Genomic DNA, 288,358 nt, shown 5'->3' with positions numbered 1-288,358 from the left:
ATACGGGAAATTGACCGTATCAATTTGGAAAGATCACTTTCTGTAGTGGACAATGGGTTAATGACTCTGTCCTCCAGAATTTTTTCATTGGACAGCATTGTGTCTTCAGCAATCGATATATTATCGCAAGACTTACTGTTATTACAACATGGTCAGTCACAATTGCGTTCTATTGTACAGCTTGGCTGGACGTTACAAAATCTGCGTTCAGGCTATGTGCCTTGGCGTTTAATCAACACAACGTCACTATTCCAAATCTTTAACCTTACTGATAGACAAATCGGTATGGCGCAAAAGGGTGCTGATTATACAATCTTGAGCATTGAAAAACTAGAAAGATTACCAATGACAATGTCAGAACGACCTGTCAGTGAATGGATAATACACGGAATCATAAATATTCCAATCTCAACCTTCAGGTTTCAATACTGCCAAAAATATATACAGGCTGGCATGTACGAGAAATTGGGAAAGGGGTACCTTAAAACAACTTGGAACCTGCCCTATTCACATGCATGTGTCAGTAATAAAGGACAGAAAGTGTTTCTTAGTGGCAACAATTGTGCTATGTCACTAAGCGGCACACTTCTGTGTAACGGTATTAGTTTGCACGGAGCCTGTGAAGGGAATTCATACAACCTTTCATGTCACCAGCAAGGCGCACCTGCAACTGAAATAGAACCATTCTTTCAAAGACTCTATAATGGGAGTTACATTCTTGTTGTAGACCGCAGATGTTGTAGTCTTATGCCCAGGACTCCTTATCTCGTCACTACGACGGCGAAGGTCAAGTGCTGTGGACGTGCTTTGTTCCCCAGCTCCTTTCCAGACAGGGAGGCGAGGGCATGGCCCAGTTTGAAAATTACTTCTATTCGAATAGACACTTTAAGCAGAATGAAAACAGTGCTTCTTCAGACGCCTACAAGGCTCACGTCATCAAAAGAAACGTATGATCTACAAGTCGCAAGGACGACTGCAGAGATACATACATTATTATCAACCAATTCCCCCGTACATTTCGCGGAAATCCTGAGCGAAATCTTAAATATTTCTGATACCACTGGGGTCTCAAAGGTATTTAAGACAGTATTTTCGATGGCATTAACACCATTCAAAGCCATACTGGGTATTTTTCCAGATTTCGTCCATTCGATTTTTGGCGGACTTCCCCTGATCCTGGGACTAATTGCAGGAATCCTATTCCTAGTCCTTATTTTTCACTATGGCAACCCATGTCACAGATCAAACTCTCGCGACAATGGAAGATACGATCCTAGCCATTGGATACCGGGACCGGATATCAAAAATCCTGGGACTCTCCCGGCTTAGAGACCTAAACATGACTTGGTTTCTATCATTTCGACCAATGTGGCAAAGGTGTGTTTTACCTGTACTAAGGTGTCTGCTATGCGGAGAAGAATGCGTGTTAGACACCTGTCTGACGCTACAATCGGATGCGCCAGTGGATGCAGATACACTGTTGGTTCCTACCAAGGTTCACGCTTTGTGCTGCCCTCAAAGGCTGCCAATCCTGATGACGGCATTCCTGGAATCTTCACCACTGCGATTGAAGAGTAGTGAAGTTCAAGATGAAAGCAGCATCGAACAGGTACGACCTTCTGTCAGCAATACAAATCAGAATGTCAATGGAGACAATCATGCGCACGAATGCATGGTTACCCCTATTTCCGACTTAGAGGAACTTTCCCATGAAGCTGTTGACAGTTTTTTCGAAAGCCTGAATGATATGATGTTCTCTCCGGAACAGAAATAGAGACTTTTGAGTAAACTCGCACACGGCGTTCCCTGAATTCGGCCTTCAACTTTTAAAAAATAAAGTCACATGAACAATTACAATCCAGTTCACGGACAGCAACTTTTTTCAGCAAGCCCCTTAAAATATTTTTCTATATATTTTTTTCCGGGATACTGATCTTCTGCTTAAAGTAAGAAACTATTCCTAGAGAACTAAGATTTCTATTTTTAGATACTTTATATAGACTTTAGCTGCCCGCTGGTATGTTCACAAATATTTTATTATGTGATGAAATGGTCTCGACTTTCCTTTCTGTATAGCTATATTAAGAGCCATTTCATGTGTACTACTCATATACCAAAGAGCAATAATACATAAAAATGCGTGTTTACTTTTGCATTTAATTCATAGCTTAAGTGCATACAATATATATGACTGCAATTTTTCAGTATATTTGAAAATTTCGAAATGCATTTATGTATTTTGGGGTGGTAAGGTATACACTATACTCTATAGTATGTTGTACTATGTTATACTATGCATAGATTAGTAGATATGACCATAGTTAGCGTGGAGTGGGTGTCGTGTATTTCTATAGGTTCTGAATCGATCCCCCTATTCCTGACCCTATTCTGGTTAAACTAACTATCTAGTTAACTAACAGTCAGCCCATGAGGCAAGAAATCCCCCATGATGCAGATACCGTTATCTGACGCAGTCACACTACGGCACAGGAACGTATTATCTGATTAGGTCATAACGCTTGAGATCTAATTAGACAAGCGACATTCCTCCAGCCCCTGATAAGGCATACGACGTTCTCATAACAAATCAAACCTATGACAACCTGGATAATCCGGGCGGCCATTGTTTTGATTTCACAGAGAACTTTAGTAAAGAATGTGCTAACGAGCAAGTCGTATGACATCTTTATTGACGTACCTATGTCCATCCTTACGTCAATCCCGGCACCTTTAAGGTATAAATATTGCCGACCTTGCCCTATGCAAACACACGCGTGGTGACAAGACGGAGCAGCCATACTTGCCGAAGCCGAGAGCAGAAGCAGACCCCGCTGGCAGCAGCCCCGCCTTCCTGACGCGCTGAGAGACGCGCTGCTATCTCAAGCCGAGAGACCCAGCACCGGCGCTTCCGGGTAGCCCTCGCAGGCAGCCTGGAATATCGAGAGCAGAGAAAGAGATACCATTCCTCATCCATCCTAAATTCCAGGTACAGAACTGAATAACCCCTCACAGAGAATTCTTTAGTTATTCACTTGGCAAAAACAAACTTAACTTAAACTGTAACTTTCTATTCCCGCCCACGCATTAGACTTAGGTCAGGTACACGGGGTAGGCGTATTTAGAAACACCAGTTGAGTACGTTTAGTCAAATGTATATGTGTATGTAAATATATTTTAATCATTTTAAAACATCATATGGCTCAGAAACCATATCAATGTTTTTACAGTATTATTTTATACTATTGCTTTTAATGTATGCACTTTACTTAACTATAAGTATTGCAATAATATCGATCCATTTCTCTTGTACGAGAAAAGAGACTGATCAATAAATAACACCTTTTATTGAACACGCCCGTCTCTTCCTTTTCTCTACATTCTGATGAGACTAAGAATGCACGTACTGACTGAGTAAAATAATTGCCTTGTGCTCACACGACTCTTGAGATTGACTCTTGATTAGGGGAGAGCAAAGTTGTCATGTTCTATGGTTGTCAGAAACTAAATCCCTTCTTGTCTAATCAGGGGAGTTAATCCTTCCTTGAACATTCGAGAAAGTTTCTAGCGAACTCTGAGCTTAGCTGGCAAACCCAAAAATTAAGTCTAGTATCGACAGTAGTAGACCTAGTTAACGTCTGGTCTAGGCCTTTACTGCTGTAGGTACTATTCCAATGCGCAGAGCCTATTGGGAAAATAGGAGCTACACTACAACAGGGGTTGTTAATTAAGCATTTGTCCTTCTACCTTTTGACTAGAGTACCCCCTGATAGTTACTTGCTGGCGTAATACAATGTCATCACGAAAAACCCGAAGTCAGGCGGTGGCGGGGATAAAAACAAATATAAAAACCAAAAAACTTACCAATACCTTGGATAGCTTTATCCTTCGCACTAACACCCTAATTGATGAGGGTATTATATTGATGGAACGGAGGGTTTCTCAAGATTTGCTCCTGGCCAAAAGATCGTCATTGGGTAATATAGCCTTGGCTTGTACTCCGAATAAACAATTGCGTTTATCGGATACGCCCCAATAATCAACCACTCATGTGACCCCAACATTGACTATGGACCAGTCCCAATGTACAAATATATTTCCGGTATCCATATTACCAGTACCCTCAATTGAGTCTGTTACCCTAACTACTCCAATAGTTACCTCTGCTATTATACACACAGACCCTCCAGAGTTAAAAGGGCCCCCAGTAGTAGGTATAATATCCTCCCCAAAACTATCTGTCACAGAGGTGCTTAGTGATACCGTAGTTAATCAAAATACCTTACTTTGTATGGGGAATACAGCCGGTGTGGGAAATGGTGCACAGGAGGGAGGGATAAGTGTGGATGCCCTAGTTGATACTGTTAGGTCGCATCGTGTATCCCACCCCTTGCCCCTAGAGTTACCTAACGTAACTGTATCCGATACTAGCTTGGCTAGTATTCTTGATAATGGTAGTCCTGATGAGTCTGTAGAGAGTGAAGAGGATGTGGACGCGCCCTTTTTTGATTCTCTAGCGGCCCTTATTAGGTCCTTGCTTTTGCCCTTGGAAGTTAGACTCCAGGGTATAGAACATCAACTTGGAATTATATCAAAGGAGCTGAACTGTAAGGGGGAAAAAGTAACTCAAGTAATTCAGAAGAATGCCCCCGGTACATCGGGAATCCCACTGCCATTGGTCAAGAATCCTTCAACAGCACCCATCCAGCAATCCAAGACCTGTCAAACCGTTACAACTGTGCAGAAGGCTGGTAAAGTGGTCACTAAACAAGTATCTGCAGATGTTAATAAACCTCCGGAAAAAGCTGGTTCTACCGCTCCAAGCGCTATCCCTCCCCCACCCCCACACCAAGGGTACGGCGGAATATTAGTTTACCATCTGACGCCTGCCCATTTGTGATAGTGTTAACGGGTGTCCCTGAGCTTACCCCAGACATCTCCGAAACATTTTGGGGCCTTAAAAACAAAGTTTGTCATTGGTTGGATAGAAATTTCCCACCCCCTCCCAATATTAATAAAAATATCCTTATGGTAGAGAGAGCACCATGGGTAGGAGAGAAAAAGAAACATCTCAAAGGAGATTGTGTGGTGATTACATTCGAAGACCCTTGCATAGTAGAGTTTATCTGCTCTGGGCATTGCCGTAACAATGACTCTGAGATCCTTGTTAAATCCTTGTCTTACTTCTATATGCCCGCAGGGAACCATGATAATAGATGGAGTTGGCTAAGGGCTACCACGCATGAAAATGGTTGGAGGAGATTTGAAACCCAGGGAATCAACGTTCCAATAATTGGGGAGGGGCCGTAAATGGAGACTGGCAAGAAGTCCGAAGAGGGAGAGGTAGAACATATAATGGTGGAAATAGGTTTAAGGAGGGATGGTTGGGCCCACAGCTGGATTACCCTATCCAATGTTACAATCGTTTCAATGGCCTGGAGGAAGTCGATTGACTTACTAACCGGCCCATTGAGCGATTGGGTAGTCGGGTGGTGCAGGTTTTACCTGGAGATCGAGTAAAAACGCCTGTAGACAGAGTGGCTATTGCAGGTTCCATCAGTAAAAGTACAGATATTATTGAACCTCTGGTTGCAGTCGGTACCTGTTCGCTGGATATAGTTTCTACAGGTCAAATGGAATCTAAGGCACCGGGTCCTGTTATTAATATTTTATCATGGAATATTGCAGGTTTAAAGAAAAATTTAGCAAATCCTGATTGGAACATTTTTATTAACAATTTTGATATTTGCATGTTTCAAGAAACGTGGTGCCTATCCCCCGAATACATGAATGGTTATTCTACCTTTTATGTTCCAGCTGTTTCATTGGGGAGAGGGCGCCCTTCTGGTGGGTTACATATCTGGGTGAAAATATCTCTGAACTGTAGTGTTATCTCCAACAAGTATGTTTCTAATGACATCTTGCACATTACCTTAAAGAACAGTGTAGGGGGCTATAGTTATGAAATCTTCTGTATTTACGCTAGAGGTCTCCAGGGAGGGCTCGCTTCCCCAATATTGGAATTGTTGGATGTGGAGTTATCAAACCTCCCGTCCAGATCTAAAATACTGGTCGGGGGGGATTTTAACTGCACATTCGAACCTCTAGATGTAGAAGAAGCATTGGGACCCAACGTAGTGGAAGGTAGACAAATCATACCTCCGCTAAATCTTAGCCCAATTAAGAAATGGTCATCGAGAGTTATTCAGTTGAATGCCCTGGTGTTGGATTATAATCTTTGGGCTCTTAATGGCCGTACAAAGTCAGATCGCGAAGGAGCGATGACCTTTAATAGGTTGGGGTGCCCCTCTCGTATCGACTACATCCTCTTAGATGAACATTCCTGGCCCGATCTAATTGATATGGTGGTTAGGGAGTCCTCCTATAGCGACCACAACCCCTTATGTATGCAACTTAAGTGGGTAAGTGGCCGGGATCCCAGCCGGGAAACAGAAATGATAACTAAAGAAGTCTTCCCTGTAAACAACAATCGGAAGCTAAAATGGAATGTGGTCAAATGTGATGAGGGGAAGCTCCAAAATATTAAAGATTTAGTATCTAAAGAAACCAGTAGATTGACAGCTTTAGCCTCCTCCTCAGTTAATCTAGTCGATCCCAGTTTGTCGGCCTCCTATAGCAATTTAATAAGTAAATTGGGAGCCCACTTTTGTAAGAAGCCAATGGCAAAACCCCGCTTTAATGGTATTATACCCAAAAGTAATCCATGGTACACGAGTAATTGTAGAACCAAAAGGAAAGCAATTACTAAAGCAATACAAAGTAAGGATTCTGTGGCCGTCCGGTTGGCCAGGAAAGATTATTCAAGTAGTATAAAATCTGCAAAAAGAGATTGGGAGGAAGAGCATTGGCAACAACTGAAGGAAGCAGCACGTGGGAAAAATACTGTTATTTTCTGGAAATTAATTAATGCTCTAGATAGAAAGGGAGCAGGACCCATTTTAAATCATATTACGGATCAGGAATGGTATTCCCATTTTTTAAAATTGTACTGCGAGGATAGTTTGGATAGCTCGATATCATTATCAGCTACTATCCCCGAAAGTATGACTTGTGGAAATTTGACTCACAATATAGACTCATTTTCCCAGAGAGAAGTTTTAGATGCCATCTCTAAATTATTGCCCGGGAAGGCCCCAGGCCAAGATGGTCTTCCAGGGGACATGTTAAAGTACGAACCAAACGTGTGGGCTAAGTATATATCATGTCTGATGAATCTGATCCAGGCTGGTCACCCTGTTCCTGACTCCTGGAAAGGTGCTGAGGTGATAACCATTTACAAAAAGGGCGAAAGGGATGACCCCTCCAATTACAGACCGATAAGTCTGATAGACATAATTCAGAAGGTGGTCGGAAGGGTGATCATAAATCGCACAGAATCCTGGCTTGTGGACAAAGGCATTTTGTCCCATTTTCAGGCCGGGTTCAGAAGCAATATAGGTGCAATAGATCAGGTCTTCAGATTTTGTGCAGTCTGTTGGAAGTCAGTGTTAATTACTAAGGGCAGTCTATACCTGGCTTTTATAGACTTGAAGACAGCATTTGACGTCATTCCACGGACTAAGCTCTGGTCGGTCTTATCCGATATGGGTTTTCCTAGTTACCTCCTACAATTTATTATTAAACTCCATGAAGGGAATTATGCTAGGATCCGCTGGGGATCCCAGGGCCAACTGACTGAGAAGATTCCGGTAAATAGGGGAGTGAGACAAGGGTGTGTGATGGCCCCAACCTTGTTCTCCCTCTTCATTAATGGGGTGGTAGACCATTTGAGGGAGGACCCTGCTGATGCCCCCGTCCTTGCAGGAGAGAAAACACCCACTCTCCTCTTTGCCGATGACACCCTTCTTATGTCAAAATCCCCCATGGGTTTGCAAAAACTGCTCGATCGTTTTTGCGGCTTCTGTAAAGATAGGGGGTTGTCAATAAATACTTCGAAAACAAAGTTGATGGTGCTAACTACTAAAAAGAAACACAGGAAGGTAAACCTCTTGTTGAATGGCACCTCGCTGGAGGTGGTAGAAGAATTTGATTACCTCGGAGTGAGACTTTGTAACAATCTGAGTTGGTCTGCCCATATCGCTAAAATGGTTTTTAATCTCAAAAGGGTTGCAGGAGTAATTCTTAAGAACCAGCGACGATCCATTAGTAGACCCATAGCCCCTACCCTGGCAGTTTATGAAGGGAAAGCATTGGCAGCGGCAGTTTATGGTTCAGAACTTTGGGGGGCGGAAAATACAAAAGCTTTAGTAGTGGCGGAAAATAAGTTTATTCGTGATATGGTTTCGCTACCTTTATCGTCCCCCTTGAAACCTTTATTTCTAGACCTGGGTAAAAAATCGATTGCTGATCTGGTGCAAATTCGCCCCCTGTTATTTTGGGTTCGTCTTAGAAGGACCCCAGAACTTTTTAACTATGCCCAGGTTTTGGATGAGCTGATTAGTTTGAATGTAGCCAATAAAATTAAATGGCTCAACAATCTAAAGAGGCTGGTGAAATCTATTGGTCTGGAGGAGAGTTGGATTTCACAAATGCCACCCCCAAAATCAATTGTCAAAAAACTTTATTGGGATTGGGTTGTTGCAAAAGAACTCAGGAATCCAAACTGGGGTCATTTAACTAGTACCTTCCTTGACCACAAGCCTCTTAGAAAGTTAGAGCCTTTTTTGGACTTTATCCAGGTCCCTCGCGATAGAACACTGTTTCTGAAATTCAGATATGGTATTCTACCCCTTAACACATTCAAAGAAGGTTGGAAGGGATATAGAGGAACAGAGATTAAATGCCCAGGTTGTCCCTGCCCGAAAGAATCTCTGGGCCACTTCCTATTTGCATGTGTAGCTTACAAAAAACCAAGAGAAAGGTGGTTGAAACCTGTTTGTAGGAGTCTAGGGGTGAGGGATCATAGATTAGCCATGCGTATCATTCTAACTAATGTCATTTCAATGTACATGGTTTGCGGGGTGGCTAAATATGTGGCGAATGCTTGGTTCATCAGGTCAAAACTTTTACCCATCGTCTGAATTGTTTTTATGTATAGTTTATTTTGGATACTGTATATTGTACTTTTATGAAATTTGTTTCGAATAAAGTAATTTCAAAGGTATATTAATTTTTGTAATGTATGTTTAATGTATTTTAAGTAATGAATTTTATGTTATTTAATTTTTGCGTAATTTAATTCTGTAGCGGGTTGTGGGTTTATAGGGGAATAGGGTGGGAAGTAATTTAATTATATTAAATTAAATATTCATTTTTAGCAATTATTATTAATTTTTAATTAAATTTTGCTTTTTAGTTCTGTAGCGGGTTGTGGGTTTATAGGGGAATAGGGTGGGAAGTAATTTAATTTTAATTAATTAAATATTTTTATTTATTTATTGGTATTCATTTTGAATTTATTGTTATTTTTTAATTGGTAATTATTTTTTATTAATTGCCAATTAATTTGTATTAATTGATTAATTGTTAATTATGTTAATTTTCTAAATTTATTTTCTGTAGCGGGTTGTGGGTTTATAAGGGAATAGGGTGGAAAGTAATTTAATTGTAATTAAGTAATTTTTTTTTCATTTATTGGTATTGATTTTAAATTTATTGTTAATTAATTTTTAATTGGTAATTAATTTCTATTAATTGGCAATTCATTTTTATTAATTGGTAATTATTTTGTATTAATTAAATATTTGATAATTATGATAATTGTATTAATGTATTTTCTGTAGTGGGATGTGGGTTTATAGGGGAATAGGGTGGGAAGTAATGTAATTGTAATTAATTACATATTAAAATACTTTTTGTGTATTGATAATTAATTTACTGTTAATTTTTAATTGGTATTCATTTTTATTATTAATTAGTTTTTGTTATTGAAAATTAATTAGTTGTTAATTAATTATGAATAGGTTATTAATTTTTAATAACTAATATGCAGTTGTATTTCTAATTAATTATTACATAATATTAAATTGGTTATTAATTTCAATTAATGTTTTATTGGTATTGATATTTAATTTATTTTTAATAATATATTAAATCATTACTTTCCCTACTGTTAAACTCACTGGAGTGGGAATAGTAATTTTTACCCTCCCGCTATCCAACGCGTTCCCTACTGTTGCACTCTCTGGAGTGGGAAAAGTATTTTTTACCCCTACGCTATCCAACGCTTTCCCTACTGTTGCACTCTCTGGAGCGGGAATAGTAATTTTTACCCCTACGCTATCCAAAGCTTTCCCTACTGTTGCACTATCTGGAGTAGGAATAGTAATTTTCACACGCCCGCTATCCAACGCTTTCCCTACTGTTGCACTCTCTGGAGTGGGAATAGTATTTTTTACCCCTACGCTATCCAACGCTTTCCCTACTGCTGCACTCTCTGGAGTGGGAATAGTAATTTTTACCCCTACGCTATCCAATGCTTTCCCTACTGTTGTACTCTCTGGAGTGGAAATAGTAATTTTTACCTTTCCAATATCCAACGCTTTCCCTATTGTTGCACTCTCTGGAGTGGGAATAGTAATTTTTACCCCTATGCTATCCAACGCTTTCCCTACTGTTGCATGCTCTGGAGTTGGAATAGTAATTTTTACTCTCCCGCTATCCAACGCTTTCCCTACTGTTGCACTCTCTGGAGTGGGAATAGTAATTTTTACCCTTATGCTATCCAACACTTTCCCTACTGTTGCACTCACTGGAGTGGGAATAGTATTTTTTACCCCTACGCTATCCAACACTTTCCCTACTGTTGCACTCTCTGGAGTGGGAATAGTAATTTTCACCCCTACGCTATCCAAAGCTTTCCCTACTGTTGCACTCTCTCGAGTGGGAATAGTATTTTTTACCCCTACGCTATCCAACGCTTTCCCTACTGTTGCACTCACTGGAGTGGGAATAGTATTTTTTACCCTCCCGCTATCCAAGGCTTTCCCTACTGTTGCACTCTCTGGAGTGGGAATAGTAATTTTTACCCTTACGCTATCCAACGCTTTCCCTACTGTTGCACTCACTGGAGTGGGAATAGTAGTTTTTTACCCCTACGCTATCCAACGCTTTCCCTACTGTTGCACTCTCTGGAGTGGGAATAGTAATTTTTACCCCTACGCTATCCAACGCTTTCCCTACTGTTGCACTCTCTGGAGTGGGAATAGTATTTTTTACCCCTACGCTGTCCAACGCTTTCCCTACTGTTGCACTCACTGGAGTGGGAATAGTATTTTTACCCCTACGCTATCCAACGCTTTCCCTACTGTTGCACTCACTGGAGTGGTAATATTAAATGTTACCCTCCTGCTATCCTACGGTAAAATATTGTACATTTTTTATTAATAACTTAAATTAATTATATCTTAATTTTAAGGTTATTTGAGTATTTTTAAGTATGTTTTAGTTAATTATATTTATTATTTCATTAATTTTAAATTACTTTTAAGACATTTAAAAAAAATCGATATTTTGACTGACTATATTTTTTACAGACTATATTTTGGATTCGATATTTTTGTACTTACCTGTTTGTAGATAGGAATTCGATATTTTGGCATTCTATATTTTGGTGACTATATTTTGGTAAGTCTATATTTTGTCATTCTATATTATGTCAGTGATCCGTCCATGCTACCCCTAGGATAGCTTGTCTATAAGGTTGACTTACAACCATCACCATAAGGGATTGTTTGGACTGATACAAGGTGCCCACAGAACTGTGGACATCATATATCAGGCCAATTTCTCACATTGGTGGCAGCGGTGGGATTTGAGCTTGCTGTTGTTTTTACCATTGCAATCTTTTTATCAAATTGAAAGATCACATTAAGTACCTAGGTACATATAAACAAAAGATTAGCATATTTAAGTTCTACTGAACTTAGTAGTTGTAGAGGAAAGGGCTTAGCACGCCCTGACTACAACTCACTAGTAAGGTACAGTAGGAAAACACTTAGTGTAGGTAAGTGCATCACTTACACCTCACTAGAGTCATGTCTACCACAGGTGAAGCTACAGGCTCTCTACCTTTGGTGGTTGACCCTCCACAGGCAACCTCAGACTATGACAGATTCAGCCATAGAGACCTGAGTGCCTTGTGCACTGCCAGGAAGCTGAGAAAGGGTCACAACCCTACCATTCCTATCATGATAGCCATCCTGGAGAAGGATGACCTTGAGAAAGGCAAGTTAATCCCCTCAGGATCAGGAGAAGGAATAAATCCCCCAGATAATGAGAACACCTCCCCAGAAGTAGTAGATGAGGAGGCAGACCCTGAATCAGAAGGTGAAGAGTCAGATCATGATCAAGGGGAAACCAGGTACCAGTTGGAAGGCTTAGCCGGGCCAACTTGGACCTACATGGAAATGGAGAGGGCCAGCCCCTTCCCAGAGTACATAACAGAGTTCTCCCAGGCAATAGAAGGGAGAGATCTCATTCCAGAGACTCTCACATTTCTAGTGACTCAAGAGAATCTCAAATGGGAATGACTCCTTCCCAGAAACTGGAGCATGAGGCCAGGATGAGAGCTGTTAAACTCCAAATAGAGAGGGAGGAAGTAGCCCTGGCCCAAGCTAGACTTGCCTTGGCAAGAGAGCAGAAATGGAGTGGTGAGATACCCACTGGTGGCAGCATTATCCCAAGAGATAAAGACAGGTCCTATGACAATAGAAACCTGAGGAAGATTGTGCCCCCTACAGAGATGGGGATGATATCCACAAATGGATAACTGCTCTGGAGAGGGCCTGCATGGTACAGCAGGTTCCTTCAGATCAGTGGGCAGCAATCTTGTGGCTCTCCTTTTCTGAGAAAGGGAGAGATAAGCTCCTCACAGTTAGACCTGAGGATGCTAAAAACTACTCTGTCTTGAAGAGTGCTCTTATTGAAGGGTTTGGCCTAACAACTGAGCAATACAGGTTGTTGTTCAGAGACACCCAAAAAGCACAGACTCAAGACTGGACTGATTTTGTTGATTGTGCCACTAAGGCTCTGGAGGGTTGGTTGCAGGGATGTAAAGTTTCAGACTATACAGGATTGTACAATCTTATAATGAGAGAGCAGATCCTTAATAACTGTCAGAACCAGCTATTGCATCAACACCTTGTAGACTCTGATCTGACCTCTCCCCAAGAATTGGGAAAGAAGGCAGACAAATGGGTCAGAACAAGGGTTAAGCAGAAACCCCAGAACCAAGGAGGTGATCAGAAGAAAGCAGACCAAAAGAGTGGTAATCAGAAAGATAAAGACCAGAAGTCTTCTCCAGGCCCCCAAACTAATAATAAGGAGGGTGGTCCCCAAAATGGGAAAAAGAAGAAGAATGATGACCCAAAGAAACCTTGGTGCAACTTTTGCAAGTCCACTTCTCATTGGGGAAGTGAATGCACCTAGAGGAACCCAGTGGCTACTACTGCAGTCCCTAAGACACCTGCACCCCCTAGTACAGTTAGCAGTGGTAGTACACAACCCAAGGGGATAGTAGGGTTAACCCTGGGATCTGTGGGGGAGACTGGCTTAGTCAGGATCCCTACTCAGGCAGTTCTGATCTATGAGGGGGACATAGCTATGCCCTCTACTATGAGTCCTAGTAATCTGGGCAAGTACAGGCAGATGCCTTTAATCAATGACAAAATGGCTCAGGCCTACAGGGACACTTGTGCCAGTGTCACCATGGTGACACCTAACTTTGTGGACCCTGAACAGATGATACTGGATGAGAACTACCTAGTGACCAATGCCAGCAACACCACTACTACACATAGTGTGGCTGTTGTTAATTTCTCCTGGGGAGGGGTAACTGGTCTCAAAAGAGTTGTTGTTAGTGCAGACCTCCCAGTTGACTGTTTGTTGGGCAATGATCTGGAGGAATCATTATGGTCAGAAGTGGAGTACAGGACTCATGCAGATATGCTAGGGATTTCAGCCCATGTCCTTGCTGTAACCAGGGGTCCCAGGCCAAGAAGTGCCTACCTGAACCTGTGGTGAATCTTGAAACAATAGACCAACCACAACCCAAGAGAAGGAGCAAGAGGGTAAAGGCAGTGCCTTCCCACTTGCCCCAGGTTGAGGATCAGACCTCACAGGAGGGTAATTCTGTGATCCAAGAGGAGACTGTCTCTGAAGAGCTGGAACCTGATTAGGTTGAGTTTCTGGGGACAGGGGGACCCTCAAGGGCAGACCTGGGGCAGGCTCAATTGACTTGCCCTTCACTTGAACCCCTCAGACAGCAAGCTGCTGCTGAGGCTGCAGGGAATGCTCAAGGTACCCATACAGTGTATTGGGATGATGGGCTCCTTTATTCAGAGGCTAGAGACCCCAAGCCTGGTGCCACCAGGAGGTTGGTCATACCTTTGCAATTTAGGGGCTTCCTTCTAACCTTGGCCCATGATATTCCCCTTGCAGGACACTTAGGCCAGAACAAGACTTGGGACAGGCTTGTCCCTCACTTTCACTGGCCTCATATGTCAGAAGATACCAAGGAGTTTTGTCGCTTCTGTGTCACCTGCCAAGTCAGTAGCAAATCAGGTGGCACCACAAAGGCCCTCCTTATACCTCTACCTGTGGTGGGGGTGCCCTTTGAGAGAGTTGGGATTGACATTGTTGGACCAATGGATCCCCAAACAGCATCTGGACACAGATTTATCCTGTTGGTAGTGGATCATGCCACCAGGTACCCAGAGGCAATTCCCCTAAGGACCACAACAGCTCCTGTTGTGGCAAGGGCCCTACTTGGAGTTTTTTCCAGAGTGGGCTTTCCAAAGGAGGTACTTTCAGACAGAGGTACAAACTTCATGTCTGGATATTTGAAGGCAATGTGGAAGGAGTGTGGAGTGAACTACAAGTTCACCACACCCTATCACCCACAGTGCAATGGGCTTGTTGAAAGGTTCAACAAGACCCTAAAGGGAATGATAAAAGGGTTACCAGAAAAGCTTAGGCGAAGATGGGACATCCTTTTACCCTGCTTACTCTTTGCTTACAGAGAGGTCCCACAGAAGGGGGTTGGCTACAGCCCTTTTGAACTTTTGTTTGGCCACCCTGTGAGGGGTCCATTGTGTCTTGTGAGGGAAGGGTGGGAGTTACCTCTCAAAAAGCCCAAACTTGATATTGTGGACTATGTACTTGGTCTCCGCTCCAGGATGGCTGAGTACATGGAGAAAGCATCCAAAAACCTGGAGGCCAGCCAAGAATTACAGAAAGCTTGGCATGACCAAAAGGCTGTTCTGACTGAGTACCAGCCAGGGCAGAAGGTGTGGGTGTTGGAGCCAGTGGCCCCAGCAGCACTCCAGGACAAATGGTCTGGACCCTACACCATAATGGAAAAGAAGGGGAGGTCACCTACATGGTGGACTTTGAGACCCCTAGGAACCCCCACAGGGTGATCCATGTGAACAGACTGAAAGCAGTTGTTGACAGGGAAAGCATGGGCTTGCTCATGGCTACAGATGGGGATCAGGAGGAAGAGAGTGACCCTCTCCCAGACCTGCTTTCCCAGAACCCTGATGATGGCTCAGTTGATGGAGTAGCTTTGGCAGGCAGTCTCACTGACCAGCAACAGATGGACTGCAGACAGGTTTTGCAGGCCCATAGACACATGTTTTCACTCACACCCAGTCAGACTAACTGGTGCACCCATGTGGTGGACACTGGTGATAGTCTACCTGTGAAGAATAAAATTTACAGGCAACCTGACCATGTCAGGGATTGTATCAAGGCTGAGGTGCAGAAAATGTTAGAACTTGGAGTGATTGAGCCATCGGAGAGCCCCTGGGCCAGCCCAGTAGTCCTTGTGCCAAAACCCCATACCCAAGAAGGAAAGAGAGAAATTAGGTTTTGTGTGGACTATAGAGGTCTCAATGCTGTCACTAGGACAGATGCTCATCCCATTCCAAGGGCAGATGAGCTCATTGACAAATTGGCTTCTGCCAAGTTTCTGAGCACATTTGATCTGACAGCTGGCTATTGGCAAATCAGGTTAGCTGAAGAGTCAAAGGCCAAGACAGCATTCTCTACCCCCAGTGGGCATTATCAGTTTGTGGTGATGCCCTTTGGTTTGAAGAATGCACCTGCCACCTTCCAAAGGTTGGTGAATCAAGTCCTTTCTAGGTTGGATGACTTTTGTGCAGCATATCTAGATGATATTGCTGTCTTTAGCTCTACCTGGGAGGATCACCTGATCCACCTGAAGAAGGTTCTGGAGGCCCTGCAAAAGGCAGGCCTGACTAACAAGGCTACTAAGTGCCAGATAGGGCAGAGCAAGGTTGTGTACTTGGGCCACCTAGTAGGTGGGGGTCAAGTTCAACCATTGGAGAGCAAGATCCAGGCCATATAGGACTGGGCTCCTCCAACTACCCAGACACAAGTCAGAGCCTTCTTGGGCCTGACTGGGTATTACAGGAAGTTTGTAAAGAACTATGGGTCCATTGTGACCCCCTTAAATGATTTGACATCCAAGAAGATGCCCAAAAAGGTTCAGTGGACAGTTAGCTGTCAAAAGGCATTTGATGACCTGAAGAAGGCCATGTGCTCTGCACCTATCCTGAAGAGTCCTGACTACTCCAAACAGTTCATTGTTCAAACAGATGCTTCTGAGTTGGGGGTGGGAGCTGTGCTTTCACAACTCAATGTAGATGGTCAAGACCAGCCCATTGCTTTTATTAGCAGAAGGCTGACCCCTAGAGAGAAACGTTGGTCAGCTATTGAGAGGGAGGGCTTTGCTGTGGTTGGGGCCCTGAAGAAGTTGAGACCATACTTGTTTGGCACTCACTTCCTAATTCAGACAGACCATAAGCCCCTCTTATGGCTTAATCAGATGAAGGGTGAAAATCCCAAACTGCTCAGGTGGTCCATTTCCCTACAGGGGATGGACTTTACAGTGGAGCACAGACCAGGGACTGACCATGGCAATGCAGATGGTCTCTCCAGGTATTTCCACTTAGAACATGAAGACTTATCTGGTCAAGGTTAAGTTTAATGTCCCTGCGTTTGGGGGGGGGGGTTGTGTAGGAGAGTAGGGTCTGCTATCCTATGGTCACCCCAATTTTTGCTTTTTGCTTCACTGGTTTTCGACTTAATGTGGCTGTGGGCCTGCTAATCAGACACACAGCCTGCTGTTCTCTCTCTAAATTCACAGTCATGTGCTATAGGTACATAACCAAATTGGTACTGGACTCCTTGTCAGCCCCTGTACAGTGCACTATAGGTGCCCAGGGCATAGGGGCATCCAAGGCCTACCAAGGGCTGAAGCATAGCTTTTGCCACCCCTGGCTGGTTCTTAAATTGACACAACTGGCTGATCACTCAGCTGGGGCAAGGTGGTGTAATCACCCCTTGCTTAGATATAGTATACCTATGTCTAAACCTATATCTGGACACATATATACCTATCAGCCACTCCTATAGCAGGCCTTAACAATCCTGGAGGCAGAGTGCTTGGTTTTATGTGAGATAGTGCTCTGGCATGAGCTGAGCCTGTCTGCAGCTTGCGGGACCATTTCCCTATATCTGTTCCAGTGATACTGCCATACCATATACTCTTAAGTGCATTATAATCCTTACGATTAATGTAACTCCGGTTTGGCTTTATCAAAACATGTCGTGTTTGGTGTCATACAACGTGGAATGCTACCCCCTCGATAATTCTGAAGATGGGGGCAACATCCCACCCCTCTAGGAGGGGAAGACATGTTACTTACTGCAAATGCGGTTAATTCAAACCAGAGCCCCAGCATCACAAAATGGATGCTGCTGCCACAGACACTAGTCTGGCCTCCTGCTGCTGACCGAAACTCGACAGAGGAGGCTTGATCAAAGGATCTCCTGTCACAGGGAGGTGTCACACCACCCCAGAGAGGAGATAGTGGATTGTAGCAGGGAGGGTTGAAAGAAACTAGACACTGCCTGGGGCGCACAAGGTGTCCCCAAGCAAATGCCAGCCAAACCGGTTCTGGGACTTTCCAGCCCCAGTCCTGGCGGGAAGCTGGACAAAGGAAAAGGGGTGTAACCACCCCCTTCCTGGGTTCCACCCATAGGAGGGACCTAGCAGGTAATCGAGCCCCCAAATTTGGAACATAGGTGGGAGCAGTGCCAATGCACATCAGATTATCCTGAATGAAACTTATGAAACAAAACTCTGGACCCTTTGACATCCCACTCGACGTGGAAGACTGAAGAATCTCCCTTGTGGTCAAGGAGTGAACACCCTGTGTAAACAGGCACCATCCAGCACCTCGACGTTTGCTTTGTTGCAGTTCCCGCCGGAACTCGAGCAACAGAGTTCAACAAGAGCCAGCGATCCTGACTTCTAACAGCCCGATCCACAGTCTATGCAGAGCTGGGACCCGTGGAGGTGACCTGAAGCGCGGGAGCGGCCATCTTGGAAAAACCACGAAGCGCTGACTGTGCAGCACCCGAGGCTCCCTCGAAGCTGTGCATTGGAGTTTGAGAAGCTCTAGCCCCGGGCAATTTCTGCACCGAAGCTCACCCCTCCACACTCAACGAGTGCTGCGTGGGGCCCTTTTGCTTTTTCCTGCTTGACGCGTTGGTCCGGTCGCTTGCCCGTTGGCTAGTGGCCCCAGAACCGATGAACCTTTGAATTTACACAGCTGGTCTGGTTGCTCCAGACTGGCACTCACTCCCCTGAAAAGGAGCACCAGCTCTGACCTTTCTGGTCTGAGTACTAAGCCTTCCTTGAATCCTGCGTGGGTTGCCCTTACCAAGGTTTGTTGACTCCGATCCGGAAGCCGATACCGCCGACAGCGAGAGCCTTTGTGGGGCAGCTCGTGATCCACTCCAGGACATCCTCGGTGCCCCAGAGTCCACGTGGCAGTGGAGACAAGGCACCCGACATTGACCTGATTGCGCCCGACATTGCCTGGTTCCTTCCTGGTTCCTTCCTGGTCACTGGCTAGTGACCCAGACTCTGTCCCCTCTGCTTTCTGGTACCCTCCAGCTTTGATCCACCCTTGGATCGCACCGGACACTTCTCTTCTGGACGCCTGCTGCATCTTCATCCTCAGGCACCATCGAACTGCGTGACGAAACCCGACACACTTTGGCACCTATGCACCCGCTTCCTGTGGGTGAGGTAACTTACTAGCGCCGGTGTTCTTACACTGGTACACACCTCTAGTGCCCAAGTCTAAAGTTTGGTAGTCCTAGTCCAGTCGGAAGACTCTTAAATCTGTAAAACGATAACTTTTACGCACCATTGACTTTACATTGGTGCAAGCTTGTGCTTTTCGCACTGCACCCGAATCCCGCGGGCTACTCCCGTCCTAACCACTGTTAGTCCACTGTAGTCCAAGTAATTCCCAAGGCCCTAGGCCTTACCACTGATCGATTAGTGATTGTTATACCACTTTTTTGATATATGGTTTGAGTGGCCACCGGCCTCATCCATAAACGTGCAACTTTCATATGTAATATTGTGCTTTTGTTTTAACGCTTGTGCTTCATTGCTCATAAAGAGTAGTGGGGATTATTCTGAGAATAAATACATATATTTTTATAATATATAACTTGTGTGGTGACCTTTCATTTGATATTACAGGATTGCATATGGTAAAACAGCTTGCTTTACATGCCACTTGCGTTAAGCCTTTAAGGCTGCTTAGTCCATGCTACCCCTAGGATAGCTTGTCTATAAGGTTGACTTACAACCATCACCATAAGGGATTGTTTGGACTGATACAAGGTGCCCACAGAACTGTGGACATCATATATCAGGCCAACTTCTCACACATGGCAGGAGGCGGATCAGCAGTTTATCAACATGCACGAGAGGGGAGGGGGGTTGGGCAATTGGGTGAGGGGACAGGGGGGGACAGGTCTGAGTTGTTGGGGAGGTCTAGGTGAAGCTGGATGAAGGGGGAGCCTGCTTGTACCTAGGAGAACTGGGATGGTGTACTGATGGTTAGGGGGAGTAGAGGTAAAGGATGATGATGGAGAGACAGAAGAGCGTATATGAGAGTTACCTTCTATAGTTGTCGTGCAGGTGTCATGTTGTGGATGGAGGACGTGTTGGCATTGCAAGGAGGAATGATTTTGGTAGGTTCAGTGGGTTTGGATGGGGTAGAGAGGTTAAAAAGGAGGGGTGGGCAAGGTGGAGTGTTGGTGTTAGTAGCAGCGCAAGGTGGAATGTTGGTAACAAGGCCAGGGGGGCAGTTTGTAGGGGAATTGAGAGGAGGGGTGTGTGTGTCGATACGGGGATAGAGTATTGCGAGGGGATCGGTGTGTGGGCATGGTCAAAGGAGTGGGCTTTGGTGAGGAGTGAGACATCAGTTCTGAGGGAGTCGAATTCAAAGACAAGGGACGACAGGAGAAGTTCAACATTAAGGAGTGATTGTGTAAGAAGTGAGGATTGAAGTGGCTCAATCGTGTTTAGGAAGTTAGAGGAGTTAGAGTAATCTAGGGGATGGAGATTGAGGGGAGGAAGGAGGGGATAGCTTGAGGGGGGGAAGTCGTGAATTGTGATGTGGGGGGTCTTCTTTGGGGGGAAGGAGGGCACAGGAGGTGGACGAGGGTGGGGCATTCTTTTTAGGCAGACGGATAGGGAGATGGGGTGGGGAGACTGTAGGGGTTGGCGTACCTGGTATATTATGGGTTGAATGAGAGAAAGAGGGAGTGTGTGAGGGAGGTATCAGAGGGGGAGATGTGGGTATTAATGAAGGGGTAAGGGGGGACGTTAAGCGAGGTGGGGGAGGAAATAGTGCGTCAGAGGATGAGGTGAGGTGGGGGTCAGGGGGAGAGAGGGGAGTAAAAGAAAGTGCGTTATTGGTACGAGGGGATATAAGGGGGTAGGAGGGGAAGGTTGGGTGCGTCGATGAGGGGTTGTATGAGGTGGGGGATGGGGGGATAGTTCAAGGGGTGATCATATGGAGAGGAGCGAGCAACAGAGTATAAAGAGTTCAGGGTATAAGAGGAAGCAAGAGTGAGCGTGCTGTTGACACGGGCATTAGACAATTTAGAAGAATCATGAGGGGGGGTGGGAGAGTCAATGGAGGAGGAGGATGAGAGGGGGGCAGGTACACTAGGAGACTGGGAAACACGGGTGTCGTAGCAGGATATACCATTGAGAGCGAGGGAGGGAGGTAGTGATTGGGAATCATCATCCGGATTGGAGGAAGAGGAGGGGGTAACAGTGTGAGGAGTTAGGGGGGGAAGGGGGAGTGGGGAGCCAGTACTGTAGGTAGAGATGGAGAAAGAGGCCTGGGAGGCCAATTGGGGTTGGGTGGGGGCAGTAGTGTTGTGTGGAAGAGTGGGTGATTTCGTGAGGGAGTAAGGGGGGGCAGGGGGGGATCGCATGTTGGCGATAGTGGTGGAGTTGGGGGCTCAAGTAGTCAGTGAAGGTTGGGCATCGGCCTTAAGGATGGGTGGGGCGGACGGTAAGTCCGGGAGAAGAGATGGGGGGTAGGAGACACGATGGATAGTGATGGAACCAGGAGTTGGGGTGAGTCAGAGAGAAGAGACAGGGGGGCAGGGGAAGAGAAGAGAGGTGATACGTCAAGGGGTTGAGGGGGTGAGAGAGGAGGGTTCAAGAACTGTGAAAGGAGTTGGGATAGAGCATTAAAATGATGTTCAAAGATGTGTAGGTGGTTTTCAGAGAATTGGATGAGAATGTTTCCAGATTTGAAGATGCAAATATCTACTTCACCCAGAAAGGCAGTAGAGGGAGTGGTGGAGAGTTTTAGACCGTATGGGATCTTGCGGGAGGTAGTGATAGGGAGGTGTTAAAGAAATAGGCTTTTCCATTTAGATGGGCGTTTGGAGAAGAAGATGTAGTTAGTGGTAATGGAGGAGTTGAGGCTATTATGGTGGTCCGCAAATAAGGTTTCTGGGTGGAGACAGAGAAGTCTGTGTTTAAAGGTTTTTTTCTGATGTTTGGAGAGATGGGGAGAGTAGAGGATAGACCAAGAGTTAGGGCCCAGTTTCGAGATGGGTGAGGATGCGATAAAGGGGAGACATGTGAGGGGAGGCATGATTGGGAGAATAAGGAGAGAGGGGAGGAGCAGAGACCGATTGGACCACACTTAGAAAGAGACTAAATCAGGATTTGTGTTATGTTTAGCCGAAGCAGACTCCAACGGTGAGAAGTGTGGGTGAAACCAAACAAGGGCAGCATGCAGAAAAGGACAACCAGACTGCAAAACGCGGAGCTGGTAAGGCGGAGTGGCGTTACGAGAGGCCCAAACAGGTTAAAACAAAACTAGATGAGGGTGAACCAAGCAGAGGGAAATCAGGTAGGTGGGAGCATGCTAATGCAAAATAAACAGTAAAATACAGCATATATGGCAAAGATGGAGCACATCATATCACATGGAGCCTACCGACACAGAATAAGCAATAGAATACAGAATACATGATGACGATGGGGCACAATACAATGCACATACAAAGGATTAACGCAACAATCTGGAACAAGAAAGAGCCTAAATAAGGAGTTGTGTTATGTTTAGCCAAAGCAGACTCCAATGGTGAGAAGTCTGGGTGAAACCCCACAAGGGCAGCATGCAGAAAAGGACAACCAGACTGCAAAGTGCGGAGCTGGTAAGGGGGAGTGGCGTTACGAGTGGCCAAAACAGGCTAAGAACGATATTAGATGAGGGTGAACTAAGCCTAGGGACATCAGGTAGGTGGGAGCATGCTGATACAAAATAAACAGCATGCTGCTGCATATATGGCAGGATGGAGCACATCAAATCACATGGAGCGTACAGACACAAAGTAAGCAATGGAATACAGAATACATGGTAAAGATGAGGCACATTATAATGCACATACAGAGGATTAACGTAAAAGGTGAGGAGGATCAAAGTAACAGGGTAATGGAAAAGATGTGAGTCAGCTTATGGTAAACGCTGCAATGGGTAAAAAAGTTCATAAATATTTAACATTAAGAGTGAGAGGGAAGAGAGTTCAGAGTGAGTAAAGGGAGAGAAGCGGATCGGAGAGGAAAGCGAGATGAAGTGTTGGCTGCATAGATAGCGCATCCACAGACGTTAGCCAAGTGAAAAATAAGTCATAACATGGCAGAAAGGGTGAGGTAGTGGAGTGGCGAATAGAGATCTCTAAATTACGTTTCAGATTGTAGGTAAAGGTCAATTACTTCTTGATATGCATAGTGCTAAACCAGCTATTTTCTAGAAATGGGGTTGTTCTTGTTCTCCTACTAATAAACTGTTGCTTTGGTCAATGGACCCTTGATAAAGGACAGTGGGATTAGCTCCTTGGGTGGTTACCTGATGCTTTGATTTATCTTGGGTGGTGTATCTCTTAGTTCTCTATTCTTGGTTGCATTATGTTGCTGTTTTCTATGTGTGCCTGGTCTTTTAGATATGTTTTGTTCTGGAACTATTTTTGTTCATTCTGTCAGTTATGTTTCTTGTTCTTTCAGTTATGGTTTGCATATTGTTTGATGCTTCGATGGTGTTTGACAATGGTCAAGGGTGGAGTGTAGTGATAGAGATGTTGCATTCACTAGTGTGATGATTGACCATTGCCTACCAACATCTCATTATATTGTAGACATTTAGGGCCCGATGTAGGTAATCCCAGATTACCGATTCTTAAATATCGAATCATACCGATTCGGTATTGAAGAACTGGCCAATGGGATGTAGGTAATTTTACCGAAATATTTACCGAATCGGTAAATTTTGGTAATTACTGAATCGGTATTTACCGATTCGGTAATTGCCATTCATTCCTATGGGCCTGGAGGCCCATAGGAATGAATGTCAATTACCGAATTGGTAAATACCGATTCGGTAAATGGGGGAAACATTGAAGGGTGGCAGGGTGTCACTTTGACTCCCTGTTGCACCCCTGAAATGTTTATGGGTGCACATGTGGCAGACATACATGCCATTTCTGCAACATGGCACTTTTGAAAAAGCAAAAAAAACGCTTTTTCTAAGGTTTTCATTATTTACCACCAACTTCTAGTTGGTGGTAAATAACGAATCCTAAGATGGGAAAAGCACTAATTTGAGTGCTCCCTATATTTCAGATTCGGTAATTTACCGAATTCTTAAATACCGATTCGGTAAATTACCGAATCCGAAATGATGCCACCTACATATGAAAAGCCTAATTCCGGTCGGTAAAGGCCAAAATTCGGTAATTTCGGCCGTTACCGACCGGAATTACGCTTCCTACATCTGGCCCTAAGACAGCACTGACTATTGCCTTTGACATGCTTTGATATCATCACACAACATAGGGATGTGTAGGCCTGAAGTTCTCTATATTCCTGACTATATCTTGCTTAGCGGTAGTGTTTGCCTATTGGCTTTGACATGATTCCATGTCTCTTTTGCCTCTTTTTGGCCCTAGAGGCCTATACAGGAGAGACTCCATATTCTTTCTTGCCTTGACACCCTGAAGCGCTTGTAGGTGAGGGTTGGTATTTTAGTTATAACTTGTTGTTCGCTCTTTGCAAACTGGAAGGAACCGGCCCTTATCGGAGAAATGTACTTGCTCTGTGCCGGAGACGCAACAACAGTTCGGCCGGCTGGGGGTGCGTCCTTGGCACAGAGAGTGGTGCAGGAATCTGCTGGGAGGCGAGTTGCTTGCTGGAAATGTCCATGAGAGAGAGAGCTTTCTATATTAACGAAGAGCAGTGAAGCAGAGAGTGCAGTTGGGTTTTGAAGCAGTTGGAGGGGAGTTGGTTTTTGGAGTTGGGGAAGTCGGTTGGTGAAGACGGTTAGTGGAGTGAGTTGCAGTTGGGAGTCAGTTGGAGTGGGCTGGAGCCAGTGGAGTGCAAAGGCCATGAGAAACATCAGAAGTTGGTCTGTTGGTGATGGTGGTTTGGTGAGGGGAACATCCATTACCACGCGGTTTTTACACCGCACTACCATTACAACGCGGGTTTTACAACGCAAGTCGTTACCACGACTTACGCTGGAGGGCGCTCAAGACTAAGGAATAGTAGATTTACTATTCCAACACCTTCCCTACTGTACGTAGGCTGGTGTTGTAATAGTAAATCTTACTATTCCTAATTCCAGCACCCTACAGTGGTAACGACTTGCGTTGTAAAACCCGCGTTGTATTGACATACAACCTTTGGTGATGACAGAGAGTCCTGATCCAACCAAAGAGCAACAGAGAGTTGGACCCTTCTTAACATGGTGAGGTGTTCTGAGAGTGCTTTCATTATATCTGTTTGTGCTTAATCACTTTTTCTTTCAGCTATATATATATATATATCTGTATGTATGTGTTGGTGATTGCTATTCTATTGTTGTGTAATAAAGATTCTTTCTTGTCATTCTATCATTATGTAGATAAGAGACCCCAGTGTGCATTAGTATCATTTGTATGTCTTCCTTTGAAAGGGAGTAAGTGGGCTCTTCTTAGCCAGGTGCTGACGTACAGAAGGATGGGTGATTCCCATCTTACAGGTAACTGATGACAGGAAGGTGTACTGCTTCTAATCAGAGGATAATTGCAAATGCAATTTATATCTTATACATTCTGTCAGGGAAGGTCGGGACTCTTGTCCATGTAAGGGAAATCGGCTCCCAACAGGTATGTCCAAATTATAGATGTTGCTCCCTAGCTGAATTGCGTTGTGTCGTGCTACGTGCGCGTTGTTTTGCCTGAGGGCATTGAGTCGCAGGATTGCGTTGTGTCGTGCTACGTGCGCGTTGTTTTGCCTGAGGGCATTGAGTCGCAGGATTGCGTTGTGTCATGCTACGTGTGCGTTGTGTTGCCTGAGGGCATGAGTCGCAGAATTGCATTGTGTCGTGCTACGTGCGCGTTGTGTTGCCGGAAGGCATTAGTTCTTGTTGTATTATTGTACTTATCCCCCAGGAGACTATGGCTTCAGATCTTCAGTATTTTTAATTGTGTTTGCATGATCATCTGTATTATTCCTTTCTCAGGTTGGTGTTTTATGTGTCTATGTGTGGTGTTTTTAGGAGTCCTGAGAAGGGCTGTGGTAAGTAGCGGTTTGGGACCGTTTAGTAAGTGGTGTGAGCTCCAAATTGTGCCAGAACCCAAATCATTACAAACTATACAGTTCCTAACTTGGTTTTTAGGTCGATTTCCCACCCAACTCACTCTCCTCACACACAATATCTGGCTATGGTCTTGTCCTGGGAGGGGTCTATTAATATTTAGCCAATGTATCGTTTCATTTTTAAGTTGGTCATGTGTTTCGATCTTCCCGTGTTCCAATTCTGGCGCCCCAGTCAATATTACGACATACGGCGCACAGTCTGGAGGTAGATCCAAGTGGGGACGGATAATCTTTGCAGCCATCCCACTACTCGTTCCCTGGCTAACACTAGACTTTCTTTGTGTTCTTAGGGCCCCCGGGGTATACCCTCGCGAACCCGCTTGCGAGGTCCAGCACTTGGGGGCTCAACTTCAGGTGTATTATTCGTCCCACATACTGCATCCCCCACAACGCTTGGGGCCATTACTTGCACATTCTCATTAGCGTTAGCTCTGACAGACCCCCCACCACCCCTTGTTCCCTCATTCGATGGAACATATGAAATGCCAAGATTTGCTATAGTATTCTTGATGGTATCCACACTAGACACCATCATTCCTTCAATCTTAAGCAGCTTATTTTCAATTTGCGTAAGTCTTTCTGTTAAAGTTTTCAAGGACGAAGCGATGAGGCCACCAATTCTATGCCAGTTGGGCTCCTCTGGATAAGAAAGTCTAGTGCCAGGGTCTGCCTCCTTAGATGTACCAGCAGCAACGCTACTATCCTGGGCTGTTTGGATAACAGAAGTATCTAGCTGCTTTTGTTCGGCCTATGAGATTGTGGTTTTCTCCCCTTCTGGTGTGTGCCACCACGCTTCCTCTTAGGGACTGCTCCCAACGTCTGGTCAGGGGGTGCCGGTTGGGTCTTGTGGGCATCGATTGCACGTGTCGCAGGGCCCCTAGGTGCTTCCAATATTATGACATTAGGAAGTAAAGAAGTCTGAGCCTATACCCCACCCAGATTAGCTTCGGTATTCACAACGCATGGATCAACGTGACTTGTTGTTGGTAACGGAATGGTGTGGGACAGTTGTGCACCTTTCAAGGGAGATGGGGCACTCGCTAGACCCCCCAAAGAAGAACATTTATTGAACATTGGGTCCATAGAAAGGCACCTTTCGGTTATAGCAATCTCGTGTTCTAGGACAGATGAAGCTCTCGTGATGAATTGGTCCAGCGTACCAGCCACATATCCAACGCCAGTGACCTTCCTTCCCCTTTTCTCCTGGGCGGGCAACTTTGTGAACAGTTATAACAAGTCTTAAATCACTTACTTCAACCTTGGCTTAGAGCAGGGTCTGGAGAACAGGTGTTGTCAGAGGGGGGGGGCCCAGCCCAGCCTCCCCCGGTCTCCAACGGGCTCAAACGGGCCTGCCCTTAGCCCGGGCTCCGCGTTGCGGGGTACGTGCGCAATAATATGGGCTGAGGGCAGATGTGGGAGGAACACAGGTGCTGGCAGTTGTGGGGCTCCTGGGAATTGGAGTCCCGCTTCATTCCCGAGTGTTAGAATTGGGGGTCTCTGGTTGGCGCAAGTATGCACTTGTGACAAGAAGGGACCCTCTCCTCTAAGTCAGGGCGAAGGATGACCCCTTAGAATTACCCTTGCTCACCCTCTAGGTGCGTGGCGTGAGAAGCCAAGGCTAATCTTCAGGCGTTATTCAGTTAAGCATTTGTAATCACACACACAGTAAACTATACCAATCCCCCCACAAATGGACACCATGCTGTGAGCATATCAAAATACGATTCTTTATATAAAAATATATATATATATGCAGTTCAGACTTATTACAAGACCAATAACGTTTTTGTGGGGCCACAGGTTGTAAATAGGCAAGCTTCTTAGGTTACAGTTCAAATGTATCTTCTGTCTTGTTCAACTCACTTGTAAACAGTTCTCACAGTTCCAGTTATGGAATAATTGGGGCCTCTTGCCCCATTCCTGGAAGGTATGGCACTCCCAAGCGCCTCTGTGGCCTTCGCAGCGCTCCTCTGTGCTCCACAAAGAAGAAAACCCTGGGCCCTACCAATGCTCACGCATCTCGCGGTATGCTTGGAATGGAGACCAGAGAGGGCCTCGGGGAAACCCTGGGCCTTTTCCGGAGGTGGGGGCTGAGCTGCGGAGCAGAGCAGCAATCAGGCGATGAGAGGAACCCCGGGCCTTTTCCAGAGGTGGGGGCTCTCAGCTGCAGTGAGGAGCAGGGAGGGGTGAGAGGAGCCTCTGGGGCCAAGGCACAGGGAGGCTGATGTCGTCTTCAGGAATGCTTCTTTCTTTCAGGAATTATCAGTGCAGAGGGGTCCCTTCTCAAAGCGGAGGATCTCCGGGAGGCAAGGCACAGCACAGGAGCCCTCTTTACTGACGGTACAGAGGGGGGCTCCCTTCACAGTGCGGTGCGGCCTCTCCTGGGGGGGCAGAGCAAGGCAGGCTACAGACTGCTCGTGTCCCCGGGATTCCGGCGGGAGGGGCTGAAGTCTCACTCAAGGGCTCTGTGAAGCAGGCAGGGGTAGAGGAGCGGCCGGCCTTAGCCCTGGGGCAGAGAGCGACTCCGAGTGGAGCGAGGCTCTCAAGGGCAAGAGGGCAGGCTGGCTCCCGGGTACCACGGCCCTAGGAGGGGGCGAGAGGGGGCAGACTTCACCTCCGGCGGGAGGAAATACTCGGCCTCATGCAGGGGACGAGCCAAAGCACAGGAGAACCCACTTGTCCTGGGGTTCAGTTCAGGGGGCAAGCTCAACTCAAGCCCTTGGAGAAAAGTTTCAAGCACAAGTCAGCAAAGTCTTTTCAAAAGTCTTCTCCTCTCCTTCCTCAGCAAGGCAAGCAGCAGGCCAGTCCTTCCAGCGTCTTCTTCTCCTTCTATTCGGGCAGAGGTTCTTTGTGGTAAAACAGGATTCTGATTTACAAGGAGCAGGGCTCCTACTTTTATACAGAGTTTCTTTTGTTCTTACAGGCCAGGGGGGCCTTTGCATAACTGCTCTCAGCCTCTGAGCACTTGTTGGGGGTACTTCTGGCTTCTGCTTTCAGTGTGAGGGGCAGGCACATCAGACGCTCCCCAGGGGGGCGGACCCAGCATTGTGGGGACAGGGGCAGCCAGGAGTACCTTTTTGACAGTGCTTCGCCCTTCCTGGGCCAGGTGCAGGCTGAATCATCAGTCGCTCCCCAGGGGGGCGGAGCCAGCATTGTGGTGGCAGAGCACAGCCTGATGAAGAGTCCAGGGAAACTCCTATCTCCCACTAAGGTGTAATCCTTCCATTCAGCACCTGTCATCCCCCAGCCCTGTCACTCACACAACCCTGACAGTCAGATACACATCCAAGCAGAGGCGGCTGAAATGGTTAGGCAAGCACATGCTAACTTTCTAAAAGTAGCATTTGCAAACACAGGATATTAAAATAAACTTTACTAAAATAAGTATTTTATTATTCTGAGTTCAGGCATACTAAACATGATTTTCTACCATGTTCCCTGAGCCTGCTGGGATTATAGAGTGTAATAATTCCAGCAGCCCATCTGGCCTAAAGGGGACAGGTAGCCTTACAATAGTGAAAAACGAATTTGGCAGTAATTCACTATTAGGACATGCCACACACATCAGAGCATGTCCTACCTTACACTTACAATGCACCCTGCCCTCAGGCCTACCATAAGGGTGACTAATATGAAGTTAAGGGAAGGTTTAGGGGCTGGCAAGTGTGTGCACTTGCCCAGCCAGCATGACAGTACCAGACTGCACGCAGGTTCTGCAATGGCAGACCCTAGACATATTTTAAAAGGCTGCTTCTGTGGGTGGCGCAACCAGCGCTGCAGGCCCACTAGCAGTATTGGCATTTACAAGCCCTGGCACTCCTGGTGCACTTTACTGGGGACTAACAGTAAATCCAATGAACCAATCATGGACATCAATCACAGTTACACTTTATATAGGGAGAGCATATGCACTTTAGCACTGGTCAGCAGTGGTAAAGTGCCCAGAGTCATTAAACCAACAAAAACAGGTCAGAGAGAGTATTGGAGGAAGGCAAAAAGTTTAGGGATGACCCTGCCAAGAGGGCCAGGTCCAACACAACCCCCTTCCAGCCAAAACGCAGGGTAGACCAATCACCACTGTGATGGGCTTCCCTGCTTTGGGCGATAGAACATGGACCTGGCCCGCAACAGCAGGGGCACATTCCAGTTCTACGCCAATCTGAACCTATTTCAAATCCTCTGTCCATATTCTCAGGGTCCACACCGCTAATCCATGGGGCACCCTTCTCTTCCTCTGTGGACATCACCTGTGCAGCCTCTAACCTTAACTTGCTCACAGGTGTGTCCCAACAGACAGTCGTCAAATCACAGTGGCCACTGACAGTAGTCAGGGCTGAGACCCAGGCCTCATGCCTCTCAGGGCTCCCAAACCTCTGTGGCCTCAGAGAGCGGGGGGCAGTAGCCCCAGGTGCTTGGCACCTTTTGTCCATTCTCCCTCCTGTCAGGTCAGGTATGTCATCCTGGCACTGACCCACCAGCTCCAGGCCTGTACCTGGCGGCTGGACCAAAGACTGGGGTGGGCTCTCCCACACCTGGTCCTCCTCCTGGGGGCTCTGTACCCTCCCACCTGGAGTGGTACCCCCTTCCAGAATTGTCAGGGCACCTGTGGCAGGTGATCTGCACAATTCTCCCACCAGTTCAGGGGTGCTATCCTGCAACTGGGGCACCAGGTCAGGGGGGACACCCTGCACCTGGCCCTCTATCCTAGGGTCTAAACCCTCAAACTGCACCGGGGTCAGAGACAAGGACTCCCTCCCTCTGCACCCCCTTCCAGAGTACTACCCACTCCCAACTGGAGTGGTACCCCTAGAAGTGACATGGGCCAGGACACTGATTACAGTGGTCCCACCCTCCAGGTCAGACAACACCTGAACCTGACTCTCCAACTCAGGGACCCAACCCTGCAGTTGAACCCCTGCCTGGCGCACCAGGACTTCCCGGGGAGCACGCCTGCCCCCCCTGAGGGTGGCACATAGCTCCTGTGCCGTGCAACAGTCTGCCTGGCGCAGATCTCCCAGCCTCTGTCCCTCTGACAGTGTGGGAAGATCCTCCAGGACAGAAGTGGTGTCCCCCTGGTCATTCACTGGGGACGCAGCCCTGCTGGCTGGCCCCTGACCCACTGGTTCTTCCACTGGGGACTCTTTCCCCCTCTCGCCCCTCTTTCTGGACCTCTGCACCCTCCCAACTGGAGCGGTACTGCCAGACACCAGAACTACTGGAGCTCTGCTTACAGAGCCTCCACGTTCTCTAGCCACTGGGGGATCTCCCTCAGAGGTTGACTCATCCGGACAGCCTAGGCTCCCCACCTGGTGTTCCCTTAAAGAACCATCCAGGCTCTGAGACTGAGGTGGGGCACTACCGGGACAAAACCCATTCTCACTCCTTCCCCTTAAGGACAGGACGTGAGGCCCTACACCCTTCTCACTACTACAGGACCTAGCTGGGCTACTCTGCGCCACTTCCACCACACTGGGCTGGAAGATACCTGAGCCACTCCCCACAGGATCACACCCCAATGCCTCTCCAGACCCTCTGGAATCCACCACAAGGTCTGCCTCCAATGTGAGCGCCCTGGGGTCAGAGAACTCACTCTCAAACAGGTGTTGGCATAGCTCTGGAAAACTGGGACTTAAGGTATGCTCTCCCACAATTGGATTACACAGCCCCCTAGCAGGGTTAACCAAACTATCCTTCACCTCACCATCCAGCGCCTCACACACATACTCCACACCATTCTTCTGAGACTGGCCAGACAGTAGCGGACTGTCTCTGTCACACAACCCACACTCTTCTGGGCGGTCCTTACACTCACCCACCAGGACCTCAACCATGGGGGAATCCCTCCCACCACTAGGGCCATGAACTCCTCCGCCAGCCACCCTATTCCCTTCAGGGACGCTGCGCACTACTGGAGCTACCTCATGCCCTTGAACCTCCTGGTGTATGCTAACCCCCTCCAAGTCAGGTGCCATATCTCTAGGTGTGCGCACTATGCTGTCAGCACTGGTTACCTTAATGTTGCTGCCACCATCTGAGCTGGACTCCACCTCCAACCCAGCAAATCTCTGGATGTTGGGCTGAAGCCCTCCTGGCTTCAAGCTCTAAATCAAGTTCTCTCATCCTCAAGTAATGAGCTCTTTGGCGTTTTTGCGCTTCCATGGCCAATTTTTGCTTTTCCAATTCTATTTGTCCAGCTAACTTTGCCATCTCCATTGCATGTGCCCTGTCTGCTGCCCTGTCTGCCAACTCCTCTGGCGACAGGCATCTGGTTGCTGCCTTTTCCATCCTCACTGGACCAGGCATGACGTCTTCAAAAACACATGGAGATCTCCCAGCAAAATTATAGAAATGGAAACCTGTGGCTGCGTTATAGGTCTGCTCTCACTATGTGGTGATCAAAAATTCACTGTATGTCAACTACAAATGCAAATTCGCAAATCCTCACCGCTGCGTCCAATGTTAGAATTGGGGGTCTCTGGTTGGCGCAAGTATGCACTTGTGACAAGAAGGGACCCTCTCCTCTAAGTCAGGGCGAAGGATGACCCCTTAGAATTACCCTTGCTCACCCTCTAGGTGCGTGGCGTGAGCAGCCAAGGCTAATCTTCAGGCGTTATTCAGTTAAGCATTTGTAATCACACACACAGTAAAATATACCAATCCCCCCACAAATGGACACCATGCTGTGAGTATATCAAAATACGATTCTTTATATAAAAATATATATATATATATGCAGTTCAGACTTATTACAAGACCAACAACGTTTTTGTGGGGCCACAGGTTGTAAATAGGCAAGCTTCTTAGGTTACAGTTCAAATGTATCTTCTGTCTTGTTCAACTCACTTGTAAACAGTTCTCACAGTTCCAGTTATGCAATATATGGGGCCTCTTGCCCCATTCCTGGAAGGTATGGCGCTCCCAAGCGCCTCTGTGGCCTTCGCAGCGCTCCTCTGTGCTCCACAAAGAAGAAAACCCTGGGCCCTACCAATGCTCACGCATCTCGCGGTATGCTTGGAATGGAGACCAGAGAGGGCCTCGGGGAAACCCTGGGCCTTTTCCGGAGGTGGGGGCTGAGCTGCGGAGCAGAGCAGCAATCAGGCGATGAGAGGAACCCCGGGCCTTTTCCAGAGGTGGGGGCTCTCAGCTGCAGTGAGTAGCAGGGAGGGGTGAGAGGAGCCTCTGGGGCCAAGGCACAGGGAGGCTGATGTCATCTTCAGGAATGCTTCTTTCTTTCAGGAATTATCAGTGCAGAGGGGTCCCTTCTCAAAGCGGAGGATCTCCGGGAGGCAAGGCACAGCACAGGAGCCCTCGGTACTGACGGTACAGAGGGGGGCTCCCTTCACAGTGCGGTGCGGCCTCTCCTGGGGGGGCAGAGCAAGGCAAGCTACAGACTGCTCCTGTCCCCGGGATTCCGGCGGGAGGGGCTGAAGTCTCACTCAAGGGCTCCGTGAAGCAGGCAGGGGTAGAGGAGCGGCCGGCCTTAGCCCTGGGGCAGAGAGCGACTCCGAGTGGAGCGAGGCTCTCAAGGGCAAGAGGGCAGGCTGGCTCCCGGGTCCACAGCCCTAGGAGGGGGCGAGAGGGGGCAGACTTCACCTCCGGCGGGAGGAAATACTCGGCCTCAGGCAGGGGATGAGCCAAAGCACAGGAGAACCCACTGGTCCTGGGGTTCAGTTCAGGGGGCAAGCTCAACTCAAGCCCTTGGAGAAAAGTTTCAAGCACAAGTCAGCAAAGTCTTTTCAAAAGTCTTCTCCTCTCCTTCCTCAGCAAGGCAAGCAGCAGGCCAGTCCTTCCAGCGTCTTCTTCTCCTTCTATTCGGGCAGAGGTTCTTTGTGGTAAAACAGGATTCTGATTTACAAGGAGCAGGGCTCCTACTTTTATACCGAGTTTCTTTTGTTCTCAGAGGCCAGGGGGGCCTTTGCATAACTGCTCTCAGCCTCTGAGCACTTGTTGGGGGTACTTCTGGCTTCTGCTTTCAGTGTGAGGGGCAGGCACATCAGACGCTCCCCAGGGGGGCGGAGCCAGCATTGTGGGGACAGGGGCAGCCAGGAGTACCTTGTTGACAGTGCTTTGCCCATCCTGGGCCAGGTGCAGGCTGAATCATCAGTCGCTCCCCAGGGGGGCGGAGCCAGCATTGTGGTGGCAGAGCACAGCCTGATGAAGAGTCCAGGGAAACTCCTACCTCCCACTAAGGTGTAATCCTTCCATTCAGCACCTGTCATCCCCCAGCCCTGTCACTCACACAACCCAGACAGTCAGATACACATCCAAGCAGAGGCGGGCTGAAATGGTTAGGCAAGCACATGCTAACTTTCTAAAAGTAGCATTTGCAAACACAGGATATTAAAATAAACTTTACTAAAAGAAGTATTTTATTATTCTGAGTTCAGGCATACTAAACATGATTTTCTACCATGTTCCCTGAGCCTGCTGGGATTATAGAGTGTAATAATTCCAGCAGCCCATCTGGCCTAAAGGGGGCAGGTAGCCTTACAATAGTGAAAAACGAATTTGGCAGTAATTCACTATTAGGACATGCCACTCTCATCAGAGCATGTCCTACCTTACACTTACAATGCACCCTGCCCTTGGGCCTACCATATGGGTGACTAATATGAAGTTAAGGGAAGGTTTCAGGGGCTGGCAAGTGTGTGCACTTGCCCAGCCAGCATGACAGTACCAGACTGCACGCAGGTTCTGCAATGGCAGACCCTAGACATATTTTAAAAGGCTGCTTCTGTGGTTGGCGCAACCAGCGCTGCAGGCCCACTAGCAGTATTGGCATTTACAACCCTGGCACTCCTGGTGCACTTTACTGGGGACTAACAGTAAATCCAATGAACCAATCATGGACATCAATCACAGTTACACTTTATATAGGGAGAGCATATGCACTTTAGCACTGGTCAGCAGTGGTAAAGTGCACAGAGTCATTAAACCAACAAAAACAGGTCAGAGAGAGTATTGGAGGAAGGCAAAAAGTTTAGGGATGACCCTGCTAAGAGGGCCAGGTCCAACACCGAGGTGTCCACAAACAAAGGCAAGGTCCTGGGCAAAATACAGACTACTGCAAGGGAGTTATTTTACTCCCTGGTGGTGCTGATGTGTTGTCTTAAGCCACGTTAAACCCCTACTTCAATGAGGGAAGGGGAGAATTTTCTGCACCACCCACCGCTGGTTCACTGGTCTCCACTGGCTGTAGGATCTAACTGCGGCCACATCCACGGCAATCAGATATCCGTAAGCAATCCGTGGATACTCCATGAGCCGGCTGCAGCAACAAACTGCCTCTATTTCACTGGCTACCAGAGCCCTCAGGCGCCCACACTAGCTCTCTGGCACCTGCTGCTACTGGCTAATAACTCCGCACAATCAAGTTAGGCTCCATGTGCCACCGAAGGAGTTATCAGCATATGCAGAGCTTCTGCCACTTTGTAAATAATGTTCGCGGCTTCTACCACTTTTTAATTAAAATTTGTGGCTCCTGACGCTTTGGAAAACCTGCTCCCTCTGGCGCGTACTGAAGTCAGCCTCTCGCGGCCCCCGCTGCCTTTAAACAGCAACCGCTGCCACTGCTACCAAGCTTACGGTGACTCACCCGCCCCTAGAAGTGAAGTCGCGGTCTCCGCTCTGCAATCTAGTGCCTCCGGCCGCTTCCAACACAGCCTGGGCGCTTACAGCAGGACTTGGGTGAGCAGGACACAGACAGCTTTCCCGGCTATTTCCAACAAGTGATTCCCGGGTCTCGGATCCGAGCCGCTGCCGCCGCTGCTCTACTGCTTCGCCTGCCTCCCGCTCCCGCTCTCCTGGGTCTCACGCAAAACCTGGAACGGACGTCATGACCATTCTTTGAGTTAATTCGAAGACACTCTCTATTCAATGCAGGTCCTATTCAGCCCAGCCCTGACCCATTAGACTGCTGGAGCCAAGGCCCTCTCCAGCCCCCTGTCACTCACAAACCAGACATGGAATACACAAACCTAGCAGCGGCAGGCTTGATGCTTAGGCAAGAACATACCTACTTTTTAAAAGAGGTATTTTCAAACACAGAATGTAAAAATCACCCACACTAAAAGACGTATTTTATCATTCTGAGGTCAGGCATACTAAATTCGAATTTACTTCTAGTTCCCTGGGTCAGTTAGGATTATAAGATGTTATAATCAAACTGCCCATTCCGGCCCATGGTAACAGGTAGCCTTGCAATAGTGAACAAGCATTGGCACAGCCAATAGGTCTCGCCTTTGGGACGCTTCAGAGTTTGGATGAACAAAAAGTGCTTCAGTGGTGCTGCAAACTATGTCTGGCATCTGACACGCTGCAAGGTGGTATGTTCAGGTTGGCATGCTTTAAGTAGATTTTCCTGTATAGGATTATTCCCGTAGTTCTCGGAGTGCTGACTTTCACTGAAAGTCTTCTGTCCAGAGCGCTGCACAGACTGTCACTGGATGTTTCCTATCTGGTCACTCAATGCACGCTGTGTGCACAGCGAGCTCACCTTAGACTGTCACTGGATGGAGTAGGCATGGGTCTGATGCCTGCACTGACACTTCAGTAGTACATCCGGCCACTGCCTGTGTGCTGCCTGCTGCTGCCCTGAACAGGCTGCGCACAAGTAGGGCTTCGAGACCCGGGGGCACGCAGCCACAAAAGAGTGGACAGAAAACAAAGGTAAGGTGCCTGCTTCAGCGCGTCATACGAACACGCAGACCCCAGACATGCTGTGGGAGCAGTGTAAAAAGGCACTCTGCGAGAGGCAAGGGGCACGCTGGGAGAGAGAGGCTGTCCGATAGCCACACACGGAGAGCATGTGAGAGAGATACAAGGCGATAGAGGCTGTGAGGGAGGCACACATGGGCAGCATGAGAGAGGGAGACAGAGCCAGACAGGGTGTAAATCAGGAACACGTGTGGACTCACTGACCGCAAGATAATCACAAGTGGACTGTGACAGAGAGACATATACAGACAGGCTCTGACATAGGTACCCGACCCATGGATAGTTTGTGAGAGTGACACAGTGCGAGACAGAAACACCGGTCTATCCTTTCGTGTCAGTATCTTTATCTGAAATACATGTAAAATATACACACAATTAGAAACGAAAACATCTGAGAAAGGGAGACGTATGGATTGTAAGGCAATGGGTGGGTGGATACCTAAATATTTTAGATAGCGAAACAGGCACACAGATACACATTGCCAGATAGATTCAATGCAGGCATTTACGATAGATCGCCACTGTTCTTTTGATACATAGGAAGACTAATATTGTCGCAATACTGATGCGTGTTTGTCACGATACGAGGGTGCAACATTCTTGGATTTCCTTCTCCTGCTACAGAGGTTGGTGCGATACAAAAGGGGGGGGTGATGGACGGAGCATCTGAACCAATCAAACACTCACACCCAGTCAACAGATCTGGGTTTGATCCATCACCGTTCTTTAGCCCACTCCGCCACCCCAGTTCAGACGTGGCCATATGCAAATCAGTCTGACCCTGTGCCTTGTGGGAACAGTCCAGCCCGAACTGCCAAGCCATGCCTTCCCTGGACCGGAAACAAGCTTCCGAGGACCGGTTTCTGGCATTCCAGCCGTCTTCAGCCCGGCTTGCTTGAATCCAGTGGCAAAGTGGTGCAGCTACGGTAAAGAGTGCATACATTTAGAGGATTACCCCCCACTACCACCCGTTGTAACATCGCGCTTAAGGGTGAGGACGGACAGACACGTCCCAATGCCATGATCACGGTGCGAACCCCTCCGTAGGGGAGTGAGGCAAAGAAGCGAGTACCCATCCATCTCGGGCAGAAACCCTTTTCCAAATCTGGAACCACAGCGAACCCCACTGACGCGGCCTATATTCAGTTCATGTGTTTACAAGGCATATTAACAAGGGCTTGCAATAAACTTATCGCCACTTTAGCATCCATTTTCGGGCGTAAAGCGGTGATCATTTTATCGCTTTCTCAGCAAGGACACGCTAATGCGTGTTTTGCTGATTTAGCTCCCGTTCCCAGCACGCCTAAGTTTGCATCGCTAATGAGATGCAAAGTAGGCATGCCTCAAAACACTCCATGGTTAAATATCGCAAAGGCAGCTTTGCAATATTTACAACGAGGTGTAGCGATAAAATTATTCGCGCTACCTCGGCCTTAACGCAGAAATGTAATGTCTGTTAAATTCCTGACTAAGGCATACCTGACATGGGAGGTGGATTGTGGGGCTAAGGCCACGGGGCCTATCATCAAGCTTATCGCCCTTTTCCATAGAACATCCCTGGAAAATCAGCGATGTTCCATGGAAAACAGCAAAATCCCCGCTACCGCCGGAATATTAATCGCCATGGCGCTAAGCGTTGTAAATACAACGCGAGCATGGCAATATATTGCGGCGATACAAAAAAACGCGCTAAGCCCAGTCAGCCATAGTTATCGCTGCCTGTTGTAAATATGCCCGGTACATGTGTACTGCATGCACATTGTTAAGGGAACGGGGAGACTTTGTAAACAAACAGATATTTGTTTAACACCTCGGGACTATATTATCAAGGAACTGCGTTCTAATTATCGCCGCTTTGGCGGCAGGAAACTGCCACTAAAGCAGCGATAATGGGCTTGATAATACGCCCTTGAGATTTACGATTGAAGCCCAGGTTATGGTGGGACCTCGGTCTTCTACTGGAATTCTCGAAGTCATATTATCAAGCCCATTATCGCCGTTTTAACAGCAGTTTCCTGCCGATAAAGCGTCGATAAGTTATAATATAATATGGCCCTCATTCGTTTGCAGCATCGAGTTAAAGTCCCTCAGTTACCACCTCGAGCTCCTGGTGTGGATCTGTTTCGTCATAAACTGACGTCTATGATAAAACGATGCGGATTTGTATGCAGGGATTAGCAGAGAAGAAACAGTATCTTTCTATGTTTCGAAACAGTAGAGTCAAATAAAATGCAAACTACAACCTTATTTTCTGCACATAAAGTTTACTTTTTTCTGTCCCACGTCGGGAAGGAGATTGAATGCGCCATTCAAAAAGCACTACAAAGGCAAGAAACCGTGAGCAATGGCTGTTATGTAAACACACACTCACACAATGTTCAAAACAGCGATTTAAAATGTCCCGCAAAGTATTTGAATTATTTGTACTTTTTATTTAGTCCCAGTAGCAGCAATGTCTTGAAAAATGGTTGGGCTTTGTTTCTTTAAAAAAAAACATAACAGTAATGTTTTGCATTGTCCGGACACTTACACTTCATTTATTAATTCAAAGAGACAATCAGCAGCATCTGAATAAAAACTGCTGCTTTTCGTGAACACAAGCGCCTTCGTGTGGAATTTGAGGTAACGTTCAGCTGATCGGGAAACACGTTTTATGTTGAAATGTAGCTGTGTTCCTATTGTACCACGCGCACTCAGTAGCTTATTGGGGCAGATTTACGACTTCTAGCGCATCTTTGCTAATCAGCAGGGATGCGCCAGAAGAGTTGCGACGCACCTGTCCACCTGTGCGCCACCACTGATACGCCGCATTTACAATGCGGCGCACCGTGGTGCACGGATGGGCAGTTGCGTGAGGCATCCCTGGCGGAAATGCGGCGCATTGCTGGAGTTTGCGACGCAGCTCCAGGAAGGCTCGCGGGTGCCCTATTTCTAACATGCTGCGTCAATCCTTACGCAGGGTTTTGACACAGCTTGGCCGTAAAAGTGACTGAGTGAAATCTTGTAGATTTCACTCAGCCACTTTTAGGAGGCGTTCCTGCGTCGGACCGCCCCCCCGCCCCCCCTTCACCGGAACGCCTACATGTGGCACAGGGCTTTACAACGCGACGCATCTCCCAGATGGCGCTGGCTTTGCGCAGCCGCTACGTCACAATAGTGATGATACGGGGGCATAAAAGAGGCGCAATTGGCTTGTAAATCTGCCCCATGGTGTTTTACTCTCTTTTGAAATGATTCTGTTGCAAAATTCATCACGCCATGATGCCTAATTTATTACCGTTGATGAGTTGTGTGTCTTTTTTACTCTTCTATACGTATTTCATTTGTATTATCCTCAGAAATATTTAAAATTCTTCATTCTGACACTATCACACTTCATGTCAAGCTAAATGTTGATGTTCCACGGTAAATAATGTCGAAATACGACCACTCTGTGGGGCATATTACCAACGATTAGCGATATTTATCGCTAACGAGGCTTAGCAACAATTTTTTTATCGCTAAGCATCGCCGAAAATTATCGCAGAGATAACTTGCTATTAGCAAGGTTTATCTCAGAAGTGATAAAAATCCTCGCACTAACTGCCAAATGAGAGATTATCGCTGGAAAACCAACGATAATCTCTCGAAGTTTGGCGTTAGCTTGATGATAGGGGCTGCTTTTTTATCACTAACAGGGTTAGCGAAATCCTTGATAATAGGAGAAATGTCGCTTAACAACATTTCTCCTATTATTTTTCCCTGGAACGCCCCCTTTGCATCTCATTAGAGATGCAAGGGGAAGCGTAGAGAAAAAGGGTTCTAACATGCAAATTTGCGTGTTAGCACCCTGTTGCTGAGAGGGAGATCATTTTATCTCTGCTTTCTTGGCTTTTAAAGCCAAAAAAGCGGAGATAAATCCCTTGATAATTTAAAAGCCAAGAAAGCGGATTATCAAGGATTTCGCTAACCCTGTTAGTGATAAAAAAAGCAGCGCTAACCGCGGTTAGCGCTGCTTTTTTTACACCTGGTATTTTCCTGACTTAGCCCTGATATCCTATGGAAGGTGGATATCATGGCCAAGTTTGTGAGCCTCTATCATCAAGCTAACGCCAAACTTCGAGAGATTATCGTTGGTTTTCCAGCGACAATCTCTCATTTGGCAGTTAGCGCGAGGATTTTTATCACTTCTGAGATAAACCTTGCTATTAGCAAGTTATCTCTGCGATAATTTCCGGCGATGCTTAGCGATAAAAAAATTGTTGCTAAGCCTCGTTAGCGATAAATATTGCTAATCGTTGGTAATATGCTCCACGGTTTTGTAAAGAGAGTAGCGGCAAAACAAACCTCACTACCAAACCTGCACTGAAAACAACGCACACTCTGCTGCTGCTCCTGCAAAACAGCCACGAAAGCTTTACAATTGGGAAAAAGTCGAGTTCGCCATTTACTACCCACCTACCGGAGCCTCAAGTATCAATGGCTTGTTTTCAAACCTTGTGATTGGCTGGTGTGCGCAAACGTCTGGGTTGATAGTTTTGAAACACAGACAGTATTTGGCCAGCTTGTCTTAGAAGGACATTACAACAGCTAGATTTTTAGATGCTAGCAAAGGCCGAACAAATAACCACATTACAGCTTAGCCTCTTGCAGCCCCAGTGCACTAGCCACACAAGAGCTTTGAAATAATATGCACAGCCTCACTTCTAAACAAGCCCGGGAGTTGTGTGCGCGGGGTACAAGGGGACACCAGCGCGACCAGCGCTGACCGCCGTCTGTTTCCAATTACCATAATTGGTAACAGATGGCGCTGCTGCTCGCTCCCGCGGACCCTAGTCCAAGGCAGAGAGAAGGCGGGCCATGCACCCGCCTTTGGCCAATTGCATGCTGTCTTCCTTAGAAAGATGCACGCAAAGGCCAATAGTTTCGATTTTTAAAAAAAGCCCTTACGTAAAGTCTCGCAGAGCAGCACATGCGCACTGGCTCATTCCGCTGCAGCCTTCTCCTGTGTGCTACAAGCCTGTCTCATTCCGCTGCAGCCTTCTCCTGTGTGCTACAAGCCTGGCTCATTCCGCTGCAGCCTTCTCCTGTGTGCTACAAGCCTGGCTCATTCCGCTGCAGCCTTCTCCTGTGTGCTACAAGCCTGTCTCATTCCGCTGCAGCCTTCTCCTGTGTGCTACAAGCCTGGCTCATTCCGCTGCAGCCTTCTCCTGTGTGCTACAAGCCTGGCTCATTCTGCTGCAGCCTTCTCCTGTGTGCTACAAGCCTGTCTCATCCAGCTGCAGCCTTCTCCTGTGTGCTACAAGCCTGTCTCATTCCGCTGCAGCCTTCTCCTGTGTGCTACAAGCCTGGCTCATTCCGCTGCAGCCTTCTCCTGTGTGCTACAAGCCTGTCTCATTCCGCTGCAGCCTTCTCCTGTGTGCTACAAGCCTGGCTCATTCCGCTGCAGCCTTCTCCTGTGTGCTACAAGCCTGGCTCATTCCGCTGCAACCTTCTCCTGTGTGCTACAAGCCTGTCTCATTCAGCTGCAGCCTTCTCATGTGTGCTACAAGCCTGGCTCATTCCGCTGCAGCCTTCTCCTGTGTGCTACAAGCCTGTCTCATTCAGCTGCAGCCTTCTCCTGTGTGCTACAAGCCTGTCTCATTCCGCTGCAGCCTTCTCCTGTGTGCTACAAGCCTGGCTCATTCCGCTGCAGCCTTCTCCTGTGTGCTACAAGCCTGTCTCATTCCGCTGCAGCCTTCTCCTGTGTGCTACAAGCCTGGCTCATTCCGCTGCAGCCTTCTCCTGTGTGCTACAAGCCTGGCTCATTCCGCTGCAGCCTTCTCCTGTGTGCTACAAGCCTGTCTCATTCCGCTGCAGCCTTCTCCTGTGTGCTACAAGCCTGTCTCATTCCGCTGCAGCCTTCTCCTGTGTGCTACAAGCCTGGCTCATTCCGCTGCAGCCTTCTCCTGTGTGCTACAAGCCTGGCTCATTCCGCTGCAGCCTTCTCCTGTGTGCTACAAGCCTGTCTCATTCAGCTGCAGCCTTCTCATGTGTGCTACAAGCCTGTCTCATTCAGCTGCAGCCTTCTCCTGTGTGCTACAAGCCTGTCTCATTCCGCTGCAGCCTTCTCCTGTGTGCTACAAGCCTGGCTCATTCCACTGCAGCCTTCTCCTGTGTGCTACAAGCCTGGCTCATTCCGCTGCAGCCTTCTCCTGTGTGCTACAAGCCTGTCTCATTCCGCTGCAGCCTTCTCCTGTGTGCTACAAGCCTGTCTCATCCAGCTGCAGCCTTCTCCTGTGTGCTACAAGCCTGTCTCATCCAGCTGCAGCCTTCTCCTGTGTGCTACAAGCCTGTCTCATTCCGCTGCAGCCTTCTCCTGTGTGCTACAAGCCTGGCTCATTCCGCTGCAGCCTTCTCCTGTGTGCTACAAGCCTGTCTCATTCCGCTGCAGCCTTCTCCTGTGTGCTACAAGCCTGGCTCATTCCGCTGCAGCCTTCTCCTGTGTGCTACAAGCCTGGCTCATTCCGCTGCAGCCTTCTCCTGTGTGCTACAAGCCTGTCTCATTCAGCTGCAGCCTTCTCATGTGTGCTACAAGCCTGGCTCATTCCGCTGCAGCCTTCTCCTGTGTGCTACAAGCCTGTCTCATTCAGCTGCAGCCTTCTCCTGTGTGCTACAAGCCTGTCTCATTCCGCTGCAGCCTTCTCCTGTGTGCTACAAGCCTGGCTCATTCCGCTGCAGCCTTCTCCTGTGTGCTACAAGCCTGTCTCATTCCGCTGCAGCCTTCTCCTGTGTGCTACAAGCCTGGCTCATTCCGCTGCAGCCTTCTCCTGTGTGCTACAAGCCTGGCTCATTCCGCTGCAGCCTTCTCCTGTGTGCTACAAGCCTGTCTCATTCCGCTGCAGCCTTCTCCTGTGTGCTACAAGCCTGTCTCATTCCGCTGCAGCCTTCTCCTGTGTGCTACAAGCCTGGCTCATTCCGCTGCAGCCTTCTCCTGTGTGCTACAAGCCTGGCTCATTCCGCTGCAGCCTTCTCCTGTGTGCTACAAGCCTGTCTCATTCAGCTGCAGCCTTCTCATGTGTGCTACAAGCCTGTCTCATTCAGCTGCAGCCTTCTCCTGTGTGCTACAAGCCTGTCTCATTCCGCTGCAGCCTTCTCCTGTGTGCTACAAGCCTGGCTCATTCCGCTGCAGCCTTCTCCTGTGTGCTACAAGCCTGTCTCATCCAGCTGCAGCCTTCTCCTGTGTGCTACAAGCCTGTCTCATTCCGCTGCAGCCTTCTCCTGTGTGCTACAAGCCTGTCTCATTCCGCTGCAGCCTTCTCCTGTGTGCTACAAGCCTGTCTCATTCCGCTACAGCCTTCTCCTGTGTGCTACAAGCCTGTCTCATTCCGCTGCAGCCTTCTCCTGTGTGCTACAAGCCTGGCTCATTCCGCTGCAGCCTTCTCCTGTGTGCTACAAGCCTGGCTCATTCCGCTGCAGCCTTCTCCTGTGTGCTACAAGCCTGGCTCATTCCGCTGCAGCCTTCTCCTGTGTGCTACAAGCCTGTCTCATTCCGCTGCAGCCTTCTCCTGTGTGCTACAAGCCTGTCTCATTCCGCTGCAGCCTTCTCCTGTGTGCTACAAGCCTGTCTCATTCCGCTGCAGCCTTCTCCTGTGTGCTACAAGCCTGTCTCATCCAGTTGCAGCCTTCTCCTGTGTGCTACAAGCCTGGCTCATTCCGCTGCAGCCTTCTCCTGTGTGCTACAAGCCTGTCTCATTCCGCTGCAGCCTTCTCCTGTGTGCTACAAGCCTGTCTCATTCCGCTGCAGCCTTCTCCTGTGTGCTACAAGCCTGGCTCATTCCGCTGCAGCCTTCTCCTGTGTGCTACAAGCCTGGCTCATTCCGCTGCAGCCTTCTCCTGTGTGCTACAAGCCTGGCTCATTCCGCTGCAGCCTTCTCCTGTGTGCTACAAGCCTGTCTCATTCCGCTGCAGCCTTCTCCTGTGTGCTACAAGCCTGTCTCATTCAGCTGCAGCCTTCTCCTGTGTGCTACAAGCCTGTCTCATCCAGCTGCAGCCTTCTCCTGTGTGCTACAAGCCTGTCTCATCCAGCTGCAGCCTTCTCCTGTGTGCTACAAGCCTGGCTCATTCCGCTGCAGCCTTCTCCTGTGTGCTACAAGCCTGTCTCATTCCGCTGCAGCCTTCTCCTGTGTGCTACAAGCCTGTCTCATTCAGCTGCAGCCTTCTCCTGTGTGCTACAAGCCTGTCTCATTCCGCTGCAGCCTTCTCCTGTGTGCTACAAGCCTGTCTCATCCAGTTGCAGCCTTCTCCTGTGTGCTACAAGCCTGGCTCATTCCGCTGCAGCCTTCTCCTGTGTGCTACAAGCCTGTCTCATCCAGCTGCAGCCTTCTCCTGTGTGCTACAAGCCTGTCTCATCCAGCTGCAGCCTTCTCCTGTGTGCTACAAGCCTGGCTCATTCCGCTGCAGCCTTCTCCTGTGTGCTACAAGCCTGTCTCATTCCGCTGCAGCCTTCTCCTGTGTGCTACAAGCCTGTCTCATTCCGCTGCAGCCTTCTCCTGTGTGCTACAAGCCTGTCTCATCCAGCTGCAGCCTTCTCCTGTGTGCTACAAGCCTGTCTCATCCAGCTGCAGCCTTCTCCTGTGTGCTACAAGCCTGTCTCATTCCGCTGCAGCCTTCTCCTGTGTGCTACAAGCCTGTCTCATTCCGCTGCAGCCTTCTCCTGTGTGCTACAAGCCTGTCTCATTCCGCTGCAGCCTTCTCCTGTGTGCTACAAGCCTGGCTCATTCCGCTGCAGCCTTCTCCTGTGTGCTACAAGCCTGGCTCATTCCGCTGCAGCCTTCTCCTGTGTGCTACAAGCCTGTCTCATCCAGCTGCAGCCTTCTCCTGTGTGCTAAAAGCCTGTCTCATCCAGCTGCAGCCTTCTCCTGTGTGCTACAAGCCTGGCTCATTCCGCTGCAGCCTTCTCCTGTGTGCTACAAGCCTGGCTCATTCCGCTGCAGCCTTCTCCTGTGTGCTACAAGCCTGTCTCATCCAGCTGCAGCCTTCTCCTGTGTGCTACAAGCCTGTCTCATCCAGCTGCAGCCTTCTCCTGTGTGCTACAAGCCTGTCTCATCCAGCTGCAGCCTTCTCCTGTGTGCTACAAGCCTGTCTCATCCAGCTGCAGCCTTCTCCTGTGTGCTACAAGCCTGTCTCATTCCGCTGCAGCCTTCTCCTGTGTGCTACAAGCCTGTCTCATTCCGCTGCAGCCTTCTCCTGTGTGCTACAAGCCTGGCTCATTCCGCTGCAGCCTTCTCCTGTGTGCTACAAGCCTGTCTCATCCAGCTGCAGCCTTCTCCTGTGTGCTACAAGCCTGTCTCATTCCGCTGCAGCCTTCTCCTGTGTGCTACAAGCCTGGCTCATTCCGCTGCAGCCTTCTCCTGTGTGCTACAAGCCTGTCTCATCCAGCTGCAGCCTTCTCCAGTGTGCTACAAGCCTGTCTCATTCCGCTGCAGCCTTCTCCTGTGTGCTACAAGCCTGGCTCATTCCGCTGCAGCCTTCTCCTGTGTGCTACAAGCCTGTCTCATCCAGCTGCAGCCTTCTCCTGTGTGCTACAAGCCTGTCTCATTCCGCTGCAGCCTTCTCCTGTGTGCTACAAGCCTGGCTCATTCCGCTGCAGCCTTCTCCTGTGTGCTACAAGCCTGTCTCATTCCGCTGCAGCCTTCTCCTGTGTGCTACAAGCCTGTCTCATTCCGCTGCAGCCTTCTCCTGTGTGCTACAAGCCTGTCTCATTCCGCTGCAGCCTTCTCCTGTGTGCTACAAGCCTGTCTCATCCAGCTGCAGCCTTCTCCTGTGTGCTACAAGCCTGTCTCATCCAGCTGCAGCCTTCTCCTGTGTGCTACAAGCCTGTCTCATTCCGCTGCAGCCTTCTCCTGTGTGCTACAAGCCTGTCTCATTCAGCTGCAGCCTTCTCATGTGTGCTACAAGCCTGTCTCATTCCGCTGCAGCCTTCTCCTGTGTGCTACAAGCCTGGCTCATTCCGCTGCAGCCTTCTCCTGTGTGCTACAAGCCTGGCTCATTCCGCTGCAGCCTTCTCCTGTGTGCTACAAGCCTGGCTCATTCCGCTGCAGCCTTCTCCTGTGTGCTACAAGCCTGGCTCATTCCGCTGCAGCCTTCTCCTGTGTGCTACAAGCCTGTCTCATTCCGCTGCAGCCTTCTCCTGTGTGCTACAAGCCTGTCTCATTCCGCTGCAGCCTTCTCCTGTGTGCTACAAGCCTGGCTCATTCCGCTGCAGCCTTCTCCTGTGTGCTACAAGCCTGTCTCATCCAGTTGCAGCCTTCTCCTGTGTGCTACAAGCCTGGCTCATTCCGCTGCAGCCTTCTCCTGTGTGCTACAAGCCTGTCTCATTCCGCTGCAGCCTTCTCCTGTGTGCTACAAGCCTGTCTCATTCCGCTGCAGCCTTCTCCTGTGTGCTACAAGCCTGGCTCATTCCGCTGCAGCCTTCTCCTGTGTGCTACAAGCCTGGCTCATTCCGCTGCAGCCTTCTCCTGTGTGCTACAAGCCTGGCTCATTCCGCTGCAGCCTTCTCCTGTGTGCTACAAGCCTGTCTCATTCCGCTGCAGCCTTCTCCTGTGTGCTACAAGCCTGTCTCATTCAGCTGCAGCCTTCTCCTGTGTGCTACAAGCCTGTCTCATCCAGCTGCAGCCTTCTCCTGTGTGCTACAAGCCTGTCTCATCCAGCTGCAGCCTTCTCCTGTGTGCTACAAGCCTGGCTCATTCCGCTGCAGCCTTCTCCTGTGTGCTACAAGCCTGTCTCATTCCGCTGCAGCCTTCTCCTGTGTGCTACAAGCCTGTCTCATTCAGCTGCAGCCTTCTCCTGTGTGCTACAAGCCTGTCTCATTCCGCTGCAGCCTTCTCCTGTGTGCTACAAGCCTGTCTCATCCAGTTGCAGCCTTCTCCTGTGTGCTACAAGCCTGTCTCATTCCGCTGCAGCCTTCTCCTGTGTGCTACAAGCCTGTCTCATTCCGCTGCAGCCTTCTCCTGTGTGCTACAAGCCTGGCTCATTCCGCTGCAGCCTTCTCCTGTGTGCTACAAGCCTGTCTCATCCAGTTGCAGCCTTCTCCTGTGTGCTACAAGCCTGGCTCATTCCGCTGCAGCCTTCTCCTGTGTGCTACAAGCCTGTCTCATTCCGCTGCAGCCTTCTCCTGTGTGCTACAAGCCTGTCTCATTCAGCTGCAGCCTTCTCCTGTGTGCTACAAGCCTGTCTCATCCAGCTGCAGCCTTCTCCTGTGTGCTACAAGCCTGTCTCATCCAGCTGCAGCCTTCTCCTGTGTGCTACAAGCCTGTCTCATTCAGCTGCAGCCTTCTCCTGTGTGCTACAAGCCTGTCTCATTCCGCTGCAGCCTTCTCCTGTGTGCTACAAGCCTGTCTCATCCAGTTGCAGCCTTCTCCTGTGTGCTACAAGCCTGGCTCATTCCGCTGCAGCCTTCTCCTGTGTGCTACAAGCCTGTCTCATCCAGCTGCAGCCTTCTCCTGTGTGCTACAAGCCTGTCTCATCCAGCTGCAGCCTTCTCCTGTGTGCTACAAGCCTGGCTCATTCCGCTGCAGCCTTCTCCTGTGTGCTACAAGCCTGTCTCATTCCGCTGCAGCCTTCTCCTGTGTGCTACAAGCCTGTCTCATTCCGCTGCAGCCTTCTCCTGTGTGCTACAAGCCTGTCTCATCCAGCTGCAGCCTTCTCCTGTGTGCTACAAGTCTGTCTCATCCAGCTGCAGCCTTCTCCTGTGTGCTACAAGCCTGTCTCATTCCGCTGCAGCCTTCTCCTGTGTGCTACAAGCCTGTCTCATTCCGCTGCAGCCTTCTCCTGTGTGCTACAAGCCTGTCTCATTCCGCTTCAGCCTTCTCCTGTGTGCTACAAGCCTGGCTCATTCCGCTGCAGCCTTCTCCTGTGCGCTACAAGCCTGGCTCATTCCGCTGCAGCCTTCTCCTGTGTGCTACAAGCCTGTCTCATCCAGCTGCAGCCTTCTCCTGTGTGCTACAAGCCTGTCTCATCCAGCTGCAGCCTTCTCCTGTGTGCTACAAGCCTGGCTCATTCCGCTGCAGCCTTCTCCTATGTGCTACAAGCCTGGCTCATTCCGCTGCAGCCTTCTCCTGTGTGCTACAAGCCTGTCTCATCCAGCTGCAGCCTTCTCCTGTGTGCTACAAGCCTGTCTCATCCAGCTGCAGCCTTCTCCTGTGTGCTACAAGCCTGTCTCATCCAGCTGCAGCCTTCTCCTGTGTGCTACAAGCCTGTCTCATCCAGCTGCAGCCTTCTCCTGTGTGCTACAAGCCTGTCTCATTCCGCTGCAGCCTTCTCCTGTGTGCTACAAGCCTGTCTCATTCCGCTGCAGCCTTCTCCTGTGTGCTACAAGCCTGGCTCATTTCGCTGCAGCCTTCTCCTGTGTGCTACAAGCCTGTCTCATCCAGCTGCAGCCTTCTCCTGTGTGCTACAAGCCTGTCTCATTCCGCTGCAGCCTTCTCCTGTGTGCTACAAGCCTGGCTCATTCCGCTGCAGCCTTCTCCTGTGTGCTACAAGCCTGTCTCATCCAGCTGCAGCCTTCTCCAGTGTGCTACAAGCCTGTCTCATTCCGCTGCAGCCTTCTCCTGTGTGCTACAAGCCTGTCTCATTCCGCTGCAGCCTTCTCCTGTGTGCTACAAGCCTGTCTCATCAAGCTGCAGCCTTCTCCTGTGTGCTACAAGCCTGTCTCATTCCGCTGCAGCCTTCTCCTGTGTGCTACAAGCCTGGCTCATTCCGCTGCAGCCTTCTCCTGTGTGCTACAAGCCTGTCTCATTCCGCTGCAGCCTTCTCCTGTGTGCTACAAGCCTGTCTCATTCCGCTGCAGCCTTCTCCTGTGTGCTACAAGCCTGTCTCATTCCGCTGCAGCCTTCTCCTGTGTGCTACAAGCCTGTCTCATCCAGCTGCAGCCTTCTCCTGTGTGCTACAAGCCTGTCTCATCCAGCTGCAGCCTTCTCCTGTGTGCTACAAGCCTGACTCATTCCGCTGCAGCCTTCTCCTGTGTGCTACAAGCCTGTCTCATTCCGCTGCAGCCTTCTCCTGTGTGCTACAAGCCTGTCTCATTCCGCTGCAGCCTTCTCCTGTGTGCTACAAGCCTGTCTCATCCAGCTGCAGCCTTCTCCTGTGTGCTACAAGCCTGTCTCATCCAGCTGCAGCCTTCTCCTGTGTGCTACAAGCCTGTCTCATTCCGCTGCAGCCTTCTCCTGTGTGCTACAAGCCTGTCTCATTCCGCTGCAGCCTTCTCCTGTGTGCTACAAGCCTGTCTCATTCCGCTGCAGCCTTCTCCTGTGTGCTACAAGCCTGTCTCATTCCGCTGCAGCCTTCTCCTGTGTGCTACAAGCCTGTCTCATTCAGCTGCAGCCTTCTCCTGTGTGCTACAAGCCTGTCTCATTCCGCTGCAGCCTTCTCCTGTGTGCTACAAGCCTGTCTCATCCAGCTGCAGCCTTCTCCTGTGTGCTACAAGCCTGTCTCATTCCGCTGCAGCCTTCTCCTGTGTGCTACAAGCCTGTCTCATTCCGCTGCAGCCTTCTCCTGTGTGCTACAAGCCTGTCTCATTCCGCTGCAGCCTTCTCCTGTGTGCTACAAGCCTGTCTCATTCCGCTGCAGCCTTCTCCTGTGTGCTACAAGCCTGTCTCATTCCGCTGCAGCCTTCTCCTGTGTGCTACAAGCCTGGCTCATTCCGCTGCAGACTTCTCCTGTGTGCTACAAGCCTGGCTCATTCCGCTGCAGCCTTCTCCTGTGTGCTACAAGCCTGTCTCATTCCGCTGCAGCCTTCTCCTGTGTGCTACAAGCCTGTCTCATTCCGCTGCAGCCTTCTCCTGTGTGCTACAAGCCTGTCTCATTCCGCTGCAGCCTTCTCCTGTGTGCTACAAGCCTGTCTCATTCCGCTGCAGCCTTCTCCTGTGTGCTACAAGCCTGTCTCATTCCGCTGCAGCCTTCTCCTGTGTGCTACAAGCCTGTCTCATTCCGCTGCAGCCTTCTCCTGTGTGCTACAAGCCTGGCTCATTCCGCTGCAGCCTTCTCATGTGTGCTACAAGCCTGTCTCATTCAGCTGCAGCCTTCTCATGTGTGCTACAAGCCTGGCTCATCCAGCTGCAGCCTTCTCCTGTGTGCTACAAGCCTGTCTCATTCAGCTGCAGCCTTCTCATGTGTGCTACAAGCCTGTCTCATTCCGCTGCAGCCTTCTCCTGTGTGCTACAAGCCTGTCTCATCCAGCTGCAGCCTTCTCCAGTGTGCTACAAGCCTGTCTCATCCAGCTGCAGCCTTCTCCTGTGTGCTACAAGCCTGTCTCATCCAGCTGCAGCCTTCTCCTGTGTGCTACAAGCCTGTCTCATCCAGCTGCAGCCTTCTCCTGTGTGCTACAAGCCTGTCTCATTCAGCTGCAGCCTTCTCCTGTGTGCTACAAGCCTGGCTCATTCCGCTGCAGCCTTCTCCTGTGTGCTACAAGCCTGGCTCATCCAGCTGCAGCCTTCTCCTGTGTGCTACAAGCCTGTCTCATTCCGCTGCAGCCTTCTCCTGTGTGCTACAAGCCTGGCTCATTCCGCTGCAGCCTTCTCCTGTGTGCTACAAGCCTGTCTCATTCCGCTGCAGCCTTCTCCTGTGTGCTACAAGCCTGTCTCATCCAGCTGCAGCCTTCTCCTGTGTGCTACAAGCCTGTCTCATTCCGCTGCAGCCTTCTCCTGTGTGCTACAAGCCTGTCTCATCCAGCTGCAGCCTTCTCATGTGTGCTACAAGCCTGTCTCATTCCGCTGCAGCCTTCTCCTGTGTGCTACAAGCCTGTCTCATTCCGCTGCAGCCTTCTCCTGTGTGCTACAAGCCTGTCTCATTCAGCTGCAGCCTTCTCCTGTGTGCTACAAGCCTGTCTCATTCCGCTGCAGCCTTCTCCTGTGTGCTACAAGCCTGTCTCATTCCGCTGCAGCCTTCTCCTGTGTGCTACAAGCCTGTCTCATTCAGCTGCAGCCTTCTCCTGTGTGCTACAAGCCTGGCTCATTCAGCTGCAGCCTTCTCCTGTGTGCTACAAGCCTGGCTCATTCCGCTACAGCCTTCTCCTGTGTGCTACAAGCCTGTCTCATTCCGCTGCAGCCTTCTCCTGTGTGCTACAAGCCTGGCTCATTCCGCTGCAGCCTTCTCCTGTGTGCTACAAGCCTGTCTCATTCCGCTGCAGCCTTCTCCTGTGTGCTACAAGCCTGGCTCATTCCGCTGCAGCCTTCTCCTGTGTGCTACAAGCCTGTCTCATTCAGCTGCAGCCTTCTCCTGTGTGCTACATGCCTGGCTCATTCCGCTGCAGCCTTCTCCTGTGTGCTACAAGCCTGTCTCATTCCGCTGCAGCCTTCTCCTGTGTGCTACAAGCCTGTCTCATTCAGCTGCAGCCTTCTCCTGTGTGCTACAAGCCTGGCTCATTCCGCTGCAGCCTTCTCCTGTGTGCTACAAGCCTGTCTCATTCCGCTGCAGCCTTCTCCTGTGTGCTACAAGCCTGGCTCATTCCGCTGCAGCCTTCTCCTGTGTGCTACAAGCCTGTCTCATTCAGCTGCAGCCTTCTCCTGTGTGCTACAAGCCTGTCTCATTCCGCTGCAGCCTTCTCCTGTGTGCTACAAGCCTGTCTCATTCCGCTGCAGCCTTCTCCTGTGTGCTACAAGCCTGTCTCATTCAGCTGCAGCCTTCTCCTGTGTGCTACAAGCCTGGCTCATTCAGCTGCAGCCTTCTCCTGTGTGCTACAAGCCTGGCTCATTCCGCTGCAGCCTTCTCCTGTGTGCTACAAGCCTGTCTCATTCCGCTGCAGCCTTCTCCTGTGTGCTACAAGCCTGGCTCATTCCGCTGCAGCCTTCTCCTGTGTGCTACAAGCCTGTCTCATTCCGCTGCAGCCTTCTCCTGTGTGCTACAAGCCTGTCTCATCCAGCTGCAGCCTTCTCCTGTGTGCTACAAGCCTGTCTCATTCCGCTGCAGCCTTCTCCTGTGTGCTACAAGCCTGTCTCATTCCGCTGCAGCCTTCTCCTGTGTGCTACAAGCCTGGCTCATTCCGCTGCAGCCTTCTCCTGTGTGCTACAAGCCTGTCTCATTCCGCTGCAGCCTTCTCCTGTGTGCTACAAGCCTGGCTCATTCCGCTGCAGCCTTCTCCTGTGTGCTACAAGCCTGTCTCATTCCGCTGCAGCCTTCTCCTGTGTGCTACAAGCCTGTCTCATTCAGCTGCAGCCTTCTCCTGTGTGCTACAAGCCTGGCTCATTCCGCTGCAGCCTTCTCCTGTGTGCTACAAGCCTGTCTCATTCCGCTGCAGCCTTCTCCTGTGTGCTACAAGCCTGTCTCATCCAGCTGCAGCCTTCTCCTGTGTGCTACAAGCCTGTCTCATTCCGCTGCAGCCTTCTCCTGTGTGCTACAAGCCTGTCTCATTCCGCTGCAGCCTTCTCCTGTGTGCTACAAGCCTGGCTCATTCCGCTGCAGCCTTCTCCTGTGTGCTACAAGCCTGTCTCATCCAGCTGCAGCCTTCTCCTGTGTGCTACAAGCCTGGCTCATTCCGCTGCAGCCTTCTCCTGTGTGCTACAAGCCTGGCTCATTCCGCTGCAGCCTTCTCCTGTGTGCTACAAGCCTGTCTCATTCCGCTGCAGCCTTCTCCTGTGTGCTACAAGCCTGGCTCATTCCGCTGCAGCCTTCTCCTGTGTGCTACAAGCCTGTCTCATTCCGCTGCAGCCTTCTCCTGTGTGCTACAAGCCTGTCTCATCCAGCTGCAGCCTTCTCCTGTGTGCTACAAGCCTGTCTCATCCAGCTGCAGCCTTCTCCTGTGTGCTACAAGCCTGTCTCATCCAGCTGCAGCCTTCTCCTGTGTGCTACAAGCCTGTCTCATCCAGCTGCAGCCTTCTCCTGTGTGCTACAAGCCTGTCTCATTCCGCTGCAGCCTTCTCCTGTGTGCTACAAGCCTGGCTCATTCCGCTGCAGCCTTCTCCTGTGTGCTACAAGCCTGTCTCATTCAGCTGCAGCCTTCTCCTGTGTGCTACAAGCCTGTCTCATCCAGCTGCAGCCTTCTCCTGTGTGCTACAAGCCTGTCTCATCCAGCTGCAGCCTTCTCATGTGTGCTACAAGCCTGTCTCATCCAGCTGCAGCCTTCTCCTGTGTGCTACAAGCCTGTCTCATTCTGCTGCAGCCTTCTCCTGTGTGCTACCACCAATACCACCACCAGCACGAATACCACCACCACTAATACCACCACCAATACCATTACCACCACCAATACCACCACCTCCAATACCACCATCAAGACCACCACCAATACCACCAACACCACCAATACCACCACCCCCAATACCACCACCAATAATACCACCACCAATACCACCACCATCAATACCACCACCACCAATACCACCACTACCAATACCACCACAACCACCAATACCAATAGCACCACCACAAATACCACCAAAACCAATACCATCAATACCACCACCGCCACCAATACCACCACCATCACCAATACCCCCACCACCCTCAATACCGCCACCAATACCAATACCACCACCACCACGAATTCCAATGCCACGCCAATACCAATACCACCGATACCACCACGACCAATACCAATAACACCACTGCCAATACCACCACCACCAATACCAATAACACCACCACCAATAACACCACCAATACACCCACCACCAATACCATCACCAATACCACCACCACCAATACCAGCAATACCAACAACAGCAAGACCACCACCACGACCAATACCACCACCAATACCATCACCATCAATAACACCAATAACACCAACACCAACAATACCACCACCACCAATAGCACCACACATGCCACCAATACCACTACCAATACCACCAATAACATCATTACCACTAATACTATTACCAATACCATCACCACCAACAATACTACCACCACCAATACCACCACCACCAATACCCATACCATGACCGCCAATGCCACCACCACCAAAACACAACTACCACCACCACCACCAATACCACCACCAATACTACCATCACCAATACCTATACTACCACCAATACCACCACTACCAATACTACCACCAATACCAATAACACCAATACCACTACCACCACCGGGGAAATTAACACTCGATATTGATGGAGAAGCTGTAGCAGTTATTGTGATTAAGAGCACTAGCACTTACTTTTGCTGTTGCACTTTAGAAGCACTCACCCTTTTCTCTGCCATTGCACTTTAGTAGGATTAGCACTTTTTTTGCTGTTGCACTTTATTGCATGTTTTTGCACATTGTCGTTTCATTTTCTGAAATCATTGTTGATGCTATTAGCGGCCACACCCATCTTTTTAAATGTCATGAAAAGAAGAAGCTATTGTATTTTTGTAAAGAATGGTTTCAATAACTATTTTTATCTTAATATATATATCATGTACCTAATTCTCTGCTCAATAAAAAAAAGTAAAAAAAAATACAGCTACGACCAATACCACAATACAACCACCACCAATACTACCAATACCACCATCACCTATACCACCAATACAACCACCATCACCACAAATACCACCACCAATACCACCACCACCATTAATACCACCAATATCAATACCACCATCAATACCAATACCATCCTCACCACCACCGCCACTAATACCACCACCATCACCACCAATACCACCACCAATGCCACCACCACCAATACCAACATCAATACTACCTCTACCATTACCACCACTACCAATGCCAATTCCAACCCCACCAATACCACCACTACCAATAGCACCACAACAATAAATGCCAATAGAACCACCACAAATACCACCAAAACTACCACCACCAATACCATCAATACCACCACCAATACTGCCAATACCACCACCAATACCACCACCACTAATACCACCACCACCAATACCTCCACCACCACCAAAACTACCACCACCAATACCACCTCCACCACCAATACCACCACCACCAATATCACCAATACCACCACCACCGTATCTGCACCACCAATTACACCAGTACCAATACCTCCACCAATACCAGTACCACCAATACCAATACCACCACCTCCAATACCAATACCTCCACCACAAATACCACCACCAGTAATACTAATACCAATACAATACCATCAATACCAATACCACCTCACCACCTCTGGCTCACTAGTAATAGCAGGGGCACTGTACGAGGCTGGAGCTGCACCTGATACCATAAAACACAGCCCACCCTGCACTAGGAGGTGAAGCAAGGGCCAGAGAGATCGAGAGAGAGAAAGAGATGGACAGATAAGGCGAGTGTAATGTCTTAGGCTTGTTTTAGAATATTAGTACTGTGAAAACACTATGATTCCAAGGTTACGACTGTGTGTTCTATGGAAGGCAGTTGACAGTCCTACTTAGAGGCTGTAGCCGCCCTGCTTTGATGGTCCAGCTGAATGAAAATAAATACACAGACTGACCTGATACACAGCGTGTTTTTTCATCATTGCAACACGCTTTTGATGGCGACGAAGATGGGATCTCAACAAGAACCCACAAAGCCTGCATCATCGGATTTGGGTAAAGAAGAGCGTGATTTAGCCTGGTCTGCAGGAAGATCCCTCACCACGACGAAACAAGTAAGGAGAGGCTGTCTGATACATGCACCACGCATTAGGCTATAGAGAGCAGGGTGGGAAGGAAAATAAATAAAATCGGGTCTTGGAACGCAAGGAAAAAGTCTGCGTTCCAGCAACCGTCGGAGTCACACGCTTGATGTTGGAAGCGTGTTGACGCAAAGACGTAGGAGGCGTATTTTGCGTTCCACCGGTGGAACACATGTCAAGTTCGGAAGACGTCATAATGTATCCCTGACAAGAAGGGATTAGCGAATGTCTGCATTCTAATAAGTAAACGTCACAATTGAATAAAGAGAGCGGAATATAAAGAGAGCGGCAAAGTGCGCTTTAACCATTAATGTTCTTTCAATTCCAGCGAAAGCAGTGAGGAAGACTATTTCAATTAAAAAGGCAGACAAACAGAGCGGCAAATCACATTTAATGTGCATATGCATATTGAAGCTTAGCGCTGATATGCACAGCATATGAAGAATTTTAATTAAAAAGGAAGACAAAGAGAGCGACAAATTATATTCACATTGCACTTGTGCATTCAACTTCATCGCTGATATGCACAGCTTTTTGGAAAGAATAAACACTTGAGTATTGTTTAACTACAAGACATTTCCATTCCAACATAGCCACACTTTCAGACAATGCTGCCATCCTGTGGATCATTTGATTAGTGCATTTTGAAATTACCATTTTGAATTTTTATATTTATTCATTAATAATTATTTTTGGCTTTATATTATAAGAATGCAGAGTGTAGCACCTCCTCCACCTTTCTAAGAAACACCTGGTGATCCACCCATCAAGTGGAAGCAGTGGTATGATGGATTTGTGACTTATCTTGGGGCAATTGGTGCGACAAGGATTAGGCCTGAAAGAAGAAAATACCTTCTCTTGTACTCTTTAGGTTATGAAGGTAGAGAAATTCTAAAACATCTTCCTGCCATTCCTCTTGATGAGTACCAAGAAACATTAAAAAAATTGCAAACTAGGTTTGTTGTTCAACCTAGTCTCGTTATGCTCCGTCACAAATGTTTTCTGAGAAAACAACAGTCTGGTGAAGATGTGGATACGTATATTACAGTAGTAGACGACTAATAACTGATTGCCAGCTTGAAAACTTTTCTGATCAACTGGTCCATGACCAGTTTATTTGTCATTGTACTGAAAAGAATATAAAACATAAAATGTTGTCACTAGGTAATCCAACTTTGGAAGAGTCTATCAAAGTTGCTAAAAGTATTGAGACGTCTCAACTGTCAGCTAAGGAATTAGAAGAGAAGAAGAATGAACTGGTGCCTGCTATTAAAATAAAAGATACTAAAAGTGTTGAAAACAAAAGTTATGATAGGCAAAACTCATGGAACAATCAAAATCCATTTTTCTCAAGAAGTAATATTTGTTTCAGATGTGGTTACAAACCACAATATGCGGGAACTAAGTGTCTAGCAAAGTTTGCAACATGTTAAAATTGTAACAAAGTAGGGCACTTTGCAAAAGTATGCCAAACTGGTAAAAATAATATACGGTCGAAACCTGTACAAGTAAAATGTGTCACAGAACAAACTATCCAAGATGAAGAGGAGGATTGTGTAACAAAGGATCTGAGCAATATGGTGGTTGTAAAAAGGGATGATGGTGTAATTGTGGGGAATCCAGAACTGTGTGTAGATCAATCAATCAATCAATCAATCAATGCATTTATAAAGCGCACTACATACCCGTGAGGGTCTCAAGGCGCTGGGGGGGAGCTGCTACTGGACGAAGAGCCAGGTCTTGAGGAGTTTTCTGAAGGCCAGCAGGTCCTGGGTCTGTCGTAGGTTGGTAGGGAGAGTGTTTCGGCTCTTGGCGGCGAGGTAGGAGAAGGATCTGCCACCGGCGGTGGTTTTCAGGATACGGGGAACTGTGGCGAGGGCGAGGTTGTCAAAGCGGAGGGAGCGGGTGGGGGTGTAGAAGCTGAGTCGGTCATTGAGGTATGCTGGTTCGGCGTTGTGAAGAGTTTTGTGTGCGTGGATGAGGAGGTTGAAGGTGATCCTCTTGGTGACTGGGAGCCAGTGCAGGCCTCTCAGGTGGGGTGTGATGTGGCTGCATCAGGGGATGTCGAGGATCAGTCGTGCCGAGGCGTCTGGATTCGTTGTAGTCATCTCAGGAGCTTGGTTGTTGTTCTTGAGTAGAGGGTGTTCCCATAGTCGAGTCTGCTGGCGATGAGGGCCTGGGTGACGGTTTTTCTTGTGTCAGGGGGGATCCATTTGAAGATCCTGCGGAGCATTCAGAGGGTGTTGAAGCAGGACGTGGAGAGGACGTTGACTTGCTTTTTCATGGAGAGGGTGGAGTCGAAGATGACCCCCAGGTTGCGTGCGTGGTCGGTGGGTTCCGGGGCTGTGCCTAGCGATGTGGGCCACCAGGAGTCGTCCCAGGCTGGTGGGGTGGGCCCGAGGATGAGGACCTCCGTCTTGTCTGAGTTTAGCTTCAGTCTGTTGTCCTTCATCCATTCGGCGACGGCCTTCATTCCTCTGTGGAGGTTGGCTTTGGCGGTGTGGGAGTCTTCCGTGAGGGATATGATCAGCTGGGTGTCGTCGGCGTAGGAGATGATGTTGAGGTTATGTTGTCGTGCGACGTGGGCGAGGCGTGCCATGTAGATATTGAACAGCGTCGGGCTGAGGGAGGATCCTTGTGGGACGCCGCAGAAGATCTCAGTGGTTTTAGAGCAGAAGGGTGGGAGGCGGACGCTCTGGGTTCTGCCGGAGAGGAAGGACGTGGTCCAGGCCAGGGCCTTTCCTTGGATTCCGGCGTCATGGAGGCGTGCTGATAGGATGCGGCGGCAGACCGTGTCGAAGGCTGCTGATAGGTTCAGGAGGAGGAGGGCGGCTGTTTCTCCTTTGTCTATCAGGATTCTGATTTCGTCGGTGGCAGTGATGAGGGCGGTCTCGGTGCTGTGGTTGCTGCGGAAGCCGGATTGGGAGGGGTCCAGGATGTTGTTGCCTTCAAGGTTGCGGGTTACCTGTTTGTTGACCATCTTCTCCGTCACTTTCTCTGGGAACGGGAGCAGGGAGATGGGCCGGAAGTTCTTGAGGTCCTTGGGGTCCGCCTTGGGTTTCTTTAGTAGGGCGTTGATCTCGGTGTGTTTCCAGCTTTCCGGGAAGCTTCCTGTCTCGAAGGAGATGTTGATTGTTTTCCGGAGGTGGGGCGTGATGGTTGAGCTGGCTTTGTTGAACACGTGGTGAGGGCAGGGGTCGGATGGGGATCCGGAGTGGATGGAGTTCATGGTTTTGATGGTGTCTTCGTCGCTGAGGTTGGACCAGGTGGTCAGGCGACTGGTGCTGGTGGTGGTCGCAGGGGTGGTGGTCTCGGCGGTGGGTGCGGGGGAGTCGGAGTTGAAGCTGTTGTGGATGTCAGTGATCTTGTGGTGAAAGAAGGTGGCCAGTGAGTCGCACAGGTCTTGTGATGGTGGAATGTCGTTGGTGTTGGAGATGGGGTTGGAGAGTTCTTTTACGATGCTGAAGAGCTCTTTGGTGTTGTGTGCGTTGTTGTCGAGGCGGTCCTTGAACGCGGTCCTCTTGGTGGTCTTGATGAGTTGGTGTGCCTGCAGCTGGCGTTCTTGTGGGCTGTGTGGCTTTCTGGTGTTTGGTCGCGGAGCCATTTCTTCTCAAGTTTTCTGCAGGTGTGCTTGGAGGTTCGGATGTCTTCGGTGAACCAGGCAGCTTTCTTGTTTGTGTGGTTGGTGGTGGAGGTCTTGAGAGGGGCGAGGGTGTTGGCGCAGTTGTTGATCCACTGTTTGAGGTTGGTAGCAGCGGTGTCTGGGTCGATGGGGTCGGCGGGTGGTCTCAGGGCGAGTGTGGTGGTCAGTTGGTACTTGGTGACCTTGCCCCAGCAGCAGTGTGGCAGCTGTTGGGTACCATGGTGTGTGGTGGGTTTCCTGAAGGTGAAGTGGACGCATTTGTGGTCAGTCCAGTGGGGTTCGGTGGTGTGGTTGAAGGAGACGTGGGTGCTTGCGGAGAAGATGGGGTCAAGTGTGTGTCCAGCGGCGTGGGTGGGTGTCGTCACGAGCTGTTTGAGTCCGAGGTTGGCGAGGTTGTCGATCAGGGCGGTGGAGTTGGCGTCTTTGTTGTTCTCGAGGTGGAAGTTCAGGTCTCCGAGGAGGATGTAGTCCATGGAGGCGAGGCTGTGGTGTCTGACTAGGTCGGCGATGGTGTCGCTGAACTGTGGTCAGGGTGCGGGTGGTCTGTAGACGAGTGTTTCTCTGAGGGTCGTGTTGAGGTCGGTGTGGATCTGGAAGTGCATGTGCTCGGCGGTGGTGAGGGTTTCGTCGGTGTTGGTCGAGGCTCTGTGGGAGTCTTTGTGGATGATGGCGATTCCCCCTCCGACTCCGTTGGTGCGGTCTTTGCGGGAGATCTTGTAGCCCTGTGGGATGGCTATGGCGATGTCTGGTGCCGAGGTGGCATTCAGCCAGGTTTCCGCTAGGAAGGCGACGTCGAGGGCGGTAGAGTCGAGGAGGTCCCAAAGTTCGATGGCGTGCTTGCGAGCGGAGCGGGTGTTGAGGAGGATACAACGGAGGGGGTTGGGTTCTTTGGTTGGCGGTTTTGCGGGCTGGATGCTGGTGAAGCAGCAGTTCTGGCAGGTGAAGGGCCCTTGGAAATGCGTTGGGATGGCCTGGTAGCAGGGGTGGTCTTGTCCGGGTTTGAGTGCGTGGAGGGTGCTGGAGTCGTGGTACAGTCTGATGTTGTTGGCGGCCTCGGAGTCCAGGGGTTTGCATGCCTTTGGCGCGCCAGCTGCACGCGTCTGCTGCGCTTCCGCGCGTGGCTTTCCATAAGAGGCGAAGTGGGAGGGAGGAGCAGCTGGGAGGCGGGAGCGGGGCGGCCAATGGGGACGGGACACAGAAGAAAAGGGGCGGGGCCACAGGAGAGCAGCGGCGGGAAGCGGGGAGCGGGGAGGGCACAGAGGGCAAGGGACGCAAAAGGGACTGAAATGAAATAAAAAAGAGAAATACAGAAAAAACAGAAATACAGGGATGCAAATGCAATACCGGTGCAATTCAGCAGAAGTACAGAAAAAAGAAAAAACTACGACATCACCAGACCACGGGAGCACACCAGGGGCGAGCCCCTGGCAGCGGGAGCAGTGAGGCAGAGTCAGGGGTGCACAGGAGGAGCCATGCGGCGTGGGGAGTGACCTGACCCGAGATCAGTGTCAAGGGTCGCTATGTTGATATTTTAGTTGGAGATCAGACACTACGTCTCCTTGTTGATTCTGGTGCTCGTATCTCCATGATCACTTTAGAGTTGTATCAAGCAACTTGGCCTTGTAGACCTTTGTTACATCCCGATCGCAAAGCTGATTTGTATGAAGGACATGAAATTGACTTGTCTGGTTATATTGAAGACATTCTTGAGTACAAAGGCAGGTGAATTGCTGGAAAAATTTACGTTGCACACAAAGGTTTAAACATTTTGGGATGGTTTCGTCAAGGTTTATTTGGGATGGTACTTAGACCGGGAACTAAAAATCAAGTTTTAGCCATAAGAGAACATCCTGATCTTGAAGGTCTTGTGAGCGAGATTCCCCATGTGTTTTCAGGGGATCTGGGAAAAATAAAAGATTTCTAACATGAAATCATTGTGAAGCAAGGGGCTTGTCCAGTAAAATGTAAATTGAGAAATGTACCCTTTAGTATCAGACAAGATTTAGAGAAAGAATTAGACTCTTTGTGCACTAAAGGGATAATTGAACCAGTAGAGTCTTCTTTATGGTTATCTCCTTTAGTAGTAGCCCGCAAGCAAAATGGTGAACTGAGAGTATGTGTTGACCTTCGTTGCCTGAATTAAGAAATATGGGTGGATTCTCATCCCCTCCCTAACATCAACGAAATGTTAGCTACTCTTAAAGATGCAAACATTTTCACAAAACTAGACCTAGCGTCAGCCTATCATCAGGTTGAACTAGCTCCGCAAATCAAGATGTCTTACTGCTTTTGTTTCACCCTTTGGCACGTTTCAATATGTACCAATGCCCTTTGGCCTTGCCTCAGCGGCATCAGTGTTTCAGCGTTTGATGTCAAAGATTTTGAAGGGAATTAATGGTTTGTCTGTTTACCAAGACGATGTTCTTATTTTTGCTCCCGACAATGATACACATGACAACATCCTAAGGGAAGAACTTTCCAGATTTCAAACAAATGGTGTTGTCTTACGCAGAGACAAATGTGTTTTTAGAGCAAAAGAAGTTGAATATTTGGGACATTTAGTAAATAAAAAAGGTATTTTTCCTAAAGCGAGCCTAGTTGACTCCATTGTCAAATCTAAAGCTCCCTCTGATAAAGCTACGTTGAAGTCCTTTCTAGGGATATGCACATTTTATTCACGTTTTATCCCTAATTTTGCGAGCAAGTTAGACCAATGTTGATGAAAGGAGTAGTGTTTGAGTGGAACAGAGATTGCCAGGAAGTGTTTGAGTGGGTTAAGCAACAACTAATTTCTCCAAAAGTTTTCAAACATTATGACCCGTCTCTCACTTGTACACTTACAGTACATGCGAGCAATGTGGGGTTGAGGGCAGTTATTTCTAAAAAAAAAAAGAAAATGAAGTTAGGACCATAGGGTATGCATCTAGAGTTCTATCTACCTCAGAAATTAAGTACTCCGTAATCGAAAAAGAGTTGTTGGCATGCTGGTGGGCTGTTATGAAATTTGGGAAACTTCATTTGGGGAAGAAAATTCTGTCTTCAAACAGATCACAAACCTTTAGTTTTTATTCTAAGGGGTAAAAATGTTAGGTTTTCTACTCCAACAATTTCACGTTTATCCTCTAAACTTCTTCAGTTTGATTTTTCAGCAGAATACATTCCTGGGTCAAAAAATGGTTGTGCAGATTTTTTATCTCGTTCTTCTGACACTATAGAAGTTGAGCAGATATCAGACAAGAGGACAAAGACAATGTTATTGTAGCGGCTGTTGATGTACCACATTTATGTGCTGTGTCAGAGGAGAAATGGCGTAGAGCTCTTAAAGATGATGTTTTGTTAGTTCAAGTAATGAACTTTGATCAAAAAGGTTGGCCTAAAGAAAGGAATTTGTCTTTTGACTTTAAAACTTTCTTACAGGTGGCAGATGAATTGACAATTGAAGATGGCCTTTTGCTTAGAGGGGACAAACTCGTACCTCCTCTTACCTTGAGAGCAGGTCTAATTAAGAATGCACATGAAGGCCATCTTGGTGCAACATTGACTAAAAAAAGAATACGATTGTCGTTTTGGTGGCCGTCCTTGGACAATCTTGTAGATGAATATGTCAAATCCTGTGTAATTTGCTTAAGATGTGACAAAGCTGTTAAAGTACGTACTCCTCCTCTTACCCCTATTGAAATGCCGTCTGCACCATGGGTCAAGTTAGGATTAGATGTTGTAGGTCCTTTTCATGCTCTTGATTCATCTTCCAGGTTTGGGTTAGTGCTCATGGATTATTACTCTAAGTGGCCTGAGATCAAGTTTGTAAAAGAAGTAACTACTAAGACAGTAATCGAGATTCTGAATGATGTTTTCTTGAAGGAAGGATATCCAGAGTTTTTGATAACAGACAATGGTACACAATTTGTGAGTTCCGAATTTGAATGTTTTCTAGAAGATTGTTGCATCAAACATCTCAAAAGTTCACTTTAACACCCTCAAAACAACGGCTTAGTTGAACGCATGAATAGGGTATTAGGTGAATGTATCCAATGGGCCACTGCCAACAAATGTCTAGTTGCCAATTCCGTGAGGAGTATGTTGTGGTTTTACCGCACTACACCTCACTCAACTACAGGTGTGTCACCTTTTGAGTTGTTAGGTGGGCTAAGGGCTGCCACTATCTCCTGTCCTGCGTGGATGAGCAAATGGGTCAAAGGTACGCAATGGTCTGATGAAAGTGTTAGGAAACAAGTTAAATCAGTTCAGAACAAACACAAATCTTATTGTGATGGAAAAATGAGGGTTAAAGATGTCAATTTAAAATCAGGTGATTTTGCTTGTATAAAAAAACCTGTCCATGTACAGAAGGGCTCATCTAAAGTTAGTTCACCAGTTAAGGTAGTAGATGTGAGCGGTAGTTCTGTCAAGCTCAGCAATGGGCAGTGGTGGAATAAATCTCTCTTATTAAAGAGAACTGTTCATCCTTCTCTGCTAAATGATAATGCCATGGATGTGGAGGAAGACTGTGCAAATAAGTCTACCTCTAAGTATTGTGTTAATAATCTTGGCACTGAGGACTTGGCCAGAAGTATGTAGAAAGAATGCGCTTGTAGGCAGGTCTTATGGGTCAAATAGAAATAACCATGTTTTTTATGATTTCCTGAAGAAAGAGGGAGAGGGGAACAGAGAGGGCGGGAGAGAGCAATAGAGAGGGAAGAGAGAGAGAAAGAGATATGAAGAGAGAGAATGAAAAGTGAGATGGAGAGAGATAGAGAGAGAGAGAGCACTAATCTCTTTTTTGTGTGGCTTTCGACATGAGCAGTGCCACTGTTTCAATTACCGCTGGTAGTAGCCAGGTGGGGAGTCTGCTGGTCCACCCATTATAAATCCGCTTTGATTACAACCTTAGTGACTTCTCATGTAGAGTGCATGTAATCAATGTTGCGAGTAGGCACGGCAGGATATGTCACTTGCAGCGCTTGGTCGAGTGTGGCACGTGAATAGCATCATGCAGCCCTAACCAGGTTTTTACTTTGGATGGACCATGGCTCATGGTTATTGAGCTGCAGCACAGTTAGCAGGTGCTGTGACATTGAAGCACAAGAATGCACAATACCTGGACACTAGTTGTCACACTCTGCAGCCACGATGAGTTGACTTGTCACCAGTTTTGATGTTCACCCCAATGTCATCAGCAGTGATTTCAATGCCCTTGTGGGTCTGTGGTATGATCAAGTGGTAACTGTGCTTCCCTAAGGCTGGGCAACTCAGCACCTCACTGAGGCTCAGATGAAGGAGCTTATATTGGGTTTATGAAGCACCACAGGTGGTACCTCCCCTTGGACAGCAGGGTCTAACGATTTTGTAACATAATTGAACCTCAATTACCAGGTACAACCCATGCCATCCTCTTGCAACAATACACAGGTAAGGTGGTCTCCAATGGACCTCATGTTCAAGAAAGTGTTGACGCCATCTTATCAGACAATCTAAGACTCAGCACCTGTGCAGGATCAGAGATGGTGTTAATCTCAAGAACATATGAGTCAATGTCCCCAACAGATAACAGTGTGGCAGTAAATAAACCAGCATTGTTGATTGAATAAACCAGCTACAAGGCTTTGAACCCATGAAGATTTATGTAATAATAAAGTGCGATACAGAAGTCAACATTAATAGTTAGTCAAAAATGCAAGATAAATCAATACAGGCAATTAGCAGCATGAGGCTGAGTCAAAGGCAGCAAAGAGAAGGACATGAAGTAAAATCTCAGAGTAAACAAATCCACGTCTTAACTAGGAGACAGACTAGCGTGGGTCCACTCTCTAAAGTCAGGGCAAACCAGACACAGCTCACACCCAAAACAACTATTTGGGGAATAAATTTCACATTGAAAATCACACTGACAGCATAAGATGTTTGGGTCAATATGCATAAGAGGCAAATAGAACACAAAATGTAATGTAGTGTCATTTAACACCATCCCAACACCAACCCCTATGTTACATATTCCCTCATGCAACCAGATGTCTCGGTACAAATCAAGTTCCAAACCGTAAAGTGCCCTGCAGGAGTACAGGCAGTAGGAGCCTTGAAGTGAAGTAAAATCTTCCTCCGGCATTCTTCAAGAACAGCATGTCAACACATGATGCACATTTTGTCACATGCGATGAGAGAAGAAATCGAAACACACATCATGGCTGCTTTATAATTTAAGATGGATTTCAGGCCTAGTTTGCACCAAGTTCTGACAAGCACAGGAGAATACAGTTTTGCAAAGTTCAGTGTTTTTCTTTTAGTACAAAAATGTAATATTAAGCACACATTCAAATACATAAAAATTATCTCTCTCAGCAGTAAACCTTTGATTAATAGAACAAAAAGCTGATAAAGTATTTCCTAAAGGATCACATGTCCAAGTCAGTAAAATGGTTGTATATACAATACAAACTATTTGTGTGTAAATGACAAACTGTCAATACAACCGCACAACGCGACACGTATTTGCTTGTTCTTTATGGGGCTCTAGTGGAATTTCTACCACAAAACTGAGTGCAGAATATTGAGCTGCAAAGATATCAAGTCGGGACGGCATCTGCAGCTGTGATGTCATGGTATGAATATTGGTAAGTCTAGATTTAAGGGCATATTTACTAAGATATCGGCACTGCACGGCGTGACAGGGAAAGGGCATGAATGCGCTGTACGTAACAATATATGCTGCATCCCTGTCATTTCCCTGCACTGGCGCTCGATGTGATGCCCAGTGTCAACGCCAGCACCCTGGCACTCCGGTGCATACATTGCCAGCAGGATTGCTTTGGTGCAGGAAGGGACACCTTCGCTCCGAGGAACTGCCCTCTTTCTATGTGTGCTGCAGAATCCAGCACAGATCGAGAGACGGAGAAGGAGAAATATAGACATTTCTCCTCTTTACGCCTCACCTGGGAAGGCCTGGCATTCTGAGGCGTTCCCAGGTCGACCGATGTTGGTAAATCAGGGAATGCTTCAGAATCCATGGTTGGATACGCGGGAACGTCCACACTCCACCCATGGAACGCCTTCCGAGAGCAGAATAATGCAACGCATCGATTTGCGCTGCGTTGCGTCACTCCGGATTAATCAAGCTACTAAGGGCCACGCAAGTTGGGCTTCCGCGGCTTGATAAATCCGACTTAGGTTTTGTATCGCTCTTGCACCCTCTTGTGCTAAACCTACATAAATAAGCCCCTTAATATGTTTACCTCCACACCGATGTACATGGGTGATATGTATGTTCTCAAGATACAATGATGTGAAGTTAAGAATAGTAAATCTAAATACAAACTTATATCTGACTATCTTGATAATATAGTGCTTTCCAATATTCTGCACTTGATATTGTTGCAGAACTACAATTCATCACTCAGTATTGTGAGATACAACTATCCCAGTCCTGTGTGTCTCAGAGGGTCCCTTGTCTCCCCATTAGATATTCCTTGGTGTTGAGTTCGGGCCTAAGGAGGATGATGTAGACTTTGGGGATGAAGATACAGCCCAGCAATCCAGCGCTGGAAGTCAGGATGGCGAAGATCTCCACAGCCACCATGTACCTGCCCTTGGTGCTCAGGTATGCTGGGATGAAGGAGACCCAGACGCTGCAGAACACCAGCATGCTGAAGGTGATGAACTGGGCCTCGTTGAAAGTAGCTGGTAACTTTCTAGCTATGGAGGCGACAACAAAACTCAGAAGAGCCAAGAACCCCATATAAGCAACCACAGCAAAGAACGCAGCCACAGAACCTTCGTTGCATTGTAAGATCATCTTCCCAGTTTCTGATCTGGTGTCAATGTCTGGGAATGGGGCAGAGCGGAGGAGCCACACAACACAGATCACCACCTCCCCCAGTGAGCAGAAGAGCACCAAAAGTCTGGACACTCGTGGGTCCACCCACTTCCTCAGCTTGCTGCCCGGCTTTGTGGCGTTGAAGGCAATGATCACTGTGATAGTTTTTGCTAAAACTGAAGAAACAGCAATAGTGAAAATGATCCCAAAGGCAGTTTGCCGGAGGAGGCAGGAAGTCTTTGAAGGACGTCCAATGAACAGAAGACAGCAGAGGAAGGACAGCAGGAGGGATAGGAGGAGGATGTAGCTAAGATCCCTGTTATTGGCTTTAACTAGAGGTGTGTTCCGGTATTTAATAAAGACTCCCAGCACTCCAGCAGTGAGGAGGGAGAAGAAACTTGTAATGGAGGTTAAGGCAACTCCCAGCAGATCCTCATAGGACAGGAACTCTACCACCCGTGGAATGCAGGCATCTCTCTTCTGATTGGACCACTGGTCTTCAGGGCACATTATACAGTTCGTCATATCTGAATAAAAAGAACAGTGATCAGAAATAAAAAAAAGATGCTTTTAAATATAGATAGTTGAAAGGAAAGTGACACAATAGTTAGTGTGACCTACCCTATGGCTCACGGTGTACCAGTGCGTGGGTGCATTGACAGTGGAACATGCAGACTGGGCCTTCCAACTCAGTCATGAACACAGACCATGTAGATTTATAAAGACTACCAGGATGACAAACACAGGGTATTTTCAGAGCGTAATTACAACTGACGGATTACGGCGGTGGCCCTCCAACCATTGAGTGTCCTTTAAAATCCCTCACAGTCCTAGGATTAGCCCTAGAATATTTTATTAATGACTTGGTGTAGGGTGTGCATACACCCATCCTGTCTGCATGAGTGTATATATGAATCTGTAATGGGGGCGTTGTTGCCCCAAAGCAATAAATGAATACCCGGATGTTAATGTTTGTAATAGAAGTTTACATCTGTCTTCAGAAAAGGCCTCATGGAGCTGCACCTGTAATGTCAAGGTCTGGCCCTGCTTAGAACACTTCTCCATTTTGTCTTTCACTGGTGCTGCTGGGTTGGAAATGCTGCCCCTTCTGCTGCATTCTGTGACTATCACAGTTTTTCAATCCAATCTCCTGACCTTATTTAAGCCTCATAAATATCAAGGCCCCTCCTCTCTGGTATAGAAACAATCTTGAAATGTCTCCGTGCACTCTTCTTAAACCTCAATACCTCAGCACACAGCCCCCTTTTGCTCTAAATAAGATTTCCTCTATAACGATTTACACCCGTAAATAAATAAATTTCATATTGTAAACAACAGATCTATATTGTTTAGACACTGAAGAAATGCACCCATGCCTTCTTTAGATTTTATACCAGAATGTTGTCTTTGCAAACACGTGCACTTTCTATACCTTAGCAACATTCACGTGTGTTATTCATATTTTGGTCAAGCTAGACAGCGCATTTGCTGTCTCTTCAAGACGTGCTGTAATCAGTCTGTGGGCTTCAAGTCCATCCACTTTCTTTTTATTGCCTTTCGTTTGTCTATGTAAATGTCCGTTAAAAATCCTGGCTTGCTAGTGGTCAGTCTTGACTCTTTGTCCCTCCTTTCTCTCCTCTGTTCCTCCTATAGAGCAGGGACTTAGTATTGTCTCATTCTGCTATGGCTCTTTATCTGTTCTTTGGGGGGACTATTTTTTTCTTGATCCTGCTTTGTTGCTGTTGTCTGTGTTTAGCTTCAGCGCCCTAGCTGCTTACATTTAAATATAACATGCTTCCTCCCACCACCTCTTAATGCCACAGTTGTGTTGCTGCTGCCTTTGTTACTGCTGCCTCCCCCACCGTGGCTCCTGCTCCGGTGCTTGTTTAATATTTGTTAGCCTGTGCAGGTTTCACCTTCATTTTTGTGTATTTTCTGTCTCCTCGGTCTGACTCTCCCACCCCCTACCAATCAGTTAGCAGGCTCCAGCCTGACCTGCCTCACAGTAGAGCAGGGGAGCCAGGTGGACGGAGAGGGAGGGCTGTGCTACTACCGCCCTCAGAGCAGGGGGCACTGCTGTCTGTGCCTGCTCCTCAGGGGGCGTTGCTGTCTGTGCCTGCTCCTCAGGGGGCGTTGCTGTCTGTGCCTGCTCCTCAGGGGGCACTGCTGTCTGTGCCTGCTCCTCAGGGGGCGTTGCTGTCTGTGCCTGCTCCTCAGGGGGCACTGCTGTCTGTGCCTGCTCCTCAGGGGGCACTGCTGTCTGTGCCTGCTCCTCAGGGGGCACTGCTGTATGTGCCTGCTCCTCAGGGGGCGCTGCTGTCTGTGCCTGCTTTTCAGGGGGCGCCGCTGTCTGTGCCTGCTCCTCAGGGGGCACTGCTGTCTGTGCCTGCTCCTCAGGGGGCACTGCTGTCTGTGCCTGCTCCTCAGGGGGCACTGCTGTCTGTGCCTGCTCCTCAGGGGGCGCTGTTGTCTGTGCCTGCTCCTCAGGGGGCGTTGCTGTCTGTGCCTGCTCCTCAGGGGGCACTGCTGTCTGTGCCTGCTCCTCAGGGGGCGCTGCTGTCTGTGCCTGCTCCTCAGGGGGCGCTGCTGTCTGTGCCTGCTCCTCAGGGGGCACTGCTGTATGTGCCTGCTCCTCAGGGGGCGCTGCTGTCTGTGCCTGCTTTTCAGGGGGCGCCGCTGTCTGTGCCTGCTCCTCAGGGGGCACTGCTGTCTGTGCCTGCTCCTCAGGGGGCACTGCTGTCTGTGCCTGCTCCTCAGGGGGCACTGCTGTCTGTGCCTGCTCCTCAGGGGGCGTTGCTGTCTGTGCCTGCTCCTCAGGGGGCACTGCTGTCTGTGCCTGCTCCTCAGGGGGCGCTGCTGTCTGTGCCTGCTCCTCAGGGGGCACTGCTGTCTGTGCCTGCTCCTCAGGGGGCGTTTCTGTCTGTGCCTGCTCCTCAGGGGGCGTTGCTGTCTGTGCCTGCTCCTCAGGGGGCACTGCTGTCTGTGCCTGCTCCTCAGGGGGCGTTGCTGTCTGTGCCTGCTCCTCAGGGGGCACTGCTGTCTGTGCCTGCTCCTCAGGGGGCACTGCTGTCTGTGCCTGCTCCTCAGGGGGCGTTGCTGTCTGTGCCTGCTCCTCAGGGGGCACTGCTGTCTGTGCCTGCTCCTCAGGGGGCACTGCTGTCTGTGCCTGCTCCTCAGGGGGCACTGCTGTCTGTGCCTGCTCCTCAGGGGGCACTGCTGTCTGTGCCTGCTCCTCAGGGGGCGTTGCTGTCTGTGCCTGCTCCTCAGGGAGCGTTGCTGTCTGTGCCTGCTCCTCAGGGGGCGCTGCTGTCTGTGCCTGCTCCTCAGGGAGCGCTGCTGTCTGTGCCTGCTCCTCAGGGGGCACTGCTGTCTGTGCCTGCTCCTCAGGGGGCACTGCTGTCTGTGCCTGCTCCTCAGGGGGCGTTGCTGTCTGTGCCTGCTCCTCAGGGGGCACTGCTGTCTGTGCCTGCTCCTCAGGGGGCGCTGCTGTCTGTGCCTGCTCCTCAGGGGGCGTTGCTGTCTGTGCCTGCTCCTCAGGGGGCGCTGTTGTCTGTGCCTGCTCCTCAGGGGGCGTTGCTGTCTGTGCCTGCTCCTCAGGGGGCGTTGCTGTCTGTGCCTGCTCCTCAGGGGGCGTTGCTGTCTGTGCCTGCTCCTCAGGGGGCACTGCTGTCTGTGCCTGCTCCTCAGGGGGCGTTGCTGTCTGTGCCTGCTCCTCAGGGGGCACTGCTGTCTGTGCCTGCTCCTCAGGGGGCGCTGCTGTATGTGCCTGCTCCTCAGGGGGCGCTGCTGTCTGTGCCTGCTTTTCAGGGGGCGCCGCTGTCTGTGCCTGCTCCTCAGGGGGCGCTGTTGTCTGTGCCTGCTCCTCAGGGGGCACTGCTGTCTGTGCCTGCTCCTCAGGGGGCACTGCTGTCTGTGCCTGCTCCTCACAGCTACCCGGGACGTGGAATGCCTCTGGTCTTTACTCTTTGCAAAGAACTGCAGTATGAGGTCTTTCTCTTAGTGTGGCGCCCTTTCACAATCATTGCAGTGGTTTTGCTTTTATTGTCTTGTCTTTCCCCCACCTCTCCTCCACCCCACTCTGTCTGCTCTCCCTCCCATCTCCCTTTCAATCAGTCACAGGGGCTGTGCTTGTAGTTGAGCGCCGTAAACAAGGTCTGGGTCTGGCGCCTTTTTGACATTCTTAATATTCAGGATTCATAATTTACCCAGACACTTCTGATCTTGATATCGCCTTTCACACTCCTTGTGGCATTTGCTAACTCTGTAAATAGAACATTGATGGCATAGAGCTGATACCTTGCCGCTTCAGTTGCATTTCAATGCATAAAAATGAGACAATTATTCACATCCATTCTGAGCGGTGCCCATAGCATTTTTTAAAGCTCTGTCCATTTCCTCTAACTCCAGCCTTTGATACATTACAAAATCCGTTTTTTCCCGACTTTCCACTAGACCTCTGGTTTTATGTTAAAGCAAATAATGAAACTGCCAGACCTATTCTCTGAATACTTTTAAGGGGACTCACCTAAAGGCATCAACTTCTGAGAAAGTCAAATCTTCTTGAGCAGATCAACTCAGCTCAAGTTTCCTTGCAGCAGACTCGCTACTTTGCCCAAACATTAAAAAGCATTTGCATTAGCTATCAAGCATCTCAGTCTTTGTTTAGCCATCAAGCATCTCAGTCTTTGCTTAGCTATCAAGCATCTCAGTCTTTGCTTAGCTATCACGCATCTCAGTCTTTGCTTAGCTATCACGCATCTCAGTCTTTGCTTAGCTATCAAGCATCTCAGTCTTTGCTTAGCTATCACGCATCTCAGTCTTTGCTTAGCTATCAAGCATCTCAGTCTTTGCTTAGCTATCACGCATCTCAGTCTTTGCTTAGCTATCACGCATCTCAGTCTTTGCTTAGCTATCAAGCATCTCAGTCTTTGTTTAGCCATCAAGCATCTCAGTCTTTGCTTAGCTATCAAGCATCTCAGTCTTTGCTTAGCTATCACGCATCTCAGTCTTTGCTTAGCTATCACGCATCTCAGTCTTTGCTTAGCTATCACGCATCTCAGTCTTTGCTTAGCTATTACGCATCTCAGTCTTTGCTTAGCTATCACACATCTGTCTTTGCTTAGCTATCACGCATCTCAGTCTTTGCTTAGCTATCACGCATCTCAGTCTTTGCTTAGCTATCACGCATCTCAGTCTTTGCTTAGCTATCACGCATCTCAGTCTTTGCTTAGCTATCACGCCTCTCAGTCTTTGCTTAGCTATCACGCATCTCAGTCTTTGCTTAGCTATCACGCATCTCAGTCTTTGCTTAGCTATTACGCATCTCAGTCTTTGCTTAGCTATCACACATCTGTCTTTGCTTAGCTATCACGCATCTCAGTCTTTGCTTAGCTATCACGCATCTCAGTCTTTGCTTAGCTATCACGCATCTCAGTCTTTGCTTAGCTATCACGCATCTCAGTCTTTGCTTAGCTATCACGCCTCTCAGTCTTTGCTTAGCTATCACGCATCTCAGTCTTTGCTTAGCTATCAAGCATCTCAGTCTTTGTTTTTGATAATTTTTGTAACCACTCCAGTGGCCGCTTGCTTCTCCATGGAATCCCTTGACAAGGTGCATATTAACATGTGTTTTTATCCTGTTAATACATACCAAAGCAACAAAATACTCTGGCTGTGTTAATGAGAAAATGCACCCAAAAGAGATATTTGAAATAATAATTAGGATTGATTTTAACAGGGCAATAGTTTTACCGAATATTTTTGGAACATTGAAAACTATTTCCTAGGTGATTTATTTCATCATTTTCTTGTCATTGCTATTAAGAGCATTTTCTCAGGCCTGGGCATAGTTTGCAGAGTTTTGCTATTCAGAACTCCCCAAAGTGACAACCAATCTCTGCAAAGTGCGCACTGCTATTTGCTGTGTTTTTTCTGCCGCTCGGGTGGAAATTCTGCCCAAGCTGCAGCTCGTGCTCGCGTTCACGAGCAGGGAACAAACTCTGCTGCACTACGCAGAGTGGTGTTTTCTGCACTCTGCGAGCTCCAAGGAGTGCAGAGTGCAGAAAACCCTGCAAACTCTGCGAACGGAGCGGAGTTCATCGCCCAAGCCTAAAAAATATGCGATTTGCAAAAGTACGAGAAACAGATCCATAGGAAATCTGTGATCTCGGGTTATTTTACGTTGGATGTTAAACACTCATCAAAGTCCATTCTTGCTCTCTATTCTAACTCGTGCATTCTTGAAATGCATTATGAAAATCCCAGGATAAACACACTGGTCTGGATGCCCTACTCTCACCAGATACAAGCCACATGACACCTCTGTCTAACCGGGAAACTCGCTTCAGATGACCTAACACATTCGCCCTTTACAACTGGCATAGTTTGATACTGAACTACCTGACAAAAGGTAAGAGGCCAAAACCTCAGCAGAGGTTAACACACAGGAGGACAAAGCACTTTGGGGTTCAGTGTGCGTCCCCCAGTCAGCCACAGACATTATATGAATGATAATGTGAAAAGTGAGATTGAATAGGATGTCCTATCACATGACATGTGATACACCCCAGGAGCAGGCTCTGCCGTATGGGTGGACGCTCCTTTCGGGTGCTGGGAGCCAGGCTCTGGAATTCCCTTCCGGTTGCCATCCGCGGTATTGAGAATCTGCTTGCTTTTCGTAAAGCTGTGAAGACCTTCCTGTTCTCCTCTTCTTAGGGCTTGTGCCCTGTTTGGCCCGCTCCATCTATACCACATTTAATGATCGCTAGCGCCGGGACGCCTCTTTGCTGGGGCAGCTGTCGCGTTCATACAAACTAATAACATAACATAACATAACATACACCTGGTTGCAGCATCCATGCCCTTCACAAGCCCATGCCTTTGCGTCAGTGATTGCATCAGTGAATAGTATGAAACAGTGCACATAGTGACTCACATTTACAATACATGTGCATCTTGCATAAGATGTATACCCTAGGCTTTTACTCTGCATATTAAAATGAGGTCTGAGCCCTGAGTGTGTAAGGTACTGTACTGTACTGCAGAAAATTATGCCTGTGCCCTGAGAGCACGAGGTATAAAATAGGTACCACCCTGAACACTCTGCGGCCAATGAATTTGTGCAGGTTGCACTCTTCCTCCTTCCGCCTTCTTCAAGCATGATGCTCCTTTTTTACATTCAGAGAAGGGCACACAAGGGGTCTCATTCGCAAACTGCACTTAGTAGTACATACAGTAGTGCTACTTTAGTAGTCCTTACTTACTGAATATTGCAGTTCAAAAATCTACAGGTCAAATTCTCTACCTCCAACCGCAAGCTCTCCTCACCACTCGACACCCACAGCCCCTTCAAATGCAAAAACTGCTGCCACTCCATCAACTTCGCTGAGACCCAGGACCTCCCTCCACCGACCAGCAACAACTCCACCACAGACCAAACCCTGCAATGCATCCTCCTTAATGTCCGCTCCCTCCACAGACACGCCACAGAAATCTGGGACCTCCTTGACAGCACTACTCCTGACGTTGCTTTTCTTACCGAAACCTGGACAAGTGCCACCTCGGGACCAGACATTGCGATCACCATTTGTGAAGAATACAGAATAACCCAGAAGAACCACCCAAATCACGACAGAGGCTGCGTCGCCCACAAGGCAACTGCCGCCTGAGCACCTACACCAACAGGCACATAGACCTAATGGAACACCTTCACTTCAAGATACAGGTCAAGCTGACCACCTCCCTTATCTACAGACCTCCCAGACCCAGCACACCTTTCTCCGACTCAAATACCAACATCATCACCACGCAGGCCAACACCTCCACTAACTACACTTTGCTGGGAGACCTCAAGTTCCACCTCGAAAACAGCCAAGACCCCAACCCCACCTCCCTCCTGGAAAATCTCCACATCATCGGACTCAATCAGATCGTTCCAGGACCAACGTACCCAGCAGGACGTACCCTCGACCTCATCTTTACAGCAGGAAACTCCATCTCCCTCAGCCACACCTCTGGACTCCCATGGATGGACCACTGCTGCGTCCACTTCACCTACAAAGCAAACATCTCCCACAGATGTCCACCCCAGCTCCAACGCAAGAATTGGAACAAGATCTCGAATGACCAGCTTGCCGCCATCCTCAGCAGCTCCACTTCCACCACCTCAGACGAGGACCCTACTACCGTCACCCGTACCCTACACAAATAGATCACCGACTGCACCAACATCGTCACCCCCTCAAGAAGTCCTCCAACCCTCATGCCAAGAAAGCCAGCTGGTTTTCCACCCAACTCCGGGAATCCAGGGGAACCTGCAGATGCCATGAAAAGTTATGGTGGAACTCCAAAAACTCAGTGGACCTCAACAACTACAAAACAGCCACCACCGCCCACCACAAACTTATCAGATACTCAAGGAAGAAAGCCCTCCAGGATAGAATCTCCACCCACGCACACAACAGCAATGAACTCTTTGGCATCATCAAAGAGTTCTCCCAATCCAACAGTGAACCTCATCCTGTTTCCACACCCTTCGTCTCCTACGAAAGACTTTCAACTGGATTTCCCTTGAACACAGCAAAACCGTAACACATGCCCTCATCAATAGCATTCTGGACTACACGCACTCTATGCCGGGATCAACAAGAACCTCACCTGCAAACACCAGAACATCCAGAATGCCTCCACCAGACTAGTCCTTAACTTACTGTGCCACTGCCACATCACCCAACACCTGCGGGCATGATACTTGCTCCCCATTAAGAAGAGAATCACTTTTAAGCTCTTCACCCATGCCCACAAAGCCCTCCACAACACCGGCCCCGCCTACATGCACCACCGCCTCTCGTTCGATGCACCCCAAAGATTCCTCTGATCAGCCCAACTCTCTCTTGCAACTGTGCAGCACATCAACAAGACCAGAACAGGAGGACGCTCCTTCTCCTTTCTTCCTTACAAGGTTTGGAATATTCTTCCTCTCCACCTACGCCAGACACCAACTCTCTCCAAGTTCCTGAAGGACCTCAAGTCCTGGCTCTTCCACGAATCACCATGCTCCTGGTTTAGCGTACCCGCTCTGCACCACGCTACCCCGTTTCTAACAGGCCCGATATTTTTACTTCTGAATTTTGTGCATATGTGTGTGTATTTGTTTTGTGTGTGTGCCTTAAAAAGTGTACATTTAATAATTAAATGTGTTATTAGTTTAACAACAAAGAGCTAATGTATTAAAAAAATATTAACAATGTAAATGCAATTTCCATTACTTTAACCCAACTTTAAATTAAGTTTAAATAAGTAAATAAAATTGCACATTTGTTTCTTTTCTTTTATTTAAACATTAATATGTATCATTATTGCACTTGGAAATGGTGAATAACCAAATGAAGTAATTTCAAACCAAAGTGTAAGAGGTAATTTATGGGGCCTTTTTACATAGGTAAATTCACAAATGAGATAATCTACATGTTTACATTTACTCTTACACTTTTTAGTAAATGTGTTAGTTTTAACTATTCACCATTTCTGAGTGAAATTTACTTCATAGTGTAGACTTGTACGTCCCCGTGCTTTGAAATAAGGAGGAAGAGCATCACTATCTAAGTGAAAAGTTGCTACTAATAACTTTTCACATATAGGTGGAAATCTTCACCACTGGGCAGAAGTCTCCCCATGGTAAATTATAGTGAAATTTAAAAAACGCATATTAAACTTTGAAAAAACAAGGGGTGTGGCCATGGACCCAAGAATGGTGGGAGCATGAGCTCGGAACACTGCGCGGCCCTTACTTATTAGCACAATCCTACGACACTCAAGATCGGGGAGCGTCTCAATCTTATCATAAAAGTGCCGGGATGCCGAAAGCTTGTCCGGGTGATCGCGCCTATCTCTGGTGCGGGGGTGAAGAGCCTGGATCCCTGACGGTGCTGGTGCCTGAGGCAGGCAAGATGGCAGCCCGGGGCTGACCCAGAGAAGAGGGCGGTGCAGAACCTGGGCCTTCCTGGATCTTGGGCTCCGTTTGGGGACCCGCGGACAGTGGTCCGAAGCAACACGCAGGAGGCAGTGGAGGCCTGGAGGATCAAGAAGGTGGCTCGACGATGAAGTGGTGAGTGCACTGCGGCCGGCGGTGGCAAGGAGTGAGGCGGGGCATGCTGTCGGAGCCCGTTCAGGGCTCATGATGGATTGAGGGTTAGGCCTCACTGTTGGCCCCATTAACAAGGGAGTGCTTGCCATTCCTGCCGACCAAGAAAACGTGAGGACGGCCCCTCAGGCTAGATGCTGGTATGAGGTGCCATTGCTGGGGCCTGTAAATAGATGTGCGAAAACTGCTGCTTGGGCTATGGCCCCGCTGGGAGAGAGGGCTGCCTAGGGGCCTCACCGGGACTCAGAACTGGCCTTGTGGGTTCTTGCTGACAGTGTTGGGGACTTGACTCATGGGAGAGAGGTCACAGTCCCTCTAGAAGATAACCCGCACCTGGGGAGCTCCGAAGAGGTCAGAGGGTGATACACCTGCCCCCTCTGGGGCCTGTTAGAGAAGCCCTGTCACCCACTGGGAAAGATATGGTGGCATAGTGGACACCAAAACAGTGCTGATGGTTGGTTGACTCCCGGGGAGTTTGCGGTGCAGACCCTTCTTGCCTTGATTGGGTCGATGACTCTGGATCCCTGTGGGTCTCCCCGGGGATGTCAGGGACAGCACAGTGGGGCTGCACCCCAAGACCCCTGTAGAAGCAGCCGGAGGTGGTTTATCGCTCCGACTAAAGTAGGAAAAGATTCCCCTGGGCTTTCGAGTGGGCAGCAGCTTGGGCGAAAGACTTGGCCTCGGGGTTCGGACAGTGATACATGGGTCAGTGGGTCCTCAAACAGGGGGGCTGCCTGGAGTTGCTGGGACCCCCGAGTACCATAGTTCTCATTAGCGGAGCGACCTGCAGAGCCTTGGTGCTAGCGGCTGGGCTGCCCTTCCCTCCCTGGTGAGATCCCTTGACTGGGTGACCTGTACGGCACCATGGGAAAGCCTCGAGGTCGGCAAACTGGGGCCCGGAAGATAGTGTTTCAGAGCAAATACGGACTGCCCCAGAGGACCAGGTGCAACTGCAGCTGAAGAAGATACTGGAGGCCATAGTGGACACAAAAGCCACCCCACATCAGGTCATCTGCACGGTGGTGGTGGGGCTCTGCCTCCTGCGAAAGGAGCACAAGAAGCTCTCCGAAAGAGTGAATTAGATGGAATCCAGCATTACAGTAATAGCCCCTGCCCAATAAGTCCTGGAGTAACAGATGGAGACACTCACAGACAGGATGAGCCTGTTGGAGCAATGGGCCGAAGACACAGAGGGGTGCAACAGGTGGATCAACATCCAAGTTCTGGGACTGACGGAGGGAGTCGAGGGAAGTGACATGGTTTCCTACTTGAAGCAATGGCTGAGAAGCGTAGTGGCACCTGCAGGCCTGTCGACCTTCTGCACTCTTGAAAGGGCCCACAGAGTCGGGGCCAGGCCACAGGCACCGGGGCATACTCCCTGGCCAGCAGTGGCCCGGCTGCTTCACATCCGGGACAGAGGTAACCTCCTGCAGAGGGTACGCATAGAGGGCCCCTACGCCGTTAATAACAGTACACTTCCTGGACTAAACACGGGAGGTGCAGAGAAAGTGGGCCTTGTTCTTGGAGGTTAAGAAAGCACTGAGGGAGTCAGGCCTCCAATATTCTTTCATGTTTCCAGCCCGACTGCCAGGGCCGGACTGAGACCAGCAACCAGCCCTGGCAGGTTGCTTCTCCACCGGCCCTGGTAACGGGAGGAGAGGGGGTTGTTACCCGCGAAGCACTGCTCCCGCTTTTCATACAGAGGGCCGATTTTGCAGCGCGGCTACAAAACCGGCACCCTGTAAGAAAAGCAGCCCCCTGCGACCACAAAACCAGCCCCCACCCCTCCAGCCCACCGGGGAAATGCCCGGTGCCCGCAATGGTCAGTCCGGCCCTGCCGACTGCGGATAATCCTGGAGGGTAAACTCACTTTTGTGGCAGTACGAAAGAAGCCAGGGTGTGGATCGAGACCTACAGAGCTGGGGCCTCCTGGACAGCGGGCCCCGGACCCGAGCTGAAGAAACCAATGGAACGTGGGAAACGCCTCTTAAAGTAATCTCGCAGGGAGCCCCCTTCAAAAAACAACTGTCTCGCAAACAGAGAGGGAGAGAGCTGTAGCCCTTCAGGCAGTTGTGGCACTCATGTAGGACAGGTGCACGTCCCCAGAGGTGGAGGCTTGCTCATCAAAGGACACCGGGGACAACGGCTCCGACACCTCCCATAGTGGCAAAATTGTCAGTGGAGACACCAAACACAGCTGATGAAATAATCTGAGGCCGCTTGAACTCAGTGGTGATCCTGTCTCCCCTGAGGTGGCTGAACTGTTGCTGACGGACTCTGGTCTCGAGCTGACCTGTAGTTGGAGGGGCCGACATGCTCGGACCGTTTGTACACCAGATCTATGTCTCTAGCTGTTGACACCCCACGCTGAGTGTCTTGCTGAGTTAGGACCTCATTAAGGGCTATGTTTCACATGTCGTTTGGGCAACTGACCCTGTCAGGCTGCCCTGTGGGTTGGGAGTTGTTCAATATGGGGGTTCATCTGTTGGATTTCTTTACTTTGTTGTTTGCAGAGAAAGGCAGGTGTGCCTGACAGTGGTGGTGGGTGGGGAGGGGTCCCCCTGAACTGGATTTGGGGTGTATTCCTGTGGGCATGGAAAAACGCACTTAACACTGTAAGGTTCCTTACGTGGAATATTCAAGGAATGGGCATAATGGCCGATCACCACAATATTTATTCCTATCTGCGGCGTAGGGATGTGCACATCGCTTTCCTCCAGAAGAAACATCTGAACAGAGAGGAGGCTGGGAGGTTGAAGAGAAGATGGTGATGTCAGATCTTTGCAACCACCTTCTCAGCCTTTTCTAGGGGAGTGTTCATTTGGGTGAAGCCTGGGGTTTTCTTCGCCCTTCTGACTTGATACAGAGGGGTGGTATGCCCTACTTATTGGGAGATTAGCGGGACAGGAAGTGATGCTAGGCAATATGTATGCGCCCAAACAGGACCAGGTCGGCTTCCTGGAGTCTTTCTCTGCCTCACTGGCTCTCCACCTGAGTGGTCACCTTATCCTAGGTGGTGAATTTAATTGGGTTGCATTGGGTTTCCGTACCTGGTTGTACCACTGGGGTCTCGAGGATATATGGAGACTGGAACATGTATGCGACAGGGAATGTTATTTTCTACCACCAGTCTACCAGGTGCACTCTAGACTTGATGCATTCCTCTGTTCCCTGGCCTTTATTAGTTCCGTCTTCCACTCTGAATATTCGGGGCGTACCTTGTTGGATCATAGCCCGCTATTAATATTACATCAACCAACCGGGAGACGTCCCCCGATCCCCGTATGGAAACTAAATCCGTTGTTGCTCAACGATCCCCCTTTCAGGGCCTCGTTGCTCACATTAATTGAAACATACTTCCCCATTAATGCTAACACAGCCTCACTGTATGGGTCAGGCCTGTGGGGCCCATAGGGAACTTTATCAGGAGCTCTTGGACTTGGAGGGGACCATCCGTAGACTTGATAATTTACAGGGGGTGGATGAGGGGGCCTGGGCGACCCTACAGGGAGCGCAAGAACGTTATAACAAAGCGTTGGGCAGATAGCTCCAGAGGGTACAAAATGCTGCGGCACGAGCCATCGTAGGCCTCCCTAGACACTGTTCGGTGTCAGGTACCATCTCGGCCCTTCACTGGCTTCCGGTCAGACAGCGGATTAAGTTTAAGGCGCTGTGTCTGGCCTTTAAAATCTTAAAATCCTCCTCGCCGCCGGCTCTTGCTAATCTACTCACGCCGTACATCCCTCTAAGATCATTAAGATCAGAGGCGTTGTACTTGGCAGTTTGTCCCCGCTTTAAATTGAGTAGAATGGGCGGCCGCTCATTCCGGGTGCTTGCAGCGGGGATATGGAATTCGCTCCCGGTTTCTATTCGAGCTCTTAATGACCTGTTCGCCTTTAGGCAGGCGATTAAAACCTTTCTGTTTCCGGTTCTTTAATATTCTTCTGTTTTAATATGTGTTATGTTATAGTACCTGTCAAAAGCGCCGGGACGCCCCTTTGCTGGGGCAGCTGTGCGCGATAGAAATATAATTAACATAACATAACATAACATAGCGGTGGAACAGCTACAAAAATTACCTAGACAAAGTACAGAGCGAGCAACGGAGCACGGGCCGACTGGTGGCGAGGCTCATCAAACCTGAGCTGGGGGGAGTAACCATCGCACAAATTGGCTTGGACTCAGGAGAAGTGGTGCACGATCCAGATGTATTTAATGACTTATTCCTGATATACTATGAGTCTCCGGCTGTGGCCCCCTTGCAAGACATTCCACACTTCTTGGCCTCCCTATAGCTCCGCACATTGGAGGCTGAAGCTCAGGAGGAGCTGGGAGACCCGATCACCCTACAGAAAGTCAAGGCCACCATTCCGGTGTTGGCGCCTGGTAAGACACCGGGCCCTGAAGGCCTCCCAGCTGAGTTCTACCAGCATTTTGCTGCCACATTAGCCCCACCTCTTATCACGTTATGTGCAGAGGCATATGAGGGGTGGGCGGGTTGCCGAGCTCCACCCAGATGGTACTTGTGGTCCCTCTCCCAAAGTCCAAGAAATCAGAGGCTGGAGTGAGGGACTGTAGGACTCTCTCTATAGGAAGCCGCTTGGCCGCAGTGCGCTTTATTAAGTTTCTTTTTCATTTCATTTCATTTCTATGCTCAATTTGGATTTTAAGATTTTGAGTAAGGTACTGGCAGGTAGGCTACTCCCATATCTGAAGTCCCTAATTCATCGAGACCAAAATGAGTTTATCCCATCATGCAGCTCTCCTTATAATCTCTGCCGACTCTACTCTATACTGTATCATGTGGAAGCCCCAGCCCACCGGCAGGCGGCGGTTCCATTGGTGGACTTGGAGAAGGCTTTTGACATGGTGGGCTGGGAGTATTTGTTTGCGGTAATATTGCCTATGGGCCTGGGGAGGTCTGAGTGTGGTGGATGGGGCTGCTTTATGCCTCGCTTACTACAAGAGTCAAGACGGGTAGAACTATTTCAAGGCAGTATAAGATAGCCCGGCAGTCACAGCAGGGATATCCCTTTCCCCCCTCTTGTTTGCCCCGGCCATTGAACCTTTAGCAGAAAGGTTACATCTGGGGGAGGGGCTGGGACTGTCCCTTGGTGGGCAGCTGCACCACGTCTCTCTGTATGCAGACGATTTGCTGCTATACTTATCGGAGGCAGTTGAGGGTACCGCTGAGGCTTTGCATATCTTAGATGACTTCGCTCGGCTCTTGGGCCTCAGGGTTAACAAGAACTAAACATACTTGTTCACGAATGCGGCGCCTTTGCCTAGGCCGGCGGTCTTGCTAGCTGACATTCTTTGAACTCAGAGCACCTTTAACCCCTTCGGGGCTGATGACGAGCTCAGCTCGTCATGGGCGTAACCTGCCCTACGCTGATGACGAGCTGAGCTTGTCACGTAACGTGTTTTTTTTTAAATCGCAGCGCGCAGCGGGAAAACCGCTAGCGCGCACGCGGTTAAATATCTGGGCATTCTCATTTTTCACGACTTGGATGACCTAAGGGAAGGGAGCCTGGGAGGGGCACTTTGCTCCCTCCGCTCTTGCGTACACTTCTGGTGCACACTACAGTTACCCTCATGGTGTATATCACCCTCTCCAAAAAGGTAACGTTACAACAGCTGCTGTAATTTGTTGTGAACCTTCCAGTCCTGATGCTAAACAGCTGGTTCCGCCCCCTGAATGTTCTCTTCCGGGAGCTGGTAGGGGGAGGCGGGGGTCCGGCTGTCTCTGAAAATATTACAGCGCTCAATGTTGGAGGGTGGACTAGGGGGTCCCAAATTTTGAATTGTATATGTTGGCTACCTAGCTGCAGTGGTTGGCACAATGGGTGGAGGGTGTCAATGAAGAGGGAACATACCTATCAGATCCGACGCCGACCCCTTACTGCTCCCTGCAGCAACGCACAGCTTTCCAGATATGGAAAAGATGACAGGGAGGTGGGTGGCAGCCCACCAAATATCCCCCCAAGCTGCCCCTAGTGGGGCACACGCATGGCAGCCCACAATCTATATTTATGAGCAACAATTGTTGCTGTGGTTGGAGGATGGACTGGATAGTGTCGGGGACTGCTACTTAGACAAAGCACTGATCGCTGTTGCAGAGCTGGTGGATGACTGCGGGCTCCCCCCAGGTCAGTTCCTGCACTACGAGGCGCTGACACGCTCGTTTACGCAATTAGGGGGCAACAGGAGGGAGGAGCCTAATACACACCGGGTCCTCCACGCCTTATTCATGCTTGGTACCACAGGACACTTGGTGGAATGGCGTTATGCCACACTAGTAGAAGCTTCCATCCCCCCTAGACAGGGGGTAGGATCGGGGACATAGGGGTATATTATCAACAACTAGCGATAATTTTTGTCTCTAACTTGTTTAGAGACAAAAATTATCGCCGCACATCGGCGATTTTTATCGCAGATAAACCTTGCTATTAGCAAGGTTTATCGCAAATGCGATAAAAAACGCCCGCAATGCATGAATATCGCTGAAAAGTCAGCGATATTCATGCATTATCGAGCAAATGCTCTTAGCCATGTTATCCACCTCCCATTGGATAACATGGCTAAGAACTGCTCAGGGCAGGTGTTAGCTTTTGGAGATATTCGCCCTTAGCGCAAATATCTCCAAAAGTTGGTAATAGGAGATAGCGATGTTAGCGACTGTTTCCAGTCGCTAACATCTTGGCACGCCCACTTTGCATATCATTAGTGATAAATATCACTGACATGCAAAGTGGGGCCCATGATGGTCGCTATCTCCTATTAGCTGTCGCTAACTGGTGTTAGCGACAGCTTGGTAATAGGGAGATAATTTTATCTCCGCTTTCTTGGCTTTTAAAGCCAAAAAAGCGGAGATAAAACCCCTTGATAATATACCCCATAGTTCTCACCGATTCTGAATGGAGCGAGGCATTGCGATATCCCAAAAATGTCTCCCGGAACACCCGTTTAATATATATCCAGTTCAATTACATGCACATGACTGACATGGCACCCCACAGTTTTAATGTGACATACGGTGGGGAGGTGCGACAATGCCCCAGGTGTACTTACCCAGAAACTGATTTTGGTCATATGTTCTGGGACTGCATCCTATTTGGGAAGCATGTTGGATAAAATCCAGGACATGCTGGGAAGGGTGTTGGCTCCCAGGATGCAGACATGCTGACTGGGCCTCTGTCCCAGGCCACCTCAGCACATGGTCGTGAATCGGTTGATTGATCTTACATTGGGTCTCGCGAAGCTCAGGATAGCGATGGAGTGGAAGTCTGCAGGGGGGCCACAGTTTGCGGCGTGGAGCAGGGATGTGGTCGCATGGGCCAGATCAGGAGGCAGAATACTGAGCTGGGAGGAGGCTCAGGAATAGGAAAGTGACTGCTGAACAGCGGAGAGAGGCTCTGGTCGAGTGGGAGAAAGCTGTAGGCACCAGCGGCGAGGAGAGTTGGCTGGCCCACGGATCCCAACCCAGAGCCACCGCACACGACGTTCCCTCGGGATCCCCTGGGGCTCCGGGGGCCTGATATGTGTGGTGAGTATATAGGGGCTTCTGCCTGCAATGGGTTGGTTGGCCGAACGCGGATGGGAAGTTCATCATGGGGTTTTCCTCCCCCCCTTGGACCTGCCTGTGGGTCAGATCTGATGCCAACCCCCTGGGATTTCACTGTTTTTAACGCATACACACCATACTTCTGCACCAGTTACCTTTTGGTCTTTTCTTTTCTTGTCTCTCTTGGAGTTGTTTCTTTTCTTTTTATCTTTTAATTTTCTTTTTTCCTTTTCATGGGTTGTATTTGTTTATAGCATGATGTGACTACAAATTCTACCAGTATGTCCATGTGATGGACCAACTTTGGCGGCTACCCACATAACATAGGTGAAATAATTGTAATAGTGGAGCAAGCACTGGTGAAAGTAACCACTACTCGATGATGTAAATAGCCCGTTAAGCAGCGGTGATTAACGCAATGGTTATTGAGTTGGGCACCGGGTGATTAATATATCAGCATTGCTATACTAAATGTAAGGAGGACTGTTGGGAGTGCCAGTGAATTACTGTCGATGGCACTGCATTGCATAATTGACGCTTTATGATGCTATGTGTTTTTTTAAAATTCTTATGCATATCCTGCATGATGAGTTGTATAAAATGCCAATAAAAATATCTATAAAAAAAACTTTGAAAAAAAATCAAATAAATAGTTTCATGATAAGTATTAACATAAATTAATATCATATGTGGATTTTATCGGTATAATACATTATAAAAAAAAATACTGCAGCACAATTAAGTTCAATTTCAATTTTCAATTTATAATCTTTATTCGGTTCTTAAAAAGACACCATAAAAGCACAAATACAAAATACACACGCAAAATAATTTTAAAACAACAACAAATAATTTTCAGTATAAAAAGTGTAAATGTTAAGATTGTCTGTCGTCAAGGAATGGGCCAGGGAAAAAGATTTTTTTTTTTTTTTTTAAAGTGTTCGAGTCAAGTTAGGGGCCAATTTCTCTAGTATTCCTCAGTCTTGTTGCTATTCGGATAAAATTTATCATACAGAACAGGGTGTAAGCGTCCTCCGCTTCCTGTAGGGATCTCAAGGCCCGTCTTGCATGTTTAAATTTTAACTCTTTCAAGATCCCCACCAGGAACTTGCGTCTTGGCATAGTATAAAATGGGCACAATAAGACAAAATGAAGGGTATCCTGCGGAGATTTGAAATCGCAGCCGCAGGTACCCTTCTCTTCCACTGTGTGAGTAAACCCGGAGGGCACCGCAAGGAGGTGATGTAACATGTTAAGCCTGAAGCGGGTCATGAGATAGCGATCCTGCGCATTATACATAACCCTCAAATAGGGTTCCATGCCTTGCTTCACAGTGAGTTCATTATAGACAAGATTGGTGGGTTTGTGCTTCTCCTTTTCTGCCCTTGATGTCTTCAGGTGGTTAAAGAAGAGTTTTTTCACCAGGACCTTACTCTCCGGGGTTAGGGAATCAGGGGATGAAAAGAAAGTGCTACAATCAATCTCTGTTAGCGACTTCTTGACATATTTCAGCCAGGGAATGGCATGACCTTTGTCTCTTTTCAAACAGTCCTCAATGATTTGTCTTGTGAGGGCCGCCTCTGGGTTGGTCCATACTTTGACCCATGCCAGGAGAGGTTTGATTTTGATCTTATCCTCTATAAAGGTTTCTCCTACTTCTTCATGTATGATGTGGGCTGATACGCTCCGCGGAACTTTTAATATTCTTCTCAAGAATTTGTTCTCTTCCGTCTGGAGCGGCTGTGCTTTATTATCCAAGAAGCCCCACACTTCTGCCCCATAGCATACCTTCGCACAGCAGATTGATCTATATAAGTTCAATATTTGTTCCGGGGACCATTTCCCTAATCTTTGCCCGTACCCCATAATGGCTCCTGCTGAGGCTGCCAATTTTGTAGAGTGCTTTTCGATCAAAGGTTTGAACGAAAGATCGTGATTAAATAGTACCCCCAAATACGTGAAGGACTTGACCTGGTCTATTTTGTGTGACCCAATGTGATAAGTAAAGGTTCCTTTTGTGGGTTGCCCAGATGACATGATATAGGACTTTTCTAGGTTTGTTGCGAGGTCCAATTTGTCCATGAACTTGACAAACCCGTCAATTAATTTTTGCAGTCCCAAAGGTGTTCTAGCGAGCAAAACCGCGTCATCGGCGTAGAGTAGTACGGGCACTGCGCGATGACCAATTTGGGGTGAATCTACCTTGAGTTTCAGAAGGTCCTTTTCCAATGCGTTAATATAAATAGAAAAGAGGAAGGGCGCAAGGATACATCCCTGCCTTACTCCACTATTGCAGGTGAAGGGATCGGTCTTTTTACCCTCCTGGCTATACCTTACGCTTGCAGAGGTGTTTCGGTGGAGATTTTGCAGGGTGTCGACTAGCAATTGGTCCACCCCTAAGTCCTTTAACATAGCCCAAAGCTTTCTCCTATTTACGCGGTCAAAGGCCGCTGAGAGGTCCATAAACCCCATGTGGATGGACCCCTTCCCGGCGATGGTGTATTTGGCTATCAGGAGGTATAAATTTAGGCATTGATCGGTGGTAGATCTACCTTTCCTGAAGCCATATTGGATGTCCGAGAGGACCTGGTGTTCTTCGGCCCAATCTTGCAATCGTAGTAAAATGCCTCGCCCCAGAACCTTGGCCGTCACATCAATGAGGGAAATGGGTCGGTAACATTGGGGGTCATCACGGTTGCCTTTCTTGTAGATGGGGACTATGGTCGCCGTTGACCAGGACTGGGGGAGTCCTGCCTCCACTGCCTCGTTTAGCACCCTAGTAAGTAACGGTGCCCATAGTTCGGGTCTACTTAGGAATAGGTCGGGTGGAATTCCATCCGGTCCCGGCGCCTTGTTTTTACTAAGCCCGGCACAATTAAGTTAATTTTGAATTCAATATTTAATTAAGTTGAATATATTAAATTGCATTTAAATGTATTTTCGAAGATTTCTTTTGAAAAAATCCCCCCTAAAGTTACATGTTTATATGTATTTATTATGTAGCAAAAATTACCAAGAAGTATGTACAAAATCAATTTGAATAAATTCATTGTTTTAAATTATTACATTTCAATGTATTATTAAACATCTGTATGAATATATCTGTTTTTGTATTGCTAAAATTATAACTATATATTTTCAAATTCAAAGTGCACACATTTATTTTAACATCATTTGCTGTTTGGAGTCATTGTAATTCCCTGCCTCCATTGTTTCTAGGGGAGTGTTGCAGGACCCCTGAGGGGCTGTGTGTGCTGCTGGGGTTTCATTTAGATCTGCTTTTGTACCTTTGTAGCTGTGGTAACTTCTGAAGTGTAGTTTGTGAATAGCAATGGCCTTACTCTTTTGTGGGTGAACGTTTGTCCCTCCCTAAACCCCTCCTTGACCCTCTCTTAACTCTTTCTTAATCTTCTCTAGACCCCTCCCATTTTATAGTCAATATTCCCCATTTTCCAGTAATTCCTCCTTTTCCCTGCCCCACATTAATGACAGAAATGTGGCCTTATCTGTATGAAGGTCTCCTCCACTGGGACAGAGATCTCTGCCTTTTAACCAATAGGAGGGGCCGAGGCGCAGACCTCTGCGCGGAGGGTGGTGAGTAGTATTTGATACTACCTGAGTAGTATTGTATGTGCTGCTCAATGCAGCTTGTGACCCAGCCTGAGGGGACCTCAGTATCAGCATCCTTGTCTGATGTTTGATCTTGTCCTAAAGCCCCTCCCCAGGGCATCTCCCTCCATTCTTTAATACCCCAGGTGTTTGCCTCTCCTCCTCTGACTCAAGTCTCTGTGCTTTTACACCTCTGTCTCCTGCTCACATGTTCAGGTCGTTTAATAGAGAGTTTAGAGGCAGAAGTGTTTCGAATGAGAGATAAAAGAGAGATGAAGAGAAAGGCAGATGGAAAGAGGAGGAGAGCACGAAAGAGAGATGCAGAAGAGAAGAATGAAAGAGAAATTGAGGAGGAGAGGGAGAAGAGAGAGGAGACAATGATGGAAAGAGGAAGAAAAGAGTTCAATTGAGTGTAGGAAGAGAGAGAGAGAAAGGGGTGTGAAGAGAGAAAGTGAAAACATGGAGAGAGAAGGATAGAGACAAAGACAATTAGGGAAAAGAGAAAGTGTAGAGACAGAGAGAGAGAGAGAGAGAGAGACTGACAATGACAGACACAAGGGAGGGGGCAGAAGGAATGAGAGAGAGCTCACTGCACAGAGCAAACAGAAAGAGAGAGAGAGAGATCTCTGTGCAGACAGAGGAAGAGGGTCTAGTGCAGAGGTCAATCTGTGGGGCGCGACCCCCAGGGGGGCCTGGAGGTATTTCCAATGAGTATCTTTGCTGCGCTGCCCTGTGCCAATTCAAAGGTACAGGCCTGGACTGTATTTGTAAGATACGGTGCACTCCTGTCCTTTCTGCCGCTGCACCATCTGGTGCCTAGTGCCAACGCAGGCATCTTTGCACCATGGTGCAAGGGTGTCTGCATTGTTGGAAGGATTGTTTTTGTGCAAGACGGCACGCCGTCCTGCGCAAAAACAACCCATGGAGGCTTTCTCCTCTTTCCATCTGTGCTGCACATAGAAAGAGGAAACAATTGATAACAATAATAATACTATAATAATTAATTATAACTAATTTATATTTATATATTAATGAATATATCTTTTTTGCAATGTAAGGCAACGCACTGATTTGCGCTGCGTTGCCTCACACCATATCTAGGAGGCCATGAAAAGCCGCGCAAAGGGACATTGCGTGACCTCGTAGACAGGGGTCTGCTCTCTGTGCAAGCAGCGGTACAAAAGGGGGCGGTGATGGACGGAGCATCTGAACCAATTAAACACTCACACCCAGTCAAAAGATCTGGGTTGAATCCATCACAGTTCAACCAGAGCGTCATAAAAAACGACTCACTGGCAGCGCAAGGAGCTTATAAATAAGCCGCTATATTCTGGAAGCAGAACACAAGTCACTGTTCTCCACTGCAACAGCCACGATTTAATTCTGTGGCTCTCTCCTTTCACACAGACTTTTGCAATACATCAACTAATAGAGGTTTCTGAATTTATTATATTGCATTTCCCACTGAGTAACAACTTTAAAAAATGTATTTTTTATCCATTGAAGCTGCCCGTTATTTTATATGTCGCCACCTGGCGGCGAAAGACCTAAAAAGCATACCTATGTTTTCATTTTGATGAATGAAGTTCAGCTACCTCTAGTTACACGAGGCTGTAAATGCCGAGCTCTCAGCATCCCATGAAATATAGTATGGTTTTCCTCTAATGCCGTGCAATAAAGTTGCCGCCCATGCATTACAGCTGTTATACCAAGGGCCACTGGAATGATGTGATTGTGCCGCTGCAGCACTTTTAGCATAATTGTAGATCTGCCGCATTTGCCACATAATCCATCATCTGTCGCATAATCTGCTGATTTTAACAAAAAAACATTTTATTTACTTGAAAGGTTTCAAAGTTCCTAAAAAGCAGAAACAGGTGTTGCCGCTCTGGAGAAGGCCCTTTGTAAAGCTGCTCCGGTCTCCTTATTGTGGCTTGTTGCTATATTTGGGTGTTAAACTGGTACTATGAGGTGCGACCACAGATTGACCGTTTCTTTGGAGACAATGTAGGGCTGTCAATGATAGGGACCAGCAGGATCTAGAATGTTTATTTTGGGAGGGGGTCATTACGCCTTAAAGTTTTTTGATGGGGGGTCTCGACATCAAAAAGTTTGAAGACCGTTGGTCTGGTGAGAGGTCCATGATCCTGAAACTGAAGGAGGGGAGAGGAGGCCTTTCAGGGAGGGGTTGAGATAGAGCCGGCTTCACCTTTGGTGCCGCTCCGTGCGACCATGTTTGTTGTCCCCCCTCCCATGACCTCCTTCATAGATTCCCTCATGGCCACCTCCCAGTGGTGACCCCATCTCTCCCTAGCCCCCATCGCACATGCATTTATTGTATAGCGCTCCTCATCCCACTGTAGACTGTCTGAGTGCTTTACAGCACAAGCATAATATACAGAGACAATGAGACATACAATTGTGTAAATCAATGTATAGGAAATGTTACTTAAGACAACGATGACTTAAAGGTGTAGGAGTCGCGTGTCATCCACAATGGCAGGCATTACATTTTAGAGTGCTTGGTCTGGAGCACTGAGATATGACGCTGTTGCTCTCTCCTCTAGTGCTTGCGTACCGTAGGCTGCCTTGCGCCAACGCACACACCTGCACCATTGTGCAAAGGTGCTTGAGTGATATAAAACTTAGGTTTTTGTACTGGAAGGTTACACTTCCAGCACAACATTTGTATGTGTGTTGTTCTGTGCAGCACTTATGTACATTTCAGAGGATGCATCATTTTTTGATGTCATCAAGGTCTCTATTAAAGATCAAAATCCATGGGTGAGTGCAGGGTAAAGGCATGTGCCTTCCATGGTATGCCTCTTTTCCTAAATAATGAGTAGTGCTTCTTTGTGTTACTTAGAGCTACTGTCTGGAAAGTAAGCCCCAAAACAATGCTTTGCACTGGGTTTGCATCACTTCTGTGATGCAAACCAGGCAAGAAGTCTTTGCAAATCTGCCCATAAATATAATGCATGATTGAGGAGTCAAGCTAATAAAATGGCATTGATACCCACAGGATGCCTTTTTAGCAATGTTAGAATAACAAAAGTTTGAGAGGAAAAACAATAAAGTTCTAAACCTCTGCCTTTCAATTTGCATGCGAGACTTTTATGCCAGTTCATAGCTCAATGTGTTATATCTGAAGGATTGTCAATTTTCAACTTCAACTCACAGAAGGATCTTTGTGATAAAAGCAATAACCCACTAATCTATCTACATAAAATACTAATCTCTGATCTGCATGTCACATGTTGTGCATTGCAGCAGGAACATTAACCCTCTGCGCTACTCTATTATGAGTCAAAACTGTGATAGACAAATCTAAGATCACTCCCTCGAGTGCATTAACCACCAGAGTTATCATGCTGTTGTAAATACCCCTGAAATATGCCGCACATACACCTAGAACCCTGCAGGATGCTCTTATCTTGAGTCAGCCGGCCAGGCTGAGGCACTTCCTTGACCTTGGGGCTTAGTGTCACTCTACCAGTGGCAGCACCTCAAAGATGGTACTGGGTTGGGAGAATGGAGTGAGAGCGAGAATAAACAAAAGAAAGATGTGGTAACCATGGACTAATTCTAGCTTTGGCCTAAAATTATATCATCATTCTGTTCAAATAATTTTATTTCCATATGACTGACGTGGTGAACATATGTTTAGTAAATATGTACAAATGAAGGGGGTTATTCACAAAGGAAACTTCCACTTGTGAGTAAATTACTTGTCTTTTCATTTGGGTCTTTGAAAGGGCTCATTGGTTGGCATGCTGTGTCTTATCACCTACCAGTCTTATTGGTAATCTCTCCCTCTGAGCAGAGGGTGCAGTTGTAGCAGCAGACAGGTTTCCCCTTTAGAGGGACCTTCCTGTATCCAGGGAGGCAACTCTCAGTGCACACAGAGCGAGGGGCCTGGAAGGGGAGAAAAGAAGGAGATGTGTGAGAGAAGAGAAGAGACAAAGGGGAAATGTGACATTACCACACATCCTACAGACTCAGGAAGAATTTTTATATTTTCTTGTTAGAAATGGGGTCTCAAGTTGGCAGACACATGGAGCCTATCCAATTAGGGTCCACCACTCTAGTCAGGGAAAGCTAGGCACACACGAAAAGATAACCTGTGCTCACTCTCAGGTAGCTGGGTATGGTTCAGTCAGGCTTATCTATTTCTATTTTGGGCATTTGTAAAGCGCCTGGTGACGCCACTGGCGTGTCCCCGCGCTGTAGTAAGTGAGAAATGACCGTCCTCCCGCCCATAAGAAGTTACCTGCTGAAAAGGTGAGTTTTGAGCTTTTTTCTGAACAGGGTTTCAGAAGGTTCAAGACGTAGTTCTGGAGGCAGGATATTCCAGCATTTGGGAGCGAGAAATCTAAAAGATCTCCCTCCCATACGAGCCTTCCTAACCCTGGGAACCGTCAGCAGTCCGGTCTGAGACGACCGTAACTTACGAGTAGGCTCGTAGTGGGACACCAGATTCTGAAGCGGTACAGGGGCTTTACCATTCAAGATCCGATGACATGTGGAGAGGGTTTTAAACTCAACCCTCTCCTCCATAGGAAGCCAGTGGAGGGCTTGAAGAGCAGGAATTGATGGTGATCTCCTGGGGAGCCTGAGTACAAGCCGTGCTGCGGCGTTTTGAAGGACTTGAAGGCGGCCCATGACCTTTTTCGTGGCCCCCAGATAGAGCAAGTTCCCATAGTCAAGTCACGAGGTGACCAGGGCGTGCACCAGCGTCCTTCGAGCGGAAATGGGAAGCAGATCTAAGACTTTCCTTAAGGCTCTTAGGACCCCGAAGCACATCCCCGTCACCCGGCTCACCTGGGGACCAAAAGCCAGGTCTTTGTCCAGCCACACGCCGAGGTTCTTGGCCTCCTGACAAGGAGCCGGGACCTCACCCAGACAGGGCGGCCACCATGCCGACGACCACGCAGAGGGCCCTCCCCCCACCACGAGCACCTCGGTCTTGCTACCGTTCAATTTTAAACAGACAATCTAAAGAGACAATGTTTAAAGTATTTGTGCAACACACACAAAAGCACAGTAGTATAATTAAAACACCACAACAAGACTCCACACAGGTTAAGAATAATAGACAATTGTTTTATAAATAAATCAAGACCAAATGATAAAAATCCAATAGGTAAAAGTTGATTATGAATATTTAAAGAATAAAAAGAGTACTAGTGCATAAAAGCAATAGGCACCTATAGGGGTTATCTGGTCGCGCTGAACCTGGGCAAAGTCAGCAGTTAAGGCTGACTGCAATGGAGCGCAGCCCACAGACAAGAGCCACGTAGGCCCGGTAAACAGCATACCACGAGCCTGGTCGCAACAGCGAGATGCAGGACGCAGATGAGCGATGCCTTAAATTCCACCTACAGTCGAGGTGATGATAGGTTTTTTTTATGCAGTGGCAGTGATGCGTTGGATCTGTTGAGCGTAGTGCCAGTTCCGAGTGCTGCAGTCCCAAAGTCGATGCTCCGGGTTAATCCACGTTGGAGAGATGATGCATTGATCTTCTCCATGCAGTGGCAGCGAATAATTATGCCTGAAGTGGTGGTTCCAGTTGTGATGAGGAAGCTCTGAGTGCGAAGCGCCAGGTCCTACTCCTGCAACAGCGTTGATACATCAGATCTACTATACGGCTACGGAAGATGCATCGGTTTCTCTGGAGCAAGTATCTGAGTACACTTCCAGTGAACGAGACACCGTAGCAGGGGTAGAGACTTTCATATCCCTGAGTCTCAAGCAACAGAAGGCAAGCCAACAAGTCCTTGGAGATCAGTTCAGTTGTAAAACAAAGTGCAGCTTTACTCAGCAAGATCAGAGCAGCAGGAAGCAGGGCAGCAGAGCAGAAAAGCAAGCCTTCCAAGTCAGCCTGTCCAGCAGAGTGTCAGTACTTGATGAAGCACAGCAGTTCTTCTGACACAATGTAGTAGGCCCAAAAGTGTCTGATTTGGTGCGGTCAGGGACCCAGCATGTATACCTAGTAGTGCCTTTAATAGAGGGGGTGACTTCAAAGAAGGGACCGTTGTGCACTTCAAAGAAGGGGCTTTGAAGTGCACACATGTCCTTTATTCCTACCACTGGCTATAGACTATCAGCAGGGGGTAATCAGCCCTTTGTGTGGGGATTAGGCACTGTCTATCCTGGTGTAAGTGTCAACCCCTCCCTCTGTTTCTTCCCAAGAAGAGCATTGAGAATGCAGATGAGTCCTCAGACACAACTCATCCTTCTGTATTTGTGACTGTCCAGAGGGAATGCAAAAAGTGTAGCTGTCACCCACCCCAGACATGCATTAAAGACAGGCTGCGGGCAAGCAGATTCATAAGGGCAGAGAAATGTCCACTTTCTAAAAGTGGTATTTCTAAAATAGTAATGTTAAATCCAACCTTACCAGTAAAGAGGATGTTTCATTGCCATTCCAAAGATGTGAAACAGGACCAGCTACTCCTTTCTAATTAGGAATGAAAGCTTAAATGTATATTAAGTTCCCAATATTATCCTATGAGAGTAGTAGGTGTCATAGTAGTGAAGAATGAATTGAGATTGTTTCACAATCAGGGCATGCAAAACTTAAAAGTACATGTCCTACCTTTTAGTAACACAGCATCCTGCTTTAGGGGCTACCTAGGGTCTACGTTGGGGTGACTTATGTGTAATGAAAGGGGAGTTTAAGGCTTGGCAAAGGGTTTTAAATGGCAAGTTGAAGTGGCAGTAAAACTGCATTCACAGGCTCTGCAGTGGCAGATCTGAGACATGTTACTTGTGTGGGTGGCTCAACCAGCTCTGCAGTCCCATTAGTAGCACTTAATTTACAGGCACATGGTATTTGGTATACCACTTTACGAGGTACTAACAAGTGCATCAAATATGCCAATTGTGTATACACCAATGTTACCATGTTTAGGGCAGAAGCCCATGCACTTTAGCACTGGTCAGCAGTGGTAAAGTGCTTAAAGTCATATGGCCAACAAAAAGAATCACAAAAAGAGGAGGTAAGCAGGTAAAATATTAGGGGAAGACAACTGTAGTAATTGACCAGGAAACAGTAGATGTCTTGAGTAGTTTATTGGCAGGTTACATGGAAGAGGAGCTAGAGAAAGCGCAGCCAGCTCCAACAGATCTTAACTCAAGAGTAAATAAATATACCTTCCACAGTATCTAGGCAGTAACAGAACATTCTTAAAAGAACTAGTACAGTACAATAGCAAATGTACAACATATTACAAACTTGATCTGAACACAGATTACCACAGCTACCTTAAGGATGACAGCTCTAACAATGCTCATATGGGAGATCCGAGAAGAAAGAAATAAAGGACTGATACTAGCATGAGTGTGAGAGATCCAGGGAAGAAGAGATGCACTTGTGATAGCATCAGTGCTAGGTGTCTATGGAGGTACAGATGTGGAGCAGATGTGAATACACCAGTGTGATGGATCAAGGGAGGAAGAGATGCAAGCAGATGTATTTCATCAGTGTAAGGGGTCCAGGGAGTGAGAGATGTGGGGGCAGAAGTGATAGCATCAGTGTGAGGGTTCTAGGGGGGAAGAGATGCCGGGCACATGTAATAGCATCGATGTGAGGGTCCAAGGAGGTACAGTCAGGGATCCATGGAGGTACAAACGTGGAGCACATGTAATAGCATCGATGCGAGGGTTCAAGGAGGTACAGTGAGGGATCCATGGAGGTACAAACGTGGAGCACATGTGATAGCATCGATGCGAGGGTCCAAGGAGGTACAGTGAGGGATCCATGGAGGTACAAACGTGGAGCACATGTAATAGCATCGATGCGAGGGTCCAAGGAGGTACAGTCAGGGATCCATGGAGGTACAAACGTGGAGCACATGTAATAGCATCGATGCGAGGGTTCAAGGAGGTACAGTGAGGGATCCATGGAGGTACAAACGTGGAGCACATGTGATAGCATCGATGCGAGGGTCCAAGGAGGTACAGTGAGGGATCCATGGAGGTACAAACGTGGAGCACATGTAATAGCATCGATGCGAGGGTCCAAGGAGGTACAGTGAGGGATCCATGGAGGTACAAACATGGAGCACATGTAATAGCATCGATGCGAGGGTCCAAGGAGATACAGTGAGGGATCCATGGAGGTACAAACGTGGAGCACATGTGATAGCATCGATGTGAGGGTCCAAGGAGATACAGTGAGGGATCCATGGAGGTACAAACGTGGAGCACATGTGATAGCATCGATGCGAGGGTCCAAGAAGGTACAGTGAGGGATCCATGGAGGTATAAACCTGGAGCACATGTGATAGCATCGATGTGAGGGTTCTAGGGGGGAAGAGATGCTGGTCACATGTAATAGCATCGATGCGAGGGTCCAAGGAGGTACAGTGAGGGATCCATGGAGGTACAGACGTGGAGCGCATGTGATAGCATCGATGCGAGGGTCCAAGGAGGTACAGTGAGGGATCCATGGAGGTACAAACATGGAGCACATGTGATAGCATCGATGCGAGGGTCCAAGGAGGTACAGTGAGGGATCCATGGAGGTACAAACGTGGAGCACATGTAATAGCATCGATGCGAGGGTCCAAGGAGGTACAGTGAGGGATCCATGGAGGTACAAACGTGGAGCACATGTGATAGCATCGATGTGAGGGTCCAAGGAGATACAGTGAGGGATCCATGGAGGTACAAACGTGGAGCACATGTGATAGCATCGATGCGAGGGTCCAAGGAGGTACAGTGACGGATCCATGGAGGTACAAACGTGGAGCACATGTGATAGCATCGATGCAAGGGTCCAAGGAGGTACAGTGAGGGATCCATGGAGGTACAAACGTGGAGCACATGTGATAGCATCGATGCGAGGGTCCAAGGAGGTACAGTGAGGGATCCATGGAGGTACAAACGTGGAGCACATGTGATAGCATCGATGCAAGGGTCCAAGGAGGTACAGTGAGGGATCCATGGAGGTACAAACGTGGAGCACATGTGATAGCATCGATGCGAGGGTCCAAGAAGGTACAGTGAGGGATCCATGGAGGTATAAACCTGGAGCACATGTGATAGCATCGATGTGAGGGTTCTAGGGGGGAAGAGATGCTGGTCACATGTAATAGCATCGATGCGAGGGTCCAAGGAGGTACAGTGAGGGATCCATGGAGGTACAGACGTGGAGCGCATGTGATAGCATCGATGCGAGGGTCCAAGGAGGTACAGTGAGGGATCCATGGAGGTACAAACATGGAGCACATGTGATAGCATCGATGCGAGGGTCCAAGGAGGTACAGTGAGGGATCCATGGAGGTACAAACATGGAGCACATGTGATAGCATCATTGCGAGGGATCCAAGGACTAAGAGATGTTGGGCAAATGTGATAGTATCAGTTTGAAGAATCCATGGAGGAGGAGATGCAGGGCAGAAGTGTTAACATCAGTCTAAGGGACCTGGGGAATACGAGATACAGGGCAGATGTGATAATGTGAGTGTGTAGGAAAGTAGGGGAGGAGATGCAGGGCAAGTTAGTTGCATCAGTGGAAGGGTTCCATGGAGGAAGAGATGCAGAGCAAATGTGATAACATCAGAGTGAGTGATCTAGGGAGAAACAGAGGCCAAGCGATGTGTTGCGTTAGTGTGAGCAATCCAGGGAGGAAGAGAGGCAAGGTCGATGTGATAGCATCAGTGTGAGGGATCCAGAGAAAATGAGATGTGAGCCCGACATGATAATGTTAGTGTGGGGGATTCAGAAAGGAAGATATTTGGGACAGATGAGATAACATCAGTGTCAGTGGAAAAAGGATGAAATATCAAAGGGAACTTGATATAATAGAGCTAGGACTATTGCAACGGCCTCCTGGCAGGAATAAAGAAGTCTTCTTTAAAGAAATTACAAAGTGTCCAACATGCAGCAGCCAGACTAGTTCTGAAACTTCCAAAAAGGTCCTCGGCCTCTGCAGCCCTCAACACGCTGCACTGGCTTCCCCTTCACAAGAGAGTCCTTTTTAAACTCCTTATCACAGTCTTCAAAGCCACTAGGAACACCGGCCCTCTCTATCTAGCCAAGCGCTTTCAGCGCTACATTCCATCGCGCTGCTTGAGGTCAGCTGAAGCTAATTTGATTGTAATACCTAGAATAAAACTTAAAACAAAAGGTGGCAAAACTTTTTCCTTTCTGGCGTCAAAGGTATGGAACAGTCTCCCCTTTAACCTTAGGCACGTCCCCACAGAAAGCCAGTTCAGGAAACTCTTGAAGACCTGGATTTTCCTCCAGCCCGACTCAGCAGTTCTTGCAGCCATCTGATCCACTCCTCGCCACGCTGGTTCTCTGATCGCTTAGCGCCAAGATGCTCCTTCCGGAGCGATAGTCGCACTTTACAAGTGTCAATAAATATAAAATATCAAATAGCTAGGGCCTTCATGGAGAAGAAACACAGGGTGCATGCCATATTATTACATAGCCAGGCGGTCTAAGGACACTGAGTTAAAGGGGGATACTAAGAGATTGAGCATCCTACGGAGCAGGCACAGGGCTGTCAATCCACAGACACATTTGCATGTGTAGGTGTAGCTTACACATGCAGACCCTTAACAAGTGTAAAACCACTTTAGAAATAAGATTTTCTTCAGAGTAAACAAACTTGTTTGAGGAGATTGGCAAAATGTTGCTGACCCATTTTGACCTGGTAAATGGTTGAGCTACTCATCAGTCGAGGGCAGGTGTAAATCCACTTCCATAGTGGGATTGTGCAGGGAACAGCCCCAAAAGTGGTGAAAATGCAGAGAAAGTGATTTTTCCCCATTGACAGTTTTTTTGTATCGATAAATAATTAGCACATACAAAGGGAAAACTCTTTCCTTTCCCCAGTGTCTGTCTGTAGTGGATTCCTGCTCCACATTTGCAGTTGGGTCTGTGATCATGGAACATATATCCAATCCACCAGACCACCAAGGCTTTAGTTTTTTGGGGGGAGCAGCCCCTTGGGCAAGGGTCAGTTCCCCCCTGCGGGTTCATTTTTGTCAGCAGATATGTCCACGGGAGGCAGGGGGGGAATCAAAACCCACTAGACACCAAGGATGACATTTTTTAAATTAGTGCACGGAGCGACCCTTTGGGCAAGGGTCACTCCCCTTTGGGCTATCCTTTTTTATATTCCACCCAGTGGGCAGATCAGTCATTTTTAGGCTGATCTGACCTCTGGGTGGGGCGGAAGCCCCCTAAACACCAGGGAATTATGTTGTGAAGGCAAGTAATCCCTTGGGTAAAGGTTGCTCCCCTTGGCCATTGTTTTTGTTTGTATTCCATCCTCCCCAATGGCAGATCGGGCTAAAAACAGACAGCCGATCTGCCCTCTGGGTGGGGCAGAAGCCAACTAGACGCCAGGGTCAGTGTGTAGGAGGGTCACCCTCTTGGGGGTCTTCGTTTATTTTGTATTCTGTCCCCCGAGGGCAGATAACGCCATTTTTAAGCATATACATCCTCTGTGTGGGGGAGCACAATCACACTAGACAACAGAGAATTGTGTTTTGAACTGGAATGACCTTTGGTGACCATATATTTTTTATTCCCCCCCCCCCCCCCCAGGCAAATTGCCCAATTTTAGATTGATCAGATGTTTTGCTTGCGCCTATCAGATAATACAGCTTCCACTCGATGGCTCAACACCCGGCGCAGCAAAAGACTTTAACACAAAACAAACAACACCTTTAGTAAAGGGTGTTATTTTACAAAATGGAAGGACTCTCTCTCTTTTAGAATAAGGCTTGGGGTTTTATTTTACACTGTGATCTCTAACAAAAAGGCTTTCTCAGATACCAAATGCACAAGATTCAAATACACAAAGAGGTATATATATGTTTATATGCAAGCAATTTGAACACACTTGGTAAATATAATGCATGAATAATACATATGAATAAACAAAACGGCAAATAATATGAGAGCATTACTCAAGCAAATATACTGGACGTTCTACAAAAGATCAGAAAGATATATACACTGAATAGATCAAATTAGAACTTTAGAGGAGCACCTTGACTCACTCACACATCTCAAAGAAAGCACACTCACTCACACATCACAAAAACAACACATCAAATGATCAAAGCCACCGGCTCACATCACAATGGCAATAATCAAAACTCAACACTTCACCTGGTGCAAAAACACTGCATCTGCATCTTAGCTCACTTCTGAGCAAGGGATTCACAGCCGGGGTTCAGAGCTCAGCAATAAGCATGGGCGGAATTTGCGAATTTGCGATACGCAAATTCGCGCTAATTCGTAATTGCGATTCGCAAAAATCTGCCAATTTTATTTACCAGCTCCGGAGCAAGAACTTGCCCATGTGGTCGCAACGGTCGCGAACATGTTGTTTCCACTTAACCAGCCTGCTCGCGATGCCTTTTTCCTGTTTTGGGTCGCAATGACGTGTTCATCAGCGAACGCAGAATCATGGTAAGTCAATGCCGCGCTCGCGAGATTGTATTTTTGAAGCGCGAACAAGAAAAAAAAATCCACCAACTCGCAAATTGCGTATTTTTGGGCAATTTCGTGCGATTTGCGGATTGCGAAATTGTCAAAAATTAGCAAATTCCGCGAGCGGAACACATTTTTTCGCCCATACTTACTCAGCAACCAGGCTGTCCCAAAAGAGACGAGTCCGTCCTCATTCGTATTCAAAAATCCCGTTTTCCGAGTCAGCAAGCCTCAGCTTTAGACACACTAGAAGGTTCGGGAAAGAGCTCCCCCCGGGCCTTAGGAATCTTACCAGGACTGACCAGGTTGCAAGCAAGCATTCCCATGGCAGGATGGAGTTCTCACGTCCCCTTCTCCAAATTTCGCATGTTCCAGCCTTTATCTTGATGAAGCTCACAAAGCCTTTGTGTACTTTAAAAATCCCTCACAAAAACAATAAGACCTTGAACGTGAATAACCCAAGCAACTTGCAAGTGCTGCTATTCACATAGAAAAGCTGAAGCAAGGCAAAATCAGGAAACAAGAATGACATGAGGCCATGTCAAAGCCAATAGTAAGAACTTCATAATTCTCATCAATGTACAACACAATGCACAATTGTGCACAAGTGCTTATAGATTCACACACTTCATCTCTCAATGTACAACACTGAGCACATGTGTGCATCACTGCCCAAAACACTGCACTTTAAAACTAAAAAGCACATTCCACAAATCTCTCTCCCTTTCACGCTTTCAAATGCACATCCCACATGTTCTATTCTTGGCATGGCTGTTCTACTCCATGACAGCTCCAACTGAAAGACTGCAAGATTACTTGTAAGAGAAGCAAGGCATATGCAGGACCGTCATACACCCAACTAGGATAAATTAAGACACTAAAGTCAGTTAAAATAGAGGTAGTCAAAGGTCATCACCGGTTGTCAAACCACAAGAGTGCCTCTAGCAGTACATCTGCCCCCTAGGGGTTATGGAATCCCACCATACATCAGGGATTTTGTATGGGAACGTCCCCTTGGGCATGGGTTGCTCTCCTTGGGCGCCATATTATTTATGATTTCTTTATTAGTCGATTGGGCCTCATTGTGGGAGGTAACACTTGAGTCACCTGGGAATAAAGTAATTTTGTCCTGAGGGATCTGCTTCTGGGGTAAGGTTTGCTTCCATCTGGTGCTGTCTTTTTTGCCATTGTCAATGCTCCTTTCAGGGAAATCAGTGTATTTTGACTGATATTTTATAAATTTTATTTGTGTTTTAATTTGATTTATTTTTTAATTTGTGAGCCAATCGTTTCTTTTGTCTTGGTGGTTAATCTTGTTTGTGGGTGCAGCTTTAGCAGGTCTTTAGTTTGTGGATTTGTTGTTGGTGAGTAACTCCTTTTGTAATCTTTTCACATACTGAATATCCTTGGCTGGTTTGTAGTTTTTTTTTTACTGCTGTACTAATGTTTGAATCTTTAGCTTTTTGTGTGAATATCTTTCAAAGTAAACTATTGATTTGTACATGTTAGGTGTAATCTTTTTTTTGTTTTTCCTTTTCAGTGGCACTTCTTTGGTGCTTGCTGTGTCAGTGCAGAATAGGTGCAGTTGATCCTTAGTCTTTCTTTTTTTGGCAAGTGTGTGGCATTATTTTTATTTTTTTAATGTATTGTATTTTTACAGTTTTCTATAATGTAAACAAGACCCTGGGTAGAGTATCAGAGCGCTTTACAAAGAAACAGAGTAATTGTAGAGACATTTCACACAAAACAAAGCAGACAAAGTATCAAAATATTTGTAAAAACGTTCGGCAGGTAGCAGACACCAAAAGGGAGATGATTTGTTCGGAGCAGTATGAACAAGTTCGAGTAAGTGTAAGTCAACAGGGTTCAACATTGTCATTAATGGGAGTGACAAGACAGTTTGGAATCGTAGACTGCTTCAGTTCCTTGCAGGTTAGTGAGAGCTGGTGTAGAGGTGAGGTCCCATACGGTGAGGAATGTGCAGAGTTAGGGGAGAAATGTTCTCATCAGGAATGATTCTGCTTCCCTATTGAATAGAGATTTTTCTGATTTACGGTGGTAGCCAGTTCCATATTCTTGGTGCCGCTCCGGAGAATGCTCTATCAGATGTTTTTTTCTTACTGAAACAAGAGGGTTTCAGGAGTAGATTGTCAGATCTTCTAAAGTGTCTGTTTCCTCCAGATAAAGTACATTTTTGGGATAGGTACAGAAGGGAATTGTGGTGTAGGGCTTTATGAGTGATGCAAGCCATCTTTAGGTGGATGCTAGCTTCATAGGGTAGCCAGCTGAGCACCTTCAGGTGTGACGATATGTGGTTGGATTTCTTAGATCCTGATAGGAGTCTTGCTGCTGCAATGAGACAGGCTTTTAAAGGGGCTATTGAGATTTTTGTAAGCCCCAAAAGGATAGCACATCCGTGCTCCAACATCAAACTCAATAAGGCCTGCATTGCCATTTTGACATTGTGGTTCTCGATAAATGGTTTAATTTTTCTGAGATAACTGAGGTAGAAGCGGGCATTTTTAGCCAACAAGTTGATGTTTGTTTGCATGTTAAGGTTCTTATCCACTGTAATTCGAAGCGATTTGGTGGAGGGCACCAGAGTCCGCGTGAAATTCAGAGCAGTAATCATCTTGGTCCATTCTTTTATCCCCAGAGATTTTTTAGGGGGGAGAGAAAATTCAATTTTTTGTGAGTTTAGCTTGAGGAAGTTGGTCATTACCCAGTGGATGGATTTTTGAGAGCTTGATTCATCATCTTTATCTCTTCAACTGAGAAAATCTTGATGTACAGTTTAGTGTCATCCGCATACATGTGGTATGACATGTTTGCCTGCTGTAGAAGTTCCATTAGTGGTTCAACATAGAGGTTGAATAGCGTGGGGGATAGGGTTGAGCCTTGTCTCTTTTTCATGCTGCAAAGGACGTTGGCTCCAGTGCCCGCCACAGTCTTGACACGTTCCGTTTCACAATTATGATTCCAAGTGTTACCCATATTCTCTCTTTGGTGTTTAGGTCAGAGGGACCCCATATATTCAGGAGGCACATCTTTATACCGTAATCAATCTTACAACTCATACCTTTTGCCATACACTTTGTCACCTAAGACCAATACATCTGAATATATGTACATTCCAGGAGTATATGCACAAAGGTGCCCTCCTGCCCGCATCTTCTCATGCATCCGGTTTCGGTTCTATAGCCCATCTTTACCATTGCAGGGCCAGCAAGATAAATTCTGTGGAGCATTTTCAGTTGTACCAGTCTCAGCCTAGAAGAGATAGCTACCTCCTTGGGGATAGCCAGTGCCTCAAGCCATTCTTCATCCTCCAGCCCGCCACGTCATGCGCCCACATATTTCTGAGCTGGAGAAGCGGGCTAGACATGTTATTGAATTGTTTCCTATAAGTCAAGGAATTGGGTTTCTCTGGCATGTACTCATCTAAAAGTCTGTCTTCTAACAGGGAGGATTCTGGTGACATCTCCCCCTTTGCTATCACCACTTGCAGTGCATGTTTAATCTGTATATATCTGAAATATTCTGTGTTAGCGAGTTCGTACTCCATTTCTAGATGGATAAAAGTGACTACCTCTCCTGCCTTCCACAGGCCTCCAACCTTAGAAATGCCAATCAAGTCCCATTGGTCGAAGCCTTTAGTTTGTCAGAGATTGCCAAGGACTTTCGTATCCCACAGAGGAGTAGTGATTTTACTCTCCCATTCAAGGCTCTTTGAAGCCACCCACCATACCTGTACCTCATGCAATGTGGGGCCCGGCAGGCTCAGTTTAGTGAGTTGGTATACACCACCCTCATGAAATCTCTCCCTGGGAGCAACCATCTATCCATTTGATGTCCAGGGTCCCCCTGGGGGCTATATAGGCACTGATTAATTACACTAAGTTATGAAGCCCAATAGTATCTTTTGACATCAGGGAGTACAATTCCCCCATCATACCACCCTTGTGTGAGCTTCTGAAAGGATATCCTGGGTGCCTTCTCAGCCATAAAAGTTCTCTCTTGGCACCTTCTATAGATTTAAAATAGTTTGCCCCTACTCCTAGCCCTCAGCCCATTTTAGTCCTCTAATAATAGGGTATTTTCTTATCCACATTGCCAACGGCTCCAACATCAGGGCAAAGAACAATAGGGAAAGAGGGCAACCCTATCTGGTTCCTCTCCCTAGTGCAAACACAGTAGCTGAACCCAGCTCAAAAAGCCTGGGCCAAATCCTAATTTCTTTAACACTGAGAACATATAGGACAATTCAATCGTGTCGAAGGCCATGTCAGCATCAAGTGATACCACCACCGTGTCTTCCCACATTGTATTTACTCGATCATTCACTCCATGGGGTCGTCGTAAGTTAAAAGAAGTATTCCTGGCCGGCATAAAGCCGGACTGGTTCAGGTGCGCCAATTTGGTTATAACTTGTAGTAAGCGGGTGGCCGGTATTTTCGCTAGGATTTTGGCTTCTGCATTAAGCAGTGACATCAGCCTATATGAGGAGCATTCGTTCTTGGCTTTCCCATTTTTTTGGATAACCACTATGGTTGCTAATCTCTGATCTATTGGGAGTGTACCTACCTCTCGGCTCTCCTGAAACATTGCTCTCAGATAGGGCTTAACCCTCCTAGGGGTGAGTTTGAATAATTCAATAGGCAAGCTTTTAGGGCCCATTTCCTTGCCTGCCCTCAAATCTTGCATAGTTTTTTCAACCCCTGTAGTTACTAAATCCTGCTCTAGTTCTTACCGGTCTTCATCAGAGAGCATGGGTAGGGAGATGTCTTTCAATAATACGTCTGCGTCCTCTCCCATGTGAGTTGTTCGGGATTTGTAGATCTGACCATAGTAGTCCCAAAATGCGTTGTCAATCTTTTGTGGCTTGGTACGTATATTTCCAAATTCATCCATAATTTCTACCATTAATCAACTGGCTTGCTCTCTGTAGTTGTAGTCCAGCCATGGCAGTAGCTTCCCGGCCTTGCCCCCACCTCATAAATTCTACTGAGTGGTGCCCGATATTGTGCTTTAGCAGCATCCGTGGATATTCTTTTGTCTTTAACTTCAAGGTATGCCTGACCTTCTCTGTGTTAGTATCTCGTAGTTTCTCTTCCAATTCCAGTATATCTGTTTCAAGTCTTACTAGTGCTCACTGCTTTTCTTTCTTGATTCCTGTGATCAGGGACATAGCATAGCCTCTAATTATGACTTTGAAGGCCTCCCACAATGTCTGTTTGGAAGCAACCAAGTCTTCATTCTCACTGAAGTAAAGTTCGGTTTCTCTCACTATTTTTCCTTTATCAGGGTGATCCTAAGATACCAAGGATTTATTGGGGCTATTCTTCTGGTCCATGGCTCCCCAACTTCTATCAAGGCCCAGTTGGTCAAATGATCTGATATTCCCCTAGCTAGGTGTCTCACTTAACTGATCTGTTCTAACTGGTCTGCTGGTGTTATGATATAATCTATTCTAGACATGATGTGGTGGGCCCCTGAGTAAAATTTGTACTGCTGCTCTATGGGATAGTGCACCCTCCATATATCAATTAATCCCATCACTTCTAGGAAATTATGGATTTGTGTATGAGGAGGTGGCAAGTCCCTTGGAGGCCAGCGATTAGGCTTATCTGAAACGATTGAATTGAAGTCACACCCGACAAGGAATATCCCCTCTGGCAGGGTAAGCAGGAGGTCACCCAGGTCCTTGAAGGCGGGGGTCCGAAGGGCAGGTGGCATGTTTACTGATACCAGACTTAATATGTGACCTCCCTGAAATTGCTACACATCTATCCAAGTTATCCGTCCATGTCTGATCAATAGCCATCTGGAAGCTTTTCCGCATCTTAATACCCACTTCCTGAGATCCGGTGCCAAACGCAGAGTGTGCCACCAGCCAAAACCCCACCTGGTCAGTGCCTTGCAGGCATTTCCCAACAAGTGTGTCTCTTGGAGTAAAATCACATCAGGTGAGTGTTGTTTTACATATTTCAATACTATGCCTCTCTTTAGCTTATCCCCCAATACATTCACGTTCCAGGACAACAATTTAAGTCCCTGTATATAAGTGGTCCAATTTCAAATTACAGCAATACTTTGCTTCATCAATTGAGTCCATCCAGGCCTCCTGCAGTCCACCATTCCTGTCTGCACGTGAACCAACCACCCACCCGTTCAGCATCAATTGTCAGTGAAAAACCTTTTTGATATTAGAAACTCTTGTGGGACCCAATCTCTTTCCTCATTTTCAACTCCCTAGTCTCTGTGAGGGGACAGACCATGCATTGTTCAAAACCTTACTTGTATGTGCACTGGGAGAAATGAGTCTCACTGAAGCCAAAAAGGAATGGAATCCCCAGATTATAACAGTATAAAATACAATCCAGTTATTTTGGGGTGCGTCAGCCAGAGGGTGTAGTAAAGGCAGGTATTTGCGTACATTGCTATGTTAGCATAGGCTTATTAGAAGTTTAAACGCCATTTTACCTTTTTGCTGCTTTTGCACACAACACTATACGTAACTGTTGCTGTAAGTTAGGTTGCGTGAAGTGTTTCACATGAGAATGGCTTGTTTTCAATGTTCCTAGACTTACATCTCGACCTTAGTCTGCACAGTGAGTGCTGAAGCCTCCAAGGTTATCGTAACAATGTTAGGTGTTGTTCGGGCTGATCCGCTCATGCTCTAGACACAACATGCACGCAGCTGCAGCTAGCTGAAATTCTGGCGCCTTTAGTATTGCACTGCATACATGATTTTAGGCACTTGGAGAAAATCCATTTCCAGAGAGAGAGAGAGATTTTGAAGATCCTGATGCGATTCACTTCTGCTGATCTTCGAGGTATGGGGTCCCCTATTCAGACCTAAGAGACCTTCTATATTTTATAAAACATAGTTGGGGAGGGTGGCATACAAGGCACTATAAGACCTGTTTCTACCATCATTATAATATGATTTCTCAGTTTGTGTTTTATGGAATTGTAACAATGCTGATCATATTTTTTTTAATCGTATGCCTGCTTATCTTAGCAAAAATACTGCATCTTAGAGCACGTCGTTAAAATAAACATTTTAAACTTCATTGTGTCCCTTTTTACCCATGTTGTGGACTGGTATGAGAATAACAAATGAAAGAGTGTTCTTGATTCCTACAATTCCTGAAAGTAACCTAAGTTGCATGTTCTTGGTTGTCTAATCATTGGTTACTTTGCTATAGGGCGAAGAGCTAATGTGACACTGATGCTAGTCGGTTAGAAGTTCTAGGTAAGGAGGTGAGTTTTTTGGTTCAACACATTTCACTGATGTCCTGGGTCTCTGTGCACAGTTCTGTGTATGAGCATAATCCCTGCAATATGGCGCACCTAACATAGTTGTCTTATTTTGATAATCTCGAGTAGTGGGTATATCGGTCCACGACCCCTCTCACTATTGTTTCTGTTTGACAGTGGTGACGGATTGACCTACCTATAGTTATATAGGTATTTTCATGCTTGATAATTTAAAACGGTTCATACTTTGAATTACAACCCCTTAGTGCTACAATTCTTTTGCAATGTCTTTTCTCTGCTGTGTCCTATGGCTGACTTTGAGATCCCTCAACATAGGAGTTAAAGTTGAAGTTAAAGTTAAAATTTCTTGATATAGCGCACTGTGACCTAGCGGCTTCCTGGCGCTGAAGTAGAAGGCAAGGAAGAGTGGAATTCTACTGAGAGGAATCAGCAGGAGTACGCTTGAGAAAACAGGAAGGTCTTAAGGGCCTTGCAGAAATGAAGGTAGACTGGGATTGATCTAATGGACAGTGGGAGACTGTTCCAGAAACAAGAGGCTAGTACAGAAAATCGAGTGCCTCCAGACTTGGATCTGCGGAAACGCGGGACACTGAGAAGGGCTTGATTGGAGGAGCGGAGGGTACGGTTGGGGGTGTAGGGGCTGATGAGGGAATTAATGAAGGCCGGGGCAGTGCAGGCATGGGCCATGAAGGCCAGACAGCCCATCTTGAAAAGGGTTCTCTGGCGGATGGGGAGCCAGTGGAAGGATTTCAAGACCGGAGTGATGTGGAGGAACTTGGGAAGGTGCAGGATAAGACGGGCGGCCTGATTCTGAATAGCCTGAAGGCGGCGAAGTTCGTAGGCTGGAATGCCCACGTAGAGGCTGTTCCCGTAGTCGAAATAATAAGTTTGAGGGCATCAGAGGAAAAAAAACGGGACACTTTCCGAATGATCCGGAGGGAAAGAAAACAAGAGGATACAACTGAACTAATCTGGGCATGCATGGAGAGGTCCCGGCTGACTTTGATGCCCAAGATCTTAGCAGAGGCCGCTGGCATGGGTGGGGGGACAAAGGTGGAGGGCCAGAAGGCAGCAGACCAAGGGGAGGTTGTCGGGCCAGTCAAGACCAGCTCCGTCTTGTCCAGATTGAGTTTGAGTTGGTTAAAGTTCATCCACTCAGATATGAAATCTAGGGTAGAATGAAATTTAGGTAGGGAGTCTGAAGGAGAGGAAAGATCAAATACCAGCTGGAGGTCGTCCGCATAATTATATACGGAGACCCCCATGTCAAGGAGGGAGAGGATGAGGGGATGAATGTAAAGATTGAAGAGGAGGGGCGACAAGGAAGAACCCTGGGGGAACCCGCAGGGGCCAAGCGGGAGGGGGCAATAAAACCGGAAAGATGGACCGCCTGAGTCCGTTCTGTGAGAAAAGAGGCGAGCCAAGAGAGGGCAGTACCCCGAACGCCCGCTGCGCGGACACGGTCAAGAAGAATGGAGTGGTCAACCGTGTCGAACGCAGCGGACAGATCGAGGAGCACCAAGGCTTGAGGTAGATTTGAGTCAGCCTTGCTCTTTATTTCATCTAGAACGGACAGGACCACTGACTCAGTGGAGTGGGCCGGGCGGAATCCCGCTTGGTGTGAGGCCAAAAGATGGTTTTCCTCGATGAAGGTGGAGAGGCAAGTCGTGATATAGCTCTCTAAGATCTTCCCGAAGTACGGAAGAAGGGAGATGGGTCTGAAGTTGGATGGGAGGGAGGGATCTAAGCCAGGCTTTTTTAGGATAGGGAAGACTATGGCCGATTTAAACGATTTCGGTACTAGGCCAGAGGACATAGAAGCATTGAGAAGGGAAAGAGGGGATGGGGCAGTGAGTGAAGAGCTCTCTCAGAATGCGAGCTGGAACACAGTCGGCCGGGGAGCCTGACTTAACTTTCTGGAGAAGCTCAAGGAAGGAATCCAGAGAGATGTGGGGAAATTGATGAAGGAAAGAAGAAGGTGGGGCAAGAGCGGGGGAAGGGGGTGGCGCAGAAATTGGAGGGTGGCCGTCGAAAATCATTTGCTGACGTACGGCGTCACTGTGGATGGCATGGTGGTAGTTTTCGTGGTGAGTGCTGAAGCAGCAAACCCGTTTGAGCTTTTCTACTCATTGGTTACCTTTCCTGCAGTCAATGCGGATTGCGTTTATGCTCCCACAACCGTGCCTCTAAACTACACCCCATACAGGACACTGGAGATTCCAATTTCAGCTTCGCAACATCGAATTTGGTTTAATGGCGCCCTTCCCCAATCGGTAACGGTGGTTCGGTAGGGCCCTTTGCCTATTCCCGGGGGTAAGTGGCCGGTTTTGGCCGGTTACACGCTGCATCCGCGTTGCATGCAAGTCACTATTGATGAGTTGTGTGTGCTCTATACCTCTTTGGTTGTAGTTCACCTGGCTCTAGTGCAATACGTTTCCCGCAACGTCCAGGTGGGGCCACCTGATGCTGCGGCACAACCAGCTGGTCATGCGGGGATGAAAATGAATCCCGTCATGGTTAATTCAGTCATGGTTAATTCAGTCATTGGCAAGCGGCCCCAGGATAAGGAAGATTTACCTTTTTGGCTTGCTGAGACATTTGACCAGCTGGAAGCTGTATTTCCTATTACGACTCCATTTGAGAAACACAGGATTTTAACGATAAGTTTGCAGAAAGACTTAATACCAGAGGTACCTTATTGTGAAACCTGGGGTAAGATATCTGCAACAGTCTGTACTAAGTGTTTTGGCACTCATGGCTGTCCTATCCTCCGTCATTAAGTGTGTCCAAGATGAACACGGAGTGCAGGCGGCTGTTGAATTGGGAATGAGACTCGTTAGAGCATTTGAGGTTGTTTCCGATCTGATCCTTGCTAATGTCAAGGGAGATGCAGTAAACTTCCAGGTGTCGTATGCTCTGTACGATGTCCCCGATGCGATAAACCCAGAAAGTTACCAAAAATCATTTCAGAGGCTTATAAAACCATAGGCCGCAATTGTTTGGAGGTTAAGCCTTTTGTAAAAGCAACACAGAAGCAAACTCGGGAATAGAAGTCTACTAAAGATGAACGCCCCAATTTTCCAAAGCAGAATTGGAATAGGAATAAAAAACAGGGGAAAAAGCAACAGAAACAGGGCTCACATCCTTCTTCGCCAATACCTGCGTCTTCTGAGCGCACATATGATTTACGTGACCGCTCTAATATTAAGTCACCTGATCGTTTTCAGGTACCTGATCAATGTTCTCCTCACTTTGCAGGGTACATCGGTCTCACCAACCGGTGGAGGAGACGGCTGAAAAGGTCGGGGTGCCAAACAAAGCTGTGAGCAGCCCCGCAAGACTGACGGTAAAGGCAAGCAAGACGACTTTCAGCGTCATCGACCCCAGTTTCAGAATGAGAAGGTTGCATTTTAATAGCGAGACATGCCACGGATCGTGAGAACACATCTTCGGAACCTGACATGGGCGCTGATGCTAGACAGAGTGGTGGAAATTACAGTAGTGCGGGAAGCATTGCGTCCATTTCTGAAGGTGACAGCAACTGACATGTTTGTTACTATTGAGACAGCTGACACTAGAGTGGCTCCCCCTGAAAGACTCTATGAAATGGTCCTTTAAATAGAAGGAGACATATAACGTACTATAAAAGGGGTATTTTGGGAAAATTTAACGACTACCTATGACATTTTGTTGGCGGAGGCCGACTGGCCCCCACCTTTTGTCCTGGCCGCTCCCCAAGGGGAGGAGGTAATCCTACCTGCTTTTGCTCACACAGTGCTGAAGGAGCAGGCCCTGTATTTTGCAGAGGAGTGGGCTAAGGTGCTTGCACCGGCGTTGTACCGTACTCAGTGTGGATGGGACAAATGTTCCCACAGACATGAGATACCATTGTGGCCTATGCCACAGCCTCAATCCCAATGTCCCATGTGATGTGAAACGAAAGCTCCCGTGGCTAAAATCCTTGAACAATTGGAGTATAAATAAGTGAGGGTATAGGTCATCTTTTTCTGACAACATTTGTCTGTAGTTTAATGTGAAAATTGTCTGTTTATAGGAGGTTTACAGAGAAAACATTTGTAATATAGCGGTGCACCTACCAAATATAAACCAATAGACTATTACCACAATTTAATTTCCGTCTTTATTCGATCATAATCAATCATAAAAGACTAATTAAGACAAATACAATATAATATAAAAAGGCATACCATTTCATGCAAGAATATTTTGTTAAAAAAAAGCATGTCATATAAAATTCCAAGGCTATTAGAACAATGATTAGGTTTAAAAGGGAGAATTCAGGGTCAAAAGCTATTAATGCATAATTACACAGAGCTTGGTTACAGTCTTCAATATTGGACTGAATGGCGTGGGGGAAACTTGCGTACACAAATGCATAAACAGATAGATTACTTAATTCCTTGCAGGTTTTTCCTTCTAAGGACCCAAGTCCAGCTCAGAAACTTAGCCATAGCAACAACTATGACTTCAGAAGTTTCAGTTAAAATATCCGGGGCCGTTTGACAAGATCTAGTCCCAAACTTTGTACAAACCGGCTTAAGCCATTTTAGCCGAGGGCTCTTGTAGGCAGGGCACACAAACAGGACATGCGATAGGGTCTAGTCCTCAGTTAAACAAGTGTCACATTTTATATCCTGGTCATCCCGCCACTTTTTATTAAACGATTTTAGGGGGAGTGTTCCCACTCTAAATGGTGGAAGAGTTTTCTTTCACCAGGGCGTGTGATCATATCTCAATAGGCCTCCAGTTTATGCTCACACTTATATTCAAGAAAGAGGCCTGTGAGGGAACCACTAGTAACCGAGGACAACGACTTTACATAAACCTTGTCCCTATATAAGGTTTTAAGATCTCTTTTAGAAGGAAAGGAATTCCCCTCTGGGTCCTCCCACAGGTGAATTAGGCCCATTTCAGATAACAATGCCTTAATCTTTTGTAGCCAAGAAATTTTCTTTGATTTGTCTGCTTACCTAATGTACTTAACAGCTTTTGCATAAGGTGCTATCTCCGGGGTTATCCAAAGTCTTCGCCAATAGGCAAGTGGTCTAAAACCCGCAGCCTCCTCAAAAGAAATCATCCTAGATCTAAAAGTAGGGGCCTCAAAGGAGAGGATTGAGGAAGGCCGGTCAATGCCCTCAGGAACTTGTTCTGGGCTAAGACTAATGGTACTAAGTTTTTGAACCCCCAAAGTTCCATCCCATACATTATTTATGCTCTAACCATGACTATTACATAAATGAACCATGCGTAATTCTACAACTGCAAGGGTTCTATGCGTGTATCACTTTATTATACCATGAGTACTGCCCGTGTGATTACAGAACCAATAAGGCCCTGCCTAGCACCACCACGATTTCAGGGACTGCCGAGGCCCATCCTGCATATTTAAGTAAAGCCCCAGAAGGTGGCGATACCCGGACTTCAGTTGGCCTTGAAGCCCCCTGAACAATTAGTATAGAATACCCGAGAAGGTGGCGGTTCCCTACACTACGAAATTTCTCTGTGCACTTCCGCACCTAATTTACATGTGACATTAAGATACCCAGACCTACAGAGACCCCGCAATATAATATTAGGATTAGCCACAGAACATTACCCACCAGGAGCCTAATTTAAATCAACGAGTGAGACCCCGTTTTTTTCTCCATTTTTACCATCCGGATTAGCTCTATTGAAGCAATACAAGGTTTTCCTCCTCTCGCTTCACTGATGATCAATAGAACACTATCAAATATACTTATACACTTATATTAACATAACACACCAGCACACGTCCTATTCAGTTATGCAGTCATCCTACTCAATTTTGCAAACAATGTATCCTATTTACATTTACTCAGCTACACACTTATACAAATAGCACCTAATGTTTCCGTAGAGATAGTAACTCATGTGTTATGAAATCACTATTACAAATATACAGTTATCTATACATTCACTCATGCAATCAATGACTTTTATGTACACTTATTTATATACAACAACTGTCACATACACTGCCTTTTATTGTTTCTACTTTGTTGGACATGTACCATTGAGAAATGTGTTTTGCTCATCACCACACCCATAAAGATATTCAGTCACCTAAACAAGTATTATAATACGCAGTCTTAGCCTAATATACGTACTGAATTTACTATTCACATATCTTTGGGCAGTCACAGATCCCCCACCGAAGCACACATAGATTCACTCTCTATTACAAATAATCAGTTAACTAATCAAACACTAATATAGTCTTTCACATAGCTAGTAACCAACTGGTACAGCACTTTACACAACAACTGAAAAAGTAATACAGATATTCTCACAGTTTAGTCACTATCTAATATATTTAGTGAGACACGATACATTAGTCAAGTAAACAGTCAATCACACTGCTACGAAATCCTCCCTCAGGATAGGTATATATCCACTGATTCTAAAATGCAGATTTCTATATATATAATACATGTTTAAATATCAAACCAAACCACATTCACTGGATGATGTCATCAGTGATGTCATCAGTGAAGTCATTTGAGATGTCATCAGTGATGTCATCAGTGATGTCACTGACCATGTCATGAATGATGTAATATGTGACATCATCACCAGTGGATTGTGGGTGCGAGAGTTACAGTTAGTACAACTAACTATAACAGTGGAATTTCAATGGGTTTGTATGAGTGAAATGTCCAGCTAACTAGAACACCCATGAAACCTACGTTTTTTTCAATGAATATATATATATATTTATATCCGCTCAAACTCCACCTCCTTGTGAAGCACTCTCGGGTGGGTACGATTATGTGGCCGTGGAATCCAGAAATTCGCGCTGTGTTCCCTCAATTCAAAAAAAGACAACTCGCACTCATGGGGGCGTTTGAAAACTTTATGTAGCTGGGTATGAAATAAAGTTTCCAAATTGAGGGAACAGAGCAAGAATATATATTTATATGTATATATATATATATGTATATATGTAATTTGTTATGCATTTATCACATTTTAAAATAAACTAAATTTATTAGTTTATTAATTGTTTTAAAGTAAATCTACCTGTACATATTACATTTTTTATATATGTATGTTTATTTTTTAATTCCATTTATTTATTATATTTGTTAAAATATACATTACTTCTAAATAAAAAAAATTAAGTTAATATTATTGTTTAATTTATTTAACATTATTTTATACATATTAAAAAATGATATTTTTTAGATCATAATTAGTTTTTTCAATATTTTTATACTTCACATATAAAGATAGGATGTCAATATTTTTGACATCGATACCTATCTGTCGGTATTTGTGTATGGGGATATTTTGGTAATCAATATTATGTCAGTGATCCCCCCCCCACACAGTTAGTCACCCTGTTTTATGTAGAGAAGGCTGCTGCCTGGCATCCAATCCAGATGCTGAGCTTAACATTGTGAGTGTTATGAAGATTTGTTGATTGGTCTTTGAGGCATGGAGCCACATTGTCTCAGTCCACTCAGATCTTGTGAGAAGCCAACCAGACTACTGCACATCAGTATTTGATCTGGAAGACTTCTACCCGGATGTGCCAGTGAGCAGTGCCAGCAACACCTCATATTCTAGGGAATGCACAGAAAATAAAGCTGCTACTCCCAGTCACATGGGGCAAAGGATTGTTGCCGGACCTAATCCTCATACCCTGAGAGATGAATCACACTACACTACACCACCAAAAAACACTACATTCCCACAACTTTGACTGCCAGAATTTCTTATTCCCAAAACATTTGAGGATCTGGTTCCTTGGGTGAATCTCTTCAAAAGACCAGAGCAGACCCACCCTAACCTAGACTCTCACTGCACCAACAAATCACATCTTCTGAACTTTGGCATAGGGTATATCACAGGCTATTGAGAACTAAAGACTTAGCTCAATTACTGTATCACAAAGACTAGAAAAGCACTTAAAGTCATAGTTTAAGCTTAAAATTATATAATTAACTTTATCTGAATGAAGTTGCAAATGGCTCATTGAAAAAGTCATTTGCAAGGGAAGGAAGATGTATTATTGTGTCAACAGCAACCATTGTACGTGGTTAGTAACCCTGATTATATTGGCAATTTCATAAAAATGTGGTCCACCCTGCACACATCACAAGGTGGGTGACCTGCTGGCCCATGAGGTCAGCACAGGCTCTGGTCTCTGCTCCCCTGATAAAGTGCTGCCACTTGCATTGAGAGACCCCGCCCCTCTGGGGAGGACCTGTGATCTTTCAGAGCATCCACTGCAGCGGTGCTGCTCCGAAGGCTGAAGAGAGAGCTATAACAGTTGTTTTTTAATTCTAAATTATACTTGTAAGCTGGAGTTTTTTCTTGAAAAAAATAAATGCCAGTGGTCCTGGAATATAAGGAATTGTGTCCCTGACTATGGGAGTCAGACAGTTCCCCTGCCATAGATCACCAGGCCTGGCATGGCAACCCAGGGCAGATACATGCAGGGACCATCACTGCCCAGGGCAGCACTGGCTTCTGTTGCTGTGAACTGGTGGCCATGTGGAGGGCGAGCCGTCTGGTTAGACTCTGCTGTTGGAAACCTGACATTCTTCCACCTCTAAATGGGGCGGGGGATCTGAGGTGCTTATGTTTGAAGGGCATCAGCCGACAGTAAGTCACTTTTTTCATGCTTTGGCAGCGCTAGCCCCTCAATCATATCTACAAGGTGACGCGAAGCTACTTTGATTGGCTTTGAAAGGACTCATAGATATGGAGTAAGACAAAGCAGTACAAACCCCTGCCTTGCCGTACATTAGCATCAAGGAGGGTATTCCATGGGCATTCCAGTGGGTTTTCCCACACAGCACCCATGGATTTTGACCCTGCCCCAGATTTACATAATCACGTAAACCTGGGGCAGCGCAAGAACTTTGTTCCTCATTTTTCTTCTTTCCACGTGTGCTGCGTTATGAAGCACACACAGAAACAGGAACACACCTTGTAGGATTGTTTTGTGCAGGAAGGTGCCCCTTCCACCCCAAAAGAAATCCTGCCTTCAACGGAGGCACTCTTGCACCATGGTGCAGGGGATCCTGCGTTGGTGCTAGGCTGCTGAAAAAGCACCAGCACAGGGGGAAAGTACATGAATGCGCCATAAGTCATAAATACGGTGCCTTCCTGCCCTTTCAATTGGCATAGGGCAGTGAAGCACCTCTAAAGGGTCTTTTCTCAGAAGGCAGAAGCTCATGCTCAATAAAAAAATGTCTTGACTATTTTAACCCCTTCTATGCTGATGACGGCCCCCGTCCGTCATGCATCACGGTGGGCGTGTGCTGATGACGACTGGGGGCCGTCATGATCCTACCCACTCTTAAAAACAGCCGCACAGGCGCAGAATCGCGGCCGCGCCCAAGGGGTTAAACTTTACTCCATGAGCTAGAGTATTTTCATGAAAAACAGAAAGTCAATGGTCATGGAATTTATGGTCTACAATAGAAACCCCACATTGTTCCACCTCTATATGGGACCGGAAGACCGAGGGCCCCATTTACAAGCCCATTGTGCCACTGGTGCTTCACTCCTATTAACAGACCTTCATGGCAACGCGCTAGTCCATATTTACAAGGCCACGTAAAGTCACCCTGCATGAGTTTCATGGCCGTAAATCTGGGTCCCTTTCACTCATTGTTCTGCATGAAAGGGGCATTCCATGCGTGTTGCTGTGGGTGTTCCAAACCAATGGACATGGAACTTGACGCAGTCCCAGGTTTTCAAAATGTTGTGAAACTGGGATACATCAGACTCCTACGCCTCCCCAGGGAGCCGTAAGGAGGCACGATGAAGAGAAATACTATTGTTTCTCCTTGTTTTGCCTCGTACCTTGTTGCTCGTTCTCTGTGTATTGCATTCTGAAGCAAGCATATAAAGAGGAAAATGCCATTGATGGTTATTTTTGTGCAGGAAGGTGCACAACAACAATCATTTCCACAGCACAGATAACCTTGTAAAATGATGCACGGGCGCCTGTGCTAGCGCATGGCAGCCAATAGTATGCTGGCTCAGGGAAACGCACTGGGATGCGTTGTATTGTTGTTAATACAACACCTCTCTGTGCATTGAAAACGACGCAGCACCGCGCTGCATCATTGTCTTGTAGATGAGGCCCTGAGAGTTCAGTGAGACAGCTGACCTGTGATTTCTTTTCACAAACCCGCAATGAAGCAACAATTACTCATCTACTTGATTACTTTTGCTCTTTCACATCCATTTGGTTCTCACCTTTTTCCAAGTTTGTTCCCAAATCATACAGGCCATTAGCCATTACCTGCTTAAAGTCGGGGTGCCAATGAATGGCTCGGTCATCAATGGTGAGCTGTTCCTCCCCGGAAGGGCTTCGATGGTAGCTTCCCACTTTGATCCTCGTAGCATTAGCGCGGCCGTAATAAATCCAGCTGGAAATGACAAAGTGCGTTGGCGGATCCCCTCGATCATCGAAGTAGATTTCATCCCCAGAGGAAGTTTTAAAATGAAGATCCCTCATGTAATGATGCAACTAGAAGAAAAGTGATAAATAGAAAGAGGACACAGCAAATAAATAACCAGTAAAAAACGTTATTGACTGTGCGATTACTTAAAATCTATACAGTATAGAACACATAAACATCACCCCCCACCCAAAATACCCTACCCCATTTAAAACCCTGTATTCAGTTTTAAGATAGTGCAATAACTGTTTTTACTGCTTCGTGACCCTTAAAATTTCAGTTAAAAGGCAAAGCAAGCAAAAAAAGAGAAAACCTCAGAGAGTCTCAAGTTGTGTGAACGTTCAACAGGGTTATTCTCTCCATGATGCCAATTGTCAAATAGAAGGATTCTTAAAAAGCCGCCTGTGAGGCCCTGGACAGGTTTCTGATTCCAGTGATTCCAATGGCTTTGCAAGAAATACCTAAACTAGGTGACAGCTAGCATGATTAGAACACCAGATGGTTCTCGTTGCTAAATAACAGGGTCCTTAAGTTCTGTGGCCTTTTGGTGGGAATCAAGTGCAGTTCTAACTTGATGGATAAACTTACCAACCCTAGCAAGTAGACAAGTCGTAATTTCTGAAAAGCACCAGTCTGAAGCCTCTCTGCAAGTTCTATGCCCAAATTCCGTAGGGCCGGGCGCAGCAAACGGTGGCGATCGCTGGACAGTTTTGTACAGCAGCATAAGAGGTGTAACCAAGATTCTCTACAGTAGTTACATAATCGGCAGGCAATGGTACAGTCAGTTCGTGCCCATTTTGGGTTAAAATCCATGATCCTAAGGGCCAGGAGGCGCAGATACAGAATTTTCTTTCTTGCTTGAGTAGACAGTGAGTCTAGCAGGTATGGTTGGGGTTTGCCGGGAATGTATTACTTATCCAGGGCCAGTGTGAGAGGGTTGTCCCGGAGTGATGACCGATCCAATTCAAACGAAATGGTCTGGACTTGTCGCTTTACAGCTTGGGCCCAGGCAGGATAAGGAATTTCACGAAGGGGCAGGCTCTTTCCCTCAATTTTCAGTAGGTCAATTCCTTGTTCCAACTTAGAGTGCCATGGGGAGTCCGCTTCTCCAAATATAATTTTTAAGAAGTGTTTAAGAATATTTTCAGGGGCTTTCAGTACTCTGATATAATATTTTAGCAAGTCCCCCTGTAATACCAACTCCGAGCGTATCAAGCCTATTTCCAGCCTTAGCCTAGTGTTCCTTGCCTGTCTGGGGGCCTGTGACACAGACTTGTAGGCTTTCACCTGGGCCGCATTGATAACTTTCTCAATTGCTCCTGGATAGGCTAGGTGGCCATACGTGATAGCAGGAATCAGTTTTGCCCTAAGAACAGTCAGCATCGGTTCTATTGATGGACTAACTAGGCGATGACTAAGGCGTCTAAGGGACAAGGGGCCCGATGTAGGTCGGTCGGTAACGGCCGAAAATCGGTATTTTCGGCCGTTACCGACCGGTATTTGAGCTTTGGTATGTAGGGACACATATTTTACAGAATCGGTAAATTTACCGATCGGTAAATTTACCGATTCTGTAAAATACCGAATCGGTAGTTATACCTATTCGATATTTTTGATATGTAGGTGGGACTCTTCTGAGTCCCACAACCCTTACCGAATCTGTATTTTACCATCAAATATATTTGATGGTAAAATACCGATTCAGGTGTGCATGCACATGTGTGCATGCACACCTGTGCCATATTACAGGCAGACCTGCCCTTAGGGCAGGTATGCCTGCCACATGGCCCCCGAACCTTTTTTGGGGGTGCTAGAGGGTGTCAAAGTGACACCCCCTGCACCCTTGGCAAAATCTGTATTTACCGATTCGGTAAATACCGACCGGTAATGCCCCATTCATTCCTATGGGCTGCAAAGCCCATTGGAATGAATGGAGCATTACCGGTCGGTATTTACCGAATCGGTAAATACAGATATTTACCGATTCGGTAAATGGAACATCTGGATGTTCCTACATACCCCCCCTTCTTATTTACCGATTCTTAATTACCGAATCGGTATGATTCGGTAATTAAAAATCGGTAAATGATTCCTACCTACATCTGGCCCAAGATTATTTTGTCAATTCTCGGTTTTATCTCCTTTAAATGTTTGGCTGCAGTAGCCCTCTCTGACACCCATACGCCCAGATAATAATAGGATGTGGCTGTACTGATTCGGTGCTCACCCAAAGACCATGTTGCTTGTTTTTTGTGATGGTATTTACCAAATGTTAGAAATGGGGTCCCTGGCTGGCCAGGGCTTTCGCCAAAGTCAGTCAGAGACCACCACTCCTAAGTCAGGGCAAGGGAGTTACACGCCAAGATAACCCCTGATCACCCTCTAGGTAACGTGGCGCGAGCTGCAAGGCTAAACTTGGAGGCATTGTGAGTTAAGTATTGGCGCACGCACCCCAGCAACAACTCCCAAGGGCCCACCACAATGGAAACTCCACACAAGGTTATATAAAAATAGCCTTTGTATTACACCAAAACACATTAGATAAAACACACACTTTACAATGTGCCAGAGGCACGGGCAGAATTTACAGGGGATATGTACAAGACAGGGCCACCTGGACCACTGTCAGGAATCAGCACTTTTAGAAGTAACAATACAATACTTGTAGGCCTAGAACTTTAGAACATAGAGCCTATCGGACAGTACCTTCCGTCCTGGTTGCGCAGGATAATGCGAGTGACCTCCTTAGTAGGCTTTAGCGGGCGACCCGCTAGCTACAAGCGTTTCTCTGGGGCGACCAATGTGTGCGGCTCAGAAGAGGAGGGGGAGGCAGGATGCGGGCGGCCCAGCTAAGCTTCAGCGAGGCCCCATTTGCCCAGGGAGATCAGACAAGTCCCGCAATTGGTCAGGGAAGGCACAATAGAGTCCACTGGTCCTGGGACTCTGGTCAGGGGGCGAGCTCAGTACCACGCCCTTGGAATATCACTTAGAACATAACATAGAAAATCACTGTAGCACAAAATAGCACACAACCAGTAACTACTGGTAATCAGGTAAGTACCACCTACGCAATCCTAACCACCTTAGGAACAGGTCACACAGGGAACCAGGACCTCACTAGCACCACCTGTACTAGCAAGAACAACCACCTAAGTATCACAATACAAGTAGGGGCCTAGACCTGGGGACAAAACACATGATGCATAAACCTACATTCAGCGGTGTAAGGAACACATGACGCATCAACACACGTTCAGCGGTGTAAGGAACAAGGCACATTATGCATCTACAACACATTCAGAGGTGCAGCAAAGAACACTTCGCATAAATCACATTAACACAGAACTTACATCAAAAGTCCAGGGTCCAGGTTGCGCCACTGCGCCAAAACCTAAACGTAGCAGCTGCGCACTACTTGCTGGGCAGCTGAGGGACAGAACAGGGGGCCTAAACGCTGCAGCTGGCACTAAGTGCTGCGCAGCTGGGGAAAGGGCAGGGATGAAGGAGTGCGCCTCACTACTACAGTCCAGAGTACATGTCCCTAGGAAGCAAAATACCTAAACGGTGCAGCTGCCCACTAATTGCTGGGCAGCTGGAAACAGAACTGCGACAGGGCTCTTACTAGCTCTCTGGAACCCAAAGCTGCGCAAACTGGAAGCCCTCTGGCTCTGCAAACAAATATGCAAAAGGTGGAGCCCCTCAGGCTCGAAGTACACATGCCCAAGGAACCTCGTGGGCTCTAAATAAATGGTGCCAGGCGTTTGGAGCCATCTGGGCTCTGGGAACGTGGGAGCGGCCCGCTGCCATTCGGGGCCGCTCAGGAAGGTGACACTACTGTGGTGCCGGTGTGACGGGCCCCTGGAGACAGGTATGGCCACATCGTTGGAGCGGCCCGCTATCATGTGGGGCCGCTCTAAGAACAACCAGGGACAGCCCCGAGGCCCCCCTCCTTACCGGGCTCCGGGCGTCCATTCTCTCTGTGTCCCCTCTCCGGGGACAGCGCAGGACTTCGCCTCCGGGGCTCCCCTCACTCCTGGGAGCGCCGTCACGCAACATCCGGCTCCAAGAGGGGGGTCATCTTCACCCGGTCCCCCATCTCGGGACCGGGACTTGGCAAGTGGAGCCCTCAAGGCTCCGGGCTTCTCTTCTCCGGCCGGGCGCCCTGGCCAATCAGAGCACGGCGGCGGGCGGGATTTCCTTCAGCAACCCGGAAGTCCCGCCTACAGTCAGGCGCGATGCCGCCTGACTTCCGGTTTTGCCCGCGGCTGTGGCGGTGATTTCTCGGGGCAATAGCGAGGGGTGAGCACCCTCGAAGTGAATAATAAACGTAGAAGCGAGGTGGGCACTCGCTTAGGACCCTGATAAGCGGGGTGAGCACCCGCAGTACAAATACCGAAAAAGGGGCATAAGGCAGGGTAGCACCTGCGAGGAGCACGAGCAGGACAGAGAGCAGCTCCACGCTGCCAAGCTCAATGAAAGCGCTCCCAGAGGGGGACAAAGCGCAGGGACAGCTAGGGGCATGTACAATGAAAAGTCAACACATGCAAGGTGCAGGGGCAGCCCCCCAAAGTCTCCTCAAGGTCCTGGGAATACTCCTGCAAGGCAAAAGGGGTCCATGAGCAAGCCAGGGGCTGGGCAGGGCCCAGGGGGGGGCAAGCCTTCCCCTGGGCCCAAGCAGCAGCACGCCCCTGGCAGATTCAAGCAGGCACACAAGAACATTTGACAAGAGGTCACAACCTCCTTTTATACAGAGCAATCCTTTGTCTAAAAGTGCAGGGTGGGGGAAGAACCAGTCGCAGCTGGTCTGGGAGTACTGTTGATGGCTCAACCACCCTCTCTATTCACTGGCAGGGCTTGGGTCATCAGTCTCTCCCCAGGGGGGTGGAGCCAGCATTGTGTGGGGAAAACCCAGCCTCATTCAGGACACAGGTGCACTCCTCCCCAGCCATCAGCAAGCTAATCTCACACTCACCACCGGGCAGACCCACCCAGACTTCCTGGAGCCAGGCTTGCCAGCCAGCTCCAGCCAATCACGCTCCAGCACCCTCACGGCACACATACATCAATGTCTAGAAGTAGCACTTCCCCACTAGACACATACAAGCCGCCCATACCATCGCGCAGCATTCACTCTCACGAGTTCACACATACCAAACTCGAGCCTGCACTCCCCACGCATCAGGAACTACCAGGGACACATACATTCCCCATGCATTCCTATGGGAGGGCAGGCCTATCTCACCACATGCACTCAAGGAGCTCACACACTTTACACTGCGCCACAGTGTCAAAGTGCGCAAAGACCAGAAATCACTATACTTCAAGGCAAAAAGTTCAGGGGTGAACCTGCCACAAGGCCCAAGTCCAACAACAAAGATTACTATCTATGTCTTACTCTCGTTGATTCGTAGGCTGTTTTCCTTGTTGTATATTGCAAGACTGTTTAATGCTCTTTGGAGCCCCACCCTAGTGTGGTCCATGACCACCGTGTCATCTGCATACTGAAGTGTTCCCAAGACCAGCTTCCCCAGTCTCGGAGGTACCAAATTGGCATCTTTCAGGGCTTGCCCCATGTCCGCTGTATTCAAGTTGAAAAGCAGGGGGGCCAAGACACATCCCTGCTTTAGTCCAGAATTGGTTTCAATTCTTGATGTTGTGATTGTTGGGCCTAATTGCGCCTGGACCCATGTCCCCTCATAGAGGGCTTTCATGGCTTTGAGCAGGGCTTGAGGGATTCCCCAGGATTCAAGCTTTGCCCGTAGCCGACTTCTATTTACTCGATCAAAGGCCGTGGAATAGTCAATAAAACAACAAAACAGAGGCCACTTATTCGGCAAAACGGCTTGCTTCGAGAGGTAGGACAGCGTTATGATATTGTCCAAGGTGGAACTATTGGCCCTAAAGCCAGTCTGAGAAGGCGGGAGAATGCCGTTCTTATCCACACAGGCCTCTAAGTCCCTGAGTAATAGGCGGGCATATACTTTGGCGTCTATATCAAGAAGGGCTATGAGCCTGTAGTTAGCCGGGTTCGAGTGGTCGCCCTTCTTATTTATTTATTTATTAAAACATTTATAAAGCGCGAACAAAGGCCCAAGGGCATCTCGGCGCTAAAGATTCTGTGTTGTGTAACCATCAAGGGGAACTGAAGTTTTATTGTTTAAAAAGCCAGGTCTTAAGCTGTTTGCGAAACATCCAGAGGGAGGTACTCGATTTGATTGCAAGTGGGACAGTATTCCACAGTTTCGGGGCAGCTACCAGGAATCTTCTATCTCCCCACGCTACCGATTTGGTGCGTGGAACCAGTATTTCCTGTAGAGAGGACGAGCGTAATGTTCTTGCAGGACAGTATGGGATAAGATTTTGGGTAAAGAAAGCAGGTCCGATATTATGTAAAGCTTTGTAAACTAGGCAGAGGGACTTGAATTCGATCCTCTTTCTCACCGGTAACCAGTGCAGCTGTCTTATAGTAGCTGACACTGACTGGTATTTTGGAATGCGCCCAAGTAGCCTGGCCGCGGCATTCTGAATGATCTGCATTTTTTGAAGCACCTTCTCTTGGGCGCCCAAGAATAGGGCGTTGCAGTAGTCTAAGGTGGATAAGACCAGGGAAGTGACCAGGGTTTTTCCAGCATTTTCAGGTAGGACAGGCAGGATTTTTTTTATGAGCCGTAATTTATGAAAAGCTGATTAGGAAATTTGATTTGCATGGGGTAGGAATTGGAAATAGGACCGAGCCTTTCCAAGATGTTGGTAAAATTGCTGTGGAGAATGAATGATTATATAGCGGGGTGAGTATAGATGCAAAAAAGGCTGGGGCAGTTTTAAAGACCTGGGCAGGAATAGCATTTGGGCCGGGGGCCCCGTCTGATCTTATGGCTCTAATGTACCTTACAATGTCCTCCTCTGTGTATATGACGGACTGGCTGGGCCCCATGCTAACTTTCAGAGCGTTCTGAGATTTAATAGTTACAGCTGCCACCTGCGACCACTCTGAGCTGCGAAGGTCCGTCTTATTTTTCCCGCAGGTGTACAGCCCCTTCACATACTGTTCCCACACAATGCCTGCAACACTGTTTTCCTTGTGCTCGCTTCCGGGGCTCAAACTATTAATGTATCGCCATAGCTTACTATTATCTTTTTCTTTAATTAGGGAGAACACTTTAAGTCAGTTCTTTTCTGTCCACTGTCTTTTCAACTCCCAGACTTTCTTCTTGTAAGTGGCTCGCAAAACAGGGATGGAGGACATCTGTGACCGGTAGATGCCTTTCTTTTTTGCCTTGATTGCCTTGTTAAGGGCTTGTTTGCTTTGAATCAGGCTCCGCGATTTTTGACGTCTTAACCTGGAGTGTTTTAAACAGCTTCTTGCTTGGTTGGTATTACTCAAGTTCTTCAGTAAATCCATGGTCAGTGTTTCCCAAAAATGTGTGATGTTCTTTATGTCTTGTGTGTTTAATTCTGCCTCCCTTTTAGCTACATACTCCAACAGGCTGTGACTGAGGTTGGTCGTCCATTTTATTCTTTTAAGGATAAGATGACGTTCATTGCCTGTGGTTGCTCCGATTATTTCCTGGGCTTCCACCTGTTCCCGCGCCAAATTGAAAGAAGCGCATAGAGGTCTGTGGTCACTTTCATCTCTATCGTCCACAGTGAAATCAGATAATTTATGGGCCAGCCATTCATTGGTGAAAATGTAGTCAATGGGGGAAACATTCCTGAAGGTCGGTTTAGCGGTCCATTTGGGATGGCTGTTTTTTTTTATGCAAGTGAGATTGAAGCAGGTAACTTCAAGTTCGAGCGCGCCGCATTTGCCGGAACGGCGTATATCAAAAGTTCATCAATAATTTCACATTTTAATCCTTTTATTTTGTATTCAAATTATTTCCTCAGTTGTGCTTGTTACAGGGTAGACCGTGCACACGAATGCACTATCTTTAAACCAAGGTTATAGTATGATTATAATGATGCATACGTTTTGAAAAAAGCAGAGGGTTAATTGGGGTTGTATACACGGCATTATGGGACCCGTAGTATAAGGGTGTTTCCATCTACCGTTTCATTGGTCAAAAATAACAGGGCGGAGTCCCGAGAAACACCAATTAATGACGAGTATGTTGGAAAGTAGCGTAAGAACTCATTTTTAGAAACTAAAGGCCGCTCGGACCGGATGTATGACGTTACAACGCATACTTTTACAATGCATACCGTTACAACGAATTTTTTACAAAGCAAAAACTTTTACAACTGTGGTAAATAAATAATTAATTACCGGTACTATTTTTCATATAATCAATAAAACAGGTAGCTCAATAAATAAGAGTCAGGATTCGAGGTATCTTGAGTCAACAGGCTTTAATCAGGCATAAAGGACAGGAACAGGACAGCCTGCACGGGAATAGAATGAAGGCAGCTGCCGGGGGCAGGATCTGGGCAAGGGAATTGGCAATTGGCAATTGGCAATTGGCCACTTTTAATATGGGTGTACAGTATATATACTTAAACAAATACATTACATTCAATACAGTAGGCGTAGCAGTAGGCGTGACTCGTAGCAGTCGCGAAAGATAAGGGCAAAATGATGTAACAAGAAGGCGTGTACAGGGCGTATACATAGACATGTGATGTAAACGTAACAGAATATGTCATAAACGGGGCGGAAACATGGAGGGGGCTACCTGAGCAGCTGGGACCTCTAACCTAGTGGTGCGCGCAAACGGGCAATGACGTGTTACCAGGGAGAACTGGGGCTATGACTTCTGCGCTAGAAGAGGAGACTAAAGTCTGGAGTGTCAGAGCGACATGTACCCAAGGCATATCTAGTATCTGGTGTTTAGAGTACATGTTGATAGAATCCAAAAGTTATCAGGGCAAAGGCTAATGGACACTAAGACTGGTGCGTGCATAATTCTATATGTAGTGCGTGTGAGGGGAATATTCTATGAATATTAATACAGTATTTCTCTTACATGGAGACATAAAGGCTAGACCATGACGGAAACTATTGATGCGATTCAGTAGCTTAGGAATGCAGAGAAGGAGGGCTGGACTGATAACTAGAAACATAACATACTCTTGGCAGACTGGGAGGCAGAGCCAGGCCGGGCCGGGCACTGCGAGGCATGAAGTAAGCTAAGGGTCAGGGATGCAGGTGGGGGCTGTATCGCTCCTCGGAGAGGGTTCAGGAGACAGGAGCTGAATCTGAGTCCGGGCCCTTTTGAGGCCTAGAAACGGGGACAATTCAATGAATTAACGTGCACACTGTAAAATGTGGCAACGTAGTTTACATAGGCCTAATATTCGTTGCTTTCACGAAGACTGGAAACTGACATACTAGAGATGGACACAACTGTAATTGTGTCTTTAATCGATCAGAGGGGAATACATGCATATCGATCATGCACATATAACATAAGATGGGGAACACGTAGGCACATACAACATGGCAAAATTTACTTTTCCACATTCCCTCCTTGTGCCCTACGTTTCCATCAGGAAACATCAATATTCATGATACCATCTATCATTTTATATAGCATCATTTGCTCGTCTCGAATTGTCTTGGAATGGGATTTAGGACTAGGAATACAAGAGGTAGCACACATGCCGCAAATCGCAGGGCCACATTGTATACAGAGGCAGCAACTGAATATGATCATTACTGCAATACCTAGGAATGACAATACTTTCCATCCCCAGGCAGATATAATACTCCAGAGCCAACCGGACCATGTCCAGGTGCCTGGATTCTGGTGTAACTGATGGGCAATTTTATGAAGTCTGGTTATAGCTGAATAAACAGACGGCGCGTTATTAGGAATGAAAATGCAGCAACTAGATCCGATGACTCTACATGCTCCTCCTCTATCGGCCAGTATGACGTCAAGAACGAGACGATTTTGGAGCACGACAAATCTCATAGCAGATTGCTCTTCAGTTAAATTACCTAGAGCAGAAGTAGTCTCATTCACTACTGCTTCAAGGGTTCTGGTTAACCTACGTATTAACTTACTATTCTGGACAGGTCCTATAAAGAAGAAGAAACCTTTATTAAAGTCTTGATACTGTTCTAGAGTAGTTTCAGTTTGATCGACAATTGGGGACTCGATCTCCCTTCTAGGTCTGACGTGTACTAGATGTGTGTTTCTGTGATAATCAGATGGGGCTAGAAAAACTGGTGGCAGTAGGAAGGCAATGTAACATGTTCCATCCCAATAAAGGGGCAGACGAACATATGCGGTCTGACCACAAACAAAATAAGAATGACGTGAGGCTTTGAAAATAGATTTCCCACTGTCACTATACTCGACAGTAGTAGTACAATCACTATGTCCTACATGTGCGGAACCATTCTTTCTGACACATAATTCGCCTTTGACTGGTAGTACTGAAATAGCAGGCAAATCTGGAGTAGTATCGGACTGAACATTCAGGACCATGAAATTCGAAGAATAATTACCTAAATCATATACTTCATTTTCTAGATCTAACCCTGTTCTATGGGAGAGACCTTGCTTGTCTGGAAAACATGTTCTATTCAGAAGGGACATATCATTGGAGGATGACGTTAACGTGGACCATGCTCCACACGAACCATTATGTGAAAACGGATAAGGAAAGAGTGGCAGAACTCCCTTCGGTGTCTGAAAAGGGGGGAGTCGACCACACACCCAACAATTAGTGGCATTGCTGGTCTGGTGTGAATAGTGTAACATTCTAATGAATGTGTTATTTCGCATAGCAAGACGATAGGATAGCTTGTGAGGAGGCAGATCACTAAATGTGTGCTCTACTGTAGCATTAGAAAACATTTTTACATGTGAAATTGGAAAACATAAATGTAAAGCATAACTTGTGCAGGTAACCATTAGACTAAAAAATAATAAAAAACTTAGAACGATAATACATCGTTTAGAGTTTTGACTAACTCTCTCACTATGGGGGTCTATCTCATACATGTCAGGAACCTGTCTAACCGTTTCACCCGAGAGGGACTTAGACAATTAAACTGGCTGACTTATTTTACTAGACCGGAGCTTCTGTTTATACTCCTGTTGCGGAGTTTTCTCTAACAAGGGAACTTTGAGTTCAGAGTCTGTTTTTAGGCAGTCTTTAGGAATGCGGCAGTCCTTAGCAAAAGTCTTTTCTGGTACTCCATGGAATTTCTTTATGTGGGTCAGGTGGACCCATCCTTTCCTCCCCTCGAGCTTCACGGCGGTCCTTGTTGTAAGCAAGACGAGGCGGGGCTCCTTCCAACGGGGCTCCAGCGGACTTGAACGATCAAAATTCCGCACCAACACCAGATCGCCTGGAATGACTTCATGCGGTTTCACCTCGGTGTTGTCTGGAAATGCGGCGGCAACCTGTGAACGACAAGAGTGTAGGGCAGACATCAAGGAAGCTAGGTAATCTGTCAGCATATTACTGGAAACATCTGTAATACTGCGGGGTCTAGGTGTACCCCACATGTTTGGGGGGCGGCCGAATATGACCTCATACGGGGACAGACCTGATCTGGAATGTGCAACCATCCTCATAAAAAAAAAGCAACTGGCAGGGCAACTAGCCAGTCTACACCTTTCTCTTTACATATTTTCGCAATGCGAATTTTCAACGTCTGATTATGTCTCTCTATGAGACCGGCTGCTTCAGGATGGCGCACACAATGGAACTTCCACTGGTACCCTAACAGAAGGGAAACATGTTTCATAAGCTCGGATGAGAATGGCTGGCCGTTATCAGAATACACGACCCTAGGGAGTCCATAGCGGGGAAAGAATTCACGAACCAACTGCCTGGCAGTGGTCGCGGCTGTGTTATCTGGGACTGGATATGCTTCTGTCCATCTGGACAAAGCGCATACAACTACGAGGACATACTTGAAACCTCGACATCGCTCCATCTGAATGTAATCCATCTGGAGGACTTCAAAAGGGTGGTCAGGAGGTTGGAATCCACCTTGTTCCACCGGGACACTTTTACCTGGATTGAACTGACAACATATCATACAGGTACGGACTTTCTGCTTGGCTGCAGCTCGTAAGTGCTTGTTGAACCAAAGGTTCTGAATACTGTCTAACATAACTTTTTCTCCTAGATGTGCTGGACTATGTGCGGTATTAATAATGACTTGAACCATAGAGTCGGGGAGAAACCATGTGGCTTTTCCCTTCGTCAACCATCCTTGATCTGTCTGGACCCCTCCTTGTTCGGACCATTTCTTGATTTCCTCGGGAGTAGCATGTAACTGTATGTCTATGACATCTTGTGTAGGGTCCTTGACTGTCATACAAGTAGTCGGATCTGGAGTGAGTGTCAGTATCGTGTTAACTGGAATGTCTGGGGTCTGAGCTGTAAGCTTGGCTGTTCGATCTGCTAGATCGTTACCTTGGGAAATGATGTCAGTGACTTTCGTATGTGCCTTGCACTTCATGATAGCGATAGCTGTCGGTAAATGTATTGCATCTAACAGAGCTTGAATAAGGAGACCATGCTGAATCTTGGTTCCATGAGAAGTCATGAAACCTCTCTCCTGCCAGAGCACTCCAAAGTCGTGTACGACTCCGAATGTGTAACGTGAATCTGTATATATGTTTACTTTCAGGTTCTTGGCACGTATGCAGGCTTGGGTCAGAGCAATTAGCTCTGCTGCTTGAGCAGACAGGGTGTCAATACGGTGTGTTTCTATAACTTCAGTTTCGGTAGTCACTGCATATGCGGCTACTAGTTCTCCTGTACTTGTTCTCATACATGAACCATCCACATAAAGTGTCAGGTCGGGATTAGGTAATGCAATGTCTGTCAGGTCTTGTCTTGGCTTTGTCATAGTGTTAACAACTTCCACACAGTCATGTGTGGCAGAATTTGAAGTAACAGACGGTAACAGTGTAGCAGGATTTAGAATGTTGCAGCGTCTGATTTCTATGTGTGGCTGGAACAGTGAAAGTTCATAACCTGTTAAACGTGCAATGGTCAAGTGCTGAGTCTGTATTCGGTTTAAAAGAACTTCCATGGAGTGTGGAACTTGTACTGTCAGGGAGTGTCCTAACACTATGGGATCACTCTGTCTGATAGCTAGAGCTGTGGCTGCAACTGACTTGAGGCACGCAGGCAGAGCCTGGGCTACTGGATCTAATGTGCTCGAGAAATAAGCACAGGGCTTGTACTGTCCTGCTTGATCTTGTGTGAGAACAGATAATGCAGTACCATCACGTTCTGTGACAAAAAGTGTAAAAGGCTTACTGTAGTTCGGTGTTGCTAGAACAGGTGCTTGGCATAAGGCTTTCTTTAACTCATTGAAAACAAGTGTATGTTCCTGGGTCCAAGGGAGGACAGTCGATACGGCTGCCTCCTGTGTCGTTAACTGTATCAGTGGCTTGGCTAGAAATGCATACTGAGGAATCCATTGTCTGCAGTAAGAAGTGAGGCCAATAAAAGCTCGTACCTCCTTCTGTGTCTTGGGCTGTGGAAGACTCACTATTAACTGGATACGGTCTGGTGTCAACTGCCTACCCCACTTGGACAGTAAGTGTCCTAAGTAGATCACTTGCTGGACACAGAATTGTAATTTGGAAGGGGACAGCTTGTGCCCCTGCTCGGCCAGAAAATGCAGAACCGTGAGTGACGCACGCTCGCAGTCACGTTCAGAACGGGCTGTGATCAGTAGATCATCGACATACTGGAGCAGGGCAGTGTCAGTTGGCATGTGAATATTGTCTAGTTGTCTCTTAAGTGCTTGACTGTAAATACTAGGACTTTCTGTGAAACCTTGAGGAGCTCGTGTGAATTTATAGCTTCTTCCATTTAAACAAAAACCAAAAAGGTACTGGCTGTCTGGATGAATGGGGACACTGAAAAATGCGTTCTTGAGATCGATAACTGTGAAAAATGTAGCTTCGGAATCAATGGCTGTCAATAGGGATGAAATATCTGGGACTACTGGATACTGGGGTATGATACATTTATTAAGCTCTCGAAGGTCAATCACTAATCGATATACTGGAGGTGCATTTGGATCAGTACGTTTCAGGACTGGAATGATAGGAGAATTACATACATTGGAGTCAGTTTCTACAACCACTCCTTGAGTAATAAGCTCGTCAATAATTTTGGATAAGGCTGCTACAGCCTCAGGTGGCAATCTGTACTGTCTGATTCGTGGCAAAACTATACCTTGTTTGAGAGTCACACGATGGGGTGTGATGTGCATACAACCTACATCAGTTGGACCTTGCGCCCATAAATGTTGTGGTACATTTACTAATCTTGGATCAAAATCACGTAATACATAGTGACCTTTAAAGTCACGTAAAAACAATCGAACTCCTTCTGGGGAGCAACAAATTACTGCACCTAATTCCTTTAACGTTTTAATGCCTAACAAATTTTCTGGACATGACTTCGTAAGTAACAAATCAGTAGTTCGGGACAATGGACCAACTCCTAGGGAAACTGGTTTCGAAATTTCATTAACAATCGGCTTTCCTGAAAATCCAAGGGAAACATTTTTAGAGCCTGAGAGCGGAGCCCCTGGAACCTCGTCCTGACTGATAGTAGTCCTACTTGCCCCTGTATCAATCAAAAACTTTCTGTCTTTCCCTAATACTTGACTGTGTACATAGGGACCCTCTTGATCTACAGGTATCTCGATGAGAGGCAAGCCTACCTCCCTCTCTAGGCTGTTTCATGAATACTGTTGATACTCTGGATACTCTGACTGAGCATACTGGTACATTTGCTGTGTGACATGCTGTGTTGCAGCGATAGGCTGCGGTGCTAGAACTGTCTGTTGTGCATTCTGTGGTGGCTGAGAAGTCTGTAAAACTTGTTCTTGTCTAGGCGGACGTGGTCTTTCTTTAGTCTTACCAGTAGCTATGTTGTGTTTCAGAACTGCACACTCGTTTATAAAATGACCTGGCTGTTTACAGTAATTGCAAGTCCCTTTAACGGGAGATGCAGGATGACTGGCTTGATTCGGACCCCTCTTCTGACTGTCTTGTGGAACAGATTGTGCAACTAATACTTTCATTTTCGTGTCTTTCATACGTCTCCTTTCATGTTCTTGCTCTTCCCTGATTCTGTTCTGGTGATACTGGAGCATTTGTAACATTTGTGACGGAGTATTAGCTTGCCAACTACTTTCGACTTTCAATACTCGATTTTTAACTTGTGGGCTTGAATTCTCGACTAGTTTAGTAACAAAAAGATGAGGGTACGATTCACTACTCGTTTTCAGACCACTGTTAATTATAAAACATTTTTCAAATCTAGAATAAAAATCACTAGTGTCTTCATCCTGTTTCTGTTTACAAGCTGAGATTGCATCCCAATCTTCCTTTTTCGTGGCTAGTAACCTTGGCAAAACCTGTATCAATAACTCGGGCAATTCTTTAACTTTACCCCCAAGACCGGTACCTGGTACTCGTGAAGTATCTTCAGCTTCTAGAGCTGTCCAATCTATCTTTTTCTCTCCCACCTCCCATTCTTTTTCCTTGAGTTTTTCATATACCCCTGCGGGCAACAGGACTTTTAACATTTTAATGATATCAGGATACGTGTATTCTCCCATACGGAGCATGTCTTTTAATTCTCGATGGAACCCTGCTGGATCTTTGTCGTGACAAGGAATTAACTTTTTCATCTCTAAGAGTTCCATCTTTGTGATAGGGGTGTAAACAAATACTCGTTCTAGATCACCACCCGTTGTCCTAACTGGGTGTACTTCTCGTAACGGATGCTGTCTGTCTATGTAAAATGATTTACTTTCTGGAGGTGAGACATGAACAAAATGCGGATTCAGAAACGTTCTATATTTGTGGCACTGTTCTAGAATGATACTAATTAAATCAGTACCTAGACCTCTCCATCTATACTGGAGTAACTCGTTCAGAACATCATGTAACGGACCTGGGTCAGAATGCTGTCCCTCATACAGTGTAATGAGGTGCTGGATCATATACATACCCACCAGTCGCTGCTCGGCTGGGGGCAGTTTCAGAAACATTTGTGCCACTATTTCGTCTGGAAAAGTGGTAGAATCAGTAGTCCATCGGACCGCTGATCGGGCTAGTTCTTGTTCATGCATGGTACTAAGTTCACTATAACCGATTCGTGATTTCAGAATGTGATCGGTAGCTTGAATTACTTGCTCAAGAGAACCTTGTTCTGGTGCTGGAGGAGGGAAAACTTTCTTGTGTTCTAGGCGTGAATGTCGGTCGGGAAGTCTAGTTCTACCTACATACGCTATTCTGGAGGGATTCTCGTCGTCTACCTCTTCGGTATCAGAGTTGTCTTCTTTCTCGTTTACTCGTGCTGCTTCTCGTTTCTCGTGTAACTTTATTATTTCCCTACGGATTTTCTTGTACATACTCTCTATACAGTTCTGTGTCTTGTGTCTTCCCTCGGCTATGTGGTCACTCCACCTGGTCAGGACTTTCATTTCTTCCGGATCTTTATCCGGATAATCTTGTTCTCTTATTAAACAATTAATTAGAAACTTCAAAAGCATGAGCTGAATCTCGACTTTTCTTTGAGCCATGGCCTCGCCAATACTACCTGGGTCTGCTCCTGTACGGATGAAACGATATATTCTGTCTAGATATTCTTTCATATTCGGTAGGGTGTCCAAATATTCGGTCACCCGTCTTACACGCAATGAATATATGACCATATCATCATCGCCTGGGACTGGATCATAACGGCATTCGGTAAGGGCTCGCTTGATATCTGCAACTGACTGATGTTTGGGCGAATGCTGTAACGCTCGGGCATGTAGCTCGAGTAATGTCACACGTCTGTGTTGAGGCGGGGTTCCAGGAGGACTTCCCCCCGCAGCCCCTAGACTAGAATCGTCGACGGGTATTGTACGTGCTGGGAGGGTGACTGACGTAGCGGGTACATGTACTGTAGGCTGGACCGGGGGTACCGTAACGGGTGCTGTAACGGGTGCCCCGGTGACTGGAGGAACAGGAATTACATTATTTACGGGAGCTGGCGGAGCAGAATTTGCATATTCTGGGACTGTGTCGTCCAAATAGGACGAGAGAAAAATATCAGCTGCGGTCGGTTTGTGACGTAGCTTAATCGGAACTAATGGCGGCGGAAAATTACATGGTACTTCCGGGGTTGCTTTCGGCAAGCCCTCGGCAAGAAGAGGATACATACCCTTAATAAGGGCATTTCTCTGTCTGTCTGACTGTTCGGCTTTAACTCGTTCACCTACTTCGATTAATTCCCTTTCTTGGGTTCTTTCTGAGGATTCCCTACTTAATTCTGTTTTTCTGATTTCTTTTTCGGTTCTTCTGTGAGATTCTTTGCGCCATAACTCGATGGCATCTTTCTGGGACTGTCTGGATTTCTTTTTCCATAATGCTTCTTCTACTCGCATGATGCACTCGGCATCCCACGTACCTGATACGGGCCATCTATATTTCTCTTCTAATTCCTTGGTGTACTCCACCCATAAGTCTAGATATAATATGGGACTTAAGCCATGCTTATGATACATAAAATGACCTGGACTGTCCCTAGGCGGGACAGGAACTGCTTCCTCTAGCAATCCTTTTCTGGTTTTTAACTGACGTAACTTCGAGAATAGAGGCATAGTTTAGGCTGGAGTCTGGACACAATACAATACACGATAAACACAATAATAACTGGAAAAACAAATCACTCATACCACGACATTGAAAACACATGAAATAACATTTAAAATAACAGTTCGGACAGAATACATGAATTTTTCGAAAACAGAACTTACTGGAATGACTAGATGCACTGCTAAAACAGCACGAAACTTACCGGTCCCATAAAGAGACACGTCAGGACCCACGTCCACCTAGGTGAACACTTCGTGTTGGATCTGCGTACCCAAACCCACGGACCAGAGACAAATTAATTTGACCCTGTCTAGATACTACCCCAGCAACGGTACTCACCGGGCAGCAAGAACGGAAGGCCTCGGACTGGACTGGACTGCTACGACGACGGACTACGAACTTCGGACTTCAGTTACAGGTGGGCCTCCGGATACCTCGGACCTTGGACTCTCGGCTTGGGCTCTGGTCGGGACTCGCCGCATTCCTCACCGCCTCGTCTGGACGCTGGACCGCAACCTCCGTCTCCTCCGTGGGCCTGAGGGATACTTGAAGCAGAAATATCTGCACGTGCACGGTATGGTTCCGTCACGGCTGCAGAGGATCAGGGGGCCTGCGTGGCTTCTCCGGCGCGTGGGGAAAGGGCAAGTCCCTATTCGGGCGCCATTATGTGGTAAATAAATAATTAATTACCGGTACTATTTTTCATATAATCAATAAAACAGGTAGCTCAATAAATAAGAGTCAGGATTCGAGGTATCTTGAGTCAACAGGCTTTAATCAGGCATAAAGGACAGGAACAGGACAGCCTGCACGGGAATAGAATGAAGGCAGCTGCCGGGGGCAGGATCTGGGCAAGGGAATTGGCAATTGGCAATTGGCCACTTTTAATATGGGTGTACAGTATATATACTTAAACAAATACATTACATTCAATACAGTAGGCGTAGCAGTAGGCGTGACTCGTAGCAGTCGCGAAAGATAAGGGCAAAATGATGTAACAAGAAGGCGTGTACAGGGCGTATACATAGACATGTGATGTAAACGTAACAGAATATGTCATAAACGGGGCGGAAACATGGAGGGGGCTACCTGAGCAGCTGGGACCTCTAACCTAGTGGTGCGCGCAAACGGGCAATGACGTGTTACCAGGGAGAACTGGGGCTATGACTTCTGCGCTAGAAGAGGAGACTAAAGTCTGGAGTGTCAGAGCGACATGTACCCAAGGCATATCTAGTATCTGGTGTTTAGAGTACATGTTGATAGAATCCAAAAGTTATCAGGGCAAAGGCTAATGGACACTAAGACTGGTGCGTGCATAATTCTATATGTAGTGCGTGTGCGGGGAATATTCTATGAATATTAATACAGTATTTCTCTTACATGGAGACATAAAGGCTAGACCATGACGGAAACTATTGATGTGATTCAGTAGCTTAGGAATGCAGAGAAGGAGGGCTGGACTGATAACTAGAAACATAACATACTCTTGGCAGACTGGGAGGCAGAGCCAGGCCGGGCCGGGCAATGCGAGGCATGAAGTAAGCTAAGGGTCAGGGATGCAGGTGGGGGCTGTATCGCTCCTCGGAGAGGGTTCAGGAGACAGGAGCTGAATCTGAGTCCGGGCCCTTTTGAGGCCTAGAAACGGGGACAATTCAATGAATTAACGTGCACACTGTAAAATGTGGCAACGTAGTTTACATAGGCCTAATATTCGTTGCTTTCACGAAGACTGGAAACTGACATACTAGAGATGGACACAACTGTAATTGTGTCTTTAATCGATCAGAGGGGAATACATGCATATCGATCATGCACATATAACATAAGATGGGGAACACGTAGGCACATACAACATGGCAAAATTTACTTTTCCACACAACGCATACCATTACAACGCATGTTTTTACAACGCAAGTACTTTTACAACGCATGCCATTACAACGTAAGTATTGGTAAGTATATAATATATATATTTTTTAAATTAATTGTAATTAATATAATTTAATTTAATTTAATTAATTTAATTTTTTTTTACCCTGTACCCCTGTACCCCAAAAAACCCAAATTAACCCAGAACCCTAAAAATACCCCTGTACCCCAAAAACCCAAAACTGTCCCTGAACCCTAAAAATACCCCTGTACCCCAAAAACCCAAAACTGACCCTGAACCCTAAAAATACCCCTTTACCCAAAAACTGAAAACTGACCCTGAACCCTAAAAATACCCCTTTACCCAAAAACTGAAAACTGACCCTGAACCCTAAAAATACCCCTTTACCCAAAAACTGAAAACTGACCCTGAACCCTAAAAATACCCCTTTACCCAAAAACTGAAAACTGACCCTGAACCCTAAAAATACCCCTTTACCCAAAAACTGAAAACTGACCCTGAACCTTAAAAATATCCCTTTACCCAAAAACTGAAAACTGACCCTGAACCCTAAAAATACCCCTTTACCCAAAAACTGAAAACTGACCCTGAACCCTAAAAATACCCCTTTACCCAAAAACTGAAAACTGACCCTGAACTCTAAAAATACCCCTTTACCCAAAAATTGAAAACTTAAAAAAAAAAACATATAAAATATTAAATATAATTATATACTTACCAATACTTACGTTGTAATGGCATGCGTTGTAAAAGTACTTGCGTTGTAAAAACATGCGTTGTAATGGTATGCGTTGTAAAAGTTTTTGCGTTGTAAAAGTTTCGTTGTAATGGTAGTGCGTTGTAAAGGTTGTTTCCCGCTCGGACCTCGTTTGAAGGTATAAAATAACTGAATTAACCATACTTGCAGTATCATTTAAACAGGATAACATCCATATGATTTTGGTTAAAGGTTTCGCGCTTTTTTAAGCGCATAGAGGGAAAATGTCTATTGGAAAATGTTTATCGTTTTAGGTAATAAGGCTATGTGTACAAAATAGTTGGTATATGCTTATACGTAACAGTGATGTTTGTTTAAATTTGTAGTGATCCCCCTGAAGAAGGGCTACACTATAAGCCGAAAATGCATTGGGAACCAGCAGAATCACTAAAGATTTTTTTGAAAGTACAAGCATGCGACAGCAAGAAGTTTTTAACACAGCTGCCGTGAAGAAGCACTGTCACTTTCTACGGTCTACCCTGTAACAAGCACAACTGAGGAAATAATTTGAATACAAAATAAAAGGATTAAAATGTGAAATTATTGATGAACTTTTGATATACGCCGTTCCGGCAAATGCGGCGCGCTCGAACTTGAAGTTACCTGCTTCAATCTCACTTGCATCTATTCACCATGTTGTGGTAAATAAATAAATATTACCGGATCTATTTTTGACTATAATCAATAAACGGGTAGCTCAATAAATAAGAGTCAAGATACGAGGTAGCTGAAGTTGACAGGCTTTAATCAGGCATAAAAGGACAGGAACAGGACAGCCTGCATGGGAATGGGATGGCAGCTGCCGGGGGCAGGAATAGGCATTGGCTAGCAAACTTTAATATCGGAGCACAATATATATATCAAAACAATTGCATTGCATTCAATACAGTAGGCGTAGCAGTAGGCGGAGTTTGTAGCAGTCGCGAAAGATAAGGGTGAAATGAGGTAACAAGAAGGCGTGTACAGGGCGTATACATAGACATGTGATGCAAACGTAACAGAATATGTCATAAACGGGGCGGAAACATGGAGGGGGCTACCTGAGCAGCTGGGACCTCTAACCTAGTGGTGCGCGCAAACTGACAATGACGTGTTACCAGGGAGAACTGGGGGGCTATGACTTCTGCGCTAGAAGAGGAGACTAAAGTCTGGAGTGTCAGAGCGACATGTACCCAGGCATATCTAGTATCTAGTGTTTAGAGTACATGTTGATAGAATCCAAAAGTTATCAGAGTAAAGGCTAACAGACATTAAGACTGGTGCATACATAATTCCACATGTAGTGCGTGTGCGAGGAATATTCTATGAATATTAATACAGTATTTCTCTTACATGGAGACATAAAGGCTAGACCATGACGGAAATTATTGATGCGATTCAGTAGCTTAGGAATGCAGAGAAGGAGGGCTGGACTGATAACTAGAAACATAACATACTCTTGGCAGACTGGGAGGCAGAGCCAGGCCGAGCCGGGCACTGCGAGGCATAAAAGTAAGCTAAGGGTCAGGGATACAGGTGGGGGCTGTATCGCTCCTTGGAGAGGGTTTCAGGAAACAGGAGCTGAATCTGAGTCCGGGCCCTTTTGAGGCCTAGAAACGGGGATAATTCAATGAATTAACGTGCACACTGTAAAACGTGGCAACGTAGCTTTACATAGGCCTGATATTCGTTGTATTCACGAAAACTGGAAACTGGCATACTAGAGATGGACACAACTATAATTGCGTCTTTAATCGATCATAGGGGATACATGCATATCGATCATGCACGTATGACATAACATAGGGAACACGTAGGCACATATAACATGGCAAAATTTACTTTTCCACATTCCCTCCTTGTGCCCTACGTTTCCATCAGGAAACATCTATATTCATGATACCATCTATCATTTCATACAGCATCATTTGCACGTCTCGAATTGTCTTGGAACGGGACTTAGGACTAGGAATACAAGAGGTAGCACAAATGCCGCAAATCGCAGGGCCACATTGTATACAGAGGCAGCAACTGAATATGATCATTACTGCAATACCTAGGAATGACAATACTTTCCATCCCCAGGCAGATATGATACTCCAGAGCCAACCGGACCATGTCCAGGTGCCTGGATTCTGGTGTAACTGATGGGCAATTTTGTGAAGTCTGGTTATAGCTGAATAAACAGACGGCGCGTTATTAGGAATGAAAATGCAACAACTAGATCCGATGACTCTACATGCTCCTCCTCTATCGGCCAGTATGACGTCAAGAACGAGACGATTTTGGAGCACGACAAATCTCATAGCAGATTGCTCTTCGGTTAAGTTACCTAGAGCAGAAGTAGTCTCATTCACTACTGCTTCAAGGGTTCTGGTTAACCTACGGATTGACTTACTATTCTGGACAGGTCCTATAAAGAAGAAGAAACCTCTATTGAAATCTGTATACTGTTCTAGAGCAGTTTCAGTTTGATCGACAATTGGGGACTCAATCTCCCTTCTATGTCTGACGTGTACTAGATGTGTGTTTCTGTGATAATCAGATGGGGCTAGAAAAACTGGTGGCAGTAGGAAGGCAATATAACATGTTCCATCCCAATCGAGGGGCAGACGAACATATGCGGTATGACCACAAACAAAATAAGAATGACGTGAGGCTTTTAAAATAGATTTCCCACTGTCACTATACTCGACAGTAGTAGTACAATCACTATGTCCTACATGTGCGGAACCATTATTTCGGACACATAATTCGCCTTTGACTGGTAGTACTGAAATAGCAGGTAAGTCTGGAGTAGTATCAGACTGAACATTCAGGACCATAAAATTCGAAGAATAATTACCTAAATTGTATACTTCATTTTCTAGATCTAACCCTGTTCTATGGGGGAGACCTTGCTTGTCTGGAAAACATGTTCTATTCAGAAGGGACATATCATTTGAAGATGACGTTAACGTGGACCATGCTCCACACGAACCATTATGTGAAAACGGATAAGGAAAGAGTGGCAGAACTCCCTTCGGTGTCTGGAAAGGGGGGAGTCGACCACACACCCAACAATTAGTAGCATTGCTGGTCTGGTATGAATAGTGTAACATTCTTACAAATGTATTATTTCTCATAGCAAGACGATAGGATAACTCGTGAGGAGGCAGATCACTAAATGTGTGCTCTACTGTAGCATTAGAAAACTTATTTACATGAGAAATTGGGAAACATAAATGTAATGCATAACTTGTGCAGGTAACCATCAAACTTAAAAACAATAGAAAACCTAGAAAAACGATACATCGGATAGAGTTTTGACTAACTCTCTCACTATGGGGGTCTATCTCATACATGTCAGATACCTGTCTAACCGTTTCACCCGAGAGGGACTTAGACAATTAAACTGGCTGACTTATTTTACTAGACCGGAGCTTTAACTTATACTCCTGTTGCGGAGTTTTCTCTAACAGAGGAACTTTCAGTTCAGGATTCAGATCAGTGTCTGGTTTCAGGCAGTCTTTAGAAATGGAACAGTCCTTAGAAATGTCCTTTAAAAATGTTTTTTCTCGGACTCCATGGAATTTCTTTAGATGAGACAGATGGACCCATCCCTTGCGGCCTTCCAACTTCACGGCCGTGCGGGTGGTCAGGAGGACAAGTCGTGGCTCCTTCCAACGAGGCTCCAGCGGACTTGAACGATCAAAGTTCCTTACAAGGACGAGGTCGCCTGGAATGACCTCATGCGGTTTCACTTCAGTACTGTCTGGGAATGCAGCGGCAACCTGTGAACGACAAGAGTGTAGGGCAGACATCAAGGAAGCTAGGTAATCTGTCAACATATTACTGGAAACATCTGTAATACTGTGGGGTCTAGGTGTACCCCACATATTTGGGGGGCGGCCTAATACGACCTCATAAGGGGACAGACCTGATCTGGAATGTGCGACCATTCGCATAAAGAATAAAGCAACTGGCAGGGCAACTAGCCAGTCTACACCTTTCTCTTTACATGTCTTGGCAATACGGATTTTCAGGGTCTGATTATGTCTCTCTACGAGACCGGCTGCTTCAGGATGGCGCACACAATGGAACTTCCACTGGTACCCTAACAAGAGAGAAACATGTTTCATTAACTCGGATGAGAATGGCTGGCCGTTATCAGAATACACGACCCTAGGGAGTCCATAACGGGGAAAGAATTCACGAACCAACTGCTTGGCAGTGGTCGCTGCTGTATAATCTGGAACTGGATATGCTTCTGTCCACCTGGACAAAGCGCATACAACTACGAGAACATACTTGAAACCTCGACATCGCTCCATCTGAATATAATCCATCTGGAGGACTTCGAAAGGGTGGTCAGGAGGTTGGAATCCACCTTGTTCCACCGGGACACTTTTACCTGGATTGAACTGGCAACATATCATACAGGTACGGACTTTCTGCTTGGCTGCAGCTCGTAAGTGCTTGTTGAACCAAAAGTTGTGTATACTGTCTAACATGGCTTCTTCTCCTAGATGTGCTGGACTATGTGCGGTATTGATAATGACTTGAACCATAGAGTCGGGGAGAAACCATGTGGCTTTTCCCTTCGTCACCCATCCCTGATCTGTCTGGACCCCTCCTTGTTCGGACCATTTCTTGATTTCTTCAGGAGTAGCATGTAACTGTATGTCTATGACATCTTGTGTAGGGTCCTTAACTGTCATACAAGTAGTCTGTTCTGGAATGGATGTCTGTATCTTGTTAACTGGAATGTCTGGTGTCTGAGCTGTAAGCTTGGCTGTTCGATCTGCTAGATCGTTACCTTGGGAAATAATGTCAGTAACTTTCGTATGTGCCTTGCACTTCATGATAGCGATAGCTGTCGGTAAATGTATTGCATCTAACAGAGCTTGAATGAGGAGACCATGCTGAATCTTGGTTCCATGAGAAGTCATGAAACCTCTCTCCTGCCAGAGCACTCCGAAGTCGTGTACAACTCCGAATGCGTAACGTGAATCTGTGTATATGTTTACTTTCAGGTTCTTGGCACGTATGCAGGCTTGGGTCAGAGCAACTAGCTCTGCTGCTTGAGCAGACAGGGTGTTAATACGGTGTGTTTCAATAACTTCAGTGTCAGTAGTCACTGCATACGCGGCTACTAGTTCTCTTGTACTCGTTCTCATACATGAACCATCCACATAAAGTGTCAGGTCGGGATCAGGTAATGCAATGTCTGTCAGGTCTTGTCTTGGCTTAGTCATAGTGTTAATGACTTCCACACAGTCATGTGTGGCAGGATCTGAAGTAACCGACGGTAACAGCGTAGCAGGATTTAGAACGTTGCAGCGTCTGATTTCTATGTGTGGCTGGAACAATGTCAGTTCATAACCTGTTAAACGTGCAATGGTCAAATGCTGAGTCTGTGTTCGGTTTAAAAGAACTTCTACGGAATGTGGAACTTGTACTGTCAGGGAGTGTCCTAATACTATGGAATCACTTTGTCTGATTGCTAGAGCTGTGGCCGCAACTGACTTGAGGCACGCAGGCAAAGCCTGGGCTACTGGATCTAATGTGCTTGAAAAATAAGCACAAGGCTTGTATTGTCCTGCTTGAAAAGGTGTAAAAAACTTACTGTAGTTCGGTGTAGCTAGAACTGGTGCTTGGCATAAAGCTTTCTTTAACTCATTAAAACTAAGTGTATGTTCAGATGTCCAAGGGAGGACAGTCGATACGGCTGCCTCCTGCGTTGTTAACTGTATCAGTGGCTTGGCTAGAAATGCATACTGAGGAATCCATTGTCTGCAATAAGAAGTAAGGCCAATAAAAGCACGTACCTCCTTCTGTGTCTTGGGCTGTGGAAGACTCACTATTAACTGGATACGGTCTGGTGTCAACTGCCTACCCCACTTGGACAGTAAGTGGCCTAAGTAGATCACTTGCTGGACACAGAACTGAAGCTTCAAAGGGGACACCTTGTGCCCCATCTCGGCTAGGAAATACAGAACTGTAAGTGACGCTCGCTCGCAGTCACGTTCAGAACGGGCTGTGATCAGTAGATCATCGACATACTGGAGCAGGGCAGTGTCAGTTGGCATGTGAATATTGTCTAGTTGTCGTTTAAGTGCTTGACTGTAAATACTAGGACTTTCTGTGAAACCTTGAGGAGCTCGTGTGAATTTATAGCTTCTTCCATTTAAACAAAAACCGAAAAGGTATTGGCTGTCTGGGTGAATCGGGACACTGAAAAATGCATTCTTGAAGTCTATAACAGTGAAAAATGTAGCTTCAGAATCAATAGCTGTCAATAGAGATGAAATATCTGGGACTACTGGATACTGGGGTATGATACATTTATTAAGTTCTCGAAGGTCAATCACTAATCGATATACTGGAGGTGCATTTGGATCAGTACGTTTCATGACTGGAATGATAGGAGAATTACATACATTGGAGTCAGTTTCTACAACCACTCCTTGAGCAATGAGCTCGTCAATAATTTTGGATAAGGCTGCTACAGCCTCAGGTGGCAGTCTGTACTGTCTGATTCGTGGCAAGACTATACCTTGCTTGAGGGTCACACGATGGGGTGTGATTCGCATAAAACCTACATCAGTTGGACCTTGCGCCCATAAATGCTGTGGAACATTGGACAATCTTGGATCAAAATCACGTAATACATAGTGACCTTTAAAGTCACGTAAAAACAATCGGATTCCTTCTGGGGAGCAGCAAATAACTGCACCTAATTCTTTTAATGTTTTTAATGCCTAACAAATTTTCTGGACATGATTTCGTAAGTAACAAATCAGTAGTTCGGGACAATGGACCGACTTCTAGAGTAACTGGTTTTGAAATCTCGTTAACAATAGGCTTTCCTGAAAATCCAAGGGAAACATTTCTAGAGCCTGAGAGCGGAGCCCCTGGAACCTCGTCATGACTGATAGTAGTCCTACTTGCCCCTGTATCAATCAAAAACTTTCTGTCTTTCCCCAATACTTGACTGTGTACATAGGGACCCTCTTGATCTACAGGTATCTCGATGAGAGGCAAGCCTACCTCCCTCTCTAGGCTGTTTCATGAATACTGTTGATACTCTGGATACTCTGTCTGGGCATACTGGTACATCTGCTGTGTAACATGCTGTGTTGCAGCGATAGGCTGCGGTGCTGGAACTGTCTGTTGTGCATTCTGTGGTGGCTGAGAAGTCTGTGAAACTTGTTCTTGTCTAGGCGGACGTGGTCTTTCTTTAGTTTTACCAGTAGCTATGTTGTGTTTCAGAACTGCACACTCGTTTATAAAATGACCTGGCTGTTTACAATAATTGCATGTCCCTTTAACGGGAGCTGCAGGATGACTGGCTTGATTCGGACCCCTCTTCTGACTGTCTTGTGGAACAGATTGTGCAACTAGTACTTTCATTTTGGTGTCTTTCATACGTCTCCTTTCGTGTTCTTGCTCTTCCCTGATTCTATTCTGGTGATACTGGAGCATTTGGAGCATTTGTGACGGGGTACTAGCTTGCCAGGTACTTTCGACTTTCAAAACTCGATTTTTAACTTGTGGACTTGAATTCTCGACTAGTTTAGTAACAAAAAGATGAGGGTATGACTCGCTACCTGTCTTCAAACCACTGTTAATAATAAAACATTTTTCAAATCTAGAATAGAAATCACTAGTATCTTCATCCTGTTTCTGTTTGCATGCTGAGATTGCATCCCAATCTTCCTTTTTCGTGGCTAGTAACCTTGGCAAAACCTGAATCAATAACTCGGGCAATTCTTTACATTTGTCCCCAAGACCGGTACCTGGTACTCGTATTTTATCTTCAGCTTCTAGAGCTGTCCAATCAATCTTTTTCTCTCCCACCTCCCATTCCTTTTCCTTGAGTTTTTCATATACCCCTGCGGGCAACAGGACCTTTAACATTTTAATGATATCTGGATACGTGTATTCTCCCATACGGAGCATGTCTTTTAATTCTCGATGGAACCCTGCTGGATCTTTGTCGTGACAGGGAATTAATTTCTTCATCTCTAAGAGTTCCATCTTTGTGACAGAGGTGTAAACAAATACTCGTTGCATTTCACCGCCCGTTGTCCTAACTGGGTGTACTTCTCGTAACGGATGCTGTCTATCTATGTAAAATGGTTTACTTTCTGGAGGTGAGACGTGAACAAAATGCGGGTTCAGAAACGTTCTATATTTGTTGCGCTGTTCTAGAATGACACTAATTAAATCGGTACCTAAACCTTTCCATTTATACTGGAGTAACTCGTTCAGGACATCATGTAACGGACCTGGATCAGAATGTTGTCCCTCATACAGTGTAATGAGGTGCTGGATCATATACATACCCACCAGTCGCTGCTCGGCTGGGGGCAGTTTCAGAAACATTTGTGCCACTATTTCGTCTGGAAAAGTGGTAGAATCAGTAATCCATCGGACTGCTGATCGGGCTAGTTCTTGTTCATGCATGGTACTAAGTTCACTATAACCAATTCGTGATTTCAGAATGTGATCGGTAGCTTGAAATACTTGTTCTAGAGAATCTTGTTCTGGTGCTGGAAGATGAAAGACTTTCTTGTGTTCTAGGCGTGAATGTCGGTCTGGAAGTCTAGATTTACCTACATACGCTATTCTGGCGGTATTCTCGTCTTCTACTTCTTCAGTATCAGTGTTATCTTCTTTCTCGCTTACTTGTGCTGCTTTGCGTTTCTCGTGTAACCTTATTATTTCCTTACAAATTTTCTTGTACATACTCTCTATACTACTGAGTGTCTTGTGTCTTCCCTCGGCTATATGATCACTCCACTTTGTCAGAACTCTCATTTCGATCGGATCTTTAGTCGGATAATCTTGTTCCCTTATTAAACAATTTATTAGAAACTTTAATAGCATGAGCTGGGTCTCAGCTTTCCTTAGAGACATGATTTCGCCAATACTTTCTGGATCATCCCCTGTACGGATGAAACGATATATTCTGTCTAGATCTTCTTTCATATTCGGTAGGGTGTCCAAATATTCGGTCACCCGTCTTACACGCAATGAATATATAACCATATTATCATCGCCTGGGACTGGATCATAACGGCATTCAGTAAGAGCTCGCTTGATATCTGCAACGGACTGATGTTTGGGCGTACGCTGTAACGCACGTTCATCTAACTCGACTAACGTTACACGTTTGTGTGGCGGCGGGGTACCAGGAGGACCTCCCCCCGCGGCCCCTAAACTGGAATCGTCGACTGATACTCTTCGTGCTGGCAGAGTGACCGATGTAGCGGGAACTTGTATTACGGGCTGGACCGGGGGTACCGTAACAGGTGCTGTAACAGGTGCCCCGGTGGCTGGAGGAACAGGAATTACATTATTTACAGGAGCTGGCAGAGCAGGATTCGCATATTCTGGGACTGTGTCGTCCAAATAGGACGAGAGAAAAATATCAGCTGCGGTCGGTTTGTGACGTAGCTTAATCGGAACTAATGGCGGCGGAAAATTACATGGTGCTTCCGGGGTTGCTTTCGGCAAGCCCTCGGCAAGAAGAGGATACATACCCTTAATGAGGGCATTTCTCTGTCTGTCTGACTGTTCGGCTTTAACTCGTTCACCTACTTCAATTAATTCCCTTTCTTGGGCTCTTTCTGAGGATTCTCTACTTAATTCTAACTTTCTGATTTCTTTTTCGGTTCTTTTATGAGATTCTTTGCGCCATAACTCGATGGCATCTCTCTGGGACTGTCTGGCTTTCTTTTTCCATAATGCTTCTTCTACTCGCATGATGCACTCGGCATCCCACGTACCTGATACGGGCCATCTATACTTTTCTTCTAATTCCTTGGTGTACTCCACCCATAAGTCTAGATATAATATGGCATTTATGCCATGCTTTTGATACATAAAATGACCTGGACTGTCCCTAGGCGGGACAGGAACTGCTTCCTCGAGCAGACCTTTTCTAGTTTTTAACTGACGTAACTTTGAGAACAGAGGCATAACTTAGACTGGAGTCTGGACACAATACAATACACGATAAACACAATAATAACTGAAAAACGAATCATTCATACCACGACATTGAAAACACATGGAATAACATTTAAAACAATGAGAGGAGTATCCCCTATGAAGTTGAAGAACAGACGTATCTGGAGGACCGGTTTTTGGCAAGAAGGAGGATATTCATCCTTTTGTTTAAAACCCCTCACTCACCACCTAGTGGTGACATGCTTCATCATCGGGGTCCACCTTGGCGTCCTAGCGACACCAAGGTGTGCTGCGACACCTGAACTACAGTGGAGCGGGTTGTGACTGTGGGTGCAAAAAAATAAATGTTAAAAATGGTCCTGGTTGTACTCAAAAATGTAGTTTTAATTAAAGAGCAACTGAACAATGTTTAAAAATACAAGGGCGAGATCCTGGTAGGGGGGTTACGACCAAAGGGATCTCTATATGTGTTGAGTGGTCAACATGTTTCTACCTTAAGGGCTATTGCCCGGTATTCATCAGGACCAGAAAAACAGGTGGACAGGAGGTGCGTGCTCCCTAAAAAGCACACCCGTTCCTTGATCCCCTGTGTGCCTACTGGTAAAATCGCCAGTGGTAAGTGCTGCTCAATAAAATAAATTAAATAAAATATTTATTTTTTTGCACCCACAGTCACAACCCGCTCCACTGTAGTTCAGGTGTCGCAGCACACCTTGGTGTCGCTAGGACGCCAAGGTGGACCCCGATGATGAAGCATGTCACCACTAGGTGGTGAGTGAGGGGTTTTAAACAAAAGGATGAATATCCTCCTTCTTGCCAAAAACCGGTCCTCCAGATAAGTCTGTTCTTCAACTTCATAGGGGATACTCCTCTCATTGTTTTTGATACATTTCCTCCCAGGGGAATAGGAGAAGTCTCTAGTTCACCTTTGAGTGAACGAACTCCCTTACTCTCTTCTTTGTTTGTAACATAACATTTAAAACGACAGTTCGGACAGAATATTACCTGGAATACTGAAAACAGAACACATGAGTTTCTCGAGAACAGAACTTACTAGAACAGAAACTTTACTAGAATGACTGGATGCACTGCTAAAACAGTACGAAACTTACCGGTCCCATAAAGAGACACGTCAGGACCCGCGCCCACCTAGGTGAACACTTCGTGTTGGATTTGCGTACCCAAACCCACGGACCAGAGACAAATCAATTGACCCTGTCTAGATACTACCCCAGCAACGGTACTCACCGGGCAGCAAGAACGGAAGGCCTCGGACTGGACTGGACTGCTACGACGACGGACGGACGAACTTCGGACTTCAGTTACAGGTGGGCCTCCGGATACCTCGGACCTTGGACTCTCGGCTTGGGCTCTGGTCGGGACTCGCCGCGTTCCTCCACCGCCTCGTCTGGACGCTGGACCGCAACCTCCGTCTCCTCCGTGGGCCTGAGGGATACTTGAAGCAGAAATATCTGCACGTGCACGGTATGGTTCCGTCACGGCTGCAGAGGATCAGGGGGCCTGCGTGGCTTCTCCGGCGCGTGGGGAAAGGGCAAGTCCCTGTTCAGGCGCCATTATGTGGTAAATAAATAAATATTACCGGATCTATTTTTGACTATAATCAATAAACGGGTAGCTCAATAAATAAGAGTCAAGATACGAGGTAGCTGAAGTTGACAGGCTTTAATCAGGCATAAAAGGACAGGAACAGGACAGCCTGCATGGGAATGGGATGGCAGCTGCCGGGGGCAGGAATAGGCATTGGCTAGCAAACTTTAATATCGGAGCACAATATATATATCAAAACAATTGCATTGCATTCAATACAGTAGGCGTAGCAGTAGGCGGAGTTTGTAGCAGTCGCGAAAGATAAGGGTGAAATGAGGTAACAAGAAGGCGTGTACAGGGCGTATACATAGACATGTGATGCAAACGTAACAGAATATGTCATAAACGGGGCGGAAACATGGAGGGGGCTACCTGAGCAGCTGGGACCTCTAACCTAGTGGTGCGCGCAAACTGACAATGACTTGTTACCAGGGAGAACTGGGGGGCTATGACTTCTGCGCTAGAAGAGGAGACTAAAGTCTGGAGTGTCAGAGCGACATGTACCCAGGCATATCTAGTATCTAGTGTTTAGAGTACATGTTGATAGAATCCAAAAGTTATCAGAGTAAAGGCTAACAGACATTAAGACTGGTGCATACATAATTCCACATGTAGTGCGTGTGCGAGGAATATTCTATGAATATTAATACAGTATTTGTCTTACATGGAGACATAAAGGCTAGACCATGACGGAAATTATTGATGCGATTCAGTAGCTTAGGAATGCAGAGAAGGAGGGCTGGACTGATAACTAGAAACATAACATACTCTTGGCAGACTGGGAGGCAGAGCCAGGCCGAGCCGGGCACTGCGAGGCATAAAAGTAAGCTAAGGGTCAGGGATACAGGTGGGGGCTGTATCGCTCCTTGGAGAGGGTTTAAGGAAACAGGAGCTGAATCTGAGTCCGGGCCCTTTTGAGGCCTAGAAACGGGGATAATTCAATGAATTAACGTGCACACTGTAAAACGTGGCAACGTAGCTTTACATAGGCCTGATATTCGTTGTATTCACGAAAACTGGAAACTGGCATACTAGAGATGGACACAACTATAATTGCGTCTTTAATCGATCATAGGGGATACATGCATATCGATCATGCACGTATGACATAACATAGGGAACACGTAGGCACATATAACATGGCAAAATTTACTTTTCCACATTGTGGTTTCAGGACAGAAGGCTATCGAGCGCACGCCAAACATTATAAACATGGATTAAACTGATAAAGAGTTACAACAAATAGGAGTGCACTTGACCTCGCACGTTGTTTTCATATCCTTGTCCTAAATCAAGTTGCACCCAAGATTACAGAGGACAAAACCTACAGAAAGAACCATTACCCATCTACTAAACCCAACTCGTGGATACTTTCGAACTGCCATAATGTTGCCATATCTTATTACAGACTTACTTCTATGTGTATTTCCATTCATAACGTTCTGATTGACATGTATTACACTTCTAGGGAGGGCGGGGCACACGAATGCACTATCTTTAAACAAAGGTTATAGTATGATTGTAATGATGCATACGTTTTGAAAAAAGCGGAGGGTTAATTGGGGTTGTATACACGGCATTATGGGACCCGTAGTATAAGGGTGTTTCCATCTACCGTTTCATTGGTCAAAAATAACAGGGCGGAGTCCCGAGGAACACCTATTAATGACGAGTATGTTGGAAAGTAGCGTAAGAACTCATTTTTAGAAACTAAAGGCCGCTCGGACCTCGTTTGAAGGTATGAAATAACTGAATTAACCATACTTGCAGTATCATTTAAACAGGATAACATCCATATGATTTTGGTTAAAGGTTTTCGCGCTTTTTTAAGCGCATAGAGGGAAAATGTCTATTGGAAAATGTTTATCGTTATAGGTAATAAGGCTATGTGTACAAAATAGTTGGTATATGCTTAAACGTAACAGTGATGTTTGTTTAAATTTGTAGTGATCCCCCTGAAGAAGGGCTACACTATAAGCCCAAAATGCATTGGGAACCAGCAGAATCACTAAAGATTTGTTTGAAAGTACAAGCATGCGACAGAAAGAAGTTTTTAACACAGCTGCCGTGAAGAAGCACTGTCACTTTCTACGGTCTACCCTGTAACAAGCACAACTGAGGAAATAATTTGAATACAAAATAAAAGGATTAAAATGTGAAATTATTGATGAACTTTTGATATACGCCGTTCCGGCAAATGCGGCGCGCTCGAACTTGAAGTTACCTGCTTCAATCTCACTTGCATCTATTCACCATGTGGTTTCAGGACAGACCGCTATCGAGCGCACGCCAAACATTATAAACATGGATTAAACTGATAAAGAGTTACACCAAATAGGAGTGCACTTGACCTCGCACGTTGTTTTTTTTTTATCCCATGTGTGGATTGTAGATTAAAATTTGTGAGAAGTGAAATCAGTGGGCCCAACTTCTTACTTTGGGGTGCAACAGGGGTCTGTCCCAGGCCTCTTATATTGAAGTCTCCCGCCATTATCACATTGTGATGCTCAAAGCTTATGAGTAGATTTTCCAAAGTACTGGTGAGAGATTCCATGGCCTGATACTTTTGATGTTTGGTTGGGTTAAAGTAGCAATTGATTAATAATAGTGGGTGGGACGCTTGTCCCGTTTTCAACCCCTCTATTGTAATTGCTTGAAGGTCAGATGATGCCACTTTTAGTTCTCTGATTTTAAGTTTGCAAGCGTGACTTACAAAAATGGGTAGGCCCCCAGACGGGCGTCCAAAGATGGTCCTTTTGGTCGCTGATATGAAGTATTCATAGAAGCCGCCAATTGGGGTGGTTGTCCTCGCCCAGGTCTCCTGAAAACACAATATGTCCCCCTTTGCGAGATAGTCAAGTGAAGCCGTGTCTCTAAAAATGTTACTTAGCCCAGCAATGTTCCATGAAATAATGGTTAACCTACCATCTTGGCCGCTGAATTGGTTTTAGCATGCTCTGTTTTCATGGTTATATATTTGGTTAGGGACCCTGTCGCCAAGTGACCTCCGTATGGTCCATTTCTTGCTGGAGCCGCTGCACTCTTCGCTGTGTGTCTCTAAGCGAGATATTAATTTTTAGCGGGGATCTTGACCTCCCTATATTCGCCCCCCGCCTAGGCTTTTAGACCTTGTACCTTTGAGGACTGATATAGGTTCTTGCTGACCATGATTAAGCGTTAGGACGTGTGGATATTTTGGCGCACTGAAAACAGGGACTTCAATACCCCATTCTGCGAGTTGTGACACTTCCTTGAGGACGGCTTGTTGGACCTGCTGTTGTGTGAAACCAACTAGAGTAGAGTCGACATGGGTATCCTTCTCCAGACTTTTGAACTTTACCCACTAGATCTTGTCTGAGGTAATTTGTGCCAAGGATTCAATATGACCAAAGAGGTGGACAATGTTAGACCTCTTTAGAATGTCATAAGAGCCTTTGGCTGTATATCTGGGAGTAAGCAGCACCTCATGTGTTACAGGTTGGTTTATATGCTGAGGGGGGCACAATGTCTGCCCTTCTCCCATAATGATGTGCCTCTGCAAGTTTAGATTTGGAGGATTTTTATAGATGACTCCTGGCTGCTGTCTGCATGGCACCTCATTTGGTGATTCAACCTCTCTTTGATCTTCTTGCGGCTCGCCCTGGTTTGTTTTAGGGTTTTTTACAGTCCTATGTTGGTGCACCCGGTCTGGGGGGTTAAAGGCCCTGGGTTGTGTGCCAGCTTCCTCCTGTGATATCCTCTGCTGGACTTCCTCGTCATAGGTTCTCGCCAGAGTTAGCCCAACCGTCTGTGGGCCCTCCCGATGGGTAATCTGTTGGCTTTGGGCCTCATCTGGGACAGAGGGTTCATCTCCTGTCTTCGTGGCCTTAGTTTCCTGTTTAAAGTTGAAAATGGGGAAAAGTGGCTTTGGGCTGCTTTTGTTTTCTATGGCACCGGAAGTTAGTGTTGCTGGTAATATGTGTCTACTTTTGGCTTTGAATTTCTTCAGTTGTTTCTTTAGTCTTTTTTTCGCCCTCCTTGACAGCGGTGCTTGCGCCCCTGCCGATGCACCTTCATCCTTCACCGCAGGAGGAACGGCATCATATGAGTCATCAGTAGTGGTGTCAAAAGCCAGGTCCTCAAGGTCCCCATTCCCTTGTGTTTCCTGTATACTATTTTTACCTGGCCCTGCTGGTGGCTGCTTGAGTGGGCAGCTAACCGTGGTGCAATAGTTGGTCATTTCAGGTAGCGCCATCTTCACATCTGTTAGCTTTTGGATTGTTTGTTCTAGGGGGGGCGTCTCTCTTTGTCCCTTGACTAAAGCCAACATGTCCTTTAGTACTTCTGGTAGTCCTGACCATTTTTCTATGATGGCGGCGCAGGAGTTAGTATGAGCCGCGTTGGCATTATGGACTTCAAGTGAGACCATCTTATCGTCTTGGTGCACCAGGTGTTGAGCAAATGAATGCAGCAAGTCGATTTGTACTTCCATCTTTGTGGACTGCCATAGCAACGCCCTGGCCATTGTGTCCTGTACTTCTCTTATTGCTGACAGATTTAACTCTTTAGGAGTAGCTTCTTCCGTGGTGTCCTGCTGATGTGCTAGGCCCATCGGGCTCCAACCCTCTGTTTGGAGCGTTCCAGGGATGCCTGTTCTTCCTGAGTTTAATGGTGTTGCATCCAATGTTCTTTCAATGGACTGTTCTAGTTTTGCAGGAATAAGGTTGTTAAGGCATCCACTCCGGGGGAAGTTATCTTCTGGTAAGCCCGGGGTGTCTCCGTTGAGTTCGATCTCTTGCATGTACTCATTGGGGGATTGGCTGCAACTACCTCATTATGCTCATCATTCTCCACCGCTGTGGGTCTCTGATGAATTTCGGCTGTGATCCATGTTGGGCTCTTTACCCTGGCGGTGGTCTTAAGACAGGTCTCGGGACCCCCGGTTTTCAGTATGGTGGCTGGCTCACAGGGATGATGTCCTCTCTGACCCTTGTTGAACTCTGGGGTTCCCAGTTTGGAGACGATCTCTGTCTCCACTAGCCCCTCATCCGCAGCTATTAGACCACTGGAGGCCTGAAAGAAGTGGGTGATGAGTCCTTGAGGGAGGATGTTGCCATTGAGTGATTCCTGGGATTGTTGAGAAGTTATGCTCCTTGTTATCCTTCTTTGTGCTGTACCTTCAAGGTCCACCTCCACCTCCACCTCCGCGCCTGGCTTTGTCTTTTTAAGCGTCATCCTTAGGCACTGGTAGCTGAGGTATCTGAGGCAGTGGAGAGATCTTTACGGTGCAGTTTAGTGCTTATGGGCCCCCTTGCTAATTTGTGTCACCTGTGCTTGATTTATATGACTAGCTCCGCGGGCGAGACTGCAACACCCAGAATGCTTTGCGTCAGCACATTATTGCCCAAATGTGGAGGCAGATTTTGTGGTAAAGTTATCTGGGCTATGACTTAGATTAGCCGCCTTATGAGCACTTGGCAAGGGGGTGCTAGGATCAGCCTGGTAGGTAATTTTTCTGACCGCGACGTTGGGCCACTTTTTTTTGAGAGCGGCGATGGAAGCGACGGGAGCGGCACTGGTGGTCAGCCTTGGGCAAATTTGGGCGAGTTTGAACAAAGTTTTTTCCTTTTCTTTATCTCTTTCTCTTTCCCATCTTTGGAGAGGGAGCGCCAAGTGTTGTGACTAAATAAATAACCATACACTGCAATAATAGCTACAATAGAGTGAGTGCGTCCTGACTAAGATGCTACTGATAGACATAACATTGTTGCACTTAAGGTTATCATTAAAGCCTGTTCGGTGGGTCAGAGGTCATAAAGGTTCCACATCAATGCACCTTGTGGTAGTTGCAACTCTCCAGCTGCAGTCATGCAGACAGAGCATGCAGTGAGTGAGCTGTTGATACAAGATGGACAGCAGTGGTAGCAACCACCGCCGCGGTTGAAGGGGCAATGGATGCTTGTACTTGGCAGACGGGTGTGATTGAAACGATAGGTGTCACAGGAGTTGGTCATGATGGCAGGCCATTAAGGCAATAACTGGAGCCATTCAGTGGGCAGTGCCAGGATAGGTGTGGCAGGGCTTGGTTAGAAAGAGCCAGTAGCTATGGCAATGCACTACTTGTGGAAGAGGGCAGTGTGGCAGGGCGTGGATAGAAAGAGCCAATAGCTGTGGCCATGCGCTACTTGTGGAAGAGGGCAGTGTGGCAGGGCGTGGTTACAAAGAGACAATGGCTGTGGTCATGCACTACTTGTGGAAGAGGGCAGTGTGGCAGGGCGTGGTTACAAAGAGACAATGGCTGTGGTCATGCGCTACTTGTGGAAGAGGGCAGTGTGGCAGGGCGTGGTTACAAAGAGACAATGGCTGTGGCCATGCACTACTTGTGGAAGAGGGCAGTGTGGCAGGGCGTGGTTACAAAGAGACAATGGCTGTGGCCATGCACTACTTGTGGAAGAGGGCAGTGTGGCAGGGCGTGGTTACAAAGAGACAATGGCTGTGGCCATGCACTACTTGTGGAAGAGGGCAGTGTGGCAGGGCGTGGTTACAAAGAGCCAATGGCTGTGGCCATGCACTACTTGTGGAGGAGGGCAGTGTGTCAGGGCGTGGTTACAAAGAGACAATGGCTGTGGTCATGCACTACTTGTGGAAGAGGGCAGTGTGGCAGGGCGTGGTTACAAAGAGACAATGGCTGTGGTCATGCACTACTTGTGGAAGAGGGCAGTGTGGCAGGGCGTGGTTACAAAGAGACAATGGCTGTGGCCATGCACTACTTGTGGAAGAGGGCAGTGTGTCAGGGCGTGGTTACAAAGAGCCAATGGCTGTGGCCATGCACTACTTGTGGAAGAGGGCAGTGTGGCAGGGCGTGGTTACAAAGAGACAATGGCTGTGGCCATGCACTACTTGTGGAAGAGGGCAGTGTGGCAGGGCGTGGTTACAAAGAGACAATGGCTGTGGCCATGCACTACTTGTGGAAGAGGGCAGTGTGGCAGGGCGTGGTTACAAAGAGACAATGGCTGTGGCCATGCACTACTTGTGGAAGAGGGCAGTGTGGCAGGGCGTGGTTACAAAGAGCCAATGGCTGTGGCCATGCACTACTTGTGGAAGAGGGCAGTGTGGCAGGACGTGGTTACAAAGAGACAATGGCTGTGGCCATGCACTACTTGTGGAAGAGGGCAGTGTGGCAGGGCGTGGTTACAAAGAGCCAATGGCTGTGGTCATGCACTACTTGTGGAAGAGGGCAGTGTGGCAGGGCGTGGTTACAAAGAGCCAATGGCTGTGGTCATGCACTACTTGTGGAAGAGGGCAGTGTGGCAGGGCGTGGTTACAAAGAGACAATGGCTGTGGTCATGCACTACTTGTGGAAGAGGGCAGTGTGGCAGGGCGTGGTTACAAAGAGACAATGGCTGTGGTCATGCGCTACTTGTGGAAGAGGGCAGTGTGGCAGGGCGTGGTTACAAAGAGACAATGGCTGTGGCCATGCACTACTTGTGGAAGAGGGCAGTGTGGCAGGGCGTGGTTACAAAGAGACAATGGCTGTGGTCATGCACTACTTGTGGAAGAGGGCAGTGTGGCAGGGCGTGGTTACAAAGAGCCAATGGCTGTGGTCATGCACTACTTGTGGAAGAGGGCAGTGTGGCAGGACGTGGTTACAAAGAGACAATGGCTGTGGCCATGCACTACTTGTGGAAGAGGGCAGTGTGGCAGGGCGTGGTTACAAAGAGCCGATGGCTGTGGTCATGCACTACTTGTGGAAGAGGTCAGTGTGGGAGGGCGTGGTTACAAAGAGACAATGGCTGTGGCCATGCACTACTTGTGGAAGAGGGCAGTGTGGCAGGGCGTGGTTACAAAGAGACAATGGCTGTGGCCATGCACTACTTGTGGAAGAGGGCAGTGTGGCAGGGCGTGGTTACAAAGAGACAATGGCTGTGGCCATGCACTACTTGTGGAAGAGGGCAGTGTGGCAGGGCTTGGTTGAATGTGTTCTCTTCATGCAGAAGTCATCACAGAGATGCTGAGGGCAGTGCTTGATCACAGAGTGATGGTAGACAAAATACCTGGATAGATCTAGAGTCACTTCTTTATTATATATTTATTTTATTAATTTACAATTCTTGTGGGGAAACTCCTAGGACCAGATGTACCAAGTGTTTTTTTTGTCAGAAATGTCCCTATTTGTCGAATCGGCCAATTAAGACCACAAACAACGTTTTTTAAATGTACAACAGCAACAATAGTTATTCTTTACCATGTTTCTGAATCGCAGTAAGTTTTAGTGATTCGATATTTGGAAGCGCTGTGTTTAGGGTTCCATTCCAAACACTGAATCGATATGGTATCTATTACTGTTTTGTAAATGAATTCTGATCACAAAACGGTAATACTTTACCATCAGTTTAAAACTGGTGATAACCCATTCCCAATAGGGGAAGTGGCACCTTCGCCTGTGAGAATGCTAAGGAAATATTTTTGAAGAACAGGCAATGGTCAAACGGACCACTGTTTATTCTTAGAAAATTAAACTAAAATGTTTAGTTTTTTCATAATGCCAAAATCCCATTTTAATTAAGGAAAATGGATTGCATTTCAAGAAATAAAAAAACTGGTTTATTTAAATGCAATCACACCCATGGTGGTCTGCTAACCTCAGTAGGTCACCGTCCTTGTGATGGTGTTGTTTTCTACCAGTTTGCAAATTTCTACCTACCGTATTATTATTCATGAGTTAGCTGAGTTTTTAAATGAAACTCAATAAGTTTCATCCATTATGAATAGCAATTTCATAATTGCAATCCTAATGGTAGTACATTGGGCCCCAAGTTGTGTTCAGGTACTTCCAAGGACTGACAGAAAAGAGAAACATACAATTAAGAAAGATTTTGTAAATTAGGGCCAGATTGACAGAACTAACTTAAGACAAAATCCTAAATTGGTATTCACAGAAGTTAGGATTCTGTCTTAAAACAGACTTAATTCAGACTTAAGTTAGGATTCTGTCTTAAGTCTGCCTTCAGTCTGTCTTAAGACAAACTTAAGACAAAATCCTAACTTCTGTGAATACCAAAAGTAGTAAATTTAGGGTTTCGTCTTAAGTTAGTTCTGTGAATCGGGCCCTTAGTGTCCACTCATCAGGATGAGCAGATAAACATCCTTCATAAAACGTGAAGCTAGTTTGGCATGTACAGTCACTTAGAGGACCTATATATGTATAAAGTGTTATATGGAAACTAAACTGAATCTGCCATTCAGGGGCATATTTACTAACAATTCACACAACGCAACGCAGCAAGGCAAATTACTGCACCGAGCGAATGGGAGAGAGCTGCAACGCATCATATCTACGAACATATGATGCTCTTCAGCTCTCCACCTGCACTAGGGCCCTTGTGGCTGCCTAGCACAAATGAAGAAACCCTATCAGCCTTGTATTGACCCAACTCCAACACAGAACCTTAGTAAATGTCCCCCTAGTGTTTTTAATGTGCAACATTTCCAACCTGACGCCAAACACTTGTTGTCTACACACAACTATCTAATTCATGCAAAACACTCTAGCCTTTTTGGCCGAAAACAAATATACATAAAATAATACAATAACCAAACTCAGTAAATTATGCTATCGTATTTTTAAAAAACAATCTATGATGTGAAGGCTTCTGAAAAGACTGGATAACCTTTGAGCAACAGCTTAGATCCAGCTATCGCTCTGTCATGGGGCACGCTCCTAGACCACCTTAAAAGACCAACATGTTCCTATTAGTGTTTAATTTGTCAAGTATTGATGCCGAAGGTTCTTCTCAGTCTCTCAGAGGCTACTGACCAATTCTGGGATTTCCGAATACCAAACACACAAAAAGTGATAGGAGGAATGTTTGCAAATAGACTAACCACTCGCAATCTCTCAGGGTGGCATTTGAAATCATTTTCTTTGCCCACCATGCCTATTTAAATTAGACCCACCAATACGCAAATTGGCATTGGTCCTGTTTCAGTACGAATAGTCCAGCCTGAGCTGCCAATCCAGGTCCCCTCTGAACAGAAACACAAGCAATCCAAGACCATGATGGAGGGTACCAACGCTGTGTAGACTTGATGTCACCTCCTGCCTCCTTCATTCAGGACCAGTCACACCCTGCCCCTTTACTTTCAAGTACTTTTTCATCCCTGCTTTCTCCCTTTATCACCATTTGTCTTGCTCTGGGTCAAAGTCTGATGAGTAAAAGTTGATGATGGTTCCCAAAATCAGTGCAGATGGGCCCCACCTGCAACATAGCTGCCATTGAGCACTCGTTCCGGTGGTGCACAAAGAGCAACAACGTCTTATACAGCCTGATTCATGAAGCGAAATTGCGCCCGCAATGGCTGCGAAAATGCAATTGCGGGTGCAAAACACGGAATCGGCATTCAAGTACAAAATAGCGATTTCGCAAACACAGAATAGCGATTAAAATAGCGATTACGCTATAATAGTCGCAGAGTCCCGGTAGTCGCGCATTAGCGATACGGAAATAGCGACCAACCACGGAATCTGCGAAATGAATAGCGAAACGCAATTTATTCTCAATCGGCATTCATGAAAAATATACAATAGCGGAAAACCCCAAAATCGCAGTTTTGCGCGGCGCAAATTAAGGACAACTCAAAGCAGGTGGTAACCATAAAATTTGAAAAACAGTTGGCCAATCACCAACAGGTCCAGGCCTGACCAATCACACATAAGGACATTCAGCAGCAGCATTAGGCGTTCCACAATGCCAGGAATGTACATGGTGGTGAGGCGGCGAAGGCTACAGCGAGCAGCACGGAGGAGACGCATGAGGCAGGAAAGGATTTACCGGCAGCGGGTCACCTTGCTGGGCCAGACCAGAGAACAGATTTATGCCAAATACAGGCTGAATGGGGAAATGATCACCTGGCTGATACAAGAACTTGACCCCCTCATGCAGCACCCAACAAGGCGAAACAATTCTGTGCCTACACATGTGCAGGTATTGTGCAGCCTGCACCTCCTGGCCTCCGGCAGTTTCCAGGGCATAGTAGCGGCTGCTGGGGGGATATCCCAGCCCACCATGTCACGCTGCCTCCACACTTTCGTTGACGCCATGCTCACCCAGCTCCACCGCCACATCACATTTCCCACGAGCCAACAGGAATTGGACCTGACAAAACTACAATTTTACAATGTAGCCCATTTTCCCCATGTCCTCGGCTGCATCGACTGTACCCACGTCGCCATCTGCCCACCAGCTGCCACGGAGTATATGTACCGCAACCGGAAGTCCTACCACTCCCTCAACATACAGATGGTCTGCAATGCCAAGACCATCATCACTGACATTGTCGCACAGTACCCAGGGAGTACCCATGATTCCTTTATCTTCAGGCACAGTGGACTCCACACACGACTGCTCAGAGGAGAGTTTGGGGAAGGACACCTACTTGGTAAGTACACTTTGTCGACAATGTCACATTGCAATGAAGTCACTGCGCTGCACAGGCAATCAACATCTGCTCCTCTCATTCAGGTGACAGTGGCTACGCCCTACGGGAATACCTCCTGACCCCTTACCTCAACCCTGCCACACCTCAGCAACGGCGCTACAATGTTGCGCACATCCGGACAAGGAACTGTATAGAAAGGACATTTGGCCTGCTCAAGAGCAGGTTCCGTATACTGCACAAGACAGGTGGGGCCATGTATTACAGTCCTGCTGCGTGCTGCCGCATTGTGGCTGTCTGTGCAATGCTCCATAACATTGCAACCAAGCGCTGGATACCTGTTGACATCTCAGGCAGTGAATCTGAAGGGGACGACCGGCCACCAGCACATGTACACCATGCACGCGGGGAGAACCCAGCTGAAGGCCACAGACGTCGCAACCACATCACACTGAACAATTTCTAGCCCACCCTCTTCCCCCACCCCACATATCACAATTGCATGCAAAATGTAATGATTACACAAGGCTAATGTGTGCAGCAAAATAAATATATTTGTTTCATTCACAAGAAAAAGGTAATCAGTCCAACTATTTACAAATAACAGTATTGCTTCATACTGCAGTGTGCATGTACATGGCAGGCTTAGCGTCAGCCTGTGCCAGTGTTATGCAGACAGTGTCAATGGCGCCTCCAGCGTAATGCCCAAGCGCCTCTGAGGCTCTTCCTCTTCCTGGGCACCTGTACCAGCCGTTGCCCTGGTGCTGCGCCTAGGTGGCGGGACCAGTGTGGCCGATTGGCTGCTCACGCTGGAGGCACCCTCACTGGCATCGTCGCCCCCTACAGTGGCCGGTAGCGCAGGTGTGTGTAGTGCCGTTACCGCGGTGGTTAGGTGCTCCAGTACCCTGGTGATGTCCTCACAGCACTGCACTAGTTGGTGCTGCTGTGTGAGAGAGCGCCGCGACAACTGGGTGGTGGCATTTGCTGCCACATAATTCGACCTGCTATAGGCGGACAGCCGGCTCAATAGCTGGTGGTGGCGCCGGCTCGCTACACTGCGGTGCTTGATGAGCGCAGCAGTGTTCTCCTCCATGGCTGCAGTCATGCGGCCCATGGCCGCCGTCATGCGGTCAATGCGGTCTCCAACTCCCGCCACATTGCGCCCAATTTTGTGCAGCTGGAGCTGGATGGCACCTTGCTGCTGTGACTGGCGCTGGTGGATCCGGAGCATGCGTCTCTCTACGCTCATGCAGGCATAGCGATGTCCATTGCCCCTCCTGCTTATTGCCCGCTGTGTTGCCGCTGTCGCAGGCCCAGATCTCTTGGCACCAGCTGCAGGTGGTGTTGCAGCAGGCGTTGCTGGTGCGGCAGGGACTGGGGGCACATTAGTGGGGTGCCTGGCTCTGGCTGCGGGTGGGACGGCAGATCCAGATGCAGCAACGGTGGGGGGCCTGGCCTTGGCTGCGGGTGGGACGGCAGATCCAGATGCAGCAACGGTGGGGGGCCTGGCCTTGGCTGCGGGTGGGACGGCAGATCCAGATGCAGCAACGGTGGGGGGCCTGGCCTTGGCTGCGGGTGGGACGGCAGATCCAGATGCAGCAACGGTGGGGGGCCTGGCCTTGGCTGCGGGTGGGACGGCAGATCCAGATGCAGCAGCGGTGGGGGGCCTGGCTGCTGGTGTTGTTGCAGTGGCAGGGGCTGGTGCCTTGGTTTCTGGTTGTGAATCCTCCTCCTGGGCCTCCTCATCTATCTGCAGCCTCTCGCTGTCACTGCTGTCTGCGCCACCTGTGAGGGTAAGTGGATACTCATTAGTTGCATGTGACTGTCAGACGTGCTGATGTTACATGCATGCTGGGTGACATTCCCTGGATGGCTGTGGATTTGCGTACTTTGGAACCTGTCTGGCTTCATTGGGGTACTACTACATTGTGGACATACTACATCTCCCACAATGCTTCAGGGCATTCCCTGATGCGCAACAAAGGCATGACTAAGGGCCAATAAGTGAGCCTATTTGGTCAGGGACGGTCATAGGGGACAGGGTCGCAGTCGCATGCCACTTACCTTGGGTGTCTTGGGTGGGGCGGGAGGAGTCCAGAGGGGTCACGCCAACGCACGCCTCCCTCTCAAGGGTGTCCTCGATCTGGTCCTCCAAGGGTGTGTTGGGTGGGACTGTCGGTCCGCCACCTCCAGTGCCCGATGCCTCTCCGAGGCGCTCCGCCACCCTCTCCTTGGCACGACCTCGGAGGTCGTACCAGCGCTTCTTAAGCTCCTCCAATGACCTATCGGCCACACCCACCGAGTTCACGCTGGAGGCTATTCCCAGCCAGATCCTCCGCTTGTCTTGCTCTGGGACCTTTCTGGAGTTGGTCCCGAAGAGCCGGTCATGGTTGGCCACCACCCCTTCAATAAGGTTCTCGAGCTCCTGCTCTGAGAACTTGAGCTTTCGCTTTCGTCCTGCGCTGTTGCTGGGGCCAGGGACAGGTTCCTCAGACATGTCAGCAGATATGTCGCTATTTCAGTCGGTAGAGAAGTCGCTATCGCTGGTTTAGCGTCTGCTTTCCGACTTGCTCCCTCGGAGGTTTGCCTCGCTGTGGTGTTTGGGGGTGGGAACTGCCTGCTTCCTGGTTGTGATGTCATCACTGTGCTCGGAAAGCGACTTCCCGTTTTCCCGATCGCGCGAGAATGCGAGTCGCATTCCCGATCGCACGGGATTGCGAGTCGCATTTCCGATCGCACGGGATTGCGAGTCGCATTTCCGATCGCACGGGATTGCGAGTCGCAATCCCGACGCAGGTAGCCGGGATTAGCGATTTTTCTGCGTTTTTAGTTGGTCGCTATCGGATTTAGCGCCCGCGTGCGAGTCGCTATATTTTCTCCGAAATGTACATGAACGCCGTTTTGCGTTTCCTCAATAGCGAGTCGCTATTAATCGCTATTAGGGACACGCAAAACGGCCCGTACATGAATCAGGCTGTTAGTCCCTAGCAGAGTGCGAGCCTCCTACAATGCCGTTGCAGAGTAGAAGCCTCCTTCAATCCCTAACAAAGTTGTAGCCCCTTACAGTCTCTTTCAAAATAGCAGCTGCTACATTGCTCTGAAAGAACTGCACCCTCCAACAATGCACAGCAGAGTAGGAGCATCCAACAGTGGCATACGAGATTAACACACTCCTGCAAAACCCTAAAAGCTTAGCTGCCTTCCAACACAGTAGCAGCCTCCTACAGTGCCATAACAGAACTGCAACCTCCAACAATCCATAACAGAGTAGGAGCATCCAACAGTGGCCTAAGAGATTAACACCCTCCTAAAATGCCCCTAAAGCTTAGCTACCTTCCAACAGAATAGCAGCCTCCTAGAGTGCCATAAAGAAGAGGTGCCCTCCCCTGATACCCTTACAGATTAGCACCCTCCTCCAATGCCCTAGCAGAGTAGTAGCCTCCCACAGTGTCCCTTCAAAGTAGTAGCCTTCTACAACATTCATTGACCGTCACCGAGGTCACCGAGCTGGGCCCGCCTTTGACACTTGTGACACACCATCTACTGAGGGTTCTGTCCATTGATGTCAATTGATTATTACGAGACTCTCATGTACTAGTGTCGTGTCAGCAGGCAGGAGGCTTCAGCAGCGCCTGTTGTGTGTAAGAGGTATCAGGTAGGATTGCATCTCTGGATTGCAGGTTAGGTGGATCTGGTTCCTTTTGTTCTCTGGCCCGTTTGGTGGCTATAGATACCCCGGGGTAACCAGTGGCATATCAGGGTATGTCACAGTTACCTATTTGTGGTCATTGGGCATTGGGTTACTGTGGAAAGGATTCCCCACTTCTTTGTGACTCTTGTGATATGGTTGCTGGAAGGTGTGTGCAAAGTAGGGGACAATGGGGATAAGGAAAGAGGTACATGTGAGCCTCACAGTGGGAAGGAAGCGACTAACTATTGATTCATTCCTGGCAAAAGCTGTGGGGGCAATCTATGATGACACAGTTGCCAGTTTACTTATAGTCCCAGTAGCTACTGTTAGCAAACCCTGTGCATAGCGAAAGACAGTGCAAGGAACTGATTGTATCAACATTTACACACTGGAGGAGTAGTTGTATATGTATATATATAGAATTGCTATCATCAATCTGGCTATTCATTCTTCAAGGGAGTCAAGAAGAGATTCAGCATTGAACCATGAGACTTGTTTCTCCTTCAACTTGAAGTGAAAAGAATATCAGCATAGTTATTTCTAAAGCTGAAACAAGTTCAAATACAGGTAACAGAGGTGCAATTTAGAGAAAGAGTCAGACGGTATTAAGTCCAAAGTAGTCCCCTTTGTTATTTATTCGGAGAGCTCAACCAGGAGAAGTCAACCAAACTGTAGTGAGAAGCATAAAAATTACCACAGCATTCAATATGCAAGAGAGCAGCTAGCCACAGCATGAGGACAGGTAGTCTAAAGGGTGGTATTTAGTTTTGGGACAGCTTTCTGTTATTGTGGTTACAAGTTGTGCTTTGTTGCAGGAAACAACCAGAAGTCTAGCGTGAAGTCCAGTCTGGAAGAAGAGTAGCTGTGGTGGTCTCTCTTTTCTTCCCAATCCCCTTTACCCCTCTTTGCTGCTTGTGAGCTTTTGTTTCGCAGTAGCGGAGTTGGGGATTGAGGAATCATCTTCTGTGGAAAACCAAGTTCTGGTTCAGGTACTGACAGATTGAAGTGTGTTCCAAAACTTCCGCCCGAGCAGAATGGCGGAGGGAATAGATGTTAAGGCCCTGGTGACAGTATTAGATGGGATACAGAAACAAATGAGTGTCACAATGTCCGAGAAAAAATCTCATAGAGAAGAGGTTAGAAAATCTAGTCAAGAAGCTCAATTTTTGGGTAAAAAATTTGAAGAATTTTCTGCTAGTTTGATCTATGGTCCTAAGGAAGCTAGGACACAGTCAATTTCTCCAGCGCCATCTGCGGCGGAATTGACTACTCAGGTAGTTCATGCCCTATCTCCTACCATGGAAAAACCAAAGGGGATAATGGACGGAGCGTTGACAATACAAACACTCAACCCCAGTCAACTGATCTGGGTTTAATCCATCACCCTTCTTTAGCCCACTCCGCCACCCCAGTTCAGACATGGCCATATGCAAATCAGTCTGACCCTGTGCCTCATGGGAACAGTCTAGCCCGAACTGCCAAGCCATGTCTTCCCTGGACCGGAATCAAGCTTCCCAGGACCGGTTTCTGGCATTACAGCCGTCTTCAGCCGGGCTTGCTTGAATCCAGTGGCAAAGTGAGCAAGGGACTCACGTCTGAGCATACCCTGCCAACTTAGGGCAAACAAAGAAAAACCAAAGGGGATGATGGATGGAGCGTTGACAATACAAACACTCACCCCCAGTCAACTGATCTGGGTTTAATCCATCACCGTTCTTTAGCCCACTCCGCCACCCCAGTTCAGACATGGCCATATGCAAATCAGTCTTACCCTGTGCCTCATGGGAACAGTCTAGCCCGAACTGCCAAGCCATGTCTTCCCTGGACCGGAATCAAGCTTCCCAGGACCGGTTTCTGGCATTACAGCCGTCTTCAGCCGGGCTTGCTTGAATCCAGTGGCAAAGTGAGCAAGGGACTCACGTCTGAGCATACCCTGCCAACATAGGGCAAACAAAGAAAAAACAAAGGGGATGATGGACGGAGCATTGACAATACAAACACTCACCCCCAGTCAACTGATCTGAGTTTAATCCATCACAGTTCTTATCTCCTACCATTCCATTGGCTGCTCCTGAAAGGTTTAGTGGAGATCCCCATATGGCTCAGATATTCCTCACCCAATGTTCTCTACACTTTCTTTGTAGGCCTATTATCTTTAAGGAGGATCAATCCAAGGTGGCCTTCATATTGTCCTACCTGAGTGGTGACGCAGCTGCTTGGTCAATACCGATAGTAAACAACAATGATCCTGTTTGATATGAGTTTGAATATTTCAAAGAGAAGTTATGCGCATATTTGATCGAAGACAATCTCTCAAACTACTGATAATGAACTCTTAGACTTACAGCAAGGAAATCGTGATTTGGTGGCTTAGTTGGCACACTTCAATAAACTAATTGTAGAGACTAATTGGCCCGAAGCCAAGAGAGCTGCTATTTTTTATAAAGGGTTGAAAGACGAATTAAAGGACGGTTTGGCGCAGATACCTAAGCGGCCAACAGATGTCTCAGAATTAATAGATCTCGTCTTGCAAATAGATCAACGTCAAAGTGAAAGCGCCAAGACGCCCATGGGCATACGTATGCGCTTTACAAATTGTAATAATAGATAAATAAATAAATAATAAAGAAAGAATGAACGACAGAAGGAGGTGAAGTATTTTTCTCTGCGTTTTGATCGAATCAGGTCTGACAACGCCCTCTGTCCTGACCCTCCCCTAGGCGGGTCCCCTGAAACTGTCCAACCCTCTCCCAGGGGTACCAAAGGGGCTTACCTGGCTATAAGACTTCAGATTTTATGTGGACAAGATTCTACAAGATGAAACCACTGACCTTCGACCGTCTGGACGCTCTGGACTTTGCTGGACTTTTACTGGCTGACTTCATCTCCCTCTCCATCCAAAGCTTTGTCTGTGCCCTTGCTCCATACAGGATTCATGCAGGACCTGTGCTGCACTACGGACAGCTGAAGAATCTCCCTTGGAGTAAAGGAGTCACTCCCCTGCAACTGCAGGCACCTGAATGCAACTGACTGGTCTGCTTCTCCTGAGCTCCTGCAGGCTCGGAAGATTTCAGCAACACATGAAGTAGGTTTCATATAGTCACTGAGTTTGATCTGCCCTCTCAGAATGTTTGAGGCCAGTATCCTTTGTGGAGACTGCATAACCTGAACCCCTGTGCACCACATCCATTTGCAGTTGCATATGCTTATTGGTAATCCCTGAACTTGTGCATTGGACTCTGTATAGTCCTGACCCAGAGCATTATTTTCAACAAAGAACTCCAGTCTCTTCACACCGAGTGCTCCTTGGGATGGTGCTTTGCAATCTCGCTTTAGGTCTCCTCATGACTCCTGGTCCTTTGGCCTGTGGGTCCCACTGAGGGTCAGCTTGATTTCTGTTGGGCTTTCCTGATTTCTTCAGATGTGCCCTGCCTACCCAGTGTTTGGTGAGTTTCCTGGACCTTGCTGGTTCACATCGTAACCTGCTTGACCTTCCTGCATGGGTTGCATTCGCCAAGGCTTGTTGGTGCTCCAGCCGGACTCCGACCCCTCAGCACTTTACATCCTTCATGGGACAGCTCACCTCCAGCACCTGTTCATCCTCAACATCTCATCATCCTCGTGGTTACAGAGTAAAGCATCCCTTCTTTGCACCTGAAGCACCCAACATCGGTGGGCATTCGTCTACCGAGCCTCTGGTCACTCTTAAGTGACACAGACTCTGTCCCCTCTGCTTTCAGTTTCCTTCCTTTTTTTTTTTTTAAATCTTTTTATTAAAAGTTTTTGTTGTTACATACAGGACACAGCATTATTACAAAAAACAACTTATAAGACATTGAGAGAGTACAAGTAAAATGAACTCCTAATTAAAGAATAATCACAGAAGTAAAAGAATTCTATTCTACAATGTTCCATACTTTTACTTATATACAATTTAATCATACTCATCTATTTAGTCTCCCTCTTTTATGTCCCTCATACTAATACAGTAATCTTCTTCAGTCCTTGCTGAGTCTCATTTCATTCACATGAGGTTTTTAATCTATTTCACCCTCTTTCCATCGTGTAATAGGGCCCCAAATTAACTTACCCAGCTTCCTACCCCTTTTCCCTTTCCGTGCATAAATCTCTTTCTCCACATTATATGTTGTTATTAATTTGGCCAACCAGTTATGAAAAGTAGGGGGAATAGGATCGATCCATGCAGAGGCTATGCATAATCTCATGACTGGTAGTGCTACAAATAAGAATTCCTTCCCGGTTGATAGTTGTTGTTCATCCTCCATATGCACTACTAGTAATATAGTTCCGGGAGTTAACACAATTTCAGTTCCTAATATGCTATTTATAAAACCTTCTATATCTTTTTTAAGTGTATCTAGATTAGGGCACGTTGCAAATACATGTTTTAAATCTGCTTCCAAGCTTCCACACCTAAAGCAATTGATACCCACAGTGCCACCCCATTGTGCTATTTTAGCAGGAGTATAATATAAATGATATAGCGTTTTATAATGTTGTGCCTGCAATGGTGCCGAGCATAAAAGAGAATATCCATATTGCAAAGAGGTGCCAAAGCTTTCCCCAATAATATTAAGGTTTACTTTCCATTTTCCATTCCATTTATCATAATCATCCTGTTTTGATTTTATCAATTCAGCGTAGAGCCTCTTGATAGTACAATCTTCCCCCAATTGAATCAATTCCATAATCGGATCTTGCATAAATCCCAGTGGACCTCCCTTTTTAGTCTGCAAAAAACTCCTTGTTTGTAAGTATTTAAAAAATTGCCTGGTGTGTAGGTTGAATCTACCCTGCAGTTCTGAAAATTGAAATACCCCCTGAGGTCCCATTACGTCCCCTATGCTTCTAATTCCCTTTCTTACCCACTCACCAAATGTAAAACCCGAAAAAATCTCTTGTGGGAAATTTGGATTATCTGTAAGTCTGGTATTTACATTATATTTCCCCAGGCCAACTCTTTTCAGTTTCCTTCCTACTAGAATCCGGGCTTGGATTCCTTCAGACTCTTTTCACCTTCACAACTGGAGTACTTCTTCACAGCCCTTCATTGAGAACGACAACGGTTTCTGACACCACTCCAGACCTATGCACCCGGCTCCTCTGGGATAGGTAACTCCGGTACTACTACAGTATCCATGGGTGGGGTGACTCTCCAACCTCTTAAGTTCCAAAGGGTTTGCTCAAAGTCATCCAGGAAGGGTTCTTACACTTTAAAACTGTAACCATGACTTCCCCATAGAGTTGTAGGAGCCCGTGGTTGTGTTAGAATAATACACCCATCCTCCTTGAGGTCTCTATTTACTCAGATTGTGTGGTTCCTTTGGGTCCCAGCAATTCTACGTGCTCTAGACTGTGTCTTGACTCAAGTTGTGATTGTTAGACCACTATTTTAGTATATGGTTTGGTCTCCCCCTGGAGCCCACTGTGTATTGTGCTACTTACAACTGTTCTATTGATCACGTATTGTGTGCTTTGTGTTCTATCCTCGTGTTGAAGATACTAGAGACTGTTATATGAATAAATATATATTTTTATATAACTACTGTGTGTTTCTTTCATTTAGTCAATATAGGAGGTGATATTCTGGTAAAACAAGCTGCTCAGCAACATCTGGTAGTTTAAAGGCATTCCATGTAGCATTCTTTTTTGTATTAATATCTGTAGAGCCAGAATGTTGGAAACTCAACATGGGAAGCTATGGGGAGGGACTGGGTTGGGGATGACTACGAGGAATTGGGGAGTCGAGTTGCAATTCTGATTCAATTTTCTTGTCTTTTCAATTAAATGTGCAGAGAACTCATCACCACTTGGGAGTGAATCATTGTTTGCAGAGTGGTGGGTAGTTGAGTAGCTAGCTTGTTGCTTGATGATTTCAAATGGTTTTTAGGATCTGTTTTTGACATTGTCCAGTTGTGACCTAAAGTGTTCGCACGAAGTTCAAGACCCTTTGTATTGTCTACAAGGCAATAAACAACATGGGACCTAGATTTCTGAGAAGTTCTTTTAAACCTCTGCCAACCCCTAGAACGTTGCGTTCCAACACGGCTCACATGCTTCAAATTCCCAGAACAAGGACAGTGACCTGGGGAGACAGACGTTTCACCATAGCAGCGGCGAAATTGTGGAACTCTCTTCCGCTCAATATAAAGACCAGTCCATCTTTGATTGTCTTTAGAAAGCAGCTAAAGACATGGCTGTTTTCTCAATGACACTCTTGTGGATCACTTTAGTCACCGTTTTCTGTTTACTTTCTGGTTAGTGTCTTTTAGCTGTTAGCGCCGAGACACCCACGGGTATTTGCAGCGCTTTAAAAATTGCCAAAAATAAATAAATAAATAAATAAATCTTTGGCACTACGAATAAGTTGGTTATACAAGCTTCTTGTCATCATCTACTGTTTAATGTGTGTTATGGAAGGAGAGTTTCTCCATGATCTCTCAGCAAGCCTTAACCTACATCTTTCCTAGTTTAGGAAGCCATTGAACCAGGGGTTGGAATCTTTACTGGTAATTGTTTTAAGTTGCTTCAGAGTAATTGAATCAAACATGTCTGTCATGAAATGGATGTAATGTTCGGTAAAATCATTCAAATATGTTATGTTAGAGGGGGAGGAAGGGTGTTGTTTCTAGTGGGAGTTATGTCAGTTATGATAACATTTCTGAGATCTCTAGACCATTGCTTGGTCTTTCGAGTTTGGCCTTGTCTAATCAGCCCCTTTTCCAAGATTAGAAAAGAGATTAGGTAGTCTAGGTAATCTACTCTACACTGCATCTCACCCATTGTATCACCTACACAGTTCTTACTAGAAACAACGGCTCATGTGGCACGCTAGGACACTCCCGCACCCCACTTGCTTTCTCTGCCCGGCCCTAGATGCTGACTTATTCTACATGGGTTGGTTCTGTCCTCGACTGTAGGGATTCTGGTGGGGAGTGGAGAAAACCCTTTCCGAAGTCCTGGAAAGAAGGGTGGAGCTAACACTAAGTGCCACCCTTCTAAGTATCCTGGAAGACATGGGGGTCCATGAGCTGAGCTAGGTGGAATTGCCCAGAGCTCCACCCCTTGCTGAGTGGCAAGGGGGGTGGACTGGTGTGCAATGTTGGAGCTGCTGGCTAACAAGCATGAGGCTGACAATAGACTTACAACAAGATCTGGGGGGAATTGGTGGGCAAACGTTAAACTTGGGCTCCCCATTGGTTGAGGGCCCCCTCCTCATGTGCAGCCCTTCTGCTATTTTGTGCAACGTAACATTGTCTATGTGACACACCTGGAACAACCTATTTACTGTGTTTTGTTCGTGGAAAAAACAATATAATTGTGTAGTAAAAAAATATCCTATTTGTATTAATAAGTTTCAAGATCTCAGTGTAAAAATTATTTTTCAGTGATACCACTTTATCCAAGCAAACTATGTGTGGTGCATTTAAAGCAGCAGAGCAGGGTTTTGTGATAAATGTGTGGGAAACAGGTAAAGGGAAATGGAAAGAATATTATATTCAAAGAAAAATTAAAAGAATTGAACATGCTTTTAAAACCCGAAATTTTAATGACTGTTTGAAAAAGATAGTTAGGGCCTAAATCAAATACAATTACATTTCTACTGATAATGCTGCCATCTTTTTGCTAAAATGCAGTTCAAGACGATATTTTTGTGGCCACAAAAAAGAAGGCAAATTATTAGGAAACTATTTAAAAATAATAAAAGAATGCTATAATGATGCCTCCTTCATAAATAAAAAGTAAAAGTAACACAAAAAGTACATAAAGATATACTTATGTTTCTATAAACAGCTAAATACCCTTGATACTGCACCAACGTATAACTCTTCAAAGTATTTATAATATATCTAAGCAAATTCAGGTGGCTACTGATTTTTCTGATTGGAAAAATACATCTTGATTGATGAGATTATAAAATCAATATTCTATATATGAAAGGAAATCCTCCAGGACATGTTGGCTTTTCCATTGAATTATTTTTACATTTCTCTAAAATGAAACAGTCTAAGCTCTTTTAATGCAATAGTCCTCTTACTCAGCCAAAGGTTTTTTTCAGGAAGCTTTGATCTGCAATATTATTATAGACGGTCTGGATCCCACATTCTATAAAAATATTATCAATCTCATTAGTAAATGTAGATTACAAAATGTTTTACTAAGATTTCAGCATTGTTTTTAGATCCCTCTTAAACAAAACTAATAGGCAGGGAGAGATCTGGGTGTGCTAAAGAACAACTCTTTTATATCACCAGACCTTTCTTTTATGTACTAAGCCCATCATCTAAGCTTAACTTTGGCTGCGTTTACCATAGAGGCTGAAAAATCTTCTGACAGGTAGAGATTCAATGTTATTTTTCAAATATTGAAGGGGTGATTCAACACCATTAAAGTGCTATATTTACTATATTTCTCTCCAAAAGACTCTATCTTTGCTAAGGAATTGTCTCTACTTATTTCCCAGAAAGGTGCAAGGCGGGGTACCACCTCTCACTTTTATTTATGTTAGTCTGAGAACCATTTCTTTGCAAAAGTAGACAGAATGCTAATATACATTATGTTAAATATGCCTAAGCAAAATTGTTATTATGTTCGCAGTATCTGATATATTTTGTTAATTTCGCATGTCACTTGTTGCACGAAATGTCTAAAATCTTTGGGGCAGATTTACAAGCCCTATACGCCACATTTGTGCCGCCGTTGCGTCACCTTTGTGAGATGTTTTGAGCGCCGGTGGGCGGGTGGGCGTGCCTCCACGCCGAACAGGTCTTGCACGGGCTCCTGGGCAATGGAGTCCCCGTGCGACCTTCTGGCGAGTGGTGCGGGGCTCCTCCAGGAGCGGGGACTGCTGCAAGCACCGGGAGACTCTCTGTCAACGCTGTGGGACCCTAGTGCACTTTGCTCATCGGTAATAGAATCTCATGTGATGGGGTGATGAATGATGGGTGGGATACATCTGGCTCACGTAACAAATACAGTGAGTCAAGGGAATAGAACCAAAAAAATCCATCCCACTTTGAACCGTTGCTTTGACAACCCTGTATTCCCAAAGTACACAAAGTAGGTGAACAGCATGCCCCTCTCCATGAGAAGAGCTGCCTTGCCTATTCATTAAAACAACCCAAATATTCACATCCCCTTTCATTTCAATTCACCTGTACCCACCATGATTAAGCTTTACTTTCTCTCATCCAGTCTTTCACCCAATTTTCCAATCCATTAATCATCCTTTCAATATTCACCCTTTTATTCCAGCCGTCCTTTCACCCATCCATCCTTTTACCCCACACACCCTTTCACCTAACCACCCTTTCACTCATATACCATTTCACTTTCTTTTAAAATTACTTTATTTCATATTTCCCTCAAGCATCAAGGCTAATTATGTGAGCTTTCTGGTGAGTTGCAAATAGAAGAGGCTTTAATTACTCAAAGACCATTACAGCTGGTAAGCTGGGGAGGGGTCAAGCTCACAGGTTGACTATGCCCTGGTACTAGCCAGTGAGTTTAATTGTCATTATGCACTCAATGCTGTGACTTACCATTACCTGTCCCTGCCACCGCTTCCCCCCATCCGGCTGACTCACCTCCTGCAGCGGCACTGGAGCTGGCATCACAAGTGGTCTGTGCGGCCAGAATAAAACATTATACATATTTTAGATGCCAGGTATGACGCCCATGATTTTTTTCAATAAAAAGATACAACTGCAATATATCACTGGAGCTCGGTTACCGCTGCTGTATCTTAAAATATCACTCTGGGCATTTGTTTGGTGCACAATGTTAAGCAAACCATGCATGGAAAAATGGTCAATGAAAGAGATGGTGTTGGTTGGCAAATACAACGGAGTGGGGCCTCATACTTTTCTCCCCAGCCATGCTGCACGTCGTGGGAAACTGCCGGTATACTGTATGAATGAAAATGAATGAAACAGCACACAGCATTTGCGAGGCTGGTCTAAGAGGCTTTGGTCACTCTCCCATGAACTCAACTGTTAGAGCATGAGCCGGAAAAAAAGCCCTCTCAAACATACATGATAAATATTTTTTATAATACTAGCTTACTTGGGCCTGCAATCTTTGCAGTAGAGAGTAGAGTACTACAATAAATGTGTTCTTATTGTCTTACAGTACCACAAGATACATAGGAGAGAAGGAAATATTTCCAACAATGCCGGAGATAACTTAGTGAACTTGAGACCAGAAAAAGCTAATGCAGGGATAACATGTATGAAACATTTACACACGTGGGTTTGTATCCGTCCTCATTGCCACTTGGAAGAAAGACGGCAGGTAAGGGTGTCATGGAAATTGTATTTATCACCTGCAACACCATCCTCCAGGCAGCAACTCCCATCCTGGAACCCGGCACCGGCATTGCAACATACCCAAGATTCTACCCTAAGCTCACAACAATCATAACAAAACCAAACATTAGGGAAATTATAAAATAAATATTAGGACTTACTGGGGTTAACAGAGCCCTTGGCAGTGGTGCTGGTGGTTGCTGCCTTCTTACTAAGCCGGAGCAGAGTTTGTGAAGTGCAAAAGAAACTGCCAAGCTATGCGGAGCTCCGCCAACATCGGATTGCATTAGATAAATGCAATTTGTGGTGATTTTCAGCACCAGGCGTTTGTCAACACTGTTCAATCATCGCAAACAGCACAATGCACAGCGCAAGCGGGCACTGCTTCCTTTCTGCCGCTCAATTAGATATTTTACTCGAACAGCAGGTTTTTCAACAAGAACAGACTGTTTCTCAACGCGAGCGGTCTCAAGCATTTGCAACCACCCGCAAAGTAAAATCTGACCACCCACGTTGAGAAATCTCGAAAGGAGGTACATTTTCCACGCTTGCAGTCGCCAACTTGACATTGACGATAGCAAACGAGGAACAATCTCACCGGGAGGTGGATTTTCCTAGCTCACGCTCGCCAAGTTCATGTTGACGAGCTTGAGCAAGGTAAAAAACTATGCGTTAGGTGGAGTGCAGAAAACTCTGCAAACTCTGCGAGCTGAGCGGAGTTTACCGCCCTGGCTTACTTCTGAACAGCTTCTCTCAGACCCCCAACCATGTCCCTCTTATTGCCCTCGGGTGCTGATGTAAGAAATTAAGAAGATAAAAATCAGATTAGTGAATATTTTATTATTATATTATATTATTATACTTCTCTAAGACAGGTCACCTATGGTACTCGTTTTGAGTCTACAAACTATTGTTGAGTTGCCCGTACTAATTCTAAAATCCCTATTCCAGATTTCCTCAACAAAAACTGCATTTGGAACTAAAGCATTGCATTGAATGATCTTTGATTCTATTCTCAATTCTCAACCTCAACTCCCTTGATAGACCAATTCACATCGCTCTTAGCTTGGGACTGTACAAACTACACAATCAAAGTCACAGAGAGAACGCTAACTTGCTGCTATCACTGATTCACTATGGTGACAGGATGACAGGCTAGGTAGCACTGCTGAGCACCTGTCTAGCAGAAACTAGAAATTGGATCAAAAAAATTGTATTCAAACATAAAGTAAACATAACTTACCAGGGAGTGTGAGCAGCATACTATTTGATTTTTTTTAACATTGTAAAACACAACAAAACAAATAATGAATACTTACTTAGACCCGAAATTTGAATACCTAGCAGGTTGTTTAAGTCCTGCTTACTGTCCAAAATATCCACCTCTGAGTGCATCAGCTGCTCCACGATGCCTGAACATGGCTGGTGTGCCACGGGCATCAGTGCACCTGCCCCCAGCACAGCCAATACTCCCGCAGGGAGTAACCAATGCCGGGCTAGCTGCATGCTACCATCCTGAAGGGGAGGTGGCATTGCACAAAAAATAACATTGCTGCCACGTCCTCCCCCCTAAAGATTGCACAGGCTGCACACTTGGGCAGCACCTCCACCTGAAAAGGAGCCATCCCTCTGCCAAGGTGCTGGGTGGGGTAGAAAATGATGATAAGGAAGGGGAAGAAAAGAATAAATGAGTAAGTAAGGGGAAGAAATAATCAAAATACAAAAAGTCAAGAAAAATACCCAAAAATCGTCCAAAAACATAAAATACACAAACACAAAGGCACACAATATTATAAGAAATAAAAAATTAGGGGTAGATAAATGATGAAGGGGGAGGATTAAAGAGATTAAAGAGGGATAAAGATTTACGTCTAGCTCTATAACAGAGAGCAAAAAAACAAGATGGCCACACCCATGCTGACCATGTGGTGCAGTTTGCGCATGATTTGGAATGCGAGGACAAACTTAAAAAATGCATGGTGGCATTTGTACATGATTTCGAATGTGACAACACACTTCGCATTCCCATCACAACGCAAACAGGCATCCCAGCAAACTTGGCCTGCAAGTGGAGCTTCATTTAGCGGCGGAGTTTTCCGGCGACCGCGCAGAGTTCTATGTTGCGCTTCTTGGCGAACTCTGCCCAGGCCTAATTTTGGGCATCATATTAAGTAAGTCAGCGAGTGAAAAGTGAATAAATGATCAGAAGATTCTGAATATAGTAGGAGGAGGGAGTCAGTGTGGAAGGGTCGAGGGTAGGAATATGAGTTGCCAGGTGAGTGAGCTTACATGGTGATAAGTGTAAGTGTTAACTAGGGGAATCATTTAAAGTTTGGAGAAGCACACAAACAGTCAGTTCAGTTTCAGTTTCAAAATGCTTTATTCGGTATATATACATAACCATATAGCAGACATAAAGCATAAAACATAAAAACGCGCTCTTTGAATACTATACAATTTATCTGCTTAAAACCTTGCAATATCTATACAAAAGGCGTAGTCCACAATCTGAGGACAATCTTCAATAAAAGTCTGATGTACAGTAATTCAAAAAGGCCGTGCGATAAATATGTCCAAGAGCTTCAGAACTTTGACTTTATAAATACAGGACACGACTAATAAAGTGCGATTTCCTTTACAACGCATGTGCAAAACTCGCATAAGTAAAGTGACGCATGCTAGTAACCAGAAATCACATGGATACAGTGCTCCTGACAGTGGGGCATCTGCCCTTGTATGGGCAAAAATAGGGGCTCAACTCTCCTCCTAAAAATTACATATATTAATTCCTAAGTACTTAAGATTCAAATAATAATTGATTTCCTGGCAGTCATACACCTTAAATTGTATGTAGCTACATAAAAACATATATCAGAACTTCCCAGAGTGAACATTATCTGCATCGCAGCCATGGTAGATCGTACCTTGTATTTTAAAAAGATGGGTTTTAGGCAAAATTTCCTTCGAAAAATGTAAAATTTACAAAACAGCATAAAATGGCAACAGCTTTGTTTGGAAATACCGTCACAAGGGCATGGGAGGTACTATTCCGTCTAGTGTGAGGAAATGCCACATGATGGTGGACAGTACCTAGTCTTAAACGTGTTAATACGAAACGATGGGAATGTCTTGTGACTTCTTTAAATAGGACTGAAAACCTTTGCTTACATTGTGCTCACGGTAAAAAGTCAGGGTACATTGTTTCTCGCATTCGGCAGCCTTGGCATTCCTTGTGTGTTCTAAAAAGGATTCCTTTAGCTCTTTTTTTGATATAGATACAACCTGATCCGTCTCCTGAAAAGGGTCTAGATCAAAGAGTAGCTTATACGAGTGTTGAATATGTCTGAGCCATGAGATGCGTGAGCAATGGTCTAGCTTTAAACAGTCATTGATTACACACTGTGTAAATTTTGTTTCGGTTTTGGACCAGATACACCGCCATAGGGACAACGGACTCAAAGCTGCTAGGTCCTTAATAAAATTTAGGCCCACTTCCCTGTGGATTATCTCAGTAGAGGCTGATGCTGGGACGCACAGCAAGCATTTCAGAAATAAGTTTTCCTCGTATTGAATTAGCTTGCCGCTATGGTTGTGGTGACCCCATACTCCCGCCCCATATAATGCAGAAGATAGGCACCTTGCATTATAAATTGACATCATATCCTTAATTCTGCGGTTCCCCAATTTGGCAGCAAATCTAAAAACGCTATTGGTGTTACTAACCATGTTACGGTGCACATTCTCCTGTTCATTAACCCACCTTCCATCTCCGGAAAATGTTATGCCAAGATAGCAGAACATTTTAACGGTTTCAATTTCAACATCATCTAAATAAAAGGTCCTATTTTGCTTGATCTTCTTCCCGCATGACATTACAAAAGTTTTTTTCTTTATTAATTAGCAATTTCCTACTATCCGTAAACAACTGAAATTTGTCAATAAGGCTGTAGTGTAGTTCCTATATTCCCAATAGGCTCTGCGCATTGGAATAACATAAACGATAGTTTAGACGTAGAAGTGAGGTCGACTAGGTCTCCATTGAATATGTTAGACTTAATTGTGTTTGCCATCTAGCTCAGAGGTCACTAGAAACGTTCTCGAGTAAACAAGAAGGTGTTAACTTTCCTGAATAGACAAGAAGGGATTAGCTTCTGACAACCATATCACATGACAACTTTGTTCCCCCTGCAATAAGGAATATCTCCAGAGTCGCGGAAACAATAGATAGTTATTTCACTCAGTCAATCGTCCATGCTTCCTTTCACCAGAAATGCAGAGAAATAGAGAGACGGGCGTTTTCAATAAAAGGGTTATTTATTGAGCAGTCTTCTTTCTCATGCAAGAGAAGTGGATTGCCACAATTGCAATACTTGTCATAAAGTAAAGTGCGTACAGTAAAAGGAGTATTATGAAATAATACTGTAAAAGCACTTATATGGTTTCTAAGCCATAAGATACTTAAAATGGATAAAATACATACAATGATAAAATAATGACTAAACGTACTCAACTGGTGTTTCTAAGATACGCCTAGCCCGGTGTACCTAACCTAAGCCTAGTACGTGGGAAGGAGTAGATGAGTTACAGTTTTTGCCAAGAATCTGAATCAAGAATTCTCTATGGATCTAATCAGCTCCGTACCTTGGCTATAGAATGAAGGAGGTCTTGTATCTCTCTCTCAGGACTCGATCTCCCAGTAACCCGCGAGGGTAGCAGGGAAACAACGGAGCTGGATTTCTCGGCAGGAGAAAAGACAGCGTCTCTCTCAGTGCGTCAGCAGGGAGGGTCGGCTTCCTTTGGCACTCGCATCAGCTGGGCATCGGGCAAGTAGATAGCCGATCTGCTCCAAACCACCGTGTGTTGCTTAAGGCAGATGTTGGTATATTTATACCTGGAAGGTGCAGAGTTTGACGTAAGGTTGGACATAAGACCTCACTAAGAACTGGCAGTTCTTTCAGGACTCTCAGGAGTTCTAGGACAAATCAAAACAGAAGCAGGGGGAATTCCCGGGCTGCTGGAGGCTTGGGTTGTTTAAGAACGCGTTGTACTTTCTAGGAGTCTATGGGAGTAGCCTTGCCGTATTTGGACTGCATTGGCTATGACTTAATATGGATATGATTCTTATGCCTTTATAAGGATATGATTTGTTATTACCACATAAGGGCATAAATCGGGAATATCTAATTAGGGTCCTAGATACATTCACAACACCCACTCCACGTATAATGTCCATCATTACTAAATACTAAGCAATACTAAACATATAACGATGCATGTGTTTTCCAGCCCACCCCAAAATACATAGTAAGCATTTGAAATGGTGTATGCACGAAAATGAGTATAATACTGTATGTTTTTTGTAAGCAGTGGTGTCATTCAGATAATGCATATGTGACTGAATGAATCACGAAATTTACATTTATGAAATGGCTCTTAATACAGAAGAGAAGGTCGAGATCATTTCATCACATATTTATACAAGACTGTACATGTGCTAGAGGCTAAGTCAAAATGTTGTCTCTAGATATTCTAAAAATAGAAAATCTTGTTCTCTAAGAATAGTTCTATTTTAAGCAGAGTATCATGTGCCAAAAAAAGGGTAAATATTTTGGGAACTGGAGAAAAAATAATTTCGTTCTCGGGAGAAAAAAAAAGAAAATTAGTTCCAATGTTTTTTAGAAGTTCTGTTTATCAAAACTGAAGGCCGAATTCAAAGTTCAGGGATCGCTGTGTGCTCGCTATTTCAAAAGTTATTCTCATTGTTAGGAGAGAACATTAAATCAGATAGGCTGTTAAAAAATTCGTCTACAACAGTAGGTGAAAGTTGTGCCTGGTCCGAAAAAGTAGAAATAGTGCATATGTGCGTAGCATTGCCATCATCGGTGTTTTGATCAGCAATGGTCACGGAAGGTTGTACCTGTGTTCTGCTTTCATCTCGTTCCTCACCGCCACCTAATCGTAATGGTGAGGTCTCAACGAATGCCGTCATCAGAATGGGTAGCCGCTGGGGACAACACGTTGCATGAGCCGTTACCGAACCAAGCAAATTATCGACATCCATATGTACTGCTGATGGGAGTGTGAGACAGACGTCTAACACGCATTCTTCTCCGCAAAGCAAGCGTCGCAGAACAGGTAAGATGCAATCTTGCCAGATTGGTCTGAATGAAAGAAACAAGGTCGTATTCAGATCTCTTAGCAGAGCCAAGCCGAGGACTTTAGTAATCCGCTCTCGGTATTGCATAGCTAGGATCGTGTCTTCCATTGTAGCCTGAGTTTTGTCTGCGACTTGACTTGCCATATCGAAGCAGAAGAAACAAAAATAAGATTCCTGCTATGAGTCCCAAGATCAGAGGCACGCCGCCGAACACAGATTGAAAATTGCCTTAAATACATTTGCGATGCCACTGGTATCTGACATGTTTAATATTTGACTTAACATTTCTACGAAATGTACGGGGCAATTTGTTGATAATAAAGTATGTATCTCTGCCGCTGTCCTTGCAACTTGCAGATCATACGTTTCTCTAGACGAGGTTAAAGGCACAGTTGTTTGTAAAAGAATAGACTTCATTCTGCTTAAAGTATCAATTCGAATAGAAGAGATATTCAAAGAAGGCCATATCGCCGCCTCCATGTCTGGATTGCTGTTTGGATACAATACCTGCATACAACAAGTGACCATGGAAATAACGCTCACGTGATAGGCTTTTCCTGGCACCATGCCACAACAGCTGTGGTCACTTATTAGAACATAGCCGCCGTTGGAAAGCTGTCTGAAAAAAGGCTCTATCTGTGTAGCAGGGGTGCCGTGCAAGTGACATGAAAGGTTGTTTGATGAACCTTCCCAGGCTCCATGCAAGTTAATTCCTTGACACAGAAGTGGATTGGATTGGATTGGATGCGGATTTGTAAAGCGCGTGGTTACCCTGGAGCGTCCCAGCGCTACAGAACCCAGACTACTGAAAACAGAGAGTGGAATTAAAGGCCCTGAGGGAACAGAAACGTTTTTAAGAGCTTTCGAAAACGAAGAAGGCTAGGTTCAGCTCGGAGCTTAAGCGGTAAAGAATTCCACAAGGTTGCTGCATTGATAGAAAACCGCCGTCCACCTGATCACGCCCTTTTTGCTCTGTGGACTTTGGCTCGACACTCATGGTCTGAGCGAAGGGGCCTATTAGCTTTGTAAGGGAGCACTAAGTCCTTCAAAATAGGGGGACCCTTGTCTTGTAATGATTTGTGAGCAATACAGAGGGATTTAAACTTTATCCTTTCGCGGACAGGCAGCCAGTGCAGCATTCTAAGGGCTGGTTTTGCTGATGACCTTGCTCGAGTACCTGTTAGCAGCCTGGCTGCTGAATTCTGTATGTATTGTAGCTTATTGATAGTCGCTTCAGGAGCGCCCAGATATAAGGCGTTGCTGAAGTCCAACCTTGACAGGATCAGTCCCTGAATCAGAAGTTTCTTTGAGGGAGAGGGAAGAAGGGGGAGCACCTTACGAGCTGAACGGAGCAAGCCAATACAGATGCCAGCAGTTTTCTTGGCTTGAACTTTAAATGAAAGGTCCTGATCAATCCACACTCCCAAACCTTTGATTTCACTTTTAGGAATCGGGGGATCACCCATACAGGCCGGCCAAATGGCATCAGGCAATGATGTCATCTTATGCCCCAAGAGCTTTAGCTCGGTTTTTGAGCCCTTAAGTTTGAGTGTGGACTTACTCATCCACGTATGAATTTCGGCAAGGCATAAATGAAGGGTTCCAGAACTTTGGTCCAGTTGGGTAAGTGAGACGACAAGTTGAGTGTCGTCAGCGTAGCTCACTATTTTTATCCCGAATGGAGCCACCACCTGCTCCAGTGGGGACATGTGCACGTTGAATAAAGTAGGGCTCAGTGAGGAGCCCTGCGGTACACCACACTGGAGGGGGATCAGACTAGATCATGCATTTCCTTCCCAGACTTGATAGGTCCGTTTGTCAAGAAAGGAAGTTAACCATGCCAATGCCATGCCTGAGACTCCGATGTTAGATAGGCGCTGAATTAAGATACTGTGGTTAACCGTATCGAAGGCTGCACTCAGATCCAGGAGGATCACCCCCACTGATCCTCCTGAGTCCAGAATGCACCTTGCCTCTTCCATAACTGCAATCAGGGCCGTTTCTGTTCCCTGACCAGGTCGTAAGCCTGTATGCGAGCTCCGAAGTAGCTCGTTAGATTCAAGAAAAGAGGATAGTTGCTGATTCACCATCTTCTCCGCAATCTTACTAAGTCCTGGTAACAGTGATATGGGTCTAAAATTGGCAGTTCTGTAGGATCTATCGGAGGCTTTTTTAGTAGAGCTTTTACAATCGCGCCTTTCCAGAGAGAGGCATTAATTAGACCAGTGGCAGGAGGAGATATGGTGGCAGAAACCTGTTTAAGAATGTACATAGGTGCGGGATCACTCGGCGATCCGCTTTTCATAGCTAATAGGCTTTTTTCCACATCTTCCACTACAACTGGAGCAAAGGTATTCATCTGTGGACCATGTGCATGAGACTTATTGCTCAGGTCTGGGGTATCCCCTAATTGCGGCAACGTTTTTAAATGTTTTGAATTTTAGAATCAAAAAACACCGCAAGCTGATTACATTTCACACAAGTGCACCGCTTAGTGATTTTTTACAGTTGTTAGCACTAAGAAATACCTCTTTCTTGCCCCCACTCTTTTCCAAATTAATACGATCAATTTCTCGTATTTTTTCAGCAGTTTCAATTTGTGTTACTTTCTAAGCTTCGTTGTAAGCAGTGTATATACCGGCTAATATGAAACGTTTTTGACGCTGTTTGCGAGGTCCCAGTAAGAAATCTCGCAAGTCAGCACCTTCTTTAAGTAAAGTCAAGTGTTGCCTAATTTCGGGTAGTGTGGATTTCTGTAGCAATTCAAGGCATAATTTTCCTACACTGTATGTTGTAATTCTCCCTGGATGTTGTCTCTGGGAATATCTTGGGTCTGGCCTAATCTGTTTGAACCCCTGTATTTTGTTCAGGAATCTATCTTGACAGTTATTTGTGTCTGTGGGCCAGATCAACCATTTTTTCCAATCAGGATTAGTTCTGTTTTGTTTTAAACTATAGGACACTTCTAACCCCTCATCTGTAGTGTTATTTCTATCAGGCATAGGCTTTGGTACAGACGGGTTGTTTAAATCTTTTATCTTGGCTAGGCCAAGACAGGTTGTTTGTTGAATGGTGTCATTCAGGAACATTATTTGTTCTGGGATCATGCAGGCTCTGAATAATGATTCTAAACCTTGTACCAGCCATTCTTTTGTACCCCAGACAGTTTTTGTCTCAATGTTGTTTTTCCAAAATTCAAAACTAAATGTAGACATTTTTTCATAAAATTGTACAGAATAAATCAGTTTAGTAATTGTCAACATGTTTTTCATTCCTGTCTTATTCATAATTTTAAAATAAAACGTTTCTGGATCTGTGATATTAAACCCTGAAAAGTATGGGAATTTCTTATAAAATGTTTTTGAGCTGCCTTTTGGCGGAGTTGGACAATGTTCCCACTGATTATAACTGAAAACATTTCTAGGATTAGCAGTTTTATGCAAATAATGATGCCCAAAATGATTAAAGCAATACATTTCTTCATATTTTGATGAACCTTGTAAATAATCATGTTCTGTAAATTTTGCTGACATTTCTAAATCTGACATCATATTATTAATATTTTCAAAGTCCCAATCATCAGAGAAAGTACTAGGTGATACAAAGTCACTTAAAGAGATCTTGAACTGATGTGGATATTTCAAGAGTTCAACCGGGCCATAGATTTCGTAATCAGTATTGTCCCATGCTACACCACTAGGTATAGGAATGACTGTGATGTTCACTGATGATAGTTCTCTTTTTTCAATGTGAGAGGATCTGTGAGGTTTTAGAACCAAGTTGATGTTCTGACTTGCTGTGTCCATTGTACTGTATTTTCCATCAATAATTCTTCCCAAGCTTAAAACCAAAATGAGCCAGAGCAGGAGGAAAAGTACACCTAACACAATCCACAATTCAATCCATGGTGAAATCAGATATGTTTCTCCAAGTTGATGAAAGAGTTCTGTAAATTGGTCTTTGAAAGTTTCATTTGCTGGCTTGTCTCCATGTTCACTTGGATCATGAGAAAAGTCATCGAAGTTGATAAAGAAGCCGGATGCAGTTCTGTCAATTGTTGGAATTGCTTCCGGTTTTTCTTTGATCTTTGGATTTGCTTCTTCCTTTGTTTTATTAGAATAGTCTGAGGCTACATCATTGTAGACAGGTGTTTCTTGACGAACTGTTGCAATTTGGGTCTCAGGAGGCACAAGTTCCATGGCTTTCTTGCATAGTCCTTTTTTATTCACTGCAGGTTTATCAAATGTGATTAGTCTTTCAGTTTGAACCTCTTGGATTGTAGCAAGGTTTGGTCTTCTGCTACTTCTTGGGAGTCCACCGGGCCTACTACTTATTATTGGCCACATGGTTTTGGTTTTACCAGGTCAATTGATACAACTCGGTTCTCCTTTTTACCAGCAAGGGGCGGTAGTACTACTGATCTTGTTCCGTTGATAGGTAAGACAGGTACTGCTTTTCTGTAAGAAGGCCCAAATTCCTTCTTCACCGCAATCTTTTCTCTGACCAGATCCCCAATCTTGGGAATCCAGACAGGTATTGCTGGGACAGGTGGTTTTTCTTCAGTGGCCGTTGGCTTTAGCTTTGTGTTACTTAGACTTCTTCTTGTTCCATTAAAGTCCTGTAAAACAGCCAAACGATCTTTGATATCAAAAGCTTTTTGTTTCACCACTGAAGTCTGTTGATCGAGATCTTTGATTATCATTCTTGTACCAAACAATAGTTCATACGGAGTGATTCCCCCCAGAGAATTTCTTGGCAGATTGTTAAGACTACGTTAGACACTTATTAGATGTTTGACCCACCCATCACCCGAACCTAATACCCTCGCTTTTATAGATTGCTTTATGTCAAGGTTTTTTCTCTCCACTACCGCATTTCCCTCAGGATGGAATCGACTAGAGTACCGCAATGCAATGCCCATGCTGGCCATGGCCTCCTTGTAAGCTCGAGAGCTAAACGCAGCACCCTGGTCAAAATGTAGCATGCCAATTGCGTATGTGCCGATAAAGACTTGCAAATCTTTTATAAAAGTTCTGGCGTCAGCCGAGCGCTGGGGCCACATCCAAATGAATCTCGTCTTAATATTTATGGGATCGCATTTGTTCTATCGGACGCCTGCATGTAGATAGTCTAATGCTGTCTAACAGGGGTGTCTGGGCTTGTCTTACTGTGCTATGGTCAGATATCTGGTCCGGTTCATTACAATGGGTGGACGTTGTGGGGCTTCGCGAAGCTACGCGAAGTGGGCAAAAAAACTACGCCCACCCACGCACTTCTTGTAGCCCCACTACGCGCCACCCGCCTCCCTCCGCCTCCCTTCTGCCCTCCCTAAATGCTTAAATTACATTAAAAATGAATTATAAAACCACTTACCTTGTCCGCTGCGTCCCCGGGGCTCCCTCTCGTCATCGCGCCACCGGCGCCGCCGTCTTGGATACTAATGCGCATGCGTGGCCGCCTGAGCATGCGCATTTCTCGCGAGAAATGCGCATGTGCGGGCGGCCGCGCATGCGCATTAGTATCTAAGACGGCGGCGGCGGCGGTGCGATGACGAGAGGGAGCCCCGGGGACGCAGCGGAGAAGGTAAGTGGTTTTATAATTCATTTATAATGTAATTCAAGCATTTAGGGAGGGCGGGAGGGAGGTGGGTGGCGGGCAACTTCACTACGCCCACAAAGTGGGCATAGTGTTGCCTGCTTCGCCTACTTTGCAAAGGGCGAAGTAGGCAACACTACGCGAAGTTGCCCGCCCAGGGTTATTCATTACCGCGATCTCTATTGCAGTCCTGACAATCCATTGCAAAGTTATAAATTTGCACGCTCATTCCCGGCCACCAGTATTCTGATTGTAATTCTATTAGAGATTTCAGGATCTCTTGGTGCCTCAGACCCATTCCCATGTCTGCTTCCTGAATCAGGTAAGCCCTCCGGTTCGTGTTTGGAATTACTCTATCCCCCACTCCAGGGATTTGAGCAAACGGAACGGAGTGCGCATCAATTATGTATGTATTTCCGAGTGGATAGTTTAGAGGTAACGCCGCATAATTGCCTTGTATTTGTATTTGTATTTGAACTTGTAAAGCGCACTGCTACCCGTCCATAGGTTTCCTGGCGCTGTATAACTCTGGGGAACCCGTCCTGGCTTTCCCTGTGGGATGGTCCCTGCTGGGAGTCCCCAAGGTGGAGCCAGGCATCCCCGGAATTGATGGGGCCATTGTGGCGATTAGGCAAGCTAATGCCAAGAGTTGCCGACTGGAACCCCTAATTAGAGTAAGCACCGAAGCGAGAATTATCGAGTCCGCTGACCCAGGTCCACGACCCTACCGCGTCGGGAATTGAACCCTGGTCCCGGGCCGACTCCTGCTCTCGGGTCTGCTGCCTCTAACCAGTGAGCCACACTACTCCACTTCTATTGAGGCACTTACTGCTAGTAGCGTTTCTCCATCTATTTGTTTTTTAGAACGCTTTTTTGTAGCTACGGAAGCCGGTTGACCAGCTGCTGCTGTGGGTCTGTCAGCCATTGAATTCCCTGCAACGTGAACGCCATCACGTTGAAGACTCTGCGAATGTATCACGTGAGTCTTTCGTAGTTCTTTCTGCAAAAGAACTACTTGTTCCCATAGTTTTTTATATTTTATTGTGCCACCTTTTGCATCTTTGAAACCATTTTGAACCCAGTTCTGCATGGAATTATTGTAAGACTGGACGCAGTAATATGATTTGCACACTATTAGTGTCGGGAATTCGCGTTCGGCGTTTTCAAGCGCCATCTTCAAAGTTAGTATTTCAGCTCACTGAGCTGTACAGTTTCTGAGTGATTCAGTTTTAGTGACCAATTGTCTAAATTTTCCTTCGTGCCATCGACCTTTAACAATCGCGCATGCAGCACTATATGCTTGTTTACCCCCAACTGCGGGCTGTGCTGAACCGTCTGTATATATTATACAGCCGTAATGTTCCAGAGGCAGAATCTCAGTCGGCAGAGGACATTCGTATTCGTATTGGAGAAATTCTTGCGTTTTTAAGTTAGGATCAAATTCGTATACTACGTCTGGTGCAGCAAGAGAATTAACCCATTTTATCCATCTCGGATGTAACGCTTTAGCATTTGGAATGCTTGCTCTTGTTACTGCTTCTAAAGCAGGTACTGGTGTAACGATTATTATACGTTTACCTTGTGCGAGGGCTCTTTCTTTTGCTACAGCAGTTTGTACCGCAGTTAGAATTCTTTCAGTAGAACTGAATTTCATTTCAGCTTGTGTGTACAAGTGTGATTTGTAAGCTATGGGTACCGTTTCTCCCTCATTAGAGGTCAGGTATGTAAATCCGCATTTTCCTGGGATGACTCGGATTACAAGGTTGCGTTCGTTTGCGCGTGTTTCCAGTTTGATTTTAGTTATCATGTCTGTCTGTAATGATCTTAAAATTTCTGTGTGTTTTTGAGTCCAATTAATTGGTTTGAAATCAGGTTTTATTAATTCGTAGAGCGGTTTGACCCTCTCTGCATAATTTAGAATGGAAGTTCTTCCAAAATTCAGGAAACCTAGAATTGATTGTAAGTTTTACAGCGTTTTTGGAGCTTGGAGTACTGCACACTTCTCTAAGAAGTTGTCTGCTAGGCTTTTGCCTTCACTTGATAATTCATATCCTAAAAGTAGGACAGTCTGGTGGGCAATTTGTGACTTTTTAAAGTTAAATTTGTACCCTTCAGATGCGAACCCAAGTATGATGGTGTTCACTCTTTTCAAGTGTGTCTCCAGGTCATTGTCTGTAAGATAGATGTCATCGACATAAGATAATGCCTCATCATCATACATTTGTAGTAACTCTGTTACCCTGGCTGAAAATAATCCTGGGCTATTCTTGAATCCCTGTGGGAGATGACAAAATTGCTTTTGAGCCCCCATGCTGGAGAAAGCGGTGAAATACCTGCTTTCTGGTGCAATGTTTTGACAGAAAAAAACATTTGAAATATCTAATGTTGTTTTATATTTTTTTCGCAAGATGTTATTCATCAGTGCTGCACTGTGTGAATTTTGTACTGCAAATGTTTTGCAACAAGAGTTTAGGTGTCTGTTGTCCAAAAGTAGACGATATGAATCGTCTGGTTTGGAAACAGAAAACAAAGGATTGTTCATTTGTGAGGTGCATGTTTCAATCACCCCCTGATATTCAAGTTGATCTAAGATCTCCCTGACTTGTTTTTTAGCTTCTTGCTTAACAGGATACTGCCTCTGTGCAGTAGGTTGATTTTTTAACTGGATTTCATGGTGAGGAGAATCCTCATCCCATCCTACATGATTTTTATATAATGCTGGTGCTTGGGCCACTGACCATTTTCTTGCATATGTGTATTTTTTTATGAATTGGAATGCGATTTGAGAAGGCAGGCATAATCATTTCTTCGCCATGTGGGCACTCCCTAACAAACTCTGGTGGCCAGTCTTTCTCTGCTAGCAGGATATCATAGCCTTTATATAGCTTCTCCCAGAAGAGACCTTTTATTTTACTAATTTTGGCCCCCTCTATACGTAATGTTATTTCATATAGTTTATGGGTCACGCTAACTCTGGTATCTGCAGTTTCCACTTGAATGTATTCATTTGTGTCTACTGTCTCCAGAAGATTCATCAGGATCTTGCGAGCTATGGTCACTTCTGCTGCGCTGTCTAGCATTGTTTGGGCCCACTCTCCGTTCTTGAGTTGTGTCCTCAGGATCCTCGGCATGTTTTACTTTAATGCTGGCTACCTTCTTTTTGGGAAATAGTAATTTTTTACTTTGATGAGCAGGTTCTTTGTCTTTGGACTTACTCGCTCTTCTTTATGTTCTGACCGCCCTCTTCTCTCCGATTTCTGTGAGGAAGTCTGAAAAGATTGAGAGGGACGTGTATCAATATCTTGATATCTGTCAGGTTTTCAAAAGAACTAATGCATAGCTCTCCCACTTGGGAGAGAGCACCTTCGAGCACTACTGCGGGGGGACCTGGAGGTCTTGTGTTATAGAAAAAAGTTCTTTTCAACACATCATGGTGTTAGTCCAACATTCACAGTTTATTAAACTCTCCATTCGTTGTGGGTTTAACATAAATCACTGGATGGTTGGTATTCAAGATATCTTAATCAACGAAGCATTGTTACACATGATAGCAAATCCCGATGCATTTTGGGCCACGCCCTTCCTCAGGGGATTACTCTACAAGCAAAAAACAGAAATATGTGGAATCAGCTAGACATTCTCAAACAGACAAGTTCAAAGAAAGAATAACTACTAAAATTCACTGCGTGAGAGAAAAACATCACTAGACAAAATCAGGCTAGGTGCAACAAAAAAATAATAATAAAATATGAAGATAAACACAAGAGCTCCGGTTGGGATCACCGAGCAAATATTGACCGCTAAGCTTCCCTTATTAACCCCAGGTCAATAACAGCATAAATCAAGATAGCAATGTGCAAGTTTGCGTAAGACGCATAGAAATAACAGACAAGGTATACCGATCCAGAAACGGTGATCAGCTAACTTAGTAACATATAAACAATAGTCAAGGTCCCTAGGAGGGTACTTACAGAGTCGTAACTACGCTAGAACTCCGCGGAGTTCCGTGTGGAAAACAGTCAACCAAACTCGCGGTACACAGCAGAGTAAAACAGCAAAGGGGAAGCAACATAGAAAAAGGACTGGGATAGGGAACGTTACTATGGGGGCCATGATGGAACGTGCAAATCTCCTCAGTATCTAATGAAAGCATAGTAAAAATATACATTCAAACAATCTGACTCATCGGCATAAAGCACAAAATAATGATAACATATAAACATAGAGAATGTCACAAGTAACATAGGAATTCCATACGGTCATTTAAACCATGGGGCACCATGGTGGACATAAATCGGATCCAGAAATTTTCCCTTTTTAGTAACGTGTTCTTGTTGTTCATAGTAACCTTGACTTGTTCCAACACTTGAAATTTCAACTGAGCCACACTGTGTCGGTTCTCATGAAAATGTGTAGCCACTGTGGATTTCAAGTTCTGAGTTCTAATGTTACTCTTGTGTTCAAGGATCCTGACACGGATCTTTCTCTCAGTGTGGCCTATGTAAGATTTCCCACAGGGGCATTTTAATAGATAAATGACATTACTACTGTTGCAAGTGGCATTGACTCGTAGTTTAATTGGATAACCTTTCTTGGGATGGTTAATCGTATTACCTGGAATACAGTTATTACAGTTACTACAGTTGTAACAGGGTTTTAAACCTTTATACGTAGTATGAGTGTCTGTTGCATTAGGTTTTGTCAAAATTTCTTTTAAGTTTCTACCTCTGGTGAAAGCAAACATAGGAGGTTGGCTGAAAAGGCCCTGAAAGTCTGGTTCCATAGACAAGATGGGCCAATGTTTACGAATGATACGTTGAAATTGGTTGGAAATCACCGAATATTTCGAGACCACCACCATGCGGTCTGTATGTTTTTTCGGTTTAAACTGGAGAAGTTCTCTCCTCGTTATTTTCTCACTTCTATCCACAGCCAAATCAAAGATTGGTGGGGGATTTCCCCGTGCCTTTAATCTCTCAAGCACGATCTTGATCTCTTTTTTGCTTTCTTGTTCTTTAGAAACAATTCGTTTAACCCGGAGTAGTTGAGCATAGGATAAATTATTTCTCAAACCAAGACGGTGAAAACTCTTATAGTGCAACGTGGAGTTCCTATCAGTGGGCTTTCGGAAGATGGTGGTGGACCAATCTTCTATCTCTCTGTGTATCTCCACATCCAGATAATGAACACAAGTCTCATTGTATTCCCATGTGAATTGGATACGATTGTTAATGTTATTCCAGGTCATCAGAAAGTCAGCCAGTGTGTCCGTGGAGCCTCCCCACAGCAGGAAGATATCATCAATATATCTCAGGTATAATTTTCCATGCTCTAACCAACTAGCTTGATTCAGAATGTGTGTCTCTTCGAATTGTTTCATGAAGATATTCGCATAGCAAGGAGCTGCACAATTTCCCATGGCCGTACCATTTAGTTGATGTATCCATTTGTCCTGGGCCCAAAAGTAGCTGTGGTAAAGAGTAAACATAGTAAGTTCTATCAGGAACACTTTCAGATCCGAATCGAGATCAGATGCAGCGAGAACTTGCTCTATGGCTTCTATACCCCAATCATGGGGGATGGAGGTGTATAGTGAACAGACGTCCACTGTACACATGATGAGTTTTGAGTTTTTTAACTCTTCCATGCAGGATTCCAGCTTCAAAAGAAAGTCAGTAGTATCCCGTACATATGACTTGGTTTTGAGCACAATGGGTTGTAGATACTTGTCTAGAAATTTTCCAGTCTTCTCATGGATGCTGCCTTTGGTGGAAACAATAGGTCTAAATGGCGGTCTTGAGGGGTGCTTGTGTATCTTGGGTAACATGTACAACACCGGTGGTTTGGGGTTGGTGGGTACCAGATATCTTCTTGTTTTGTCATTGATAGTGCCATTGTCAAATGTTCTATTGATGATATGAGTTAAGCTCGTCGAGAACTCCCGAGTGGGGTCCTCCGGCAGAACATTGTATATATTGGTGTCCAAGATGTGAGTATGCATTTGGTTGTCGTAGAAGGTGGTGTCCATAACCACCAGGGCACCGCCCTTGTCAGCATTCTGACAGGTGATGTTGGGATTATCGGCCAGTTTTTTTAGAATGTTTCTTTTCATTTTAGACAAATTCCTGTGTTTCAACGGTTGTTGAAATGGTAAACTAGCAATCTCTTGTTTTATTAAGTTCTCGAAAGAGTCGATAATCTTATGACTTTGTGGAGCCATAAAAGTGCTCTGTGGACGAAGTCCTCGAAGCATGTCTTCCTCTTGTGGTGGCATCGGGTTGGTGTTCTGAAAAAAATAGTCAGATATTCCGTACCAGTTTGAAAGCACTGACTTCTAACTCTAAGGTATTGGTTCGAGTGGTGGGTACGAATGATTGTCCCTTTTGGAGGGTGTTAATCTCTCGGCTTCCTCTTCCACCCACTGATTGAGTATCTGTCAGGTTTTCTCAAATTATCCCTATTTCTAAGGTTATATCTTTTTTCAGAGGGCTCCCGTTGTGGAGACTTGCCCCCCCCCTTCTGGTTGTCTATTTCTCTGTTGGTGCGACTTTCCTATGGACTGGAAATGTTTTTCTCTGGGAGTGGTTTGCTTATTACCCTCCCACTTCTTCTTTTGAGAGTTGAGATTATTTTTAATGAAAGTCACCTATGAGCATAACCAAAGCGGACGTTAAAACAGTTAAGGATTCACTGTTGAACCTTTTTATTTCAGAGCGAGAGGAAACCGAACTTATGAAATTTACAGTGAGAAGGAATTTCAGTTTGAAAACCGTCCCAGGCCCTGAACCCTACCTGATATTTGTAAACAACTCTTTCCACCGCTTTCTTTTAATTAGATTTCGGTTGAATCTAATTCACTTTTTATTGGGCTCATACTATAGATGGGAGACGCCGGAAAACAATAAACCATGTGATTGTGATAACTTCTCACCCCAGGACACCCTACATTTTATTATGTTCTGCGATCACTATGGTAAAATCAGAAGGAAATATCTTGTCCCCATCCTTAGAGAGGCCCGCTTCTTACATGTGAAGCCAGCGCTCTTATTCCTGCAACTTTTGCACAATGCACACGTCACCTTTCATGTTGCAAGTTTTTTAGTAGCAGGAGTACGCATCAATAAAAAGCGCAGAAAATGTAATAACGGATTGATTATAAACGAAATTTTTTAACCTTTTTTATCTATCTTTTGTATATAGGAATTGCTTGCGCTCATGTCACTTTACATTTAGTCACTTTACATTTAGCTGCTATGAACTATGAATTACTATGTACATATTATGTAAATATTCTCCCTGTGTTATTTAACTTTTTCTGTACGTGTAACCCTTGAAATGTATCCTGTGTCTTTTTATGATTTTTTAAAAATCGAATAAAAGTGTTTGACTGACTGACTGACTAATGAAAGTCTTGTTCTGTTATATCTGTTTCTTTCAATTTTTGGCGGATTGCCACAGATGCTGCTTCTCCTTTTATGTTGGCTAGTAGTATAGCCGAGACTTGCTTAAATTCTTTCAGTAATGTCATACCTAGATTTAAAGCAGGTTCTGGACCGTATTTATTTTGAATCTGTCTTAGTACATCTGGTATAACTGCCGTAGACGGAACACCATGTGTTTTTGTGTACATTGAAGCAAAGACTGTTTCTCAAGTGTCACAGTCCTCCACGTGTGGTGCAATCCCCATTGGCAGGCAGATTGTCAGAATTCTGTGTTTTTCGTGAGGGGTAGTATCAGGAAAAAATGCCTCTATCTGAGTAATTTTTTGGGCTAACCAGAATGGATTTTGTTCCCGTTTTGCGGGTATTTTACCAATGCATGATTGTACATTCTGTGGTGTAATTTTATTTGTGTTCCCCTGGTGATGGGTGTGCTGTGGAATTTTTATTGCTGGTTGGACTGTTACTGTCCGCATGACATATTGTACCAATTGTCTATGTATTTTAATTAGATGTTTTAGCTGAACTAAAAGTTCTCCGCTTGACAGTTTTTCAGTGTCAGGATGTGGTGTATAGCTGGCTAGAACCGGCCATCTGGCTCCTGGTCTACCCAGTGGACCGAGCCTGGTAATGTGATTTTGAATTTTTAGGGCGCCATTAAACCAGAGCTCATGCTCCTGGTAAGTTATTGGAATTTCAACTTCCTCGAAAGGAACGTATTCCTCTGGAGGTTCCTCTATTTTGTAATAGTGGAACTCGCGTGTCACAGCATTTCCTGCTGGAAATGTTATCCATGAATAGAATACCTCTGTCGGCCGATATTCATGTGCCTCGACAACAAATATGACTGTACCACCTCTTGATGATACTCCATTTTCTATAAGTTTTATAGTTAAGGTTTTCCTTACATTAACCGGGATGAGTTTTGCATCCGGTTCATTTTGTTGGAGACTTGTGTCTTCCGCTAAAAGTTGAGCTGCCAAAGCATCTCTTTCTTCGTCCCTTTCCAGCATTTTTGCTGACAGAAAGTTTGCAGATCAAGTTTCAAGGAAACAAAGATTAGGTGCACAATATTTTGGAACACTGTAACCTTCAACGTTGACTAAACCAAAAACTAATACATAGGAATCTCTTCCTACTAAGTTTTGGCGGATATTAACCTTTTACCCACTCCAGACGTCTATTGGAGTTTTTACGGGAAAAAGGGGTCTGTGTGAAAAGCATGACTGAGTTACTCTAGTATCTAGCGTTAAATTATCGCCTTACCAAATGTTGGGCGCCATGTAGTGTAGTTCCTATATCCCCAATAGGCTCTGCGCATTGGAATAACATGAACGATAGTTTAGACGTAGGACTGAGGTCGACTAGGTCTCTATTGAATATGTTAGACTTAATTGTGTGTGCCAGCTAGCTCAGAGGTCACTAGAAACTTTCTCGAGTAAACAAGAAGGTGTTAACTTTCCTGAATAGACAAGAAGGGATTAGCTTCTGACAACCATATCACATGACAACTTTGTTCCCCCTGCAATAAGGAATATCTCCAGAGTCGCGGAAACAATAGATAGTTGTTTCACTCAGTCAATCGTGCATGCTTCCTTTCACCAGAAATGCAGAGAAATAGAGAGACGGGCGTTTTCAATAAAAGGGTTATTTATTGAGCAGTCTTCTTTCTCATGCAAGAGAAGAGGATTGCAACAATTGCAATACTTGTCATAAAGTAAAGTGCGTACAGTAAAAGGAGTATTATGAAATAATACTGTAAAAGCACTTAGATGGTTTCTAAGCCATAAGATACTTAAAATGGATAAAATACATACAATGATAAAATAATGACTAAACGTACTCAACTGGTGTTTCTAAGATACGCCTACCCCGGTGTACCTAACCTAAGCCTAGTACGTGGGAAGGAGTAGATGAGTTACAGTTTTTGCCAAGAATCTGAATCAAGAATTCTCTATGGGTATAATCAGCTCCGTACCTTGGGTATAGAATGAAGGAGGTCTTGTATCTCTCTTTCAGGACTCGATCTCCCAGTAACCCGCGAGCGTAGCAGGGAGACACCGGAGCAGGATTCCTCAGCAGGAGAAAAGACAGCGTCTCTCTCAGTGCGTCAGCAGGGAGGGTCGGCTTCCTTTGGCACTCGCATCAGCTGGGCGTCGGGCAAGTAGATAGCCGATCTGCTCCAAACCACCGTGTGTTGCTTAAGGCAGATGTTGGTATATTTATACCTGGAAGGTGCAGAGTTTGACGTAAGGTTGGACATAAGACGTCACTAAGAACTGGCAGTTCTTTCAGGACTCTCAGGAGTTCTAGGACAAATCAAAACAGAAGCAGGGGGAATTCCCGGGCTGCTGGAGGCTTGGTTTGTTTAAGAACGCGTTGTACTTTCTAGGAGTCTATGGGAGTAGCCTTGCCGTATTTGGACTGCATTTGCTATGACTTAATATGGATATGATTCTTATGCCTTTATAAGGATATGATTTGTTATAACCACATAAGGGCATAAATCGGGAATATCTAATTAGGGTCCTAGATACATTCACAACAAGGGGTTGGAGGCCAATTTGAGTACGTGATAGGAGGACCGCATCATCTGCGTACAGCAATATTGGGATGGGGTTACCATCTATTAAGGGGGCATCCGCTGGGGTCTTTCTAAGGATTGTGTCAATTTGATTAATAAATAAAGAAAATAAAAAAGGTGCTAAAACGCAACCTTGCCTGATGCCTCTGTTGACCTTAAAAAAGGGAGTACATTCACCGGCAGGCCCGAAGCGCACTTTGCTAGACAATCTTTCATAAAGTCTTGCCGGGAAATGTATGATCTCTTTTGGCGCTCCCGTTTCCAGTAAAATTGGCCATAAAAGAGAATGTTCAACTAAATCGAAGGCGCTGCTTAAGTCAGCGAAACATAAAAATACGTTTCCTTCTTTAACCGTAGTATATTTGTTGATAATAAAATCGAGGTTTATACACTGCTCCATTGTATCTATCCCCCTTCTGAATCCGTACTGTACGGGCGATAAGATGGCATTTCCCTCTGCCCATATTTCTAGTCTGTGTAGGACGATTCTACTCAAGACTTTAATCGACGAATACAGAAGGGAGATAGGACGATAATTACGTGCCTCTGACCTAGAGCCTTTTTTAAAAAGGGGAACAATTATGGATTGGGCCCAAGTCAATGGAAAGTTGCCTTCAATAGCAGCATTAAAAAAACGTGTTATAATTGGTGCCCATAAATTCATCTTTTGCTTATATAAATCCACTGGCACACCATCGCGGCCTGGGGCTTTACCTCCGCTGCTCTTTACTAGCCCCTCATGTACCTCATCCAGGCTAATAAGTAACGGTATAGTAGGCCATATGGATTTATTATTTAAAAAAGAATCTAAAATCGACCCATCTAGATTAAAAATCTTTGTAAAATGATCTGTCCAGGCGTTACAGTTTACATGGGAAGTTAGTTCAGGACTATTATCATTCTTTAAAAAGCGACAATTGATGGTCTCCCAGAATAATTTATTATTTTTTGTAGCTGCTGCCAGATCAAGGTTAGACCAGGCCTCATTTTGTAGTTCTTTTTTCCGCGCCTCCAAGGAGATCTTATAATTGCAACGCTCGTCGCTAATTTGTGCTGGGTCTCTGGTTTGGCAGCTAAAGCCAATTTCAATTTAGATAGAGCTTGGATGCAATTTTTATCAAACCAACCGGCCTGTGTAGTCCTCGGTTTCCGACTCCTGCCTGTCGGTAAGCCCTCTATGACCCTGTTTATCCTATAAAACCTAGAGAGCAATGTAGCAGGAGTTACCTCATTGCTTAAGCAGTAACTTATTTCTGCGCTGCATTTAACTTTAACAACCTCCAGAAGTCGCTCAGGATTAACATTAGCCCACTTGATTCTCACACTGTTGGGTCTTACTGCGGCTATGTCCCTAATTGAACTACTAGAATTATGGGGTTTATACCCCCCGCACAATAAGGACAGGGAGATGCTGTTGGGATCGCTAACAGCCTGCTCGACTATCCATAGGTTAGAGTAGGCCGTACCACAAGAAACGAGAATGTGGTCAATATTGGAGTGGGCGTCCCTACCTTTAAAGGTTGGGCATCTGATGTTACCCTTTTTCATAGTGCAATCCAATAGCTCTAAATCTAATTTAGCTGCTAGGTTTTTTAGTGCGGTTCCCTAATTATTATGTGGGAAATGATTATAATGAGCACTGCCTCTGGGGTGCTGCTCCCCCAGGGAACCACAGGTCCCCTTTTGCGCAAATCTGCAGATCTGTATATTAAAATCTCCAGCCCAGAGGATGACCGGTTGGTAATTTGACTGAGCTAGGATTTTGTCTGTCTCCCTCCCTATGTCCTGTACTATGGATCGCCTGCTTGGATCAAAGTTATTATTATAGTAGTTGATTATAACCAAATCTCTACCTTTATGATGCTCTAAACGTAGTAACTGTGCATAAGGGGCAATCTCAGAGTGACTCTTAAGTTTAAACTCCGTTAACCTTGTCGATATCAGAATTAGGAGGCCACCTTTTGCCCTGCCTGCAGCAGAATTCACTGCCTCTACCCAATAAGATGTTTAACCGTCCACGTAAATTGTCTCTTTATACCACGTCTCTTGGAGACATATAATGTCGTGCCCTTGTGTGATAAAATCCTTCCAGAATGGAGTAAACAGCTTTCCACCAATACCCGCTATATTCCAGGTGATTATATTAAGGCCTTCCTCAATAGTGGCATATGAGGTAGGTTGAGTTTGGTGTATTGCTAAACTGTTGGATAAATTAGTAGCGGCTAGCGGTGGAGTATTATGTTGTCCCGTAGCTGCAACCTTCTGTATGTCATTATTTAGAACCACCACCTGGGATATCCTTGCTACGCTATATGGTCTAACTGCCTTGGAATAAGTTTTAATACTAGGCGATAGCTCCCCAGGGTTGACTATACAAGCCTGATCTACAACTCCCCTATCAGGACTTGTAGTATCGACATCATGCGTCTGGACACAGTGTCCCGCAAGTCCATCAATATCCTCCATTGTTTCAAAAGGCTGGTATCTATTAAAAGTTGGAATGCAAAAACAGTCCTGAACAGTCATACATTGGCAGTACACCCAGCTGCCAAACTCACTCATCCGGTACTATGTATAAGAGTAAGCAAGCATCTGCTTTTCTATTGGTTAAGCTTCAGCTGGTTCCTATAGCCTACCATATTGGTCCTTGATCCCCTTCATTAGGTTGAGATGATAAGCATTAGATTTCCTTCCTTCTGGCCTCCAGGGTAATCAAGATGGTACCAGGAAGAAAATCCATCAATTGCCCCAAAAGTGCAGGAACAAACTCTCACTCTGTTTCAGGGTTGTTCATTGTTTGTTTTACTCTAACTCCCAATTTTGGGATTTGTTTAAGTGAAACAGATAGAAATGCTGAGCAGGATCCCAAACAAGATGGCACCTGTTCAGCATTATACTGAGCCTACAGAGAAGCTGTTGATGAGTTACATTTACCGTAGGGTGAGAGATACCAGCCAGGTCGGTGGGCAGGATCGTCAAATCGGGCAGATGGTACTCCACCAGGGATGTGGAGACAACATCTCCACTAGCCTGCTGACCCGCCGCATCTCAAACTCTCCTTTAGATGTCCCCTGCAGGGAATAGATGAGTGGCTTTGGCTCCTACAGTATACTCCATGTCCCATGTTAAAAATGGAAAGTCCACCAGCAAAGTCACAGAAAGATAAGAGTCTGGAATAAACCCTCAAAGCAGATCTCTGCTTTGTAGCTCATGTATGTAAATGTATGTATAGGCATTTATATAGCGCACTACTTACCCGTAGGGTCCCAAGGCGCTTCGACCGCTGCGAAACCCTTCCTGGCTTCCCTGAGAGATGGTCCCTTAATGGGTATCTCCAGGGTGAGACCAGGCATCCCCGGCGGTCTGGTGGGGCTGTTAGTGAAGATGAGGCAAGCTAATGCCCAGAGTTGCCGAGTGTGAACGCTGATCAGAGTGGGCACCGAGGCGAGAGAATTATCGAGTCCGCTGACCCTGGTCCAGAAACCTGCCGCGCCGGGAATCGAACCCTGGTCCCGGGCCGTCCTCTGCTCTCGGGTCTGCCGCCTCTAACCAGTGAGCCACACTACTTCACCAGCTCATGTGTTCCTCATCTCATTACTGTGCTCTCAGATGTCAACATGCAAGGACCCATGCTTTGGAAAAACTCTTCACACCCGTGTCTATCTAAAAATCTCATTGACCAACTTCATAAATATTTAAATCAAGCTCTTAGAATGTCTTAACCTTCGGGACCAAGACCGCAAAAGTGAAGCTTTGAAAGCCCATCACTGACAGAACCAAATATCTATTTTACAATCCAGGGCATTTTAGTCTAGATTGACTGGAACAAAGACCTGGGATCCCTGCTAAGGTCTGCATCTTACCGCCCTCTTGCAACAGATCTATAGCTCACAACTTCACATTTCATACAGTAACAGCCTTGCAAAAGGCTGAAGCATGCACAAGTTATTGGGAGTCAAAAGCTTTACCCCCTCTCCTGTTGTGTGGAAAAGTAAATTCTGCCATTTTCTGTGTCCCTACGCGTCCTCCATCATATGTTATGTGTGCATGATTAATATGCATATGTATTCCCCATGTTCAATTAAAGACGCAATTACAGTTGTGTCCATCTCTAGTATGCCAGTTTCCAGTTCTCGTGAATACTACGAATATCAGGCCTATGTAAAGCTACGTTGCCACGTTTCTCAGTGTGCACGTTATTTCATTGTAAAGTTCCCGTTTCTAGGCCTCAAAAGGGCCCGGACACCAGATTCAGCTCCTGTCTCCTGAAGCCCTCGCTGAGGAGCGACACGGCCCCCACCTGTGTTCCTGACCCTTCACTTACTTCCTGTCTCACAGTGCCCGGTTCAGCCTGGCTCTGCCTCTGAGTCTGCCCAGAGTATGTTATGATTCTAGTTATCAGTCCAGCCCTCCTTCTCTGCATTCCTAAAGCTACTGAATCGCATCAATAGTTACCGTCATAGTCTAGCCTTTACGTCTCCATGTAAGAGAAATACTGCATTTAATGATCATTTAATATTCTTCATCACGTACTACATGTAGAATAATGCATGCTCCAGTCTTAGAGTCTGTTAGCCTTTCCCCTCCTGATTCTTAGTTTATATCAACATGTTCTCTAAACATCAGATACTAGATACTGCTTAGGTACATGTCGCCCCGACTTTCCAGACTTCAGTCTCTGCTCCTAGTACAGAGTTCATAGCCCCCAGTTTCTCCTAGTAACACGTCATTGCCAGCTTGCGCGCACCACCAGGTTAGAGGTCCCGGCTCCTTAGGTAGCCCCCTCATGTTTCCGCCCCATTCATGACATATTCTGTTACGTTTGCATCACATGTCTATGTATACGCCCTGTTACACCCACTTTCACCCTTATCTTTCGCGACTGCTACGCGTCACGCCTACTGCTCCACCCACTGCTCCGCCTATCATATGTATTGTAATGCAACTGTTTTAGTATATATGCTTGTGCACTGTTATTAAATGTTATTCCCTTACGCCAGTCCTTTCCCCAGGCAGCTGCCATCCTATTCCTGTGCAGGTTGTCCTGTTCCTGTCCTTTATGCTGTAATAAACCTGCAAACTCCTACTACCTCGAATCTTGACTCTTATTTATTGAGCTATCTGTTATTGCTATGCCTAGTCAAACCTAGATCCGGTATTATTTATTTATATACCACATAATGGCGCCCGAATAGGGACTTGCCCTTTCCCCACGCGTCGGTGAAGCCACGCCGACCCCCTGACCCTCTGCAGTTGTGACGGAACTCTTCTGCGCACCGGCAGATATTTCTGCTTCAAGTATCCCTCAGGCCCACGGAGGAGACGGAGGAGGCGGTCCAGCATCCAGACGAGACGGTGGAGGAACGCGGCGAGTCCCGACCAGAGCCCAAGCCGAGAGTCCAAGGTCCGAGGTATCCGGAGGCCCACCTGTAACAGAAGTCCGAAGTTCGTCGTCCGTCGTCGTAGCAGTCCAGTCGAGTCCGAGGCCTTCCGTTCTTGCTGCCCGGTGAGTACCGTTGCTGTGGTAGTATCTAGACAGGGTCAATCTAATTGTCTCTGGTCCGTGGGTTGGTGGTACACAGACCCACAAAACGAAGTGTCCACTTCGGTGGATGCGGGTCCTGACGTGTCTCTTTATGAGACCGGTGAGTTTCGTACTGTTTCAGCAGTGCATCTAGTTTCTGTTCTAGTCAGTTCTGTTCTCGAGAAAATTCATGTATTCTGTTTTCCGTATTCCAGGTAGTATTCTGTTCGAACTGTTATTTTAAATGTTCTACATGTATTTTAATGTCGTGGTATGAATGTGGAGTAATTATCGTGTTCATTGTGTATTGTAATTACGTATTGTGTCTAAGTTACAGTTCAGTCATGCCGTTATTATCTAAATTACGTCAGTTAAAAACCAGAAAAGGTCTGCTAGAAGCAGCAGTTCCTATCCCGCCTAGGGACAGTCCAGGTCATTTTATGTATCAGAAGCATGGCATAAGCGCCATATTGTATCTAGATTTATGGGTAGAGTATACCAAACAGTTAGAGGAAAAGTATAGATGGCCCGTATCAGGTACGTGGGATGCCGAGTGCATCATGAGAGTAGAAGAAGCATTATGGAAAAAGAAAGCCAGACAGTCACAGAAAGATGCCATCGAGTTATGGCGCAAAGAATCTCATAAAATAACCGAAAAAGAAATCAGAAAGTCAGAACTAAGTAGAGAATCCTTAGAGCGAGCCCAAGAAAAAGAATTAATCGAGATAGGTGAACGAGTTAAAACCGAACAGTCAGACAGACAGAGGAACGCCCTCATTAAGGGTATGTCCTCTTCTTGCCGAGGGCTTGCCAAAAGCGACCCCGGAGGCATCCAGAAACTTTCCGCCACCATTAGTTCCGACCAAGCTACGTCATAAACCGACCGCAGCTGATATTTTCATTTCGTCCTATTTGGACGACACAGTCCCGGAATATGCAAATCCCGCTCCGCCAGTCCCTGTAAATCAGGCACTTCCTGCTCCTCCAGACACCGGGGCACCCCTTGCAGTACCTGCTACGGTACCCCCGGTCCAGCCTACATTACAACTTCCCGCCACTCTGCCAGCACGAAGAGCATCAGTCGATGGTTCTAGTTTAGGGGCCGCAGGAGGAGGTCCTCCTCAGACCCCGCCGCCAAATAGACGTCCAGGAGCAGTCGAGTTACATGAACGTGCGTTACAGCGTACGCCTAAATATCAGTCCATTGCAGAAATCAGGCGAGCTCTTACTGAATGCTGTTATGATCCAGTTCCAGGCGAAGACAGTATGGTTATATTTTCCGTGCGTGTTAGGCAGGTGTCCGAGTACTTGGTCACTTTACCGAATATGAAGGAAGATCTAGACAGAATATACCGTTTCATCCGTACAGGGGATGATCCAGAAAGTATTAGTGACATCATGTCTCAAAGGAAAGTTGAGATCCCGCTCATGATATTAAAGTTTCTGATTAATTGTCTAATAAGGGAACAAGATTATCCGACCAAAGATCAAGTCGAAATGAGAACCCTGACAAGGTGGAGTGAGAATATAGCCGAGGGTAAGCACAAGACTATCAGTAGTATAGAGAGTATGTACAAGAAAATTCGTAAGGAAATAATAAGGTTACATGATCAACGTAAGGCAGCACAAGTAAGCGAGAAAGAAAATGACTCTACTGAAGAGGTAGAGGACGAGAATCCCGCCAGAATAGCGTATGTAGGAAAATCTAGATTTCCAGATCGCCATTTACGCCTAGAACACAAGTCAACTTTCCATCATCCAGCACCAGAACAAGGTTCTCTAGAACAAGTATTCCAAGCTACCGATCACATTCTGAAATCACGAATCGGTTATAGCGAGTTAAGTACTATGCATGAACAAGAACTAGTCCGATCAGCAGTCCGATGGATTACTGATTCTACCACTTTTCCAGACGAAATAGTGGCACAAATGTTTCTGAAATTGCCCCCAGCCGAGCAGCGACTGGTGGGTATGTATATGATCCAGCACCTCATCACTCTGTATGAGGGTCAACATTCTGATCCAGGTCCATTACACGATGTCCTGAACGAGTTACTCCAGTATAGATGGAAAGGTTTAGGTACCGATTTGATTAGTGTCATTCTAGAACAGCGCCACAAATATAGAACGTTTCTGAACCCGCATTTTGTTCATGTCTCACCTCCAGAAAGTAAACCCTTTTACATAGACAGACAGAATCCGTTACGAGAAGTCCACCCAGTTAGAGGAACGGGTGGCGAACTAGAACGAGTGTTTGTTTACACCCCGATTACAAAGATGGAACTCTTAGAGATGAAAAAGTTAATTCCCTGTCATGATAAAGATCCAGCAGGGTTCCACCGAGAATTAAAAGACATGCTCCGTATGGGAGAATACACGTATCCAGATATTATTAAAATGTTAAAAGTCCTGTTGCCCGCAGGGGTATATGAGAAACTCAAAGAAAAAGAATGGGAGGTGGGAGAGAAAAAGATCGATTGGGCAGTTCTAGAAGCTGAAGATAAGGCACGGGTACCAGGTACCGGTCTTGGAGAAAAATGTAAAGAATTACCTGAATTATTGATTCAAGTTTTACCCAGATTATTAACAACTAAAAAGGAAGACTGGGATGCAATCTCAGCCTGTAAACAGAAGCAAGATGAGGATATTAGTGATTTTTATTCTAGATTTGAGAAATGTTTTAGCATCAACAGTGGCCTCAAGACAAGTAGTGAGTCATACCCTCACCTTTTTGTTACTAAATTAGTCGAGAATTCAAGTCCGCCAATTAAAAACCGAGTCTTGAAAGTCGAAAGTACCTGGCAAGCTAATACCCCGTCCCAGATGTTACAGACGCTTCAGTACCACCAGAATAGAATCAGAGAAGAACAAGAACATGAAAGAAAACGTATGAAAGACACGAAAATGAAAGTACTAGTTGCACAATCTGTTCCTCAAGACAGTCAGAAGAGGGGACCAAATCAAGCCAGTCATCCTGCAGCTCCCGTTAAAGGGAATTGCAATTATTGTAAACAGCCAGGTCATTTTATAAACGAGTGTGCAGTTCTGAAACACAACATAGCTACCGGTAAGACTAAAGAAAGACCACGTCCGCCTAGACAAGAGCAAGTTTCACAGACTCCTCAGCCACAGAATGCACAACAGACAGTTACTGTACCGCAGCCCATCGCTGCAACACAGCATGTTACACAGCAGATGTACCAGTATGCTCAGTCAGAGTATCCAGAGTATCAACAATATTCATGAAACAGCCTAGAGAGGGAGGTAGGCTTGCCTCTCATCGAGATACCTGTAGATCAAGAAGGTCCCTATGTTCATAGTCAAGTATTAGGGAAAGATAGAAAGTTTCTGATTGATACAGGGGCAAGTAGGACCACTATAAGTCACGCCGAAGTTCCAGGGGCTCCGCTCTCAGGCTCTAGAAATGTTTCCCTTGGATTTTCAGGAAAGCCTATCGTAAACGAAATTTCAAAGCCAGTTACTCTAGAAGTGGGTCCATTGTCCCGCACTACTGATCTGTTACTTACTAAGTCATGTCCAGAAAATTTGTTAGGTATTAAAACACTGAAAGAGTTAGGTGCAGTTATATGCTGTTCCCCAGAGGGAATACGATTGTTCCTACGTGACTTCAAGGGTCACTATGTATTACGAGATTTTGATCCGAGATTGTCTAATGTTCCGCAGCATCTATGGGCGCAAGGTCCAACTGATGTTGGCTATATGCAAATCACACCCCATCGTGTGACTCTCAAGCCAGGTGTAGTGTTACCACGAATCAGACAGTACAGATTGCCACCTGAGGCTGTAGCAGCCTTATCCAAAATTATTGACGAGCTCATGGCTCAAGGAGTAATTGTAGAAACTGACTCCAATGTATGTAATTCTCCGATCATTCCAGTCATGAAACGTACTGATCCAAATGCACCTCCAGTATATCGATTAGTGATTGACCTTCGAGAACTTAATAAATGTATTATTCCCCAGTACCCAGTTGTCCCAGATATCTCTTCCCTATTGACAGCTATTGATTCTGAAGCTTTATTTTTTACAGTCATAGACCTCAAGAACGCGTTTTTCAGTGTCCCCATTCATCCAGACAGCCAGTTTCTTTTCGGATTTTGTTTAAATGGAAGGAGCTATATGTTCACACGCGCTCCTCAAGGTTTCACAGAAAGCCCTAGTATTTACAGTCAAGCACTTAAGAGACAACTAGACAACATTCACATGCCAACTGACACTGCCCTGCTCCAATATGTCGATGATCTACTGATCACAGCCCGTTCTGAACGTGCTTGCGAGCAAGCATCACTTACAGTATTGTATTTCCTTGCCGAGATGGGGCACAAGGTGTCCCCTTCAAAGCTTCAATTCTGTGTCCAGCAAGGGATCTACTTAGGCCACTTACTGTCCAAGTGGGGTAGGCAGTTGACACCAGACCGTATCCAGTTAATAGCGAGTCTTCCTCAGCCAAAGACCCAGAAGGAGGTACGTGCTTTTATCGGCCTTACTTCTTATTGCAGACAATGGATTCCTCAGTATGCATTTCTAGCCAAGCCACTGATACAGTTAACGACACAGGAGGCAGCCGGACCGACTGTTCTCCCTTGGACATCTGAACATACACTTAGTTTCAATGAGTTAAAGAAAGCTTTATGTCAAGCACCTGTTCTAGCTACACCGAACTACAGTAAGCCTTTTACACTTTTTGTCACTGAACGTGAAGGTACAGCATTATCTGTTCTCACACAAGATCAAGCAGGACAATACAAGCCCTGTGCTTATTTTTCGAGCACATTAGATCCTGTAGCCCAGGCTCTGCCTGCGTGCCTCAAGTCAGTTGCAGCCACAGCACTAGCTATCAGACAAAGTGATTCCATAGTATTAGGACACTCCCTGACAGTACATGTTCCACACTCCGTGGAAGTTCTTTTAAACCGAACACAAACTCAGCACTTGACAATTGCACGTTTAACAGGTTATGAATTGACACTGTTCCAGCCACACATAGACATCAGACGCTGCAACGTCCTAAATCCTGCTACACTGTTACCATCAGCTAATCCAAATCCTGCCACACACGATTGTGTGGAAGTAGTTAACATCATGACGAAACCAAGACAAGATCTGACAGATATTCCATTACCAGATCCCGACCTGACACTTTATGTGGATGGTTCATGTATGAGAACAAGTACAGGAGAACTAGTCGCCGCGTATGCAGTGACTACTGACACCGAAGTTATAGAGACACACCGCATTGACACTCTGTCCGCTCAAGCAGCAGAGCTAGGTGCTCTGACTCAAGCCTGCATACATGCTAAGAACCTGAAAGTTAATATTTACACAGATTCACGCTACGCATTTGGAGTCGTACACGACTTTGGAGTGCTCTGGCAGGAGAGAGGTTTCATGACTTCTCATGGAACCAAGATTCAGCATGGTCTCCTTATTCAAGCTCTGTTAGATGCCATACACTTACCGACATCCATTGCTATCATGAAATGCAAAGCACATACGAAAGTTACTGACATTATTTCCCAGGGTAACGATCTAGCAGATCGCACAGCCAAGCTTACAGCACAGACTCCAGACATTCCAGTTAATCCGACACAGACACATACTCCAGATCCGACTACATGTATGACAGTTAAGGACCCTACTCAAGATGTCATAGATATCCAGTTACATGCTACTCCCGAGGAAATCAAGAAATGGTCCGAACAAGGAGGGGTCCAGACAGATCAGGGATGGGTAACGAAGGGTAAAACCACATGGTTTCTCCCCGACTCTATGGTTCAAGTCATTATTAATACCGCACATAGTCCAGCACATCTAGGAGAGAAAGCTATGTTAGACAGTATTCAGAATATTTGGTTCAACAAGCATTTACGAGCTGCAGCCAAGCAGAAAGTCCGTACCTGTATGATATGTTGTCAGTTTAATCCAGGTAAAAGTGTCCCGGTGGAACAAGGTGGATTCCAGCCCCCTGACCACCCTTTTGAAGTCCTCCAGATGGATTACATTCAGATGGAGCGATGTCGAGGTTTCAAGTATGTCCTCGTAGTTGTATGCGCTTTGTCCAGATGGACAGAAGCATATCCAGTTCCGGATTACACAGCCACGACCACTGCCAAGCAGTTGGTTCGTGAGTTCTTCCCCCGTTATGGACTCCCTAGGGTCGTGTATTCTGATAACGGCCAGCCATTCTCATCTGAGTTGATGAAACATGTGTCCCTGTTGTTAGGGTACCAGTGGAAGTTCTATTGTGTACGCCATCCTGAAGCAGCTGGTCTCGTAGAGAGACATAATCAGACTCTGAAAATTCGAATTGCAAAAGTTTGTCAAGAAAAAGGTGTGGACTGGCTAATAGCTCTGCCAGTTGCCCTGTTCTATATGCGCATGGTCGCACATTCCAGATCAGGTCTGTCCCCGTATGAGGTCGTATTCGGCCGCCCCCCTAACATGTGGGGTACACCCAGACCCCGAAGTATTACCGATGTTTCAAGTAATATGCTGACAGATTACCTAGCTTCCTTGATGTCTGCCCTCAACTCTTGTCGTTCACAGGTTGCCGCCGCATTTCCAGACAATACCGAGGTGGCACCGCATGAAATCGTTCCCGGATCCATGGTCTTAGTGAGAAATTTCGATCGTTCAAGTCCGCTGGAGCCTCGCTGGAAGGAGCCCCGACAGGTCCTCCTGGCCACCCGTACAGCCGTGAAGTTGGAGGGACGCAAAGGCTGGGTGCATCTTTCGCATATCAAAAAATTTTATGGATTGAAGCCCGTTTCAAAGAACATTTCAGATCATTTGAAAGACTGCCAAAGTACTATTCTTAAGGACTGTCCCGCAAAAGACAATGATACTGCACCCTCCCTGTTAGAGAAAACTCCGCAGCAGGAGTATAAATTAAAACTAAGGTCTAGTAAAATAAGTCAGCCAGTTTGATTGTCTAAGTCCTCCCCTAGGTGAAACGGTTAGACCGGTTTCTGACATGTATAAAATAGACCCCCATAGTGAGAGAGTTAGTCAAAACTCAATCCGATGTATCGTTTTTCTAAGTTTCATATTGTTTCTCAGCATTATGATTTCCTGCACTAGTTGTGCATTTTTTCTGTATTTTCCAGTTTCTCATGTAAATAAGTCTTCTAATGTTACAGTAGAACACACGTTTAGTGATCTGCCTCCTCACGAACTCTCTTACCGCCTCGCTATGCGTAACAATTCCTTTATCCGCATGCTACATTATTCACACCAGACCAGCAATGCCACTAATTGTTGGGTGTGTGGTCGACTCCCCCCTTTCCAGACACCGAAGGGAGTTCTGCCACTCTTTCCTTATCCATTTTCACATAATGGTTCGTGTGGAGCATGGTCCACGTTAACGTCATCCTCAACAGATATGTCTTTTCTTAACAGTACATGTTTTCCAGACAAGCAAGGTCTTCCCCACAGAACAGGGTTAGATCTAGAAAATGAAGTTTACAATTTAGGTAATTATTCTTCGAATTTCATGGTCCTGAATGTTCAGTCTGATACTACTCCAGACTTACCTGCTATTTCAGTGCTACCAGTCAAAGGCGAATTATGTGTCCGAAATTATGGTTCCGTACATGTAGGACATAGTGATTGTGCTACTATTGTCAAGTATAGTGACAGTAGGAAATCTATTTTCAAAGCTTCACGTCATTCTTATTTTATTTGTGGTCAGACCGCATATGTTCGCCTGCCCCTCGATTGGGAGGGAACCTGTTACATTGCCTTCCTACTGCCACCAGTTTTCCTAGCCCCATCTGATTATCATAGAAACACACATCTAGTACACATTAGACATAGAAGGGAGATCGAGTCCCCAATTGTCGATTATACTGAAACCACTCTAGAACAGTATACAGATTTTAATAAAGGTTTCTTCTTCTTTATAGGACCTGTTCAGAACAGTAAGCTAATCCGTAGGTTAACCAGAACCCTTGAAGCTGTAGTAAATGAGACTGCCTCTGCTCTAGGTAACTTAACCGAAGAGCAATCTGCTATGAGATTTGTCGTGCTCCAGAATCGTCTCGTCCTTGACGTCATACTGGCCGATAGGGGCGGGGCATGTAGAGTCATCGGATCTAGTTGCTGCATTTTCATTCCAAATAACGCGCCGTCTGTCTATTCAGCTATAACCAGACTTCATAAAATTGCCCATCTGTTACACCAAGATCCAGGCACCTGGACATGGTCCGGTTGGTTCTGGAATATAGTTTCCGCCTGGGGATGGAAAGTCTTGTCCTTTCTAGGTATTGCAGTAGCGATCATATTCAGCTGCTGCCTCTGTATACAATGTGGCCCTGCGATTTGCGGCATTTGTGCTACCTCTTGTATTCCTAGTCCCAAGCCTTATTCTAAATCCCGTTCCAATGTGGAAAAGTAAATTTTGCCATGTTCTGTGTCCCTACGTGTCATCCATCATATGTTATGTGTGCATGATTAATATGCATATGTTATTCCCCATGTTCGATTAAAGACGCAATTATAGTTGTGTCCACCTCTAGTATGCCAGTTTCCAGTTCTCGTGAATACAACGAGTATTAGGCCTATGTAAAGCTACGTTGCCACGTTTCTCAGTGTGCACGTTATTTCATTGAAAAGTCCCCGTTTCTAGGCCTCAAAAGGGCCCGGATTCAGCTCCTGTCTCCTGAAGCCCTCGCTGAGGAGCGATACAGCCCCCACCTGTATCCTCGACCCTTCACTTACTTCCTGCCTCACAGTGTGCCAAGAGTATGTTATGATTCCAGTTATCAGTTCAGTCCTCCTTCTCTGCATTCCTAAAGCTACTGAATCGCATCAATAGTTTCCATCATTGTCTAGCCTTTACGGCTCCATGTAAGAGAAATACTGCATTTAATGGTCATTTAATATTCTTCATCACGCACTACATGTAGAATAATGCATGCTCCAGTCTTAGAGTCTGTTAGCCTTTCCCCTCCTGACTTCTAGTTTATATCAACATGTTCCCTAAACATCAGATACTAGATACTGCTTAGGTACATGTCGCCCTGACTCTCCAGACTTCAGTCTCTGCTCCTAGCACAGAGTTCATAGCCCCCAGCTTCTCCTAGTGATACGTCATTGCCAGTTTGCGCGCACCATCAGGTTAGAGGTCCCGGCTCCTTAGGTAGCCCCCTCCATGGTTTCCGCCCCATCCATGACATATTCTGTTACGTGTGCATCACATGTCTATGTATACGCCCTGTTACACCTTCTTTTCACCCTTATCTTTCGCGACTGCTACGCGTCACGCCTATTGCTCCACCCACTGCTACGCCTATTGCAATGTAATGCTATGTGTTTGCGTTATGTATATATGCTCATGTACTGTTATTAAAAAGTCAGTCTTGCCCCGATCCTGACTCCGGCAGCGCTGCCAGGGCTTGCCATTCTGTTCCCGTGCAGGTTGTCCTGTTCCTGTCCTTATGCTGTATTAAACCTGCAAAACTCCCACTACCTCGAATCTTGACTCTTATTTATTGAGCTATCTGTTATTCATTTATGCATTCAAAAAGAGAGGTATTATTTATTTATTTACCACATAATGGCGCCCGAATAGGGACTTGCCCTTTCCCCACGCGTCGGTGAAGCCACGCCGACCCCCTGACCCTCTGCAGTCGTGACGGAACTCGTCTGCGCACCGGCAGATATTTCTGCTTCAAGTATCCCTCAGGCCCACGGAGGAGACGGAGGAGGCGGTCCAGCATCCAGACGAGACGGTGGAGGAACGCGGCGAGTCCTGACCAGAGCCCAAGCCGAGAGTCCAAGGTCCGAGGTATCCGGAGGTCCACCCGTAACTAAAGTCCGAAGTTCGTCGTCCGTCGTCGTAGCAGTCCAGTCCAGTCCGAGGCCTTCCGTTCTTGCTGCCCGGTGAGTACCGTTACTGGGGTAGTATCTAGACAGGGTCAATCTAATTGACTCTGGTCCATGGGTTGGTGGTACACAGACCCACAAACGAAGTGTCCATTTCGGTGGATGCGGGTCCTGACGTGTCTCTTTATGAGACCGGTAAGTTTCGTACTGTTTCAGCAGTGCATCTAGTTTCTGTTCTAGTCAGTTCTGTTCTCGAGAAAATTCATGTGTTCTGATTCTCAGTATTCCAGGTAGTATTCTGTTCGAACTGTTATTTTAAATGTTCTTCATGTATTTTTATGTCGTGGTATGAATGAGAAAGTAATTATCGTGTTCATTGTGTATTGTATTGTGTCTAAGTTACAGTTCAGTCATGCCCTTGTTTTCTAAGTTACGTCAGTTAAAAACTAGAAAGGGTCTGCTGGAAGCAGCAGTTCCAGTCCCGCCTAGGGACAGTCCAGGTCATTTTATGTATCAGAAGCATGGCATAAGTGCCATATTATATCTAGATTTATGGGTAGAGTATACCAAAGAGTTGGAAGAAAAGTATAGATGGCCCGTATCAGGTACGTGGGATGCCGAGTGCATCATGAGAGTAGAAGAGGCAGTATGGAAAAAGAAAGCCAGACAGTCACAGAAAGATGCCATCGAATTATGGCGCAAAGAATCTCATAAAAGAACCGAAAAAGAAATCAGAAAGTCAGAATTAAGTAGAGAATCCCAAGAGCGAGCCCAAGAAAAAGAATTAATCGAGATAGGTGAACAAGTTAAAACTGAACAGTCAGACAGACGGAGGAATGCCCTTATTAAGGGTATGTATCCTCTTCTTGCCGAGGGCTTGCCAAAAGCGACCCCGGAGGCATCCAGTAATTTCCCGCCACCATTAGTTCCGACCAAGCTACGTCACAAACCAACCGCAGCTGATATTTTCATTTCGTCCTATTTGGACGACACAGTCCCAGAATATGCAAATCCAGTTCGCGCTCCGCCAGTCCCTGTAAATCAGGCACTTCCCGTACCCCTTGCAGTACCTGTTACGGTCCCCCAGGTCCAGTCCGCCATACCAGTTCAGCCCGCATTTCAATTTCCCGCCACACTAGTACGAAGAGTATCAGTCGACGATTCTAGTTTAGGGGCCGCAGGAGGAGGTCCTCCTCAGACCCCGCCGCCACACAAGCGTTTAACGTCAGTCGAGTTACATGCCCAAGCGTCACAGCGTACGCCCAGATATCAGTCTGTTGCAGAAATCAGGCGAGCTCTTACTGAATGTGGCTATGATCCAGTCCCAGGCGAGGATAATATGGTTTTATATTCATTACGCGTAAGAAAGGTGGCCGAGTATCTAGTCACCCTACCGAATATGAAAGAAGATCTAGACAGAATATATCGTTTCATCCGTACAGGGGATGATCCAGAAAGTATTGGTGAAGCCATGTCTCAAAGGAAAGCCGAGATCCAGCTCATGATACTAAAGTTCCTGATTAATTGTCTAATAAGAGAACAAGATTACCCGTCTAAAGATCCGGCCGAAATGAAAATCCTGACAAGGTGGAGTGATAATATAGCCGAGGGTAAGCACAAGACCATCAGTGCTATGGAAAGTATGTACAAGAGAATCCGTAAAGAAATAATAAAGTTACACGAACAACGAAAAGCAGCACAAGTAAGCGAGAAAGAAAGTAACTCTGATACTGAAGAGGTAGACGACGAGAATCCCGCCAGAATAGCGTATGTAGGAAAATCTAGATTTCCAGATCGCCATTTACGCCAAGAACACAAGTCTACTTTCCATCATCCAGCACCAGAACAAGGTTCTCTAGAACAAGTGTTTCAAGCTACCGATCACATTCTGAAATCACGAATCGGTTACAGTGAGTTAAGTACCATGCATGAACAGGAACTAGCCCGATCAGCAGTCCGATGGATTACTGATTCTACCACTTTTCCAGACGAAATAGTGGCACAAATGTTTCTGAAACTGCCCCCAGCCGAGCAGCGACTGGTGGGTATGTATATGATCCAGCTCCTCATTACTCTGTATGAGGGTCAGCACTCTGATCCAGGTCCGTTACATGATATCCTGAACGAGCTACTCCAGTATAGATGGAAAGATCTAGGTACCGATGTAATTAGTGTCATTCTAGAACAGCGCCACAAATATAGAACGTTTTTGAACCCGCATTTTGTTCATGTCTCACCCCCAGAAAGTAAACCATTTTACATGGAGAGACAGAATCCGTTACGAGAAGTCCACCCAGTTAGAGGAACGGGTGGCGAACTAGAACGAGTGTTTGTTTACACCCCGATCACAAAGATGGAACTCTTAGAGATGAAAAAATTAATTCCCTGTCATGATAAAGATCCAGCAGGGTTCCACCGAGAATTAAAAGACATGCTCCGTATGGGAGAATACACGTATCCAGATATAATTAAAATGTTAAAAGTTCTGTTGCCCGCAGGGGTGTATGAAAAGCTCAAGGAAAAAGAATGGGAGGTGGGAGAGAAAAAGATCGATTGGGCAGTTCTAGAAGCTGAAGATAAGGCACGAGTACCAGGTACCGGTCTTGGAGCGAAATGTAAAGAATTACCAGAATTATTGATTCAAGTTTTACCCAGATTACTAACAACGAAAAAGGAAGACTGGGATGCAATCTCAGCCTGTAAACAGAAACAAGACGAAGACATTAGTGATTTTTATTCTAGATTTGAGAAGTGTTTTAGCATCAACAGTGGCCTCAAGACAAGTAGTGAGTCATACCCTCATCTCTTTGTTACTAAATTAGTCGAGAACTCAAGTCCTCAAATTAAAAATCGAGTTTTGAAAGTCGAAAGTACCTGGCAAGCTAATACCCCGTCCCAGATGTTACAGATGCTCCAGTACCATCAGAATAGAATCAGAGAAGAGCAAGAACACGAGAGAAAGCGTATGAAAGACACGAAAATGAAAGTACTAGTTGCACAATCTGTTCCTCAAGACAGTCAGAAGAGGGGTCCGAATCAAGCCAGTCATCCTGCAGCTCCCGTTAAAGGGAATTGCAATTATTGTAAACAGCCAGGTCATTTTATAAACGAGTGTGCAGTTCTGAAACACAACATAGCTACCGGTAAGACTAAAGAAAGACCACGTCCGCCTAGACAAGAACAAGTTTCACAGACTCCTCAGCCACAGAATGCACAACAGACAGTTACAGTACCGCAGCCCATCGCTGCAACACAACATGTTACACAGCAGATGTATCAGTATGCACAGTCTGAGTATCCAGAGTATCAACAGTATTCATGAAACAGCCTAGAGAGGGAGGTAGGCTTGCCTCTCATCGAGATACCTGTAGATCAAGAAGGTCCCTATGTTCATAGTCAAGTATTAGGGAAAGACAGAAAGTTTTTGATTGATACAGGGGCAAGTAGGACCACAATTAGTCACGCCGAAGTTCCAGGGGCTCCGCTCTCAGGCTCAAGAAATGTTTCCCTTGGATTTTCAGGAAAGCCGATTGTAAATGAAATATCAAAGCCAGTTACTCTAGAAGTAGGTCCATTGTCCCGTACTACTGATCTGTTACTTACTAAGTCATGTCCAGAAAATCTATTAGGCATTAAAACACTGAAAGAGTTAGGTGCAGTTATATGCTGTTCCCCAGAGGGAATACGTCTGTTCCTACGTGACTTCAAGGGTCACTATGTATTACGAGATTTTGATCCCAGATTGTCCAATGTTCCGCAGCATTTATGGGCGCAAGGTCCAACTGATGTAGGGTACATGCAAATCACACCCCATCGTGTGACTCTCAAGCCAGGTGTAGTGTTACCACGAATCAGACAGTACAGATTGCCACCTGAGGCTGTAGCAGCCTTATCTAAAATTATTGACGAGCTCATCGCTCAAGGAGTAGTTGTAGAAACTGACTCCAATGTATGCAATTCTCCGATCATTCCAGTCATGAAACGTACTGATCCAAATGCACCCCCAGTATATCGATTAGTGATTGACCTACGAGAACTTAATAAATGTATTATTCCTCAGTACCCAGTTGTCCCAGACATCTCTTCCCTATTGACAGCCATTGATTCCGAAGCCACGTTCTTTACTGTAATAGACCTCAAGAACGCATTTTTTAGTGTTCCAATTCATCCAGACAGCCAGTTTCTTTTCGGATTCTGTTTAAATGGAAGGAGGCATATGTTCACACGAGCTCCTCAAGGTTTCACAGAAAGTCCTAGTATTTACAGTCAAGCACTTAAGAGACAACTTGATAATGTTCACATGCCAACTGACACTGCCCTGCTCCAGTATGTCGATGATCTATTGATCACAGCCCGTTCTGAACGTGACTGCGAGCGAGCGTCACTGACGGTTCTGTATTTCCTAGCCGAGATGGGGCACAAGGTGTCCCCTTCGAAGCTTCAATTCTGTGTCCAGCAAGTGGTATACTTAGGACACTTACTGTCCAAGAGGGGTAGGCAGTTGACACCAGACCGTATCCAGTTAATAGCGAGTCTTCCTCAGCCCAAGACCCAGAAGGAGGTACGTGCTTTTATCGGCCTTACTTCTTATTGCAGACAATGGATTCCTCAGTATGCATTCCTAGCCAAGCCACTGATACAGTTAACGACACAGGAGGCAGCCGTACCGACTGTCCTCCCCTGGACATCTGAACACACACTTAGTTTCAATGAGTTAAAGAAAGCTTTATGCCAAGCTCCAGTTCTAGCTACACCGAACTACAGTAAGCCTTTTACACTTTTCGTCACGGAACGTGAAGGTACAGCATTATCTGTTCTCACACAAGATCAAGCAGGACAATACAAACCATGTGCTTATTTTTCGAGCACATTAGATCCCGTAGCCCAGGCTCTACCTGCGTGCCTCAAGTCAGTTGCAGCCACAGCACTAGCTATCAGACAAAGTGATTCCATAGTATTAGGACACTCCCTGACAGTACAAGTTCCACACTCCGTGGAAGTTCTTTTAAATCGAACACAAACTCAGCACTTGACAATTGCACGTTTAACAGGTTATGAATTGACACTGTTCCAGCCACACATAGAAATCAGACGCTGCAACGTTCTCAATCTTGCTACACTGTTACCATCAGCTAATTCAAATTCTGCCGCACACGATTGTGTGGAAGTAGTTAATATTGTGACTAAGCCAAGACAAGATCTGACAGATATTCCATTACCAGATCCCGACCTGACACTTTATGTGGATGGTTCATGCATGAGAACTAGTACAGGAGAATTAGTCGCCGCGTATGCAGTGACTACTGACACCGAAGTTATAGAGACACACCGCATCGATACTCTGTCCGCTCAAGCAGCAGAGCTAGTTGCTCTGACACAAGCCTGCATACACGCCAAGAACCTGAAAGTTAATGTTTACACAGATTCACGCTACGCATTTGGAGTCGTACACGACTTTGGAGTGCTCTGGCAGGAGAGAGGTTTCATGACTTCTCATGGAACCAAGATTCAGCATGGTCTCCTTATTCAAGCTCTGTTAGATGCAATACATTTACCGACATCCATTGCTATCATGAAATGCAAAGCACATACGAAAGTCACTGACATTATTTCCCAGGGTAACGATCTAGCAGATCGCACAGCCAAGCTTACAGCTCAGACTCCAGACATTCCAGTTAATCCGACACAGACACACACTCCAGATCCGACTACATGTATGACAGTTAAGGACCCTACTCAAGATGTCATAGATATCCAGTTACATGCTACTCCCGAAGAAATCAAGAAACGGTCCGAACAAGGAGGGGTCCAGACAGATCAAGGATGGGTGACGAAGGGTAAAGCCACATGGTTTCTCCCCGACTCTATGGTTCAAGTCATTATCAATACCGCACATAGTCCAGCACATTTAGGAGAAAAAGCTATGTTAGACAGTATCCAGAACATTTGGTTCAACAAGCATTTACGAGCTGCAGCCAAGCAGAAAGTCCGTACCTGTATGATATGTTGTCAGTTTAATCCAGGTAAAAGTGTCCCGGTGGAACAAGGTGGATTCCAGCCTCCTGACCACCCTTTTGAAGTCCTCCAGATGGATTATATTCAGATGGAGCGATGTCGAGGTTTCAAGTATGTCCTTGTAGTTGTATGCGCTTTGTCTAGGTGGACAGAGGCATATCCAGTCCCAGATTACACAGCCACGACCACTGCCAAGCAGTTGGTTCGTGAGTTCTTCCCCCGTTACGGACTCCCTAGGGTCGTATATTCTGATAACGGCCAGCCATTCTCCTCAGAGTTAATGAAGCACGTTTCCCTTTTGTTAGGGTACCAGTGGAAGTTCCATTGTGTACGCCATCCTGAAGCAGCAGGTCTCGTAGAGAGACATAACCAGACCCTGAAAATCCGCATAGCAAAAGTTTGTAAAGAGAAAGGTGTGGACTGGCTAGTAGCTCTGCCAGTCGCTTTGTTCTATATGCTCATGGTCGCACATTCCAGATCAGGTCTGTCCCCGTACGAGGTCGTTTTCGGCCGCCCCCCTAACATGTGGGGTACCCCTAGACCCCGAAGTATTACCGATGTTTCAAGTAATATGCTGACAGATTACCTAGCTTCCTTGATGTCTGCCCTCAACTCTTGTCGTTCACAGGTTGCCGCCGCATTTCCAGACAATACCGAGGTGGCACCGCATGAAATCGTTCCCGGATCCATGGTCTTAGTTCGCAATTTTGATCGCTCAAGTCCGCTGGAGCCACGCTGGAAGGAGCCCCGACAGGTCCTCCTCGCCACCCGTACAGCCGTGAAGTTGGAGGGTCGCAAAGGCTGGGTGCATCTTTCGCACATAAAGAAATTTTATGGATTGAAACGAGTTTCAAAGAACTTTTCCCAGGATTTGAAAGACTGCCAAAGTACTATTCTCAAGGACTGTCCCGCAAAGAACAATGATACTGCACCCTCACTGTTAGAGAAAACTCCGCAACAGGAGTATAAGTTGAAACTCCGGTCTAGTAAAATAAGTCAGCCAGTTTGATTGTCTAAGTCCTCCCCTAGGTGAAACGGTTAGACTGTTTCTGACATGTATAAAATAGACCCCCATAGTGAGAGAGTTAGTCAAAACTCAATCCGATGTATCGTTTTTCTAAGTTTCGTTTTATTTCTCAGCATTATGATTTCCTGCACCAGTTATGCATTTTATCTGTATTTTCCAGTTTCTCATGTAAATAAGTCTTCTAATGTTACAGCAGAGCACACGTTTAGTGATCTGCCTCCTCACGAACTCTCTTACCGCCTCGCTATGCGTAATAATACTTTTATCCGCATGTTACATCATTCACACCAGACCAGCAATGCCACAAATTGTTGGGTATGTGGTCGACTCCCCCCTTTCCAGATACCAAAGGGAGTTCTGCCACTCTTTCCTTATCCTTTTTCACATAATGGTTCGTGTGGAGCATGGTCCACGTTAACGTCATCCTCAACAGATATGTCTTTTCTAAACAGTACATGTTTTCCAGACAAGCAAGGTCTTTCCCATAGAACCGGGTTAGATCTAGAAAATGAAGTGTATAATTTAGGTAATTATTCTTCGAATTTCATGGTCCTGAATGTTCAGTCTGATACTACTCCAGACTTACCTGCTATTTCAGTGCTACCAGTCAAAGGCGAATTATGTGTCCGAAATAATGGTTCCGTACATGTAGGACATAGTGATTGTACTACTATTGTCAAGTATAGTGACAGTGGGAAATCTATTTTCAAAGCTTCACGTCATTCATATTTTATTTGTGGTCAGACCGCATATGTTCGTCTGCCCCTCGATTGGGAGGGAACCTGTTACATTGCCTTCCTACTGCCACCAGTTTTCCTAGCCCCATCTGATTATCATAGAAACACACATCTAGTACACATTAGACATAGAAGGGAGATCGAGTCCCCAATTGTCGATTATACTGAAACTGCTCTAGAACAGTATACAGATTTCAATAGAGGTTTCTTCTTCTTTATAGGACCTATCCAGAATAGTAAGCTAATCCGTAGATTAACCAGAACCCTCGAAGCTGTAGTGAATGAGACTGCCTCTGCTCTAGGTAACTTAACCGAAGAGCAATCTGCTATGAGATTTGTAGTTTTGCAAAATCGTCTCGTCCTTGACGTCATACTGGCCGATAGGGGCGGGGCATGTAGAGTCATCGGATCTAGTTGCTGCATTTTCATTCCAAATAACGCGCCGTCTGTTTATTCAGCTATAACCAGACTTCATAAAATTGCCCATCTGTTACACCAAAATCCAGGCACCTGGACATGGTCCGGTTGGCTCTGGAGTATAATTTCCGCCTGGGGATGGAAAGTATTGTCCTTTCTAGGTATTGCAGTAGCGATCATATTCAGCTGCTGCCTCTGTATACAATGTGGCCCTGCGATTTGCGGCATTTGTGCTACATCCTGTATTCCTAGTATAACTCCTAGTCCCAAGTCCCGTTCTAAATCCCGTTCCAAGAAAATTCGAGACGAACAAATGATACTGTATGAAATGATAGATGGTATCATGAATATTGATGTTTCCTGATGGAAACGTAGTGACAAGGAGGGAATGTGGAAAAGTAAATTTTGCCATGTTCTGTGTCCCTACGTGTCATCCATCATATGTTATGTGTGCATGATTAATATGCATATGTTATTCCCCATGTTCGATTAAAGACGCAATTATAGTTGTGTCCACCTCTAGTATGCCAGTTTCCAGTTCTCGTGAATACAACGAGTATTAGGCCTATGTAAAGCTACGTTGCCACGTTTCTCAGTGTGCACGTTATTTCATTGAAAAGTCCCCGTTTCTAGGCCTCAAAAGGGCCCGGATTCAGCTCCTGTCTCCTGAAGCCCTCGCTGAGGAGCGATACAGCCCCCACCTGTATCCTCGACCCTTCACTTACTTCCTGCCTCACAGTGTGCCAAGAGTATGTTATGATTCCAGTTATCAGTTCAGTCCTCCTTCTCTGCATTCCTAAAGCTACTGAATCGCATCAATAGCTTCCGTCATTGTCTAGCCTTTACGGCTCCATGTAAGAGAAATACTGCATTTAATGGTCATTTAATATTCTTCATCACGCACTACATGTAGAATAATGCATGCTCCAGTCTTAGAGTCTGTTAGCCTTTCCCCTCCTGACTTCTAGTTTATATCAACATGTTCCCTAAACATCAGATACTAGATACTGCTTAGGTACATGTCGCCCTGACTCTCCAGACTTCAGTCTCTGCTCCTAGCACAGAGTTCATAGCCCCCAGCTTCTCCTAGTGATACGTCATTGCCAGTTTGCGCGCACCATCAGGTTAGAGGTCCCGGCTCCTTAGGTAGCCCCCTCCATGGTTTCCGCCCCATCCATGACATATTCTGTTACGTGTGCATCACATGTCTATGTATACGCCCTGTTACACCTTCTTTTCACCCTTATCTTTCGCGACTGCTACGCGTCACGCCTATTGCTCCACCCACTGCTACGCCTATTGCAATGTAATGCTATGTGTTTGCGTTATGTATATATGCTCATGTACTGTTATTAAAAAGTCAGTCTTGCCCCGATCCTGACTCCGGCAGCGCTGCCAGGGCTTGCCATTCTGTTCCCGTGCAGGTTGTCCTGTTCCTGTCCTTATGCTGTATTAAACCTGCAAAACTCCCACTACCTCGAATCTTGACTCTTATTTATTGAGCTATCTGTTATTCATTTATGCATTCAAAAAGAGAGGTATTATTTATTTATTTACCACACCAAGACAATTCGAGACGAGCAAATGATACTGTATGAAATGATAGATGGTATCATGAATATTGATGTTTCCTGATGGAAACGCAGTGACAAGGAGGGAATGTGGAAAAGTAAATTCTGCCATGTTCTGTGTCCCTACACGTCCTCCATCATATGTTATGTGTGCATGATTAATATGCTTATGTATTCCCCATGTTCAATTAAAGACGCAATTACAGTTGTGTCCATCTCTAGTATGCCAGTTTCCAGTTCTCGTGAATACTACGAATATCAGGCCTATGTAAAGCTACGTTGCCACGTTTCTCAGTGTGCACGTTATTTCATTGTAAAGTTCCCGTTTCTAGGCCTCAAAAGGGCCCGGACACCAGATTCAGCTCCTGTCTCCTGAAGCCCTCGCTGAGGAGCGACACGGCCCCCACCTGTGTTCCTGACCCTTCACTTACTTCCTGTCTCACAGTGCCCGGTTCAGCCTGGCTCTGCCTCTGAGTCTGCCCAGAGTATGTTATGATTCTAGTTATCAGTCCAGCCCTCCTTCTCTGCATTCCTAAAGCTACTGAATCGCATCAATAGTTACCGTCATAGTCTAGCCTTTACGTCTCCATGTAAGAGAAATACTGCATTTAATGATCATTTAATATTCTTCATCACGCACTACATGTAGAAAAATGCATGATCCAGTCTTAGAGTCTGTTAGCCTTTCCCCTCCTGATTCTTAGTTTATATCAACATGTTCTCTAAACATCAGATACTAGATACTGCTTAGGTACATGTCGCCCCGACTTTCCAGACTTCAGTCTCTGCTCCTAGTACAGAGTTCATAGCCCCCAGTTTCTCCTAGTAACACGTCATTGCCAGCTTGCGCGCACCACCAGGTTAGAGGTCCCGGCTCCTTAGGTAGCCCCCTCCATGTTTCCGCCCCATTCATGACATATTCTGTTACGTTTGCATCACATGTCTATGTATACGCCCTGTTACACCCACTTTCACCCTTATCTTTCGCGACTGCTACGCGTCACGCCTACTGCTCCACCCACTGCTCCGCCTATCATATGTATTGTAATGCAACTGTTTTAGTATATATGCTTGTGCACTGTTATTAAATGTTATTCCTTTACGCCAGTCCTTTCCCCAGGCAGCTGCCATCCTATTCCTGTGCAGGTTGTCCTGTTCCTGTCCTTTATGCTGTAATAAACCTGCAAACTCCTACTACCTCGAATCTTGACTCTTATTTATTGAGCTATCTGTTATTGCTATGCCTAGTCAAACCTAGATCCGGTATTATTTATTTATATACCACACTAAGATGAAACTTAATTACCAACATTTAAAAAAATACATTACACAATATAAAGATTCCCAAAATCATTTAGGAATAGAATGTCGAGGACTATATCTAGCAAACGACTGGACGCGTTGAGGCAGATTTATTATGATTTTGATTATCCAGTCCTGCAGCCAAAGTTGCTGCGTTGTGTTATGTTAAAGGTGGGGGAGAACAGTACCATAAGTACTAAGATGAGGCGCGGTGCCTTGATCCCTCTGTGGGGCTGCCTTAGGATGCCTTGAGACCATGTACCATAGAGCTAGTGTGTGTGCTAGCTCTCAAGAAGGAGACTCTTCCTGAACAAAATGCTGTGCTTTTGCCAAGTTGAACACTTGTTTGAAGATATTTTGCATTTTGTACAGTTCAGCTCACATGCAATGTTGATAAAGGTTGGAGAAAATAAACCTTCTTGAGGCATAAATCTTTGGTGCATAGTTCTATCCACCTTTTTCAATGATTTGGGATTTGATAAAAAATAGCTCAAAACACTAGTATTTGTTACTTTAGGGATATTTTCAAACACAAATGCAGGTTTGCACTGGACATTAATCCCAAATCAAGCCTTTGCTCCAGTTTGCATCAACTCTTGATGAAATGCTGCAAACTGTCTTCACACCATGAACTTATCCTTATTAGTTGGGACAGGGGCTCAGAAGTGACTCATACTGACAAATAACACTGTGTACACACAGCCTGATTAGGGAAATGAGTTTATCTCTATGGGAATAACATCAAATGTGCACTATGTGTGTCATATTATATTTGATTGACATATATATTTAGAATTAGAAAGTGACTCTCCTACCTGCCATGGTTGGAAGTCCTTCTCTAGACTTTCACTCTCTGAGGGATGTCCTGAGTGGGCCTTGGATGAGATCATGTTGTGTAAGGCGTGAGCCACGGCGTAGACCGCAGTGTGAACACTGTAAGTAATGTAGAAATTGTAAGCATCGTATTCAGCGAGAGGAACCTCTCTCATTGTGTGATCCCTTTTGCAATGAGGGAAGATGGATTCATAAGCAAAGGTCCCATCCGGTAGAGCAGGCGCGCACTCGAATTCTCCCGCCCACAACTGCACAAACATGTAATTGTCTGAGAAATTGAAAGGATTCACACTGTACAGGAAATGTGTCAATCCTGGAATCTCTCCCTTAGGAATGGCAAATTCCAGTGAGCCATTGAGCACACTCATTCCAGAGTAATAAATAAAATCTTTCAGATGCGATGTGACTGCAGAAGTGATATATAATATGGTAGTCAGTCCTTTCAAGTAAGAAATGAGGCTATGATCCATGTAAACTTTTGAACAGCGAACTATCACCACACTGACAGAATAACCACGGATTCTTTTAACAAGTTGTATTGCCTCTTCCCACTTGAAGTAAGGGGGCTTGAGGAGCCTTTCCAAGAAGGCCACACAGCCCCCACTGTTGCTGATCTCTCTCTCCAGCTCCTCACCGGCCCTCCTGCCGCTCTCATCATCTGATATCAGGATCCCAACCCAGGTCCAGCCAAAGTGCTTGAGCAACCGGGCGATGGCACGCGCCTCGTGCATGTCATTGGGGACGGTGCGGTAAAAGGATGGGAAGCGATGTCTGTCACTGAAGATTGGATCCATGGCACCATAGCTGACCTGAGGAAGACATGGACATGATCTATTAGACATATTGCACCACCGTGCACTAAAACGCATCAGTGGCCAAAGGTGCGCGCCTTGAGGATCTCATTGGGGACAGTGCGGTAAAAGGATGGGCACTGATGCCTGTCATTGAAGATTGGATCCATGGCACCATAGCTGATCTGAGGAAGACACAGACATGAGCTATGAGACTTATTGCACCACCCTCCACTAGCATCAGTGGCCAATGGTGCGTGGCTTGTGGATCTCATTGGGGACAGTGTGGTAAAAGGATGAGAACTGATGCCTGTCATTGAAGACTGGACCCATGGCTCCATAGCTGACCTGAGGAAAAGATAGACATTACCTATTAGACTTATTGCACCACCCTCCACTAAAGAGCATCAGTGGCTGATGGCCCATGCCTCATAGATCTCATTCAGGACAGAGCTGTAAAAGGATGGGAAGTGACAACTATCATTGAAGATTGGATCCATGGCACCATAGCTGACCTGAGGAAGATACAGACATGAGCTATTAGACATATTGCACCACCCTTCACTAAAGAGCATCAATGGCCGATGGTGTGTGGCTTGTGGGGACAGAGCTGTAAAAGGATGGGCACTGATGCCTGTCATTGAAGATTGGATCCATGGCACCATAGCTTATGTGATGAAGACATTGACATGAGTCATATTGCACCACCCTCCACTAAAGAGCATCAGTGGCCGATGGCCCACGCCTCAGAGCTCTCCTTCAGGACAGAGCTGTAAAAGGATGGGAAGCGATGCCTGTCATTGAAGACTGGATCCATGGCACCATAGCTGACCTGAGGAAGACATAGACATGAGCTATTAGACACTGTACAAAGCGATGGGTGTATCAAGGTGTTTTATGCAGAAGTCCTGCAGTTTGTGCGCCTACAGCAAATCCCTTCAGTTCCAATGCGCTTTCTCATTCCTGGAAGTCTGCTGCCTCTACCCAGTGAAATTCATCAAATATGTTCATACCCTTTGCTTGAATCTGAATAGAATCAATCTATGAGTTTGTACTCCTCACCAGAAGCACTCCCACTAGACACCGTCTTTGCAGATGCTCTGGTTGATTTGGCGCACTGCGCCTCTTGGCCTATTTAATGGGAGTTGGGCTGTGGACACGCTGCGGAAAGTAAGCCACATCACATTGACTTTTAAAAATGTTATTTGATTTTGTTGCATGCTGTTTTTACTTGATACTGCCTTAAGAATCGCTCATAAATCAATTGCACTATCTGCACTTGGAAAGTACGAGCCAGAACAAGTCCACTTTTATTTAAATATCAATTGCTGCTAAGAATAGGCAACTGCTGATAGTCTGTTGCACTGTTTCTTGACTGTGCTTTTGTACATTTAGCTGAAGCAAAGCTTCAGCGACAGGGCCACCATTGTTACCCCTGTCTTAGGCACTTCCACTAGACGCCATCCCGGTAAGTGCAGTTTATTTTGCACAGCTCACGTCCCTCCCTACTTAATGGCACACTGGCTGTGGACACGCCCTTTGGGTGCACCAGTGGCGTCCTGAAGGTGTGCCAAAGGCACGTGTGTCCTCACCCTGCCACGCATCGACCACGCACAGCTCCAGACACTATGCTAGTTCCCCCCACAACACGGACCTCTGCATGACCTTAGCCCTCAGGTAAAGCACAGAAGTTACTCGAGGGAAGAACATCTTGCCCTGAGACCCACTTTTTCTCAGTTACAATGCCATGTTCCATGCTAGTGAGTCAACAATGAGGTCATCTCTGCAGAAGCTACAAGATGGATAGCGCCAATATACAAAGGGAAGGGAGTCCTCCATGTTTGGTTTATTAAAGGAAGATCCCTCTGTAAACATGCCATAGAAGCCACATCCCTGCTGAAGGTCACAGGGACAGGTCTTCTATTCATTACAGAAACATGAGCCTCACCGGACAAAAATCCAGAATTTGGGCAGGTTTTCCCTGAGAGATATGGGATACAGGTAACCAGAAAAGGCAGATTTGGAGGTGGTGTGGTATATAAATAAATAATACCGGATCTAGGTTTGACTGGACATAGTAATAACAGATAGCTCAATAAATAAGAGTCAAGATTCGAGGTAGTAGGAGTTTGCAGGTTTAATACAGCATAAGGACAGGAACAGGACAACCTGCATGGGAACAGGATGGCAGGGCCCTGCAGGGGGGACAGGGAATGAGCGCGCTAACTTTAATAACAGTACACAAGCATATATACTAAAACAGTTGCATTACAATACATACGATAGGCGGAGCAGTGGGTGTGGTCAATAGCAGTCGCGAAAGATAAGGGTGAAAGTGGGTGTAACAGGAGGCGTATACATGGACATGTGATGTAAACGTAACAGAATATGTCATAAATGGGGCGGAGACATGGAGGGGGCTACCTAAGGAGCCGGGACCTCTGACCTAGAGGGGCGCGCAAACTGACAATGACGTGTTACTAGGAGAAGCTGGGGGCTATGAACTCTGTGCTAGGAGTAGAGACTGAAGTCTGGAGAGTCAGGGCGACATGTACCTAAACCCTATCTAGTATCTAATGTTTAGAGGACATATTGATATAAACTAAGAGTCAGGAGAGGAGAGGCTAACAGACTCTAAGACTGGAGCATGCATCATTCTACATGTAGTGCGTGTTGAAGAATATTAAATGACCATTGAATACAGTATTTCTCCTACATGGAGACGTAAAGACTAGACAATGACGGAAACTATTGATGCGATTCAGTAGCTTAGGAATGCAGAAAAGGAGGGCTGGACTGATAACTAGAATCATAACATACTCTTGGCAGACTCGTAGGCAGAGCCAGGCCGAGCCGGGCACTGTGAGGCAGGAAGTAAGTGAAGGGTCGAGGATACAGGTGGGGGCTGTATCGCTCCTCAGCGAGGGTTCAGGAGACAGGAGCTGAATCTGGTGTCCGGGCCCTTTTGAGGCCTAGAAACGGGGACTTTACAATGAAATAACGTGCACACTGAGAAACATGGCAACGTAACTTTACATAGGCCTAATACTCGTAGCTTTCACGAGAACTGGGAACTGGCATACTAGAGATGGACACAACTGTAATTGCGTCTTTAATCAAACATGGGGAATACATATGCATATTAATCATGCACACATAGCATAAGATGGGGGACACGTAGGGACACAGAACATGGCAAAATTTACTTTTCCACATTCCCTCCTTGTCACTACGTTTCCATCAGGAAACATCAATATTCATGATACCATCTATCATTTCATACAGTATCATTTGCTCGTCTCGAATTGTCTTGGAACTGGATTTAGAACGGGACTTGGGACTAGGAATACAAGAGGTAGCACAAATGCCACAAATCGCAGGGCCACATTGTATACAGAGGCAGCAACTGAATATGATTGCTACTGCAATACCCAGAAATGACAATACTTTCCATCCCCAGGCGGAAATTATATTCCAGAACCAACCGGACCATGTCCAGGTGCCTGGATTTTGGTGTAACATATGGGCAATTTTATGAAGTCTGGTAATAGCTGAATAAACAGACGGTGCGTTATTAGGAATGAAAATGCAGCAACTAGATCCGATGACTCTACATGCCCCGCCCCTATCGGCCAGTTTGACGTCAAGGACGAGACGATTCTGGAGCACGACAATTCTCATAAAGGATTGCTCTTCGGTTAAGTTACCTAGAGCAGAAGTAGTCCCAATCACTACTGCCTCGAGTGTTCTGGTTAATCTACGTATCAGTTTACTATTCACGACAGTACCTAAATAGGGGAAGACACCTTTATTGATATCTATGTATTGTTCTAGAGCGGTTTCAGTATAATCGACAATCGGGAGGTCTCTCTTGTGTCTAGTATGTACTAGGTGAGAATTCCTATGATAGTCAGGTGGGGCTAGAAAAACTGGTGGCAGTAGGAAGGCAATGTAACAGGTTCCCTCCCAATCGAGGGGGCATACGAACATATGCGGTCTGACCACAAACAAAATAAGAATGACGTGAAGCTTTGAAAATAGATTTCCTACTGTCACTATACTTGACAATAGTAGTACAATCACTATGACCTACATGTACGGAACCATTATTTCGGACACATAATTCACCTTTGACTGGTAATACTGACATAGAGGGTAAGTCTGGAGTAGTATCAGACTGAACATTCAGGACCATAAAATTCGAAGAATAATTACCTAAATTATAAACTTCATTTTCTAGATCTAACCCTGTTCTGTGGGGAAGACCTTGTTTGCCTGGGAAACATGTACTGTTAAGAAAAGACATATCTGTTGAGGATGACGTTAACGTGGACCATGCTCCACACGAACCATTATGTGAGAATGGATAAGGAAACAGTGGCAGAACTCCCTTCGGTGTCTGGAAAGGGGGGAGTCGACCACACACCCAACAATTAGTGGCATTGCTGGTCTGGTGTGAATAATGTAACATGCGGATAAAGGAATTATTTCGCATAGCAAGACGATAAGATAGTTCATGAGGAGGTAGATCACTAAACGTGTGCTCTACTGTAGCAATAGAAGACTTATTTACATGAGAAACTGGAAAACACAAATAAAATGCATAACCTGTGCAGGTAGTCATAAGGCTGAAATATAGCAGAAAACATAAAATAATAGTGCAACTTTTAGAGTTCTCACTAACTCTCTCTCTGTGGGGGTCTATTATATACATGTCAGAAACCGGTCTAACCGTTTCACCTAGGGGAGGACTTAGACAATCAAACTGGCTGACTTATTTTACTAGACCTTAATTTTAGCTTGTACTCCTGCTGCGGAGTTTTCTCTAACAGGGAGGAATCTGTATCATTGTCTTTTGCGGGACAGTCCTTGAGAATAGTACTTTGGCAATCCTTAAAATCCTCGGAAATGTTCTTTGAAACAGTCTTTAGTCCGTAAAATCTTTTCACATGAGACAGGTGGACCCAGCCCTTCCTGCCTTCCAGCTTGACGGCAGTACGGGTGGCCAGGAGGACCTGTTTTGGCTCCTTCCAGCGAGGCTCCAGCGGACTTGAACGATCAAAATTCCGGACAAGAACCATGCATCCGGGAACGATTTCATGCGGTGCCACCTCGGTATTGTCTGGAAATGCGGCGGCAACCTGTGAACGACAAGAGTGTAGGGCAGACATCAAGGAAGCTAGGTAATCTGTCAGCATATTACTTGAAACATCTGTAATACTTCGGGGTCTAGGTGTACCCCACATATTAGGGGGGCGGACGAATACGACCTCATACGGGGACAGACCTGATCTGGAATGTGCGACCATGCGCATATAAAACAAAGCGACTGGCAGAGCTACTAGCCAGTCCACACCTTTCTCTTTACATATTTTAGCAATGCGGATTTTCAGGGTCTGATTATGTCTCTCTACGAGACCGGCTGCTTCAGGATGGCGTACACAATGGAACTTCCACTGGTACCCTAACAAAAGGGAAATATGTTTCATAAGCTCAGATGAGAATGGCTGGCCGTTATCAGAATATACGACTCTAGGGAGTCCGTAGCGGGAGAAGAATTCACGAACCAACTGCTTGGCAGTGGTCGCGGCTGTGTAATCTGTGACTGGATATGCTTCTGTCCATCTGGACAAAGCGCATACAACTACAAGGACATACTTGAAACCTCGACATCGCTCCATCTGAATATAATCCATCTGGAGGACTTCAAAAGGGTGGTCAGGGGGCTGGAATCCACCTTGTTCCACCGGGACACTTTTACCTGGATTAAACTGGCAACATATCATACAGGTACGGACTTTCTGCTTGGCTGCAGCTCGTAAATGCTTGTTAAACCAAATGTTCTGGATACTGTCTAACATAGCTTTTTCTCCTAAATGTGCTGGACTATGTGCGGTATTGATAATGACTTGAACCATAGAGTCGGGGAGAAACCATGTGGCTTTTCCCTTGGTTACCCATCCCTGATCTGTCTGGACCCCTCCTTGTTCGGACCATTTCTTGATTTCATCGGGGGTAGCATGTAACTGGATATCTATGACATCTTGAGTGGGGTCCTTAACTGTCATACAGGTAGTCTGTTCTAGAGTATGTGTCGGTGTCTTGTTAACTGGTATGTCTGGAGTCTGTGCTGTAAGCTTGGCTGTGCGATCTGCTAGATCATTACCTTGAGAAATAGTGTCAGTAACTTTCGTATGTGCTTTGCACTTCATGATAGCAATAGATGTCGGTAAATGTATGGCATCTAACAGAGCTTGAATAAGGAGACCATGCTGAATCTTGGTTCCATGAGAAGTCATGAAACCTCTCTCCTGCCAGAGCACTCCAAAGTCGTGTACGACTCCAAATGCGTAACGTGAATCTGTGTAAACATTGACTTTCAGGTTCTTGGCGTGTATGCAGGCTTGGGTCAGAGCAACTAGCTCTGCTGCTTGAGCAGACAGGGTGTCAATACGGTGTGTTTCTATAACTTCAGTGTCAGTAGTCACTGCATACGCGGCTACTAGTTCTCCTGTACTTGTTCTCATACATGAACCATCCACATAAAGTGTCAGGTCGGGATCTGGTAATGGAATATCTGTCAGATCTTGTCTTGGCTTAGTCATAGTGTTAACTACTTCCACACAGTCGTGTGTGGCAGGATTCGAATTAACTGACGGTAACAGTGTAGCAGGATTTAGAACGTTGCAGCGTCTGATTTCTATGTGTGGCTGGAACAGTGTCAGTTCATAACCTGTTAAACGTGCAATTGTCAAGTGCTGAGTCTGTGTTCGGTTTAAAAGAACTTCCACGGAGTGTGGAACTTGTACTGTCAAGGAATGTCCTAATACTATGGAATCACTTTGTCTGATAGCTAGTGCTGTGGCTGCAACTGACTTGAGGCACGCAGGCAGAGCCTGGGCTACAGGATCTAGTGTGCTCGAAAAATAAGCACAGGGCTTGTATTGTCCTGCTTGATCTTGTGTGAGAACAGATAATGCTGTACCTTCACGTTCTGTGACGAAAAGTGTAAAAGGCTTACTGTAGTTCGGTGTAGCTAGAACAGGAGCTTGACATAAGGCTTTCTTTAACTCATTGAAACTAAGTGTATGTTCAGATGTCCAAGGGAGGACAGTCGATACGGCTGCCTCCTGTGTCGTTAACTGTATCAGTGGCTTAGCTAGAAATGCATACTGAGGAATCCATTGTCTGCAGTAAGAAGTGAGGCCGATAAAAGCACATACCTCCTTCTGGGTCTTGGGCTGAGGAAGACTCGCTATTAACTGGATACGGTCTGGTGTCAACTGCCTACCCCTCTTGGACAGTAAGTGGCCTAAATAGATCACTTGCTGGACACAGAATTGAAGCTTCGAAGGGGACACCTTGTGCCCCATCTCGGCAAGGAAATACAGGACTGTAAGTGATGCTCGCTCGCAAGCACGTTCAGAACGGGCTGTGATCAGTAGATCATCGACATACTGGAGCAGGGCAGTGTCAGTTGGCATGTGAATGTTGTCTAGTTGTCTCTTAAGTGCTTGACTGTAAATACTAGGACTTTCTGTGAAACCTTGAGGAGCTCGTGTAAATTGGTAGCTCCTTCCATTTAAACAAAATCCGAAAAGAAACTGGCTGTCTGGATGAATGGGGACACTGAAAAACGCGTTCTTGAGGTCTATGACTGTAAAAAATGAGGCTTCGGAATCAATGGCTGTCAATAGGGAAGAGATATCTGGGACAACTGGGTACTGGGGAATAATACATTTATTAAGTTCTCGAAGGTCAATCACTAATCGATATACTGGGGGTGCATTTGGATCAGTACGTTTCATGACTGGAATGATCGGAGAATTACATACATTGGAGTCAGTTTCTACAACTACTCCTTGAGCCATGAGCTCGTCAATAATTTTGGATAAGGCTGCTACAGCCTCAGGCGGCAATCTGTACTGTCTGATTCGTGGTAACACTACACCTGACTTGAGAGTCACACGATAGGGTGTGATTTGCATGAAACCTACATCAGTTGGACCTTGCGCCCATAGATGCTGCGGAACATTAGACAATCTTGGATCAAAATCTCGTAATACATAGTGACCCTTGAAGTCACGTAGAAACAATCGTATTCCCTCTGGGGAACAGCAAATAACTGCACCTAATTCTTTCAGTGTTTTAATACCTAACAGATTTTCTGGACATGACTTCGTAAGTAACAGATCAGTAGTGCGGGACAATGGACCTACTTCTAGAGTAACTGGCTTAGATATCTCGTTTACAATAGGCTTTCCTGAAAATCCAAGGGAAACATTTCTAGAGCCTGAGAGCGGAGCCCCTGGAACTTCGGCATGACTGATGGTCGTCCTACTTGCCCCTGTATCAATTAGAAACTTTCTGTCTTTCCCTAGTACTTGACTATGAACATAGGGACCTTCTTGATCTACAGGAATCTCAATGAGAGGCAAGCCTACCTCCCTCTCTAGGCTGTTTCATGAGTACTGTTGATACTCTGGATACTCTGTCTGAGCATACTGGTACATCTGCTGTGTAACATGCTGTGTTGCAGCAATAGGCTGCGGTGCTGGAACTGTCTGTTGTGCATTCTGTGGCTGAGAAGTCTGTGAAACTTGTTCTTGTCTAGGCGGACGTGGTCTTTCTTTAGTCTTACCGGTAGCTATATTGTGTTTCAGAACTGCACACTCGTTTATAAAATGACCTGGCTGTTTACAATAATTACATGTCCCTTTAACGGGACCTGCAGGATGACTGGCTTGATTCGGACCCCTCTTCTGACTGTCTTGAGGAACAGATTGTGCAACTAGTACTTTCATTTTCGTGTCTTTCATACGTTTTCTTTCATGATCTTGCTCTTCTCTGATTCTATTCTGGTGGTACTGGAGCATCTGCAACATTTGGGACGGGGTATTAGCTTGCCATGTGCTTTCGACTTTCAAAACTCGATTCTTAACTTGTGGACTTGAATTCTCGACTAATTTAGTAACAAAAAGATGAGGGTATGACTCGCTACTTGTCTTGAGGCCACTGTTAATACTAAAGCATTTCTCAAATCTAGAATAAAAATCACTAGTGTCTTCGTCTGGTTTCTGTTTACAGGCTGAGATTGCATCCCAGTCTTCCTTTTTAGTGGCTAATAATCTTGGCAAAACTTGTATCAATAATTCAGGTAATTCTTTACATTTCTCTCCAAGACCGGTACCTGGTACTCGTATCTTATCTTCAGCTTCTAGAACTGCCCAATCGATCTTTTTCTCTCCCACCTCCCATTCTTTTTCCTTGAGTTTTTCATATACCCCTGCGGGCAACAGGACCTTTAACATTTTAATAATATCTGGATACGTGTATTCTCCCATACGGAGCATGTCTTTTAATTCTCGGTGGAACCCTGCTGGATCTTTGTCATGACAAGGAATCAATTTCTTCATCTCTAAGAGTTCCATCTTTGTAATCGGGGTGTAAACAAACACTCGTTGCATTTCACCATCCGCTGTCCTAACTGGGTGTACTTCTCGTAACGGATTCTGTCTGTCTATGTAAAACGGTTTACTTTCTGGGGGTGAGACATGAACAAAATGCGGGTTCAGGAACGTTCTATATTTGTGGCGCTGTTCTAGAATGACACTAATTAAATCGGTACCTAGACCTTTCCATCTATACTGGAGTAACTCGTTCAGGACATCATGTAACGGACCTGGATCAGAATGTTGACCCTCATACAATGTGATGAGGTGTTGGATCATATACATACCCACCAGTCGTTGCTCGGCTGGGGGCAGTTTCAGAAACATTTGTGCCACTATTTCGTCTGGAAAAGTGGTAGAATCAGTAATCCATCGGACTGCTGATCGGGCTAGTTCTTGTTCATGCATAGTACTTAACTCACTGTAACCGATTCGTGATTTCAGAATATGATCGGTAGCTTGAAATACTTGTTCTAGAGAACCTTGCTCTGGTGCTGGATGATGAAAGATTTTCTTGTAGTCTAGACGTGAATGTCGGTCGGAAAGTCTCGATTTTCCTACATACGCTATTCTGGCGGGATTCTCGTCCTCTACCTCTTCTGTAGAAGAGTCATTCTCCTTCTCGCTTACTTGTGCTGCTTTACGTTTCTCGTGTAACCTTATTATTTCTTTACGAATTTTCTTGTACATACTCTCTATACTACTGATGGTTCTGTGCTTACCCTCGGCTATATTATCACTCCACCTTGTCAGGATTCTCATTTCGGCTGGATCTTTGGTCGGATAATCTTGTTCCCTTATTAAACAATTAATCAGAAACTTTAATAGCATGAGCTGGATCTCAGCTTTCCTTTGAGACATGGCTTCGCCAATACTTTCTGGATCATCCCCTGTACGGATGAAACGATATATTCTGTCTAGATCTTTCATATTCGGTAGGGTATCCAAATACCCGGTCACCCGTCTTACACGGATGGAATATATAACTGTACTATCATCACCTGCAACTGGATCATAGCGGCATTCAGTAAGAGCTCGTCGGATATCTGCAACGGACTTATATTTGGGCGTACGCTGTAACGCACATTCATGTAACTCGACCAACGTTACACGTTGGTGTGGCGGCGGGGTACCAGGAGGACCTCCTCCTGCGGCCCCTAAACTGGAATCGTCGACTGATACTCTTCGTATTGGCGCGGCGGGAAATTGTAATGTGGGCTGGACCGGGGGTACCGTAGCAGGTACTCCGGTGACTGGAGGAGCAGGATTTACATTATTTACAGGAACTGGCGGAACAGGATTTGCATATTCTGGGACAGTGTCGTCCAAGTAGGACGAAATGAAAATATCAGCTGCGGTCGGTTTGTGACGTAGCTTGGTCGGGACTAATGGTGGCGGAAAATTACTGGATGCCTCCGGGGTCGCTTTTGGCAAGCCCTCGGCAAGAAGAGGATACATACCCTTAATGAGGGCATTTCTCTGTCTGTCTGACTGTTCGGTTTTAACTCGTTCACCTATCTCGATTAGTTCCTTTTCTTGGGCTCTTTCTAAGGATTCTCTACTTAATTCTGACTTTCTGATTTCTTTTTCGGTTCTTTTATGAGATTCTTTGCGCCATAACTCGATGGCATCTTTCTGTGACTGTCTGGCTTTCTTTTTCCACAATGCTTCTTCTACTCGCATGATGCACTCGGCATCCCATGTGCCTGATACAGGCCATCTATACTTTTCTTCTAACTGTTTGGTATACTCTACCCATAAATCTAGATATAATATGGCACTTATGCCGTGCTTCTGATACATAAAGTAACCTGGACTGTCCCTAGGCGGGACAGGAACTGCTGCTTCTAACAGACCTTTTCTAGTTTTCAACTGACGTAGTTTGGAAAATAGCGGCATGACTGAACTGTAATCTAGACACAATACAATACACAATGAACACGATAACTACACCACTTTCATACCACGACATTAAAAATACATGAAGAACATTTAAAATAACAGTTCGAACAGAATACTACCTGGAATACGGAAAACAGAATACATGAATCTTCTCGAGAACAGAACTGACTAGAACAGAAACTAGATGCACTGCTAAAACAGTACGAAACTTACCGGTCTCATAAAGAGACACGTCAGGACCCGCATCCACCTAAGTGGACACTTCATTTTGGGTCTGTGTACCACCAAAACCCACGGACCAGAGTCAATTAAATTGACCCTGTCTAGATACTACCCCAGCAACGGTACTCACCGGGCAGCAAGAACGGAAGGCCTCGGACTGGACTGGACTGCTTCGACGCCGGACGGACGAACTTCAGACTTCAGTTACGGGTGGGCCTCCGGATACCTCGGACCTTGGACTCTCGGCTTGGGCTCTGGTCGGGACTCGCCGCGTTCCTCCACCGCCTCGTCTGGATGCTGGACCGCCACCTCCGTCTCCTCCGTGGGCCTGAGGGATACTTGAAGCAGAAATATCTGCACGTGCACGGTATGGTTCCGTCACGGCTGCAGAGGGTCAGGGGGCCGGCGTGGCTTCACCGGCGCGTGGGGAAAGGGCAAGTCCCTATTCGGGCGCCATTATGTGGTATATAAATAAATAATACCGGATCTAGGTTTGACTGGACATAGTAATAACAGATAGCTCAATAAATAAGAGTCAAGATTCGAGGTAGTAGGAGTTTGCAGGTTTAATACAGCATAAAGGACAGGAACAGAACAACCTGCATGGGAACAGGATGGCAGGGCCCTGCAGGGGGGACAGGGAATGAGCGCGCTAACTTTAATAACAGTACACAAGCATATATACTAAAACAGTTGCATTACAATACATACGATAGGCGGAGCAGTGGGTGTGGTCAATAGCAGTCGCGAAAGATAAGGGTGAAAGTGGGTGTAACAGGAGGCGTATACATGGACATGTGATGTAAACGTAACAGAATATGTCATAAATGGGGCGGAGACATGGAGGGGGCTACCTAAGGAGCCGGGACCTCTGACCTAGAGGGGCGCGCAAACTGACAATGACGTGTTACTAGGAGAAGCTGGGGGCTATGAACTCTGTGCTAGGAGTAGAGACTGAAGTCTGGAGAGTCAGGGTGACATGTACCTAAACCCTATCTAGTATCTAATGTTTAGAGGACATATTGATATAAACTAAGAGTCAGGAGAGGAGAGGCTAACAGACTCTAAGACTGGAGCATGCATCATTCTACATGTAGTGCGTGTTGAAGAATATTAAATGACCATTGAATACAGTATTTCTCCTACATGGAGACGTAAAGGCTAGACAATGACGGAAACTATTGATGCGATTCAGTAGCTTAGGAATGCAGAAAAGGAGGGCTGGACTGATAACTAGAATCATAACATACTCTTGGCAGACTCGTAGGCAGAGCCAGGCCGAGCCGGGCACTGTGAGGCAGGAAGTAAGTGAAGGGTCGAGGATACAGGTGGGGGCTGTATCGCTCCTCAGCGAGGGTTCAGGAGACAGGAGCTGAATCTGGTGTCCGGGCCCTTTTGAGGCCTAGAAACGGGGACTTTACAATGAAATAACGTGCACACTGAGAAACATGGCAACGTAACTTTACATAGGCCTAATACTCGTAGCTTTCACGAGAACTGGGAACTGGCATACTAGAGATGGACACAACTGTAATTGCGTCTTTAATCAAACATGGGGAATACATATGCATATTAATCATGCACACATAGCATAAGATGGGGGACACGTAGGGACACAGAACATGGCAAAATTTACTTTTCCACAGTGGGATGGTGGTGAGCTTCAGCCTTCTATAAAAGTAACTCCACTCCCAGTCCCTCCTACGCCAAAGTGTAAATTAATGGCCCTTAATATTTAGCTGTCTGTCAAATAAGTGTTTGTGACTGCCGCCTGCCTTTTATTATTTGGGTCCTGTTGCTAGGCATTCTTGCGCTTTTGCACACATTTCTGCTATATCGGTTTCTCTGGTCTAATCTAGATGACATTTTAAAATTGCTTAGATAACATTGTTTTAACGTTTTTACCTGGCTGCTCCCACTCCATGTTTTCATCTCCTGCACTTCCCGCTCTGCCCTGGCGGTACCCGGATGTTAGGCGGGTCCACATTGAACAGGGGTTGACGCACTAGTTGTCCGCTCAGCAAAAACTACTTAAGGCACACTGGAGAGTCCGTGCAGCGGGTGCACCGCTGGCGCGCCAAAGGCAAGCGAGACCAGCGCCAGAACCCCATGGAAAACCTGGGCTATACAGTAGACAGCAGTTGTTAGATCTAGATTTAGATTCATGCTAACTGCATGATATGGCCCAGGTGAGCTTGCCTGCCCTGAGTCAAGGCATTGCCAACAGCCCCGACCACGTTTGGAGGAGGGGGAGATTTCCGAACGCTGAGATGTCGGAAGCTCTGAAGGACAGAGATGCGGGAGATATACTCAGCAACTCTCCCAGGCAAGACCAGCATAGAGGCCCTGAGCTAGCTCAGGAAAAGTACCTGCAATGCGTTCTGGTGAATGTACGGTCTGTAGGGAGACACAAATATCAGATTGAAGACCTGATTCAAAGCACAAAATCCAATATAATTTTTCTGACCGAGACTTGGACAGATAACGTCTCGGGTCCAGACTGGAATATAGTGTTACCGAAGGGCTATGCAGTCACCTCACAGGATAGGGAGGAAGGTAGAGGAGAGGGCATAGCGATAATTCACCGGGAATATCTAAAACTGCGAATAGAAGCTATCGTGGATCTACCGGCGGAAGCACGGTACTTCACCATTAACTTAAACAACCTCTTTAACCTTCAGGGACTCCTGATCTATCGTCCACCAGGACCTAAGGCCACGTTTTCGCAGGCACTAGTGACGCATCTGGAATCTTATATAGAGCCTCACCCTTTTATTATTCTTGATGATTTCAATTATTACCTGGAATTAACCAATAATTAAGATACAGGCAGATTACTGGACAATCTGGCACCATTTGGCTTTAGCCAGCTATTTCTGGAACCTACCCACCGGGCAGGCCACACTTTAGACGGCGTCTTTTCTAATAATGCAGAGACTAGTCTGTCGAGAGTGGTAGCCCTCCCATGGTCAGACCCCAATGCGATTTATTTTGATATCAGGGTCATCCTGCCAACTCACCAAATGCAAATGAAACCAGTGAAGGTAAAGACCAGGCGCTGGAATAACGTTCAAGCCGACGATCTAGAAACAGCTCTTGGTCAAGTCCCCCTGTCGCTGGACAAAAACAATAATGAGGCAGCATCTGGGTTCAATGAATGGCTCCTGATTGCAGCTGATCGCGCGGGACCTGAAGAATGGTCGACAGTTAGGAGAGTAAAGCCTCCTTCATCTTGGTACAGCTCTGAGCTGAAGGGCTTGAAAGTTAACTGCAGGAGAGCGGGCGTCTTTGGGCACAAGATTATAGTAAAGATAAGAAAATAACCTATAATCTTGCTCTCCAACAGAATAAAGAGGCAATTATTGCAGCAGAGATTATTCTACACTACCAAGATTGAGGAAGCTGGTAATTCCCCTAAAGAGCTGTTTAAAATGGTTACTCTGCTCTATATATCTCAGCAGGCAAGCACCTTCCAACCAGATCAAAGTATGTGTAACAAACTCGCCAAATCTTTCAAAAACAAGGTCCAAGTAATTTATGATGAGCTCCTGAATGCTCGAATGGGCCCAGACAAGCCAGATCAACTCCAGGCGGAGGCAGATTCAACAGATGCTAGGCTAGCAAGTGTCCCAGTAACCACAAAGGAGGAGGTTTGCAAACTCCTCCTTTCCATAACATCTGGCTCACCCAAAGACCCTTGCCCTGCCACGATCATGCATCTGGCCGCTAGTAGAATCAGAGACAAACTGACTCCGTTAATAAATCAAGTGCTGGAGTCGGGTGGCTAACATGTTTGCTAGAAGAATGCCACGATTAGGCCTATCTTGAAAAAGCCCACCTTAGATCCCACGGAGCCCAAGAACTACCGCCCGATAGCTGGTCTGCCTAAAGCAGCTAAAATCTTGGAGAAGTCGAGGGATAGGGTACTAACTGAGTACCTGGACACCAACAATCTGTTTGCCTCGACTCAGCATGGTTTTCGATCATACCATTCTACAGAATCTGCCTTGATTGTAGCAGCTGAGGAGATGCGAGGAATAGTGGATGGAGGGGGCAAGGCAGTCCTCGTACTATTAGACCTGTCAGCGGCTTTCGACACCGTGAACCACACGATGTTAGTGCAGCGGCTGCAGGAGGTAGGGATCAAGGGCTTAGCCTTGTCCCTCCTATCATCGTTTTTTGAGGAGAGGGAGCACAGCCTGCATTGGGAGGGCATGCAGTCAGATAGTTTCCATCTGCCCTGTGGGGTTCCACAAGGATCAGCATTGTCAACAACAATGTTTAACATCTATGTCATGCCCCTGGACAGACTTATCGGGAAGCATGGTTCTGTCCTGATGTCATACGCAGATTATTCCCAATTTATAATCTTTATAGCTAAACATCCTGAGGATACAGCTATCAGGTTTCATGTGTGCCTTGCTGAGATTATGACCCGGATGAACCATAACTTCCTAAAAATCAATACTAACAAGATGGAGGTCATTGATTTTTTTATTTTTTTTTATTTGTTTATTAGCATAGTATTTCGAGCAGCAACATGCATACATTTCCATATATATACGAGTACACGAACAAACTCAGTGGTACGTATGTGCTTTGCTCAGATCATAGAAAGAAACATAGTGTAATTGATTTTACAATGTCATTGTCATTTCGTATCAAACGAACAGTCCCAACTATACCCGAACCCACCCTCCACCCACATGAAATCCCACCCGACACTCTCTCAATAGGTACATCATGAAAAATATCGACAGATGGCCGATACCCAATGTATGAACACATTATAAGCTGAACACTCAGATAAGGTGTGGCAGCGTGTACTATGGGTCAGGGCCCCTCGCACCCCATCGCATTGCACCGTGGGCCGTACCCTTGCATGGAAGAGTGAAGCAGGGTTTAACTATGTCACAAGTGGCTCCTCACTCGTGTCCTCTCCATCTTCGGCATTGTCAGCCTCAAATGCCCCCACCATGGCGAACCAATCCAGTGAGATCGGAGTCCTCCTGAGCCCCCTGCGTTCCTCTCTCTGTAGGGCCTCACCCTCCGCCTTACCCCAGCGCACAACCTCCGCCCTCCACAGGTCAGGGTCAGGCGGTTTAGACGATTTCCATCTGATCGTGATAGCGCGCTTCGCCAGCAACAGAGCCAGATCTGAGAAGCGCGCCGCCACGGTCCTGGTGCGTGTGGAAGGCCCCAGCCCCAGAATTGTATGTTCTAGTGTGGGGGATCTGGACAGAGCACCAGCCTGTTCAAGGGAGGTATGTACAGTAGACCAGAAATACCCTAGTTTAGGGCATTGCCACAACATATGTACCAGTTTTGCATCGTCTGCATCACATCTGGGGCAGTTGTTCTTTGAGGCAGGGAACATCACATGGAGACGGTGTGGTGTCAGATAAGCTCTGTGTAGTAGCATCAGTTGGATGAACTTGTATTTGGGGTTCCTAGCTACTTTTTTGGGGAATTGAAGTATGCGCCTCCACTCAGTGTCCCGCAACGGCCTCCCTATGTCTGTTTCCCATGCCGCCCTCAGTGGTGATAGTGTAAGTGCCCTCCCTGTTTTTATGCCAGCCGTGAGCCACCTGGTCAGATGGCCACCCGTCCCCATGAGGTAGAGCATTGCGACGAGAGGGTTCGTATCAGGTTCCCGCCCGTCAGGCGACCATTTGTGTGTAATATAATGGCGGAGACCGGCGTGTAGAAGAAAGGAGCCGTCGGGGATACCCTGTTTGGTCCGGAAGTCCTCAAAAGATAACAGGTGCCCCTCTGCATACAGGTCTCCCACATGTGTGACACCTGCGTCATGCCATGGCCCCAGTAGGGTCGCTGTAAGTGTGCCCGAACCCAGAGGTATTGCCAACAGAGGGACTGTGGGGGCGTAAGGCGTCCCGGGGGACGTGTACTTTATTGCTTTCCGCCAGTATGTAACCACCAGTTTGAGAAGCGGCGGGGCATTTCTAGGTAGATCCGAGCCAGGTAGCAGCAAGATGTGCACTCTCCCTTTAGCGTGGTCCTCCTTCGAAACATTAATCTCATGAAGATTACGGCCCGCCACCCAGTAAGCGAGCCATTGTAGCTGACATGCATAATTATACGCTCTGAAGTCCGGCAAGCTCATGCCGCCGGAATCGGAGGGAAGCTGTAACTTGGCCAGACCTATGCGTCGACGGCCACGACCCCACACAAGTTCGGTGAGGAGGGAGTCGAGGGTCCTAAACGTCACCGCCGGGATCTGGAAGGGCAGATTGGTGAAGTAATAGATGAGGCGGGGTAACATCACCATTTTGGATATAGCCACCCTGCCGGGTATTGAGAGCGGCAATGTTAGCCAGAACTCAATTTGCGACTTCAGCGTCCTGATAGCCCTCCCCAGGTTGCCATCTATCATCATGCCCGCCTCTCTATATATTTGTATTCCAAGATATCGGAAGGTGGTTACCGCCATCTGGAAGGTATGGGGGGCAAAAGGCAGGGGGGCCGATCCGTCCACCGCAGCAAAGGTGAACCCATAAGACTTAGATTCACTGATGGTGAGGCCAGAGATCCCTCTGAAATCCTTAAAAACCTGGGAAACCGGACTCAAGTCGCCTCTCAGGTCCCTAAGATATAATATAAGGTCATCCGCATATGCAGATACGATGTGCTCCGTACCATGCCGTCGTATACCATAGTGGGGGGCCATCAACCTAAGTCTACAAAGCAACGGTTCTAGGGCAAGGACGAAGAGGAGAGGAGAGAGCGGGCATCCCTGCCTGGTGCCTCTCGCTATAGCTATGGGGCCTGAAATCTGATGGGAGGTGCGTATTCTGGCCGTGGGGATGTTATACAGCAATCTGACCCAAGCAAGAAACTCCGGTGGTATTCCGAAGCTTGACAGGGTGTAAAACATATAGTCCCACCTCAATGAGTCGAACGCTTGTTTTAAGTCCAGAGATATGCAGCCCTCGGAGTCCGTGTTCACATTCTCTCCGAGCATGAGCTGGGCCAAGTGCCTAAGGTTCATGGCCGTATTGCGGCCCATTACAAAACCACACTGATCCGGGTGGACCAGATGAGGCACATACTGAACGAGTCCTGACGCCAGTATCTTGCTCAATATTTTAGAATCAGTATTGAGTAGGACAGGGGTCTATAATCGGCTAGCTGCAGACCATCCTTGGCCGGTTTCAGGAGGGATGTGATCAACGCTTGCATGGATGATTGCGGTAGAGAGGATGTACGCAGAGCCTCCGAGTAAACAGTGTGTAATCGGGGCGCCAGGACTTCTATAAATGTCGCGTAGAACTCAGCCGGTAGGCCATCCGTGCCGGGGGTCTTTCCCCTCGGAAGGGCACGTATCGCCCGCCTAATTTCCGCCACTGAGACAGCACGCTTCAAGTCTTCTTTCTGGGTGGCAGTAAGTTGTGGTAGAGTCAGGCCCTCCATGAAGGCCTCATGGGCGGGTACCGACAAGGGCTGCGGGGGACCGTACAGTGAAGTGTAATACTCCTTAAACGCCGTATTTATCCCTATCTGGGTGGTAGCCGGGCGGTCCAGGACCCTCAAAATGGGTTGGCTGATCGGGTAGTCCCGCAACAGGCGGGCTAATAGGGGACCGGCTCGATCTGCCTGTGAATGTTGCCTATTCGTGTATTCCCTGTAGTCTATAAGCCGCAGGTCTTCCAATAGCTCCGCGTGTCTAATATGTGCTTCTTGGAGTGGTGTAAAGGGAACATTGGTGCCCGCTGCCTCATTCTCCAGGGACGCAAGTGAGCCCTCCACCTCTTTCAGTTGGCTGATCACCTCTCTTCTCCTCCCCACCCTAGTGGCCATGGCAGCCCCCCTAAGACAGACTTTGAACGTATCCCATTCTATTTGCCGGGAGCTGGCTGTGTGCGCATTTGTGGAGAAGTAGGTGTCAATAGTATCGGACAGGGAGGACCGGAAGACCGAATCCTCTAGAAGATCAGGAGACAGTCGCCAAGTCGGGATGGGAGCCAGTTGCCTACCCCATTGCCATATAACCTCCACGGGGTTGTGGTCCGATAGAGATTTCCCCATGTGTTGGGTCTGGACAATTAGTGTCATAAGGGAACGGGAGCAAAAAACATGGTCTATTCTGGTATGAAGCTGATGGGGGGGGAGTAAAAGGTGTATTCCCTGTCCAGGGGGTGTATGCTGCGCCACACATCCGCCAAATCCCAGCCCTCAGCCCAGCTCGCAAGCGCGTCTGCCTGTTTCCTGCTCTCGGTAGCCTGTAATGGGGGATGTGATCTATCTAGCCCAACGTCAAGAACAGCATTGAAATCGCCCCCGATGAACCAGCGAAGATCAGCCCAACCCGCAATCACCTCGTTGACAGTTTGCAAGAATTCCGACTGGTTTATGTTAGGTGAGTACACACAGCCAATGACAACCGCCTCCCCATCCAACAGTCCCCGCACAAACACATAGCGACCCTCCCGATCAATCCGCTGTTCCAGCATCTGGAATGGAAGTGAGCCACGTAGCCAAATCGCCGCCCCCCTTGAGAATGCAGAATACGAGGTAGAAAAAAGTTGCCCCCTCCATTTCTTCCGCAGTTTCACCGCTTCAGCAGCGTTCAAATGTGTCTCTTGCAAACAAGCAATCTGCGTCCCCCTGCGGTTAAGCTGTGCTAGGATCCGGTGACGCTTGTGCACAGATCCCATGCCCCGCACATTCCAGGTGCACAATTGGTATTTGTTAAGAGGCCCCATTACCATTCGTATGGTGCAGCAATGCGAATCTTCTGGGTGACCCCACCTGTCCTGTTGTACTAAAAAATGAGAGTGTCTCGTAAACTGTTAACCCCTGAACAAAAGGGTCCCTGAGCCAACGTACCCAGGAGCCAAACCATGATGCCCAACGTGGGCACCAGTCAGTCAAGTTCGTGTGCATACCGGGGGTGGTAAGCCTCCGTCGAACGTCACTGAACGAACTGCGTGAGTTTGTTAGCCCACAATATTATGGGCCCCTACACATGCAACCCACCATATGTGAAGGAGGGGGGAACAGTTATACGTTACCACCCAGAGAGGATCAATCGCGCCGTGGCTCAGAACTCCGCTGCCATCTGGGCTGTGATCTTTGGGTAGAGCTGCAAGCTGTCAGCTGAGCCAGATACCTCCGTGCGGGTGTCGGTGGTGTCGGTGAGTCTGTCTCCGGGTGCTCCCGCGTCGTGGGCGGCCAGCGCCTCCTCAGTGAGGCGTTGTTGCGGTGAAGCCGAAGGGTGGCCCATGGCGTCGTGCCCAAGGGGATGTACCACCGCTGGTGCTCCGTGGGAAGAATGGAGGTCGGGACTGTGAGTGGTGTTCCGTCGTCTCGGTGAGCTCCTGCGGGTGTCCCTGTGGCGGCCTGCGAGTGGGTCCTGCGTCGTCGGCGGGGACAGGGTGACCTCCATCCATTCCGCTGCCTCCTCTGGCGAGTCGAAGAAATGGGACCTGTTATTATGTAGGATTTTGAGCCGAGCAGGGAACAAAAGAGCATATTTCATGTTCCTGTCCCGTAAATTGCGTTTCACCCCTAGGAAGTTGGACCTGGCCCGTTGCACAGTGGGGGTGAAATCAGGATAGACCGATATATTCGTATCTTCGAAGCGTATCGGCGCCTCCTCCCTGGCCGCTCGGAGGACAGTGTCTCGGTCTCTGAAGTGGAGGAGACGAGCGATCAGGGGGCGAGGAGGTGCCCCTGGCTGCGGGGGCTTCGATGGCACTCTGTGAGCTCGTTCCACACTGTAGAGGGTGGTGAGGTCCCTCTGGCCCACCAGCTTCCGCAACCACTATTCCACGAATCGCGTGGGGTCCCTTCCCTCGCTTCTCTCCGGAATGCCCAGGATGCGGACGTTGTTGCGGCGGGCACGTCCTTCCGCATCGTCCACCCTATCCCAGAGTCTCTTCAGCTGCTTCTCCACGTTTTCCAATTTCGTGGAATGTTCCGTCTGCTGCGGGATTAGGTCGTCGAGCGCTATTTTTTGCTCTGCCACTCGGTCCGCCAACTTGTTATGATCAGCTTTCAGTAGCGACAGCCCAGTCGCCATGGTGTCCATGCGCGTTTCCAGCGCTTCTCGCGTCGCGCGTATTTCATTCAGGATCAGATCCAGCTTGGCGTCCTGTGAACCTTTACCGGTCGGCGGGATGACTTCCATGTTGGAGGAGGCCAGCGGGTCGTCAGAGCCCGTGGATTGCGCGTCCATCTGCGCGCCCTGGACCCGGGGTTTGTCCCTGTGCTTGCCCATGGATCTCGTGAGCAGGGTGGCGCTGTAGTGGATGCAGCAGCCCGCTGCAGTCCTTTCGAGTGTCTGGCTGTGGTTATGGAAGGACCACCACGTGCTGGATAGAGGTGGAAGTGGCAAGGACCCTAGGGCTGGCAGTCGCAGTGTTGGCTATCAAATCGATGACACAACGCAGGGTTGGGCAGGTGCGCCTCCGGTGCTCTGTCAGGTAGGTATTACCCCAAGCCCACCGAGCCGGTGGTGTGGGAGAGATGGTGGGGTCCAGGTCCCTACAGAGCCAGCCGCATCTGCCGGCAGCGCGGTAAGAGTCAGGGCTGTAGCGCTTTATAAAGGCGTCAAAGCGCTTTGCGCACTTCTCCCCTTCTGACCTCTGTAGCTGAGGACTGCGTGTCGTCAGTGCTTGCCACTCCGAGTTGGACGCCCAGGGTCTCCGGCTGGCGGTCCAGGGGCAGGCAAGGCAGGAGCGCTAGGTTCCAGGGGGGACTCGCTGTGAACAAGATGGCGCCGGCTCTCAAAGTTGTCGGGTCGGCCTGTCAAGGAATGCCGGAAGCCCGTGACGGACCAAGCCGGACTCGTGGTGGCAGAGGTAGGTCGTATGCGTCGTCTCCACCTCAGTGTCCGACCCTGCGACGGAATGCCGGGGTCCCGTTATCTCCGCGGGCGGGGGGAGGACAGTCCAGGAGTCTTCCCGTGTCCCGCAGGCCTCCGCATCAAGCAGTTAGTCCGTTGCGAAGCAGCCGGGCTGGGGGGCAGTATGGTCTCAGGACCTTGCAGGGAACCACACCGCCTACCGCATTCCCGATCGGGAACAAAGAAGGAGTCCAAGCCCGGGTCCCGACTGGACCGCGAAGAGGGCAGGGGGTAGGCCGGCCAGGTCAGCCACTCGAGGCCGGGGCTTCACGGCGGTCCACAGGCCGCAACAGGCTCAGTCGCCAGAACTCGCTTGAGGAGCGGAGTGCTAGATGTAGGGTCGCACCGCTCCACGCCGCACGCCCCCGGAGACAATCCGGTCAGGGATCAGGCGGGCTGCAGTTAGGGAAATGCAGGATAAATAGCTAATTATTCAGGGCTTAGGACGGATCTGGGAGACTACACGTCCACCATCGACGGCTTCAGGCCACGCCCCCCGGAGGTCATTGATTTTGGTCCGGGTCGACCCCTGTGGAATGACTCCTGGTGGCCAGTGAGAGCAGGAGAATACCCTAGCCCTGTCCCTAAGGTTAGAAACCTCTGAGTTATTTTTGATAGCCAGTTAAATTTCTCCGCTAAGGTAAATAGTCTTACTTCTTCCTGCCTTTTCTTAATAAAAATTCTGAGAAAGATCTTTCCTTTCATTGGGCAGGAATTACAAAAGACAGTGGTGGTGGCTCTCCTACTATCTAAGCTTGATTACTGTAATGGCCTGCTGCTTGGGATTAACAAAACTCAGATGGGTAGGCTGCAGTCATTGCAGAATGCCGCCACAAGGTTGCTGCTAAATATACCTAGAGGCCACCAACCTCTGCTGGAATCAGAGCACTCCACTGGCTTCCCATTCAGCAACGGGTGGAATTTAAGATGCTCTGCCTGGTCCACAAAGCATTTTATGGCTAAAGATATCCAAAAAATGTTCAGGCCCTATACCCCAGCTCGTGCCCTAAGATCCAGCAATTTGGGTCTTCTCCACATTGATAGGATTAGGAGAGTGAGATGGGGTGGAAGAACCTTTTCTAATTGTGCAGCAAAGCTGTGGAATAAAATGCCAGTAGCCATGTGATTCCAGTCTAACAGGCAATCCTTTAGGAAAGAACTAAAGACTTGGCTGTTTGCCTCAACATTGTCTTTGTAACGCAGGCTGCACCACTTGCACATACACTAGCGCCAAGACGCCCCTGCATTCGAGCGCTTTATAAACACATATCCTATCCTATCCTATCACATTATTGGCCCCCAGATCCTGATTCCATTGTTGATCACTGCTTAGGGAGCTTTCTCAGCCCACCACTCATCGCACACTTCAATTTGATTGTGCTTGGAGACTTTCATTTCTGAGTAGATAACAGAGATGACAAAAAAGCAGCTGAATTACTTACCTCTATGGAAGCAATAGGGTTTAATCAACACATACAGGGTCCTACAGATAGGTTGGGTCATACTCTGCATTTGGTGTTTCATAATACCAATATCATATCCAAATCAGAAATAATGCAATTAGTCGGGACCAATCATTTTTTGGTGGTATCCTGTTTAAATACTCGATTGAGTGTTATGGAGGCGATGCAGTGTTATGAAGGTGATGCAGTGTTATGGAGGTGATGCAGTGTTATGGAGGTGATGCAGTGTTAGTAAGGCTATGCAGTGTTAGGGAGGTGATACAATGTTATGGAGGTGATGCAGTGTTAGGAAGGCCAAGCAGTGTTAGGGAGGTGATGCAGTGTTAGGGTGGCGATATAGTATTATGAAGGTGATGCAGTATTAGGATGGCCATGCAGTGTTATGGAGGTAATGCAGTGTTAGGGAGGTGTTTCAGTGTTAGGGAGGTGATGCAGGGTTAGGGAGGCAGTGCAATGTTACGGAGGCGATGCAATGTTAGGAAGGCGTGCCGTGTTAGGGAGGTGATGCAGTATTAGGGAGGTGATGCAGTGTTAAGGAGGTGATGCAGTGTTAGGGAGGCGATGCATTTTAGGAAGGTGATGCAGTGTTAGTGAGGTGATACAGTGTTAGGGAGGCGATGCCGTGTTACGGAGGCGATGCAGTGTTAGGGAGGTGATACAGTGTTAGGGAGGTGATGCAGTGTTAGGGAGGTGATTCAGTGTCAGGGAGGCGATGCAGTGTTATGGAGGTGATGCAGTGCTAGGGAGGCGATGTGGTGTTAGGGAGGTGATTCATTGTTAGGGAGGAGATGCAGTGTTAGGGAGTCGATGCAGTGTTTGGGAGATGATGCAGTGTTATGGAGTAGATGCAGTGTTAGGGAAGCCATGCATTGTTTGGGAGGTGATGCAGTGTTAGAGAGGCGATGCAGTGTTAGGGAGGTGATGCAGTGTTAGGGAGGCAATGCAGTGTTAGGGAGGTGATACAGTGTTAGGGAGGCGATGCAGTGTTATGGAGGCGATGTAGTGTTAGGGAGGTGATACAGTGTTAGGGAGGCGATGCAGTGTTATGGAGGCAATGCAGTGTTAGGGAGGTGATGCAGTGTTAGGGAGGTGATGCAGTGTTATGGATGCTATGCGGTGTTAGGTAGGTGATACAATGTTATGGAGGTGACGCAGTGTTAGGAAGGCCAAGCAGTGTTAGGGAGGTGATGCAGTGTTAGGGAGGCGATATAGTGTTATGAAGGTGATGTAGTATTAGGATGGCCATGCAGTGTTAGGTAGGTAATGCAGTATTAGGGAGGTGTTGCAGTTTTAGAGAGGTGATGCAGGGTTAGGGAGGCATTGCAATGTTGCATTTTTGTGAGCATTTCTTGCTCTTTCTGAACTTCACTTGCCTCTTTCTGCATACCTCTTACCTCTTTTTGCTCATCTCATGCTACTTTCCAAACTTCTCTTGCTACTTTCTGCACCTCTTCTGCCTGTTTCTGTACCCCTCTTGCCTCTTTCTGCACCCCTCTTGCTTCTTTATGTAATTCTCTTGACTCTTTCTGTACTTTTCATGCCACTTACTGCACATTTCATACTCTTTCCACACCTCTGCTTTTTCATCTGCTCTTCCCTTGCCTCTATCTGCACATAACTTGCCTCTTTTGCAGTTCTCATTCCTCTTTCTGCCCCTCACTCTGTTCTTTCTGCACCTCTCCTCTCTTGCCTCTTTCTATACTTGTCATTCTCCTTACTGCATATTTGCATATTTTCTTCCTTCTTTATGCTCTTCTCTTGCTTCTTTCTTCGCCTCTCTTTCCTCTTTCTGCACTTCTCTTGCTTCTTTCTGCACCTCTCTTGCTTCTTTATGTGCTTCTCTTGCTTATTTCTGCACCTCTCTTGCCTCTTTCTGTACTTCTCTTGTCTCTTTCTATACATCACTTGTTTTTTCCTGTACCTCTCTTGCCTCTTTCTGTACTTCTCTTGCCTCTTTCTGCACTTCTCTTGCCTCTTTCTGCACTTTTCTTCCCATTTTACACTTCTCCTACTTCTTTTTGCACTTCTCTTGTTTCTTTCTGCACTTGTCTTGCCTTTTTCAGTACCTCTATTGCCTCTTTTAGCACTTCACTTGACTCTTTCTGCACTTCACTTGCCTCTTTTTGCAACTCACTCTCTTCTTTCTGCAACTCTCCTGTCTCTTTCTGCACTTTTGTTGCTTCACTCCGCACCTCTCTTGCCTCTTTCTGCATTACTCTTGCGTCTTTCTGCTCCTATCTTGTCTCTTTCTGAACTTCCCTTGAGTCTTTCTGCATCCCTCTTGCCTCTTTCTGTACTTCTCTTCCCTCTTTCTGTACCTCTATTCCTTATTCTGCGCTTCTCTTGTCTCTTTCTGCACTTCTCTTGCTTCTTTCTGCACTTATATTGCCTCTTTCTGTACCTCACTTACATATTTCTGCACATTTCTTCCTCTTTCTTCACCTCTCTTTCTTCTTTCTGCACTCCACTTGCCTCTTCTTGCTCTTCACTTGCCTCTTTCTGGACTTCTCTTGCTTCTTTCAGCCCTTTTCTTTCCTCTTTCTGCACATCTCTTGCTTCTTTCTGCACCTCTCTAGCTTTGTTTATGTACCCCTCTGCCTATTATTGTGGTTTTGTTGCCTCTTTCTCCACTACTCCACTACTCTTTCTGCACTTCTCTTGCCTCTTTCTGTATACACTTACTACTTTCTGGACTTTTCTTGCCTCTTTTTGCACTTCTCTTGCTTCTTTCTGTTCGTCTCTTGCTTTTTTCTGCATTTTGTGCCTCTTTCTGTACTTTACTTTCCTCTTTCTGAAGTTGTCTTGCCTCTTTCCACTACCCCTTGCCTCTTTTTGCTCCTCTCATGCTACTTTCCAAACTTCTCATGCTACTTTCTGCACCTCTCTTGCTTTTTATGCACCACTCTTGCCTTTTTCTGCATCTCTTCTGCCTGTTTCTGTACCTCTCTTGTCTCTTTCTTCACCCCTCTAGCTTCTTTATGTAATCATCATGACTCTTTCTGCTCTTTTCATGCCTCTTACTGCACATTTCTTACTCTTTCTGCACCTCTGCTGTTTCTTCTGCACTTCTCTTGCCTCTATCTGCACATCACTTGCCTCTTTTTGCAGTTCTCTTGCCTCTTTCTGCACCTCACTCTGTTCTTTCTGCACCTCTCTTGCCTCTTTCTATACTTTTCTTTTTCCTTTCTGCCCATTTTCTTAGTTCTTTATTCTATTGCTTCTTTCTTCACCTCTCTTTCCTCTTTCTGCACTTCTTTTGCTTCCTTCTGCACTTCTCTTGCTTCTTTATGCGCTTCTCTTGCTTCGTTCTGCACCTCCCTTTCCTCTTTCTGTACTTCTGTTGCTTCTTTCTGCACCTCTATTGCAGCTTTCTGCACTTCTCTTGTCTCTTTCTATACATCACTTGTTTTTCCTGTACCTATCCTGCCTCTTTCTGCACATCTCTTGCCTTTTTCTGTACTTCTCTTGCCTCTTTCTGCACTGTGGTAAATAAATAAGTAATTACCGGTACTATTTTTCAGGATACTCATACAAATAGATAGCTCAATAAATAAGAGTCAAGATACGAGGTAGCTAGAGTATACAGGCTTTAATTAAGCATAAAGGACTGGAACAGGACAGCCTGTACGGGGATGGGATGGCAGCTGCCTGGGGCAGGGACAAAGGAATGGCAACCAACTTTTAATAACAGTGCACAAGTATATATAGTTAAACAAAATACATAGCATTCAGTACAGTAGGCGTAGCAGTGGGCGGGGTTTGTAGCAGTCGCGAAAGATAAGGCATGAAGTAGGTGTAACAAGAGGTGTGTACAAGGCGGATACATAGACATGTGATGCAAACGTAACAGAATATGTCATAAAAAGGGGCGGAAACATGGAGGGGGCTACCTGAGCAGCTGGGACCTCTAACCTAGTGGTGCGCACAAACTGGCAATGACGTGTTACCAGGAGGACTGGGGGCTATGACTTCTGTGCTAGAAGAGGAGACGAAAAGTCTGGAGTGTCAGGGCGACATGTACCTAAAGCCTATCTAGTATCTAGTGTTTAGGGAACATGTTGATAGAATCCAAAAGTTATCAGGGCAAAGGCTAACAGACACTAAGACTGGTGCATGCATAATCCTATATGTAGTGTGTGTGCGAGGAATATTCTATGAATATTAATACAGTATTTCTCTTACATGGAGACATAAAGGCTAGACCATGACGGAAACTATTGATGCGATTCAGTAGCTTAGGAATGCAGAGAAGGAGGGCTGGACTGATAACTAGAATCATAACATACTCTTGGCAGACTGAGAGGCAGAGCCAGGCCGAGCCGGGCACTGCGAGGCAGGAAGTAAGTGAAGGGTGAGGGATGCAGGTGGGGGCTGTATCGCTCCTCGGAGAGGGTTTCAGGAAACAGGAGCTGAATCTGAGTCCGGGCCCTGTTGAGGCCTAGAAACGGGGACAATTCAATGAATTAACGTGCACACTGTAAAACGTGGCAACATAACTTTACATAGGCCTAATATTCGTTGTATTCACGAAAACTGGAAACTGGCATACTAGAGATGGACACAACTATAATTGTGTCTTTAATCGATCAGAAGGGGAATACATGTATATCGATCATGCACATATGGCATAACATGGGGAACACGTAGGCACATATAACATGGCAAAATTTACTTTTCCACATTCCCTCCTTGTGCCCTACGTTTCCATCAGGAAACATCTATATTCATGATACCATCTATTATTTCATACAGTATCATTTGCTCGTCTCGAATTGTCTTGGAACGGGATTTAGAACGGGACTTAGGACTAGGAATACATGATGTAGCACAAATGCCGCAAATCGCAGGGCCACATTGTATACAGAGGCAGCAACTGAATATGATCATTACTGCAATACCTAGGAATGACAATACTTTCCATCCCCAGGCAGATATGATACTCCAGAGCAACCGGACCATGTCCAGGTGCCTGGATTCTGGTGTAACTGATGGGCAATTTTATGAAGTCTGGTTATAGCTGAATAAACAGACGGCGCGTTATTAGGAATGAAAATGCAGCAACTAGATCCGATGACTCTACATGCTCCTCCTCTATCAGCCAGTATGACGTCAAGAACGAGACGATTTTGGAGCACGACAAATCTCATAGCAGATTGCTCTTCGGTTAAGTTACCTAGAGCGGAAGTAGTCTCATTCACTACTGCTTCAAGGGTTCTGGTTAATCTACGTATTAACTTACTACTCTGGATAGGTCCTATAAAGAAGAAGAAACCTTTATTGAAATCTTGATATTGTTCTAGAGTAGTTTCAGTTTGATCGACAATTGGGGACTCAATCTCCCTTCTATGTCTGACGTGTACTAGATGTGTGTTTCTATGATAATCAGATGGGGCTAGAAAAACTGGTGGCAGTAGGAAGGCAATGTAACATGTTCCATCCCAATCGAGGGGCAGACGAACATATGCGGTCTGAGCACAAACAAAATAAGAATGACGTGAAGCTTTGAAAATAGATTTCCCACTGTCACTATACTCGACAGTAGTAATACATTCACTATGTCCTACATGTGCGGAACCATTATTTCTGACACATAATTCGCCTTTGACTGGTAGTACTGAAATAGCAGGTAAGTCTGGAGTAGTATCAGACTGAACATTCAGGACCATAAAATTCGAAGAATAATTACCTAAATTATAAACTTCATTTTCTAGATCTAACCCTGTTCTATGGGAGAGACCTTGCTTGTCTGGAAAACATGTTCTATTCAGAAGGGACATATCATTAGAAGATGACGTTAACATGGACCATGCTCCACACGAACCATTATGTGAAAACGGATAAGGAAAAAGTGGCAGAACTCCCTTCGGTGTCTGGAAAGGGGGGAGTCGACCACACACCCAACAATTAGTGGCATTGCTGGTCTGGTGTGAATAGTGTAACATTCTGATGAATGTGTTATTTCTCATAGCAAGACGATAGGATAACTCGTGAGGAGGCAGATCACTAAATGTGTGCTCTACTGTAACATTAGAAAACTTATTTACATGAGAAATTGGAAAACATAAATGCAATGCATAACTTGTGCAGGTAACCATCAAACTTAGAAACAATAGAAAACGTAGAAAAACGATACATCGGATAGAGTTTTGACTAACTCTCTCACTATGGGGGTCTATCTCATACATGTCAGATACCTGTCTAACCGTTTCACCCGAGGGGGACTTAGACAATTAAACTGGCTGACTTATTTTACTAGACCGTAGTTTCTTTTTATACTCCTGCTGCGGAGTTTCCTCTAACAGGGGAGGCTTGGAATCAAAGTTTGTAGCGGGACAGTCCTTGAGAATAGGGCAGTCTTTAGAATTCTGGCAGTCCTTTAAAATGGAACAGTCCAATGTTTTTATGCGACTTCCATGGAATTTCTTGACGTGGGACAGGTGCACCCAGCCTTTGCGGCCTTCCAACTTCACGGCCGTGCGGGTGGTCAGAAGGACAAGTTGAGGTTGTTTCCAGCGAGGCTCCAGCGGACTTGAACGATCAAAGTTCCTTACAAAGACTAGGTCGCCTGGAATGACCTCATGCGGTTTCACTTCGGTATTGTCTGGAAATGCGGCGGCAACCTGTGAACGACAAGAGTGTAGGGCAGACATCAAGGAAGCTAGGTAATCTGTCAGCATATTACTGGAAACATCGGTAATACTTCGGGGTCTAGGTGTACCCCACATATTTGGGGGGCGGCCGAATACGACCTCATAAGGGGACAGACCTGATCTGGAATGTGCGACCATGCGCATAAAGAATAAAGCAACTGGCAGGGCAACTAGCCAGTCTACACCTTTCTCTTTACATGTCTTAGCAATACGGATTTTCAGGGTTTGATTATGTCTCTCTACGAGACCGGCTGCTTCTGGATGGCGTACACAATGGAACTTCCACTGGTACCCTAACAAAAGGGAAACATGTTTCATGAGCTCAGATGAGAATGGCTGGCCGTTATCAGAATACACGACCCTAGGGAGTCCATAACGGGGGAAGAATTCACGAACCAACTGCCTGGCAGTGGTCGCTGCTGTGTAATCTGGAACTGGATATGCTTCTGTCCACCTGGACAAAGCGCATACAACTACAAGAACATACTTGAAACCTCGACATCGCTCCATCTGGATATAATCCATCTGGAGGACTTCAAAAGGGTGGTCAGGAGGCTGGAATCCCCCTTGTTCCACCGGGACACTTTTACCTGGATTGAATTGACAACATATCATACAAGTACGGACTTTCTGCTTGGCTGCAGCTCGTAAGTGCTTGTTGAACCAAAGGTTCTGTATACTGTCTAACATGGCTTTTTCTCCTAGATGTGCTGGACTATGTGCGGTATTGATAATTACTTGAACCATAGAGTCGGGGAGAAACCATGTGGCTTTTCCCTTCGTCACCCATCCCTGATCTGTCTGGACCCCTCCTTGTTCGGACCATTTCTTGATTTCTTCAGGAGTAGCATGTAACTGTATGTCTATGACATCTTGTGTAGGGTCCTTAACTGTCATACAAGTAGTCGGATCTGGAGTGTGTGTCAGTGTTGTGTTAACTGGAATGTCTGGTGTCTGAGCTGTAAGTTTGGCTGTTCGATCTGCTAGATCATTACCTTGGGAAATAATGTCAGTAACTTTCGTATGTGCTTTGCACTTCATGATAGCGATAGCTGTCGGTAAATGTATTGCATCTAACAGAGCTTGAATGAGGAGACCATGCTGAATCTTGGTTCCATGAGAAGTCATGAAACCTCTCTCCTGCCAGAGCACTCCGAAGTCGTGTACAACTCCGAATGCGTAACGTGAGTCTGTATATATGTTTACTTTCAGGTTCTTGGCACGTATGCAGGCTTGGGTCAGAGCAACTATCTCTGCTGCTTAAGCAGACAAGGTGTCAATATGGTGTGTTTCAATAACTTCAGTGTCAGTAGTCACTGCATACGCGGCTACTAGTTCTCCTGTACTTGTTCTCATACATGAACCATCCACATAAAGTGTCAGGTCGGGATTAGGTAATGCAATGTCTGTCAGGTCTTGTCTTGGCTTAGTCATGGTGTTAACAACTTCCACACAGTCATGTGTGGCAGAATGTGAAGTAACTGACGGTAACAGAGTAGCAGGATTTAAAACGTTGCAGCGTCTGATTTCTATGTGTGGCTGGAACAGTGTCAATTCATAACCTGTTAAACGTGCAATTGTCAAGTGTTGAGTCTGTGTTCGGTTTAAAAGAACTTCCACGGAGTGTGGAACTTGTACTGTCAGGGAGTGTCCTAATACTATGGAATCACTTTGTCTGATTGCTAGAGCTGTGGCTGCAACTGACTTGAGGCACGCAGGCAGGGCCTGGGCTACTGGATCTAATGTGCTTGAAAAATAAGCACAGGGCTTGTATTGTCCTGCTTGATCTTGTGTGAGAACAGATAATGCTGTACCTTCACGTTCTGTGACAAAAAGTGTAAAAGGCTTACTATAGTTCGGTGTAGCTAGAACAGGTGCTTGGCATAAGGCTTTCTTTAACTCATTAAAACTAAGTGTATGTTCAGATGTCCAAGGGAGGACAGTCGATACGGCTGCCTCCTGTGTCGTTAACTGTATCAGTGGCTTTGCTAGAAATGCATACTGAGGAATCCATTGTCTGCAGTAAGAAGTGAGGCCGATAAAAGCACGTACCTCCTTCTGTGTCTTGGGCTGTGGAAGACTCGCTATTAACTGGATACGGTCTGGTGTCAACTGCCTACCCCACTTGGACAGCAAGTGGCCTAAGTAGATCACTTGCTGGACACAGAACTGGAGCTTCGAAGGGGACACCATGTGCCCCATCTCGGCTAGGAAATACAGAACTGTAAGTGACGCTCGCTCGCAGTCACGCTCAGAACGGGCTGTGATCAGTAGATCATCGACATACTGGAGCAGGGCAGTGTCAGCTGGCATGTGAATATTGTCTAGTTGTCTTTTAAGTGCTTGACTGTAAATACTAGGACTTTCTGTAAAACCTTGAGGAGCTCGTGTGAATTTATAGCTCCTTCCATTTAAACAAAAACCAAAAAGGTACTGGCTGCCTGGATGAATTGGAACACTGAAAAATGCATTCTTGAGGTCTATTACTGTAAAAAATACAGCTTCAGAATCAATAGCTGTCAATAGGGATGAAATATCTGGGACTACTGGATACTGGGGTATGATACATTTATTAAGTTCTCGAAGGTCAATCACTAATCGATATACTGGAGGTGCATTTGGATCAGTACGTTTCATGACTGGAATGATAGGAGAATTACATACATTGGAGTCAGTTTCTACAACCACTCCTTGAGCAATGAGCTCGTCAATAATTTTGGATAAGGCTGCTACAGCCTCAGGTGGCAATCTGTACTGTCTGATTCGTGGCAAGACTATACCTTGCTTGAGAGTCACACGATGGGGTGTGATTCGCATAAAACCTACATCAGTTGGACCTTGCGCCCATAAATGCTGCGGTACATTAGACAATCTTGGATCAAAATCTCGTAATACATAGTGACCTTTATAATCCCTTAAAAACATGCGTATTCCTTCTGGGGAACAGCAAATAACTGCACCTAATTCTTTCAATGTCTTAATACCTAACAAATTTTCTGGACATGACTTCGTAAGTAATAAATCAGTAGTTCGGGACAGTGGACCAACTTCTAGAGTAACTGGCTTTGATATCTCGTTTACAATAGGCTTTCCTGAAAATCCAAGGGAAACATTTCTAGAGCCTGAGAGCGGAGCCCCTGGAACCTCGTCATGACTGATAGTAGTCCTACTTGCCCCTGTATCAATCAAAAACTTTCTGTCTTTCCCTAATACTTGACTATGAACATAGGGACCCTCTTGATCTACAGGTATCTCGATGAGAGGCAAGCCTACCTCCCTCTCTAGGCTGTTTCATGAATACGGTTGATAATCTGGATACTCTGACTGGGCATACTGGTACATTTGCTGTGTAACATGCTGTGTTGCAGCGATAGGCTGCGGTGCTGGAACTGTCTGTTGTGCATTCTGTGGTGACTGAGAAGTCTGTGAAACTTGCTCTTGTCTAGGCGGACGTGGTCTTTCTTTAGTTTTACCAGTGGCTATGTTGTGTTTCAGAACTGCACATTCGTTTATGAAATGACCTGGCTGTTTACAATAATTGCATGTCCCTTTAACGGGAGCTGCAGGATGACTGGCTTGATTCGGACCCCTCTTCTGACTGTCTTGTGGAACAGATTGTGCAACTAGTACTTTCATTTTCGTATCTTTCATACGTCTCCTTTCGTGTTCTTGCTCTTCCCTGATTCTATTCTGGTGATACTGGAGCATCTGGAGCATCTGGGACAGGGTACTAGCTTGCCAAGTACTTTCGAGTTTCAAAACTCGATTCTTAACTTGTGGGCTTGAATTCTCGACTAGTTTAGTAACAAAAAGATGAGGGTATGACTCGCTACCTGTCTTCAAACCACTGTTGATGATAAAGCATTTCTCGAATCTAGAATAAAAATCACTAGTATCTTCGTCTGGTTTCTGTTTACATGCTGAGATTGCATCCCAGTCTTCCTTTTTCGTGGCTAATAACCTTGGCAAAACCTGAATCAATAACTCTGGCAATTCTTTACATTTCTCCCCAAGACCGGTACCTGGTACTCGTATTTTATCTTCAGCTTCTAGAACTGCCCAATCGATCTTTTTCTCTCCCACCTCCCATTCTTTTTCCTTGAGTTTCTCATATACCCCTGCGGGCAACAGGACCTTTAGCATTTTAATAATATCTGGATACGTGTATTCTCCCATACGGAGCATGTCTTTTAATTCTCGATGGAACCCTGCTGGATCTTTGTCGTGACAGGGAATTAATTTCTTCATCTCTAAGAGTTCCATCTTTGTAATCGGGGTATAAACAAATACTCGTTGCATTTCACCACCCGCTGTCCTAACTGGGTGTACTTCTCGTAACGGATGCTGTCTATCTATGTAAAATGGTTTACTTTCTGGAGGTGAGACGTGAACAAAATGCGGGTTCAGAAACGTTCTATATTTGTGGCGCTGTTCTAGAATGACACTAATTAAATCGGTACCTAAACCTTTCCATTTATACTGGAGTAACTCGTTCAGTACATCATGTAACGGACCTGGATCAGAATGTTGACCCTCATACAGTGTAATGAGGTGCTGGATCATATACATACCCACCAGTCGCTGCTCGGCTGGGGGCAGTTTCAGATACATTTGTGCCACTATTTCGTCTGGAAAAGTGGTAGAATCAGTAATCCATCGGACTGCTGATCGGGCTAGTTCTTGTTCATGCATAGTACTAAGTTCACTATAACCGATTCGTGATTTCAAAATGTGATCGGTGGCTTGAAATACTTGTTCCAGAGAACCTTGTTCTGGTGCTGGAAGATGGAAGACTTTCTTGTGTTCTAGGCGTGAATGTCGGTCTGGAAATCTAGATTTACCTACATACGCTATTCTGGCGGTATTCTCGTCTTCTGCTTCTTCAGTATCAGAGTTACTTTCTTTCTCGCTTACTAGTGCTTCTTTGCGTTGTTCGTGTAACCTTATTATTTCTTTACGTATTTTCTTGTACATACTCTCTATACTACTGATGGTCCTGTGTTTACCCTCGGCTATATTATCACTCCACCTTGTCAGAACTTTCATTTCGGTCGGATCTTTAGTCGGACAATCTTGTTCCCTTATTAAGCAATTGATTAAAAACTTTAATAGCATGAGCTGGGTCTCAGCTTTCCTGAGAGACATGATTTCGCCAACACTTTCTGGATCTTCTCCAGTACGGATGAAACGATACATTCTGTCTAGATCTTCTTTCATATTCGGTAGGGTGGCCAGATACTCGGTCACCCGTCTTACACGCAATGAATATAAAACCATATTGTCTTCGCCTGGGACTGGATCATAACAGCATTCGGTAAGAGCTCGCCTGATGTCTGCAACGGACTGATATTTGGGCGTACGCTGTAACGCACGTTCATGTAACTCGACTAACCCTATACGTTTATTTGGCGGCGGGGTGCCAGGAGGACCTCCTCCCGCGGCCCCTAAACTGGAATCGTCGACTGATACTCTTCGTGCTGGTAGAGTGACTGATGTAGCGGGAACTTGTACTATGGGCTGGACCGGGGGTACCGTAACAGGTGCTGTAACAGGTGCCCCGGTGGCTGGAGGAACAGGTATTACATTATTTACAGGAGCTGGCGGAGCAGGATTCGCATATTCTGGGACTGTGTCGTCCAAATAGGACGAGAGAAAAATATCAGCTGCGGTCGGTTTGTGACGTAGCTTAATCGGAACTAATGGCGGCGGGAAATTACATGGTGCTTCCGGGGTTGCTCTCGGCAAGCCCTCGGCAAGAAGAGGATACATTCCGTTAATGAGGGCATTTCTCTGTCTGTCTGACTGTTCGGCTTTAACTCGTTCACCTACTTTGATTAATTCCCTTTCTTGGGCTCTTTCTAAGGATTCTCTACTTAATTCTGACTTTCTGATTTCTTTTTCGGTTCTTTTATGAGATTCTTTGCGCCATAACTCGATGGCATCTTTCTGGGACTGTCTGGCTTTCTTTTTCCATAATGCTTCTTCTACTCGCATGATGCACTCGGCATCCCACGTACCTGATACGGGCCATCTATACTTTTCCTCTAATTGTTTGGTGTATTCCACCCATAAATCTAGATACAATATGGCACTTATGCCATGCTTTTGATACATGAAATGACCTGGACTGTCCCTAGGCGGGACAGGAACTGCTTCTTCGAGCAGACCTTTTCTAGTTCTCAGCTGACGTAATTTTGAGAACAGAGGCATGACTAGACTGGAGTCTGGACACAATACAATACACAAGGAACACAATAATAACTGTAATACGAATCATTCATACCACGACATTGAAAACACATGAAATAACATTTAGAATAACAGTTCGGACAAGATACTACCTGAAATACTGAGAACAAAATACATGAATTTCTCGAGAACAGAACTTACTAGAACAGACTAGATGCACTGCTAAAACAGTACGAAACTTACCGGTCCCATAAAAGAGACACGTCAGGACCCGCATCCACCTAAGTGGACACTTCGTGTTGGATCTGTGTACCCAAACCCACGGACCAGAGACAAATTAATTGACCCTGTCTAGATACTACCCCAGCAACGGTACTCACCGGGCAGCAAGAACGGAAGGCCTCGGACTGGACTGGACTGCTACGACGACGGACGGACGAACTTCGGACTTCAGTTACAGGTGGGCCTCCGGATACCTCGGACCTTGGACTCTCGGCTTGGGCTCTGGTCGGGACTCGCCGCGTTCCTCCACCGCCTCGTCTGGATGCTGGACCACAACCTCCGTCTCCTCCGTGGACCTGAGGGATACTTGAAGCAGAAATATCTGCCGCTGCGCAGGATGGTTCCGTCACGGCTGCAGAGGATCAGGGGGCTTGCGTGGCTTCTCCGGCGCGTGGGGAAAGGGCAAGTCCCTGTTCGGGCGCCATTATGTGGTAAATAAATAATTAATTACCGGTACTATTTTTCAGGATACTCATACAAATAGATAGCTCAATAAATAAGAGTCAAGATACGAGGTAGCTAGAGTATACAGGCTTTAATTAAGCATAAAGGACTGGAACAGGACAGCCTGTACGGGGATGGGATGGCAGCTGCCTGGGGCAGGGACAAAGGAATGGCAACCAACTTTTAATAACAGTGCACAAGTATATATAGTTAAACAAAATACATAGCATTCAGTACAGTAGGCGTAGCAGTGGGCGGGGTTTGTAGCAGTCGCGAAAGATAAGGCATGAAGTAGGTGTAACAAGAGGTGTGTACAAGGCGGATACATAGACATGTGATGCAAACGTAACAGAATATGTCATAAAAAGGGGCGGAAACATGGAGGGGGCTACCTGAGCAGCTGGGACCTCTAACCTAGTGGTGCGCACAAACTGGCAATGACGTGTTACCAGGAGGACTGGGGGCTATGACTTCTGTGCTAGAAGAGGAGACGAAAAGTCTGGAGTGTCAGGGCGACATGTACCTAAAGCCTATCTAGTATCTAGTGTTTAGGGAACATGTTGATAGAATCCAAAAGTTATCAGGGCAAAGGCTAACAGACACTAAGACTGGTGCATGCATAATCCTATATGTAGTGTGTGTGCGAGGAATATTCTATGAATATTAATACAGTATTTCTCTTACATGGAGACATAAAGGCTAGACCATGACGGAAACTATTGATGCGATTCAGTAGCTTAGGAATGCAGAGAAGGAGGGCTGGACTGATAACTAGAATCATAACATACTCTTGGCAGACTGAGAGGCAGAGCCAGGCCGAGCCGGGCACTGCGAGGCAGGAAGTAAGTGAAGGGTGAGGGATGCAGGTGGGGGCTGTATCGCTCCTCGGAGAGGGTTTCAGGAAACAGGAGCTGAATCTGAGTCCGGGCCCTGTTGAGGCCTAGAAACGGGGACAATTCAATGAATTAACGTGCACACTGTAAAACGTTGCAACATAACTTTACATAGGCCTAATATTCGTTGTATTCACGAAAACTGGAAACTGGCATACTAGAGATGGACACAACTATAATTGTGTCTTTAATCGATCAGAAGGGGAATACATGTATATCGATCATGCACATATGGCATAACATGGGGAACACGTAGGCACATATAACATGGCAAAATTTACTTTTCCACAGCACTTTCCTTCCTATTTTGCACTTATCTGACTTCTTTCTGCACTTCTCATGCTTCTTTCTGCACTTGTCTTGCTTCTTTCTGCACACCTCTTGCCTTTTTCTTCACCGCTATTGCCTCTTTTTGTACTTCACTTGCCTCTTTCTGCACTTCACTTGCCTCTTTTTGCACCTCACTCTCTTCTTTCTGCAACTCTCCTGTCTCTTTCTGCACTTTTGTCTTCCTGCACATTTCTTCCTCTTGCTTCACCTCCCTTGCTTCTTTCTGCATTTATCTTGCCTCTTCCTGCTCTTCACTTGCCTCTTTCTGGACTTTTCTTGCTTCTCTTGCTTCTTTCAGTACTTCTCTTTCCACTTTCTGCACATCTCTTGCTTCTTTCTGGACCTATCTAGCCTTTTTTATGCACCCCTCTGCCTATTTCTTTACTTTTCCTGCTACTTTCTGCATTACTCTTGCTTCTTTCTGCACTTCTCTTGCCTCTTTCTGTACTACACTTGCTACTTTCTGGACTTTTCTTGCCTCTTTTTGCACTCCTCTTGCTTTTTTTTGTTCTTCTCTTGCTTTTTCAGCACATCTCTTGCCTTATTGCAAGCATTTTGTGCCTCTTTCTGTACTTTACTTGCCTCTTTCTGGACTTGTCTTGCCTCTTGCTACTTCCCTTTTACCTCTTTCTGCTCCTCTCATGCTACTTTCCAAACTTCTCTTGCTACTTTCTGCACCTATACTGCTTTTAATGCACCCCTCTTGCCTCTTTCTGCACATCTTCTGCCTGTTTCTGTACCCCTCTTGCCTCTTCCTGCACCCCTCTTGCTTCTTTATGTAATTATCTTGACTCTTTCTGCACTTTTCATGCCTCTTACTGCACTTTTTTTACTCTTTCTGCACCTCTGAAGTTTCTTCTGCACTTCTCTTGCCTCTATCTGCACATCACTTGCCTCTTTTTGCAGTTCTCTTGCCTCTTTCTGCACCTGACTCTGTTCTTTCTGCACCTTTCTTGCCTCTTTTCATACTTTACTTTCTCCATTCTGCACATTTTCTTACTTCTTTATGCACTTCTCTTGCTTCTTTCTTCACCTCTCTTTCTGCACTTCTCCTGCTTCATTATGCACCTCCCTTTCCTCTTTCTGCACTTCTCTTGCTTCTTTCTACACCTCTATTGCCTCTTTCTGCACTTTTCTTCCCATTTTGCACTTCTCTTACTTTTTTCTGCACTTCTCTTGCTTCTTTCGGCACTTATCTTGTCTCTTTATGCACTTGTGTTGCTTGTTTCTGCACATCTCTTGCCTTTTTCTGTACATCTATTGCCTCTTTTTGCACTTCACTTGCCTCTTTCTGCACTTCACTTGCCTCTTTTTGCACCTCACTCTCTTCTTTCTGCAACTCTCCTGTCTCTTTCTGCACTTTTGTTACTTCCCTCTGCACCTCTCTTGCCTCTTTCTGCATTACCCTGGCCTCTTTCTGCACCTATCTTGCCTCTTTCTGCATTTCTCTTGACTCTTTCTGCACCTCTCTTGCCTCTTTCTGTACTTCTCTTCCCTCTTTTTGCACCTCTATTCCTTATTCTGCGCTTCTCTTGTCTCTTTCTGCACTTCTCTTGCTTCTTTCTGCACTTCTCTTGCCTCTTTCTGTACCTCACTTACGTATTTCTGCACATTTCTTCCTCTTTTTTCACCTCTCTTGCTTCTTTGTGCACTTGTCTTGCCTTTTTCTGCTCTACACTTGCCTCTTTCTGGACTTGTCTTGCTTCTTTCAGCACTTCTCTTTCCTCCTTCTGCATATCTCTTGCTTCTTTCTGTACCTCTCTAGCTTTTTTATGCACCCCTCTGCTTATTTCTGTTCTTGTCTTGTCTCTTTCTAAACTTAACTTGCTTCTTTCTGTTCCTCACTTGCTTTTTTCTGTGCATCTCTTGCCCTATTGTGAGCATGTTGTCCCTCTTTCTGTACTTTGCTTGCCTCTTGCTGGACTTGTCTTGCCTCTTTCTGCATACCTCTTACTTCTGTCTGCTCCTCTCATGCTACTTTCCAAACTTCTCTTGCTACTTTCTGCTCCTCTCTTGCTTTTTTTGCACCCCTCTTGCCTCTTTCTTTACCTCTTCTGCCTGTTTCTGTACCTCTCTTACCTCTTTCTGCACCCCTCTTGCTTCTTTATATAATTCTCCTGACTCTTTCTTTACTTTTCATGCCTCTTACTGCACATTTCTTACTCTGTCTACACCTCTGCTGTTTCTTCTGCACATCACTTGCCTCTTTTTGCAGTTATTTTGCCTCTTTCTATACCTCACTCTGTTATTTCCGCACCTCTCTTGCTCTTTCTATACTTTTCTTTTTCCTTTCGGCACATTTTCTTACTTCTTTATGCGCTTCTCTAGCTTCTTTCTTTACCTCTCTTTCCTCTTTATGCACTTCTTTTGCTTCCTTCTGCACTTCTCTTGCTTCTTTATGCACTTCCCTTGCATCGTTCTGCACCTCCATTTCCTCTTTCTGCACTTCTCTTGCTTCTTTCTGCACCTCTATTGACTCTTTCTGCACTTCTCTTGTCTCTTTCTATACATCACTTGTTTTTCCTGTACCTCCCCTGCCTTTTTCAGCACATCTCTTGCCTCTTTCTGCACTTCTTTTGCTTCTTTCTGCACTCGTGTTACCTCTTTATGCACTTGTGTTGCTTCTTTGTGCACATCTCTTGCCTTTTTCTTCACCTCTATTGCCTCTTTTTATATTTCACATGCCTCTTTCTGCACATTTCTGGCCTTTTTCTGCATCTCACTCTCTTCCTTCTGCAAATCTCCTGTCTCTTTAAGCACTTTTCTTGCTCCACTCTGCACCTCTCTTGCCTCTTTCTGCATTACTATTTGCCACTTTCTGCACCTATCCTGCCTCTTTCTGCACTTCTCTTGTCTCTTTCTGTACTTCTCTTGCTTCTTTCTGCACTTCTGTTGTCTCTTTCTGTAACTCACTTGCATCTTTCTGCACATTTCTTCCTCTTTCTTCAACTCTCTTGCTTCTTTCTGTACCTCACTTGTGTCTTTCTGCACATTTCTACCTCTTTCTTCACCTCTCTTGCTTCTTTCTGCACTCTTCTTGCCTCTTCCTGCTCTTCATTTGCCTCTTTCTGGACTTTTCTTGCATGTTTCAGCACTTCTCTTTCCTCTTTCAACACATCTCTTGCTTCTTACTGCACCTCTCTTGCTTTTTATGTACCCCTCTTGCCTCTTTCTGCACCTCTTCTGCCTCTGTCTGTACCTCTATTTACCTCTTTCTGCACCCCTCTTGCTTCTTTATGCACTTTTCTTGCCTCTTTCTGTACCTCACTTGCTTCTTTTTGCACATTTTTCTTCATTTTCCTCACCCATCTTGCTGCTTTCTGCACTTCGCTTACCTCTTTCTGCACTTTGACTGCTTATTTGTACACTTCACTTGCCTCTTTCTGCTCTTCACTTGCTTCTTTCTGTACCTCCCTTGACTCTTTCTGCACTTCTCTTTCTTCTTTCTGCACATCTCTTTCTTCTTTCTGCACTTATCTTGCTTTTTTCTGCACCTCTCTTCCTTTTGTATGCACCCCTTTCTGTACTTCACTTATTCTCTTTCTGGACTGTTCTTGCCTCTTTCTGCACCCCTCTTGCCTCTTTCTGCACCTCTTCTGCCTGTTTCTATACCTCTCCAGTCTCTTTCTGCAGTTCTCTTGCCTCTTACTGCACAATTATTACTCTTTCTGCACCGCTGCTGTTTCTTCTGCACTTCTCTTGCCTCTATCTGTACATCACTTGCCTCTTTTTGCAGTTCGCTCGCCTCTTTCTGCATCTCACATTGTTCTTGCCTGCACCTCTCTTCCCTCTTTCTGTACTTTTCTTTTCTCCTTTCTGCACATTTTCTTCCTTCTTTATGCGCTTCTCCTGCTTCTTTCTGCACTTCTCTTTCCTCTTTCTGCACTTCTCTTGCTTCTTTATGTACCTCACTTACCTTTCTGTACATCTCTTGCCTCTTTCCACACCTCTCGTGCCTTTTTCTGGACTTCTCTTTCCTCTTTAAGCACTTCTCTTCCCTCCTTCTGCAGTTCTCTTGCTTCTTTCTGTACTTCCCTTGATTCTTTCTGTACCTATCTTGCCTCTTTCTGTACTTGTCTTGCTTCTTTCTGCACCTCCCTTGCCTCTTTCTGCACTTCCCTTGTCTCTTTCTGCACCTCACTTGCTTCTTTCTGCACCTTTGTACATCTGCACCTCTCTTGCCTCTTTCTGAACTTCTCTCACCTCTTTCTGCACTTCTCTTTCCCATTTTCTGAACTTTTCTTGCTTCTTTCTGAACTTCTCTTGCTTCTTTCCGCACTAGCCTTGCCTCTTTATGCACTTGTCTTGCTTCTTTCTGCACATCTCTTGCTATTTTCCGTACCTCTATTGCTTCTTTTTGCACCTCACTTGCCTCTTTCGGCACTTCTCTAGAATCTTTCTGCACCTCACTCTCTTATTTCTGCACCTCTCCTGTCTATTTAAGCACTTTTCTTGCCTATTTCCGTACTTCTCCTGCCTCTTCCTGCATTACTCTTGTCTCTTTCTTCACCTCTCTTGCCTTTTTTTGAAATTCTCTTGACTATTTTGCACTACTCTTGCCTCTTTCGGTAGTTTTTCTGTACTTCTCTTGCCTCTCTCTGAACCTTGCTTGCCTCTTTCAGCAGTTGTCTTGCCTCTTTCTGCACCTAACTCTCTTCTTTCTGCACCTCTCTTGACTCTTTTTGCACTACTCTTTTTCCTTTCTGTACTTTTATTGCTTCTTTCTGCACCTCTCTTGCCTCTTTCTATAATTCTCCTGCCTCTTTCTGCACTACTCTTGGCTTTTTCTCTACGTTTTTGCCTCGTTCTCCATTTCTCTAACTTCTTTCTGCACTTCTCTTGCCTCTTACTGCACAATTCTTACTCTTTCTGCACCGCTGCTGTTTTGTCTGCTCTTCTCTTGCCTCTATCTGTACATCACTTGCCTCTTTTTGCAGTTCGCTTGCCTCTTTCTGCATCTCACGTTGTTCTTCCTGCACCTCTCGTCCCTCTTTCTGTACTTTTCTTTTCTCCTTTCTGCACATTTTCTTCCTTCTTTATGCGCTTCTCCTGCTTCTTCAACTCTCTTGCTTCTTTCTGTACCTCACTTGTGTCTTTCTGCACATTTCTACCTCTTTCTTCACCTCTCTTGCTTCTTTCTGCACTCTTCTTGCCTCTTCCTGCTCTTCATTTGCCTCTTTCTGGACTTTTCTTGCATGTTTCAGCACTTCTCTTTCCTCTTTCAACACATCTCTTGCTTCTTACTGCACCTCTCTTGCTTTTTATGTACCCCTCTTGCCTCTTTCTGCACCTCTTCTGCCTCTGTCTGTACCTCTATTTAGCTCTTTCTGCACCCCTCTTGCTTCTTTATGCACTTCTCTTGCCTCTTTCTGTACCTCACTTGCTTCTTTTTGCACATTTTTCTTCATTTTCCTCACCCATCTTGCTGCTTTCTGCACTTCGCTTACCTCTTTCTGCACTTTGACTGCTTATTTGTACACTTCACTTGCCTCTTTCTGCTCTTCACTTGCTTCTTTCTGCACCTCCCTTGCCTCTTTATGCACTTCTCTTTCTTCTTTCTGCACATCTCTTTCTTCTTTCTGCACTTATCTTGCTTTTTTCTGCACCTCTCTTCCTTTTGTATGCACCCCTTTCTGTACTTCACTTATTCTCTTTCTGGACTGTACTTGCCTCTTTCTGCACCCCTCTTGCCTCTTTCTGCACCTCTTCTGCCTGTTTCTATACCTCTCCAGTCTCTTTCTGCACTTCTCTTGCCTCTTACTGCACAATTCTTACTCTTTCTGCACCGCTGCTGTTTTGTCTTCTCTTCTCTTGCCTCTATCTGTACATCACTTGCCTCTTTTTGCAGTTCGCTTGCCTCTTTCTGCATCTCACGTTGTTCTTCCTGCACCTCTCTTCCCTCTTTCTGTACTTTTCTTTTCTCCTTTCCGCACATTTTCTTCCTTCTTTATGCGCTTCTCCTGCTTCTTTCTGCACATCTCTTTCCTCTTTCTGCACTTCTCTTGCTTCTTTATGTATCTCACTTACCTCTTTCTGTACATCTCTTGCCTTTTTCTAGACTTCTGTTTCCTCTTTAAGCACTTCTCTTCCCTCCTTCTGCAGTTCTCTTGCTTCTTTCTGTACTTCCCTTGCTTCTTTCTGTACCTATCTTGCCTCTTTCTGTACTTGTCTTGCTTCTTTCTGCACCTCCCTTGCCTCTTTCTGCACTTCTCTTGTCTCTTTCTGGACCTCACTTGCTTCTTTCTGCACCTTTGTATTTCTGCACCTCTCTTGCCTCTTTCTGAACTTCTCTCACCTCTTTCTGCACTTCTCTTTCCCATTTTCTGAACTTTTCTTGCTTCTTTCTGAACTTCTCTTGCTTCTTTCCGCACTAGCCTTGCCTCTTTATGCACTTGTCTTGCTTCTTTCTGCACATCTCTTGCTATTTTCCGTACCTCTATTGCTTCTTTTTGCACCTCACTTGCCTCTTTCGGCACTTCTCTAGAATCTTTCTGCACCTCACTCTCTTATTTCTGCACCTCTACTGTCTCTTTAAGTACTTTTCTTGCTTATTTCTGTACTTCTCTTGCCTCTTCCTGCATTACTCTTGCCTCTTTCTTCACCTCTCTTGCCTTTTTTTTAAATTCTCTTGACTATTTTGCTCTACTCTTGCCTCTTTCGGTAGTTTTTCTGTACTTCTCTTGCCTCTCTCTGAACCTTGCTTACCTCTTTCAGCAGTTGTCTTGCCTCTTTCTGCACCTAACTCTCTTCTTTCTGCACCTCTCTTGACTCTTTTTGCACTACTCTTTTTCCGTCTGCACTTTTATTGCTTCTTTCTGCACCTCTCTTGCCTCTTTCTATAATTCTCTTGCCTCTTTCTGCACTACTCTTGGCTTTTTCTCTACGTTGTTGCCTCGTTCTCTATTTCTCTAACTTCTTTCTGCACTTCTCTTGCCTCTTCCTGTATCACTCTTGCATATTTCTGTACATTTCTTCCTCTTCTTTCACCTCTCTTGCCTCTTTCTTCACTACTCTTGCCGCTTTCTCTATGTTTTTGCATCGTTCTCCATTTCTCAAACTTCTTTCTGAGCTTCTCTTGCCTCTTTTTGAGCTTCTCTAGCTTCTTTCTGCACATCTCTTGTCTATTTCTGTACTTCTCCTGCCTATTTCTGCACCTCACTTACCTCTATCTGTACCTCTCTTGCCTCTTTCTGCACCTCACTTGCCTCTTTCAGCAGTTATCTTGCCTCTTTCTGCACCTCACCCTCTTCTTTCTGCACCTCCTGTGCCTCTTTCTGGACTTGTCTTACTTCTTCGTGCACCTCTCTTGCCTCTTTCTGTACCTCTCTTGCCTCTTTCTGCAACTATATTGCCTCTTTCTACCCATGCCTTACTCATTTTTCACCTCTTTTATTTTTTTCTACACTTCTCTTGCCTCTTTCTATACTTCTCCTACCTGTTGCTGTAGCTCACTTGCCTTTTTCTGTAGTTCTCTTGCCTCTTTCTGTACCCCACTCTTTTCTTTCTACATCTCTCTAGCCTCTTTCTATACTTCTCTTTCTCCTTTCTGTACTTCTCTTGCCTCTTTTTGCCCTTCTCTTGCCTCTTTCTGTACTTGTTTGCCTCATTCTGCATTTATTTTCCTTATTTCTGAGCTTCTCTTGCCTCTTTCTGCACTTCTCTTGCTTCTTTCTGCACCTCCCATGTCTCTTTCTGTACTTTTTATGCATCTTTCTTCACCCCACTTGCCTCTATCTGTACCTCTATTGCCTCTTTCTGTACCTCATTTGCCTCGTTCTACACTTCTCTTGCCTCTTTCTACACTTTTCTTGGCTGTTTCTGCACTTTTCTTCCCTCTTTCTGCACTTTTTTCCTTCTTTCTGTGCTTCTCTTGCCTCTTTCTGCACTTCTTTTGCTTATTTTTGCACTTCTCTTGTTTCTTTCCGCACCTCTCTTGCTTTTTTATGCACCCCTCTTTCTGCACTTCTTCCTCCTGTTTCTACACCTCTCTTGCCTCTTTCTGCACCCCTCTTGCTTCTTTCCGTACCTCTTCTGCTTCTTTCTGTTCATCTCTTTCCTCTTTCTGCACTTCTGTTGCTTCTTTCTTCATGTTTCTTCTTCTTTCTGCACATATTTTGACTCTCTATAGGAATGGTATAGTTAAGATGTCATCAGTGATTTCATCAGTGAAGTCACCAGTGAAGTCACTGACCATGTCATGAGTGATGTAATATGTGACATCATCATTAGTGCATTGAAGTGGTGCAAGTTATAGTTAGATCAGCTAACTATAACAGACACATTTCTCTGGTTTTGAATGAGTGAAATGTCAGCCTAACTATAACATCCCTAAAACCTGTGGGTTTTTTTCAGCGAATATTTTTATATATCTTTATCTATCATTCTATCTATTTATCTATCCTTCTATCTATCTATACATATGTAGATAGATAGATCGATAGATAGATATAGATATAGATATAAATATATACCTTTCCTGCCAGCACCAGGTATCATTTACTTCCCTTGTGTTGTGTGTGGAGCAGTCAAATATAGGGCCTGCAAATTCTCTGCTCAGATATTGGCTTTTACCCCCTCGAATAGGGTATTCTATCCCCCATGTTAAATGTGTGTTATTTTACTGTGAAACTCATGAGAATCTATACACTATTGATTGGTCGTGAGACTAGCAAAGGTCTAGTGAGGCATAGGATACCATCCTGGTGACTATATGTCATTCTTCCATACTGTGCTAGCCTGATTCCATATCGATATGTTTGCCTTTTCCTGACAATATCACTAAGTATTGTGTTCTTTTTTTTATGTTCATGTTTTCCAGGTCCATGCATTAGACACTCACCCACTCCAGGCTTTTCTTTGCATTTTATTGGGCTCATTTACAAGTCCCTTGCGCCACCTGGCGCTGCGGTTGTGTCCTTTTTTTTTATAAAACTGTGACGCTTTATTTGCTCCATAGTTACAAGGCTGCAAATGTGTCACTTTTCGTCGGGATACATTGTTTTTTCCTGTGTTGGAATTGGCTGTTTTGCTGTAGTTTATAATATATGCAAGGTAGGCATTCCATTAGAATCTCCTTAATAAAACGTACGCAGTGGTATTTACGTCTTTTAAAAAAAAAAGAAAAAAATTCATAGGCAGGCCGTTTTGCTTGAAATGTGTTAAACTCCGTATGTTCTTCCAAAGAGGTAATCTTCAAGACCATCACGTCCCCCCAACAGATAAGTGCACCCAGGAGGTAGGTAGCAAAGTACATGTCACACTACACTAGAGGAATCACTTATGCCACATAGACGTGTTCATAGTAGTAAACATAAGTACATTATGCCCACTTGTATGCGTGATGTACAAGGCCAATATAGTAGAGTGCAAAGTGAGTTTTTCACCTTTTGACACTCTATTACATTAGTCTCCATACAGTAGGCTACTGTAGTATAAACTGACACATTGCCTCTTTTTATGCATTGCTGTAGTTGTGTCAGTTTGATTACCAACTACAGCAATGCGCCACTTTTGTGCCAAATGCCTTGCGGTCTCGTTCACACAGATAGGTCACTATTTCTGACATATCCTTGAAACATTGTGCCATGAATCTCTGCATTGTAAATACAGTGCATCCAACATGCTGCAAGGGTTTCTGCTGTAGGCGCAAGATATTTTGACTCATTGCTGCATTACCATGGCAATATGTTAATTCTCATACATGAGCCCTTCTGTGTTGTCGTTCTGTTTACCCATTTATAAAATCAGGACCTTTAATTTATAAAACATTGTTTCCTCGCCTTGCTCATGAGGTGAGAAGCTTACTGAATCGGTTTGAAAGTTTTATGAGTACTTTCTTATGACATCAGAATCTCGCGCCTGTGGATCGCCATTGTTTTAGGCTCATCACATTATCTTTGTTAGACAACTGTATACTGTAGAAAACACAAAGTGGGTGCCAGAGGAGATTTAAATGACCAATGAGGGCAAACTCCCCAATTAAATTTACAAAATACACAAAGGCCCTTGGGTCGGTCAAAAGAAGAAATAGAACAAGATGAGAGAGACGGGCTAAAAAGAAGGGATCCCTTTAAAGGATGGTTTCCCTCACCCACCCAGGGTGGCATGCTTCATCATAGGGACTCCTCTTTGCACCATGAAGCCTGGTCATGGTGTGGGCTACAACCCCTTGCTGCGAGGGAGGATCTCAGGGAAGTTTTTGCTTTTAAAGGACTTCTCACTGAGACCCAATGAGATCTAGCAACGTTTAGTGTGGGGTGCAGTGCTGATATAAATAAATTAAAACTAACTACAAGTCTTACCACTATTTTTCATTTTGGCTGCCTTGTGCTAGGATTTCAAAAGAGCAAGAGGTACGACCAGAACCATTAGAACAAGCCATACTCGACTTAGATCGACATGTTTCAGCATATGACCTAGAAAATATTGTGGCTTTCTTTAGGATCAGGAATAAGCTACTGCTGTCAGAGTGATGTCTGAAAATAGTGAAAAAATGGCAACACTGACAAGTGTATCTGTAAGTAGTTTGCAATACTGAACTGGTGATCCAGGGGTAACCAGATGGTGATTCACCTGTGGTACCTGCCGATGTCAAGCACAGTGCCCCAGCTGTTCATAACAAAAATTGCTTAAGGTGCATATGCGACTCAACCTGTCCTGATTGAGGTGGATACCTCCTCATGCTACCAGAAGGACAGGAAACCCGTACATTTGTGTCTTGTTTCTGCTTGTGCAGCTTATGATCATTTGACATCCAGAGCGACCCCTTGATTTTCTTTTTTTAATAAAAATTTGCAGAGTTCCAATAGTTTACTCAGAGAAGGGAAATAAAGAGCCCTAGTGAGGTGGGTTCGATGCACAGAGTACAGTTGAGCTAAGCTTGAGGCTGATGACATTACTTACATGCAAAGGTGTTCTGGTTGGAAAAACAGTAGCTCTATTGCAAGCTAGAACAAGCAATGGCAAACTGAAGGTCATTAGTTACCTCCTCTACAAATCTTTGCTGTAGACCTAGATTTGTTTCCCTCCTATACCTTTACAGTAACTGCAATAGTGGGGCAGGAGAAGCTCACCCTCTAATACACGCTTGATGGTTCCCCTTGGAGAATGCCAAGTCATGCTACTCCATGGAATGAAATGCTGGACGGGCTGTCAATCATGATTAGGGGAACTGGTCCCTCGGTCTTCTCCTTACCCAGAAAAGTCTTACAAACATGCAATGATCATAAGTTGCAAACTAGGCTCATCGACTCATCGGATACGCAGCCCGGTATTTCACTTTGTGGAGCCCTTGCCAGCTTCCACACATCACTTTATGGACCATAGGCTTCAGGATTGTACTGAAAGTTTTACTTTCATGGTTGTTGCCAGCAGCAAAGCATGATTGATTGGCTCTTCCAATTCTTGTTATGAGTGTAAAGCCCTTTTCATTGAAGTAAGTCTATGAACAGGGGTGTGATGTGAGTGGGTAACAGCATTACAGGAAGGGAATACCCTGTAAGTGTGTGCATACACATAACATTACATTTTTTTCGTGGGTAATCAGGAAAGAGTCTCAGACCCGTTCCCAACCTTGAAAACTTTACAAATTCAGTTGTTGACTTCTGTCAAATGCAGAAGTAAGTATATTTCCAGAGTGATGGAGCAGGAAGAAAATATTTGTAAAAGTTTTTTTCGTTGAAAGTGGATGGCATTTAGATGTGAGTAATTGTAGAATCTGTTCTTATTAATGTGTGAAATGCCACTATATTGGTAAACCAACATCTGCTCTAGTCAACATCTGCTCTAGTCCCAGTGTCTACCACCGCAGAGGTAGTTCCTGCTGGGTCACAAGTAGAAGACCAGGGAGAGGACATCCTCGGTCTCCTCATGGAGGCATGGGCAGTACATGTAAAATCTGCATTTGTAAATTGCAAACTACTCACCTTTACGGGTCTCAAGGAGCTGGGGGCCATTGTGAAAATTAAGTGAGCTATTGCCCAGGGTCACATGGTGCTGAGCTGCCGCCAGAGCTGGGATCGAACCGTGAACCCTGTGCTCCAAAGTCAGCTGCCCGACATTCTTGCATTCCTCACCAGGGTTGTGATGGAAATGCTCCCTCTCTTCTGCACAGAGGAACTGAACCGCTTGCCCTTGGGCAGTTACCTGAGTGTTACAGTTAGGGTGGCAACAATAGGGGCTTGTGGGCAGATATGAAGGTACAGCCAATGACCAGTGTTACATCAGAATGGGTGTCTCTCATGTCAGATCACTCCCTTCATCCAGGGATATCCTTACACCCAGCTCAGGCATGCATAAGGTGCTGTGAGGCAAGTGCCTCAAGGCACCTCCCAGGGGGCAGCAGCAACCGGTGACAGTAACTGGAAGGTTCAAACACATCCATAGGGGGTGAGTGCGAACATAAAAATGCATTTTTACCTGTAACACCCATACCCATTGCACCCCCCTGCCTCATTAACAATGACCTCAGTAATTGTAAGGAGGTCAGTGGAATATTCGTGGTCAGGAGACTGCAGCTCATGCTATTCACATCTCCTTATGAAATTGTAAAATTCACCCACTGCCCATTATGAGTATATATATAAACCTACCCACTCCAGAGGCATCCTTCCCCCTTTCTCTCTTATGATGCATGGTGTTCCTACAAGACCTATCTCCTGGGCACTCATGAGATCTACTGAGAACTGAGGAAGTGGAGGAACAGGACCCCCTCTGACCCACTCACACCTCTCCAGACCCACTGAACGCCTTTGAACAGATTGAACCTGATACATTGTGCCTAAAAGGAAACACAAGTGTGTGCTGTGTATTGATTTCAGGGTAAAGAATATTAAAGCATGTAACATAAGTAATATATTTCTACCTGCAGATACCTGTAGAGCCCAGTGATGGTTGCCATAGCAACTGATGTGGGTGTTAACATGTCACCAATGATAGCAGCCAGGACCCCTGTGGACAGACAGCTGTAGTTAGGGACCGGAACCGACTCCTCTCGTCCTGATAATAAGCTCAGGATGTTCCGCGCCGCGATAGCCTCGCTTACACCTGAATTAAAGACCTCGAAGCCAAGGGTGATGTTGGGTAAAAGGTCAGGGTTCTTGTTGATCTCCTCAATGGCATAAACTAAGGCGAAGTAATGTCGAAAGAAACGAGTGGTGAAGCTGCAAGAAAAACACATGTCTTAGAGTTATTTATTACGCTGGTGTCTTTGGAAGGCAAAGTTTTGTATGTTATATTGTTGCCATGTTTTATATATTTATATATTTCCCACAGGAGAGGCAGAAACAAGCAGCCTCACTTTTTGTTAACTCTTTCCTTCCCATGTGATTAGGACTCTCCCACTAGCACCAGCTTTTGGGGTCCCACAAGGATCTACACTACACCCCCATCTTATTTAAATTCTATCTTGAACCTCTTGGAGATTTCTTCAACTTACTGAGTCTTTCTTTCCATCAATGAGCAGGTGATGTGCAGATTTATATAAGACATAAAACAGCAGTTTCTTCGACCATATCAAAGACTACCTCTTGAAAACACAAAAGTTAGGGCCAGATATACAACAGTTTTTTGCTGTCGCAAAGGGGAATTCTGCCTATTAGCCACTCGAACAATATGGTTAGCAACTCGCAATTAGGAAAGGGGATACCGGGGGCATCCCTTCCTAATAGCGAGTGCAAATGCCAAGTAGGTGGTAAACCATTCACAAACAGGAAGGAGTCTCCAAGGGACCGCTGCCCCATTGTTAATGGGTGCACACCACTCCATGTTATATGTCTATTATGCCAGGTTACCTGACTGCTGCTGGGGGTCTTGCCGGGCTGTTCCGGTCCCGTCTGAGTAGCCCCGAGCCCACCGCCACCCGCGGACTACACTTCCCAGAGTGCCGGGGGACCGCACGCACACCAAGGACGTCACCGCAAGCGCCCAGAGGTGCTTAAAACAACGCTGCTCCTCCCGTGGCGCGGGACACCACTCCAGGTTATTTGTCTATTACGCCAGGTTACCTGCTCCCCTGACTGCTGCTGGGGGTCTTGCCGGGCTGTTCCGGTCCCGTCTGTGTTGCCCTGAGCCCACTGCCACCCGCGAACTACACTTCCCAGAGTGCCGGGGGACCGCGCGCACACCAAGGACGTCACCGCGGCGCTTAAAACAACGTTGCGCCTCCCGCGGCACGGGACACCACTCCAGGTTATTTGTCTATTACGCCAGGTTACCTGCTCACCTGACTGCTGCTGGGGGTCTTGCCGGGCTGTTCCGGTCCCGTCTGTGTTGCCCCGAGCCCACCGCCAACCACGGACTACACTTCCCAGAGTACCGGGGGACCGCGCGCACACCAAGGACGTCCCGCAAGCCAAACAACGCTGCGCCTCCCGCGGCACGGGACACCACTCCAAGTTATTTGTCTATTACGCCAGGTTACCTGCTCACCTGACTGCTGCTGGGGGTCTTCCAGGGCTGTCCAGGTCCCGTCTGTGTTGCCCCGAGCCCACCGCCACCTGCGGACTACACTTCCCAGAGTGCCGGGGAACGGCGCCCACACCAAGGACGTCACTGCAAGCGCCCGAAGGCACTTAAAACAACGCTGCGCCTCCCGCGGCACTGGACGCACGCGGGCAGCGCCCAGGCAAACCCCGGGCCAAGTGCGGGCCCATCCCGCACCCGTCAGAAGCTGACATTTTGCTCGCCACGGACAGTAAGCGCTAAATAACGAAGGTCTGCAGCCTTAGGTTGCTGGGGGCTGATACTGTGCTGGGGATGTATGACGGTACCACGCGTACTTTTACAACGTGTACCGTTACAACGCTACTTTTACCACGCAAGTCGTTACCACGACTTGCGTGGAGGGGCGCTGGATAGTACATTTTTTAATTTACTATTCCAACTCCAGTCCCCGTGGACTCTAGGGAAGGAGTTGGATAGTAAATTAAACTATTTACTATCCTGGAGCGCCCCCCAGCGCAAGTCGTGGTAACGACTTGCGTGGTAAAAGTAGCGTGGTAACAGTACCGCGTTGTAAAAAATGCGTGCTAACTGCTGTATACCCTGTGCTGGCTCTGCCTAGTGCTCAGATACCACCTAGGCAGCCTATTATTGATGCAGATTCCGCAAGTGACCTAACTTCACCGAGGTTATCATGTATACTGCCAATTACTCCTAATCAGGGCTCCCCGCAACCACAGAGTAGTGTTGGGAGCCCCATTATGGTAAAGAATAGAGGGAAGAAGGCCTTAGGAGGTAATGGCACAGAACCACCAACTAAAAAAAGGAAAGGTCGTGGTACAAACAAACAAAATCCACTGCCAGGCATTAGCAAATCAAGTGGCCTTTTTGTCTTTGGTAATTCAAGTGCTAATATCCCAGACACTACCCCCATAGTTCGCACTAATCCCCAGTTTAAATAAAGTGATCTCCGTACCCTACTAAGCGAACAACTAGCTGCCTTTATTGACCCTATAATGAAAAGATTGGACTCTTTTGATGCTAGGCTTAATAAGATTGAAGAAGCCCTGTCACGTCCGCCCCAATTGATCCCTGTACAGTCTAGTATACAGGCAAATGGAGGTGTACTCCCTGTCAGCGTGGGAGAAACACATAAGGAACAGGGGGGTACTACGGTAAATGCCCAGATAACCGTGGCTAGGGCACAACCAGTTGGGAGGGTTGTGAGCGCACCCCCTACTGGTGTTAGTAATGCTAAGCCCGCGCCTCAGCTGCAGTCTGCTAGGGCTGAGGGGAATAGGAGGCAGGATGAACATAGTAATGATGGTGGTTTAGATATGATCCCCAACCTCCATCTCCCACCAGAAGCTACACCATACACGGTTATCCTAGTGAATGTCCCTCCTCTCACTCCGGGGACTCGCGAGCATTGGTCCACACTTAAAAATAAGGCTCTTCACTTTTTGAGCAAGAAGACTGGTATTGGGTATGACTTATTCCATGAGTTTAAAAAGGTCAGCCATATTAAATGGGTCGGCCATTCTTCTAAATCTATGCCGGGCGATTGTGTGGTACTGAGTTTCAGGTCACCCGCTTTGGTTCGTTACATTCTTGAGATGGCTGGTCACTTTCCCCTCATTGCGGATGGGATTAGACTGCTCCCCCTGGGATTCTTTTATAACCAGCACATGATGCCTAGAAATAGGGACTTTGGTGTACCCCATGAGTTCCATGATTGGTCTGATGTTCCCATTCAGATCAATAATCGCTTAGAGCTTTTATCTTCACTCGAAGACATTGACTGACTGGGAATGGATGGTAATGTACAGCTGGGATTAGGTAGAGGGGTTAAGAAGATGGGTATCAAGGACCTCCCGAATGTAGGGTACACTACCCAAGCTGCTTTGGAGGTATACTCCCCCCCTAGAACCTCCGCGTCACTCTACCCTCCAGTATTAGAAACTAGTTTAAATGAGGTTGGGTCATCTACTGGGTGCGGTGGTCCTATCATGACGAGACCATCAATGACTATTTCCTCGAGGAATATAGCAGGTTTGGAATCTAAATTATTGTCTGTAGATTGGTCCTCTTATATAGAGGGTTCAGATATTTGGGCATTTCAAGAAACGTGGCCTACAGAAGAAGATTTTCATGATGGTTTTCTAAACTTCTTCAAACCAGCAATTAGGGGTCATAGGGGCAGATCAGTGGGTGGTTTGACCTGCGGGGTAAGGCAAATCGAGGGGATAAGGGTGGATGAGGTTTTTATTGATAGCCCCGACATCATGGTCATAAGGATAAGATCTGTGAGTGGTCTTGATATAAATTTTTACAACGTATACGCTAAGGGACAACCTGGTGGGAGGAGTTCTCCAGTTATTATGTCTCTAGAGAGTCACTTGTCACATGAGGCCTCAACGGTAATTTATTTATCGCGGGAGACTTTAACACCTGCTTTGAACCAATAGATATAGATGACGGCGGGCTTAGTGATGAGGTTGATGCTCTTTGGGGGTGCCACAACTGGATCTTCAGCCTATTAGAAAATGGACTGAGGTTGCACTCCAAGTGAAAAGGTTGTGTCTGGAACGGGCCTGAGGGCAGCTAATGGTAGGACTACGCCTGACGCCAAGGGAGTGGCCACTTTTGATAATGGTAGATCCAAAAGCCACATTGATTACATTCTTGTGAATGTGGAGCTATGGTCTGCAGTTGCAGATATGGTAGTGCAATGCCGCCCTGAAAGTGATCACATTCCCTTGGTCCTTAAAATTGATGATAGGAGTTTTTCTGGTCCCGTACCGATGGAAGGTGATACTTGCCCCAACTTGCTAACCATTTCCAACAATTTAAGAAGGGTTCGGTGGGTACGGGTAGCTAATGATGAAAGGAATGTGGCGGAGATAAGGGCGCTAGTAACAGGGTCTCTAAAGAAACTATCCGAATGCGGCTCTCAAGAGGTGCTAAATGCCAATTTACTGGGAATCCACAATGAGCTTTTTAGCGGGCTGAAAAGGTTCTTTATAAACGCTAAACCAGCTAAAAAGATCGGCTCACTTAAGCCAAACACGTGGTATAACGACACGTGTAGGTTAGCACATAAATCCCTAGTGGAAGCTATTAAATCTAGGTCCCATGGTAATATTAAGCTGTGTAGAGCAACATACAAATCAGCCTTAAGACAAGCTAAGAGAGATTGAGACGAGGATCGATGGAGATATCTATTATTAGCTTGTAAGGGTAGGAATATGACACAATTTTGGGACCTACTTAAATGGGGGAACGGGCAGCGGTCGATAACCCCGAATAACCATGTTGATCCACAGCAAGGTGGTGCCTTCTTTGAAGCCCAATTTAAAATAACCACGGTTAGTATTGGGGTTGTTCCACACATTAATATTGAAGATCCCTTGTTGTTCAACGCTAGAGAGGTAGAGACAGTGCTGAAGTCTATCCCAAGTGGTAAGGCACTGGGCCTGATTGCATTCCTGCAGATCTATTTAAGCAGGATTCCGACCTCTGGGTCCCCTACATTACTAACTTAGTCAATACGTTAGCTGGTAGAGCACCAATTCCTGTATCTTGGTTCGGAGCAGAAATTATTTAGATCTATAAGAAGGGTGATCGCTCTGCTCCGGCCAACTACAGACCCATCAGGTTAATTGAAGCAGTGCAAAAGATAGCTGCACGCTTGATACTGGGCAGGATTCAGGGTTGGATGTCTGATGATGACATTTTATCACCTCTTCAGGTGGGGTTCCGGTCTCATATGGGGACCTTGGATCAAGCCTTTAGATTTGTTTTACTTTATTGGAAGGAGGTCCTTTTGGGTAGGGGAATGCTTTTTGCTGCTTTCGTGGATTTGAAATCCACTTTTGACCTCATCCCAAGGGCAAAATTGTGGGAGGTTTTATTAAAAATAGGGATGCCAAAAGAGATAGTCTCCTTCTTGGTCAGACTCCACGAACTTACCTATGCCCAGGTTCGCTGGGGTAAACCAGGTGAGGTCACTGAGAAATTTGAGGTAAGGAAAGGCGTCCGACAAGGGTGTGAGCTGGCACCCACCCTGTTTTCCCTATTTATGAATGGGGTGGTGCAGTATTTTGTTAATCACCCAACGGATGCGCCGATCTTAGCTGGCCAGAAAGTGCCCTTGCTCATGCTCGCGGAAGACACCCTGATATTATCCAAGACGAGACAGGGGTTGTAGTTGGCACTGTCTCGTTTTGAGGTGTTTTGCCGTGAACATGAGCTTGTGGTTAATGTAGGGAAGACTAAGTTTATGCTGCTCCAATGGTCCATGCCTGTCAAAGCACAAGTTTTTATGGGAGGAAAACTCCTGGAGCAGACCGATGTTTTTACCTATTTGGGAGTCACCTTTGGCGATAAGCTGAGCTGGAAACCTCAAGTTAAGATCCTAGCGCTGAAACATGCCCAATGAGCTGGAGCATTGATTAAGGAACATAGGTTATCATGAACTAAGCCCATAGCCCCTGTTGTCAAAATGTATTCAACGAAAATCATTCCTGCAATCCTATGTGGTGCTGAAATCTGGGGTTTCCGTAACCTTACCCAATTGTCTACTGCTCAAAATAAATTTATGAGATCGGTTGTGGGATTGCCTCAATCATCCCTCCGTATCCCACGGCTCCATGACCTAGGCCGTCATACAATGGAGGATGCTGCTCGTCATAGGCCGCTGGCATCCTGGAGGCGTCGCTGGATTACTCCTGAGCTCCACCTCTTTGCTAGGGCACTGTCCGAAGTAAGGGATTAGATCGCTCACATAGGATCCCAAGGCTGATCGGCATTAAAACCCCACTTATTGATATGGGGATGAGGGATCTTTGGGATAGCCCAGAGACCGCAGAATTTCCCTCAAAAGAATCTTATAGAGCAGCATATTGGGAGCTAATTAATATCAGGAGATTCTCCTCCCACACTAGCTCAACTCTGTCGAGGGACTTCCTTGAGATAAAAGATGAACCGATTTGGAAAGCTATTGGGATCTCATAACGAAGCCCTTAGATCGCAAGCTTTATCATCAGTTTAGAGTAGGGACATTACCCCTTAGTAGGTTAACGTGTAAATGGAATCTAGGAATTAGTGATAAGTGCCCATTTTGTCATGATCATATAGAAAATATTGATCATATTTTATATGTTTGTCCGGTTTACCAAAAACCTAGAAGCATCTGGTTGAAACCAGTATGTCGGACCTTGGAAACTTGCTCCGCGATGGTCGCCAAGAGGATACTGAAATCTGGTTTTAACGACATCGCAGTAATAGGAGTAGCTAAGTTCCTGAGTTGGGCATGGGTATTACGGGACAAAAATGGGGGGTCGTAATACATACGCTAACGTATTGTTGGGCTACTGAAACTAATGTGTGGTGTTGGAAAATTGTATTGGTTTTATTATGATGCGTTTAAAGTCTTGTGCGTGGGATATATTTAATTTCTTCTTAAGAACTGATTTTAAATTGTAAATATATGTATTTATTTTCTTAAACTTTATTGACAAATTATGTAAAGCCCGCTTTATGCAAAATCACGGTGCATATATGGTTATAACCTTTTGTAATTAATTGACTGTCCTGTCTTTTAAGATGAACAATCGCAATAAAGACTTTTTTAAATTGAATTGAATTGGGTGCACATATTTTTTTTAAGAGCAGACAGTGGTCCCACAGACCACGGCCTGCCCCTAAAAAATTAAACTGGAAAGTTTATTTTTTCTTTTTCAAATGCATCCTGTGTATTTAAAAAAAAAACCTGCAAAGCAGTCCCAGACATGGTGGTCTGCTGACCCCAGCAGGCCACCATCCCTAGGAGTGCTAGCCATTCCTGATGGGGTCACAAATGGTGTCAGCCTCATTAATATTCACGAGGCATGCAATTTGCAAACCCTTTGGGAATGCCAAACAGTGTCTGAGACACTGTTCTACATTGTATTTTGCGTCTTGCAAATTGCTACTCGCAATTTGTCGCAATTTGCGAGTCACAAAATACAATGGTCGTACATCTTGCTCTTGGCGTCCTGTATGTATCTGAAACTGACCATTTGATGTCATTAGCTTGGACCCCCAAAACAACACACTAAATCAGCAGTGACTTCGCATCGAGGTTGTTGCAGCTCTGCCCCCTTAACGTTTGCTGCCATAGCCATAGTAGGAGCAAAGTTGTTGTTAATTTTGTTAAAATTCCAGGCCCGCTCATACACACATTATTATTTTTGTTGCTGGTGCTGGGCCCATGGATGCTGCACACCGCCATTTAAGTAATTATACTTTTCTGTCTTGTTAGCATTGTCAATTCAGTTATATTGTACAGGAGCCACTTCATGCTTTGATGTGTGAGCTAAGTGATAAAAAGTGACTTAAACAGAAGAACAGGTCAATTGATTTATCATTTTATCAATAATCCAATGGAGCTGAAGTATGTTTGATGATGGGAATGATGGTATGAGTAAGTGAAAGAGAGCAATTACACCCCTCTACATAGAGTAAAGATATAGTATATTAATAGGGTTGCTGAATATACGGTTATTTGGGCATTGCTTGATTTTCATGGTGTTGGATCCCAACCCACTATCCCTGAACTGGGTGGAACCTAGTTTTGCAACTGCACACTGCCAGTGGGCTACTCACAGTGAGTCAAAGGCGCTGAGTGACACTTCTGGTCTCGGTGTGCCCAAAGTCATCAGCTCAGCAAACAACAAAGCCTTAAAGAACCGTCTCCATTCCTGATGATGTAAGGAGGAGATTAGCCCCCGTCTGAAGCCTTGTAGTGCTGGGGCTACAAGTCAATCAGAGAATAAAGACATAGGGCCCGATTCACAGAACTAACTTAAGACAAAGTCCTAAACTTACTACTTTTGGTATTCACAGAAGTTAGGATTTTGTCTTAAGTTTGTCTTAAGACAGACTTAAGACAGACTTAAGACACAATCCTAACTTAAGTCTGTCTTAAGTCTGTCTTAAGACAAACTTAAGACAAAATCCTAACTTCTGTGAATACCAAAAGTAGTAAGTTTAGGATTTTGTCTTAAGTTAGTTCTGTGAATCGGGCCCATGATCACCCCCACCCTTTCCTAACTTGTCGCTGGGGGGTGGGTGACAAGAACAAGGGTGAGGAGCTTAGGGTTCTCCCATGAAATTCTAGAAAAACGTTTCTGGAAACACATCTCTTAAAAAATCAACAGTTTTCGTAGAAGATTGGCCTGATACAAAATATACTTCAGGCCACCTACTGTGAAAATCCATGGGCCTGATTCACAAAAGTAATCTGAGACAAAATCCTAATTTTATGACTTTCAGTATTCACAAGGGGCATTTAGGGGTAGTGAAGTTAGACCAATGCCTCATGGGGCACTTTCACTTCCCCCAGTGAAAGAGACACTAACAAGAATATTTAGAGCATTAACCTATCCAATCCTTTTAGCAGCCCATTGCCACCGTCCATCTTCAAGAAACTTAAGGAGGTCGTCACCCTCATCTAGACAAAGATTGTCAATGCGTCTCTCTCACAAAGTACGATCCTGGATTGCCTAAAAGCTGCTCAGGTAACATCTCTCCTAAAAATGCCTACAGCAGATAGTACGTACCTTAACAACTTCCGCCCTATCTCTAACATCCCCACCTTAGCCAAACTCCTAGAAAAATATGTCCAATTTCAACACTGTGCCCACATCGAGAATTTTCACCTTCTGGACCAACTCCAATTTGGCTTCAGGAGTGGGCACAGCACCGAATCGGCTCTCACTCACATTATGGATGACATTTTAAAAATACTCGAACAAAATGAATCCTGCCTCCTTATCCTCCTTGACCTTTCCTCAGCGTTTGCCACTGTTAATCACTACAACCTCCGATCCATTTTGAAGCACAGGATGGGCCTTTCTGGTGCCGTGCTGCAATGGGTGTCGTCCTTCCTCCACCACAGATCGCAAAGAGTTAACGTCAACCACTTTTTCTCCCAGCCATCACCAGTATCCATGGGGGTCCCCCAAGGGTCTGCCCTATCCCCATACTCTTCAATCTGTTCTTGGAACCCTTAGCTAATGCTCTAAATTCCACTGACATTCTCTTCCATATGTATGCAAATGATACTCAACTCCATCTGAAAATCTCCTCCCCAAATATCACTCAACTCTACCCTAATAAATACTCAAAACTGGTTAACTGAGAACCACCTCTTGCTCAACACCTCCAAAACAGAATTCCTTCTAATTTCTCCTCCGAATCACATCCCTAAGATAGACCTGTGGATGAACCACCTCACTGCCTTCAACTGCTCCCCCCTTATTGTTGACTCAGCCAAATCTCTTGGTCGCACCCTAGACAAGCACCTGGACATGACAAATCCTATCAGCAATGTGTGCAAGGGAGATAATCACCTAATGGGGATACTCAGGAATCTCAAACCTTTCCTCCCACGAGCTGACTTCAAGCAAGTGGTCCAAGCGCTTGTTTTGCCGAGGCTAGACTATGGCAGTGCTACGCTCTGTGGCAACCCCAAATATACCTTGGCCCCACTAAGGGCTTCACTGAATGCGGAAGCCAGATTGGTCATGGGTACAAAAAGAACCAAGCACATCTCCCCAGTCTTAAAATCCCTAAATTTGTTGCCCTATTTAGCTAAAGATTGCCTGTCTGTCTCACAAAGCCCTCCATTTCAAAACCCCCAGTTATCTAGCGCAAAAGCTAGAATTATTCAGAGGGGGTAGACCTTCTCGGAGTGCTAACTCTCTCCTCCTAAAACCACAGATCTTTTGCAAAAAGAGAATGTGTCAACGAGCTTTCTGCTGCTCTGTGCCGAACATCTGGAACTCTCTCTCACCGGAAATACGCAGATTCTCCTCAAAGGTT

General features: G+C 46.1%; 1 protein-coding gene across 1 annotated transcript; it reads right to left on the bottom strand.

Annotated features, from left to right (window-relative positions):
* Window positions 1–67,394: 67,394 nt before the first annotated feature.
* On the bottom strand, window positions 67,395–284,768 carry LOC144784228 (vomeronasal type-2 receptor 26-like). Its single transcript, XM_078662877.1, has 6 exons — window positions 284,668–284,768; window positions 277,914–278,211; window positions 225,548–226,375; window positions 119,139–119,366; window positions 92,881–93,004; window positions 67,395–68,302 (listed from the first exon to the last, which is right to left on the bottom strand). The coding sequence occupies exons 1-6, from the start codon at window positions 284,766–284,768 to the stop codon at window positions 67,395–67,397; spliced, it is 2,487 nt and encodes an 828-aa protein (XP_078519003.1).
* Between the last annotated feature and the right edge of the window lie 3,590 nt (window positions 284,769–288,358).

The sequence above is a fragment of the Lissotriton helveticus genome, chromosome 10, assembly GCF_964261635.1.
Source record: "Lissotriton helveticus chromosome 10, aLisHel1.1, whole genome shotgun sequence".
NCBI lineage: Eukaryota > Metazoa > Chordata > Amphibia > Caudata > Salamandridae > Lissotriton > Lissotriton helveticus.
This window is presented reverse-complemented; position numbering and strand designations above follow the sequence as displayed.

Bases quoted from the DNA above. Each gene is read 5' to 3' on its own strand.
- LOC144784228 (XM_078662877.1), bottom strand. From the start codon at position 284,768: ATGTCGTTAAAACCAGATTTCAGTATCCTCTTGGCGACCATCGCGGAG. The intron at 93,005-119,138 runs GTAATGGCTAAT...CTCCCCTTCCAG, and splicing joins GGCACCCCGACTTTAAGCAG to GCCCCTCGCTCTGTGTGCAC. The intron at 68,303-92,880 runs GTAGGTGATAAG...CTTTTTATTCAG, and splicing joins AGAGATTACCAATAAGACTG to ATATGACGAACTGTATAATG.